Source organism: Myotis myotis, unplaced genomic scaffold (genome assembly GCF_014108235.1).
Source record: "Myotis myotis isolate mMyoMyo1 unplaced genomic scaffold, mMyoMyo1.p scaffold_m19_p_4, whole genome shotgun sequence".
Classification (NCBI taxonomy): Eukaryota; Metazoa; Chordata; class Mammalia; order Chiroptera; family Vespertilionidae; genus Myotis; species Myotis myotis.
In genome coordinates, this window is record NW_023416346.1 from 62,643,216 (window position 1) to 62,931,573 (window position 288,358).

The following is a 288,358-nucleotide window of genomic DNA, read 5'->3' on the forward strand; positions in this document are numbered from 1 at the left end:
TAGCACAGTTTTTTAGCTACTCATCTACTGATGGACAATTGGGCTGCTTCCAAATCTTGGCTATTGTAAATAACGCTGCAGTGAACATAGGGGTACATATAGTCTTTCTGATTGGTGTTCCGGGTTTCTTTGGATAAATTTCCAGAAGTTGAATTGCTGGGTCATAAGGCAGTTCTATTAAGCTAAGTGAAATAATCCAGCCAGAGAAAGACAAATACCATATGATTTCACTCATATGTAGAATCTAATGAACAAAATGAATTAACAAGCAAAATAGAGACAGACTCATGAAAGCAGGCTGACAGCTGTCTGGGATGGGAGCTTGGGTGGGAGGGGGTTGAAGGGATTGAGGGGGGAAAAAGACCAAAAAAAAACTCATGGACACAGACAACAGTGTGATGATTGCCAGGGGAGGAGAGGGAGAAGGTGGAGGAGGGTATGGGGGGATAAATGGTGATGGGCAGAGACTTGACTTGGCTTGGTGAACCCACAGTACAGTGTACAGGTGACATATTATAGAACTATAAACTTGAAACTTGTATGATTTTGTTAACCAGTGTCATCTCAATGAATTCAATAAAAAGAAAAAATGCATATATGAAAATATTTATTACACTTATTCTAACTCCAGTGATCCAGTCTAGAATTAATAAAACTGATGGTACAAAGATGGGATGACAATATGAAAGATGATTTGGACAGTTATAACTTTAGAAATTTGAAATGGATGCTTTGGAATTATCATTAAGATTGTTTATGCAGGTTTATCATTTACCACCTTAATGTTAAGATTTATGTCATTACGGTTATTATAAAGAAAATACAGTTTTAAAAAATTCCACTGAGGGCTGAGACTCTGAATTGTTTTCTTAGGTTTGACATTAATTTTTTTTTCTTTCCACCCATTCTGGCCCTATAAGTCTGTTTCTTTCCTGATTAGTTATTTTTAATGAAGAGCTATGAACTGCAAGTTGGTATTTATTTGGAGACTGGACTCCTTGAGTTTTCCGCCATCCATAATTACCAACTGAAATATTTGTTATCAAGCAAATGATACAATATGCTACCCCTATTACTGTCAAATTCTCACAGGCTTTATTATTTTGTCTTAATGCAAAATGCAACAGCACCAGTAAATTAAAACTGTGGTTAAAAAAAAGAGTGCATTGCCTGACGTGTCTCAGTGGTTGAGCATCGACCTATGAACCGGGAGGTCATGGTTTGATTCCATGTCAGGGCACATGCCCAAGCTGTGGGCTTGATTCCCAGTATGGGGCGTGCAGGAGGCAACTGATCAATGATTCTCTCTCATCATTGATGTTTCTATCTCTCTCTCCCTTTCCCTTCCTCTCTGAAATCAATAAAAACATATTTTTTAAAAGGGGGTGCATTGCAGGCACCTTAACCGGATAGCTGCCAATCCTGAGGCAGAATAACAATAAAAAACAGTCTGAAGCATAAAGTGTATGGTTTTGCTAACCATTTGTGCAAAAATCCCTACAACGTCTATGACATCTGAGAGTATCACTCTTTTTTAACACAAATGATCATTATTTTAATCATCAGGAGTTATTTAAAATGATAATTCTATTAATTATTTAATGAATATTCATTAGATATAATTTTTAAAAATTGTTTTTTAATGTTTAACTTTTAAAAATCAGGTCAATAGAGAGTCCCATCAGTTGTATGAAACATCACTTAAGTGAAGTGACCCTATGCCTAAAGATGTCAAATAAACTTGATTGTACTTGATCCTGGATTTCACTCATCAACATTGCTTAGTTTGGATTTATATAGTTTGCAATATTAGTTGAGTATTGGAAATCAACCTCATCCCACTTTCAATCCTAAATATTTATAGTCATTTCTAATTAATGTGATGGGGTGGGAGTTAGGAAGATAGGAATAACCTCATACTCCACTATTGGCATCAAAATATCCCTGGAAATAAAGACATGAGAACTACATACCAAACGAATAAAATGTTTATTCTCCAGCTGAACTGTTCAAGAGGTGTTTTTGTCTATCCTCCACCATTTTATTCAGTGCTCATAGTTTTTTTTTTCATTATTGTTGTCTTTCCAATATTTAACCACTTAATTAGCAGCAGATCTCACTATATTTGAGCATTACTTGATTTAGATAATAATTACCACCTAATAAAATTGCTCCTAAAGCAAATTTTTCTCAAAAAAATTATCTTTTTTCATCAACCTTTATCAGAATGTAAGTAATGTGTTCCGAATTTTTTTCTGTTCCTGCCTCTAGGTGATTATAACACAAGAGGGGTACAGTTACTCCACTAACTCAGAACATCTGCCACCTGCCTTAAGCCATGACTCAATTCAGGCATGGGATGCAGGAATCCCTGCTCTTTCCACCTTGCTTTAGTTTTAAATGCTTGCCTCATGCAGGCAACTTTTCATCCCCTACTGCCACAGCCTAGATTTGATGGCACATCCAAGACCAGGCTGCGGGAGATATGAGAAGCAGCTGGTCACATCCTGCTGCTTCTGTGGCAAGGTACAGACAACTGGAGTTCTCATTGTGTATATGTTCCTGGAAACTGTTTGTCTGCTTGCAAATTTCTGTTTATGTGAGGTTTCTGAAAGCATATATTAAATGTACGCTATACTTTTTGGTTATGGTGAATTTCTCATTGGTGATTCCTCACGTAATGGGGTACACCTGCACTGTTGAATCAAGAAGTAGGGAAGCTGCCTAGTGAAATTAACAGTTGGCATTTGGTGTTAAGACACATTGCTGCATTTGCAAACTCACTCAATAAATCCACAGACTTTTTATATGTGTGTGTGTGTGTGTGTGTGTGTGTGTGTGTGTGTGTGTGTGTGTGTGTATTATATTCCCAGCTAAGAAATCATCACCTCTCTTGATTGCTTCACACTCAGTGTTCAGGCAGCAGTGAATGAGCATTTGCAAAGACACTGTTATTGGAAGCCTCATCTTTTAGCTAAGACGTACAATTGAAGTCCTGATCTCTCTGCACTCACTAGTTGTCCAATGCCACTTTTTCAAGGATATGAACATTAATTAGCTCCAGTGTCCTAAACCAATTCCAAATTAGGTAATTACATTGTATATCCTGCAGTTTCTGCTGGGAAACATGTTCTTCATTTCCTGTCTTTAACTGATGGCCAGCTGTTAAATAGCTTCCAAGTTTTCCCCAGAGATGGTTACACATCAAAAATGATTCTTTTATTGGATGTTTTAAGAACATTGAAGATGAAAGGAGCTATGTAAATAGTATTATTGTTGCTTATTACTATTGTCAGTGACAACTCTCTGCACAGCATCATTGCATTAGCAATTTGGAGGCAAATGACAATATTGTAAGATACATCTGGGGAATTCTTGTTAGAAAATTTTGTCATGGACTGAATGTCTGTGTCCCCCCAAAATTAATTTGTTGAAATTCTAGCCCCCAATGTGGTAATATTAAAAGGTGTGGTTTTGGAAGATAATTAGGTCATAATGGTAGAGCCCTCATGAATGCGATTAGTATTTATCAAAAGGAACCCCAGGAGTTCTTGCCCCCTAGTTCTGCCATGTGAGTTGGCAGTCTGCAACCCAGAAGACAGCACTCACAAGAACCAGACCATGTTGGCACCCTGATCTTGAACTTCTAGCCTCCAGAACTGTGAGAAATAAATTTCTGTTATTTATAAGCCATCCAAGTTATGGCATTTTGATATAGTAGCCAAAACTAAGGTAATTTTTTTTGCCTAAAAACATTATATTCGTATAGTACTTTCAAGTGCTTAATAAATACATATATGTTAGCAGAAAAGAATTGTAAACCCACATTGATTTGAGATATGTGTGGAGGTGACTCTAATGGATAAAATATTCACTAGTGATGAAAGGAAAAGGAAATGTGGGACTCTGTCTTGTGAACTAACTGCACATGCACCTTCACTCATGAAAATAAACAGGTTTAGCACATGTCTCATATTAAATATTTGAGGAGCTCCCATCTCCCCAAAGTCCTAGTTCAGAAAGACACATTTAATTAGAGACCAAGTTTTGTAACTACATAACAAAACTTATCTATTACAACAGAAATTTAAAACCACATACACAGTCTAAAAATTAAGAAACTATGTATAGTGTGCATTTATATATAATCTGAGTCTGTAAATATGAAAAGTGTGATTTATTTTGAGTGTAGAAGTCGTGCTGGTCATGTCAGCTGCCTTGATAGTTGTTGAAGTTGAGACAAATCTTAGTAAGCAAGTTGCACATTAATGGAATCCATGTTAACTCTTTTTATGTTGCATTATCACAGTAAGCACATTAGATCCTCAGGGAGGGAGAGAAATTGAAAGGTGTTCAAGTCTAATCATCCATTCTCTGAATCTAGTAGTGAGACAGCACTGCAGGATGAGTTTGAGAGAACACAGTTTCCAGTTTCCCCCTGAAACAAATTCCTTTAAGATTAACACTATAATTACAAACATCATTGGATTTTTTTAATAGCCCTTTATAGATTTAAAAATCCAAAAAAAAGGTGTGTCTTCCATGAAATGAGCACATTCATGATCCTTTAGGAAAGGGGCAACATCTCATTCACCCTCATAGCCTTTGCTCATAGTACTAGCAAAGTTTTATATTTCAGCAGCTCAAATAAAAACTTGCTGAATATATCTACACTAATAAAAGAGAAACATGCAAATTGGTGTCACTCCGCTACCCTTCCCACTGGCTAATCAGGGCAATATGCAAATTAACTGCCAGCCAAGATGGCGGCCGGCAGCCAGGCAGCTTGAAGTGAACATGAGGCTTGCTTGCTTCAGTGACGGAGGAAGCCAAGGTTCCCCGCCTGCCACTGCCAGCCTCTGAGTTTGCAGTTTGAAACATTGTTACAAATATAGAAGCTAAACAAAACCCCAGAAACCTGCTTTCAGCCAGCCAGGATCTCAGAGCTGGAGTTGAAACAGTGTTTCGATTATAGAACCCAAACAAACCAGATACCTGCTTTCAGCAGCCGAGGCCTAAGAGCTGGATCCAAGCCTCAGAGCTAAAGCTGGCCAAGAATAAAAAAAAGAAAAAGAAAAAAAGGAGCGGTTGGGAGCTTCAGTCACCCGCCAGCCTGAAAACAGCCCTCAGCCCCTCACCCAGACTGGCCAGGCACCCCAGTGGGGACCCCCACCCTGAAGGGTGTGTGACCAGCTGCAAACAGCCATCATCCCCTCATCCAGGCTGGCCAGGCACCCCAGTGGGGACCACCACCCTGATCCAGGACACCCTTCAGGGCAAACCAGCCAGCCCCCACCCATGCAATAGGCCTCTATCCTATATAGTAAAAGGGTAATATGCCTCTCAGCACCGGGATCAGTGGAGCCGCAAGGCCTCCCGGCACTGGCACCAGGATCAGTGTGACAGGGGGCAGCGCCCAAACCCCCTGATCTGCCCTGCTCTGTGAGTGACAGGGGGCAGCGCCCCAACCCCCTCATTGGCCCTGCTCTGTGTGTGACAGGGGGTGGCGCCACAACCTCCCCATTGACCCTGCCTTCAGTGTGACGGGGGAGGGGGTGTCCCAACCCCCCAATCGGCCCAACCCTGAGCGTGACTGAGGGTGGCATCGCAACCTCCCGATACGCCCTGCTCTGTGCATGACAGGGGACGGCGCCCCAACTCCCCAATCGGCCCTACTCTAAGCCCAACCAGGGGCTGCACCTAGAGATTGGGCCTGCCCTCTGCCACCCGGGAGCAGGCCTAAGCCAGCAGGTCATTATCTCCTGAGGGATCCCAGACTGCGAGAGGGCACAGGCCGGGCTGAGGGACCCCCTCTTCCCACCGAGTGCACAAATTTTTGTGCACTGGGCCTCTAGTATATATATATATATATATATATATATATATATATATATATATATATATATATGTATATATTTCAGTTTTTACCATTTCCTGAAATATAATGATTTACATTATCAACTTTGTAATAGTTTTTTTTTTTTAATTCATCCACTCTTTATTGTTTCAGAGTCTACCTCCTATCATCTTGGATTTTGTGAATGAATCTGTGGTCATGCAAGGTATTTATTTGTTCAGCAACAACTTAGGCCTTCCTATATTTAAAGAACCATGGAGGATACAAGCATGAAAAAGTCAGATTTCTAAAAGAGCTCCCATTCTAGTGAAGAAAGATAATAAAAAAAGGAAGATAAGAAAGTAGAACGTGCCTAAATAGAGATACACAAAAGTGCTATGTGACTTCAAAGGAGAGTAAGATGATACCTCATGGAAGATGAATTAAGTAGGAAATAATCCAGCCTATAATTCCAAAGTAGAACCCTTTGTTTAGGAGGAGTCCCTTTAAATTCTTGTACAGATGGCATGCATTGGTTGATCATCTTTTAATTCCTTTGAAAAAATTATTTCTTGTTCATAAAATTGCTTATATTGTTATTACTGGGTAGCACTTGGACTGCTGAGAGAAATTGCTTAATTCATTGATTACTGTGTAGTATGATGCCAAGTCCTGATGTGTTAAGTGATCTTAGGTAAGACTTGCTTCTCTTAAGGTTTCTCATAGGACATTTTGCACCACTCACACTACTTATAAAATCATTTTGTAATTTAAAATTTCTCTAGAAAGCATCTTAGGTATCTACTGTGCACTGTTACTCGTCAAACCAGTATATTAATTCCTAATCAAACTTGATTCTTAAGAACAGCACTGTCTTTCATACCACCATTCATTTTGCTTTAAAATAAGTTGTGAAGGGACAGGTCAAGCATGTATGAGTCACTGGTTAACCTGTTATTTTTCAGCTAATGGGAAATGTCTTCTGTGTTTCTATGTATTTTAAATTATTATGATAAGTAAAAAGCAAGTACCAACAACCATTAGTCAATTTAATAACAGAAATCAAACCTCACTGACGAAACATCTTAGTCCATTTATTTCTTGAAATCCATTAACCTCTCTTTCATATGAAACCTCTCACGCAATTTATTTTTATCTGAATACACACTTATTTTATTATCAGATGCTGCACCACATACTGTATGAAGTGTACTCTGCACACATGAAGAAGGTAGATGGCTCCAAGATTAAGCAGATATTCTGTCTCATGAAAATATAAAATGTCTCTGGAAAAGAACAAGGTCATTGATGACAGTAATCTGAGATCCAAGAAGATAGATGTCTAAAATAATGGATAAAGACTTTGGGTCTCATTCATGAAAGAGAAAGTATTTCATTTCAATGATGATTGAAAGGAAATTACCAGGTCTCACACGATAAACATTGAATTCACTTTCCTTTCCCTCTGTCCTCACTTCATGCATATTAAATCAATTAGTCTTCTGCTACTGTAAGGAAAAAAATTCTTGTTGATTGATGAGAAAATATGTTCCCTACAGGTGTATATTAGCTTCTTTCCATAATAACATAAGGAAAAAGGTAGTTTTCACTTCAAATTTTAGGGTAGAGTTTTCAATACCCTGGTGTTAATGCCTGCAGCATAACTGTGCTGGAAAAATTCTTATGTTGTTCTATGCTATATTGAAAATCTCACAGGAAAACACATTTGTAGAATACCACAGCAGTCATTCAGTGTCTGCTAATAATCTATGCCAGCAGTCTGAGTGAACCACATTCAGAAGTAGTGTTATAGGAACCCCAAAGTGAACACTTATATCCAAAATATGAGGTAAAGTCAAGACAACAGCAAATGCAATAATAAAACACTCACATAAAAATATAATTTTCCATGAAGCTAAAATAATATGTTGAAAAATAAGAACTTTAGCCAATCAGTTGTTGGCTCATTTTCCATGATTACAAATAATCAAGTCAATAATTTCCCAATCATTTGTTTAATTTGCTTTCTTGATGAAGTGACAAGTGACTACATTGCATTGGCATGATTTTGAGAGTCTGAAACACAATATGAAAAATCATGGGGATGGATAGATTGCCTAAGAGTGAAGTGAAGATGTGTTTGATAATCAAGCATGGAACAAGACGTCTTTCAACAGCACATGACATTTATGAAACTGAATCATTTGTATCTGCAATTCTCATGGAGACAGTTGTGGAGTTTATCTCCTGTTGGAAATGTCAATTCTAATCTATGGAAAGTCATTTATGGTAAGTATGAGAGTGTATGCACCTCTCTGACATGAAGGACTGGGTTTACATTGAGAAAATAAAGAAACCTTCATTAGATTCCAGAAGAGATACATTTTATTCCAATGAGTATATGCAGAAAAAGTAAGAAATTATACTTTCAGATTATTTTGGAGTAAAGTTGAATCGATATTTTCTAACCATAAAAAATTTAATGATGATGCCCTTGCTGGTTTGGATCAGTGGATAGAGCATCAGCCTGCAGACTGAAGGATCCCGGGTTTGATGCTGGTCAAGGGCACATGCCCAGGTTGCAGGCTAGATCCCCAGTAGGGGGCATGCAGGAGGCAGCCTATCAATGATTTTCATCATTGATGTTTCTCTCCTCTCCTCTCCTCTCCTCTCCTCTCCTCTCCTCTCCTCTCCTCTCCTCTCCTCTCCTCTCCTCTCCTCTCCTCTCCTCTCCTCTCCTCTCCTTTCCTCTCTGAAATCAATAAAAATATATTCTAAAAAAGCAATAATGTATGCTTGGATAAATTTTTTAAATGCTTTGTGTATACTTACTCTGTAATTTAGTGCTTTTGTTACCCTTCTCACTTCCACTTACTCCAGATATATGATTCCCAAGGTAAATGATCAAACTTCCCTGAAAAGGATTAGTCAAAATAGTTTCTAAAATATGCTAGGAACAAATGTGTAAAAGAAAACAATGGCAATATTTTTACTGCTTTTGATAAGCACTGTTATTTCATTGGGTGGTCAACTAAAAATGTTGGCTTTTTTTAAAAAATAATATTTTATTGATTTCAGAGAGGAAGGAAGAGGGAGAGAGAGATAGAAACATCAATGATGAGAGAGAATCATTGATTGGCTGCCTCCTGCATGCCGCACACTGGGGAATGAGCCCACAGTCCAGGCATATGCCCCAACCAGGAATTGAACCATGACCTCCTGGTCCATAGGTTGATGCTCAACCACTGAACCATGCCGACTGGGCCAGCTTTATTTATCTGGACACTCTCTCCCCCATCCAAGTGCGTGCACACACACACACACACACACAAAACACACACATGCATGCACATACATATGTACACACAATCTTATGACCAAATGATTCTACTTCTGGGTATATATTCAAAGGAACCCAAAACACTAATTCAAAAGATATATATGCATCCCTATGTTCATTGAAGTGCTATTTACAATAGCCAAGCTATGGAAGCAACCCAAATGTCCACAAATAGACAAGTAGATAAAAAAAAAGCTGTGGTACATATATACAATGGAATATTTCTTGGCCATTAAAAAGAACAAAATCTTACCTTTTGCAACAGCCTGTTAGGACCTAAAAGTTATTATGCTAAGTAAAATAAGTCAGTAAGAGAAAGATAAATGCCACATGATTTCACTTATATGTGGAATCTAAAGAACAAACAAAACTGAAGCAGATCAATAGGTATAGAGAACAGACTGATGCTTGCCAGAGGGAAGATGGGTTTGGGAGACTTGGTGAATAAAGGTGAAGAAATTGAGAAATACAGATTGGAAATTAAAAATAGTCATGAGGATATAAAATACAGAATAAGAAATATTATAATAACTATGTATGGTGCCCATTGGGTACTGGAAATATCAGAGGGAACACTTTGCAAAGTATATGATTGGCTAACTACTATATTGTACAAGTGAAACTAATACAAAATAATATCAAATGTAAACTGTAAGTTAAAATTTTAATAAAATTTTTAAATTGAATTTTTATTGATTTCCGAAAGGAAGGGAGAAGGAGAAAGAGATAGAAACATCAATGATGAGAGACAATCATTGATAGGCTGCCTCCTGCATGCCCTACACTGGGAATCAAGCCTGCAACCAGGGCATGTGCCCTGACCAGGAATTAAACCATGACCTCCAAGATCATTGGTCGATGCTCAACCACTGAGCCATGCCAGCAGGGCAATAAAATTTTTTTTTAATTAAAAAGAGAGGAAATACTACAAAAAGTAAGGCTAGAAGATGGCTGGCTTTATTTGCATATGTTTACAGAAGTGACTCATCAGAACCCATTTAGTTACAAGTGACAAGAATCAACTCAAATTAGGTTAAATCAAAGCTGAGAATATAATTAGCTCATACATCTTAGAAGAATGCTGGATAAATGTTTTAAATGATGGAGAAATCACAGAAATGAGGACTCTAGGACCTAGGAACAGAGTCAAAGGAGATATCTATATATAGTTTTCTTCTATTAGCTGGGCAATTTCCATTTTGAAATATGTAACAGTGGTCAATACAAAAACACTGTGACACTGCCTTACAACTCCTTGGAATATTTAAAGTGCTGACTGGTGATTCTTGAAATATGTGTAGGCTAAATCTATAAGAGGAAGCAAAAAAAGAAAAACACTCTAAACAGAATAATAATTTCTCAGTGAGCCAGAAAAACAGTGATATGACCCAGAAAATACTGAGTTGATTAAAGAACTTAAAACAATATCTAGCACTTAGTGAATGTTCAAGAGTATTAGTTTATAAAATGTGAAATAAAATAGAATCACTTATTTTTAGGAGCTTTACAATGGAACTGGGAGGCCATTAAGGTAATGGGTCTTATGCATGTCCTCATCAAACAGAACTTGAACTTCTTAACTGGGCCACAGCATAAATATTCTGAGAATACAGCAAGAGCACGTGCAACTTGTTAAAGTGATGGACTTTTTCTTAGTGATACCTTAGCAATCAATTGTTTTTGGCCAAGGTTAACTTTCTGCCAATAACACCAATTAAAAATCTTTGTGACTGATTATGCAAACTTCTCCATTTTGTCTTTTAAAACCCCCTGACTTTTGTTCTCTAACAGGACACTATTTGAGTTGCTACTTGAATCTGTGTTACCCAAATTGAAATTCTTAGATCCCCAAATAAATGATTTTCTTTTTATTTGTTTGATTATTGCCTCCTGACAAAGTCAACATGACTTTGGGATCTGAGACAATCTCACTGTTGTAAGAGTGGCATCTCCTGGAATGGGATGTGATGCCCACACAAGTCTTCTTTTGCTCACTGCTTCCATGAGTCATTGTGCTCCTTAGCTATGAGTCTTCTCAGGCTCTAACCAGTGTCCCTTCAGTTATGGTCCTCGCCTGTCTTTGGGATCAGGTGAATGATTGCCCTGGGAGATCACTGTCTCAGTGAGCCAGTTTGCAGTTACACCATTGGGAGGGTTTCCCTGCTAATGAGTGTTCTGATTTCTTTGTGCACTCCATTAACTCTGGGATTATCTTTATCTAAGTCCCCATGAAAGGATTATCATCTACTGGGAACTCTAGATGGTTTTATATTTATAAACAATGGTCCTTCATCTTGAAAATCTCTATCTCAATGGACATATAACACCAAAGATGATTTCAGATTAGAGTGGCCCCTGGGAGACTCTTTTGAAGTCCCAAAACTTGTTTTCCTACATAATAAACTTGAAAGCCTTAGAATTAATGAATTGATTTTTAAAACAATGGAATTCATTCTTTAATTGATATGATGAAGCATCTAAAACACAAAATGACTTCAAAAATATTTCTATGTCTTTACATCATGCAAATAAATATCTTCAGTTAAAAAAAACTTTGGTTATTACTTTGTATTTTGTACCTGAGATAGGCTAAAATTTGTGACATAAAAGCTAGCTTAGTCCTGGACAAATGGCTCAGTTGTGTGTTGTTCCACACATCAAAAGGTTGAGGGTTCAATTCCTAGTCAGGGTACATGTTTCAGTTTCATCCTAGGGCCTGTACAGGAGGCAACAGATCAATGTTTCTCTCTCACATTGATATCTCTCTCTCTCTCTTTCTCTCTCCCTATCTCCCTCTCAAAGCAGTGAAACATATCATCAGGTGAGAATTTTTTTAAAAAGAAAAAAACTAATTTAAGTTTGTTGGTTTAATAAAGCAGGCATGTTTTCAAAATCTGTCAACAAGAAGAATAACTAAAGATGATAGCTAACTATTTAATGTCTAATCCAAGCATAATTGTCAAAAACAAGTAATTTTAAAAAATTTGGGTCCATTAATAAACATGTTTTATGCCATATTATAATATATAGTTTTATTATAAGGAAGAATATACTTCTAAAGTTTAAATGTATTTCTAAGTTTGCTAACTTACTGTAGAAAGCTATATAATAGATAGTTTACAATTGCTTGCTTTCTAATTTATACTGGAAAGTAAATATTTCAAATAGTGTGAAGGTTGAAAAAAGGAGCTGGAAATACAGAATGAACTAAAGAGAAACTTCCAAAACACTTATAATAATGAGAGTAAATTAACTCTGCACACATATACTATATACACTGATGTTGAGAAAATGCAAGCAAAACAGCAAGCACCCTTTAGAAGATGAAAAGCAATGAAACTCCCATGAGAACTTTCTCCTACTATAAAAGTGTTTGCTGTATCTTCTTATTCTTCAAACTATAGTCACAGACCATTGGTGAATTATGATTAACATTTATTTAAATAAAAATATACATGGTAGATTTAGATAAAGAATGGTTCTTGGGAAACTAAGATGGCGGCATAGATAAACACCGGGAAATTACTGCTTCCCACAACAATCGATAAATGCATCAAAAACACAAGGTGGACACCATCCAGAACTACAGGAGGGCTGGCTGAGTGTAAATTCTACAACTAGAAGGAAAGAAAAGCACACTGCGAGCGGGAGGAGCTGCGGAGGTGGAGTGCAGAGGTACGGGGGGCTCACGCGCGCGGAAAGGGTCTGGCACCTGAGGACGCGGCTGTCTTTTTGAATCCGGAGGGAGACACAAGCTCCCGACGGCTCTGAAATCCGGTTCCGGGAAGTCTCTGGGGACCCAGGACTCATACGGGGAGATACTGGACTGTCTGGCAGCGGGTGAGCTTGAGAGCGGCTTTCCCTCAGAGGTGCTTGCAACCATTGCCGGGACACTGGGACTCGCGACTCCTTAGGGCGGGGCTGAGGCTCCGCCATAGCTGCTTTCTCCGCCCTTTGATTTCTTGAGACCCCGCCCCACCCAGACTGCGGCAGAGGCTTTTGCATATGAATGCCCCGGCCATTTGCAACCTGTAATTACCTAACTGCAGCTGGGCCAGATAGACCTAGAGCTTCCAAGAGAAGGCCCAAGGCCCCACAGCAGCTTGCATTGCTACAAAGCTGAGCATCATCAGGGCACTTCCAAACTCCAAAAAAAAAAAAAAAAGGAAGGGGAATCTGCAGTTCTCTTCGTAGTTCCTGCTGTGTAACCTCAGGCAGAGGCTAAATTAGCACCTCCTTAGATCCAAGAGCCACTGTACCCAGTGGTCAGAGGGGGACCATCCAGATCACAACTCCTCAGATCCATAAGGGACACACTCAGGGTGCAGTCTCAGTGAGCACCAAAGCCCCACTGAAGCAAGTCTTGCCCCAGAAGGGTGTCTCCAGCACAGAAGTTCTCCCACTGCAGACACAGCTGATTCTCGCTGCCAATTGCCCTGGAGGTCAATTCCTCCCAGTGATCCTACAACAACCAAGGCATAGCTACAACAAGACTGTGCACAAAGCCCACGAGGGGGTGCACCAAGAGTGTCCACCTCAGGTAACTGGGGAGGCTGAGCCACTGGGCCCTACAGGACACCTAGCACACAAAGCCACTCTATCAACACAGGGAAGCAGCCAAAATGCGGAGACAAAGAAACAGGTCACAAATGGCAGAAATGGAGGAAAGCAAACGACTGGATATAGAGTTCAAGGCCACGTTTATAAGGTTTTTCAAGAATTTTATGGAAACCGCCGATAAATTTAATGAGTCCCTCAATAAGTATAGTGAGACCATGGAGGACATGAAAAAGGACCAACTAGAAATTAAGCATACACTGACTGAAATAAAGAATAATCTACGGAGATCCAACAGCAGACAAGAGGATCCCAAAAATCAAGTCAAAGATTTGAAATACAAAGAAACAAAAAATACCCAACTGAAAAAGAAAAAAGAAAAGAGATTCCAAAAATATGAAGATAGTGTAAGGAGCCTCTGGGACAACTTCAAGCGTACCAACATCAGAATTATAGGGGTACCGGAAGGAGAGAGAGGGCAAGATATTGAAAACCTATTTGAAGAAATAATGACAGAAAACTTCCCCCACCTGGTGAAAGAAATAGACTTCCAAGTCCAGGAAGCGCAGAGAACCCCAAACAAAAGGAATCCAAAGAGGACCACACAAAGACACATCATAATTAAAATGCCACGAGCAAAAGACAAAGAGAGAATCTTAAAAGCAGCAAGAGAAAGAAACTCAGTTACCTGCAAGGGAGTACCCATACGACTGTCAGCTGATTTCTCAACAGAAACCATGCAGGCCAGAAGGGAGTGGCAAGAAATATTCAAAGTGATGAATAGCATGAACCTGCAACCAAGGTTACTTTATCCAGCAAAGCTATCATTCAGAATAGAAGGTCAGAGAAAGAGCTTCACGGATAAGAAAAAGCTAAAGGAGTTCATCACCACCAAACCAGCGTTATATGAAATGCTGAAAGGTATTCTTTAAGAAGAGGAAGAAGAAAAAGGAACTCTTACCATTTGCCACAGCATGGATGGAACTGGAGAGTGGATAAATACCACATGATCTCACTCATTTGTGGAATATAATGAACAACATAAACTGATGAACAAGGACTGATCCAGAGACGGAGAGGCATTGATTGGACTGTCAGGCTTTGGAGGGAGGGTAGGGGTGGGTGGGGGTAAGGGGGAAAGATCAACCAAAGGACTTACATGCAGGCATATAGGCCTAACCAATGGACACGGACAACGGGGGGGGGGGGGTGAGGGCATGAGCGGGGGGGGGGGGGTAGAGGGTAACGTGGGGACAAGGACACATATGTAATATCTTAATCAATAAAAATATATTTAAAAATATATATATATACATGGTACCTACATTTACCAATACAAATATATAGATGATATATCTTTAATTTTATAATTCATAGATAAGTTTATTATATTTATTATATTTAAATAAAATAGAAATTTTATAAAATACAAATAGAATGTGTGCATAGCATATGCTAAAAATAAAAAACACAAGTCATTTTATTAAACTTTTTTTATTTCCTTATATGATTTAATATATGTAGGTATGTGCTAGGCCAGTGATGGCAAACCTTTTGAGCTCAGCGTGTCAGCATTTTGAAAAACCCTAACTTAACTCTGGTGTCTTGTCACATATAGAAATTTTTTGATATTTGCAACCATAGTAAAACAAAGACCTATATTTTTAATATTTATTTTATATATTTCAATGCCATTTAACAAAGAAAAATCAACCCAAAAAATGAGTTCACGTGTCACCTCTGACACGGGTGTCATAGGTTCACCATCACTGTGCTAGGCCATAACATACACTGTATTTCTTGCTGTGAAGTGATCCAACATGTTTGAAGGCCATTGCTCTTATACCACAGTGAGTTGATTGAACAAAGGTTCTATACAGCCAGCTGAAAAGACCAATACAAGAAAAATCACCCTACACACACATAATGTCCTACACACACATAATGATGACTCCTTAAGGCCAGACTGCATTGACTCTTTGATAGACGTGTACAGTACTTGTTTTCTTATCTTTTCAGATCCACAACCAGGAAGCAATCTTTAAAAAAAAAAATTCCAATTTCTGGTAAATATTTGCAAGACTGAGAATACTGGTGGTAACTTCCAAAATATTTACAGCCTTACCATCAGTTTAGAAGTTATTTTTAGATCTTTGTCCTGATTTTTTCATCTTTGGAGTAACCCTCTTTAACAATAATGTGGGGATTCCATTTCCCTTGCCATTTTTATCCTTCCCAATATGGCAGAACAATGTTAAGATGAAACTGTAAACATGAGTGAATCTCATACCATAATTTCTAAAAAATGTATATGGATTACTGTAACTATATTATAAAAATGGTTCATATCCATTTAATGTAATTCCCAGATAGTTATGCTATCCTCCTTAAGTAAATCTGTAATTATTCTGTAACAACTACCATGCATCATTTGTTACTATGTAAACTTTGTAGCTTTTGAAATTGAAAAAATAATTTAATCCTAATGTAAAATTATTGCCAGAATTAGAGGGAAATAAAAATAAGGTAAAACTGAAAACAATACTAAAATTGAATTTTAATGTATAGTCAAGCTGGACTAAATTGAAATGAATTTAATTAAATTTTAATATTAAAAGTACGCTGATGCAAAATTAGAATTCATATTTTGTCTTTGTTAAAAGGACACAGTTTCAGAGAGAAAAATGGCAGCCAAATAGGCAGCAGTGTTGTACCCCTCCTCCTACCACCAGGCCAAAAGAGGAACAGAATCAGAGAACATCCACCCTGAATTAACAAATTAGACACAGCTGAGGAGACAGTTTTCAATAAGGAAGGGCAGAGGATGCCTAGAGATCTATGTTTGCCAGCCATAACCCACATGGAACCACCACCTTGCCCCAGCAGTGAGTGGCACAGTACCTCCCAACAGGCTCCCAGATGTCTGCAGGGAACCTGTGCCCCCAGAGTAAGCTCCCTCACCAGGCCTCCTCACCAGCCCGCTGGGACCCAGAGTCCTAGGATCTGGCTCTAAAACACCATAGTGTGTGTAATCCAGGGGGAACCCTGTGCCCCACCCACACCCCGGACCCCAGAACCATGCTTCTAGCCTGACTGGAAGCCACCCAGCACTTACTCCATCCCCAGCCAGGACCTGCTGCCAGGGTGACCTGGAGCAACCCAGAGCAAACTACAGGGGAGCTCTGACTGTGTGACCCAGAGCAACCTGTGACGGCTCCACCCTGGGCCCCTAGGACAGTTCTGCTGGGGACATCTGGAGCAACCCAACGTGCACCAAAGTCCGGGTGACAGGGGAGCGTGGACTGAGCGACCCAGGGCAAACCACCCCTACTCCACACTTAAGAGGGGTGAACTGGAGCGAACCAGCGCACATCTCACTCTGGACTACAAGAAAGTGGGATTGTGTGATCCAGAGAAACCTGCGCTAACTCCACCCCAAGCCCAGGGTCCTGCTGCTGGGCAATCTTAAGTAACCCAGTGGGTGCCCCTGACACAGGCCACAGGGGAGCTCGAAACTGAGCCATCCAGGGCAACCCACCCCCATTCCACACTGAGGAGGGGTAAACTGGAGCAAACAAGCACATTTCTCACTCTGGGCTACAAGAAAGCAGGGATTGTGCAACCCAGAGCAACTTGCACCGGCTTCTTGCTGGCCCCTGGGAGAGTCCTGCAGGGGCTGCCCGGAGCAACCCAGCACATGCCTCACTCTAGGCCATAAGAAAGTGCTTCCAGGGCAACCAGAGCAAGCAGGTAAGCCCAGCCAGGGGCCACAGAACCACGCTGCAAGTGCGCTGCCAGAGGGACCTAGGGTTCCACCCTGCCACAAGTGCTGGGCTGCACAGCAAATTGCATGCCAGAATGCTCTGGGTCCTCAAAGGGAGTCACACATCAGAGGAACTATGCATGCGCTCCCACCACCCAGAGCATCTGAAGCAGACAACTGAGGGACCAGATCCATGGGAGAAGGGAATACAACTCAGAGCAGAGACAATAAAGGTGTGAGACTCAAGGTAGACCCAGCCTCTGGGCTAAGGATTTCTAGACCATTGCCCTGATAAGGTCTTCAACCTCTCAAACCCCAAACAGGGTGTCCAGGGCAAGAAAGAGGCAGCAAAAATGGTGAGACAAAGAAACAACCACCAAAGGAAAGAAAACAAGGAATAACCAGAAAAGGAACTAAATAAAATGGAGGAATGCAATGTCAGAAAAAGAATTCAGAATAAGGGTAATATAATTCATAAACAAGATGAATGAGAAAATCAACAACTTATGTAAGAATCAAGAGTAAATAAAAAATTATATATAGCTACAATAAAAAACACAATGGAAGGTTTCAATAGTAGACTATAAGAAGCAGAGGACTGAATTAGTGAGTTAGAAAATAGGGCAGTGAAACACACCAATCTGAACAACTATTAGAGAAAAAAATTAGTAAGCAAGAGAGCTGAAGGAATCTTTGGGACAACATGAAACAAACTAACATATGTATAATAGGAGTGCCAGAAGGACAAGAAGAGGAACAAGGATTAGAAAACTTATTTGATGAAATAATGACAGAAAACTTCCCTGAACTGGGGAAGAAAAAAGTCACACAAGCACAGAGTCCTAAACAAGATGAACCCAAAAAGACCCACACCAAAATATGTTGTAATTCCATTGGCAAATGTTAATGACAAAGAGAGAATCTTAAAGGCTGCAAGAGAGAGACAGAGAGTTACCTACAACGGATCTCCCATTAGATTATCAAATGATTTTGCAACGGAAAAACATCAGGCCAGAAAGGAATGGAATGAAGTATACAAAGTGATGCAAAGCAAGGGACTGAATCCAAGAATATTCTATCCAGCTAGGCTATCATTCAAAATTGAAGGGACAAACAGGAGCTTTGCAGACAAAAAAAAAAGAAAAAGGCTAAGGGAATTTATAACTACCAAGCCAGGAAAGAAAAAAATGCGAAAGGGACTATTGTACAAAGAAGAAATAGAAAGGAAAGAAGGAACACAGGCATAAAGAATAGAAATAGCTACAAACAAGTACCTCTCAATAATAACTTTAAACATAAATGGACTAAATGCACCAATCAAAAGACATTGAATGGCTGAATGGATAAAAAAACATGACCCATATATATATGCTGTCTACAAGGGACCCAACTCAGACAAGGGACTCACACAAACTGAAGGTGAAGGGATGAAAAAAATAACTTTCAGGCAAATGGAAAAGAAAAAATAGAGTAGCAATACTTATATCAGACAAAATAGACCTCAAAGTAAAGGCCATAACAAGAGAAAAAAAAGGCCACTTCATAATACTAAAGGGATCGATACAACAAGAGGATATAACTCTGGTAAACATATATGCACCCAATGCAGGAGCAGCAAATACTACATAAAAAAAAAAAAACTTCTGGAAGATATCAAGGGAGAGATGGACAGTAATAAGATCATAGTCAAGGACTTTAATACCCCACTGACATAACTGGACAAATCCTCTGGACAAAATTTAGCAAAGAACCAATCCTAAATTACTCACTAGATTAGTTGGACTTAATTGACATCTTCAGAACATTTCACCCCAAAGCCACAGAATATACATTCTTCTCAAGTGCACATGGGACATTTTCAAAGATAGACCACATATTGGGACTCAGGCAAAGTCTCTTCAAATTTAAGAAGATTAAAATAATATCAAGCATCTTCTCAGATCACAATAGCATAATACTAGAAATCAACTACAATAAAAACAATAAAATAACTCAAACACTTGGAGGCTAAATAACATGTTATTAAACTATGATTGGGTTACCAAAGAAATTAAAAGGAGAAATTAAAAAAAAAAAAAACCCACATCCTGGAACCAAATGACAATGAAAACACAACAATCCAAAATCTATGGGACACAGTGAAAGCAATTCTGAAAGGGAAGTTCATAGTATTACCAGCCTACCTCAAAAAAAAAAAAAAAGAAAAAGAAAGAAAGAAAGAAAGAAAGAAAGAAAGAAAGAAAGAAAGAAAGACTGGTAATAAATAATCTAACTCTACAACTTAAAGAATTAGAAAGAGAGCAACAAGAAAAGACCAGAGTGAGCAGAGGAAAGGGATAATAAAGATCAGAGCAGAAATTTTGACATAGAGACCAAAAACACAATACAAAAGATCAATGAAACCAAGAGCTGGTTCTTTGAAAGAATAAAAAAGATTGATGAACCTCTATCCAGACTCACCAAGATTCAAAAAGATAGGACACAAATAAACAAAATAAGATATGAAAGAGGCAAAATAACAACAGACCCCACAGAAATGCAAAAGATTGCAAAAATATACTATGAACAATTCTATTCCAACAAACTGGTCAACCTAGAAGAAATGGACATATTCCTAGAACATTACAACCTTTCAAAACTAAATCAGGAACATTAAAAATATCTGAATAGGTTGATAACTATGGAGTAAATTGAAGCAGTTATCAAAAACTTCCAACAAACAAAAACCCTGGGCCAGATGGCTTCACAGGGGACTTTTGCCAAACATTCAAAGAAGAACTAAAATCTATCCTCCACAGACTATTCCAAAAAAACTCAAGAGGAAGGCACACTTTCAAACTCTTTCTATGAAGCCAGCATTACCCTAACCCCCAAACCAGATAAAGACACTACAAAGAAAGAGAATCACAGGCCAATATCCCTCATGAACATAGATGCCAAAATCCTCAACAAAATTCTAACAAATCGGATCCAGCATTACATCAGAAAGATCATACACCATGATCAAGAGGGATTTATTCCATGGATGAAAGGATGGTACAATATCTACAAATCAATAAATTTGATACATCACATAAACAAATTGAGTGACAGAAATCACATAATCATATCAATTGGTGCAGAAAAGGCATTTAACAAAATCCAACACCCTTTCTTGATAAAAACTCTCAGCAAAATGGGAATAGAGGGATAATACCTCAACATAATAGAAGACTAATATGACAAACCTATAGCCAACATCATACTCAATGGGCAAAAATTAAAAACATTTCACTAAAGAACACAATCAAGACAGGGATGCCCACCCTCACCACTTATGTTCGACATAGTACTTGAAGTACTACCCATAGTGATTAGACAAGAAGAAGAAATAAAAGGAATCCAAATTGGAAAAGAAGTTCAACTGTTATTATTCACAGATGACATGATATTGTACATAGAAAACCCTACTGATTCCATCAGAAAACTACCAGATTTAATAAATGAATTTGGCAATATAGCAGTATACAAAATTAACACCCAGAAGTCTATGGCTTGTTTATACACCAATAAAGAACTCACAGAAAAATAAAAAACCAAACAAACAATCAAAATCCCATTCATCATTGCACCAAAAAAATTAAGATACCTACGAATAAACTTAACTAAGGAGTTAAAAGACCTGTACTTAGAAAACTACAGGACTTTGAAAAAAAGAGATAGAGATAGATATAAATAAATGGAAGAATATACCGTGTTCATGGATTGGTAGAATCAACATCATTAAAATGTCCATGCTACACAAAGCAATTTATAGATTCAATACAATTTCCATTTAAAAAACCAATGGCATATTTCACAGACCTAGAAAAAATGCTTCAAAAATTCATATGGAATAAAAAGGGCCCTGAAGAGCCACAGCAATCTTGAGAAAGAACAATAAAGTTGGAGGGATCACAATACCAGATATCAAGCTATATTACAAAGCCACTCTTCTCAAAGTGGCCTTGTGCTGGAACAAGAACACACATATATACTAATGAGACAGGACCGAGAACCCAGATATCAACCCATGCCGTTATGAAAAAATTGGATAGTGAAGAAAGATAAGAGAGAGGTGTATATGGATTTAGAGCAAGGGATTGGAAATTAGATATATAAGTAGGGTGAAATTTAGACAGTGGGTAAAAAGAAGGAATAGGGAAAATCTAAAGCAGGAATAGGGTAAGAGAAACAGGACAACAAAAGGGGAAAAGTGAGGAAGAGAGTTTTGGCTTAAGGGTAAAGGTGAGATAGAGAGATATAATGCTAAAGGAACGATGGAAATAGAGTGTAGAACACTAACCCCAAAATAAAATAAGGAAAAATAAGAAAGAAAAAAAATGACACTTGAAAAAATGGTAAAATGATAGCAATAATACTGGTTTAAAAAATGTAGTAATTAAAATGTAAAATCAGGTGATGAAAAAAAATTAAAAAATATTAAATAGGTTCTTAATGAAATGGTGAAAAATGAATTTAAAAAAAAAAAGATAAAAATGTGCAGTAGTGAGGGTGCTTCGGATCTTCTACTCTTCTTTTTGTCACGCCTTAGTCCTGCCAGGCATTCAGGAGAGTGTTGAATTTCCCTGCGATACACTGTCCCTCCGTGCTGTAAACCACAGTCCCGATTTTAAGGCAGGTTGTATTTGTTTACCAGACTGCCTTTATTTGTATTTACAGAAGAGACAGTTCGTGGCTCTGCCTCTGGGTGGCAGTGTGTCTGGATTGACCTCCGAGGCTATACGTCCTCTCTATCAGTAGGGGTTATTTTCTCTATGGTATTTGAACCTGGTTTGGGAAAGTCCACGGCCCAGAGCCTGTTCTTTAATAGTTACTCCCTGCTCTGTTTCCCAGGCTCCCCAAAAAGAACTTTCCCCTATAGGCTCTTCAAGTGACCCCAACTGGGGAATCCCATGCACTGGGTTTAATAGTCAAATGCACAGATCTAAGGGGAACTATAGCAAAAGCCTGATATGTTGTGCGAATTCGCAAGCCTCCACCTTCCAGGTCTGCGCACAGTCTCCGCATGCCCATTCGCCCCTGGCACCAAGCAGCCGGCACACTGGCAAAATCCAAGGCTGCTTTTTTCCATCCAGTCCAGCTATGGACTTATTTTTAGCGTTCCCTTCTGCCAGCAGCCCTGTGGGGCCCCTTCCCCACTCTCGGGTCACGCTGGTCCCAACAGCTGCAGACTCTGTGGGGCCCAGATTTCACCCCGAGCGCGCGCGAGGTCCTCTCTCCAACCTGAATTGCAAACCGCACCTTTAGGGGAAGTCTAACCTTTCTGTGAGAAGAAGCAGTGCTTGTCTGAGTTCACGCAGTCACGCTGCTTGAGATCCCTTGTTTCCAGGTTAGAAGCTAATCTCTGGACGCCAGTAACAGCCACTCAAAATGGCGCGGTCTCCGCTGCTAGGCTGGCGCACTGGGAGAGGTTTCAGCCACAGTCTCCAACCGTCCTTTTTTTTCTGGGAGTTCTCTGTCTTTCCTAGCTGCAGACTGTCTCACAGCTGAATATCCTCTGCCTATTCGGCTGTATGTCACCGGTTTCAGCTGCTCACCCTTATCTGCTCCAGGACAAGGCACAGGACACGTCCGTTTATACCTCCGCCATTTTCCCCAAATTTTATATTCTTAATGTCCATGAGATTTTTGGAAAATTATTATTGTTAATTGTCTTCTTATTCTCATCTTGCTAAAGAAGATCCACTTAATTAGCTGGTAGCTTTGGATTTTCCCTTAGTGACTTCCTTTATTATGTCTTAAATGGTGACTAGACAGTACTTTGTTAGAATCTGTTTAATCCTAGCTGGAGTCTTTACTTCCTTTGAGGGCACTTCTGTTGGCAAATGGAAAGATAATTTTCTAGTGAACTATTATTCCCTAACCATGGCTGCATTAGCAAACTCCACTGATTGAGCCTTGGCTTAACAACACTGATCCTTGGATTCCTTAGCAAGGGTTATATTGGATAATCAAATAGCATTCAATTATCTTCTTGCAGAACAGGGCCGCATCTGTACCACAGTCAACACCTCATGCTGTTCCTGGATCAATACTTCTAGTGAAGTTGAATAAGAACTTGAGAAAATTAGAAAAATAGCACAGGACCTCTCTGGTCCAATGTCTTTCAGTAACACCCTCTGGTTTCCTGCCAATGTTTTTAGCTGGCTTCCTTCAGGTATAAGCGCTTGGTTAAGATCAAGATTTTAAATATTATCAGTGATTGTTATTGAAATTTTGCTATGTGTGCTTGTATTTCAACTTTTCATGCTACTGCTAATGCAGATATGCTACAGAAAATCAAGCAGCAATATGGTCACTCAATAGATTGAAATGATAAAAAGAACCTATTCACCTGAAACTGTAGGTAACTTGATAAAATCCACAAACAAGGGAAATGTCTAGCAGTCATTTTCTACTTCCTTGTTACTCAAATGTGGCTTACTTAAGACATTGAGTTACATTTTATAACTTATATCATTTTTTCCTCAGAACATCCAAGTAAATAAGAAAGTCCCACTTTACAGCTGAGCAAATTAGAGTGCCAAACAACACTTACAAAGTCTCATAATTTATAAATAAACTAGAGGCCCAATGCATGGATTCATGTGCTGGTGGGGTCCCTTGGCCTGGCCTGCAGGGACTGGGCTGAAACCGGATCTCTGACATCCCCTGAGGGGTCCCAGATTGCGAGAGGCCACAGGCCAGGCCAAGGGACCCCACTGGTGCACAATCGGGGCCAGGGAGGGACCAAGGGAGGTTGGCTAACTGGGAAGGGACCAAGGAAGGGCTCCAGGGTGTGTCTGGCCTGTTTTGCCCAGTCCCAATCGGCTGAACCCCAGCAGCAAGCTAACCTAACAGTCAGAGCGCCTGCCTCCTGGTGGTCAGTATGCGTCATAGTGACTGGTCGAATGGTCAAACGAATGGTTGGACACTTAGCATATTAGGCTTTCATTGTATAGGACAGGGGTCCTCAAACTTTTTAAACAGGGGGCTTTTTCACTGTCCCTCAGACTGTTGTAGGGCCAGACTATAGTTTAAAAAAAAAAAACTATGAACAAATTCCTATGCACACAGCTGCGGCAAAAACACCCGGCAGGCCGGATAAATGTTTTCGGAGGGCTGCATGTGGCCTGTGGGCAGTAGTTTGAGGACTCCTGGTATAGGATGATTCATCTGGGATTGGAACCCTGGTAGGTTTTCTCTAAAATCTATTGTGTTATATTACTTGTCAAAACAATGCATTAAGGTAAAATTTTTAATTATATAAAATTTTAAGGTAAATGTATTCATATAAATAGGTTTAGAATAGAAACATGGATATTTTAACATGAGAAATATTTTCATCTTCAATATTGATGCTTATGTAAAGTTTAATGACATACAAATTTAAACCAAGAGTCAGTATATGTAACCCTATCAGCTGTTTAAGTGTGAGCCATACGAAGAAATGCATTTTGATGGATTTTGGTATCTTATATTCTATTAGCAATTTTTAAAAAATAATGATGGCCATGACCTATTTCTTAACCCACTAATGGGTTGTGATTCACAGTTTGAAAAACACTCATTTAGACAATAATGAAACAGCCATGCCTACTATTCTGAGCAACTCAACTATTTTGAGCAATCAAAAACCTGATAATGACTTTTTTTTAGCTCCTAAGTATAATTGGTTTTGCCAATTATTAAGTTCAACTGAAAGAAAAAGACAAAACAACCTAAAGCTCATACTCAAGAAGGTTGTAGTCAGGTTTCACTCTTCTTGTCTAGGAGGCAGGCAGTGGCATCCCCTCACAAGCGTTGCTCCCGCAAGCAATTTTTCTCCCCACTCAACCTTCTGTAGCCAGCTAGGATCCCAGATCTTTTTTCTACTTGCACCTCAACACCAGATCTTAACCAAGTTTCCAATTTCTATCCAGTGGAAATAAGAGTTACAAAATGGGGGAGGGAGGCAGTGCTAGAACATTTGATAAAAACCCACAGAAAAAAATGACAGTAAATACATTGGCTCCTAAACACAGTTTCAGGCCACTATGACAGCAATAGACGTCATGAATATTATATAATAGCTACTATACGGAATTATAGACATAAATATGAATCAATCTCATTAGCTTGTTTTGCTTAATATTTTGATAAACTTGCTATAAATATTCTTTAAACTTTTCATGAAGGCAAAACAAAAACTAGCTGTTATTAAAAAATTTTTTTATTAAAACTTCCAAATAATAGCCCTGCCCAGGTGGCTCAGTTACTTGGAGCAGCATGCTGTACACCAAAAATGTTACAGGTTTGATTCCCATTGAGGCACATACTTAGGTTGTGGATTTAGCTCCCGATCAGGGAGTGTAGAGGAGGCAACCAGGCAATCAATGGGTATGTCTCTCTCACATTGATATTTCTCTCTCCCTTCCTCTCTCTGTAAAGATCAGTGAAAAGATGTCCTCAGGTGAGGATTTAAAAAAAAATAACTTCCAAATAACAAAATAGCATATACTGAAAAATAAATGATGGCTGATTCAGTCTAACACATTTTTTAAAAAAATTATCTTTATTGTTGAAAGTATTACAGTTGTCCCCCCTTTTTGTCCCCTTTAACCCCCTTCACCCCACATCCCTGAGACCTTCAGCACACTATTGCCTGACTTTTTTTTCCCCACTATTTCAAGTCACTTTGTCATATTCTGGATTTCTTCTTTTTACTAAATGTAAACCGCAACCATTATCCTATATAATAAAAGGCTAATATGCAAATCGACCAAACGTAGAATGACTGGTCACTATGATGTGCACTGACCACCAGGGGCCAGGCGCCCAAAGCAGGAGCTGCCCCTGATGGTCAGTATGCTCCCACAATGGGAGCACCGCTCAGCCAGAAGCCCTGAGCCAGGCTCACGGCTGGTGAGCACAGTTGTGTTGGTGGGAGCCTCTCCTGCCTCCAAGGCAGCGCTAAGGATGCCCAACTGATGACTTAGGCCCAATCCCACAGGGACATCACCCAAGGGCTCCCAGACTGCAAGAGGGTGCAGGCCAGGCTGAGGGACCCCCACCCCTACGAGTGCAGGAATTTCATGCACCCGAACTCTAGTTGGGAGATAAATGGAGATACTGGAGATAGTTCTGGTTGGTTGTTTATCCAATAAAGACACTTTTATTGTTCTCCTTCACAACTATATCTTACCAAAATTGCTCTTTAGGGTATAAAATAAAGTATGACTAATGATAAATTATTAATACTTTATTACTCACTTTATCAATTTTACTGTTTTTTTAAATTATTATTTTATTCTATTTGTAAATTGTGGGTATTATGTTTAAAAATATATTTATATAAATACTAAACTATTTTAGAGAGAATGATTCTGACAACTGTGTCCTGAAAAATAGTACAGAGTAATAATGCTATATTTGCTTTCAACATATAACTGTACTTAATAAAGAGCTGGCATAGACCATGAGAATCATAGAAATAAGAGAACACTAAAGGCTTTCTGTAACTCCATGAATTTATTGCACTGAAAGCTACATACCTGTACACATGGCAAAGATTACTTTCTAGGATATGAAAAGGAAGTGAACCTCCATTTCACAAACAGTAAATTTTCCCAAGTGCAATACCAAAAAAAATATTATCAGTCTGTCCTTCCCTAAAATGATTTTTCAAAGAAGAAAAAATAGACAAATAGAGGCTTAACTATAAGAATTTCCTCAAATCTTTATTTGGCCTTGAATTTTTATCTCTCATAAACATCCTCTTCCTGTAGCAAAGTACACACACAAGAAAAAGAAGATTCATTAGCCTCTTAGCCACACAAACCTGACAAAAGTCCCCAAAGAATCCTACATAAAACAAGAGAATAGTTATATAAATCATGCATATAAATAAATGTCTACTCTCATTTCCTATTCCAGGAAGCCTTGTTGACTGAGGTTCCAGATGAAGAAAAGAGGCATAAAAATCCCTTTCCACATGGCAATATCTATTGCTATTAATAGAAAGAGAATTACCAACTCATTTAATGGAGATGATCTAGTTTTATTTGTTAGGGAATATATACTCATTATTTTTACTCAGGGGATATGACACCTTCTGGTGTTGGCAGCTGCCAGATTATGTTAGCACCTGCCTATAGTAGTTAGTGAATTGGAGAAATATTGAGGACTTTATGAACACCTGTGATTGTTATCACTGTCCTTAGACACGTACTCAAAACTTCCTCAAATCCATGGCAAACCAAAGTAAAATGTATGTAGTGACTTGATTGTTGTTATTTTTATTTTATAAATCTGATTGTTCCGTGTCCTGGCTGGTGTGCTCAGTGATTAGAGTGTTGGCCCACACACCAGAAGGGTCGCTGGTTCAATTCCCAGTCAAGGGAACTCAGGGAGCATGAGGGAGACAACCAGTCGATGTACCTCTCTCACTTTGATGTTTCTCTCTCCCCCTCCCCATCCCCTCCCCTCCCCCCTCCCCCTTCCCCTCCCCCTCCCCTTCCCCCTCTCCCTTTCCCTCTCCCTCTCCCTTTCCCTCTCCCCTGCCTTCCATTCTCACTGAAAAGCAATGGGAAAAAATATCCTCTGGTGAGGATTAACAAAAAAATAATAAAATAAAAATAAATCTGAATGCTTAGAGGTTCTTTTCTTAGCTCTTGGGGACGATTTTTAAAAAATAAACTTTAGGAGTGGGGGGAAACCCGTGGAGCTTCAGGAGCTTCGGCACGGGGAGGTGGTGGCCTGTGGAGTACCCCACCACCATCCAGGTCCTGAGACGCAGTGACCCCCGCCTGTCTGCCACCGTTCCCCAGAATGGACCGTGGCGGCCTCCTGCCCTTCCAGCTGTGGTGCCCTCGGCCCTTTTGCACCTACTCACAGAACCAGCCCCGCCCCCCTTCCATAGCCCCCAAGCCCGCAACCTGTTCTGAGTTGGGCAGCCGGGCTGAGCCAGACCATGGGCCTGCCCCCTCTGAGAACACACCTCCCGCCTGGGCCACAGACGCCCCTTCCTCCCAGCCCGCCCCTCTCCTCTCAGCAGCTGCTGTTGGTGCCGAGGGTCGAGTCCTGCTGGACACGTGGTATGTGATCAAGCCTGGGAATACAAAGGAGAAGGTGGCCTTCTTTGTGGCCCACCAGCGTGGTGGCGGCAGCCGGGCCAGCGCCATGAAGGTCAAGGGGCACTGGGGCAGTGACAGCTCCAAGGCCAAGCGGAGGAGGCGCTGTGTTGAGCCTAGAAAGCTCCGCTGGACCCTGGGGGCTGCGAGGGGCCCCCTGCTGCTCAGAGGACCCCAGCCGCGGCCAGTGAGGCCGTGGACCTGCTCTCTGTGGCTGAGATGGTGGCCCTGGTGGAAGCGCGGGCTGCCCTGGCCCTGCAGAACTAGCCACACCCGGCACCCCAGCGCCTGTGGTCTTTGTGTCAGCAGAGCAGGGTGGTTCTGCCAAGGGGCTGGGGTCTGAACAGTCTGGTGGCAGGACTGCAGCCGTGTGGCTGGGGCAGTGGCTCATTTCGCAGCCCAGCGGAACAACCCTCCAGCCAAGGCCTCGGCAAGGAGGAGAGGCCTGGGACAGGCCCCAGGGAGGGACGCATCGCCTTCCGTATCTCCCATGGCCCAGAGCCCCGTGCACCAGACGGCAGCCTGCCCAACTCGAGTGGGGCCCGCAGGCTGTGCCTTCCACGGGCAGCCCAGGACCCAGGGCCCAGCCAAGGCCACGACTACCTGTGACCTGTAGCAGCTCTTCAGCCTCTCTTCGGATGCCTTCCCTAGCAATGTGGAGTTCCTTCTGGCCGGGGCAGATGAAGCCAGCGAGGGGAGGCCCCAGCCCCTGCCGGCCCGAGGACACTCCCCAGGCACCGCCCCCCTCCCCCGCCACCCCCTGCCCGGGACTGTGGAGCATGGGCTTCGGCATGGATGTGGTGGTGACAGGCGTAGTGGACGAGTGCATCCTCTTTGGCAAGGATGGTACCAAGAATGGGAAGGAGGAGACAGTGTGCCTGACGGTCAGTCCTAAGGAGCCACCCCCACCTGCCATCTCTTCTTCCTCCCGGGCCTCCCTGAGCAGACTCGCCGGCCACTGCACCAGGCCCAGATGACAATGAGGGCACAGCAGACACCTCCGTGTGCCGCCTGTCCCGGCACGTGTCACAGGACTTTCTGGAAATCCTCTTCAAGATCCAGAGGCTGCTGGAGCCGCGGCAGGACATGCTTCTGCTTCCCAAGCACGTGCTGGTAAAAATCTTCAGCTCCTGCCCACCCGGGCCCTGGCCGCCCTCAAGATCACCTGCCACCACTTCAAGGGCCTCATCGAAGCGTTAGGTGTTTGGGCCACAGACTTGCGCTGGAGCCGAGACCCCCCTCTATCGCCGTGACCCTTGTAAGCAGTGCCGAAAGGGATACCAGAAGGGCGAGAAGGGCGATGTGTCACTCTGCCACTGGCGCCCTAAGCCCTACCACCATGACCTACCTTAGGGACGCTCCTACTGGATGTGCTGCCCTGAAATGGGCCTGGTGGGGGCGGGGGCCAGGCTGGCCAGGAGGAGAGGAGGTGAAGCCAGGGGAGGCGGGGAGCCCACCATGCCCGCCCCTCTCCGTGGGTGCTGAGTGCCAGGACTTGGTCACTAGCCCTACCCCAGTGTACATCCCCCTCCAGACTGAGCTGGGGTTCAGGGGGATGACCTGAGAAAGCACTCTGGTTGACTGACCCCTCTTGGTTTTCTATTCTTAAGACCCAGGGCCAGGGACCCTTGGGGAGGGTGGTTTTTACTAGCATCTCTAGTTTCTTCTCCATTCAGCCCTAGCACCCTTCTTGCCAATCTACACCCCAGGGACCCACCAGCAGGGAGCAGACGGCAGCTAATTTTGATACTACTTAAGGGTTCCCCCATCCTGGCCCCCTTCTGCTCCCTCCTAGCCACCCCCATTCTCTGTCTCTGGAGCTGTGTTCTCTCTCCCAAGAGGCTGCAGCACCCAAGGCTGCTACCTCTCCTAACCTGTGCCAGGGCTTACCTCCTCTTCAGGAATTCAGAGCCTTCGATCACAGATCAAATTGGGTACGTTTCATGGCAGCCTGCTATTTCTATAAGTTTTCCCCATTAAAACAATAAAAATCAGTTTTCTCCTTAACCTCAAGCTACTAGTCTCTCTGCTTCCACCAAAGGGGAAGAAAAAAGAAATTTGAATTATAAAAATTTCCCTCCTCCCATTATTTAAGCCAGTTACCATCACCACAGTTTTAAAAAAAAAATCTGTGAAGCCCTTTGCCTCGCTCTTGACAGCCTGGAGTGGGGGGGCCAGTCGGCAGGGACTGTGGGTCTGAATTTAGTTGTTTTTCTTCTGCTCTGGGTACTTGTTCAGGCTTTAGGGTCTCCACCCTAGCCACATATGTTTCTTTAGAAAAAGCCTTTGGTTAACTGAGACCTTGATTTGATTTTTCAGGCAATTGGGTCTGGGGTGTTTTTGTTTGTTGTGTTTGGGTTTTGTTTATTTGTTGTTGTTCTTGTTTTTTCATCCCTGTGGTTCTGGAAGCCTCTGGCGTGTGGCATCTGACCAATTTTGAATTGGTCCTTTCTATAAAGTCCATATTTATAAAAAAATAAATAAACTTTATTTTTAGAATCGTTGATTTACGAAATTATGAAAAAAAACAGAGTTCCTTTATACCCCACACACAGACTCCCCTATTACTAACATCTTACATTAGAATGGTACATTTGTTATAATTAATTAATCAATATGGAACAATTTTATCGATTTAATATCAAGCCTGTGGATGAAAGGGGCCACATGCTAACCTGACAAGTTCTGGGAAGCCCTGTATGTAACCACAAGGATGGTCTGAAATTAAAACTTTAACTAAAAGCAGTTATGGTGGGTAGTCACATCCTAGGCCAGTCTCTTCCCTAACAAGGTCAATCCTTAGCTTAACTGAGCCTATTGTCTTTTTGCAGGTAAGATAACATATCCTTGAAATGTCAGGGTAACTTGAAAGTCCCTTTTTTTTTTTTTTAACTTCTCAGGGCACAATCAAATGCCCTGGGCGCAGGGCAGATCCCAAATTCCTTCTTTGTTATTGTTATCAGGTTAATTGTTGACTGCTAACTATCCCTTACCCACCTAAGTAAAAGAAGTATGTGTCTATCATTTTACTTTTTATCCAATCCCAGAGATCCCCCTTCCTCCCCCCCCCCCTTTGCTTTCTCCTGCCTCCCTAATTTATCACCAATAGATTTAATGTAACCCATTTACATCTCCTCCTTTGATTGCAATGTATAAAAATAGGAGAAAAACCGCCATTCTTTGGAGCATTATCCCAGTCCATTGAGATTCTGCTTCCCGTCAATTGTGGACAGTTTGGCTCAAATAAACTCACGAAAATTCTTTACAGGTTTGAATGTTTTTACATTAACAAACCTGTATTTAGATTTTCTGTTTTCATCTACTGTCATTTTCTCTTCAAAGATCCCATCCAGGATACCACATTACAATTAGTTCTCTTGTCACCTTTGGCTATGACAATGCTTCAGCTCTCTCTCTCTCTCTCTCTCTCTCTCCCTCTCTCTCTCTCTCTCTTTCCTTCCTTCGTTTTTTCTTTCCTTCATTACTTTTTCTTTATTTTGCTGACCTTGACAGTTTTGAGAAATACTGGTCAGATATTTTATAGAATGTCCTCCAATTTGGATATTTTTATTACTGTTATTGGCCTGGGGTTAGGTGCTTTTGGTTGGAAGACCACAGAGGTAAAGTACCATGATCATCGCCTGGCTTAACTAGATTGTCTGGCTTAACATAGTGTTTCTCTGGTTTCTCCACTATAAAGTTAACTATGCTTCTCTCCCTTTCTATACTGTGTGTAACCTTTGTAAGAAAGTCGCTATTAACAGCCCAAATCTAAGGGTGGGGACTTATGCTATGAATCTTTAAAGGTGGAGTATCTACATAAATTATTTAGCATTATTTGGGTGGGAGATTTGTCTATTCTCCCCATTTATTTATTTATTCAATCGTTTATACCATATGAATTCTTGGAGCTTTATTTTAGACTTTGATATATTTTGTTCCTCAAAAAAATTTTGAAATTTCACCCATTGGGTGCCCTTTCCATTGGCTCTAGTGTAACTTTCAGTACTCCTCACACCCTTAATGTGGTTTTCTTTTGCTTTTATTCACTTTATGTTATGAGAACTTCCTTAGTTTTTTTATACAAAAAGATGTTCCACATCATCTATATATGTTCTGCCCCAGTCTTATAATCAACCATTTCGTCAAGACTTTTTGCTGTTATTGGGGAATGGTCTCAGAAATCAAAATTTGTGTGTGCTAATTGCTACTGGGTGCTATTGGCTATAGGCCAGAGAAAGGAAATATATGCATGTATTCTAATTATTTTATAGATTATTTTATAAATAATAAACTACTAATTATGTTATATATGTTAAACTACTGATGCCTCCATCATAATACTGATTCTAATCTACTAAAGTTTGGATCATTTTAGACTATTCTTTTGTTTACCTCTAAATTCCCACTCAAACAATGAGAAACCTGACTCCCACCATCTACCATCCATTTACTGACTTGTTAAATTCCAGAATACATGTATTGCAGTATTAGAATTGATAACTAGTGGGAAAACTCATCAAGTAAAATACAGTTTTATGTGCAGTTCCTTTTGCCTTTAGTCTTACAAACTCCACTCATTTCCAAAGTTACTTACAGGATAGGGCAAAAGTAGGTTTATAGTTGTTCATATGGAAAATAATGCAATAATTAATAAATAATAATCACAGAAAAAGTTCTGTGTTTTTCATACTCACAGTGGAAACCTACTTTTGCCCCACCCTTTAGGTCAGCAATACATTTATTTACCTTCTTCAGGGAGGTTTTAAAATACATTTATAATACATTTAGATTATTTTGCCACTTTTTGCATTCCATTCTGGAATCCATGCATTAAGGATTACACTTTGCACTATAACAATTGATTAGCTTTTGACAAATGCTTAATGTTTTATATACACCATTACAGTATCATGCAAAAGAGTTTCAGTGTCCTAAAAAACAAAAAAAGTTTCCTGTAATTCACCTTGTGGCAGGATAGTAAGAAGCTAGGAAAATTCCTGAGCAAGTGGAATGGGGAAACTGAAACAATAAAATTAAACAAGGCCAAACAGTTTGGGCAGCTTACAGCCAGCTTGTGAATCGCAAAACTTTATCTCCCCCAACCAAGGACACAGAGCAAATAGTTTATACCTCTTCTCTCTAACCACAGAATACATAGCTTAAATCACCCTGGCCTGGGAAAATAGGGAACAAAGACCCAATTAATGCCATTTGTGCCAACAAAACCTAAGGACAGATGAAGTTTGGGGGACAAATTACAAAAACCCCAAAAGCATTTGGATGGTATATAGATAATGACTAAGGCAGGAGGACGGGAAGGGGAGAAATAGGAAAAAAAAGAGGAAGCTTATCTCACCCATTAAACAAAGAAGTCAGCAGTCTTGGGACTTGTCAAGATAAATCACCAGATGTACTTATAAATTCTGGGAAAAGCCACACAGTGTGAAAGAGGGACTTTGAAATCTAGTCTATCCCTCAGAGAACCTTGGAAACCTATAAGGGGAATATGTATAAAATTCTTGAACCCCCACCAGGCAGTGCACTCAGCCGACCTGACTTGCCCACTTATGCTTTATGCCAAGTGTATTCTTAATAAATTTGCTTACTTTGCTTCAACACTGCCTTCTGTAACTCATGTGAATTCTTCCTAGCAAATTTGACAAGAACCAAGGAGGGAGAGCTGACCTCCCTCTGACTCAGGCAGCAATCCAGTAACAACCTAATCAACACCCCCATAACCCTAGTGCCCAAGGACTTGTTTACCATCTCTATAATTTTGCCTTTTTTAGTATGTCAAAAAATTAGAACCATATATATGTGTAGCTTTTACAGATGGTATATATATATATATATATATATATATATATATATATATATATGAGAAATTTGTGCACTCGGGGGGGGGGAGGGGGGCCCTAAGCCCTGCCTGTGCCCTCTCGCAGTCTGGGACCCCTCGGGAGATAACAACCTGCAGGCCCAATCCCTAGGTGCAGCCCCTGGTCAGGCTCAGAGCAGGGCCAATTGGGGAGTTGGGGCGCCGCCCCCTGTCACACACAGAGCAGGGTGGATCGGGAAGTTGCGATGCCACCCTCAGTCATGCTCAAGGTAGGGCCGATTGGAGGGTTGGGGCACCGCCCCCTGTCACACTCAAGGCAGGGTAGATGGGGAGGTTGCTGCGCCACCCCCTGTCACTCACAGAGCAGGGCCGATTGGGGGGTTGGGGAGCCGCCACTCTCACACTCAGGGCAGGGCCAATGGGGAGGTTATGGCTCTACCCTGTCACACACAGAGCAGGGCCGATCAGGGGGTTGGGGTGCTGCACCCTGTCACACACAGAGCCGCAGGGCGATCAGGGGCTTGGGGAGCTCCTCCCTATCAGGCACAGAGCAGGGCTGATCAGGGGGTTGGGGCGCCTTCCCCTGTCATGAACAGAGCAGGGCGGATAGGGAGGTTGTGGCCCCGCCCCCTGTCACACACAGAGCCACAGGGCCATCAGGGGGTTTGGGCGCTGCCCCCTGTCACACTGATTCCAGTGCCAGGAGGCCTCTCAGCTCCACTGATCCTGGGGCTGGGAGGCCTCGTGGCTCCGCTGATCCCGGTGCTGGGAGGCATATTACCCTTTTACTATATAGGATAGAGGCCTGGTGCATGGGTGGGGGCCGGCTGGTTTGCCCTGAAGGGTGTCCTGGATCAGGGTGGGGATCCCCACTGGGGTGCCTGGCCAGTCTGGGTGAGGGGCTGAGGGCTGTTTTCAGGCTGGCGGGTGACTGAAGCTCCCAACTGCTCCTTTTTTTCTTTTTTTTTTTTATTCTGGGCCAGCTTTAGCTCTGGCTCCAGCTCTGAGGCCTCTGCTGCTGAAAGCAGGTATCTGGTTTGCTTGGGTTCTATAATCGAAACACTGTATCAACTCCAGCTCTGAGATCCCGGCAGGCTGAAAGCAGGTTTCTGGGGTTTTGTTTAGCTTCTATATTTGTAACAATGTTTCAAACTGCAAGCTCAAAGGCCGGCAAGGCAGGTGGGGAACGTTGTTTTCCTCCGTCACGGAAGTAAGCAAGCCTCATGTTAGCTTCAAGCTGCCTAGCTGCCGGCCGTCATCTTGGCTGGCAGTTAATTTGCATATCGCCCTGATTAGCCAATGGGAAGGGTAGCGGATGTAGGGCTAATTACCATGTTTCTCTTTTATTAGATAGGATATACATATATGTTTTTATTGATTTCAGAGAGAGGAAGGGATAGGGAGAGAGAGATGGAAACATCAACAATCAAAGAGAATCATAGATTGGCTGCCTCCTGCATGCCCCCTACTGGGGATCCAGACCACAATCTAGGCAATTGCCCTAACCAGGAATGAACCATGAGCTCCTGGTTCATGGGTCGATGCCACAACCACTGAGTCACACTAGCAAGGCAGATTGGCTTCTTTCACTTAGAAAAATGCATTTAATAGTCATCCATGTCTTTTCATGGCCTGATAGCTCATTTCTTTTATCACTGTAAAATATTCCATGTATCACAGTTGGCAGTCCATTCATCTATTAAAGGACTTCTTTTTTTCTTCTAGTTTTTAGTGATTACGAATAAAGCTACTCTAAGCATGTGTCCAGTTTTATTCATGAACATAAGTTTTTGAATCAATTTGGTAAGTACCTAAGAGTGTAACTGCTGTTCATATGGTAAGATTATGTCTAGTTTTAAAAGAAACTGCCAAATTTTCTTCCCAATTGGCGGTTTCATTTTACATTCTGACCAGGAATGAATGGAAGTTCTTGCTCTACAACTTCTCCCATAGTTGTAAATGTCAGTTGTTGTTTTTTGTGTTATTTTATTTTATTTTATTTTAACCATTCTAATGGGCTTGAAATGATATCTCATTATTCTTAATTTTTAATTCCTTAACAACAAATAATGTGGAGTATCTTTTCATACACGTATTTTCCTTTGCCTATTTCCCTTTCTTGATATGTCTTTATCTGGCATTGGTGATGCCAGGGTCCAACCCCAGCAGGTCCAGGGGTTCCCAAAGGCGTAGACGGAGTCGGCGAAGAAGGAAGGATACGGAGACAGTGTTCAGTTGATCAGCAGCCTAGCCAGGATCTCCAGCCAGGATCTCCAGCCAAGTTCTGGTCTGGATCTCCAGAGAGGTTCTGCTGTTTATTGTCTTGTTACATCCGTATTTATCCCAGTTGATTTTAATCCTGTCAATTTCTATTACAAAGGTTAGGGCGTTTCTTATCTCCATTCCAGGGAGTAAAGATTATGTAGCTTAAGCATGATTGTTTGTAGTGATTAACTACCCGCCTGGCACTTAGTTAAGGAGTTTCATCCCTTCCCTGACTTCAGGGAAAAATTCCTACCTGGGGAAACAACCTTTCTCGGAGAGGTGACCTTGGTTAAAACACACAGCGCTAAGGGGAGCAAACATATTAAGAACAGTATGCTATATACGCCAGGTCCCTTGAAACATATGCTGTGCAGATGTTTCTATCCTGCAGCGACTGTGTCAAGCAACAAGGATGGACCGGCTTCCGGCAGGTATTAGAATAATGGTGATTTGATAGAATGAGTTAGGACATGTTTCCTCTGCTTCTATTTTCTGAAATATATTATGTAAAATTGGTATCATTTCTGTGTTTAATATTTGATAGAATTCACCAGTAAAATTATCTGACCCTGGTGATTATGTTTTTAGAAGGTTTTTAATTATTTGTTTACTTTCTTACTAGATATAGAGCTACTCAGTTGATCTTTCCTCCTTGTGAGTTATAGTTGTATATTTTGAGGAATTTCTTCTCTTCATCTAAATTATCAAATTTGTGGACATAAATCTAATTTATAGTATGCCTTTATTATCATTTTAATATCCATTTATGTCTTCTCTCTGTTTTCTTGGCTAGCCTAACTAGAGATTTACCGATTTATTAATATTTTCAAAGAACTAGTTTTTGTTTACTGGCTTTTTTCTACTATTTGCCTATTTTTAATTTTATTGACTTCTGCTCTGAACTTTATCTATTTTTCTTCTTGTTTTAAGCTTAAACTGCCCTTCTTTCTCTAGAGGTCCTAAAGTAAAAAATACATAATTAATTTTTGAATTGTATTATTTTCTAATACATCCATTTGATGCTATAAATTTCCCTCTCAAAATTGATTTTGCTGCATCTCTCAAATTGTGATGGGGTGTATTTTTGTATTTATTTAGTATATACTTAAATTTTTAGAGAGTTCTTTTTTCCTTCATATGCAAAATAGAAGTGCATTGTTTAACTTTCAAATATTTGGAGATTTACCAGCTATCTTTTGGTAATTGATTTCTGGTTTAATTTTATTGTGGTCTAAAAATACTTTAGAATGTTTCTATTGTTTTAAACATTGTTCAGGTGTGTTTTATGGCCCCAAATATGGTCTATCTTGTTGAATAGTCTATGTCAATTTGAGAAGAATATATATTCTGCTGTTGTTGAATGGAATATTTTATAAATGTGAGGTAAATCCAGCTTATTGATAGTTCTGTTCTTTACTATATCTTTACTATATAGTAAACTATATCTTTACTAATTTTCTGCCTCCTTGATCTATCAATTACTAAAAGAGGGATATAGAATAAAACTATAATAGTGAATTTCTCTCTTTCTCCTTGCAATTTTCTCAGTTTTTGCTTCTGGTATTCTTAGGCTTAAACACATCATTATTGCTGTAAATGCCCCTCTCTTTCCCTGCTAAATTTCTTTGATCTGAATTCTGTTTTGTCTGAAATTAATATAGCTACTCTAGTCTTCTTTTTAATTGTATTATCATGGCATATTTTCTTCATCCCTTTATTCTTAACCTATGGGAGTTTTTGTATATAAAATAGGTTTATTATACATACAATATAGATGATTTTGTTTGTTTTTTAGCCACTCTGATAATCTGTCTTTTCATTGATATATTTAGACCACTCATATTTAAAGTGAGGATTGATATAATAGGATTAATATTAACTATGGTTGTAACTATTGTCTATTTGTTGCCAGACTTTTTTCTCTGCCTTCTCTGGTTTTATATAATTCTATTTTCTCTCTTCTCATTATATATCAATCATGCTTCTTTTAAAAATAATTTTAGTGGTTTCCATAGTGTTACAATAACATTTTAAACAAATAAAAGTTCACCTTCAAATAACACTAGTCTTCTTCACAAGTAGAGAAAATGCCTTATAATAGAGTATTACCAATTCTCCTGTTTTTTATGCTATTTTCTATCATTCATTTCACTTATTTATATTCAGTAATTAACCAATATATTGTGACTATCATTAGTTTAAACATTTATCTTTTAGATCAATGAAATATTTTATATTGCTTTCAATTATTTCCCCAGTGTTCTTACTTTCTTTACGTACATGCAAGTATCCAAGTTAATGACCTATATCAGTTTTCTTATGCCTGAAGAAAAACTTTTACTATTTCTTGCAGAACAGAACTACTGGCAATGGATTCCCTTAGTTTTTGTTTGTTTGAGAAAGTATTTCTTCTTCAATTGTGAAGGAAAATTATGCTGGATATAGTAGATTTCTAGGTTGGTGGGTGTTTTTTCTTTCATTACTTTTAATATTTCACTGTATTCTCTTCTTTGCTGGCATGTTATCAGAAGAGCAAGCTGCTCTAATTCTTATCTTTATTTCTTTACTAGAGGCCTGGTGCACAAACTTCATGCATGAAGGGGGGTTCCCTCAGCCCAGCCTGTGCACACTCCAATCGCGGATCCCACAGGGGATGTCTGACAGCCGGTTTAGGACACCCCTCTCACAATCTGGGACCACTGGCTCCTAACCACTCACCTGCCTGCCTGCCTGATTGCCCCTAACCTCTAGGCCTGCCTGCCTGATCGCCCCTAACTGACCTCCCTTGCAGGCCTGATCTCACCCCCAACTGCCCTCCCCTGCCAGCCTGGTTGCTCCCAACTGCCCTCCCCTGCTGGCCTGATGGTCCCTAACTGCCCTCCCTGCTGGCCTGATCTCACTCCCAACTTTCCTCCCCTGCAGGCCTGATCTCCTCCCCAACTGCCCTCTTCTGTCAGCCAATTTGGTTCTGATTGGTCAGTTTCTATGCCAGTCAGCATCAAAAGCTCCACCTCCTAGGCAGCTATTGGCTCCTCACAGTTGACCCAGATTTGGTTCTGATTGGTCAGTTTCTATGCCAGTCAGTGTCAAAAGCTCCACCTCCTAGGCAGCCATTGGCTCCTTACATTCACCCAGATTTGTTTCTGATTGGTCAGTTTCTATGCTAGTCAGCATCTCTGAGCCTATCAACGGGGCCTGATCAAAAAGGCGGGGCTGGTCAGCAACCCCAGTGGAGGCCTGGAGAGAAATGGAGGCAGCTGCTGCCCAGGCTGGGAGAGAAAGAGAGGCAAGTTCTGATCAATGGCTGCCGCAGAGGCTAGAGATCAGACCCTGCCTCTCTCTCTGCAGGCCTCTCTCCAGGCCTGATCCACAGCCCCCTCCCTAGGCAGTCAGTGCTGGGTCAGGGTGCCCACAGTGGCAACCCAGCACTGACTTCCGGTCTGATTGAGCCTTTAGCCCTTACAACCCTGGATCTTTATTATATAGATAGGTAAGGTATTTTTTTAAATTTTCTTTAGTTCCTTTAGATTTTTTCTTTGATTTTGTTTTTTTGAAGTTTGAATATTTATATTCTTACATGCAGTAATTTTTTGATATTTCTCCTGCTTGGTGTTCTCTGAGTTTCCTGAATCTATTGCTTGGGGTTTGTTATTTATTTTGAAAAGATCTTGGCCATTATTACTTCAAATATTTGTTTTCTATTCCATTCTTTATTTCTTTTCCTTCTGGTATACTGATGACCTATATGTTAAACCTTTTGCAATTGTCCCACAATTCGTAAATATTCATGTTTTGTTTTTCAGTTTTAGAACTTTCTATGGATCCATGCTCATACTCACTGATTTTTTTCCTCAACTGCATTGGGTCGGCTTTTGAAGCAATCAAAGATATCTTTTATTACTAAGATGATTTGATTTCTATCATTTCTTTTTAATTTTTTGTTAGAATTTCTATTTCTGCTTACATTACCCTTTTTTTTCAAAATATATTTTAATTGATTTCAGAGAGGAAAGGAGAGAGAGATGGAAACATCAATGATGAGAGAGAATCCTTGATCAGCTGCCTCCTACACACCCCTTACTGGGGATCAAGCCCACAACTCAGGCATGTACCCTGTCAAGGAATTGAACCATGATGTCCTGGTTCATAAGTCAGTGCTCAACCACTGAACTACACTAGCCAGACCCCATTTCCTCTTGCATGTTGTCTACTTTTTTTTTTTTTACTAAAGTCCCATCTTGGTGTTATTTTAAAATTATATTTATTTTAAATTTTCTGTCTCACATTTGCAACATATTTGTCATATCCGTGTCTTGTTCTGATGTTTACTTTATCTTCTCAGGTTGTGTTTTGTTTTGTTTTTCCTGTATTTTTTGTAATTTTTTGTTGAAACCCAGATATGTTGTATTAGTAATAGGAAGTGAAGTAAATACGCATATAGTGTGAAGATGTATATTAATCTGGCTAGGAGTTGATCTTTCTTAAATGTTGGTTATAAGTTCTAGTGATATAAGTTACAGCAACTTTAAATCCTCAGTGTCCGTATTGTTTCTCTTCTCTTGACTTTGATTTTTTTTTTTTTTTTACAATCAAAAGTTTATTTAGAAAGTCACAGAGATAGAAGCAAGCCATAGAAGAAGTAAGCCAGCTGGGCTCTATGGACTCAGGAAACAAGTTACAGAGGCAAAAGAAGGGATTTTGGAGCTAGGAGAAAGAAAGCAAAGGTACAAACCTTGAAGGAAGAAAAGGGAAAGAGAGGTGTGGGTGTGCTCTAGAGAGAGTGCACCTGGAGAAAGAAAGGTGTTAGGAAAGGCATGGGCATGCTCTAGAAAGAGAGTGCACGAGTGTGCACTGCGTCCTTTGTCTTAAGGGGTTTAATCTGTTTCCAAAGGTGGGTGCCGAAAGATGGTCCATAATTTGCCGGAAGCCGGTCCATCCTTGCTGCTTGACATGGTTGCTGCAGGGAAGAAACATCTGCACAGCATATGTCTTGGGGGAACTGGCATATATGGCATACTGTTCTTGATGTGTTTGCTCCCCTTCTTAGTGCTGTGTGTTTTAACCAAGTTCACCTCTCCAAGAAAGGTTGTTTCCCCAGGTAGGGATTTTTCCCTGATGTTAGGGAGGGAATAAAATCCCTTAACTAAGTGCCAGGCTGGTAGTTAATCACTTTAACTACAAACAATCATGCTTAAGCTACATAATCTTTACTCCCTGGAATGGAGATAAGAAACGCCCTAACCTTTGCAATAGAAATTGACAGGATTAAAATCGACTGGTATAAATACAGATGTAACAAGACAATAAAAGACAGAACCTAGAGACAGGACCTAGACAGAACATGGCGGAAGAACCTGGCTAGAGAACCTGGAGAACCTGGCTGGAGAACCTAGCGAGAGAACATGGCAGGAGAACCTGGACAGAACCTGGCAACAGAACCTGGCTGGAAAACCTAGCGAGAGAACATGGCAACAGAACCTGGACAGAACCTGGCTGGAGATCCTGGATAGAATCAGGCGAGAGAACCCAACTATGCTGATGAACTGAACACTGCCTCTGTGCCATTCATTCCTTCTCCTCTGACTCCGTCCACACCTTTAGGGATCCCTGGAAATGCTGGGGCTGGACCCCAGCAGGTGGGGATATTAGAGATGGCCTGGAATGGGGGGTGGTATGGCTATCAATAGAATGTTCATATGCTTTTCCAGGTGTGCCCTTTCAGGGTTGTGCTTTCTAGGGTAGGTGGTCACTAGTCATTGCAGCTGGTCCTGATGTTGGCCATCACATTGTGTCATCTGGTTTTTCTACTTTTCTGGGCCTGAAGCTGAAACACAACGGAGGCCTAGCTATTATCTCTAGTTTGACCAAAATTCTGCCTCTGTGGTCAACAGACCCAAGGCTTTGTTCCTAATATTATTTGATGTGGGCCAAAAACTCATTGTCCTGAGGACTTAATTCTTAAGGGAGTGGTCATGCAACAGAGTCATATGAGGTTATTCTCTGCCCTCCTTGTTCCTCCTGGGTGGGGTCAACTGCATGACTATGGAAATACCAGGGTAGAAAATGTCAGGGGAGGGTCCAATTGGCATGACCATCAATGTGAAAGGTCAGGGTGTCTAAAACACATGACCAGTGATATGCTAGGGGAAGAAAGTTCATCGGGGCAAGGTCCTTCCTGACAATTGCCCATTGCTAGGTACCCAGAACTTTCCATCCTGCTGAACTTTCGTACCTGGTTTATTGTTCCTACTCTGCTCATGTTTGTCTAATTGCCTACTATATCTTTTCACCCTCTAAGATTCTTGGCTCTGAATATTTAAGGGACTAAGAAGTAGGGTCTCTTCTGTCATTGCTTCCTGCTGAACAGAGGTGGAGTTTTCCTTCAGAGCCAAGCAAAATTTGCTCTCTTGTCAGAGGGACTATGAGATCTGGGCACAGAAGGAGGTTGTGATGTAGAGTCCAATAATATTAAGCTTTGTAACACAATTTGTCTCCACCAGGTTACAAACCCTACTCATGCTCTGAAGATATCTCCCTTTACCGACTTTGGATTTTCTCAATTTACTTCTCCTTAGAGAGAGTCTCTGTCTTACAGATCTTTTATTTGTAATCCATTATTATGTTTGAGCTCTGTTGGTGATGTTATAAGATGAAGAGAGGAAAAACATTTTATATTATTCTTCCAATTAAATCACAGTATTGAAGTGGGTCAGTGTCTCTGGCTTTGACCTTCTCAAGTGTTTTTTCTTGTACAGCTTTATTATTCCTGCTGATTAAGTAAGGACGACTAGAGAGGATTGAAGTGAGAAGAATGTCCTTCTCCCTGTGGCTTTGAGATAACACCCTGGTAAAATCATTTCCCCTGAAGGGTGGCCTTTGTTTTAGAGAAAGCCTGGTGCATTTCACAAAAAGTACTTATCCCATCCCACTGCCACAGTCAAGAGGCAATCTTTCTCATTTCTTTACTGTGAGAATCTACTAAGATTCCTGAGTTATAACACTAAAATATGTAAGACTATCACACCAGAAGTTTCTCACCCTCATCGTAACCCATGCTCAGCTTCCAGAAATGTATAAAACATTACTATTTAAGTAATCCCACACATTTATAGCTCTAGTGGCTTCTGTTCCAGGTAAACAGATCTTGGCTCTGACTCTCTGAATTCACCTGTGTCTTCAGATTTGAGGCTGTGGTTTCCCTTGCTACCTCAGTTCTATGATATGTCAAGCAAAATTCTGGCTTATCTTATAAGGACAGGAGTGATGGTTTCTAAGCTTTTTACATGTCAGAGCTGAAACTGAAGTCCTTCTTGCAACCGATTTTACAAATTGTTTATGTTTTGCAAATCTAAATTACAAAACATGTTTACACACATCAAAAAGCATGTTCAAAACCAATAGAAATCCCTTCCTACTAGAAAAATTTTTCTTCCTATTTCAAAATGCCATATAAAATATAGAGTATTTTTACATCCATAGCTCTGGAAATCATAAGAATGAATTCTAGCATTTTAGCATTAGAGAACTTGTAAGAAAAATAATTTATTTTCTAGGTTTCTATGTAGTGAGACAAAATGTCAATTGTAGATAAGTATTGCCCTTACATTCTAAGCAGCATAATATTTAAGCTTTATATTTCTCTTTGAAATTCCATCCCCACATTAAATTTCATAGACTAAATTACTTTAGGGAGCAATGCTACCCAGTTTGAGGTATGTATTTTAATCATTAAGGTAAATTCTTTCCTCATTAACCTCCCTTGTTAAATAAGCTATAAAAGGTTTTGATAGCAACCACAAGAGGGTTTGTATTTTTTTTAACTCAGAAACTGTCATAGAGGATAAAATTAATTTAAATTTGGCTTAACAAGAACACTGTTGCCAATTGTTAAGACCTAGGAAAAGAGTCAATATATTTAGAAAGCCAAAATCAGTACTACTTTCTTAATAAAAAGTAAAATAAAATCACCAGGAAGTACCCTATGGAACATTTTTTTTTCAACAATTGATTAACCATGGCAATATATGTAACGGGATACCTCTCCCATGATAAAAGAGCTTGGTTGGAGAAATTAATAGGCAATTTTTCTGTATTCTGTTATTCAAAATCTGGATTACTTATGCATAACTAGTTATTTTATATTGTTTGACATACATCAAAAACTATTTTCACCATTTTTTTTCTTCATTGAGTTTGTAGCACAGGGTGTCATTTAATCTTATGTATTCTGTTACCTTCCGAAAATAGGGAAATATAAGAATTTGGAGTTACTAGCATTGCTTTACATAAAACTCCTTATTTTATAGTGGTAAAAACTAAGGTCCAGATATATTAAATACTTCTTTTATAAAGAGGAAGTATTACTCATATATCAATTTTAATCAATATCATATAGAAGAAATTGACTATAGTGAAACTGGTGAAACTATTTAAGAAAAAAATTAACTAATGCCTCTGGAAATGATCCTGAGGATAAATAGAAAATAAAGAAATATCTATTTAATCAAGATTACTACCTCCCTTTTCCACCTTCCAGCTCCAGGAAACAGAGACTCCACTCCAGAATGTTGCAACCAATAACATAGTGTTCTTTTTCCAACAGCACCCAGATAAAGGGTGTGGTTTCTTTTTTTGGTTTGGTTTTGTGTGTGTGTGTGTGTGTGTGTGTGTGTGTGTGTGTGTGTGTTTCCCTAGGAAGAGAAGAATGTCAGCATTTCTCATCTTATCCCCAGGTACCTGTTGCTGAGGCTAAGACATGAATGGGCAACTGCAATTGAGTGAGAGACTTCCTTTTTTTATACCCAGCCCTGACACATGAAACAGAGGTTCTAACATGGATACAGCACTTCTGAATATAGTGAATCCTGATCACTCTTTCTCCAGCTTGGGGGATGGTAGTTTCATGTCAGGAGAGACAAGCTGAGAATACTCAAGGCTTCTGCTCACCTCAGTGAGGGCTCATCCAATAAGTGTGATAAAAGGTGATTGAAAGAAGGTGTAAGATATAGGCTAAAGTGCAGGCCAGCTACTTTGAAGGTGAGAACCAGAAATAAGACAGCCAGGAGAAGCTTTGCTGGGGTCAGAACAAAAATCAAACACTGACATTAGAAACTATTTTTTTTCAAAGGAGTCAAAGTTTGATTGCATTCATTTGTAAAACAACTTATTCCCCATAGCACTGTTGAAAACAATAGATCAATCATCTGCAAATATTGGAATTTAGCAGGTGGGTATGGTAAAGGAAAGAAGAAAAGAGTCCTTCAAAAACTGTTATCTCAGCGTCACTGAAACTCTACTTAAAACTGCTTTTCTGAGCAACAATATCAGAGGCTGAACACTATGGGAGGGAGGAGTCTTGATTTTACTAAAATAAGACAGCCAATCACTAAACAAATAAACAAACACAGTAAGAAGCTCCTAGAGGGGAGTATTACCCAAAGTTGTTACAATATATTATCTAAAATGTCCAGTTTACAGTAACAAATTATGAAACATGCAAAAAAAGGGACAGTATATCCATCCACTGAAAGAAAAAACAGTTAAAAGAAAGTGCCTGTAACAGTGACAAGATGTCAGATTTATATGAAAAAGTCTGTAAAGTAGCCATTATAAACATACCACAGAACTAAGGGAACCCATGTTTAAAGAAAAAAAAAAGCATAGCAATAATGTTGCATCAAATAAAAAATAGCAAAGAGATAGAAATTTTAAAAAATAACCAAATAGAAATGATAGAGTTAAAAAGCATAATAACTAAAATAAAATGAAAAAAATCAGTAGAGAGTTTCAACACTAGACTTGAACTGGCAGAAGAAAGAGTAAGCAAGCTTCAAGATATATCTATTCAATAAAGACCATATGAACCAAAAAACAAATGGAAGAAAGTATTAAGAAAAATGAGAGAAATGTGTACATCATCAATTGAAAAATAATTGTTCATTATGAGAGATAAGCGAAAGATAAAAGCAGAAAAAAAATATTGGAAGAAACAATGGCTGAAAGCCTAGCAAATAATTTGTTGAAAAACATTAACTTACATGTCTAAAATAGTTCAAAAAATTCTAAGATAAATACAAAGACATCCACAAATAGATAAAAAATAAAAATGCTGAAAGTCAAAGACAAGGAAAAAAATCTTAAAAGGAGCAAAATAAAACTGACTCATTACTCACAAGGAAACCTCAATAAGTTTAATAGCTGACGTCTCAATAGAAACAATGAAGGCCAAAAGGCAAAGTTTTCAGAGGACAAAATTGTCAACCAAGAATTCTATATCTAGCAAAGCTATTTTTCAAAAATGAGTATTAAATAGACTTTCCCAGATACACAAAAACTGACAGAATGTGTTGCTGGCAGAACTGCCTTACAAAAAATAATAAAGGAAGGTCTTCAGGCTGAAAGCAAGTATTCAAACAGTATTTAAATCTATACATATAAAGAGGTAATATGCTAATTGCTGTTACCGTGTCCCAGCAACAACCAATTTGCATATTGAAAGACCAGCAGGAGGCTGCACCAGCAGGGGACTGGAGGCCGGAGCCAAGTTCCTGGGGGTCTGAGGACAGTGCTTGACAGGAGCCCGGACTGCAAAGAAGGAAGAGGAAGCGGCCACGGGGAGCTCTTCCAATCCCCCTGCACGGACACCCTACCCCAGCCCCCGCACCCCCTGGGGGACAGGGAGGCTGACCAGATGGGGAGAAGACCCAGCCTTGGGAGTAGCTGCAGCCTGCACCTCCGACTCCCGATCTCTTCCCCTGCCAACCCCTCCAGGGATGCCCACAATAGCATGCCAGGCCCCCTCCGCTGGGGTTGGGCACATCTTTCCTCCCTACAACTCCAGACCCGAGCAGAGGCAGGCCTGAGTGGCCCCCCGAGGTCAGAACCCCCCCTCCCCCCCACAGCAGCAGCACCATCTCCGCAGTAGAAGCACTGAACCTCCCTGGAGGCATGACTAAACCTGCCCTCCTAGCCAGCCTGGCTCTGCCCTGGCCCGGTCTGCACTCAGCTCCAAGAGATTGGAGCCCGGCCCTGAGCACATACAGCTGTGAAACAGCCAGGTACAATTTAAAGAATGGCACCAAGTGGGAAGGTTTGACAGTTACTCCCCCTTTGGCCTCGCCACCCTCCTAGTGCCCCCCTAACACCCTGACCCCCACCAGTGCCTCCAGGGATGACCACCGCTACAGGGCTGCTGGGAAGAACCCACCCCTCCGAGGCCTGCGGAACCTTCTGCAAAGCTTCCATAGCTACAGCCCCAGGAAACAATCATGCCCTCCTCCCCTAATCAGCACCTGCTACCTGCAAGGGTACCCGTGTAATACTTTAAGCAATAAAACAAAATTAAAAAAAAAATAATCTCTTCCCATTTAGACATCACTTACTTGATGAAACATTTCTAGGTTTATTAGTTCAGAACATCCTCATGACAGCCCAGTGAGGTAGGCGTCGAAGAGATTACAATTTCCATGGTATATGTGTATGTATTCAGAAATGAAACTCACAGAGGAAAAGTGTCAAGCCCAGTGGTTCCCAAGGTGTAGCACACGCCCCCCAGTTTGGAAATTTGATTTTAAGTGGGGGCAATTTGAAAATGAGTTAACAGTGAATTTTTGCATTCTTATGGTTCTAGGGGGCCTCATTTACAGTGTATCCTACATAATAAAAGGCTAATATGCAAATGACCAAATGGGGGAATGACCAGTCACTATGATGCATGCTGACCACCAGGGGGCAGACACCAACACAGGAGCTGCCTCCTGGTGGTCAGTGTGCTACCACAGTGGGAAGCGCCACTCAGACAGAAGCCAGGCTCACAGCGGCAGTGGTGGGAGCCGCTGCTGCCTCCGTGGCAATGCTAAGGATGTCAGATTGATGGCTTGGGCCCACTAAGCCATCAGTCAGACATTCCCCCAGTGCTCCCGGACTGTGAGAGGGCCCAGGACAGGCTGAGGGACCTCCCTTCCCAAGTGCACTGGGCCTCTAGTCTACATATAAAAAAGCAAAGAACAATAAAAGTAATTATGCATTTATAAGAGACAGTAGAAATGGAATTTTCTCTTCTATCTTCAGAGATTTAAAAGTCAATTGCATAGCCCTAACCGGTTTGGCTCAGTGGACACAGCATCGGCCTGAGGACTCAAGGGTCCCAGGTTCAATTCCGGTCAAGGGCATGTACCTTGGTTGCGGGCACATCCCCAGTAGAGAATGTGCAGGAGGCAGCTGATCGATGTTTCTCTCTCACCAATGTTTCTAACTCTCTATCCCTCCCCTTCCTCTCTGTAAAAAATCAATAAAAATATATTTAAAAAATCAATTGCATAAAATAGTTTGACCTATAATGTATGAAAATGTAATATATGTGTAATATATTTACCAACAACAGCAAAATGGAGGTAGGTGGGAGCTAAGTTAAATTAGGCTATGGAAATGACCATAAATATAATAATTAAAACAATGTATTGTTATGTTTCTAATATTAATAGATGTAATCCTATCTAATAATAGACAAACATGGTAATTGACCATACCTTCACTACACCTCCCATTGGCTAATCATTGAGATATGCACATTAACCACCAGCAAAGATGGCGGCTAATTTGCATAATGCAGGCAGGGCGGGACAGCCCCCCTCCAGGGTGGCAAGGCACGGGTGGCAAGGCAAGCCCACCCCAGAAAGCCCCAGCAGCCACCTGATATGGTAGTAACTCTATCAGTAAATACTCTTAAAGTCAGTGGCATAAATGCATTAATTAAAAGACAGACTATGAGGGTGAATCAAAAACAAAACCCACTTTAAATATAAAGACACATATAGATTAAAAGTAAATGAATTAAGCTGCAGCCTGTTTTGCTCAGTGGATAGAGCATTAGCCCATGGACTGAAGGGTCCCAGGTTCGATTCCAGTCAAGGGCATGTACCTCAGTTGCTGGCTTGATCCCCAGTCCTTATCAGTGCATGTGCAGGAGGCAACCAATCAATGTGTCTCTCCCTTTCTCTCCACTCTCTCTAAAATTCAATGGAAAAATATCCTTGGGTGAAGATTAACAAAAACAAAGTAAATGGATTAAGTAACATTAAAGAGATGATAAGAAAAATAAATTCCAAATTTTGTTAGTCGTATAATGGTTATGTATAAATTATTAACACCTAAGAAATTGGGTGAAGGGTACATATAATATGCTGTAGTATTTTATAGTTTTTTTGCATGTATGAGATTATTTCAAATTAAAATATTAAAAAATTAAAAATTAATAAAATATTAATTGAAATGTGTATGCATTACATGAAAAATCTCCTAATTGCTTCTAGCATAATTTATTAAATTGTGATAAAATTTACAAGGGTTCAATTAAAAAATATCTTAACTCTAAATGATATAATAGAAAATATATAATGGTGCAGTTATAACCACTTATCTGAAAATAAAAATTTAAAGAAGTGAATTTAAAGAAGGGATTATCCAAAGAAGATATATGCACAACCCATGGACACAGACAACAGTATGGTGATGGCCAGAGAGAAGTGGGGGGCAAGAGCTGGGTAGAGGGGGCAAAAGGCAGGAAATAGGGACATCTTATATAATAATAATAAAAAGCTAATATGCACATTGACTGAATGACAGAATGGCCAGTTGCTATGATGCGCACTGGCCACCAGGGGGCAGACGTTCAATACAGGAGTTGCCCCTTAGTGGTCAGTGCACTTCCATATGTGGAGTGCCACTCAGCCAGAAGCTGGATCATGGCTAGCCAGTGCAGAGGTGGTGGCAGGAGCCTCTCCCACCTCCGTGGCAGCACTAAGAATGTCCAACTAATGGTTTAGACCCTATCCCTTGGGGGCCTAAGCCTTTTGTCGGACATCCCCCAAGGGCTCCCTGGCTGCCAGAAGGATGCTTGACTGCAAGCTTAGGCCTGATGTCCCGGGGAGTGGACCTAAGTTGACAGGTGGACATCCCCCAAGGGGTCCTGAGCTGTGAATGGGCGCAGGCCGGGCAGAGGGGACCCCCCCCCCCAAGTGCACAAATTTCTGTGCACCGGGCCTCTAGTATATATAGTAATAATAATGCAGGGGAAAAGAAATAGAGCTATATGAATGTAACTTAGTATATATCACTAGAATTGAGGTAGTATAACTTGAAAGCTGAATCAAATAAGTTAAGATATATATATAAACTCTAGACCACCCACTAAAAAATACAATAAAAATTATTAAAGAAAATAAAATGATACATTAGAAAATATTCACTTAATATGAAATAAAGAAATAAAAGAGGAATAAAGGAATAAAATATATGATATATATAATAAAAAAGTAAAATAGTAAACATAAATTCAACTATATCAATAATAACAATAAATGTTAACAAATTAAAAGATCCAATAAAAAGGTAGAGATTGTTAGAATGGGCTAAGAAACATGATTGAACTATATCTCAGACTTTTGATTTAATGATGCAAACAGATTGAAGGTAAAAGTACATAAAAGATATATAATGCAAGTCAAACCATCAGGCAGATATAACAATTATAAAATATAAATGCATGTAATATCAGAGCACCATAATACAAGAAACAAAACCTGACAGAAATGAAGGGATAATCAATTCAAATATAATAGTTGTAAACTTTAATATTCTACTTTCAATAATGAATAGAACAAGAGACTTTAACAATACTATAAACCAACTAGACCTAACCAGACATGTACAAAATACTCTACCCAACCACAACAGAATATATATTCTTCTTAAGTTTACACAGAACATTCTCTAAGGTAAAGCATATGCTAAGCCATAATACAAAACTCAATGAAATTAAAAGATCATAAGTAAGACAAAGTATGTTCTCTGACCACATGGGATAGAAATAGAAATCTATAGCAGGGAAATGTTTCTGAAATTCACAAATATAGCAATTAATCAACACACTCATATATAAAAATGGATCAAAGAAGACATGAAAAGGAAAATCAGAACATACTTTGACATAAGTGACAATAAAGACACAATCTAAAAATATTATGGGATGCAGCTAACATAATACTTGGAGAGAAATTTATAGCTATAAATGTGAATATTAAGAAAGAAGAAAGATTCAAATTCAACAACCTAATATTTCACTTTAAAACACTGGAATAGGAGAAAGAAAATGGCGGATGTATAGATGGATGCATCCTGTGCCTTGTCCCGGAGCAGATAAGGGTGAGCAGCTGAAACAGGTAACATACAGCCTGAATAAGCAGAGGATATTCAGCTGAGAGACAGTTTGCAGCCTGGAAAGACAGAGAACTCCCGGAAAAAGGGGACTGTTGGAGACTGCGGATGAAATCTCTCCCAGAGCACAGGCTCAGCTGCGGAGACCATGCCATCTTGAGTGGCTGTTATCGGCATCCAGAGATTGGCTACTAACCCGGAAACAACAGATCACAAGCAGCGCTACTACTAGAACTCAGACGAGCACTGCTTCTTCTCACAGAAATGTTAGACTTCCCCTAAAGGTGCGGTTTGTAATTCAGGTTGGAGAGAGGAATGCATGTGTGGGGAAATCTGTGCCCCACAAAGTCTGCGGCTCTTGGGGCCAGAGTGATCTGCGAGTGTGGAAGGGCACCCGCAGGGCTGCTGGCAGAAGGGAACGCTAAAAATAAGCCCATAGCTGGACTGGATGCAAAAAAAGCAGCCTCGGATTTTGCCAGTCTGCCGGCTACTTGGTGCCAGGGGCAAGAGGGCCCGCGGAGACTGCGTGCAGACCTGGAAGCTGGAGGCTTGCGAATTCGCACAACTTCTCAGGCTCTTGTTTTTACACTTCCCCTTAAATCTGTGCGTTTGATTATTAAACCCAGTGCATGGGATTGGCCAATTGGGGTCACTCGCAGAGCCTGTAGGGGAAAGTTGTTTTTGGGGAACCTGGGAAACAGAGCGGGAAGTAACGATTAAAGAACCAGCTCTGGACAGTGGACTTTCCCAAACCAGTTTCAAGTACAATAGAGAAAAATAAGCCCTAACTACTGGATAGAGAGAGAGGACTTATAGCCTTGGAGGTCAATCCAGACACATTGCCACCCAGAGGCAGAGCCACGAACTGATTCTCCTGTGAACACAAATAAAGGCAGTCTGGGAAACAAATACAGCCTGCCTTAAAATCAGGACTGTGGTTTACAACACGGAGGGACAGTGTATCGCAGGGAAATTTCAAAACTCTCCTGAATACGTGGCAGGACTAAGGTGTGCCAAAAAGAAGAGTAGAAGATCTGAAGCACCTTCACTACTGCACATTTTTATTTTATTTTTTTATTCTTTTTTCACCTTTTAATTAAGAACCTATTTTATTATTTTTTTCATCACCTGATTTTACCTTTTTAATTACTACATTTTTATTTTTTAACCAGTATTATTACTATCATTTTACCATTTTTTAAAGTGTCATTTTATTTTTTCTTTATTTTATTTTTGGATTAGTGTTCTACACTCTATTTTCATCATCCCTTTAGCATCATTTTTCTTTATCTCAACTTTACCTTTAAGCCAAAACTCTCTTCCTCATATTTCCCCTTTTGTTTTCCTGTTTCTCTTACCCTATTCCTGCTTTAGATTTTCCCTATTCCTTCTTTTTACCCTCTGTCTAAATTTCACCTTACTTATATGTCTAATTTCCAATCCCTTGCTCTAAATCCATATACACCTATCTCTTATCTTTCTTCACTCTCCAAATTTTTTTCTCTTTTTCTAGCTGTCCTTTTGCTATTGTTTGCTTGATTTTGAGTATATTGGGTTTTTTTTTTATCCTTGTTTGTGGATTGTTTTGTTTTTTATTTTCATTTTTCTTTCTCTGGTTATTTTTGTGCTTCTGTTTTCCCTTGCTTTGCCTGCTATTAGTGGTTGTTTGTAGTTTGCTTTCATCTCCAGGGATCTGTTGCTGGAATTCATTGGGATCAGTAGCAGTTCTATTAGAGTTTTCTCCCCATATAAATAGTCTCTTCCCCACTTCTATTTCATTTTCTCACTTTTTTTCTCTCTCTCCATTTCCCCAATCTCATTTCTTCACTCCTTTTTTATTTCTTTTTCTCTTTTCTCTTTTCTCTTTTTCTATTTTTTCTTCTTTATCCCCTAATTCTCTTCACTATGGTGGTTACCTTTATTTGGGGTCATTAATATCGTGAATACATTTGTGTGCAATGCCTTGTATGTTGTGCCTTGTTGTGTTGTATTTGTGCCTTTAAATCAACGCAGCAGAGAGAGAACTACATAACCAAACACCTGGCAAAGAGAGATCAGGGTGAAACAAAGAACCAACCCACATATGAAAGAAAAACAGGCATGATCAGAAAAGGAAGCAAACAAAATGGAGACAATGGAGGCAAGCAACCTGTCAGAGAAAGAATTCAGAGAAATGGTCATAATGTGGATGAAAAGAATGAAAGACAAATTCAACAATATGTGTAAGAACCAAGAAAAAATGAAGAAAAACCAAGAAGAAATGAAAAATGACATTACTGTTATAAAGAACTCAATAGAAAGCATCAACAGTAGACTAGAAGAAGCAGAGGACTGCATCAGCGAGCTATAAGACAAGGTAGGAAAAAATACCCAAGCAGAACAGCTTCTAGAAAAAAAAATTAAAAAGCAGGAAGAGAGCCTAAGAGAACTCTGGGACAACACAACATCCAAATAATAGGGGTGCCAGAAGGAGAGGAAACTGAGCAAGGAATAAAAAAATCTGTTTGAAAAAATAAAAACAGAAAATTTCCCTGATATAGGGAAGAAAAAACTCACACAAATCCAAGAAGCTTACAGAGTCCCAAACAAAATGAACCCCAAAAGACTGATGCCAAGGCACATTATAATTTAATTGGCAAACACCAACAACAAAGCAAGAATCTTAAAAGCAGCCAGAGAGAGACAGAAAGTTACCTACAAAGGATCCCCCATCAGACTAGCTACTGATTTCTCAACAGAAACACATTAGGCAAGAAGGGAATGGAATGAAATATACAAAGTCATGCAAAGGAAGGGTCTGAATCCAAGAATACTGTTACCAGCAAGGCTATCAATCAAAATTGATGGTGAAATCAGGAGCTTCACAGACAAAAATGGTCTACGGGAGTTTATTACCACCAAACAACCAATGCAAGAAATGCTAAAGGGTCTGCTGTAAAAAGAAAAAATAGGAAACAAAGAATGAACACAGCGGTAAAGAACAAAAATGGTGACTAACAAGTTTCTATCAATAATAACTTTAAATGTAAATGGATCAAATGCCCAATCAAAAGACATAGGGTAACTGAGTGGATAAAAAAACATGACCCATATATCTGCTGTCTACAGGAAACCCACCTCAGAAAAAAAGATGCACACAGATTGATGGTGAAGGGATGGAAAAAGGTTTTTCAGGCGAATGGAAGTGAAAAAAAAGCTGGGGTAACAATACTTATGTCTGACAAATTAGATCTCAAAGTGAAGGACATAAAAAGAGATCAAGAAGGCGACTTCATAATACTAAAGGGAGCAATCCAACAAGGAGAAATAACTCTGGTAAATATATATGCACCCAATATAGGAGCACCCAAATACATAAGAAATCTTCTGGAGGAGATCAAGGGAGAGATTGACAGCAATACAATCATAGTAGGGGACCTTAACACCCCATTATCACCACTTGACAACTCCTCTAAACAAAAAATCAGCAAAGAAACATCAATCCTAAATGACTCACTAGATCAATGTAATTAATTGACATCTTCAGAACATTTCACATGAAAGCCAAAGAATATACATTCTTCTCAAGTGCACATGGGTCATCTTCAAAGATAGACCATATATTGGGTCACAGACAAAGTCTTTTGAAAATCAAGAAAATTGAACTCATTTCAAGCATCTTCTCAGATCACAAAGACATAAAACTGGAAATCAATTACAACAAAAACAATCCAAAAAAATCAAACACATGGAGACTAAATAGCATGCTACTAAACAATTACTGGGTTACCAGAGCGATCAAAGAAGAAATAAAAAACATCATGGCAACAAAGGGACAATGAAAACACAACAATACAAAACCTATGGGACACAGCGAAAGCAGTCTTGAGAGGGATGTTCATAGCTCTGAAAGCCTACTGCAAGAAACAAGAAACAATGAGAATAAATTATATAACTCTACAACTCAAAAGAGTTAGAAAGAGAGCAACAAGAAAAGCCCAGTGTAAGCAGAAGGAAGGAAAGAACAAAGATCAGAGCGGAGATAAACGACATAGAGACCAAAAAAACAATACAAAAGATCAACAAAACCAAGAGCTGGTTCTTTGAAAGGATGAACAAGGTTGATAAACCTCTAGCCAGGCTCACCAAGAAACAAAGAGAGAGGACCCAAATAAACAAAATCAGAAATGAAAGAGGAGAAATAACAACAGATCCCACAGAAATACAAAAGATTGTTAGAAAATACTATGAAGAACTCTACTCCAACACACTAAATAAAATGGAGGAAATGGACATATTCCTAGAAAAATACAACCCTCTAAAACTTAATCAGCAAGAATCTAAAAATCTAAATAGGCCAATAACTATGGAGGAAATCAAAGCAGTAATCAAAAAGCTTCCAGCAAACAAAAGCCCGGGACAGACGGCTTCACAGGGGAGTTTTATCAAACATTCAAGGAAGAACTAAAACCTATCTTCCTCAGACTATGTCAAAAGATTCAATAGGAAGGGACACTTCCCAGTTCATTCTATGAAGCCAGCATCACCCTAATACCAAAAACAGATAAAGACAACACAATGAAAGAGAATTACAGGCCAATATCCCTCACGAACATAGATGCCAAAATCCTCAACAAAATCCTAGCTAATCAGATCCAGCAGTACATCAAAAAGATCATACACCATGACCAAGTAGGATTTATCCCAGGGATACAATGATGGTACAATATCCACAAATCAATAAATGTGATACATCACATAAACAAATTGAGAGAAAAAAACACATAGTCATATCAATTGATTAAGAAAAAGCATTTGACAAAATCCAACACCCTTTCTTGATAAAAACTCTCAGCAAGATAGGAATTGAGGGATCATACCTCAACATAATAAAAGCCATGTATGACAAACCCACAGCCAACATCATAATCAATGGACAAAAACTAAAACCATTCCCCCTAAAAACAGGAACAAGACAGGGATGCCCCCTCTCACCACTCCTGTTCAACATAGTACTGGAAGTACTAGCCATTGCGTTCAGACAAGCAGAAGAAATAAAAGGCATCCAGATTGGAAAAGAAGAAGTAAAACTGTCCTTATTTGCAGATGACATGATACTGTACATAGAGAACCCTAAAGACTCCATGAAAAAATTATTAGACTTAATAAATGAATTGGGCAATGTAGCAGGATACAAAGTTAATGCCAAGAAATCCATGGCATTTCTTTACACCAATAGTGAACTTACAGAAAGTGAAACTAAAAGAGCAATCCCATATACCACCACACCAAAAAAATTAAGATACCAAAGAATAAACAACTAAGGAGGTAAAAGACTTATATGTGAAAAACTACAGGACACTGAAAAAAGAGATAGAGGAAGACATAAACAGATGGAAGAACATACTGCGTTCATGGATTGGTAGCATCAACATCATCCAAATGTCCATACTACCCAAAGAAATCTATAGATTCAATGCCATCCCCATTAAACTACCAATGGCATATTTCACAGATCTAGAACAAACGTTCCAAAAATTCATCTGGAATTAAAAAAGACCTCGAATAGCTGCAGCAATCCTGAGAAAGAAGAACAAAGTAGGTAGGATCTCAATACCAGATATCAAACTGTATTACAAAGCCACTGTTCTTAAAACAGCTTGGCACTGGCACAAGAACAGACATATAGATAGATCAATGGAATAAAATAGAGACCCCAGAAATCGACCCAAACCACTATGCCCAATTAATATTCTACAAAGGAGGGAAGAGCTTACAATGGAGTCAAGACAGTCTCTTCAATAAATGGTGTTGGGAAAATTGGACAGACACATGCAAAAAGATGAAACTAGACCACCAACTCACACCATACACAAAAATAAACTCAAAATGGATAAAAGACTTAAATGTAAAACGGGAAACCATAAAAATACTAGAGGAATCCACAGGCAGCGAAATCGCAAACAAATGCCGAAGGAATTTCTTCTGTGATAATGCTCCTGGGGCAATGGAAACTAAAGAGAAAATAAACAAATGGGACTACATCAAAATAAAAAGCTTTTGCACAGCAAAGGAAACCATCAACAAAACAACAAGAAGACCCACTACATGGGAGAATATATTTGCCAATGATATCACCGATAAGGGTTTAATCTCCAACATTTACAGGGATCTCATGAAACTTAACAAAAGGAAGATAAACAATCCAATAAAAAAATGGGCAATGGACCTAGATAGACACTTTTCAAAAGAGGACCGAAAGACATATGAAAACATGCTCAAAGTCACTAATTATACGAGAGATGCAAATCAAAACGACAATGCGTTATCATCTCACACCTGTCAGAATGGCTATCATCAACAAATCAACAAACAACAAGTGCCGGAGAGGATGTGGAGAAAAGGAACTCCTTCTGCACTGCTGGTGGGAATGCAGACTGGTGCAATCACTGTGGAGAACAGTATGAAGCTTCCTCAAAAAACTAAAAATGGAACTCCCATTTGACCCAGTGATCCCACTACTAGGAATATATCCCAAGAAATGAGAAATGCCAATCAGAAAGGATATATGCACCCCTATGTTCATAGCAGCACAATTCACCATAGCTAAGATTTGGAAACAGCCTAAGTGCCCATCAGCAGATGAGTGGATTAGAAAACTGTGGTACATCTACACAATGGAATACTATGCTGCGGTAAAAAAGAAGGACCTCTTGCCTTTTGCAACAGCATGGATAGAACTGGAGAGCATTATGCTAAGTGAAATAAGCCAGTCAGAGAAAGATAAATACCACATGATCTCACTCATTTGTGGATTATAGAGAACAACATAGACTGATGAAAAGGGACAGATCCAAAGATTGAGAAACAGTGATCAGGCTATCAATCCCCAGAAGGAAAGTAGGGGAGGGCGGGGGTAAGGGGAAGAGATCAACCGAAGGACTTGTATACACGCATATAAGCCAAACCAATGGACATGGACAGCAGGGGGATGGGAGCATGAGTGTGCGGGGAGGGTGGGGAGGTTGGGGGTTAATGGGGGGGATGAGGACACATTTGTAATACCTTAACTAATAAAAAAATAAAATCATAACACCCAAGGTGATGGTATAAAAAATAAATAAAAATAATAAAAATAAAGCACTGGAATAAGAGGTAAACTATTTGAAAAAGATGAGTAAAAGAGAAATACACAAATGAAAGAATGTTTGACATTTTGGTCTTCAGAAAATGCAAATCAAAACCACAATGATATATCATTTCACAGCTACTAGGATGGCTAGAATAAAAAAAAAAATAGAAAGAAACAAGTGTTGAAGAGGAGGCAGAAAAATCAGAACTTTTATACACTGCTGTGAAAAATGTAAAATAGGGCAGCTGCTTTAAAAAATAGTCTGTTATGTTGAATCTCAGAGGGAAGGTGGGGGTGGATGGGTGGGTGGGAAGGGATCAACCAAAGAACTGTTATGCATATATTCATAACCCATGGACACAGACGATAGGGTGGTGAAGGCCTGGGGCAGGGGGCAGAGGCAGGCTAAAAGGGTTCAATGTGGAGAAAGAGGGACATATGTAATACTTTCAACACTAAAGATAAAAATAAATAAAAATGTTTATGCTAAAACACACACACACACACACAAAAAAAAAATACAGTCTGGCAGATTCTCAAATAATTAATTATAGAGTGATCATATGACACAGCAATCCACTCTTAAGTATTTGCCCCAAAGAAGTAAAAACATATTTCCACACAAAACCTTGCACACCGATGTTCATAAAAGCATTATTCATAATACCTAAAAAGTGGAAATAATTCCAATATCCATCAACTCCTTAATAGATAAGCAAAATGTAGTACAGGTATACTTCGGAGATAATGTGGGTTCCATTCCAGACCACCGCAAATATCACAATGAAGGGAGTCACACAATTTTTTTTTTTTTTTTGGATTCGCAGTGCAGATAAAAGTTAAGTTTACACTGTACTGTAATCTATTGTGTGCAATAGCATTGTGTCCATAAAATTGTATATACCTTAATTTAAAAACTCTTTTTTTGCTAAAAATGCTAATCATTATCTGAAGCTTCAGCAAGTTGCACTGTTTTTGCTAGTGGTGGGTCTTGCCTTGATGTTGATGACTGATAAGGATGGTGGTTGCTGAAAATTGGGGTGGCTGTGGCAATTTTTTAAAATAAGAAAACAAATATATGGTGATGGAACATGATTTAACTTTGGGTGGTGGGAACACGATGCAATATACAGATCATGTATCTAGAAATGTATACTTGAAACGTATGTAATCCTATTAACCAATGTCACCCCAATAAATTTAATTAAAAACAAATAAAATAAAATTCATAGATGCAAAAATGTTTTCCACATTGTTTCTTCCTTTCCTACATCTTTTCTCTATAGCATGCAATGTTTTTGATAACATTTTGCCCAAAGTAGAACTTCTTTCAAAATTGGGGTCAAGCTTCTCACACCCCACCAATGCTTTATCAAATAAGTTTATGTACTATTTTAAATTCTTTATTGTCACTTCAAAAATCTTCTGAGCATCATCACAAGAAGTAGATTACATCTCAAGGAACCACTTTCTTTGCTCATCCATATGAAGCAATTACTGATCCATTAAATTTTATAATGAGATTGAAGCAGTTCAATCTGATGTTTAGGCTGCATTTCTAATTCTATTTCTGTTTCTCTTGCTATTTCCACTACATCCTCCACTGAAATCTTAAATACCTCAAAATCATCCTTAAAGGTTGGAATCAACTTCTCCCAAATTCATATTAATGTTGATATTTTTACCTCTTTCCATGAATCATGAATATTCTTAAAAACATAGAATGGTGAATCCTTTTCAGAAGGTGTTTGTTTGTTTGTTTGTGTTAATTTTTTTTTTTTTTTGGCCAGATCCATCAGAAGAATTGCTATCTATAGCATCTATAGTCTTAGGATATGTATTACTCAAAATTACTCTTTGAGCCATGAGCTGCAGAATGCATGTTGTGTTAGCAAGCATGAAAACATCATTCTTATTGTACATTCCCATCAGAGCTCTTGGGTGATCAGGGGCATTGTCAATGAGCAGTATGATTTGGAAATAATTTTTTTTTCCTGAGCAATAGTTTTCAACAGTGGGCTTAAACTATTCCATAAACCATGTTACAAACAGATGTGCTATCATACAGGCTTTGTTGTTTCGTTTATAGAGCACAGGAAGAGTAACTTTAGCATATTTTTAAGGACCTCAGGATGGTAAATGAGCATTGACCTCAACTTAAAGTCACCAGCTGCATTAGCTTCTAACAAGAGAGTCAGCCTGTTCTTTGAAACCAGGCATTGATTTCTCCTCTCTAGCAATGAAAGACAATTTCCAATATAAGACAATTTTGTCTGCGAAAACCTGTTTAGTGTAGCCACCTTTATTAATTATCTTGACTAGATCTTCTAGATAACTACTGCAGCTTCTACATTAGCACTTGCATCACCACCTTGCACTTTTATGTTATGGAAATAGCTTCTTTCCTTAAACCTCATAAACCAACCTCTGCTAACTTCAAACCTTTCTTCTTCACCTTCTTCAGTTTCTTCATCTCTCTCAGCCTTAATAGAATTGAAGAGAGTTAGGAACCTGCTCTGAATTAGGCTTTGGTTTAAGAGAATGTTGTGGCTGGGTTAATCTTCTATTCAGATCAGGGGTCCTCAAACTTTTTAAACAGGGGGCCAGTTCACTGTCCCTCAGACCGTTGGAGGGCCGGACTATAGTTTTTAAAAAAAACTATGAAAAAATTCCTATGCACACTGCACATATCTTACTTTGAAGTAAAAAAACAAATGTTTGAGAACCCCTGATCCAGATCATTAAAACTTTTTCCATATCAGTGATAAGGCTGCTTTGTGTTTTTTATTATTCATGTGTTCACTGAAGTAATACTTTTAATTTCTTTCAAGAACTTTTCTTTTGTGTTCAAAACTTGACATACCTTTTGGTGCAAGAGTCCTGGCTTTTGTCTAATCTTGAATTTTGACTTGCCTTCCTCACTAAGTTTTATTATTTCTAGCTTTTGATTTAAAGTGAGACATGTGACTCTTCTTCTTATTTGAACAATTAAAGGTCATTGCAGGGTTATTAATTGATCTAATTTCAATATTTTTGTGTTTCAGGAAATAGGGAGGTCCAAGGAGAGGGAAAGAACTGGGAGAACAGCTGGCCAGTAAAGCAGTCAGAGCATACACACCATTTACAAATTAAGTTCTGTCTTATATGGCTATGGTTTGTGGTGCCCCCAAACTATATATATATAATGCAAATTGTGCCAGGACACTGTAAGGGGTCAGGATCAGACAGGAGGAGGTTGCACATGTAGGTGAGGCCCGGAGTGCAGGAGGAAATAGAGATAGGGGGGCCAGCGAGCTGCTGTGCCCCAGCTCAGGCTGGCCCAGTGAAGCCAAAGCAGACACTGTCAGGGACAGGTGTCCAGCCCGCAGCCTCTGCGGCTGAGCACAGGCCCAGAGAGGAGACGGTGGACTGCCTCCTGCAGAAGCAGTGCGGCTCTCTCCCTCCTCCCGCAGAATCAGAATGGCTCCCTCCCAGCTCCGTGAGCACCGGCAGCTCACTTCCACCTCCTACAGAAGCCACAGGGCTTCCATGGAAGCAGCGCTGCTCCCGGCAGCATGCTGTGGTTCCTGCCAGCTCCCGCAGAAGCGGTGGGCGGCCTACTGCTCACGATATCGCTCGATGGGCTACTAGTTTTATTAATAATATCAAATATTACTGATCACAGATCACCATAAAAAACATAATAATCCTATATAATAAAAGCATAATATGCTAAGTGTCTGGTAGTCCAGTCAAGCATTCAACTAAACTGTAATATGCTAATGATATGCTAAGGCCACTCAACCCCTCTCTATGACATGCACTGACCACCAGGGGACAGATGCTCCGACCAGTAGGTTAGCTTGCTGCTGGGGTCTGGCCGATCAGGACTGAGCGAGAAGGGCCCGACATGCCCTGGAGCCCTCCCGTGGTCCCTCCCTGGCTAGCCAACCTTTCACATCTCTCCCTGGCCCCAGTCGTGCTCCAGTGGGGTCTCTCCGCCTGGCCTGCACCCTCTCACAATCCGGGCTGAGGGACTCTCCCCCTGAGTGCATGAATTTTGTGCACCAGGCCTCTACTACTAATAATAAATTGAAATATTGTGGGAATTACCAAAGTGTGACACAGGGACACAAAGTGAGAAAGTTTTCTTGAAAAAATCATGCTGTTAAACTTGTTCGACACAAGGTTGCCACAATCATCAAATTGTGAAAAAGTCAGTATCTGTACTAAAGAACAGTAAAGTTAAGCACAAGAAAATGAGGTGTGCCTGAATAAAATATTATTCAGCTACCAAAAGAATAAACTTATTGCTACATGCTATAATATGGATGAACCTTAAAAACATTATGATGAATGGAAGAAACTAGACACAAGAAAACCACATACTATATTATTTTAATCATATGAAATTTTCAGAACCTTTAAATCTCTAGAGATGGAAGGTATATTAGTGGTGGCTTAGGTCTGGAGGAGGTACAAAGGTTAGGGAGTGATCCTTAAAGTTAGGAGGTTTATTTTTGAAGTGATGAAGATATTCTAAACTTCATACCTGAATACACTAAAAAAATTGAACTTTATACTTTAAGTACATGAATGAATTATATCTCAATAAAGTTGCTAAAATGATCACATAGGAATTTTTAACTATTAAGGTAGGCAAGTGTTAATCCTGTCAGTTATTGTCAGAAAACCTCCGAGTTTTGGCCAAGTGCAAGGTACAAGGATGGTGGCAATCACAACTCTTCTTCTCAGGAAATTTTGCCCACTTCCTGTTATGTCTGTGACCCAGCAGAGGGAGAGTAGCCTTCCTACAGGACGTGAATATAAGTCTGATTCTTAGATTTTCATAGCATATGGATCCTGCTCAAATGCTCTTTAAAAATTCAAGAGTGAAACTACTGATTCCCAAGTTCTGTCAAAAGCCTACTGAAACCAGTTGATAATTAAGACTAACAGACTAAGGCAGAGTTGGCAAACTTTTTCTGTAAAGGCCACATTGTAAATGTTTTAGGCTCTGTGGGCTATACAGTCTCTGGACTCAGCTCTTCAATCATAGCATGAAAACAGGCCAATGAGTTGTATGTATATTTGTATAAGATGACCTACAAAATAGGAGAAAAAATGCAAACCATATATATGATAAGTAATATATAAGGAACTCAGTTTTATTTAAATATTTTTGGTTGTTATTTGTTTTGTTTTGTTTAATATATTTTTTATTGATTTCAGCAGAAGGGAGAAGGACAAATAGAGAGAGATAGAGATAGAAACATCACTGATGAGAGAGAATCATTGATGGGATGCCTCCTACATGTCCCCCACTAGGAATCGAGCCCACAACCTGGGTATGTACCCTCATTGGGAATCACACTGTGACCTAGTTCATAGGTCTATGCTCCACCACTGAGCCATGCTGGCTAGGCTAAATCTTAAAAGATAGGTTGACTTTCTACAGCCCTGGTCAATGTGGCTCAGTAGTTAGTGTGTTGGCTGGAAACACTGAAGGGTCACAGGTTGGATTACGGGTCAAGAGCACAGTACTTGGGTTACAGGTCCATCCCTGACCCAGTGGAGTGTGTTCAGGAAGAAACCAGTTGATGCATCTCTCTCACATCGATGTTTCTCTCTCTCCTCCTTCCCTTCCCCTCTTCCACTCTCTCTAAAAAATCAATAGAAAAAATATCCTTGGCAGAGGATTAACAAAAAGTAATAATGATGATAATTGTCTACATGGTGATACTTTGTGGTAAAGTGTTGATGGACTCCATGAATGACAGATCTCATTTAAAAATATGAAATATGCCCTGGCTGGTGTGGCTTAGTTGGTTGAAGCATCATCCAGTGCCCTGGAAGGTTGCTGGTTCCATTCCCAATTGGGAAAAATAACTGGATTTCGGTTAGATCCCTGATCAGGATGCATTTGAGAGGCAGATCAATGTATCTCTCTCACATCAGTGTTTTTTTCTCTCTCTCTCTGCCTTCCTCCTTCTCTGGAACCTTTTTAAAAGATAATGAAATATGTTAATATACAAGTAAACAAATGGAGAAGGTCTAAAACATTTACACAAAGGTGATATTATGTTTATCATTTGGTAAGTGGGGTGGTGTGTGTCTTTCTTTTAATCAATTACTATTATCCTATATTTATTTGGGTTAGCTTGGGTTTCTTTGGACATAATTTGAAATTTAAACCATGAGCATTAAAGTATGTTATTGTCAAGATAATTAGAAAAAGAGCTAACATTCAACAAATTGAATTATGATTGTGAATGTTGTTAACTCTGGTGGTAGGGATGTGAGATGGGGCTGACATGATTTCCTAAAAAAAAGATAGTTTGACTTTATTTCACCAAAAGATTTAGGCATAATCTAGGTGGCTATATTAATTTATTTGCCTAATAGCATATGTTTAGTATATTGAACCAAAATTAGAAACTTGGACTCAATTTGAAACTAGCATCCTACTATTTGTCATGTATTTTCAAGAAAAAAAAAATTCCATCAATTGTGTATTTTGAAATTCAAAAGTCAAACAAGTAGAAATGTATAAAAATTTGCATGCATAAGCTTCTGAATTTTAAAGCATTTCTCATAATTTTATATTGTGATAGAAAAAATTTCAGAAAAATCTAGTCACTGCCCCTATTTCTTTTTAGTCGTTTATGTGAAATGCAGTAATTGCTCTGTCAACTAGCAGCCAAAAAGGGAGCACTCTCCCCGCTTTGCTGCTATTCTCTACCTGGAAAGCACTGGTGAGGCTGCATGTTAATGATTTCAGGGAAAGGTTGTGTGGATTTGTTGACTTGACAAGCTTTACTAGTGCTGATGTTGTTAACCTCAAGGAGGCAATGGTTAAATGATCTGGCGATAGCTCACTGTCTGGAAAAGGAGTCAGACTAAGAAAAAGCAAAGTTAATAAACTTAACTGCTTCCTCTTCTAATCCCCCTTACAAATGAGTTTTGGAGAGGGCTTGCCATTCATCTCAATGCTACTGTTACTCTTATTACAAGACTTGCAAAAGTGATGCTCAGAGGAGCATAGTTAGTATGCCTTAATAAAAAGGGTTCATTTACAAATAAGTTTGGGAGATTCTGGCTTATTGTTTTATTTTCTTGTGTTTTGTTTTGTTTTATTCTCATCTCCAGTCCTTGAATAGCATATTATACATTGTCAATTTCCAATGTGAAAGACAGGATGCTGTATTTCCCATACTTTGTTAGGAAACTCTTAAGCAATGAGTCTACTTACCCAATGAGAGCATGTATCTTTCTGCATTATAATTGTTTGTCTCATCAATAAACAGTGAACGATTATTTCTTTAAAACCTAGCACAATACCTAGCACTAGTAGGCAATCAGTAAGAATTTGTTGAATTGTAACCATAGGCTATGTCATCCACGGAAGTTCTTCCTTAAACCACCAAGGTTTAATTTGGTATCTTTATTCTGGGTTCACATAAAACATAAAACATATAATAAAATATATCACAATATATCATTTAATATATTATTATTATTTTATAATAATAATCAGGATTTATTAGGCATTTACTGCATGCTAGACATTGTGCTAAATAATTTACCTGTAATATCTACTTTAATTTAGTCCTCACAATGACCCTGTGAGTTAGTACTATTATTATTACACTAGTGGCCCAGTGAAAGAAATTTGTGCATGGAGGGGGAGTTCCCTCAGCCCAGCCTGCACCCTTTCCAATCTGGGACCCCTCTGGGGATGTCCAACCACTGGTTTAGGACCGATTCCACCTCGGTTGAATACCCCTCTCACAATCTGGGACCGCTGGCTCCTAACCGCTCACCTGCCTGCCTGCCTGATCACCCCTAACTGCCTCTGCCTGCCTGCCTGATCACCCTTAATTGCCCTCCCCTGCAGGCCTGGTTGCCCCCAACCGCCCTCCTCTTGCCAGCCTGGTTGCCCCCAACTGCCCTCCCCTGCAGGCCTGATCTCGCCCCCAATTGCCCTTCTCTGCCAGCCAATTTGGTTTTGATTGGTCTGTTTCTATGCCAGTCAAAGCCAGAAACTTCGCCTCCTAGGCAGCCACTAGCTCATCACAATTGACACAGATTTGGTTCTGACTGGTCAGTTTCTATGCCAGTCAGTGTCAAAAGCTCCGCCTCCTAGGTAGCCATTGGCTCCTCACAGTTGACCCAGATTTTGTCCTGATTGGTTGGTTTCTATGCCAGTCAGCATCTCTGGGCCTATCAACGGGGCCTGATCAGAAAGGCCAGACTGATCAGCAGCCCCAGTAGAGGCCTGGAGAGAAATGGAGAGGAGGCTGCTGGCCAGACTGGGAGAAAAAGAGAGAGGCAAGTGCTGATCAAAAGCTGCCACAGAGGCGAGGGATTAGTCCCTGCTTCTCTCTTCAGAACTCTCTCTGTCCCTGATTCACAACCCCCTCAGCAGTCAGTGCTGGGGCACTGCACCTGCAGTGGCAGCAGGTTTGGCTGTGTGTCAGTGTTCTATGTCTCTGGATCTATTTTTGTTCAACCTGCAGGACTGACTTCCAGTTGGTCAGCCTCAGTAGTTACTGGTATTTACGACCCAGGATTTTTATATATTAGGATTTTAAGATGAAAAAATGGGCATAAAGAGGTTAAACATATTGTCCAGGGTCACACAGTTAGCAAATATTAAAGCTTGGTTTTTAACCCATGCAATTTGTCTTCAGATGTCATTCTATTAACCAATATACTGTATTTCTCCCATGTTTGCTTCTGTTTCTAACATCAAACTGTCAGAAAATTTTTAGGAGCAGATATTACATCTTCTTTCCATCACTTACTATGATATATAATAAATATTTGCTACTCAATAAATTTTCTGTATGAATGAGTGAATGACGTGAAGTGAAAGTCAGTTTACTGCTTCATGTGAGTTCAAATATTATTATTGTTTTTCCAGAAAATGAAAATATAGCCTATGAATTTACACTTGGCACTCATGGCATTTTTAAATACTAGTATATCTATGGATAAGCATCATTAAAAAATATAGCTAAGAGCCCAACTGGTATGGCTCAGTGGTTGAGCGTCGACTTATGAACCAGGAGGTCATGGTTCCATTCCTGGTGAGGTCACATGCCCATATTTCGGGCTCCATCCTCAGTGGGGGGCATGCAGGAGGCAGCCAACCAATGATTCTCTCTCATCATTGATGTTTCTATCTCTCTCCCCCCTCCCTTCCTTTCTGAAACCAATAAAAACATATTTTAAAAATATAGCTAAGATATGCAGCTTAGATCACTAAAGAAATATTTAACATGTTTACTTTCATCCAGCGTATGAAGAGTATTATTACTTCTAAATCTAACCTTTTTTCCTTTTTTTAATTTAAATTCTTTATTGTTGGAAGTATTACACATTTCCTTTTCCCCCATTGTCCTCTCCCTGGCCATCCCCAATCCCCAGCACATGCCCTCACCACCCTACTGTCTGTGTCCATTGGTTATGCTTATATGCATGCATACAAGTCCTTTGGTTGATCTCTTACCCCCCCATCCCCACCTTCCCTGGCCTTCCCTCTGAGGTTTGGCTGTGTGTCAATGTTTTATGTCTCTGGATCTATTTTTGTTCATAAGTTTATGTCGTTCATTATATTCCACAAATGAGTGAGATCATGTGATACTCATCTATTTCTGACTGGCTTATTTCACTTAGCGGAATGCTCTCCATGTCTGTCCATGCTGTTGCAAATGGTAGGAGTTCTTTCTTTTTTTACAACAGTGTAGTATTTCATTGTGTAGATTTATCATCGTTTTTTAATCCACTCATCTACTGATGGGAACTAAAGCTGTTTCCAAATCTTAGCTATTGTAAATTGTGCTGTTATGAACATAAGGGTGCACATATCCTTTCTGATTGGTGTTTCTGTTTTCTTGGGATATATTCCAAGAATTGGGATTACTGGGTCAAATGAGAGTTCAACTTTTAATTTTTTGAGGAAACTCCATACTGTCTTCCACAGTGGCTGCACCAGTCTGCATTCCCACCAACAGTACAGGAGGGTTCCTTTTTCTCCACATCCTCGCCAGCACTTGTCGTTTGTTGATTTGTTGATGATAGCCATTCTGACAGGTGTGCGATACTTCATTGTTGTTTTGATTTGCATCTCTCAGATGATTAGTGACTTTGAGCATGTTTTCATATGTCTCTTGGCTTTCTGTATGTTCTCTTTCAAAAGGTGTCTTTTTGAAAATGGTCCTTTGCCCATTTTTTTCATTGGATTGTTCATCTTCCTTTTATTAAGTTGTATGAGTTCCTTACACATTTTGGAGATTAAACCCTTATCAGATGTCACATTGGCAAATATGTCCTCCCATGCAGTGGGTTTTCTTGTTATTTTGTTGATGGTTTCTTTTGCTCTGCAGTAGCTTTTTATTTTGAAATAGTCCCATTTGTTTATTTTCTCCTTAGTTTCTATTGTCCTAAGAGATGTGTCCGTAAACATATTACTATGGGATATGTTGGATATTTTGCTGCCTATGGATTATTCTAAGATTTTTATGGTTTCCCATCTTACATTTAAGTCTTTCATCCATTTTCAGTTTATTTTTGTGTATGGTGTAAGTTGGTGGTCTAGTTTCATTTTTTTGCATGTATTTGTCCAATTTTTCCAACACCATTTATTGAAGAGCCTGTCTTGGCTCCATTGTGTACTGTTGCCTCCTTTGTCAAATATTAATTGAGCATAATGGCTTGGGTTGATTTCTGGGTTCTCTGTGCTGTTCCACTGGTCTATATGTGTGTTCTTGTGCCAGCACCAGGCCATTTTGAGAACAGTGGCTTTGCAATATAGCTTGATATATGGTATTGTAATCTCTCCAACTTTGTTCTTCTTTCTCAGGATTGCTGTGGCTATTCGTTTTTGGTTTTTTTTTTTATTATTTCATATAAATTTTTGGAGAGTTTGTTATAGGTCTGTAAAATATGCCCTTGGTATTTTAATGAGCATTGCATTGAATCTATAGATTGCTTTGGGTAGTATGGACATTTTAATGATGTTGATTCTACCAATCCATGAACACGGTATATTCTTCCATTTGTTGATATCTTCCTCTATCTCTTTTTTCAAAGTCCTATAGTTTTCTGAATACAGGTCTTTTACTTCCTTAGTTAAGTTTATTCCTAGGTATCTTAATTTTTTTGGTACAATGGTAAATGGAATTGTTCTGTTGTTGTTGTTGTTTCTCTTTCTGTAAGTTCATTATTGCTGTATAAAAATGCTGTAGATTTCTGAGTGTTATTTTTGTATCCTGCTACCTTGACAAGTTCATTTATTAAATCTAGTAGTTTTTCAGAGTCTTTAGAGATTTTTATTTACAATATTATTTCATCTATGAATAATGGCAGTTTTACTTCTTTTCCAATTTGAATACCTTTTATTTTTTTTCTTTTTGTCTGATCAAATGGCTAGCATTTCCAATACTATGTCATACAGGAGTGGTGAAAGTGGGCATTTCTGTATTGTTCCTGTTCAGGAGAAATAGTCTTAGTATTTGCTCATTGAATACGATGTTGACTGTAGGTTTGTCATATAAGGCTTTTATTATGTTGAGGAATGATCCCTTTATTCCTACTTTGCTGAGAGTTTTCATCAACAAAGGGTGTTGGATTTTGTTAAATTCTTTTTCTGCATCAATTTACATGATCATGTGGTTTTTGTCTTTCAATTTGTTGATGTGATGCATCACTTTTATTGATTTGTGGATATTGTACCAGCCTTACATCCCCAGAATAAATCCCACTTGGTCATGGTGTATGATCTTTTGGGTGTATTGCTGGATGCGATTTCCTAATATTTTGTTGAGTATTTTAGCATCAGTGATATTTGCCTGTAATTTTCTTTCTTTGTAGCGTCTTTATCTGATTTTGGGATTCAGGTAATGCTGGCTTCATAGAAAGAGCTTGAAAGTGTCCTTTCCTTTTAAATTTTTTGGAATAGTCTGAAGAGGGTAGGTTTTAGTTCTTCTTTGAATTTTTGGTAAAACTCCCCTGTGAAACTTCTACATATATCTTAATGGAATTTATTAACAATTGGCCAAAATTACCCACAATAATTTGAGGATTCACCTCAAAAATTGTGACCAAATATCTTTCAGAATTAGATATTTTTAGTCTTGGATATCATATCTTTTTATCCTTTTCATAAATTTTCAAACATACCAGCTCATTATATTAAGAAAATGGCACTCAGATGACCAATACCCTTGCCTTCAATGATTCTGTTGTAACATAGATGCTATTCAGTTCTTGCATAGAACATCACCAACACAACACTGCCCTTCTTTATGCTTCCAACATATTATTATCCTCCACAAAATGTAATCATTATCCAGATTTCAAATGCCATAAAGTAGATTTGTTAAGCTGTTATTTAAATTTATAAAAATGTCTCTTGCAGTAATTTTTCCTTATATCTAACACCTTTCCATTAATATTGCTTCTGAGATTCTCCTTAATATTACATGTAACTGTGATTTTTTTCATTGTTATTGCCATGTAGTAATACATTATATGAGTGCATTGTATATGCATTCTATTGTTAATACATATTTGGATTGTTTTCAATTTGGGGCTCTTCTGTGCAAAGCTGATAAGAGCAGTATTCTACATTATACTAGAGGCCCGGTGCACAAAATTCATGCACGGGGGCAAGGGTCCCCTCAGCCCAGCCTGCACCCTCTCTAACCCGGGACCCCTTGGGGGATGTCTGACTGCCGTTTTAGGCCCAATCCTGGGGACCTAAACCTGCAGTCGGACATCCCTCTCACAATCCAGGACTGCTGACTCCTAACTGCTCACCTGCCTGACTGCCTGATTGCCCCTAACTGACCCCTGTGCCAGTCTGATCACCCCTAACCACCTCTGCCTGCCAACCTGATTGCTCCTTACTGCACCCCCTGCCAACCTGGTTGCCTCAAACTGCCCCCTGCTGCCAACCTGGTCACCCTAAACTGCCTCACTCTGCTGGCCTGGTTGCCCCTAACTGTCAGCCTGGCCAGCATGGTTGCCCCTTACTGCCCCCTCTGCTGGCCTGGTCTCCCCTAACTGCCCCCTGCCAGCCTGGTTGCCTCCAAATGCCCCCCTGCCAACCTGATCACCTTGAAGTGCCCATCCCGCTGGCCTGGTCGGCCCCAAGTACCCCCCTCTGCCGGCCTGGTCGTCCTTAACTGTCTCCCCTGCTAGCCTGATAACCCCTAACTGCCTCTGCCTGCTGGCCTGATATCCCCTAACTGCCCTCCCCTCCGTCAACCTGGTTGCCCCCAATTACCCCACCATGCTGACCTGGTTGCCCCTTACTGCCCACCCTGCCGGCCTGTTCTCCCCATTCAGCCTGGCGTTCAGTCATTTGGTTATCCCTCACTAACTCCCCTGCCCACCTGGTCACCCCATACACCCTGGTGTTCAGTCGTTTGGTCATCCCTCACTAATTTCCCTGCCAACCTGGTCAAGCCAAGCAGCCTGCTGCTCAGTCATTTGGTTGTCCCTCACTAACCCCCCTGCCTGCCTTGTCACCCCACTCAGCCTGTTTGGTCATCCGTTTGGTTGTTTCAGATGTGATGGCACTCTCTCTCTCTCTCTCTCTCTCTCTCTCTCTATATATATATATATATATATATATATATATATAGAGAGAGAGAGAGAGAGAGAGAGAGAGAGAGAGATTGGTAGATATATGCACTCATTTTTTTTGTGCATGTACCTAGGAGTAGAAATTGTTGGGTTACATGGTTAATATATGCTCAGCCTTTAAAGGTATCACAAATTTTCCATAGTGTTTGTACTCATTTATATATCCATCAACAGTGCATGAAAGTTCAATTGCTCTGTATCCTTTCTGGCATGTAGTATTGTCAGTCTTTTAAAAGTGTTCATTCCAGTGAATAGTTAGCAATACTTAATTGTGGTTTTTAATTTTCATTCCTTTGATGATTTTTTATATGCATATTGTACATATGGATATCTTTTATTTTTTAAACACCTATTCAAGTCTTTTGCACATTTCTATGTCTCTTGGGTCATCTTCTACTTTGCTTATTTGTCTGGATGCATGTCCTATTTTTTGTTTTATATAAAAAAAATTGCAAATACGTTTTTTTACTCTATTGCTTTCCTTTTTACTCTTTTTATTATGTCTTCTGATGAAAATACATTTTTTTATAAATGGTGTTGGAAAAATTGGACAGATACATGCAAAAAAATGAAACTAGACCACCAACTTACACCATACACAAAAATAAACTCAACATAGATAAAGGACTTAAACATAAGATGGGAAATCATAAAAATATTAGAGGAATTCACAGGCAGCAAAATCTCAGACATATGCCAAAGCAATATCTTCACTGATACAGCTCCCAGGGCAATAGAAACTAAAGAGAAAATAAATAAATGAGACTACATCAAAATAAAAAAAAACTTCTGCATAGCAAAAGAACCATCAACAAAACAATGAGAAAGCCCATGCATTGGAGAACATATTTGCCAATGTTATCACCAATAAGGGTTTAATCTCCAACATTTATAGGGAACTCATACAACTGAACAAAAGGAAGATAAACAAACCAATCAAAAAATGGGCAATGGACCTAAATAGATACTTTTCAAAAGAAGACATACAGAAGGCCAAGAGACATATGAAAACACTAGGGGCTCAGTGCACGAATTCATGCACCTTAAAAGGAACTGTGGGCCACTAGGCTGTGGTGGGCACAGGGACAGGTCTCGACCCATCCTCTGCGCCCCCACTTAGTTCCTCCCACCACAACCCCTGGTCCCCTGTCTGCCGGAAGCCCTGCTCCTGATGCTGCCACTCCCATGCGCTGATGGTGCCGGCCCTGCTCACACCCATAGAGCAATAGGAGCCTGTACCAGCAGCGAGTGCGAGTGGCAGCATCTGCCCCTCAGGAGCAGGGGGAGGTGGAGAAGCCCTCAGGGGTGATCAGGGCTGGCAGCTGTCACTCACACCCGCTGATGGCGTCAAGTGACCGGGACCAGCACTGACAGCAGATGCAAGTGTCAACTCTAGCATTGGCTGTGGGTGTGAGCGGACCTGGTGCTGGCAGCAGGTTTAAGCACTGGGTGGGACTGCAGTGCATGGGGGCAAAGATTTTCAGTAACCACCAGACGCTTGCCCTGATGACTGCAACTGGTGCCCTGCCTTGGTTTGGTGTCCCTGCTCACCTGCTCCACCATCCCGCCATGTCCAATGCCTGCCATGTTCCACACATGCTCCCTGGTGGTCAGCGCATGTCATAGAAAACAGTTGTTTGGTTGTTTCAGTTGTTCCACCGTTCAGTCTATTTGCATATTAGCTTTTTATTATATAGGATGCCCAAAGCCACTAATCATCCAAGAGATGCAAATCAAAACAACAATGAGGTATCATCTCACACCTGTCAGAATGGCTATCATCAACAAATCAACAAACAAATGCTGGCAAGGATGCAGAGAAAAAGGACCCCTCCTGCACTGCTGGTGGGAATGTAGACTGGTGCAGCCACTGTGGAGAACAGTATGGAGTTTTCTCAAAAAACTAAAACTGGAACTCCCATTTGACCCAGTGATCACACTTGCAGAAATATATCCCAAGAATATAGAAACACCAATCAGAAAGGATATATACCTCCCTATGTTCATAACAGCACAATTTACAATAGCTAAGATTTGGAAACAGCCTAAGTGCCCATCATCAGATGAGTGGATTAAAAGACAGTGGTACATCTACACAATGGAATTCTATGCTGCTGTAAAAAGGAAGGAACTTCGACCATTTGCAATAGCATGGATGGACCTGGAGAGCATTCTGCTAAGCAAAATAAGCCAGTTAGAGAAAGATAAATATCACATGAATTCACTCATTTGTGGAATATAATGAATGACATAAACTGATGAACAAAAACAAATCCAGAGACAGAGAATCATTGATCAGACCCTCAAACCTCAGAAGAAAGACAGGGGAGGGCAGGGGTAAGGGGGAGAGATCAACCAAAGGACTTGTATGCATGCATATAGGCCTAACCAATGGAGACAGTCACTAGGGAGGTGAGGGCTCGAGCAGGGGGCTAGAGGGCAATGGGGCAATAAGGACACACGTGTGATACCTTAATCAATAAAGAATTAAAAAAAAGAAAAAAAATGCATTTTTAATTTTAATGCAGTTCAATTTATTGTTTGTTTACTTTATAAATGTTGCTTTTTGTGTCCTGCTTAGGGGATCTTTATGTATTCTAAGATTAAAAGTTTATTTTCCTTGAGGTTTATGTTTTACCTTTTATATTTAGGTCACAATTAACCTGGGATTGATTTTTTTATATGGTAGGAAGAAGAGATCATGGTTTAATTTAGATGTTCAATTAATCTAGCACTATTTATTGAAAAAGTACTATTCTTTCCCTCACCAAGTCTTAGTAGAGACTTGATCATGTAACTTTGTTTATATGAAACAATGAAGGATGTCTTAATTACTGTAAGTTTAAAATAAGTCTTGATATCTGGTAGTGTAACTCCTCCAGTTTTGTTGTTGTTCAATATTGTCTTGGTTATGCTGGGTCTTTATAGTTTCTTACACATTTTTAAATGAGCTTATCAAGTCACATACACACACACACACACAAAGTGGCTGATATTTTTATTGGGAATGCACTAAATCTACAGATAAATTTGAAGAGAACTGATGTAATTAGAATATAAAGACTTCCAATTCATTAGCTTGGTTTATCCCTTTAATTATTTAGCTTTTTTAAATTACAGCAGTGCTTTGCAGTCTTCTATTTAGCTGCTGCTGTTTTAAAGTTGGCGAGTCTTCTAAGTGTTTTTAAGATTTTCTCTTTGACATTAGTTTTGTACAGTTTCACTATGATGTGTCTAAGTGTGACTTTCTTTTTATATTATTGTGCTTTGAGTTCATCACAATTCTTGAATTGTGGTCTAATGCCTTTCATTCATTTAGAAAAATCAAAGTTACTCTCTTACTCTTTTAATACATGAAGGTATTGATCACAGTAATTTAAAGTCAAAGTCTAACAGTTGAATAGCTGGACTCCTAGCAAATCTTCTGTTGTCCATATTCTTCCCTAGAAGTTGGTTTTTGTTATGTTGTTTAATTTTTAACTGACCACCAGAACTTGCCTGTGAAAAATTATGAAAGCTCTACATAAGGTTATCTTCCTCCAGGGAAGATGTACTCTATCTCTTATCCAGAACACAAGGGTCAGACCACTTGAATCCAATCTTGGACTGAAGTGGCCCATGCTCACTTGCAGTCTCTATAAACTCCTCTTTATATTTTGCCTACATTTTCAGAGTTTAATTCCTCATTGGTTCTAACTGAAGGTTTGCAGTGTCATTTAGTGATGCTACATAATGAGGGATCCTCAATTCCAATTTTTTAGTTCCCAGTACAGAAAACTGGAAAACGCCACTTTCCATTATAGCTGTTTTCTGTGTGTGTGTGTGTGTGTGTGTGTGTGTGTGTGTGTGTGTGTATGTGTTGTTGTTGTTGTTGTAGTTGCTGCTGCTGTTGTTTTAACCATCTTGCCCTGTATAGTTTAGTGAGCAAAGGCCTTGAAGAGGAAATTGGTGCCAAGTGTGTAGTTCATGTATGTGTGCCTTATTTCTCTCTGGGATCTTAGCTTCTCATGTATAATGCCTTTGAAATACTAGGAATCCAATATCTGTCCCTCCATTCTATGTAATGGACCAAAGCTATTCTGGCTTCTCTTCCTCTTTCTTGGTATCAAGAATCAGTAAACAGACCAAGAAGAAAAGCAGCAGATAAAAGACTAGGCTTACCTCTATGGCCTTCCCTTTTCTCTAGGATCTGGTCCTTCAAATTTTAGTAGGCTTTGAAACTATCCTGAAAACTTCAAAATAAATTTTGAATTTTATCCAGGTTTTTCTGTTTGTTCTCAGCAGGAATATTGGCCTGCTGTAGGCTACTCAGTCAAACCTCATAACATATATTGCTTTTTAAATTAGTTCTACTATGGGAGTCTATCATAAGTTGAAAATTCTATAAAATTCTCAGAGAATACTTCCAATATTAATCTTTTACTATCACAAAAGAAAAACTCAATAGAATACCTAAGTAGGAGACATAGAGACTACTTCCCTCAACCTTAGTGTCACCAACTAGAAATAAATTGAAATATTAGGCAAAAACCACAATGATTTGAATTTTAAAAATCTATTTGAAATAATTTGCTTTAAGAAGAAATCAAAAGGAAAATTTAGAAAGAAGAAATGCTGAGATCTTGGCATCTCTGTCTTAGTCTACAAATGAAGTGGTTCTGAGTGGAATATGTATAGCCTTTAACTGCATTTATTGATAACAAGAAACACAAAAAAATATTAATTTTAAATTTGTTAAGAGATAAGAAAACAAAATAACCAAATAATGTATAAAAACAAAGTAATAAAAATGATAAAAATTATAATAGTTGATATATATATAAGCCAGTCTTTTAGAAATAATAATAACATTGACAGATATTTGGCAATTATAGCCAATAAGCACATTTTTAAAAATTGAGAATGATAAAAATGTCATAACTACAGATACAAAAGAGCTGTTTTCAAGATATACAATAAAGAGTTTTACCAATAAATTTGTAAATTTGTATTAAATAGACATTTTCTAGAAAATTATAAATGAACAGAATTGACTCAAATAGAAGAGAGAATATTAATAGCCCAATAAGTTTAGAAATAGAGGATATGCTTTCAACGTATTAGTTATGAAAATTAAAGGAAGAACATCGTCTTGATAGTGAAACACTGAAGACAAGCCAAGCAGAGAAAAATGTATAATTCTCTATTATTCACCATTGACCCAGAATGCCTAGGAAATGTAATTATGCAGCACAAATAAGTAAAAAAATCAATGAATATTGGGGGAAATGATTATACATTGTGGTTTATATTATTGTCTACCTGGAATACGTTATAGAAAAAATATAATTTTTATAACTAATTAGAGAGTTTATAAAAGACACCATAAACAACGTGGGAAGAAAACAGTTGTCTGAGAGATAGAATTTGCAACATTTATAGAAGTAAAGGTTTAGTATTCACTTTGAACTTCGTATTCACTGAGAACTTCACTTTGATGTTTAAAAATCAAAACCTCATTTAGAAAAGTGGGCAAAGTATATATACTGACAAATCACAGAAGAAATGAGACAAAAATCACTAAATCATTTTTGAAATGTATTCAGCTTCACCAATTGTCCAAATGAAAATTAAGCAAACAATAAAATACCATTTTCCCTTTAATAGTTTGATAAAAACAACAGAGATTTATAATATTTGATTAGTAAGGACTTTGGAGAATCAACATTATTATATATTATTAGTGATAGTGCAAAATAGTACTGTCCATCACTTACAGGGAAGTTGACAGTATTTATCAAAATTGTAAGTATGGGAACAATCACTCGGAGGAACAAAGATGGTGGCATAGGTAAACACCGGAGAATGCTGCCTCGTACAACCACTTCAAAAATACAACTAAAAGACGGAACGGACATCACCCAGAACCACAGGAAAGCTGGTTGAGGGGAAATCCTTCAACTAGAAGGAAAGAGAACAGCATACCGAGACTGAGAGGAAGTGCAGTGCGGAAAATACAAAGGTGCGGAGGTGGGCGGAGTGAGCTGGTGGCTGAGGGCGCGGTTGTCGTTTTCAATCGCGAGGGAGGCTCAGGCCCTGAGCTCCAGTTCTGGGTGAGTCTCTAGGGACCCAGACTCAAACGGGAGAAACGGGACTGTCTGGCATCGGTTAGAACTCGAGGGCAGCTTTCTCTCTGAGGTTTGCAGCGGTTGCTGGGACTCTGAGAGGCAGAGCCTCTGGGGACAGGACTGAGAGCAGCCATAACTGCTCCCTCTGCCTGCCCTGTTTGATCCTGTGTGACCCGCCCCGCCCAAGCCCTGCACAGAGCCATTTGCCGGATAGCCTCAGGCAAAGGCTAGATTAGCACCTCCCCAGAAGACAGAAGTTTTCCCACTGCAGACACAGCTGACTCTCACAGCCAGTTGGCCTGGAGGTCAAATACCCGAAGTATTAACTACAACAATCAAGGCTTAACTACAACAAGACTGTGCACAAAGACCACTAGAGGGTGCACCAAGAAAGCATAAAAAAAATGCGGAGACAAAGAAACAAGACAAAATTGTCAATGGAAGATATAGAGTTCAGAACCACACTTTCAAGTTCTCTTAAGAACTGTCTAGAAGCAGCCGATAAACTTAATAAGATCTACAAGAAATCTAATGAGACTCTCGATGTTATGATAAAGAACCAACTAGAAATTAAGCATACACCGACTGAAATAAAGAATACTATACAGACTCCCAACAGCAGACCAGAGGAGCGCAAGAATCAAGGCAAAGATTTGAAATGCGAAGAAGCAAAAAACACCCAACCGGAAAAGCAAAATGAAAAAAGAATCCAAAAATACGAAGATAGTGTAAGGAGCCTCTGGGATAACTTCAAGGTTACCAACATCAGAATTATAGGGGTGCCAGAAGATGAGAGAGAGCAAGATATTGAAAACCTATTTGAAGAAATAATGACAGAAAACTTCCTCTACCTGGTGAAGGAAATAGACTTACAAGTCCAGGAAGCACAGAGAACCCCAAACAAAAGGAATCCAAAGAGGACCACACCAAGACACACCATAATTAAAATGCCAAGAGCAAACGACAAAGAGAGGATCTTAAAAGCAGCAAGAGAAAGAAACTCAGTTACCTACAAGGGAATACCCATACGACTGTCAGCTGATTTCTCAACAGAAACCATGCAGGCCAGAAGGGAATGGCAAGAAATATTCAAAATGATGAATGCCAAGAACCTACAACCAAGATTACTTTATCCAGCAAAACTATCATTCAGAATTGAAGGTCAGATAAAGAGCTTCACAGACAAGGAAAAGCTAAAGGAGTTCATCACCACCAAACCAGTATTATATGAAATGCTGAAAGGTACCCTTTAAGAAGAGGAAGAGGAAGAAAAAGGTAAAGATACAAATTATGAACAACAAATATGCATCTATTGACAAGTGAAACTAAAAATCAAGTGAATAAATAATCTGATGAACAGAAAAAAAAATTGTAAGTATGTACACTTGGTACAATGAATCTACCCTATTTCCTCTCCCTAGAAAAAGATTGTGGAGAATGGCTACTGTCAATAAACTTAAATAGTCGGGACTTTAAAACTTAACTTTTAAAGTTATGGCCAAGATCTTTGAAATGTTAAAAACGAAAACAAAATAGTTTGGGAGTAAGACTGAAGCAATTAGGATATCGCTGCAGAAGAAAATAGGAAGAATTAAGTTTTGGAAGAGAAATATGGTTACAGGAAGGGATGGGGACAGGGAAGGAGGCACTAGTGTTATAGCACAGCGACCAAAGGACTTTTAAGAATGCCAATTATCATAGTAACTTTTGAGTGATTTGTGGTTTTGAAATACAACACTTGCTTCACCTCTCTAAATCTTAGTAAATTTAGCTCTCACGCTCCTCATTTCATGTCCCAGCAACATGAAATCAGATATAATTCCTCACACACACTAGGCTCATCCATGTTTCTATGAATTTGCATAAGCCCTTTCCTTGACATGGAGTGTTCTTTTTCTTTTTTTGCTATCTGGTTAAAACTAGTCACTCTCTAAACCCTGCTCCACTAAAGCTCGGCAGTTAGTAGTGTCTTAAAGCTTAGTTGTGATGTGAAATTTAAAACCATATCACTGAACTGTCTGTACTTTCTTACAGCAAAAGCTATTGCTCTATCTTGTACTTTCAATGAATCTTTTACCCATGCATGATATTATACCATCAGGTACTGGTCATTTGGAAAATATTTATTCACTAAGTCTTTTAGCTCTTCCAAACATTTCATTTCACATTATCACAAAGTCACCTTCCTTATTGTCACCATGAATCTTATCAGAAAAGTCTTCAAGCATTGGGCAGCTATCATCTCATGGTAGTAACAATTTTTCCAAAATTTTTATTTCCACTTGAAATATTAAATATTATTATTTGCAACAATATTGCCAGTGATTTTCTTTGAAGTAACAGACTCACTTGATTCATTCTCAAGCCTGAATGACAATAGTTCATCATTCATCCTCTCTAGTAAGATGATGTTCCATGAAAAAACAGCCATATCTTAATAATTGCACAAGTGTTTTTCCTTGAGGCAGCTCCCGTGCTGCACTATGCAGTACTTTATGTACACTCCCATTTCATCAGAGACTATTAAGTGTCAAGTTTCAATATAATTAATACATTTTGTTGCTTCTTTGAGGGCATTGTTAAGTGAAACTGGCTTTTTTAGTTGCAAGTGCATAGTGGTAAAAAATACAATGACTAATCTTACTTTTTGTTGCCTTGTCTCATACCAAAGCCCCTGCAGTTTTGCCCATCATTGTTTTTGTACCATCAATGTGAATGCCAACACAATTTAAAAAAGCCCTATATTTTGGAATTAGTATTAGGAAAATAGTGTTAATGTTGCAGAACTTCTGAAGGGATCTTACAAACCACACTTTGAGAATCTCCAAGATAGAAAACCAGGGCAGAGAAATATGGTGCTTGCCAGGGCTACAATAATTTGGATTTAGGGAAATTTCCAAAAATTATTTAGCTAAGATGTATTGATTGTTTAGTTACTATGCTAATCATTGAGGATACACTGGCCTGAAAGAAAGGTAATTTCCAAAAATTAGTTAGCTAACATTTATCCCTGTCCTGATGGAATTTACATACTAATGGAATAAGTCCATTGAAAAGTAAGAGGTGTGTATTAACTTGAGCTGTCCAGTAACTTTGGACAAATTGTTATAGAAGTTCTGCCTATGGTGACTCTTATTTGGGATCCAGTCAAAAAATATATTAGCTAAATATTTTAATTAATTGCAATTCAATGATGTTTGCTTTGTATAATAAGTCATATGTGAACAGCTGTGTATCTTATTGAACTGTTTTGTGTTTATGCCTATATTTGCTACAGCCTTCAGATCTAGGGTGCAGAATGCAATATTGCTTACATTTTCATGTCCTCCTTTAATTTTTATTTTTTCTTGAGACTGGGAGGATGACTTCTAATAGAAGATTAACTGGAGATGTAGGTATTTACAGAGACTCTCAAGCCATCAGCCTCACCAGGACCTAAAATGGTAAAGGTCCTACCATATATACAACTTACTGATTAGCCGCAGCCATCAATGTCTTCCATTGTCACATGGGGCTGTTTGTCAGTGTCACTCTCCTCTCTACAGCCAAAGTATTTCTCAGATTCAGTTGCAACCATGAGCTCTGCTCTACTAACTCTCTCTCCTCTGCCGTCAAAACCTGGGGAAATGATATCCACAAATGGAAACTCACATGTGATTTTAGCAGAGGGTCTGGGAGGACTCATTAGCAAGAAAAAGTTTCCAATAGAAAACAGTGCCACTGAGTTGAAACACATCCCCAAATCGATTCCATGTAAATTGATTTGCCCTGCCCAGATGGCATAAGTTGTTGAGACTATTTCCAAGAACAAGTTAATGATTTTAAAGGTGATTCAAAGGGGTGTGGTTGACAATGGCAAATGAGCTGAGCTTTGGTATTGAGGGATAAGAAGCTCTGTCCTGGATTACGTTAAACTCTACTGTTGGAGTAATTCAATTAAACTCAACGGGCCTCTGCTTTCTCATCTAATCAAAGGGGACTATAAACACTTCCAACTAATATCACAGAGTTTCAAAATGGAAGAATATATTGGAAAGCATGTTGTATGTATGAATATTTAAAGTGTTTTGAAATCATCATTGGAATAAAGAAGTACTGTAAAGTTGAGTAGTTCTAGAAACAGTCATCTTTAAATGTTGACTTTTAACTGCTACAAAGTTATCTTTCCATTTAAAGTCCTTTTGTACTGTTTACTCCTCAAATGAGAAATAATATATTTTACTAGTATAGGCAAAGAAAGCAGAAGTATTTTCAATCCTTTCCTAACTTAAAGAAGCATTTTTACTCTCACCTTCATTCATTCTTCCCTAACCACCCATTATCAGAAAGTAGTAAATACGCTAGCCATACAGAACTTTTTTTTTTTTCTGCTTAAAGTATTACAAAGAGTATTACATATGTCCCCTTGACAATCCCCTGGCCTCCCCTACCACCCAGTGTCTTATGTCCATTGGTTAGACTTATATGCATGCATACAAGTCCTTAGGTTGATCTCTTACCCACCCCCCTCCTGCCCTCCATGCTAATTGAAATAAGCCAGTTAATGAAGGAAAAATATCACATGATCTCACTCATTTCTGGATAATAAAGACCATACAGAACTTTCTTAAGGAGCACACACACAAAATGGTTTCTCTTTGGTGCTTCTATATTTTTGCATATGACTCTATTTTTCTGATTAATTTCTTTTCACCTACATGAACCCAGTTGAAAGGCAATCTTCTCTGTAAAGACATTCTTTTTTTTTTTTTTTTTTTTAGATTAAAATCTCGGGCTGGGTGTGGTGCCTGCCCTCTGGAGGGACAGGCACAGAGAGAGCCAGCTCCAAAAGCTGATTTATTTATTTATTTTTTAAATTAAATCTTTATTGTTCAGATTATTACATTTGTTCCTCTTTTTTCCACCCATAACTCCCCTCCTCCCAGTTCCCGCCCCACCCTCCGCCCTCACTCCCCACCCACTGTCCTCATCCATAGGTGCACGATTTTTGTCCAGTCTCTTCCCGCATCTCCCACACCCCTTTCCCCCCCAAGAATGGTCAGTCCATTCCCTTTCTATGTCCCTGATTCTATTATAATCACCAGTTCATTCTGTTCATCAGATTATTTATTCACTTGATTCTTAGATTCACTTGTTGATAGATGCATGTTTGTTGTTCATAATTTGTATCTTTACCTTTTTCTTCCTCTTCCTCTTCTTAAAGGATACCTTTCAGCATTTCATATAATCCTGGTTTGGTGGTGATGAACTCCTTTAGCTTTTCCTTATCTGTGAAGCTCTTTATCTGACCTTCAATTCTGAATGATAGCTTTGCTGGATAAAGTAATCTTGGTTGTAGGTTCTTGGCATTCATCACTTTGAATATTTCTTGCCACTCCCTTCTGGCCTGCAAAGTTTCTGTTGAGAAATCAGCTGACAGTCGTATGGGTATTCCCTTGTAGGTAACTGAGTTTCTTTCTCTTGCTGCTCTTAAGAGTCTCTCTTTGTCTTTTGTTCTTGGCATTTTAATTATGGTGTGTCTTGGTGTGGTCCTCTTTGGATTCCTTTTGTTTGGGGTTCTCCGCGCTTCTTGGACCTGTAAGTCCATTTCTTTCACCAGGTGGGGGAAGTTTTCTGTCATTATTTCTTCAAAAAGGTTTTCAATATCTTGCTCTCTCTCATCTTCTGGCACCCCTATCATTCTGATGTTGGTACGCTTGAAGCTGTCCCAGAGGCTCCTTACACTATCCTCGCATTTTTGGATTCTTTTTTCATTTTGCTTTTCCGGTTGGGTGTTTTTTGCTTCCTCGCATTTCAAATCATTGACTTGATTCTTGCGCTTCTCTGGTCTGCTGTTGGGAGTCTGTATAATATTCTTTATTTCAGTCCGTGTATGCTTAATTTCTAGTTGGTTCCCCAATATAAGATCGAGGGTCTCATTAGTTTTCTTGTAGATCTCATTAAGTTTATCGGCGGCTTCTAAACAGTTCTTGAGAGACCTTAAAAGTGTGGTTCTGAACTCTATATCTTCCATTGACAATTTTGTCCTGTTTCTTTGTCTCAGCATTTTGTTATGCTTCCTTGGTGCACCCCCTAGTGGTCTTTGTTCGCAGTCTTATAGTTAAATCTTGATTGTTGTAGCTAATACCAGGGAGGGTTTGACCTCCAGGCCAAGTGGCTATGAGAATCAGCTGTGTCAGCAGTGAGAGAACTTCTGTCCTCTAGGGAGGTGCTAATCTAGCCTTTGCCTGAAGCTATCCGGCAAATGCCTCTATGCAGGGCTTGGGCGGGGCGGATTGCACAGGATCAACAGGGTCGGCCGGAGAGAGCAGTTATGGCGGCTCTCAGTCCTGTCCCCAGGGGCTCTGCCTCTCTGAGTCCTAGCACCCGCTGCAAACCTCGGAGAGAAAGCTGCACTCGCTCTGACTGAAGCCGGACAGTCCCGCTTCTCCCGTTTGAGTCTGGGTCCCTAAAGACTCGCCTGTATCTGGAGCTCAGAGTCTGCGACTCCCTCCCGATTGAAAACGCCTACCGCGCCCTCCGCCGCCAGCCTGCTCCGCGCACTCCGCACCTCAGAATTTGACTTCAGCACTGTGCCTCCTCTGAGTGTCCGTATGCGTTTCTCTTTCCTCCTAGTTGTAGGACTTCCACTCAGCCAGCGTTCCTGTGGTTCTGGGTGATGTATGTTCCGTTTTTTAGTTTCACTTTTGAAGTAGTTGTTCAAGGCAGCAAACTCCAGCGTTAACCTATGCCGCCATCTTGGTTCTCCCAAAAGCTGATTTATTAAATGTAAAGACTTTCTTAACTCTTCAAGACAGAGCTAGTAGAACCTCCTCTCTCTTCTCATTACATTGTGCCCAAATTTTGTACAAGTAATTACAGAATGTGTATACTGCCACTTATTATGTTTTGTGGTAATTTTTTATCTTTCTTCCCACACTAGACTATGAAATCATTAAAGGCATTGGTGCCCTAACTGGTTTGGCTCAGTGGATAGAGCACCAGCCTGCGGACTCAAGGGTCCCAGGTTCGATTCTGATCAAGGGCATGTACCTTGGTTGTGGGTACATCCCCAGTAGGGGGTGTGCAAGAGGCAGCTGATTGATGTTTCTCTCTCATTGATGTTTCTCTCTTATCGATGTTTCTAACTCTCTATCCCTCTTCCTTCCTCTCTGTAAAAAATCAATAATATATATTTAAAAAAAAATAAAGGCATTGGTCATGTCTTCCTCCCACCCCCTTACCCAACACAGTTCTACCCACATAACTATTAAATAGAAATGAGTGGAACCATCAATACACCATTCCAGCTAAGTCTGCTTTAGTGTATAAGTATGTGACAGATGGGAACATGTGCTCTCTATGTGACTTTCATAAAGATGTGCTTCTTTCATTGCTACTTCACTGACATGACACTCAAGAGAATATCTTAAATGTGCCTCAGTTACTCTGATCCATAGGAATATTTAAATAATATCTAAGTTAAAATTTACAAATAGTAGCTGAAACCGGTTTGGCTCAGTGGATAGAGAGTCAGCCTGTGGACTGAAGGGTCCCAGGTTCGATTCCGGTCAAGGGTATGTACCTGGGTTGCGGTCACATCCCCAGTAGGAGATGTGCAGGAGGCAGCTGATCGATGTTTCTCTCTCATTGATGTTTCTAACTCTCTATCTCTCTCCCTTCCTCTCTGTAAAAAATCAATAAAATATATTAAATATATATAAAAAAATTTAAAAATAGTATACATGCAAACATGAAACCATTATGGAAAACAAAAGCTGATCTTCCTTGTACTGACAAAATCCACATCAAAACCTGTGAAAGGAAAAGGTTCTTTCTGTTTTATTTTTCTTTGAATAGTTGCAAACAAAGACTCAATTATGGGTATCAGCTCCAAACTTTTCATAAAATAGATATTTGAATCTCTCACACCTTTTTGCTATTTCTTGGCCACTTGAGTTAGTTAAAATCCAAAGCATGTAATTCCCAATCTTTTAGTGAAGGGAACAGGAAAAACACAAAACAAACAAATAAAAAATCTCTAGTTATGCATTGCAGATTGCAGGATTATTCTTTTTTTCCAGTAAGTTTTCCAACACTCTCTGGCAGAGATTGTTTTTCGGTAAAGGAGAAGTCAGTAAATATTTTAGGCTTTGTAGGCCAAGAGAAAAAATCAAGGATATTATAAAGGAATTTACATTTAAAAAAATACAACTTCCTTAGATTTTTATGGACAAAATTCAAAATATAATAATTGAGAAAAATTTTGCAATACAAGTCTACTATATGAAAAGAATGGAATTCTTTTTGGGGTAAGGAGAGGTAACGTTTCATTTAATTTGGGTTCAAAGTTAATATCAATTATTAAAATTGACTGCAAATTTTATTTTTTAATGATGATCTATAATGAAATTTTAAGTATTTCTTTTTTGAAAATATCTTTCACACAGATAGGTAATACATGTGGCATTTGAAATACTGACTGCATCATTGTGATTTATAATAGCAGTAAGAAGAGATAAGAGCTCCATATACAGTCTCTGCCAAAATGACTCAATTCTGTTGTTGTGCAAAATCATCCTTAGAAAATGGATGAACAAGTGTGACTATGTTTCAATAAAACTTTATTTATACAACTGAGATTTGAATTTCCTAGAATTTTCATATCCCCAAATAAGTTTCTTTTGATTTTTTCAACCATTTAAAAATGTAAAATATAATTCTCAGCTCATGGACTGAACAAAAGTAGGTGGATTAGGCCAATTGACTGTGCTTTGCTGACCCTGTTTCTACCACATGTCCTTATATAACAGCCAGGATTACAGTTGACTTTTGATGGGATCAACTGTAGAATGTCCAGGGGACAAAGGGAAAGAAGAGGAAAAAAAAGAAGACATAGGCTGTTCCTTTCTCCTAGGCCAGTGGTTCTCAACCTGCCTAGTGCTGCGGTCTTTTAATACAGTTCCTCATGCTGTGGTGACCCCCAACCATAAAATTATTTTCGTTGCTACTTCATAATTGTAATTTTGCTACTGTTATGAATCATAATGTAAATATCTGATATGCAGGATGTATTTTCATTGTTACAAATTGAACATAATTAAAGCATAGTGATTAATCACAAAAACAATATGTAATTATATATGTGTTTTCCGATGGTCTTAGGCGACCCCTGTGAAAGGGTCGTTCGACCTTCAAAGGGGTTGCGACCCACAGGTTGAGAACTGTTGTCCTAGGCCCTCTCAAACATTGATGCTAGAGAGACACATCAATTGATTGCCTCCTGCGTGCACCCTGACCAGAGTCAGGGATTGAGCCTTGAGCCTGTAACCGAAGTACATGCCCTTTACCAAAATTGAACCCAGAACCCTCAGTCCTGAGGCTGTTGCTCTATCCACTGAGTCAAGCCAGCTAGGGCTATTAGTCCCTCTCTCTCTCTCTCTCTCTCTCTCTCTCTCTCTCTCTCTCTCTCTCTCTCTCTCTCTCTCTCTCTCTCTCTCTCTTTCTCTCAAATATATTTTAATTGATTTCAGAGAGGGAGAAAGAAATAGAAACATCAATGATTAGAGAGAATTATTGATTGGCTGCCTCCTGCCTCCCGACACTAGGGATCGAGACTGCAACCTGGGCATGTGCCCTGACTGGGAATTAAACCATGACCTCCTGGTTCACAGGTCGATGCTCAACCACTGAGCAATGCCATCCAGGCTAGGCCCTCTCTTAACTGTCCCATTCCTTATGTCACTATCTCCAGACTGTGTATACTCATCACTGCAGTATAATTAATATACTATTATTATCTGCCAAGAAATTAACTCCATAATGCAATATTTCTATTGTTTCAAACTCTATTGACTCCACCCTCAGGTAAGCAAAGAGCCTTCAAAATGGCCCCTAGTCCTCTCATAAGGAGTGTGAGTGTGTGTGTGTGTGTGTGTGTGTGTGTGTGTGTGTGTGTGTGTGTTGGAAAGGGATGAGAATGTAAGCAAATGAGCACGAACATGGGACTAACAAGACCAATGGACATACATGAGAGGAAAGCTGACAACCATAATTTTGGAGCATGAAAGATGGAAACCATGGTCTTTCATTGTGAACAGATGAATATCGATGTGTCTCTGTACAATAATTAAGATGCAAGATGTTTAAAACTTCCCTGGTATCTGTGGAAAGTGTTAGCATTCATAGGTTTCTTGTTTGTTTGTTTGTTTTTGCTGCAAAAAGCTTTATTGTTTCATTTGGTCCAATGCATGGGAGAGGGCTCCAGGGTGTTTAAAGAATAGCTAGTAGTTTCGGGAAGAGGCTCAGGTAAAAGCCAGAGACACCAGGGGGATGCAGAGGGGCCTCTGAAAGACCTCTGGGCTCCAAAGGCTCCTAGTGGTGCCTGAGGGTGAGCCTTTCGAAAAGATACATCCCAGCCCAGCCCAGCCTGGCGGGCGGCAGCCTGCAGAGGTGAGTTAGGTGGTCGCCCATCTTCTTGGTCAGTTTCACCTCCTCATCCAGGAAGTGGTTCTCCAGGAAGTAGCAGAGATGAGGGTCTGCACGGGTAAAACCCAGGGCCTGCAGCTTCCAAAAGGCCTGGGTCAGGTTCCTCTGAAAGGCCAGTGCAGCTTCCATGGCGTCCTGAGTTTTGCCCACTCACCTTGGGAAGGGTTTTGCATGTCCTGGAAGAGAATGTGGCTGCCACGCTTGTTTTGCAACTTTAAGAGATGCTCGTGCCCTCGCACTTCTTCTCCTCCAACTCAATGGAAGAAGTGCCCCCCACCCTCGAGAGCCACATTGTCAGGGTCAAAATAATAGCCCAGAGAGAGGTAGGTGCAGGCGGCCAGCAGATGCAGTGGCCAGGCGGTTGACCACAGCCTCCACCTCAGTGGAATCATTCTGAGGAATTTGGGAGCTCATGGTTGTTCAGCAATAAGGAGTTAAGGTAGAAAAAAAAATGGTGTGTTGGCTGGTCCTGGAGGTGGTTCTGAAGGTGGGGACTGGATGAGAAGCAGGAGAGTGGTCGGAGGCTGGAAGAAGGGGCGTCCCTGGGTCTGTTCCGTCCAAACACTGTTGAAGCAGGAGACAGATCTGGGACCGCCGAGGGCACTGCATTTGTGGGGGCGGGGGGGTTCCTATTGGAAAACTAAGACTCATGTAATCCTCTTTTGGGGAAAAGGAGTAACGTTTCACTTAATTGGGGTTCCAGGTTAGTATTCCCTAGCAATTAAAACTGATTGAAAATGTTATTTGTTAATGCTGCTGTGTGATGAGATTTTATATATTTCCAAGTTACAAAAGAAGGACTAGACTTCCAGTCAAGCTGGCAGAGTAGATAAACGTTGTTCTTACCTCCTCCCATGACCTCATCAAAGTTACAGCTAAACTATAGAAAAATCACTCTGGTGAGCCACCTGAAGGCTAGCTGAACAGAATTCCTATAAGTAAGGATGTAAAGAAGAAGCCACATCAAGATTGAATATTATATGTCAACCATAATTGAAAAATACAAATTATTTAAAAAAATAAAACAGTTGTTTATATTTTTACTTCAATATCTAACAGTTAATAATGTTGATGTATCATGATAATATATGTCCCTCCTCATAAGTAAAAGTAGCCCCCAAAAGGCAACATGACTTCTGCTTTGATTGATTCAACAGGATTTCCCACAGCCGATGTAATTTTATTTTTCTGATGGCCTCTTAGAACATAATTGTACTAGGTAACTTCCAGCTCTGGCTTATTTCCAATTAGGAAATATTTTTTTCCAAGGTTTGTTTCCAAAATTATAGTCTTTTTTTTTTTTTTTTTTTTGAATTGTTAAATTATGTTTATTATTTATATGAAAAGCACAAATAATGAGAAAAATATTCAAGTCGGTTGGGGACATAAAACTTTAACCTTGCAATTATTTCAAGTGAAAGAAAAACATTATTTTATAATATTTTACAAGAAAAAGTATATTTTATATCCTCAGTTTTCAAAATGGAATTTTGTCAAAGAATTTTTCCTTTCCTTTATTTTTTGTGAAGAAAATGAGCCAAAACCATTTTTTGAGAAAGGTGGTTTTCAATAAAAACAGGAGCTAGGTTCACTATTCTGTGCAATGAGCAGTCTCACATAATATGGTGGGATTATTGTTTGCTTTCAGCAAATTAATTAAAAGCGCGAACAAGTAAAGCCCATAGGAGATTTCTTTTTTTTTTTTTTTTTTTTTACATCTGTATTTATTTATTTATTTATTTATTTATTTATTTTTTTTTATTGCTTAAAGTATTACAAAGGGTATTACATATGTGTCCATTTTATCCCCCCGCCCTAGACAATCCCCTAGCCTCCCCTATCCCCCAATGTCTTATGTCCACTGGTTATGCTTCTATGCATGCATACAAGTCCTTTAGTTGATCTCTTACCCCCCTACCTCCTGCCCCGCAACCCTCCCCGGCCTTCCTGCTGCAGTTTGACAATCTGTTTGAGGCAGCTCTGCCTCTGTATCTATTATTGTTCAAAAGTTTATAATGGTCTCTATTATCCATGAATGAGTGAGATCATGTGGTATTTTTCCTTCATTGACTGGCTTATTTCACTTAGCATAATGCTCTCCAGTTCCATCCATGACGTTGCAAATGGTAAGAGTTCCTTCCTTTTTAGAGCAGCATAGTATTCCATCGTGTAGATGTACCACAGTTTTCTAATCCATTCATCTACTGATGGGCACTTAGGCTGTTTCCAGATCTTAGCTATGGTGAATTGTGCTGCTATGAACATAGGGGTGCATATATCCTTTCTGATTGGTGTTTCTGGTTTCTTGGGATATATTCCTAGAAGTGGGATCACAGGGTCAAATGGGAGTTCCATTTTCAGTTTTTTAAGGAAACTCCATACTGTCTTCCATAGTGGCTGCACCAGTCTGCATTCCCACCAGCAGTGCACAAGTGTTCCTTTTTCTCCACATCCTCTCCAGCACTTGTCGTTTGCTGATTTGTTGATGATAGCCAGTCTGACAGGTGTGAGATGGTACCTCATTGTTGTTTTGATTTGCATCTCTCGGATGATTAGTGACTTTGAGCATGTTTTCATATGTCTCTTGGCTTTCTGAATGTCCTCTTTTGAAAGGTGTCTATTTAGGTCCTTTGCCCATTTTTTGATTGGATTGTTTATCTTCCTTTTGTTAAGTTGTATGAGTTCCCTATAAATTTTGGAGATTAGGCCCTTATCGGATATGACATTGGCAAATATGTTTTCCCACACAGTGGGTTTTCTCGTTGTTTTGTTGATGGTTTCTTTTGCTGTGCAGAAGCTTTTTATTTTGATGTAGTCCCATTTGTTCATTTTCTCTTTCGTTTCAAGTGCCCTAGGAGCTGTATCAGTGAAGAAATTGCTTCGGCATATGTCTGAGATTTTGTTGCCTTTGGATTCTTCTAGAATTTTTATAGTTTCCTGTCGTACATTTAAGTCCTTTATCCATTTTGAGTTTATTTTTGTGTATGGTGTAAGTTGGTGGTCTAGTTTCATTTTCTTGCATATATCTGTCCAATTTTCCCAGCACCATTTATTGAAGAGACTATCTTGGCTCCATTGTATGTTCTTGCCTCCTTTGTCAAATATTAATTGAGCATATTGGTTCGGGCCGATTTCTGGGCTCTCTATTCTATTCCATTGATCTATATGCCTATTCTTGTGCCAGTACCAGGCAGTTTTGAGAACAGTGGCTTTGTAATACATCTTGATATCTGGTATTGAGATCCCACCTACTTTGGTCTTTTTCAGGATTGCTGCAGCTATTCGAGGTCTTTTTTTATTCCAGATGAATTTTTGGAGAGTTCGTTCTAGATCTCTGAAGTATGCCGTTTGTATTTTAATGGGGAGTGCGTTGAATTTATAGATTGCTTTGGGTAGTATGGACATTTTAATGATGTTGATTCTACCAATCCATGAACACGGTATGTTCTTCCATCTGTTTATGTCTTCCTCTATATCTTTTTCAACGTCCTGTAGTTTTCTGAGTAGAGGTCTTTTACCTCTTTAGTTAAGTTTATTCCTAGGTAGCTTAATTTTTTTGGTGCGATGGTAAACGGGATTGTTTTTATAATCTCTCTTTCTGAAAGTTCACTATTGGTGTATAGAAATGCCTCGGATTTCTTGGGGTTAATTTTGTATCCTGCTACATTGCCAAATTCATGTATTAAGTCCAGTAGCTTTTTGATGGAGTCTCTAGGGTTTTGTATGTATAATATCATGTCGTCTGCAAATAAGGACAGTTTTACTTCCTCTTTTCCAATTTGGATGCCTTTTATTTCTTCTTCTTGCCGATTTGCAATGGCTAACACTTCCAGTACTATGTTGAACAGGAGTGGTGAGAGGGGGCATCCCTGTCTTGTTCCTGTTCTTAGGGGAAATGGTGTTAGTTTTTGTCCATTGAGTATGATGTTGGCTGTGGGCCTGTCATATATGGCTTTTATTATGTTGAGGTATGATCCTTCTACTCCCACCTTGCTGAGAGCTTTTATCAAAAATGGGTGTTGAATTTTGTCAAATGCTTTTTCTGCATCAATTGATATGACCATGTGGTTTTTTTCTTTCAATTTGTTTATGTGATGTATCACGTTTATTGATTTGCGGATATTGTACCATCCTTGCATCCCTGGGATAAATCCTACTTGGTCATGGTGTATGATCTTTCTGATGTACTGCTGGATCCGATTTGCTAAGATTTTGTTGAGGATTTTGGCATCTATGTTCATGAGGGATATTGGCCTGTAATTCTCTTTCATTGTGTTGTCTTTACCTGGTTTTGGTATTAGGGTGATGCTGGTTTCATAGAATGAGCTTGGAAGTGTTCCTTCCTCTTGAATTTTTTGTAGTAGTCTGAGGAGGATAGGTTTTAGTTCTTCCTTGAATGTTTGGTAAAACTCCCCTGTGAAGCCGTCTGGTCCTGGGCTTTTGTTTGCTGGAAGCTTTTTGATGACTGCTTCAATTTCTTCCATAGTTATTGGCCTGTTGAGATTTTTAGATTCTTCCTGATTGAGTTTTGGAATGTTGTATTTTTCTAGGAATTTGTCCATTTCCTCCAGGTTGTCTAGTTTGTTGGAGTAGAGCTGTCCATAGTATTTTTTAACAATCATTTGTATTTCTGTGGGGTCTGTTGTTATTTCGCCTCTATCGTTTCTGATTTTGTTTATTTGGGTCCTCTCTCTTTGCTTCTTGGTGAGTCTGGCTAGAGGTTTGTCAATCTTGTTTATCCTTTCAAAGAACCAGCTCTTGGTTTCATTGATTTTCTGTATTGTTTTTTTGGTCTCTATGTCATTTATTTCTGCTCTAATCTTTATTATCTCCTTCCTTCTGCTCACTCTGGGGTTTTCTTGTTGCTCTCTTTCTAATTCTTTGAGTTGTAGAATTAGATGATTTACTACCATTTTTTCTTGTTTGTTGAGATAGGCCTGTAGAGCTATAAACTTCCCTCTCAGGACTGCTTTCATTGTGTCCCATAGGTTTTGGATTGTTGTGTTTTCATTGTCATTAGTTTCCAGGATGTTTCGAATTTCTTCTTTGATTTCATTGGTAACCCAATCAATATTTAATAGCATGCTATTCAGCTTCCAGGTGTTTGAGTATTTTGGGTTGTTTTTATTGTAGTTTATTTCTAATATTATGCCATCGTGGTCTGCGAAGACGCTTTTTATGATTTCAATTTTCTTGAATTTGGGGATACTTTGCTTGTGACCCAATATATGGTCTATTTTTGAATATGTCCTATGAGCATTTGAGTAGAATGTATATTCCCTGGCTTTCGGGTGAAGTGTTCTGAAGATGTCTATTAAGTCCATCTGATCTAGTGAGTCATTTAGGATTGCTATATCTTTGCTGATTATTTGTCTAGAGGACTTATCCAGTGCTGTCAGTGGTGTATTAAAGTCCCCTACTATGATTGTATTGTTGTTGATGTCTCCTTTGATATCTTCCAGGAGTGTTTTTATGAATTTGGGTGCTCCTGCATTGGGTGCATATATGTTTACCAGGATTATATCTTCTTGTTGTATTGATCCCTTTAGTATTATGAAGTGGCCTTCCTTATCTCTTGTTATGGCCTTCACTTTGAGGTCTATTTTGTCCGATATAAGTATTGCTACCCCAGCTTTCTTTTCCTTTCCATTTGCCTGAAAGATATTTTTCCATCCTTTCACTTTCAGTCTGTGTGAGTCCCTTCTAATGAGGTGGGTTTCTTGTAGACAGCAGATGTATGGGTCATGTTTTTTTATCCATTCAGCCACTCGATGTCTTTTGTTTGGAGCATTTAGTCCGTTTACGTTTAAAGTTATTATTGAAAGGTACTTGTTTGTAGGCATTTCTGTTTTTGTGTGGCTGTTTTCTTTCTGAGCTTTTTATTTCTTATTTTTATACCAGTCCCTTTAGCATTCCTTGCATTGCTGGCTTGGTGGTGATAAACTCCCTTAGCCTTTTTTTGTCTGTGAAGCTTCTTATTTCCCCTTCAAGTTTGAATGATAGCCTTGCTGGATAGAGTATTCTTGGATTCAGTCCTTTGCTTTGCATCACTTTGTAAATTTCCGTCCATTCTTTTCTGGCCTGATGTGTTTCTGTTGAGAAATCATTTGACAATCTAATGGGAGATCCCTTGTATGTAACTTTCCGTCTCTCTCTTGCAGCCTGTAAGATTCTCTCTTTGTCCTGAACATTTGCCATGGTAATTATGATGTGTCTTGGTGTGGGTCTTTTTGGGTTCACCTTGTTTGGGACTCTCTGGGCTTGTGTGACTTTTTTCTTCCCCACCTCAGGGAAGTTTTCTGATATTATTTCTTCTAATAGGTTTTCTAATCCTTGTTCATCCTTCTGTTGTTCTGGTACCCCTATTATTCGTATGTTGTTTCGTTTCATGTTGTCCCAAAGCTCCCTTAGGCTCTCCTCCTGTCTTTTCATTTTTTTCTCCAATTGCAGTACATTTTGGGTGTGTTTTGCTTCCTTGTCTTCTAAATCACTAATTCGGTCCTCCGCTTCTCCTAGTCTACTGTTGATACTTTCAATGGAGTTTTTCATTGCAGCTATATCACTCTTCATATCTTCTTGGGTCTTACTTAAGTTGTTGATTTTTTCATCTGTTTCTTCTAGCTTCTTCCATATGTTATCGATTTTTTCATCTGTTTCTTCTAGCTTCTTCCATATGTTATCGATTTTTTCATCTGTTTCTTCTTGCTTCTTGCTGAGGTTGTCGATTTTTTCCTCCATCCGGTTTATGCACTCTAGGACCCTTATTCTGAATTCTTTTTCTGTCATGTTGCATGCCTCTGTATTACTTAGCTGCTTTTCTGGAGAGTCCTCCTTCTCTTTCCTTTGGGGGTTTCTTTGTCTACCCATGTTTGATCTCACTGACATATCTAGACGTTGAGTCGTTCAGTGGCTGCTCCCTTGGTGGCAGTGACTCCTTGGTCTGCGGTTCCTCTTCGGGCGGTTGCGGTAGCAGCTGCTCTTCAGTTGGCAGCAACTCCTCTGGTGGGTGCTGTTCACAGCTGTGGTGGCTCTTCTGGCTGGTGGGGCGAGGTTTCACGTACAGCTGCTGTTCCTCAGCAGAGGGTGTGGTGCTCAGGAGGTTGCTGTTGCTTGGATCTGCTGTGTTGATTTAAAGGCACAAGATACAACACAACAAGGCACCACGTACCAGGCACTATACACAAATATATTCACGATATTAATAACCCCAAATAAAGGTGAGCACCTGAATTAAGAGAATTAGGGGATAAGGAAAAGGAAGAGAAAAAGAGAAAAGAGAAAAAAGAAAAGAAAATTAGGGACCAAAAAAAGGAGTGCAAAAATGAAAGTGGGAAAAAGGAGGGGGGAAAGTAAAAGCGAGAAAAGAAAGGAGAAGAAAAAAAAAAGAGCGAAAAGAGAGAATGAAGTGGAAGAGGGGAAGAGACTTTTTATATGAGGAGAATACTCCTATAGAACAGCCATTAATCCCAACAAATTCCAGCAACAGCTCCCTGGAGATAAATGCACACTAGAAACAACTAATAATATAACGATGAAAATAGAATGGAGAACACTAATCCCAAAATAAAATAAAGAGAAAATAAAATGGCACTTTAAAAAAAATGGTAAAATGGTAGCAGTAATAATACTGGTTAAAAATAAGAAGGTAGTAATTAAAAGGGTAAAATCAGGTGATGGAAAAAAGAAGAAAAAAAAAAAAGAAGAAGAAGAGGAAAAGAAAAAAAAAGAAAAAAAAAGAAAAAAAATTGGTTTCTTAGTTAAAAGGTGAAAAAAAAAAATATTGCAGTAGTGAAGGTCCTTCGGTTCTTCTATTCTTCAGTGTGGCTCGCCTTAGACCTGCCAGGTATTCAGGAGAGTGTTGAGTTTCCCTGCGATACACTGTTCCTCTGTGTTGTAAACCACAGTCCTTATTTTAAAGCAAGCCGCATTTGTTTCCCAGATTGCCTTATTTTTTGTTTAGCAAAGAGTCAGTTTGTGGGTCAGCCTCTGGGTGGCAGTGTTCTGGGGTTGGCCTCTGAGGCTACAGGGCCTCTCTGTCCAGTGGAAGTTCACTGCCCAGAGCTGGCTGCGTAAGAGTTACCAGTGCTGTGTTGTTGCTGGGATTGAAAATCCCTCTATAGGCCAGACCCTGTTAACTCCCAGGGACTGATCAGGTTATTTTAATCCTTGATCTCCTACAGGGTGGAATCTGGGTGTGGCTGTGCTCCTTGCCTGGGGGCTGGGGGGAGGAGTCTCACTCTCCGGAGAGAATGGCTGCCTCAGACGTGGGCTCAGGGGTGTCTCAGCACTCAATTCGCTGCCACCTCTCCCGGCCCCCCTTCTCTCCTCAGTCTCTCCCCAGATTCCACTCCTCCGCACACTCTCCCTCTCTTCAGCACAGGTGAGTGTCTGTATCCGAAATGTCCCATGAAGAGGGTTCAGTGAAAACAAACAAACAAACGCCGGCCGCGGAAACGGGGAAGGCTTGGTTTCTGTAAGCTTCTTCTCTTACCGGGACTGCATGGTCTGGTCAGCTCTTCAGGCTGCCCCCTTTAGGCTCAGTCCTCTGTGATCACAGACCCAGCTCTCAATTCCCCCGGCAGCGCCAGGAATCCCGCGGTTCTCCTTTCCCCCGTCAGGGGCTGTGCCTGTCCCAAGGGACGCGGCTGTCTGCCACGCGGTCTCCCTCCGACTCTCTGGGCTCAGAGGTCTGGCAAACTTTCCTGCCCAAATCCCTGGTTTTTTTTACCTTTCCAGGGGAGTTCTGCTCTTCCCGGCTGTAAACCGTCTCGCCAGCTGAGGAATTTCGCCAATTCGGGGTGGATGTTACTAGTTTCAGCTGCTCACTCCATTTGCTCAGGGACACGACCTGGGACGCGTCTGCCTATACCGCTGCCATCTTCCTCAAGGACCCAAAATTATAGTCTTTAAGACCAAATAAAAAGTGTTTATTTCTGCAAGTTGTTGGCATCATTTAGCTCTTAATTTGGTTTTCACTTTGACTATAATATACTGTCAGCTTATAAACAAATGACAGGAACAATCAGCTTATGTGATATACAAAAAGGATGTTATAAAGTGAGTAATCATGGCCTAATTTACCTTTGGCAAGTGAATGAAGGTGTTCAACAATAATATCCAGCAAGATTTAAATAAATAACATTGGGTCTTAGAAGCTTGGTTAAATGGCCAAAAGTCTACACAGGTGCCTTTTGCTCTACATTGCAAATCACATTGCATAAGAAGTAAAATGAATTGATAAAATAAGATATGGTTTAATGTAACTTGAACTTGTGGGTTTTCCAAATGAAATACATAATGTAGATTTCAGACGCATAATATAGAATTAAATGTCACTAATATGAAAAATAAAAAGAACATTTGCTAAAAACTTAAATGATGTCTTATTTTCTGTTTTAGAAGTGATTTATATTGTATAACATGTGAGTGATAAATATTTTTAAACTGCACATTAAAATATGGACAGAAGTATCAGAGGAAAGCATTGCCAGGGAGTACACATTTTAATTCCATTCCCAGTGTGGACATGCTCTTTGACTTCAGAAAATGTCATTTTAAATCTGCACTTATGGGGCCTCCCCTGAACACAAAGCTTTGCTCATTTACATACAAGTAAACATCTGGGCCAGGGTGGACAGAGTGCCATCTCTCTCTCCCTGCCACTAGACTCAAGACTTATGTCCAGGTACAAAAGTCATCTGATAGTCCACGTACACCAAAGTATTCTAGGTAGTAACAACCCAGGCTGACCAACCGAAGTCAATCCTGCAGTCAGCGCTGGCATGGCAACCCAGCACTGACCGCTTCTGCTGCAGGCCTGGTGCCCCAGCACTGACTGTTGAGGGGGCTGGGAATCAGGGCCAGAGAGAGGCCTGAAGAGAGAAGCAGGGACTGATCCATAGTCTCTGTGGAAGCTTTTGATCAGAACTTGCCTCTCTTTCTCTCCCAGTCTGGCCAGCAGCTGCACCTCCATTTCTCTCCAGGCCTCCGCTGGGGCTGCTGATCAGTCCCTCCTTTCTGATCAGGCCCCATCGATAGGCCCAGAGATGCTGACTGGCATAGAAACTGACCAATCAGAAACAAATCTGGGTCAACTGTGAGGAGCCAATGGTTGCTTAGGGGGCGGAGCTTTAGACACTGACTGGCATAGAAACTGACCAATCAGAACCAAATCAGGGTCAACTGTGAAGAGCCAATGGCTGCCTAAGAGGCAGAGCTTTTGATGCTGACTGGCATAGAAACTGACCAATCAGAACCAAATCTGGGTCAACTGTGAAGAGCCAATGGCTGCCTAGGAGGTGGAGCTTTTGATGCTGATTGGCATAAAAACCGACCAATCAGAATCAAATTGGTGGGCAGAGGAGGGCAGTTGGGGGCAGATCAGGCCTGAAGGGAAGGACAGTTGGGGGCAAGATCAGGCCAACAGGGGAGGGCCGTTGGGGGTGAGATCAGGCTGGCAGGGGAGGGCCGTTGGGCATGAGCTAAAGCTGGCAGGGGAGGGCAGTTGGGGGCAACCAGGCTGGCAACAGGAGGGCAGTTAGGGGTGAGCTCAGGTCTGCAGGGGAGGGCCATTGGGGGTGAGATCAGGCTGGCAGGGTAGGGTAGTTGAGGGCAACCAGGCCTGCAGGGGAGGGCAGGTGGGGGTGAGATCAGGTAGTCCAACATCCCCCAAGGGGTCCCCAATTGGAGAGGGTGCAGGCTGGGCTGAGGGAAACCCCCCCCTCTGTGCACAAATTTCATGCACCAGGACACTAGTTCTCAATAAAGCATTTGGAAATACAAAAGAAAAAAAGTAAAAACTGAAATGATTTTCTGCATAGTATATTCTTAAGTAAAAAGTAAGAAAACTGTAATATAAAGTACCATTTTATTAAATGTCATTCAGCATTCACAATTTCATCATTCTGGTGGTATGCAGAGGGTACAAAGTAGCTGGTTGTCCACTTTGTACAGTATGCATACCTGGAAAAGTACAATGTGGAAACTATAAAAACCTTGAGGATGGAAGGTATAAATGCAGGTAAAAATAAATAAATTCACATGTAAAAAGTGGGCAACTCTACTGTGCTGATCACTCTATGTATTAATGAAATTCAAATAAATTACATTTTTCACAGGTAGCCTAAGATTATTTGATTCCTTTTCTGTTTAACTCTCTCTGTGTGTGTTTCCATTTGTGTGTGTGCCTGTGTGTGTGTGTGTGTGTGTGTGTGTGCAAAGAGAGAGGGGAAGAAATGGGGGAGAGAGACAGAGAGAGACATACAACTAAATCAAACAAAATTCAAATATATGTATTTGAATAAAACAAGTGCTTGATTTAAGTCTGTGATAATAGGTGGTGAAATGAGTCCAGAAAAAAAGAATTAATATAGCAGCATAGCAGCTACAATTTACTGTGGCACATTTACATAAAGTTGGATTTGGAAAAAAATTCTTGAGAACTAATTACATTGAACACTTGAGAAACAAACACAGACACACATTCCTAGCTCAATGTATAGATTAGAAAAACTAATTTAGCTTTAATATTCAGGAAACATAATTTTCTGTAAGATTTTGTTCTGTCCCCAACAGAAATACAAAGCAGTCTATAATTAGAAGTGGAAGGATCTGGATAATTTCTTTTTAACTCTTATATGTATGATTTTTAAAATGATAGTTCCTACTAAAATCTGAGAGTCAGCTTGCAGATTTTGTTTTCGTGTTTGTCTTGTCAAAAGATTCAACCAGATTAATAATGGAAGGACCAGATTTACCCTCTTGCCTTAACTATAAAATAAATAAATAAATAAATATAAATTAAAGAATGCTTTTCAGATGTTGAACAAGAGGCAGCGCAGAATAGTTATTTCTGAAAGAAAGGGAAACAATGAGGTAAGTCCTCTGATTGTCTTAGCTTGTGATATGGAGAGTTTTCAGGCTGTAGCACTGGGAGGGGGTACCCAGAGCGTGACAGTTTTCTAGAGTTGAGACAAAATCAGCATTCAAAGAAATCAAGGCAGATAGATTTTATAAGGCAGACTACCACAGAGGAAAGAGTTGCCCAGAAAAAGAAAGTCCTGAAGATCTACACATGGTTTTATTAGGGTTTTTGGCTATATACTGATCTGTATATGTATGTCCTGAACCTGGTAAGGTGGGGGGTAGGGGGGAGGGGCGGAGCACTCAAAGGAGCCAGCAGAAAAATTCCTATAGCTCGCATTAGGGCTGGTATAGTCATGTTCCATTAAGCCAGAGTGGCAAGACCTCCTAAAGTCTGTGGAATTAAATGGAGTCCTCAGAGGGATATTTGCATCAGTAGTGGGGCCATACTAGACCCAAGCTGAAGACTATGTGGAACTGTTTAACAAAATTTAAAAGCAAGGCACACACACACAACATTTTTTTCCAAGTAATTTACCTGCATCCCAGACAAATTTCTAAATGTATTTAAAGGTATACCAAAATGTCTAGCACTAATGTTATAAATTTCACAATAGCTAGTATCCAATAAAAAATTAGCAGGCATGTAAAAAAGCAGAAAAATATGACTCTTAATGATAAAACCAATCAATGAAAGGGAAGAAACCAACAAGTGAAGCAGATAATGTAATTAGTAGACAAGGAAATTAAAATAATTATTATAAATACAATACATATATTCAAGAAGGTAGAGAAAAGCATAGGCATTATAAAGACAGACACGGAAGACATAAAAATGACCTAAATTGAACTTCTAGAGATGAAAAATAGAAAATCAGAGTTGAAGAATTCACTTGATGTTATTAATATCAGATTAGACCGTGCAAAAGTATTATTAAATTGAAGGTATTAGCAGTAGAAATGATCAAAACTAAAAAAAACAAAGAGGTAAAATGCCTGAAATTTAATAAAGAAAGAAAAAGAAATAAAAGGCACCCAGATTGGAAAAGAAGCTTAACTGTCTTTATCTGCATATGCCATGATAACCTACATACAAAACCTGAAGGAATCTACCAAAATGGTTGGGATATGAATTAATCTTTTTGGGGGGACACTAATCAACCCATTATACATAATTTGGCGGCTTCTATTTGTTTAATTTATTGGGGTGACATTGGTTAATAAAATTATATAGTTCCCAGGGGGACATTTCTATAATACATTACCTATATATTGTATTGTGTGTTCACCACCCAAAGTCAAGTCTTCTATCACTATTTATACCCCCTTTCCCTGGTAATCAACATACTATTGTCTATGAGGGTTTTTTGTTTTGTTTTGTTTGTTTTTGCTTAATCCCTTTCCTTCCCTTTTTCACCTAGGCCCCCTCCCACCTCCCCTCTGACAGTTGTCAGTCTGTATCTATGAGTCAGTTTCTATTTTGTTTATTTTGTTCATTAGATTCCACATATAAGTGAAATCATATGTACTAGTCTTTCTATGACTAGCTTATTTCACTTAGCATGATACTCTCCAGGTCTATCCATGCTGTCACAAAAGGTAAGATTTCTTTATTTTTTATGGTTGAGTCGTATTCCATTATGTAAATGTACCACAGCTTTTTAAAAAATGTGAGCCATACCCGGGTATCTTCTAAGAGACAGCACATATTAACATAAAGTTCATATAAAGACCTGTATATGGATGGTCATTTGTCATAGAAAAAAAAAAAAAAGGAAACAACCCAAATTCCCATCAATATGTAAATGGATAAACCCTTATGGTATATCCATACAATGGAATACTACTCAGCAGCTAAAGCTACAGCATTAAGAAATCTTAAAATAATTATGCAGAAAACAGAAGTCAGCCCCAAAGAGTATATACTGTCTAAAGTTATTTGCTTGAAATTTCAGAAAATGTCATCTATAATGACAGAAAGCAGATCAGTAGTGACCTGTGGATGGCAGAGCAAAGAGAGAGAGGATTACAAAAAGACATGAGGAAACTTTTGGATGTGACATACTTGTACATCATCTTGATTGTAGTGATAATCTCATGGGTATATACACAAGTCCAAACTCATCAAACTGTATAATTTCAATATGTGTAGTTTATTTTACATACCTAAATAAAGTAAAAAAATTTTAAAAAGTTCCAAATATAATTCTTAACTTTTGCAATCAAGCTGCTCTCCCAAGCTATGACTGAAAGGGACGGTACATGTTGATTTGGTTTTGCCATAAGGAATACCTTCTTTCACTTTCCTCTTCTTTCACAGTCAGTCAGACATCTGTCCCTGTGATGAAACCATTGGCCTCACTCACTTCGCTGAAACCCTCATTCCTCTTCCTGTCCTGCTGGCTTTCCTTCCAACACTGAATACAGATACTGATTCATTTATATCTGCTCTCTTCAAGGCTAAGTGGGATGTGAAGCTACCAGGTTGGTGAGATTTGAGGGCAATGTCATTTTCTTCTTCCCACAAATATCTTCCCCTTTGACCTTCATCTTTCCCCTCTCCCCCAAATTGTCAGCATTTAAACACTTGCAGTTAGGCAACACAAGCTGGAGTATTTTCTTTGAAAGGACACTGTTAAAATATTCCTGATGTGCCTAATTCTCTCAAGTGAACACATTAACAAACATTAGTTAATTAGATTAGCTAACTGTTCTCTTGGAAAGCACAGAGACATTCCCTTTGACAGAATGAGGTATGCTATCCAGAAGCTTCAGCAAGGAAAAGCATAGAAATCCCAGTACGAGGTAGAAGCAGTGGTGGGTAGGGGAAGCAGCCTTGGGTATACTGATGGGTCACTGAGAGGGCTGGGCCTCAAGGTTGTTTGGAGAGAGGGAGACTTTTGCCAAATGAAAACTGTGCTCTATTCATTAATTTGCCTAGAGCAGGTCTTAACAAACTTTTTAGAGTGAGAAATTGAAACAATATATTTAGCAGAAAGTGGAACTATCTCAGAGTGCCAAGCAGCAATGAGAGTGTCCCAACATCATCTTCTGTTAATTATTTTTTGCTATATACTAGTACCTTGTATGTTGTTTTTACATAAATATTTGCCTCTGAATTTCTGGATTGAGAGGGAATTCAGAGGATGAATTAGATATGATAATTTTAGAGGAAAATACTATAATCCTCTAATTGTGTATATACTCTGTATATGCATATCCCTAAACACTGAAATTTAATAAATATTTACAGAATAGTTTTTATATACCTGTGAGCATGAATATTTTTGTATTTATATATCTGTAAGTATGAAGGTGCATGTAATTATTTTCTTACAGTTTTATTGAGATATAACTGACATAGAGCACTGTATAAGTTTAAGGAGTACAGCATAATAATGTGACTTTCAAATTTGCAAAATGATTATCCTATAAGTTAACATCCATCATCTCATATAGCTACAAAAAAGGAAAAACATTTTTTTTATTGTGATGAGTTATTGGGATCTATTCTCTTTAACAACACTAAAATATACCATACAGAAGCATTAACTATTAGAATTCATGTTGTACACTACACCCCCATACTTATTTCTCATAACTGGAAGTTTGTACTTTTGAACATCTTCGTTAATTCCCCCTCCCCACCTGATCTCTTTTTCTATGACTTTTTTTTCCTATTCTTTCTTTTTAGATCCCAAATATAAGTGATATCATACAATATTTGTCTTTGTCTGACTAATTACACTTAGCATAATGTACTCCAGGTCCATCCATGTTGTTGCAAATGGCACAATTTCTTCTTCTTCATGGCTGAATTTTATACACACACATATATACATACATAGATACATACACACATACATATATATATATATCTTACAACTTCCACTCATTCCTTGATGAGCACTTAGCACTTAGGTTGTTTTCATATTTAGCTATTATAAATAATGCTGCTATAAACATGGGACTGCAGATATATCTTTTATCTTCTCTCTCTCTGCCACATAGATTTATTGAATCCTTCAGATATATTCCCAGTAGTGACACTTCTGAATTATATGATATTTCGATTTTTAAATTTTGAATCACCTCCATACTGTTTTCATTGTGGCTGAGGTACATGTATTTGTAATGACATGTAGATAGATTGATCTTGGTTCTAAGTATCATATTGGTGGGATAAGAAAGAGAAGGCTCTTCAGCTTAATCTCCACCTGGGTAACCCAGAGTTTTGGATATTTGTCTCTTTTATTCTCCAAGTACATTCCTCATGGCTTCCCTCCTAATTCACTGGCACTATTTTTTAGATTCCTTTACAAATTCTTTCTTATCCCTTCAATGTCCAAATGTTGCAAAGACTTCAAGACTCAGTTCTCAATTGATTTTTATATTTATATCCTCAGTAATATAATCCTGTTTCATGGTTTTAATTTCAGTTATAAGCATACGACTAACAAATTTGTATCTCAAGCCATGACCTTTCTCGTGAACATCAGTCTCACACACTATCACCCATTCACATCTCCATATAGATGTTTAATAGATGGCTCAAAACAGAACTGCTGAATTCCTCCTCTAAATCTTCTCCTTCCCAAATCTTACCATTCTCCTAACGAGCTTCTCCTTTTTTTTTTTATCTACATCTAATACATCTGAAAATCTTATCTGCAAAGACAGATTTACCATAAAACCAATGAAGCTTAACTTTTATTTGGATAAGTCCTTTCTAAGCCCTAGGAGAGATTCTAACAATGGGAAAGTTCCAGAATCTAACCCCTATATATTTCCCCTTCTACCACACCCCCTTTTAAAGATACATCATATCTCCCTTGGATTATTACAATTGCTTCTTAACTGTTCTTACTGAACCCACCTTTGTCGAGACTATATTTATTTCTACCCATACATAAGAATAGTTTTTTTTTCTTGTTCGTTTTTAAGTAGGTCTGACCTGGCCAGTGTGGCTCAGGCATCATCCTATGCACCGAAAGGTTGCTGGTTTGATTTCTGGTCAGTGCACATGCCGGGGTTGCGGGCTCAATCCCTGGTAGGGGGCATGCGAGAGGCAGTGATCCATATTTCACTCTCACATTGATGTTTCTCTCTCCCTCTCCCTTCCTCTCTCTCTAAAAATCAATAACAAATCTTTAAATAAAATATAGGTCTAATCATGTAAGTTCTCTGCTCAATCCATCCAGGGACTTCTCATCTCAATCAAAATAAAAATTACAGTCATTACTATTATCTGTAATAGGGATGGTAAACTATGGCCTATAAGACTATTATGGCATATAGCTTGGTTTAGAATGTCCCATAAACTCAGAATGCTTAAATTCTTCTTTTAAAATTTTAAAGAATTAAAAATAAAAACAAAAGAATATTTTTATTCCTAGGTACCTTAATTTTTTTGTTGCAATGGTAAATGGGATTGATTTTTTAATTTCTCTTTCTGTGAGTTCATTATTGGTATATAGAAAGCCATAGACTTCTGGGTGTTAATTTTGTATCCTGCTACATTGCCAAAGTCATTTATTAAGTCTAGTAGTTTTTTGATGGAGTCTTTTGGGTTTTCTGTGTACAATATCATGTCATCTGTAAATAAGGACAGTTTTACTACTTCTTTTCCAATTTGAATGCCTTTTATTTCTTCTTCTTGTCTGATCACAATGGCTAGTACTTCCATTACTATGTCAAACAGGAGTGGTTAACCAAGGAGACAAAGGACCTGTACTCAGAAAATTTCAGGATGCTAAAAAAAGAGATAGAGGAAGACATGAACAAATGGAAGAATATACCATGTTCATGGACTAGTAGAATCAACATCATTAAAATGTCCATACTACCCAAAGCAATCTATAAATTCAATGCAATCCCCATTAAAATACCAACGGTATACTTCAAAGACCTAGAACAAATTTTCAAAAAAATTCATCTAGAATAAAAATAGACCCCGAATAGCTGCAGCAATCTTGAGAAAGAAGAACAGTGTTGGAGGGATCACAATACCAGATATCAAGCTATACTAAAAGCCACTGTTCTCAACACTGCCTAGTACTGGCACAAGAACAGACATATAGACCAGTGGAACAGAACAGAGAACCCAGAAATTGACACAAGCCAGTATGCTCAATTAATATTTGACAAAGGAAGCAAGAGCATACAATGGAGACAAGGCAGTCTCTTCAATAAATGGTGTTGGGGAAACTGGACAGATACATGCAAAAACATGAAACTAGACCACCAACTTACACCATACACAAAAATAAACTCAAAATGGATAAAGGACTTGAACATAGATGGGAAACCATAAAAAGATTAGATGAAGCCATAGGCAGCAAAATAGCAGACGTTTGTCCCAGCAATATCTTACCGAGACTGCTCCTAGGGTAATGGAAACTAAAGAGAAAATAAACAAATGGGACTACATCAAAATAAAAAGCTTCTGCACAACAAAGAAGGCATCAGCAAAACAACAAGAAAGCCCGCTGCATGGGAGAACATATTTGCCAATGTTATCACTGATAAGGGTTTCATCTCCAATATTTATAGGGGACTCATGCAACTTAAAAGGAAGATAAACAACCCCAGCAGGTCCAGGCGTTCCCATAGGTGTGGACGGAGTCGGCGATGAAGGAATGACACAGAGACTGCATTCAGGTGACCAGCATGGTTGGGTTCTCTCACCTGGTTCTATCCAGGATCTCCAGCCAAGTTCTGTCGCCAGGTTCTCTAGGTTCTCCAGCCAGATTCAGTGGCCAGATTCTGTAGCCAGGTTCTTCAGCCAGGTTCTGTCTAGGTTCTCCAATCAGGTTCTGTAGCCAGGTTCTCTTGCCATGTTCTCTTGCTAGGTTCTCCAGCCAGGTTCTGTAGCCAGGTTCTGTCCAGGATCTTTTGCCATGTTCTCTCGCTAAGTTCTGTCTCTAGGTTCTGTGTTCTGTTGTCTTGTTACATCTGTATTTATACCAGTTGATTTTAATCTTATCAATCTTTATTCCAAAGGTTAGGACGTTTCTTATCTCCATTCCAGGGAGTAAAGATTATGTAGCTTAAGCATGATTATTCATAGTTAAAGTGATTAACTACCTGCCTGGCACTTAGTTAAGGGGTTTTATACCTTCCCTAACTTCAGGGGAAAATCCCTACCTGGGGAAACAACCTTTCTCAGAGAGGTGACCTTGGTTAAAACACATAGTGCCAAGAAGGTGAGCAAACATATTAAGAACAGTATGCCATATACGCCAGGCCCCTTGAAACATAAGCTGTGCAGATGTTTCTTCCCTACAGCAAGTGTGTCAAGCAGCAAGGATGGACCGGCTTAGGGCAAACAATCCAATCAAAAAATGGGCAAAGGACCTAAATAGACACTTTTCAAAAGAGGACATACAGAAAACCAAGAGACATATGAAAACATGCTCAAAGTCACTAATCACTTGAGAGATGTAAATAAAAACAACAATGAGGTACCAGCTCACACCTGTCAGAATGGCTATCATCAACAAATCAACAAACAACAAGTGCTGGAGAGGATGCAGAGAAAAAGGAATCTTCATTCACTGCTGGTGGGAATGCAGACTGTTGCAGCCACTGTGGAGAACAGTATGGAGTTTCCTCAAAAAATTAAAAACGGAACTGCCATTTGACCCAGTAATCCCACTTCTAGGAATATATCTTAAGAAAAAAGAAACACCAGTGAGAAAGGATATATGCACCCCTATGTTCATAGCAGCACAATTTACAATAGCTAAGATTTGGAAACAGCCTAAATGCCCATCAGCAGATGAGTGGATTAGAAAACTGTGGTACATCTACACAATGGAATACTATGCTGCTGTAAAAAAAAGAAAGAATTCTTACCATTTGCAACAGCATGTATGGAACTGGAGAGCCTTATGCTAAGTGAAATAAGCCAGTCAGTGAAAGATAAATACCACATGACCTCAATCATTTGTAGAATATAAAGAACATTATAAACTGTTGAATTAAAATAGATAGAGGCAAAGAAGCATCGAACAGACTATCAAACTACAGTGGGAAGGCAGGGGAGGGTTGGGGGGGTAAGAGATCAACCAAAGGACTTGTATGCATGCATATAAGCACAACCAATAGACACAGGATATTGGTGGTGGGGGGGTGGTAAGGGCAAGTGCCAGGGATTGGGGAGGCTGGGGGAGGCCAATGGGGAAAAAAAGGAGACATATGTACTATTATTTATAATACCTTAAACAATAAAAAAAGAATATTTTTTAATATGTAAAAATTCAAATGAAATTCAAACTTCAATGTTCATAAATAAAGTTTTATTGGGGGACTGTCATTCATTTATGCATTATTTATGGCTGCTTTTGTACTACAATGGCAGTGTTCAGTAATTACAATAAAAATAACATGTAGTGCTCTCAATGCTTTCATGATCCTCCTCAGTGTACTACAAATCATAGTGATGCAGTTATAACTCCAGTGTATTCCATGTGCCACACATACAACCATAGATACATTTTACCTATTTTTTATTACCAGTAAATATCTGTAATGTCAAAACAAAACAAAAAAAAAAAAAAGAAAAGTTGACATGAATATTATATTATTCTTTAAGGCATTGTGTTTCTTTTGCAATGACAGTAAAACTGTCATTGTTAAAGGAATACAATATATATTGACATTAGCAGACACCATACTCATTTCAATATTTCCAACTCATAGCAAAAAAAATCAGAAAATTATCAAAATTTAAAATGGTATATTTCCTGACAGCAGAAATTCTTTGTAAAAATAAAAAAAAAAAAATGAAAATGAGGCTGCTACTAAATTAAGTTTCTGAGTGGCTTGTGTTAGCCAAGCAAGGTAAACCATTTACTGATGGTGAATAAAATATCATGCTTGATTATAGCCTTTATGTAAGAAGAGTTTGTAAGTTGTTTGAAGAGTTGAGGACATTGGTGGTCACACAGATAATAAATTTAAAAAAGCAAAACAATTTCAAGTGGTTTTCCTTGGCTTTTGGTACATTAACAGATGCTACCAACACTGCTCGGTTGTTTTTTATTTCAGGAGGCAATGCTGAATTTGAAGTCACTGAAGATTAACGTGTATGAATAATCTGCATGGAACAACTACAGGTGAGAACATGTTCAAAGAAGTTGAGAAAATACTAATTCAGTGCAACCTGAAGTGGAGTCTACTAAGATGTGTCAAATGATGGTAATAAAAATATGCCTAAAGAAGAAAAAGTAATAGTTGAACAAATTTTCAATGCTCATTAAAATGTGAGGTGTTTAAAGCCTATGATTATTCATTGTATTAGTCATTAGCAGGTACACTGTGGGAAACTTGAATCTGTCATGTGTTATTAAACCAGTAGAGTTAATGGTAAATTTCAATCACTCTTGTGTACTGAACTATTGTCAATATTAAAAGCTGAATATTCTGACTTGCCCTACCACAAAGTAAACAGTTCAATGACTTAGCAGTCATTCTTTTTTTACAATTTTTTGAGTTCAGGATTGAAATTTTTCTGAATGAGAAGAATTGTTTGTTGGGGCCCAGCCCCAGCAGGTCCAAGGGTTCCCAAAGGTGTGGACGGAGTCGGAGAAGAAGGAATTACACGGAGGCAGCTTTAGTTGATCAGCATAGCGAGGTTCTCTAGCCAGGTTCTCTAGCCAGGTTCTCCAGCCAGGTTCTGTCTTTATTGTCCTGTTACATCTGTATTTATACCAGTTGATTTTAATCCTATCCATTCTATTCCAAAGGTTAATCTAGTTCTGTTGAGTTTAATCCTGTCTAGGTTAATCTCTGTGTTCCATTATAAGGGCTATTCCAAGGTCACTGCTCTACTGATAAGCTACAGAGAAGTGACTGAAGGAGATTATCCTACCCAGTAAAGGTTATGTCCTCCCAGCCTCGCTGCTTGCCTTCCCTGGGGCTGCCCTGTGTTGGTGGGTCTCCAGGGTTATAGGCTTTGGTGCTTTCCCTGGTGGGCAGACCCCTGGAGATGTGGGCCCAACAAGTCCCAAATTTATTGCCAACAGTCTTAGTCCAAGTTCTTCATAAGTAGTACATGGTATTTCAGTAGGGGGTTTCACTGATTTATTCTCTTCCTTAGTCCTGTTAATCCCTAACTCCAGGGAAAAAATCCCCACCTGAGGAAACAATCTTTCTTGGAGAGGTGACTTAAAACACATAGCGCTAAGAAGGGGAGCAAACATATTAAGAACAGTATGCCATATACGCCAGGTCCCTTGAAACATATGCTGTGCAGATGTTTCTTCCCTGCAGCGACTGTGTCAAGCAGCAAGGATGGACCGACTTCTGGCAATTGTTTTCAACCATTATTTCTAAACACAAAGTTTTAGAAATTAACTTTGCTCCAGACTTAATGATGTTTCTTAATAAATTCAACCTATGTTTATAAGCCAAAACAGCATTTATATTTGAAATGTATACTGTCGTAATCATTTTGATGACAACATTTGAATTATAAGTGGTGTCAAGATGTTCTATACACTTCCCACCCTTAAAACATTAAATTAAAAAATAAACTTTATATTTCCCCACAAATGTACAATGGATATATTTACTGAGTTCAAAATACAGTTTTTATTTTTTCTGACACTGATCCCAGTGCAACAGAAAATTTCCACTTTTCAAAATCCAAACTGTGCACTGAAGAATTTCCACCTAACCTCTGATTGGAAGTGGTTAAGCTGCAATGTAATGGCATATTAAAAGGCAAATATCAAAATAAGAATGTAATATAATCATTATAAATGCCTTTCAAGCAATAAATGTGCTCATTTAAAACCATAGGCCCATGAATTTATATCAGTTTTCCAAAGTACCTGACTGTATGAAAAAATAAACCTTTCAATGATGAAATGCAAAAAAATCTCATTACAGATCAACATTAAGAGATGAACATTTGAAATTGATTTTGATGATGGGGAGTGATACCTTCAAACTCCAATTAAGCTAAATTGTAAACCTCCCCCCGCCCCCCGAAAAGCATGTCATTCTTCTTGTTAGTATACCTATATTGCAAACAATTGTACTCAATTATTATTATTATACTAGAGGCCCGGTGCACAAAATTCATGCACGGTGGTGGCAGGGGAGGGCGAGCGGGCAGGGAACACCTTATCCAGGCCTGTGCCCTCTCACAATCTGGGACCTCTTGGGTAGGGTCCCTAGGCCTTGCCGGATTCAGGGCCTATCGGGGCTTTCCTTCCCCTTGTTGCTGGCAGCTGGCCCAGCCCCCACTGCTGCCACTGCTTGCCATCTGTGTGGCACTGTCCCTCCCTCTGCCAGCAACATATGTGAGGTGTGATTGCTTGGCTGGCCTGGGCCTCCCTCTGTGGGGCGATCACTGGCCGGCCCCACACACCTGCCACAGCATTGCTGGCCGGTGGCCTGGGCCTGGGCCTCCCTCTATGGGGCAATCAATCATGGGGCCCTCAGACTGATCACCCCCACAGAGGGAGGCCCCGCCCACCTGCCACAACATTGCTGGCTGGGTAGCCTGGGCCTCCCTCTTTGAGGCAATTGATTGTGGGCTCGACAATGGATCATCACGCAGAGAAAGGCCACACCTACAGGAAGCCCCACCCACCCGTCCAGGGCTCTGTGATCGATCGCTGCACAGAGGGTGCCCTGGGACTCCCTCTTAGGACGATTGCAGAGTCACCCCCCTACCCCCGCATGGATCACCCCACCGGCCGGTGGCCTAAGTCTCCCTCTGTGGGATGATCCTGGGGAGGTGGTGGGGTCCCCCAACCAATACATCGCACCCACCTTGGCTGGCTTGGCGCCATTGCGTGTCATAGCATGGTCATCTGGAAGGTCATCTGGACTGTTGTTCTGCTGTTTAGTTATTCAGTTGATTTGCATATTATGCTTTTATTACTAAAGATTTTGAATTTTATTAATAAGAATAGTGGAAATGTGTTTTCTTTGTTGTTATGTAAGTGCCTATACGATATCTTCAATTTTGCCTTTTGGCCCACAAAGCTGAAAATATTTACTTTCTGGCTCTTTACAGAAAAAGTCTCCCAAGCTCTCTATCAGGTCCTATATGGTCTGATCTCTCTCACCACATGTCCTATTACTTTCCCCTTCGCTTACTTCACTCCAACCATCCTGATTTTCTTGCTATTCTTCAAATATTCTAGGCATGTTCCCACTTCAGAGTATTTGCCTTTGGTCTAGAATACTCATCGTCTCAATGTAAACATATGTACTCCCTTAACTTCATTCGGGTTTTGCTCAAATGTCACCTTAGTGAGGACTTACCAGGTCACCCCATGTAAAACTGCAAAATATCACCACCTGCTCTCCTACCTCCTATCTGGCACCTCCCTGCTTTCCTTTGTCTTCATAGCATTTATCACCATATGACATTCTATATTGTTTATTTTTTTGTTTGTCCATTGCCTGTCTCTATTCACTAGAAAATAAATTCCACAAAGATAAGATTTTTATCTTTCTCTTCAATTAACTAATGGACTCACAGCACATTGAACAATGTCTGGCACAGAGTAGAGCCTCAATACATATTTAGCATATTTTTTTCTAAATTAATTCTTAGAAGTTTTTAAAAAGTTTTTACATTTACTCACAAATATCTATGCCTTGCATTCATCATCTACTTTATTTTTAATCTCCCTTTGTTCAAAATCAGGTTTTTTTCTATTATAATAATAATGCCTAGAGTTACTGTTCACACATGAAAAGCAAGTGGTACACACTAACATTCCAGATGACCACCCTTTATGTTCCTATTTCATAATAAAACAGTAGTAATAACACCTAACATTTTAGGTGTTAGAATATGCCAAGCATTTTGCTATACACATGTAGCAAATGTTTGTCTTTTGTTGCTTTCCACCACCCTTTTCTCTTCTGGCCAAAACAACCCCCCCCCCCCCCGCCTTTTTTTTCACTTTTGAGAACTACGCCTCTCATATCATGCTATTTCAGTGGTTTTCAATTCTTGCTCCATATTCCCTTCACTTACTTTAATGGCTATGGCCCAGGAACCCTGCCGGGAGCCGGTCCATCCTTGCTGTTTCAAGGGACCTGGCATATATGGCATACTGTTCTTAATATGTTTGCTCACTTTCTTGGCACTATGTGTTTTAACCAAGGTCACCTCTCTGAGAAAGGTTGTTTCCCCAGGTAGGGATTTTCCCCTGAAGTTAGGGAGGGAATAAAACCCCTTAACTAAGTGCCAGGCGGGTAATTAATCACTTTAACTACAAACAATCATGCTTAAGCTACATAATCTTTACTCCCTGGAATGGAGATAAGAAACGCCCTAACCTTTGGAATAGAGATTGATAGGATTGGAATCAACTGGTATAAATACAGATGTAACAAGACAACAGCTCTACAGAACCTAGACAGAACCTAGACACAGAACCTAGACACAGAACCTAGACACAGAACCTACACAGAACCTAGAGACAGAAGAACTTTGCTGGAGAGAACATGGCAAAAGATCCTGGACAGAAACTGGCCACAGAATCTGGAGACAGAACCTAGTGAGAGAACCTGGCTGAAGAACCTAGAGACAGAACCTGGCTACAGAACCTGGATAGAACATGGCAAGAGAACCTGACTAGAACCTGGTGACTGAACCTGGCTGGAGAACCTGGACAGAACCTGGCTGGAGAACCTAGCGAGGGAACATGGCTACAGAACCTGGATGGAGAACCTAGTGAGAGAACCAAACCAGAACTTCGCTGGAGATCCTGAACAGAACTTGGCTGGAGATCCAGACCAGAACTTGGCTAGAGATCCTGGTAGAGATCCTGGCTAGGCTGCTGATCAACTGAATGCTGTCTCCGTGTCATTCCTTCTTCGCCGACTCCGTCCACAACTTTGGAGACCCCTGGACCTGCTGGGGTTGGACCCCAGCAGAACCCCTATTTTTTAAAAAAGTTTCCCAATATAGTCAATAATATTGTAATAATTATATGGTGCCAGGTGGGTACTGGAAATATTGGGGGAAGTACTCTTTGTAAAGTATATGATTATCTAACCACCATGCTGTACTACCTGAAACTAATACAAAATATTATTGAATGTAAACTGTAATTGAAATCATGAGTTTCCAGGTGTTTCTAAAGTTTACCCAGAGTTGAGAAGCATTGCAGCATGCTATTCTTATAGACCTGAACATGATGGAGATCTTTCTATTCTCCCCAAGTGGTGGGTACATGACCTAGCCTGACCAGAGTACTCAAAATGATTGGTTCACAGTCAGAACAATCAAAGTGTTTATGGGGATATGTATGGGCTCAGAGGAAGATAGGATCTTTTTTTTTTTTTTACTTCTGAAACCTGGGCATTGAAGACAATGTCATCCTGGAGTAACCAAGGGGCATATATTTCAAAATATGAAATGAATCTGCCCAATAATGATTTCAAGAACAAAGGAAGGCTAGGAGACCGAGTGAGAGATATCAAGAGAAAAACTAGGAAAGAGAGGGAGAGAAGAAAAAAGAGAGAGATGTGAAGCCCTGATAACATTATTTGAAATCTTGGATCCAGCTGATCCTATAGTAATTTAGCCCTGTTTTTCCCTTCTGAATCCATTAATTAGTATATTCCTTCCTTTGTTTTGGCTATTTTAAAGGTCTGATACTTGCAACCAAAAATTCTGAATAACACAGCATAACAACATATATGCATTAACTTATTTAACTTTCTTGCTTTATTGAGGTACGGTTGCCAAGTAAAATTATATATATTTTTAGGATACAGTATGATAATTTAATATATGTATATATTGTGAAATGTTTGCCAAAATCAAATTAATTAACACATCCAACACCTCACATAGTTATCATTTTGTGTCTGTGTATGGTAAGAATACTTAAATGCATACTCTGCTAGCAAATTTTAACTGTATAATACAGTCTTAATACCTACAGGCAGCAAGCTGTATGTTAGATCCTCAGAACATATTCATCTTATAAGTGAAAGTTTGTACTCTTTGACTGCAACCTGACTATTTCCCCCAAGCCCCCAGCAACCACCATTCTACTCTCTAGTTCTGTGAGCTTGACATTTTTTTTTTTTTTTTTAGGATTCCACATATGAATGAGATCATACAGTATTTGTCTTCCCCTATCTGGCTTATTTTACTTAGCATAATGTCCTCTATCATCATTTATGTTGTCATAAATGCAGGATCTCCTTTTTTATGGTTTACTAATATTATAGATAGATAATATTTTCTTTATTCATTCATTGATGGACATTAAGGTTGATTCCATATCTTGTCTATTGTAAATATGTATTAACTTATTTAAAATCCTACAATAATGCTGTGAAACATATAAAATCATTTTTTTTTTTTTTTACTTTTTAGATAAGGAAGCTAATAGAGTAATTAGGTAACATATACACGGTCATATTGTTGCAGATAAACTGCCAGGTGGTGCGGGAGAATTAATCAGCTGGGCATTCATTCAAAGGGTATTCAAAAAAGTAGCCTTTATTGCAGATTGCACTAGTGCCGTGACTCAGGGAAGTCGGTCTCCAAATCCTGAGTGATGAATATGAATGAAGTTTTCCCTTTATACCCTTTAGTTTCTTTGTCATCCAAATAAGGATCAGACTTCTGGACCTTTCATGGGCTTTGCAGCCCTCCATGAGTTGGGATGGAGGAAGTGAGACCACACCCAGAGGCCTGCCAGCACTGGCGCCAGTCCCTCCAGGGATTGTATATGGTTCATGGTTCATGGCCTCTGTAAAATGAGAGTATTCTGGGAAACAGGTTCTGCAAGGCAGGACAGGCCTCACAGATAATAGAGTTTGATACGAATGGAGTTTAACGGCAAGCAAGAGTGTGTGTCAGAAGGCAGAATGCAGGTTACTGGCACAGATTCAGATAGCTAGGCCTCCAAATGTCTTATTTTCCCCTTCATTATAGTTAGTACATGGGATAGGTACCATTCAAATTCAAGTTTCTTTACACTGTACTCAATACCCCTTGGCTATTTTATCACATCTATTGTTAGCTGACCCCAGGTCACTGTTATGCCCAGGTTTTTTACAGTAAATTTGGTGTTTGGTTTTTACACCCCCATATTTTTCTTTGGATTTGAAAAAAGTTCTGGGAGTTCAGTACTGCTCAGAGATGCCACATAGGGAAATTTCTGACCATAAAACAAGACTTTTTGCCTCAAACATGTCTTGTTGAAACAAACTGTATTCCATAGGAAAGAAATCCATTTTCCTGTGCATATGCCCACATAAAAATCTGCAGAATAGTGTGCCACCTTGGCAACACAATTGTATATAATTGTAAAGTGTAAAATTGTATACTTTACAGCCATAAGAAAGACTTACTTAGTAACCTGCTTATGGGGGTAATAATAGAGAACTTTCCTTAAAATTTTACTCAAATAAAAGTCCAAAATAAAAGGAAACATACTGTTTAGACACAAGCCATTTCCAACTGTTTAACAAATGTTACAGAGCAATGAGTCCTACATTAAATGTTGCTCCTTCAAATATTAAGTCTTATCATAATAACTAATCCTATGTCAACTGCTGTAGTCAGTTTACTTTTAAAGTGCACTAACCACTCAAAGTTTACATTTAGCATTCGATACTTAAAACTTTCTCCTCATAGTATTTTTCCCATATACAGTAGCATATCTTACAAGAGGAAGATAAATGTCAACTACTTGCGGGGAGAACAATGCCTGAGAGTGATGATGGTGGTGGCTGCAGGAAAACGAGTCCTAGGGTGTGTGGTATGCAGTTTGTTTGGGGAAAGCCAGCTCCAGTACCCCCCACATTCTTGCCCACACACCCTTTCCTAGTTTCTCAGTCATGTGCCACCTCTCTCACCTGCCCAAAGTTCAGTGCCCAGAGAAGAGAGAGTGGTTCAAGGAGAATTGGTCCCTGTCTCCTTCTGTTCCTAGTCAGACCAGGACAAAGTGAGGGAAGTGCTATAGGTACAAGGTCTGTGTGCCCAGTGTTTCCAAATAAAGTCCAAATATTCAAGGCATGAGTGTTTTAAGGAAAAGCTTGTTGATGAGAAGACCTAGTGTTGCAGAAGACCAGAGAAAAACCAAGCAATGCTTTAGAGAAAAGGAGTTGCACTGTTTATTACACGCACGGACTCAGTGGAATAACTTCCCAAAACTGAGTAAAGTAACATGCAGGGGGCTTCTCTTTTATATCTTTCTGGGGTCTTTGTCCCTCAAATATGGATTATGCTTCTGGTCTCTTCAAAAGGCCCCAGGTATTGGTGGTCTTGAGACCATATCTGATGGTCTGGCCTGGTGCCAGCACTAATAGCCCCTGCCCTCTGGGGCTGTGCATTGTTCAGAGTTTATGGCCTTTGTATTTAGGTAACAGGTTTTGCAAGGCCAGTTTCTGGGAAAGAGGCAGTGATTTATAGGTTATCAAGAATGTACACTGGGCTGGCTGGCACAGATTCAGATTGCTAGCCCCCAAATATCAGGGTTACATTGGAATTAGCCTTTTTAGCCTTCTCACTAGTTTGAAAAGATGGGAGAACTAATTCTCAAAACCATCTTAAGGGGATTTGGAATTCAGGCATCTTATATTGTCAAGGGAATGGAGGAAGGGGCAAGGCAAGGTGTGGGTATAGGCCATAGACAGGTATTCAAAGGAATCTAAGAAAGAGTTTACAATTTCTAAATCATTGTGTTCCTTCTCCACCCCAGCTGATCTGAGTAAGGTTCTGGAGTCATTACTTTGTGCTTATTTCTCCACCTCTTTGTTGGCAAAGGGGCTGCTCCAGCCTCAAGCAAAATTCTTCTGGTTAATTAGCATACCCATAGCAGGAGCTATTAGCCTAAAGGCCTTCAGAGAGAGCAAACAGTTCACTGTTACTAAAAGGGTCCTCCACAGGCCTCAACATTTCAGGTCAGGAAAATCACCTCTGGGCTGATGTCAGAACAGGTCTAAACTTCCTTTTTATTCCTCTACTCTGTTTTCATTCCTGCTCCATGAGGCAGCAATAATTAATGAGAATCAGAGGGGCAGGAAGGGAAAGGTAGAAAGAAGGAGCTGCTTGCCTGTCAACCCTGTGCCTCCACCTCCAAGCTGCAACCCTATTCCACTCCTGGACTTTAGCACCTGGTTTATGGGCCTGGGTTCCCTCTAATGTTTCCTAGCTCCTCTTAAAAAAAAGAAAAGTAAATCATTTTCATTGCAACTTTTTCTTAATGATAGACATATTATAGGTTCAAACTTACCTAAGTAACATTATGAAAAGACAGGTGCTGCTTTTCAAATGATTTCATCTGTATTAACAAATGGAATTTTTTTAAAAATAGAATTTAGTGCCACAAAAGTTTAAAACAAAACAAAACAAAATCTGGACAATCATATAGCAGTAATGGATCTTCCATGGAAACTAGTATTTTTTATTTAAACCCCTCATAATATTTATAGTATAAATGTAAGGGGCAGAAATAGAATATTTGGGACTAGCTACATTTAGAGAAATATTAATCATGCATTGTTAACCGTGATTGTTTTGTTCTGATTAAAGAAAGCACATTCTAACCTGGCTGGGAGTTGCACAAGGAACCTTGGAGCTCACCTGGAAATGGGGCCCATCATCCTCATCCCAGAGCTGCCTATTATCATGGAAAGATTAACAGCCTGTTGTGAAACCAGAGGTCCCAGTCCTTTGCAAACCCTCAGCCCTTTGCAAACCCCCAGCCTTTGCAAACCCCCCGCCTGCCTGTAATCTGTAACCATTATACCCATTTTTATTTCTTTTGCTTACTTTTCCATGCCTGCATATTTTGCATACTCATTCTTATTCCTTTTGCCTACTTCCCCATGTAATCTTTGTCCTTCTACCATATAAGCAGATAGCTTATGGGGGGGGGGGGTGCAGAGCAGATTTTCCTGGATGACCTGCTGTTCTCCCATACTGCTGGCATTATTGGAATAAATGCTCATATATGATTCAACCCTGTCTCTGCTTAATTGCCTCAAGTAGTGACCGGCAGCCCAGACCCATTGGTTCTCTAGTTTCATAATAAGTAAAGAAATGCAGTTGAAAATACTTATTATGAGTATTATGTAGCAGGAAAGCCCCTCTGCATTACCTTATTGTCACTTATTAAGAGCACTGAAAGGGGCTAATTGTTCTGTTTTTCTGCTTAACTCTTTTTCTGTAGCCTATATTGAGACACACCTTTGTTTGACAAACTACCAATAAAGGAAAGAGAAAGCATGCATTATTGATGAGCTTGTTTCTGAATTAAAAATCAGGTACATACATATGTGTATATAAATACCCTACCTTTACCTGTGGAGATGGCACTGTTTTAATGAAAAAAGAAAAACTACTGTGATTATTTGTAGAGTTATACTGCCCCAAATTTAATTGCAACATAAATTGAGAGAATGAATATAAACTTCAGGGTGCACAATGAAGGGGGGATCTTTTTTTATACCTTTGGCTTCTGTTTGGGTAGTAATTCTAGTGGGAAAGAGACAATGCAAAGTGAACAAAAGTTTGCACATAGTTCATTTACCTTTAGGTTTTATACACTATCATTAGCTTTTGAGTAATCAGCTTATGTGGTTTGCTGGAAGTCTTAAGAGGAATTTCTCTAGTGAGCAAAGTAACTACTACCCCTACTTTTTCCCTTTCAGGAAGGCTTCTCAGAATTTGTTAGTGAATAAAGCTACAAACTGAATATCAGATAACAATTCACTTTCTACATTGTTCACAAACCTAGGTTGAAACAAAGTTAGACATAATCAGAGGAAAAGACTTATTGTTGGAGGGAGGTAGGATATATGACTCTAAAATATTCCTTTTTGGCATGAGAATTATTTCAGGCTGATTATTTTAAAGAAACATCAGATTTAGGAAAAGTTCTGAAAACTGGGTAGAAGTTACTCTTTTGTAAGAGACATTTACATTTAAAAGGGAAAACATTTTGTCCTAGCCAGTTTGGCTCAGTGGATAGAGCGTCAGCCTTCGGACTGAAGGGTCCCAGGTTCGATTCCGGTCAAGGGCACATGCCTGGGTTGTGGACTCCATCCCCATTGTGGGGCTTGCAGGAGGCAGCTGATCAATGATTCTCTCTCATCATTGATGTTTCTGTCTCTCTCTCCCTCTCTCCCTTACTCTCTTAAATCAATAAAAAAGTATTTTTTAAAAATAGAAAATAAAAGGGAAAACCTTTGTAAAGGTGTCTTCCTTTGTGTACCATGAAGTAAAGGATGACTAAAATTCTAGACCTCCCATAACGCTCCTCCCAATTCCCCAACATCTTTTGTCTTTAACTGGAGATGCTATTGAAGGTGGTGGTTTGGCCTATTTAGCACAGTTACTCAGTTTTCCTGGGTCTGTCCCATTATACAGGAGGTATACATGTCATTAAACTTCTGTTTATTTTTCTCCTTTTAATCTGCCCTGTTGTTACAGGGATGTCTCACCCAAAACTTAGAAGGGTAGAGAGGAAATTGTTTTTCCTCCCTGACATTGCATTTATTCCTTTTTATAAAAGGGGGGGGGGGGGCTCTACATTTTTTTTTTCCTGCCCATGAATCACGTCAATACAGGAGAGAGAATTGTATTCAATATTTGAGTAGTTGAAAGAGTTGGAGTGATGTAGAGACATTTTCATAAGTATGTGGAAAATAGCATTGCAACTTTTATTTTATAAAATGCTTTGAGAACCTTACTAGTGTTAGGGACAAAAATAGAATACTGGGGACTAGCTATAGTTACCTATATATATAAAAGGCTGAGTGATGGACCATACATATGTCTGACTGTCCCACCATCCGACCGACCGGCTGGTACATATGACACACACTGGCAATTTAAAAATAAACATTGACTTGCACATGCATGATGCATATAAAGCTCTCCCTGGCACCAATCACAAGTGTGTTTTAACTTTATAATATTATATTATATATACTATTTTGACATATAATTCTTTGCAGTAACATAATTAGCACAAGAATCTTTCTTCTAATTAATTTCCTGTCAATGTGCATGAATCCATGCACCAGGCCACTAGTAAGATGTATTAATCATGCTCTGTTAACTGTGATTGTCTTGTTCTGATTAAAGAAAGGACATTCTAACCTGGCTGGGAGATATATGCTCCAGGATTTGGGAGTCAACCTTGGACTTGGGAGTTAACAGTGGAATGTGGTCCATTCTCATTCAAGAGCCATCTATTATCATGGAAAGATTTAATAACCTTGTAGCCCAAACAATGGAGTCCTGCCCAGCCCACATTGCCTATTTCCCCACGCCTGTAATTCTTACTTCCCCATGTAATCTTTGTCCTACCCAATATAAGAAGCTTGCTTATGGGGAGGTTGCAGAGAAGATTTTTGTGGATGACCTGCTGCTCTCCCATACTGCTGGCATTATCAACCTCTGCTTAATTGGCACAAGTAGTGACAGGCATCCCAGACCCATTGGTTGACCAGTTACACTAGAATAAGGCAATTATTTAGTCACAGGGGGTAAAACCTCTCAAAAAAATAGTTCAAGAGAAAAAAAAAATCAGAAAGAGAAAGAGAAATATTGCATGATCTCACTTACATGTGGAATCTAAAAATGCCAAACTCATAGAAACAGAGTAGAATGGTGGTTGCCAGAGGCTGGGGGAGGAAAAAAATGGAAATATTCTTGGTTAAAGGGTACAGATTCATAGTTATAATATGAATAAGTTCTGCAGATCTAATGTACAGCACGGTGACTATAGTTAAAAAAGCTATATTATGTACTTGAAAGTTGCTAAGACACTAGATCTTAAATGGCCTCGCCACACACACACACACACACACACACACACACACACACACAAAATGGTAATTATATAAGGTGATAGAGATGTCAACTAACCTTATTTGGTAAGCGTTTTGCAATATATATATATACACATATATACACATTAAGTCATCATGCTGTACACCTTGTAGGGAATCAAAATGTACCACCTCAAAATGTGTCTCTGGCAAGAGGATTATTTTATTATCCTATATAATAAAAGCCTAATATGTTAAGTGTCCATTCAACCAATCAAGATGTAATATGCTAATGATATTCTAAGGCACTCAACCACTTGCTATGACATGCACTGACCACCAGGGGACATATAGTTGACCTGTCGACTGGTCGCTATGATGTACACTGACCACCAGGTGGCAGACGTTCTGACTGGTAGGTTAGCTTGCTGCTGGGGGTTGGCTAATTGGGACTGAGTTAGATGGGCCAGACACACCCTGGAGCCCTCCCGCGGTCCCTCCCTGCTGGCCAACTTCCCATGTCACTCCCAAGCCCTGATTGTACACTGGTTGAGTCCCTCGGCCTGGCCTGCACCCTCTCACAATTCGGGACCCCTCAGGGGAGTTGGAGAGCAGGTTTTGGCCCAATCCCACAGGCCAGGCCAAGGGACCCCACTGTTGCACAAATTCGTGCACTGGACCTCTAGTAAAGAAATAAATGACTCAGAAAGAATCTTTGACTCTCCCCCAAACTGCCTAGAAGAATTTAAGATACAGAACCTGTTCTGGGAAGAATGATCACCATAGATAACTGTAGTTTAATTTGAACTAGGTGTGGCAGACAGGGAGCAACCTAGCAAGTTTCATTTCATCAAAGTCCTCTCTGTGACCCATCTTCTCTAGATGGCCAAGAAAATATTTGTTTACTCTTTTCATTTCCCTGAGAGCCTCTTTACTTCCCTTTGAAGTCCCAGACTTCTACCTTCCCTCTCCTTAGTGTAGAATGACATATATACCAGATTTTGCCTTAATATCTCTGAAATGATCATACTTATGTAAATTTCCCACACATACATATTAAAATTTGATTTTCCCTTATTAATCTGATTCATGTTAATTTAATTCTTAGACCAGCTAAAAGAACCTAGGAGGATCAAGGAAAATGTATTTCTTCTTAGCAAGCTTAAACTTACATAATGTTATATGTAAATTATATCTCCATATAGCAAGAAATAAAATGACAATAGAGGGGTTTGTCAATAATGATTTTTCTACCTTGTTGGAACTATCTAGAACAGTGGTTCTCAACCTTCCTAATGCTGCGACCCTTTAATACAGTTCTTCATGTTGTGGTGACCCCCAATTTCATTGTCACAAATTGAACATAATTAAAGCATAGTAATTAATCACAAAAACAATATGTAATTATATATGTGTTTTCCGATGGTCTTAGGCAACCCTGTGAAAGGGTCATTCGACCCCCAAAGAGGTCGCGACCCACAGGTTGAGAACCACTGATCTAGAACATGCTTTAGCATATGCAATGTCCAAACTTGTAAAAAAAATTTATGAGTTATTATAAGAGTTTATTTGAACCCAACTGATGACATCCCAAGAAACAAAATTTCAAATGCTCAGGAGAATGACAGTTTTGTAGTTTCTTTCACACATTTGGAATTAAGGAAGCTCTATAAGGAAAGTTACATGAAAGTGGGAGAAAGCAAGGCTGGGAGCTCTATAACTATCCTGTAACTCAATCAAGATTATGGGTTTCCTTGAGGATGAGTGAGCATCCTATGGGTCTGGAAAAAAAAGATTACTCTGGCATTTCAAAGGTGTGTTAACCTAGATGCACAAGAACAGTGAATAGAACTTGCTTGAGGCAAAGATAAACCTTTTACTAAAGAATTTAGATGCCTGGTGTATGACTACCCACCATAACCTACCCAGTTAGGAATTTATGATCAGATCATCCTGTGAGGTTAATTTTGGTCACTGGAATTGTCAGATTTATTATAGAGCTCCATCTTTTAATCCACAACTTAAAACATCTCAAAGGAAGATGCCAGGACCTTTGAGTATCGGCTTCTCTGCAGCTCTGGCTGACTTGTATGAATTCTTTAAGTCTTGAGCAATGACTATGACTATGACTATGACTATGACTATGACTATGAACAAAAATATCATGTTTACATGATATTTAGTAAAATGATTTTTAAAAAATTATTATCATTACTGTAGTCCAAAAATGCTTGATGTGAGAGCCTTGTAGGTGACAACCTAACAGTAAGATGCTTCTTGTCAAATTATTCCTGAGTGACATAAACAATTTACCACTGAGAAAACTTTGCTCATCATAGCAGTTTATTCTAATAGGCAACCTCTTCTTCCTTTCAGAATGTTTTAAAAGGCAAAAATCACTGCAGTTATACATTAAGGACTCTTTGGTCTCTTAGACGTGCTTGAATGCCAAATTATCCCTGGAGGACTGCAGCACGGGCATGATTTTAACCTGTGTCCCCATTACTTTACCAGTAAGTAGTCAATATGTCAATTTCCTCATGCTTGAGTCAAACAAATAGCTTAGAGAACAATTAGCATTTTTGAAGCATATTGAAACATTTTCAAGTTTTTCTCATATAGTTTGAAGGGACATATTTAGATTCTATAATGAGTCATAACGACTTTAATCATATATTCCTTCTGCCTTCCCTCTCCTTAGTCCAGAATGATATATATGCCTGATTTATTACATTACTAAATTACAATCTTTAATGCCATTACATTACAATACTAAATTACAATGTTTAATGCCACCAAAACTTACCACAATATTCAGCAGTGGTAATTAATAATTAATAATTTTTGGACTTTAAATATTTTTCTTCAAGAATCACAGAAACCTTCCTAGTAACTGATAATTAGGGAGAGTAATACACTTTGTGAATACTTTGCATGGAATCAGATAGAGCAACACAATTAAAATTGAATTTAACAAACTTTCTTAAATGATTACTTATAATTAAACATTTGACTAAGTGCTGTGGTAGGATTCCAAAATAAATAAAACATGTGTCTTGCCCTCAAAAACATACTGTGTAGATAGGAAAATAAGGCATACTCAAAAGTAACTTTACTATAATGCATTCTTTGTACAAACATATTCTCTAGCATCTGATTAACTTTTTCAAACACAAATCTTTCTTAATGCTCTTCAAATACTCCCATTTCACCTTTATGGCAAAAATCAATAATATTTTGCAAAACCCTTTAATCTGATTCTTGCCTCCCCCTTTGGCCTCATTGTTTCCTTAACTGTCTCAGTTATCTTTATAATCCGGTCATAGTAAGATAATTGGTCAACATTGTTGTTTTGTTGTGATTGTTACCTTTAGGCTAATTTAAATTAAACAAGTAATAAAAGAATATGTTCTCTTAGTAAAATAATTAAAATATAACAAGTAAGGCTAAATGCACTTTGAACAATATCCCAAATGCCCTGTCCTGTCTCCTAGTGGTAACCACTATTATCAGTTAGGTATGTGTCTTTCCAGACTTTTTGTTTTTAACACTTTTACATAAACAGTATTGTTTTGATTTGTGTTTTATTCTGAAGGGGATCATACATTGCATGGGTTTTGCAATTTACTTATTTTATTCAACAAATATCTTGGTGATTTACCATATCCATGTTGTATAACATTTCCATAGCATGAGTTAACAGGTTAATCTCCTCTTTATCTAAGTCCTTTAAGCTGTTCACTTGAATTTTTTCCTGTTTTTCTTAATTATATGCAACAACAGTTTGTCTATTTTCTTGGTCCCCTTGCAATTTGTTTGTTTTTAAATCAAATCTATATTTTTTTATTATTATTAATTTCTGCTCTTATCTTTATTAACTTCTTTCTTCGATTTAATGAAATTTACTTTGTGGTTCTTCTATCAGCTTTTTGAGTAACAAGATTGTTTCTTTTTTGGGTATTTATTGATTTCAGAGAGGAAGGGAGAGGGAGAGAGAGATAGAAACATCAATAAGGAGAATCACTGATCGGCTGCCTCCTACATGCTCCCTACTGGGTATCGAGTGTGCAACCCACACATGTGTTCTTGACCAGAATCGAACCTAAGACCCTTCAGTCCCCAGGCCGTCGCTCTATCCATTGAGCCAAAATGTTTCATTTATTTTGTACTCTTCATGTTTTCCATATATTCATTTTATTTGATCTGTAGATAGCCCCCTAAATCTCCCTATTTCACATTCTACCAGTTTGATACTGGTATCTGACATCATTCAGTTCTAAACTGCAATTTTATTTTAATTTTTTAAGCACAAGATATATTCCAAAGTGTACACTTAAATTTGAAAATATACAGTTATGAAACTAATAAAAACATTTTGGGTTTGGTCAATGACAATCCCATAAGATTTATGTTAATGCACTCTATGCTATTTGCACAACAAAATCACCTGATGATTTATTTCTTAGAATGTATCCCTGTCTTTTAGCAGCTCATGACTACATAAGGCATTTGCTTGTTTTCTTTTACTACATTTTGGTTATTGTTTTCTAACTCTATTGTGTGGTGGTCAGTAGTACAAAGTGGCCTGTAAGATTTTAATTACCAAATTTATTGAGATTATTTCTTGAGGCTTAGTATATGGTCAGTTTTTGAGACTATATCATATTTGTTTGAAAATAATATGTGTTCTTTTACAGTACAAATATGTGTATGTTTATAATAGTGTTATATTAAATTGAGTGCTTATTGTAAAATTCAAATTCTCTATATTCTACCTTACTTTTCTAATGTACTTGATCTAGAAATTTAGTGAAGTATGTTGAATTTTCACTATGATTGCAGATTTTTCCTTGAAACTATCAGTTTTTGTAGATAAATTTTGAAACTGCATAATAAAGTAATAAAGTTCATGACTGTTATATATTTTGATAGATTATTCTTTCAATATTAAATATATTCTCTGTGCCATTTTAATACTTTTTGCTTTGAATTCTGTTTCTCTCATATTAATAATGTCACACCTGGCTTTTTATTAGTATTTTCCTATAATATTTTTCATCTCTTATTCTCAAACTTCTTGCATCTCATGTAAATACCACTTAATTGGATTTTTAAGCCAATCTGTGAGAGTTTGAATATATGAATTTTAGTATTCATATATTTGGTTTTATTTCTAATTCATACTTTTTTATTTTCTATTATCCATCCATTTAGTTTCTTTTTAATTCATGTCTTTCCTTAAAGTTTTGAAATATGTGTGTGATTATGTGTTTGTATTATGTTTATGTGTCTCTCTTTGCATGTGTATTTTACTACTGGTTATCCTTCAATCTACACTAATAAAAAAGAAACATGCAAATTAACCATCACTCTGCTACACCCACCAGCCAATCAGGAGTGAGTATGCAAATTAACCCAACTAAGATGGCTGCGGCCACGGAGCTGGAGCGAACAGGAGGCTTGGGTTGCCCCTGGCGATGGAGGAAGCCAAGCTTCCCGCCTGCCCTGGCTGGCACTGGGCTCCACTCAAGGCTACAAAGTTTCAATTATAGAAGATAAATAAATCCCAGATACCTGCTTCCAGCCTGCCCTGGCCTCTGCTCAAGGAGGCTCTGAAAAAAGAAAAAAGAAAAAGAAAAAAGGGAGCTTGGGTTGCCGGGGGGCTTGGCCAGCCTGAAAACGGCCATCAGCCCCTCACCCAGGCTGGCCAGGCACCCCAGCGGGACCCCCACTCTTATCCAGGACACCCTTCAGGGCAAACCAGCCAGCCCCCACCCATGCACCAGGCCTCTATCTATACTAATAAAAGGGTAATATGCTAATTAGACTGGGAGACCTTCCAGGAGACCTTCCAGACATTCTTCTAGACAAAGCCATTGTGGCGGGGCCAAGGTAGAGGCGGTTAGAGGGCAAGAGGGGAGGGCAGCTGTGGATGATCAGACCAGGATGGGATGGCAGTTGTGGGTGATCAGGCTGATGGGGGGCGGAACTATTGGGGGTAAACAGACCAGCAGGGGGGCCAGTTGGGGGCCAGCGGGCCATTAGTGAAGGTCAGTTGGAGGTGATCAGGACAGTGGGGAGGGCAATTTGGAGTGAGCAGGCCAGCAGAGGGGCAGTAGGGGGCGAGCAGGCCAGTGGGGAGGGGAGATGGGGGCGAGCAGGCCAGCAGGGGGGGCAGTTAGGAGCAAGCAGGCCAGCAGGGGGGTAGTTGGGGGTGAGCACACTGGCACGGGGGGCAACTGGGAGCGATCAGGCTGGCAGGGGGGCATTTTGGGGTGAGCAGGCCAGCAGGCAGAGTGGTTAGGGGCAATCAGGCAGGTGAGTGGTTAGGAGCCAGCAGTCCCAGATTATGAGAGGGATGTCTGACTGCCGGTGTAGGCCCGATCCCTGTAAACTGGAAGTAGGACATCCTTTGAGGGGTCCAGATTGGAGAGGGTGCAGGCCGGGCTGAGGGACACCCCCCTCAAGCACGAATTTTATGCACCAGGCCACTAGTTTTAATATAAACTTTTAAACCTATATTTTTGAAAGTATTCAATAGTATTTATTTTCTGTCCCGCAACCCAAAAGAAATGTAGCACATATTTACATGTTTTTTAGATTCCTACCTACCATCTCTCTCTTCTCCGTTTAAAATGTGGAATTTCAGTTCCAGATTTGAATTTAACTTTTTCTTTTTTAACTATTTTTTAAAATATGTTTTTAAATTGATTGCAGAGAGGAAAGAAGAGGTAGAGAGAGATTTAGAAATAGCAATGATAAGCGAAAATTATTGATCAGTTGCCTCCTGCATGCCCCACACTGGGGATTGAGCACACAACCCGGGCATGTGTCCTGGCTGGGAATCAAACTGTGACCTTCTAGTTCATTGGTTGCCATTCAACTTTTGAGCCATGCTGAGTGGGTTATTTTTCCCCCCACTATTAATGGTACTCAGTTTTAAGAATTTTGATTAGTTTCTGTTGGGAGGAAGAATAATTTTCCCTCTACCTTTCTGTGTTCTTGGCTGAGACCTCTGTATGGAAAGACAGATTAACAAGACAAAACAAACAGGAGTTTATTAACACATGTACTTCATGCATACATGAAAGATAGCCAGGGAGTAACGAGTGACCAAAGTGGCTTAGAATCCCAGCATGTATAACATTTTCAACAAAGAAAAATGAATTTGTGGGGAAATGACAAGACAAAGAAAAGTAGTTTTAGACTTCCAAGGTCAGCAATAAAGGCTAGTTAGTTATTATCCAGGCTATTAAGGGTCTAAAGTTTTCTCTAGTGATTATTTTTTTGTCCTCTCTGATAGAGAGAGATGGAGGGATAGCTTGGTAAATTTATGCTCTGTTTTTAGGCAACTAGGGAGAGAGAGATTTCCTTTTATCTGGTCCTTCTCAATTGCTTTCAACTCAAAATAATCCTTGTGCCAAAGTGATATATTTTGGGATGGTATAATCTGCTACCCTTCAGTTCTTTATTCATTTCTTCTTTTTATTTGAATTTTTCATCTTGAATTAATTTTTCTTCCTGTGGTAATAGATATCCCAGTACAACATTTCCCAAATGTCAGCCGTTTTTATCACCTTTATAATTTCTGTATATGAATACCACTATAATTTTAATTAATAATTTATTTAAATTAATTTACTTTTAATTCAATCTATACTCACCCTAAGTAATTATATCTATGAAAGCATGGGTTAATATGCCAGTTGCATATAACTATTAATTTAAAAGATTATCAGTGTGTTACCAAAAAAATTACCTCATGTATCATGTGGCAAAATTACACATTTGGAAAACCCATCTCTAATAATTGTTTTAGAAAAGTTCTGTGATCAAGAAAATTTATGCTTCTTACGTATCCACAAGGACCAAGACATACTGCTTAATTTTAGGTTTCAACCTGTTTTGGGTGAAAGTTTGGAAGTCCCAAGGTCTGTGACAACATAGGTTACCTTAGCTTGTAGTCTCAACATTGATGCTTCTGATTTCTTCCAGGAAGTTACAGCCATGAGGAAAAACTGCCCACCTCTGAAACTCAACTTCTTGCCCCAAAGTAGATATTGATACAACTACTATCTGCTTCAAATGTCAGATGGGATGTAACTTGCAGTGATCAAACTGAGCAGTTTCCCATTTTATGGTTCTCCAATTATTTTTGCTGTCGGTTGCACTTGAATTTTCTCTTATTCCTGGTATTCCCTTTCTATAAGCATGGGCAATTATTGATGCTTTCTCCCATGTTTTATAGTAGAACTAGTGGCCCGGTGCATGAAATTTGTGCACATTAAAAGGGAATTAATTAGAGGAAATATTTTAATATTGTTATTTGCCCTTTCTTTATAATAGAAATGTCAGAGATGAAAGAAAATTAGCAAAAATGTATATGAAAATCTTCCTCCTGTTAGAGTCTGGGCACACCAAAGGACCCAGAGTTAAGTCTGCACCCACCCGTGCATGCCTCGAAATTGCACGAGACCCAGACCCAGCCGGCCCCACCTCATTGAGTGAGATCCAGACCTGGTGGGTCCCACTCCCGTCAAGCCCTGCCAGGTAAGGGGCACAGCCTCAGGTCCCCCAGCCCATTGCTGGGCTGGGGGCATAGCCTCAGGTCCCCTATCAAGCCCTGCCGGGCGGGAGGCACAGCCTCAGGTCCCCCACCCCAGCCCAGCACCATGCAGCCTCAGGTCCCTGCTGATTGCTCATCATGGCTCATTACAGGAGCCCCACCGCTGCTGTGGGCACAGCCATCTTGTGTTACGGGAACCCCATCTCTGCTATGGGTGCAGCCATCTTGTGATGGTGTGATGTCGTGAGGGTTTATTTGCATATTACCTCTTTATTATATAGGATAGTTCCTCTTTCATTGTTGGGCTATGTTTTTCTTTATTCAGGCTAAGGATCTATTGGCTTTCTCTTTCAAGGTTTTCTCACAGTCTGTAGTCTACCCTTATTATTGTGTTTGTTTGTTTTAATTTTATTTTATTGTTTAAAGTATTATAAATAGTAGTATATATGTCTCCCTTTTTCCCCATTGACCTCCTCCTGGCCTCTTCTATCCCCTGGCACATGCCCTCACCCCCCCCCCCAGTGTCTTGCATCCATTGGTTATGCTTATATGCATGTATACAAGTCCTTCGGTTTTATCTCTTACCCCCCCTCAAACCCTCCCCTGCCTTCCTGCTGTATTTTGACAACCTATTTGATGCTTCTTTGCCTCTGTACTTATTTTTGTTCATCAGTTGATAATGTTCTTATTGTTTTGTAAAGGATAACCATACCTTCACTCCTTGTTTATATCTATTATATATCACTCTTAAAATTTGGGGGTTGAAAAGGAAAACTATAAAATAATCTCAGGCTTTCATCATAAAATAAAACACACTGGTAGGATTTGTGCAGCTGGCAATGGAACAAAGAAGCTGGAAACAATAATACTATGTGATCTTTGGAGGTTAGTGAATAGCCCAGTCTGACCCTCAAGGGGTGGGGAGAAAAATATTAAGAAATTCTGCAGGAATATTCATCAAAAATCAGACAAACAATAAAACAAAAGCAGAATATTTGTGACAGGCATTTTTAAAACATCTGACCAAAGAAACTTAAAAGTTGTGTGGTGTCAGAGCTGCGAAATGGAATGGATACCAGGAATGCCATGCTCTCTGTCACTATAAAGAAAACGTCAAGCTTACTTGATCAGTTTTTTTTTTTAATTATTTAATAAAAGTGTTTTTTTTTCTTTAATTCTATTCACAATATCCAAGGAATTATTGTACTTTTACTCTCTCTAAGTTTTGAAAGGAGTTGTTTATTAGAATGCCACTTTGAGTAGTATATGAAGGGAAGTTTGAAAGTATATAAATTACAGAGTAGCTATGGTTGCTTTTACGGTAAATTCCTAAGTAAGTGTTGCGTCACTGATTTGGGGTGACATCTTTTCTGTCTAGAATACTTTTAAAAATGCAAACATAGAAATGGAAAACTGTCACTTCAAGGAGAAATAGTACTGTTTTGAAAGACAGCCTTTGAGTGCAATCTTATTCAAAATGAAGTCTATTTAGAGAAAATGGAATCCAAAAATGCCAACACTTGTATTCTGCCTGAGACTATGCCGTCTTTTTGACAACAGCACTGATAAGCTAAGAGTACTTTTAAAAATAAACACGCTTCACTTTATTTGGTTACAGGAACGATAGTGGAAACGTTATGGTGCCCTCACCCTTCTAATATGTTTTCATTAAAAAGCAGTACATTTCACAAATTTGATATGGGCAATTGACTAAACCCACATAGTATATATTGGAAGACTCAAACTCATTTTAAAAAACAAATGAGAAGCTGTGTGTGTGATGTGTGTGTATATATGTGTGTCTAAAATATCTACTCAAACCTGAAGAAATGATTTATTTGCTATAGTATAGATCGATTTTTAAAGTTGGAATATAACCCAAAAAAATTCACATTACAGAATTTATTTTTGTTTCTTTTTCTTGTAATAGATTATTATAAACACTCTTTAATCTAAAAGAAAAGTCTTCTTCATTAGCACAAAAGATATTGAATATAATAAATATAACTTTTTAAAATAACAGTTTTAAAAGAAACATGTGGCTAGCAATGTTTGCATTTCTACAGACTAGGAAAAGATAAGTGCCACTCTTACTGTTAGTTAAATAAGGGTGATGCAGGAATTGCAAGGAGGATCTTGGTCTGCCAGGGATTTCTGGTGGACATTTTTAATAATACATGCAGTTTTGCTTCAGGGGTTTGCACCAATAAGGCATAATGAGACAAAATGGTTGTGTAAACCCCTAAAGAAAAACAATGCATGTATTATTTAAAACATCCTGTGTTTTGTAATTTTGTCCACAATTGTCATAAGAAAGTTTTATTGTTTATTTTCCAGAAGACTCTAATTTCAAGTAAAGACAATGTTGTAAGGTGTATCCTAATGATGTTATTTTGATTAATGTATTTTTTGTCTATGTTATTCATTTTCTTCCAAAACATGTTTTATCATACCTCAATTGAAATTTACCCTCATTGAATAAACACTACAGATGATCATATAGACTAAATGGTTCCACATTGACTTATAATACAAGTGCCATATATGTCTCTAAGTTGTCTAACAAAGTTTTAATTTTACAATTTGTATATAGACTCTATGTTTTACATCTACCTTGTATGGTAAAATGATTTGTTAGAAATTCATTCATCCTTCTATGTTGTTTCACTTGTAACCTAATTAAAAAACCTAACCTAATGATAACTGTGCTTTTAGCTTTGAGAATGTCTTTAAAAATACTCAAAAATGGGGAAATACTTGGTTTTTTGTTTGTGGTTTTTAAAAAAAATAGAATGGTACATTTTCTTCTCTTTTTCCTTGCTTGTTCTTTTGTGTTGCTAATGCAAAGGTTTACCAAGCATTGCAGAAATGATACAAAGGTCTTCAAGGTTCCAGCAACTCAAACAGAATAATTGCTAAAGACCAGATCTTTTAGGATAATGTAATAAAGGGCAGACATTAAGAAAGGTGTTTTTTTTTCCTTTTAACAACATATTCATAGATGCACCAATCAATATTAAGATCAGAAAAAGGTGCACTTTGACCATTAACTTTGTCAAAGTTCGAAATCAGACTGTAGATTTAGAACTAGGAAGAGTTGAGGTAAAACTGAAAGATAAATGCGGAAACAATTCAGGCAACACAATAATTTTAGAGTTTAGTTATTTCAGTGGTGAGCACATTGGATCATAAATCTAAAGAAAGATATGAAATTTAGAAATCAGGCCAGTATGGAAAGCACAGGGCAAATAAGTAATGGCGATTTTGGCCCACAACGGCATTGAAAAAAATCTTGTTTAGGTGTTTTGGAAGCACTTACAAGGCAATAAGTTCATTGGTAGGAAAGAGATACTGGGGAACTCATATTACAGGCAGTAAAACCAGTGATAGGAATACATAGGTGCAAGGTACAAACTACAGTATCAAAGTTAGAAGAAGCAAAATCTGTGGTTCTCATACCCATTCCTTCCCAACCCAACTACCACCCCCCCACCCCCCCCCCCCAACACACACACACACACACACACACACACACACACACACACACACACACGGCAACTTCTGAAATGGTCTGGAGTCTGGAGTCTGAGGTATGGCAGATCCTGAAAGGGGTTGAAGTGGAAATAAGTAATGATTATAGACTGTCATAACTGTTAGGTGTATTAGAGGTATCTGACCTTTTTTTCCAGATGAAGAACATGAGGCTTAGAAAAGTTACTCAACTGCTCATCTTCTCTGATGCTATTTTCTCCCATAAAATGGAACTTATAGGAGGACTAAATAAGGGATAGCAGTGAAGACCCCTAACTATTTGTACTTGCTCCTTCCATCAAGCCATGCCTAATCTTCCCATCTAGAAGCATTGGAGCCTTTTAGTGTATGAGCATGAATCATGACAGCCATGTATGTTATCACTTTTAGCCCCATTTAATTATTCTTCAATTGCATCACAACTGGGGAGGAAGCATTTTCTCAGAGAAATAAGGTTTGTCTCACCTCTGAAGTAACACAGCAGACAGAAAAATGACTAAGGCTCCATGCTAAGTTAACTCCTCTTCTAAAGCAGAGTGATTAAAAGTGATTATAAAATATGAATCACCACATAACATGGGTTTTCAAGGTCATTTGTAATTAGTGGAATAGCAATTGTTAAATATGTGTACCATAGTACATTTTTTTCCCTGCAAGAAACAAAACTAATCTGCAGTATATATACTCTATGCCCAGAAGATCTCAAATTAATTGGAATTACAGGTATTGTCATATTTGAAGACAAGATTGTATTTCTCCATTCTCACTCTCACTACCTGATGCTGGAAATCACTGTAAGATCAAACTGTAATGTAACTGACACCGGGTTCTTCTCAAACAAAATGTAACCAATGATGATAAATTTATGTAGAGCCATTTTTCTCTAGAGAGCCAAGGAGCTTTTCAATGGGAAAAAAGGGGCTGGTGTTCATGACAATATGATAAGGTATGTTGGCATCCCTGGAGTATAACTTTGGCTGATATACAGGTGTCAGAACAACACATCTTTATGGTGTGAACTAATGGAAGGAACATGATGAATGCCCTTGAGCAGGGTGTAAGGAGGAGACAAGAAGCAGAGCCCAGGGACAGGTGGTGCTGATTTATTACTTTGAAATGTCAGAGGGTAAGTGTTTTCTGCATATTGAGTTAGATGTAATGCAGAGGTAATGTTTGAGATTATTGTGTTGGGCTTGTTATTTTGATACTAAATTTGAATCAAAATCATCTCATCTCTTAAACAGGCTTATTGACACAAGAGATGGCTGGATTTGTAAAGGCCTGACATCTTTTGGGATATGCTCAAGAAAACAATCCACTGGGTCTAACTAAGGCTTATGAATATATTTGAAATGAATACAGGCTTTTTTTCCCCATTATCTTCATTTTCTGTGACAGAGTGTGATTCAAGGTGACAGAACCAAAATTCAGTGTAACCAAAGCAGCTACTGTATTTCGGTTTGCCAATGAGATTAAATATAAAAGAGAACCTCATGGCTCGAATGTCCACAAAGCACAGGCATTCTCTTGGCTGTTGCTTTACTGATCCTCTGTGGTATGTGGATTTGGTCTCAAAGAAACAACTACGAAACATTTCTTTTTTTGACCTCTTCATTGCATTGATGTCATTTATGATAATAGAGGTTTCAAATTGATTAATAGGTTATTCAACTGTGTTAGGTTTTTGAGACTTCTAAAATAAAATAAGTTCATGTCAATTGTATTCTGATTGAATTTAAGATAGAAAAAACTTATTTTCATATAATCTCTACCCTCATATCTGAGAAGGCTGCAAAATCCTGTACTACACTATATATTTGATCACATTTAAAATTAAGTTTCCTCACTTCTGAATTCTGAACTGATATATACACTGTTAAAAGATCTGTTTGCCTATGAGTGAGGTTACTGTACACTTTTGCAAATTGTACTGATGACCATTCTAGAACTTGATTTTCATTTAATTTTTTATTAAGACAATTTCACTAATGTTTATAGTTTTCAAAAACAGGTGAAAAGAAAGACATTATCTATTTAATAAACATATCAGATTAAGAAGACTGAAATTTATTCTGTTTCCTATCTTACCATATTTCTCTCACTAAGGTTCCCCACCTATAAAAATGTAATCATTCACACTTATTGTACATAGAGTGTATATAAATATTGTGTGGACTGTTTGCAAAGAACTTTGATGTTAGCATAAAATAAAAATCTTCACAAATAAATGAGTAGTTAATATATTTAGATATATAATATTTGTATAGCACTTTAAAATCTTGACACATTTTAAGTGTTTTATAGATTGTTATTATAACAATCTTACAAATAGTAAATGCTATATTATTAACTGCATTTTTGTATGTGAGAAAACTGATATTCAAAGGAAATAAGTGATTGATTTATGTTCATTCAGCTAGAAAGTGTAGCAGGCTGGATAATAATATGAGGCTTCAAAGACAAATGTTCATTATCGCATACCACACTACTACATCTTAAACAAAATAAATGTGTGCTATCATCATATGTCTGCATTATTGGTAATGACACATGTCTAGTGTTCATAAAAATAGCAAAAATAATAATGAACAGAATGTAAACTATGCAGACAATAAAATATTTGTTGAATAAAAACATTTGTTGAATTAAAAAAAATAAATTAAGTAGCTTATAAGATATTTCTTCTCTCTAGAAATTTAATCAAAAGATGGGAATATTTGTTGAACATCTACTAAATTCTAGGCCCTGTAAAAAATTTTACATATATTCACAGACTATTTTGCTCTAGCTACTTTGACGCAATCTTAATTCATTTTAAAGGTTAAAGTTCTAAGTGATAGTATGAGAAAAACCAAAAACAAATGGAATGGTACCATCTGTTTTTTAACAGAGCCCCCAAAAACAACAACAAAAAACTAAATTAGAAATACTTAGGATTCATTATCATGCCATTGAAATATGTGAAAAAAGCAAGAGACCTGACCACTCAGCATGTCAGCCAAAGGGCTGACTGGGTGGGGGTGGGGTGTGTAGAAAATTGAAGATCAAAGAAGGTTCACATACTGTTGACTGGCCAACTAATGCAAGGGCTTTTGCGGATATTACTAACAGAATCCATATTTACCCCACAGACATTTGATAAAGACTAATTAGGGTGCTTGATTCTAAAAGATAATATTGAAAGAGACAGAAGAAGATCTTTCTTGGGGGTTTCTATAGGTATGGTACTTTTCCGCCTGGCTATATAATTCTATAGCAGTGTATCCAACATCTTCTACCTGTAACTACCATAAGGGTCCTTATTACCTTCCTATCAATACCCAGTGTCATTCCCCAAACCTGTCCAGCATTTCTGTTTATAGATCTCTTCACCATTTGACACATGACTAACAAATTCAGCCAGGCTCCATCTTCTGTTTTAAATACATTGTGAATTAAACACTTCCTTTGTTAACATTAGTTGTCCCAGTTTAACCACGATTATGGGAGAGAAAATATTTGCATGTTTGCTCATTATAGTCATTCTTACCAAGAAAAGCACAGGGTAATGCCCACAACAGCTTAAAAAATTAGCAAATTAATTAATTGTACTTTCATATACAGATTTACTTTCAAAATTAATGATTTGCTTAATTAAAAACATTTTCACTTAATTGAGTGGTTATCTGGCATATTCAACAGGCCTAGCTTATTGGCAAGAAATGTGAGCTACAAAAGAGAAAAGGTTTATGGTTTATATGAATCAAGTAGTCTGTATTTATTGTAGGAAATTTGAAAAATAATAAAAACACTAGTATAAAACTACGCATAATTTTACTACTCAGAAATGAGCATTGCTAACAGCTTTGTATAAATCAGACAAGTCCCTCTCTGAACACACTCACACAAAAGTGATGAATTGTGAGTGATAGCAATAACCAATGACAATTATTTCAGACCTTCAAAAAGTTTAGAAATTGTAATTATAAGAGATTATAAATAGGTTTCATATTTTTAAACCAATAAAATAAAGAACTGAAAGTAAAATGATCATAATTAAAGTGTCCTATGTCCTTGCAATGTTTGGGAGGAGAGTAAATATATTTACTAATTTTAGGTTTTGATAACATGAATAAAACATTTGAGAGCTAACACCCAGATGTCCTCCCTCTAACAACTAAAATTACTCTGGACATTGCACAACAAACAAGCATAGGAAACCTATGACAGATAAAAATAAGAAGACAGGCTGCCTAGGAACCTTAGACAATGAGGAAGGACATAGTGGTGAGTTCCCGGGGTGTTCTCATTATCACTCATATATCCCAGACAGAGTGCTACAGAAGCTCTGAACCCCAAAATACCAACAGGCACAGAAAAAGAAAAGCTTCAAGGAAAACTTACTCCCCCTAACCAAAGGACCAGGAAATGGTGGCCTAACAGCAGGAAAACGTTTTGGCTATACCTGCCTGTAAAAGTCTGCTTGGGTTGCATAACAAAATGCCAAAGACTTGGTGACCTAAACAACAAAAATGTATTTGCTCATCGTCTGGAGGTCAGAAGTCCAAGATCATGGGTCAGAATTGGTTTCTGGTGAGACCTCACTTCCTGACTTATAGACAGGTGCTTTCTGGCTATCTCCTCACATGGTCTTTCCTCTGTGCATACAGGAAAAGAGACTGATCTCTATTCTCTCTTCCTCTTCTTATAAGGACACCAGTCCTATCAGATTAAGGCCTTACCTTTATAAGCTCATTTAACCTTTATTATCTGCTTAAAAGCCCTATTTCCAAATACAATCACATTAGGTGTTAAAGCTTCAATATATGGATTTGAAGGGGGGTTGTGCCATTTATAAAACAACCGTATTCCAGTCAAACACCAATAGAAACCATTCCCCTATCCTCTATCCGTACTGTAGTTTTAGCAGGGCAAAGTGAGAAACTGATCTTCAGTCCATTCTCCAACCCTGTTCAAGTAGATAACATGCTCAGATTCCACCGCTGGGTAGTTTTGGTGGATCCAAGCAAAGAACTAATTTTCCCTACCTTGCTAATGGAAACCAGTGTTGCTCTACCTTCCTTAACAGGTGATAGTGGCAGGCCAAACAGGAAAAAAAGTCTTCTATACCTTCTCTGGGAGACTAGACAGTGGTATCAGTTTTTGTTTTATGTGTTTTGAGACTATCATTTGGTGCATACACATTTAGGATGTCATGTTTCCTGTTGAATGGATCCTTTTATTATTTGTCCTTCTTTTCTCATATATACTAGAGGCCCAGTGCACAAAATTCGTGCATGGGTGGGGAGGTCACTCAGCCAGGTCTGCACCCTCTCGCAATCTGGAACCCCTCAGAAGCTCTCTGACTGCTGGTTTAGGCCCAATTCCTATGGGATCGGGCCTAAAATGGCAGTCAGACATCCCTCTTGCAATCTGGGACCACTGTCTCCTAGCTGCTTGTCTGCCTACCTGCCTGATCACCCCTAACCACTCACCTGCCTGCCTGATCGCTCCTAATTGCTCACCTGCCTGATTACGAATAACCACCTCTGCCTGCCTGCCAGATCTCCCCTAACTGCTTGCCTGCCTGCCTGATTGCCCCTAACTGCTCGGCTGCATTCCTGGTTGCCCCTAACTGCCTTGACTCAGTCCCCGTCGCAGCAGCTTCATCTGGAAGGACATCTGGAATGATGTCAAGAAGGTTGTTCGACTGTCCAGTCTAATTAGCATATTATGCTTGTATTATACACTGAGTGGCCAGATTATTATGACCACCTGACATTTGTAGGCAAATTAGCTGTGCACTGCATTGTATGGGATATGGAAGCTGAAGGCCTGTTCGAACACCTTTGCTGTCTGCAGTTACCAAGATAAAACATCTCCAATTCGCACAGGAACACAAGGATTGGACAGTTGAGCATTGGAAAAAAGTCATGGGGTCCGATGAATCACGTTTCCAGTTGCATCATGCAGATGGCAGATTGAGAATTTGGCGGAAACAGCATGAAAGCATGCACCCCACATGCATGAGTACAGCCCTTCAAGCTGGTGGGGGCAGTGTTATCGTTTGGGGCATGTTTTCCTGGCATGATTTGGGCCTTTTAATTTGTGTGGAACAACGTCTAAATAGCACAACATACCTAAGTATCATTGCTGATCAGGTTCATCCTATCATGTTGATGGCATATCCCAATGGAGATGGCTTCTTCCAACAAGACAATGTGCCATGCCACTGTGCTCATATTGTGCAAGAGTGGTTTCAAGAACATGAGGGAGACTTTACCTTGCTTAGGTGGCCCCCATAATCACCAGATCTCAATCCAATTGAGCATTTGTGGGACGAAGTTAAAAGAGCCAACAGGCAGCTGGTTCCACAACCATCAAATCTCTCAGAACTGGACAGTGCTATTCATCAGGCATGGTGTCAGATTCCTCGCATCACCTTTCAACACCTCGTGAACTCAATGCCAAGAAGAATCACCACAGTATTGAAGGCAAAATGTGGCCCAACGAAGTACTGATAGGGTGGTCATAATAATCTGGCCACTCAGTGTGTGTGTGTGTGTGTGTGTGTGTGTGTGTGTGTGTGTGTATACTAGAGGCCCGGTGCACAAAAATTTGTGCACTCGGCGGGAGGGGGGGTCCCTCAGCTCAGCCTGTGCCCTCTCGCAGTCTGGGACCCCTTGGGAGATAACGACCTGCTGGCTTAGGCCTGCTCCCGGGTGGCAGAGGGCAGGCCCAATCCCTAGGTACAGCCCCTGGTCAGGCTCAGAGCAGGGCCAATTCGGGAGTTGGGGAGCTGCCCCCTGTCGTGCACAGAGCAGGGCGGATCGGGAGGATGCGATGCCACCCTCAGTCACGCTCAGGGTAGGGCCGATTGGGGGGTTGGGGCACCACCCCCTGTCACACTCAAGGCAGAGTCCATGGGGAGGTTGCGGCGCCACCCCCTGTCACGCACAGATCAGGGCCCATCAGGGGGGTTGGGGTGCCGCCACTGTCACACTCAAGGCAGGGCCGATGGGAGGTTATGGCTCTACCCCATCACACACAGAGCAGGGCCTGTGGAGGGGGGGCGGGGTTGGGGCGCTGCACCCTGTCACACACAGAGCTGCAGGGCGATCAGGGGGTTGGGGAGCTCCCCCCTATCAGGCACAGAGCAGGGCTGATCAGGGGGTTGGGGCGCCTTCCCCTGTCATGAACAGAGCAGGGCGGATAGGGAGGTTGTGGCCCCGCCTCCTGTCACACACAGAGCCACAGGGCGATCAGGGGGTTTGGGCCCTGCCCCCTGTCACGCTGATCCTGGTACTGGTGCCGGGAGGCCTCTCAGCTCTGCTGATCCCAGTGCTGGGAGGCATATTACCCTTTTACTATATAGGATAGAGGCCTGGTGCATGGGTGGGGGCTGGCTGGTTGCCCAGAAGGGTGTCCTGGATCAGGGTGGGGGTCCCCACTGGGGTGCCTGGCCAGCCTGGGTGAGGGGATGATGGCTGTTTGCAGCTGGTCACACACCCTTCAGGGTGGGGGTCCCCACTGGGGTGCCTGGCCACTCTGGGTAAGGGGCTGCTGGCTGTTTTCAGGCTGGCGGGTGACTGAAGCTCCCAACTGCTCCTTTTTTTCTTTTTCTTTATTTTATTCTGGGCCAGCTTTAGCTCTGGCTCCAGCTCTGAGGCCTCTGCTGCTGAAAGCAGGTATCTGGTTTGTTTGGTTTCTATAATCGAAACACTGTTTCAACTCCAGCTCTGAGATCCCGGCAGGTTGAAAGCAGGTTTCTGGGGTTTTGTTTAGCTTCTATATTTGTAACAATGTTTCAAACTGCAAGCTCAGAGGCCGGCAAGGCAGGCCGGGAACGTTGGTTTCCTCTGTCACTGAAGCAAGCAAGCCTCATGTTCACTTCAAGCTGCTTGGCTGCCGGCCGCCATCTTGGCTGGCAGTTAATTTGCATATCTCACTGATTAGCCAATGGGAAGGGTAGCGGATGTAAGCTAATTACCATGTTTCTCTTTTATTAGATAAGATATATATATATATATATATCCCATGTTCAAGGGCTGTTAAATCACATTGTTTACCCATATCTTCAGAAAAAAAAATCACTTCTACTGTCGTGGTAAACAACCTGCTTCCCTATATATTTTTTAATATATTTTTTATTGATTAAGATATTACATATGTGTACTTGTCCCCACGTTACCCTCTACCCCCCCACCCCTCCCACTCATGCCCTCACCCCCCCCCCCCCCCGTTGTCCATGTCCATTGATTAGGCCTATATGCTTGCATATAAGTCCTTTGGTTGATCTTTCCCCCTTACCCCCACCCTCCCCTACCTTCCCTCCAAGTCCCGACAGTCCAATCAATGCCTCTCCATCTCTGGATCAGTCCTTGTTCATCAGCTTATGTTGTTCATTATATTCCACAAATGAGTGAGATCATGTGGTATTTATCCGCTCTCCAGTTCCATCCATGCTGTGGCAAATGGTAAGAGTTCCTTTTTCTTCTTCCTCTTCTTAAAGAATACCTTTCAGCATGTCATATAATACTGGTTTGGTGGTGATGAACTCCTTTAGCTTTTTCTTATCCGTGAAGCTCTTTATCTGACCTTCTATTCTGAATGATAGCTTTGCTGGATAAAGTAATCTTGGGTGCAGGTTCTTGCTATTCATCACTTTGAATATTTCTTGCCACTCTCTTCTGGCCTGCATGGTTTCTGTTGAGAAATCAGCTGACAGTCATATGGGTACTCCCTTCTAGGTAACTGACTGTCTTTCTCTTGCTGCTTTTAAGCTTCTCTCTTTATCTTTTGCTCTTGGCATTTTAATTATGATGTGTCTTGGTGTGGTCCTCTTTGGATTCCTTTTGTTTGGGGTTCTCTGCGCTTCCTGGACTTGTAAGTCCATTTCTTTCACCAGGTAGGGGAAGTTTTCTGTCATTATTTCTTCAAAAAGGTTTTCAATATCTTGCCCTCTCTCTCCTTCTGGTACCCCTATAATTCTGATGTTGGTACGCTTGAAGTTGTCCCAGAGGTTCCTTACACTATCTTCATATTTTTGGAATCTCTTTTCTTTTTTCTTTTTTGGTTGGGTATTTTTTGTTTCTTTGTATTTCAAATCTTTGACTTGATTCTTGGGATCCTCTTGTCTGCTGCTGGATCTCTGTAAATTATTCTTTATTTCAGTCAGTGTATGCTTAATTTCTAGTTGGTCCTTTTTCATGTCCTCCATGGTCTCACTATACTTATTGAGGGATTCATTAAATTTATCGGCGGTTTCCATAAAATTCTTGAAAAACCTTATAAACGTGGCCTTGAACTCTATATCCAATCGTTTGCTTTCCTCCATTTCTGCCATTTGTGACCTGTTTCTTTGTCTCCGCATTTTGGCAGCTTCCCTGTGTTGATAGAGTGGCCCTGCGCGCCAGGTGTCCTGTAGGGCCCAGTAGCTCAGCCTCCCCAGTTACCTGCGGTGGACACTCTTGGTGCACTCTTGGTGCCTTGGTTGTTGTAGGATCACTGGGAGGAATTGACCTCCAGGCCAATTGGCTGTGAGAATCAGCTGTGTCTAAAGTGGGTAGCGGATGTACGCTAATTACCATGTTTCTCTTTTATTAGATAGGATATATATATATATATATATCCCATGTTCAAGGGCTGTTAAATCACATTGTTTACCCATATCTTCAGAAAAAAAAATCACTTCTACTGTCGTGGTAAACAACCTGCTTCCCTATTTTTAATGGCCTGGCCCTCTAGCAACTTCAGGGGGAAATTATAGCTAATTTTCCTACAAATGTCAGGTGGTCATAATAATCTGGCCACTCAGTATATATATCCAATATAACCCATGAACAGGATTTAATTGAAATATATAGAACACTGCACCCAGCCACAGCACAACAGACTTTTTTTTTTAAAGCAGCCACATAACATTCCTGAAGATAAACAATATCTTAGGTCATAAGACAAATCTTAAAATATATAAAAGACCTGAAATCATACACACTATGTTTTCTGAACATAATCAAACCAAAGTAGAAACCAATAATAGAATGACAACAGGAAAATCTCCGAAGATTTGGAAATTAAATGACACATTTATAAATAATCCATAGATTAAGAACAAAATTTCAAAGAAACTTGAAAAACCATAGAGCAGAAGGGAAATGAAAACAAAATATATCAAAACATGTGAAATAGCAGGATCTAAAGTCATTTTAAAATATCTTCTGATGATAAAGAGATAATTAGATGAGTATTTCTTCAATGTAGGTAAGGAATCATGGTAGCTAGGACTGTGGGTGTAGCAGACATATTTGAAAGATTTAAGAGATATTGTCAAAGTAAAACTGACAGGGCTTTTATGATTAATTAGCTGTGTGATGTGAGAGCAAAGAGAGGAGCCAAGGATGACTCCCAGGTTTTTGGCTAGCATAAATGCATATAGAAACCACTGAAAGAAAGCAGTTTAAGGAAGGTGATGACTTGTTCAATCTTTTCTGTACTGAATTTGAGTAATTTATAAAATAGTGAAAATGCTGAGTAGAGTTGCACATATGAGTCTGAGGTTTACTAGGACTTTTCATAGCAGCCTATATTTAAACAAATTTAATTTCCAATTAAATAGTGCAAGAAGGTTGTTTTGCTTCCATTTTACAAGTATTATGTCCCTATGTATACAGTCAATTGTTTGTAATCTCTTTTACTAGTAACTTCTCATACAAATATGTACATGCCTAGTGATCAAAAATTTTGAAATTAATATCATACATAGAAAACAATCACCTAGAAATTATCAGGCCAAAAATTAAAAAGCAAAGACTTCCAGTCAAGATGGTGGCAAAGGTAAATATAGTACTAGCATTCTCCCACAACCATATTAAAATGACAACTAAAACACAGAACAACCATCATTCAAAACTGCCTGAATTCCAGATGAATAGAAGTACTACAACTAGTGATATAAAGGAGAAGCCACTTTGAGACTAGTAAGAGGGGCAGGGATACTGAACAGGCCGGTCCCACACCTATGTGTGGTGGATAAAAATTGAGTGGGATATCTTGGCTGTGGAGGTCCCCCCAGGGAAGCCAGGGATCCCAGCCTTATACCAGGCCCTCAAGCCCAGGATTCCAGTGTTGGGAAAAGAAGTCCCCATAACTTCTGGCTGTAAAAACCAGCAGGGATTGTGGCTGAGTGAGACAGAGGGCTGCTGGAGTCCCAAGCAGTTCCTCTTAAAGGGCTCAGGCATGCACTTACACTGACACACTCCCTCTGAGCTCCAGCCCTGGGATAGCAGCTTGAAAGACACCAAGGATATACAGGAAGGGACTTTAGTGTCTGGCATAGGGTGAGAACTGGGAAGGCAGCTTTCTCCCAGACAAAAGGGCTTGCAGAGACCATTGTTCCTTTAATGAGTCCCTCCCCCTACCCAGAGCTGGCAGGTGGGTGCCATATCTGAGTCTCCATCAACCTGGCTATTACTGTTTACCTAACCCTGGTGATTCCATGACCTCACCCTACCAAACTTATGGGCTCACTCAAGCTGTTTTCAGAGTCTTTTCCATACAAATAGCTTGTCTTGGCTCATACTTCACTTTCCTAAAATTTTTCAAACAAGCAGCATCTGTACTCACCATACCTGCTACCTCTCACTAAGTGGCCCCAGGCCTGGCACTAGCAGCAGTTGGGTGTAGTTTGTACCTTGGCCTCTCCTGGGCACCTCCAAGTCCAGCACAAGTGGCAACAAGCTGCAGATCACTTTGTAGCTCAAGTAGGGTGGCCCTGGGCAAAATGTAGGCAGTGACTAACTTTGGCCTATACCTCCCGGGAGACCCCAGAGCCAGTGCACCTGGTGGACAGCTTCATACCACCCAAGCATCTCTACAGTGACACACTCAATGGATGAACTCAGCAGGCACCAGAGCCCCAATGAAGTAAGTTCTGCTCTATGAGTCAGGCCCCTGCACAGCTGATCTTCCTCAGAGGTCAGTGGCCACACCCAGTCCTTGCAGACAATTAGCCTTGGAGTAAATCCCTCCCACTGACCTGCCAATTGCAATAAAGGTTCAACTATAACAAGAGGATATACACAGCCCCAAAGGGGTGGAAGGGACTCCACTGGCATGCTCAGCTTGAGTGATAAGAGTGGCTGTACCACTGGACCCTACGGGACACCTACTACATTAGGCCATCCTACCAAATCCAGGAGACATAGCATCTCCACCTAATACATGGAAACAAACATAGGGAGGCTGCCAAAATGAGGAGACAAAGAAACACATGCCAAATGAAAGAACAGAACAAAACTCCAGAAAAAGAATTAAACAAACAAAGACAAGTAATTCACTAGATGCAGAATTCAAAACACTCCTTATAAGGATGCTCAATAAACTTAGGAAAAGAGTAGTTGAACTTAGAGAGAACTTCAACAGCATATAAAAGGACATAAAAAAAACATGCAAAATGGCATAGAAACCATAAAAAAGAACAGGTCAGAAATGAAGAATATACTAACTGAAAGGAAGAATAATTTACAGAGAATCAACAGTAGAGTATATGAATATGATAAGCAAAACAGCAATTTGGAACATAAGGAAGTAAAAAACACCCAATTGGAACAGGAAAAAAATATCCAAAATAATGAAGATAATGTAGGGAGCCTCTGGGACAACTTCAAGTCTACCAACATTTACATCATGGGGGTACCAGAAGGAGAAGAGAGATAGCAAGAAATTGAAAACCTATTTGAAAAACTAATGACAGGAAATAAATATACAAGTCCAGGAAACACAAGGAGTTCCAAACAAGATGAACCCAAAGAGGCCCACACCAAGAAACATCATAATTAAAATGCCAAAGATTAAAGACAAAGAGAGAATCTTAAAAGCAGCAAGAGAAAAGCAGTTAGTTACCGGCAAGGGAGCTCCCATAAGACTGTCAGCTGATTTCTCAACAGAAATATTTCAGGCCAAAAGGGATGGGTAAGAAATAAAGTGATGAAAAGCAAGGACCTACAAACAAGATTACTCTACCCAGAAAAGCTATCATTTAGAATCCAAAGGCATATATGGAGCTTCCAAGACAAGCAAAATCTAAAGGAGTTCATCACCACTAAACCAGTATTACATGAAATGTTAAAGGGCCTTCTTTACGAAGAATAAAAAAAAAAGATAAAAATATAAATAATAAAATGGCAATAAATACATACCTATCAACAATTGAATCTAATAAAATTAAATGATTAAGTAGAACAGAAACAGGCTCATAGATACAGGGAACATTTTGATGGTTGCCAGATGAGAGGGTGGTTAGAGGGATGAGTGAAAAAGTGGAGGAATTAAGAAGTACAAATTGGTAGTTACAGAATAGTCAAGGGGATGTAAAGTACAGCATAGGCAATATAATCAGTAATCTATAATAATCAAAGTGTAATATGCTAATTAGACCAGACATCCTTCCAGACAACCTTTTGGACAAAGCCAGGGCTGCGAGGGAAGCCCGGGTCCCGGGTGCCAGAGGGAAGCCTGTGATGGCAGCTAGGGGAAGGAAGGCCTACTCGTGCACAAATTTCATGCATCAGACCTCTAGTATGGTAATAATTATATATGGTGTCAGATGGGTACTAGATTTATAGGGATGATCACTTAGTAAGTTATATAATGTCTAATCATTAGGGTGTACACCTGAAACTAATATACTATTGTAAGTCAATGTATTTGAAGAATAAAACGTGATTTAAGTTAAAAAATAAAAGAAGAAATAAATAATTAAAGAGCTGGGGATTAAATGTTTCCATATCTCCATACCTACTACTGGTTTGCCTATAATTTTCCATTTCTGATTTGTCCCTTTAACAGCTGTTTGAATATGACCACGAATTCTAAAATACCTTTGCCCATGGTGAAATCACTTTAGCATTCATATCCTATGAAGAAAATAAATTAAGAGGAAATAGAAATATCTCATGCAGGGATGCACATTTTTTAAAAAAAATGTTTTCATTGATTTTGTTTTTAGAGAGAGAGGAAGGGTGAGGGACAGAGATTGAAACACTGATGAGAGAGAAACATCATTAATCAGCTGCATCCTACACGCCCCCTACTGGAGCTCAAGCCCACAACCCGGGCATGTGCCCTGACCAGGAATTAAACCCATGACCTCCTTGTACCTGAGTTGACATTCAACTGTTGAGCAACACCAGTTGGGCAGAAATGCATGTTTCTTAAATTAATGAAGACTTAGTCTTATTATCATCAAGTTGAAATAAAAGCCACTGTTGAACAAAGACAGATTTGCAGATGTTGACTAGAATATACAGCTTCTCCGTGTATTTTCAAAAGTAAATGTGTTAGTTCTTTCCTATGCCTAAAATATGTAGCAGAACCTATCTTAGAATGCCAGTGGTACTGCTGCAAACACACTGACATTGTGAGAGTCACATGAATCACATTTGTACATAACAAGCTGGCAAACTGTGACACACAAAGGCAGGAATGTGCTTGCTGAGTGTTCACTTTACTTGGTACTGTACTTCACAAAATGTTTTTCTAACACTCTTGATTCTTTGATTGCTGATGCAGCATCCTCCAGGCCTTCAAAAAATGATTTGCAGTTAAAATGAGGAAGATATATTTTCAGAAAAATGAAACTTGGTGTTATGCTTTTCCATTTCCAAGAAGTAGCATTAAGAGAGGCTACAGAGGGTGGGGCAGAGGGATGCAGATATTCTGGAGGGCTGGGAACATCATTTAGTATAAGGTAGAATCAAGTTTAGTTTCCCAAATGGTTCCTATTTCTAAAAACATTTTTCATAATGAAAAGTGAACAATGAATAGAAAAATCTTAAGCTTAAAATGCCTGAGTTGTGTATAAATTTTGTCCATATAACTAAGTGGCTGACATTGTTAATTGTTATTGTTCTTCCTCATGGTCATTCTTTTATATACTCTGTTAGAAAGTTCATTTGGCATACATTTTGCTAGATAAAAGATAGGTAATTATTACTATGAAGATTACCATTATTTTTATCTGTATATCAAAATCAAAAGAAACAAAGAAGAACCAAATGAACACAGAACCTAACTTTTGGGTACTCACAATCATAAATAAATTTCAGAAGGGGAAGGTATGAATGCTTACAATCTTTGGATCACCATAAGCATATCATCCCCTTTCCATATTGCCCTCTCCTTTCTACTGTTAACGTGTTTCACCACACCATCCCTTTACCTCTTTCATCTCCCACTCCTCCATTCCCTTTATGCAGGCTTTGCTCAGAGGTCCCTTGACTCTAGGAAAGCAAAACACAGCTCCTCTTCTCACAAAAAGGTGTCATCCCAAAGGATTCTTCTTATAATAGGCTTACTGCATCAGCCTACTGTTTACATCAATTCCCCAAGTTCTCAGATTAATTCTTTCAAATCTCTTCATCAAAAGCAGAGAGAAAGAGACAGGAGAGAAACTGGAACAACTCTACGGTTGCTAATATAATATCTCCAAATGTAAGAAATTTGCCCCCACATAGTTTCTCTAATGGTGAGCTTAATTTAACTCGCATCTGCGTACAGTACTCTCCTCTTCAGTAGAGTTCATTCCTAACAGCATCCTGAGACCCATTTGCCTTGCCAAGTATCAGAAAGAGAGAATGTTATCTTGGGGACCTTTTACACACTAGGAAGTGTTCAGAGTAGACAAGAACAGTAGTTTCATGACAGTTGGGATGGAATCCTGTTTCAATTTTCTTCTCTCACTCTGACTCAGTCATACTAGCTTCCCTGGGAAGACACACTCCTGCCTTAGGGACTTTGCATGACTGTTCCTCCTGCCTCTGAAGTTCTTCTCCCACAGGCTTGTCTTCTTATCTCACCTCTTCTCTAGTCAAGTGTCAACTTATTACAGAAGCCTTATCTGCCTTCCTATTTAAAACCACAGACCCCTCTCCCCAGTCCCAACTCCCAGTACCTGCTTTACCTTTCTTCTTCACACTTACCATTATCTATATTTATTTTTATTTTTCTTGTATCACTAGAATCCAAGCCCCATGAAGGCATGGATTTTTTTATCTGTTTTATTCATTGGTGTATCCTTAGCAACCCAAAGAGTAGGAACTAAAATATTTGTTGAAAAATGAAACATTAAATGAGTGAATCAGTAAATGGATATCGGGCTGCAGAGCTTTATGTATAAACCTCTAAGTATTCTGTACAAACAAAAATAGTCAAATTGTACCACAAATGACTCACCATTATCTTCAACTTAAGCCTACTTTGATTTATAGGCAACATCATATATTTTGTGTAACGCAATAATTTAAGTCATTCATTAACTTTTTATTTGTCAGTAACATCACAAACACTGAAGAAGCTTTCCCACTGTGTGCTAGTAAGTAAACTAGGCACTGAAATGCTGAAGGATTTGGTGGGCCCTGATCATGATTATTGTGTTGCTTCTTACCATTGCTACACATTAATAGGTCTCCTGTCACTCCTTTTTGGTGCCATTAAATTTGCTGTCTTCCATGGCAGTAATGGACAGCTCTAGAGCAGATGTTTCTGAAGTATCATTGATAACAGTGTCACAAAGATTGTGTGGAGTCAAAGGCCAACAAGCTTGACTGATGAGGAGGAGGTTTAGGCAGCTGATATATTGCCTCGGAGAAGGAAGTTTTCTATTTCCTATGCTTCAACTGCTTCTGGAAGCAGCCAGCCATTTTTAAAGAGAAGCCACAGCTGTGTAGCAATACCTGGTTCTCTTGATTTTTGCCACTTTAACAACATTCATCATTCTCCAATTTAGCTATCTTTGCATTATTTAGTTCCACGGCTGCTAAATTTGTGTCTTCCTACATTCTCTTCATTAAATTTGCTTCTCAGCACCTGTGGCTTACGATGCAGAAAATCTGACTTACAGTCACCTGACTAGGCTTCTTTTGCCATTCTGTATGCTGTCAAGTTAGACTACTAGGAGAATTTTTAAATAGAGCATTCCCAGCTCATCAGAATAATCAAACCCCTGCTACTTCCCACCAAAAAACTCTATCACACTATTATTAACTACTCAGTGTTGAGATTTCTGTAGTTATAACAGTTTTTGAGGAGTATCAACATACTTGTGATTTCATATAATCGCATATATCGTGTGGAGCATAAAAGATCATTCATTCCAATGACCTCATTTTTTCAGATGAGGAAATTAATGTCCCAAAAAGATAACTTTCTTGTACAAGATCATGAAGTATTTAACTACTTACACTAATAAAGCTCTATAATAGACACTGTGCAAACCTAGTCCCTCATCCTTGTTATCTAAAAAGTAGATGTGTTGAAACCAAAAGATAAGGATGCATATAAAATGTGTCCCTGTAATGTCAATTTTTTTTACTGTTCTAAAACATAGTCATAAAATATTACATTGGAAAAGTTTAATTCAGTCAGTCAATATATATTTTGTATCTATCTTGTGCTTGGGTACTGAGGATATAAGAGTTATCAAAAGAATCATAATTCCTCTCATCACAGAGCTTACAATATAGCAGAAAAGACAGATGAGTAAACAGATATAATTACAGTAAATTATAATAATAGGTAATACAAAAAAAATACATCAAGCTATGGGAGCATAGAAGAGCAGTACATAACCTATACTGTGATGGCAATGGGAATTGGGAAAAGCTCTGTAAAAATGATTTGAAATTGAGATTAAAACAATGAGTAGGAATTAGCTTGGTGAAGAATGGGTAGAAGGTACTGCAGCCAGAGGAAGAGATTATGAGAGTTTCAAGGTGAGAGAATGCATGCCATGTTAGCAGATGGAACGGAAGCTTGGCATAACTGGAAAATAGAATGGCAGTAGATTAAAGTGAAAGAGGCAGCTCAAGAAATAGGAAAGGTTTTATTAATTTTAGAAAGGTGCTATGGCTTTATCTTAAGGCCAATGAAGAAATCTTTCAAACAAGGGAATAGCATAATAAATGCAGAGTTAAATATGATGACTCTAGCCACAAAAATAAGAAAAGAGAGAGAGAGAGAGAGAGAGAATGAATTAAAGAGGGTGAAACTACAGTGAAGGACACCAGTTAGGATGCTTGTTCTGTAATCTGGACAAGAATGTTGGTGGCCTAAAATGGGACAGTGATAGTAAAGATGGAGATAATGGATGAGGTCAACATGGAATTCAACAGATAGATCCAGGAGGGCTTGGGTACTGACTTGATGTGTTGGCAGACAAAATGGAGAAATTATATAATACTACTAGGTTTCTTTTCTCTTTAAATATTTTTATTGATTTCAGAGAGAAAGGGAGAAGGAGAGAGAGGGAGATAGAAACATCAATGATGAGAGAGAATCACTGATCAGCTGCCTCCTGCACGCCCCACACTGGGGCTTGAGCCCACAACCTGAGCATGTGCCCCTGACCGGGAATCGAACTATGAACTCCTGGTTCATAGGTGGACGCTCAATCACTGAGCCACGCCCGGGTGGCCCAGGTTTCGAATTTAATAAACTGAGTGCATGACAGGACAGTATCATTCTTTGAGATGGGGAACACCAAAGAAAATTTGAATGTGGAAGGCAAAAAGATCAATTTTAGACATGTTATTTTTATGGTGCTTATAAGACATCCATTTAAATTTGTATAGTAGACCATTGAATACACAGGTCCAAAGGTCAGGGAAGAGATCTGGGTTGAAGATGTAGATTAGGGAGTCATCAGAACATACATGTTCATCGTAGCAGTGAGAGCCGATGATATCAACCAATGAGAGAATATAAATTAGTAGTAAAAAGGACAAAGAAAATAATCCTGTTGACCATGAGTGTTTACATAATTAACAGAAGAAGAGGAACTAGGTAAAGGTCTTGCAAGTGAATAAACATAGAAATCCAAGACATTTCATGTATTGGAAAACAAGAGGAGAAAATTTTTCAGGAAACATGGGTTTTTAAAAAATCTCATGTGCTGCTGAGCAACCAAGTTAAATAAATGTAAAATATCTATCAGATTTAGCACCAAGGTCATTAACATCTTTCAGAAAAGCAGTTTCAGTGATGTAATGGGGTATAATTCTGATTGGCATCCATTCATCCTTTTAGTCAACAGACGTACTTATTGAGTGCCTACTTTTAGCCTGTCACTGTGTTTGATGTTGCACATGCAATGGTAAATGTGAACATAATCCTCATGCAATCTAGTGAGGGAGACAGATATTAATGGGACAGTCATGTAAATAAATATTAGGTTGCTGCTCTGACAAGGGAAAGTGTTATATATATGAAATAGAGGGGCTGTGACCTGAAAGTTTTCTCTTATGGGAATGACATATGAACTAAAATGTAATGGGTATGTATAAATCAGCCAAGCACAGGAGAGTGAGGATACTGTGATGAACTGGGTTTGCGGTGGATGAGAGAACATTTGCAAAGACCAGGGACAGAAGGAAACATGGCATATCCATGAAATTAAAAGAGGGTAAGTGTGTCTGCGGCACAGAGCATGGGAAGAAGTGAGGCAAAGAGAAGTAAGACAGGCTCCGATCAGGAAGATAAGGACTTGATTTTTATCTGAAAAGCAGTGGGAAGCCATTGAAGGACTTTAATTGTAGGCATCTATCTTGGGGGAGGAGTGGAGTTGATATGTTCAGATTTGCAATTAAAAAAATTTGTTCTGGCTTCTGTTAGTAGAAAAGATTTGAAAGAGAGGTAAATCCCTACCCGGTTTGGCTCAGTGGATAGAGCATAAGCCTGGGGACTGAAGGACCCTAGGTTCTATTCCAGTCAAGGGCACATACATAGGTTGCAGGCTCCATCCCTGCCCCAGGAGGCAACCAATCAATCTGTTTCTCCCACAATCTTGTTTCTCTCTCTGTCTCTCCCCCACCCTTTCACTCTCAATATCCTCCAGTGCGGATTAACAAAGAAAGAAAAGAAAAAAAAAAAGAAAAGAGAAGTAGAGTAGATGCAGAAAGAACCCTTAGGATCCAAGTCTACAGTGGCCCAGGCAAGATATGGTAATGGTATAAACTAATAGTAGAAATGTGGAAAGATGTAAATAGATTAAAGATGGTAAAATTGCTAATACTTTCTAATTTACTATATACAAACTTATGGAACAGGGTGGTGTCAAAAACAAAAATACAAAAACCTACCCAAGACTCTGATTGGATGGAGAAGAAGGAGTACCTGGGTATAGATGTAAGGTAAATGAAGACATGAAGTTAATGAAAGAGGTTTTACATTTTTTTGAAGATTATGAAATGTTGATGGGAAGGACCAAGAGAGAGGGGGAAAAAAATCATATACAAAAGAGAGAGAAAAATAATAAAGAACGTGTTCTCTGAAAATGTAGAAGGAAGTAGACTCTAGAATACTAGGGAAGGAATGAAATAATGAATGGGGACGCAGGTCAGTCATAGAGCTGGGGATGGGATGAGGAGGCCATCCTCTCCTGATGGCTGCTATTTCATCTATGAACTTATTTGCTAAAAGTGAAACAGGATGTGATGATGTCAAAGTTTGTTGCCACATTATTTATGTTAATGAAATTTTGAAATCAATAAAAATACCATAGGGAATTGGTAAAATAAATTATGATATGTGTTTATACTGTTCTATTATGTACTATTTAAAAATCATGTTATAGAAGAATATTTTCAATCAAAGAAAACTATTTACTATATGGTTCACATGAAAATAGGAGTTTACAAAAGAGTATGCATGATATAGTCCCAATTGACAAAAATACATACTAAATATATTAAAAAATAGAAAAATATACACAAAAATATTAATTATATATACAGATATAGAGATATATACACACATATTGTCTGCATGTATGTATATATGTATATATGAATATATACTAGTATGTGTGTGCATATATATATATACATACATACATACATGCTGGGACAAAAGTAGGTTTACAATTGTGATTATATAAAACACAGAGTTTATTCTTGTATTATTATTGATTAATTATTTTATTATTTTCCATAGGAACAACTGTAAACCTACTTTTGCCCCACCTTGTATATATATGTAGATAGACTAGAGGTGATTTCCATTTTCATCTTCATCCTTTCACTTTTTTCTGTTTTTTTTCTCTTTATTTTCATGTTTCTTTTTCTATTAAAATTTTTTAATGTGGACATTATTTCAGGAGTCCCCCTTTTTTTTCCCCTTAGCCCCCTCCACCTATCCCCACCTTCCTCTCCCTTGGCCTCACCACACAATTGTCTGTGTCCATGGGATATGCGTCTAGGTTATTTAGCTGATTCCTTCATCTTTATCCAGTCACCTCCACCCTCATCTCCTCAAGAACCAGCCAGTCTGTTCCATGTATCCACACTTCCAGTTCCGTTTTGTTCATCAGAAGTAAATTTGAATGTACATCTACATACAGTAATTTGAAACAAATATATTTTATAAATAAAAATAAGCTATTTCATTCAGTAATAATTCATTACCTTACCATAAAGTTGTGTATAATTTTTGTAGTTCATTTGCAATTTCCTTGCTGCAGCCCAGTGCCTGGCTCAATGTAAATATTCCACAATTGTTGTTAAAGAGATACAAATTAATGCTTTAACTGTATTTCTAAACAACTGCATATTGTATGATATATATGAAAGTTGTTAAGACAGTAAATTCTAAGGGTTTTCATCACAAGGAAAAAATACTATTTTTTTTTATTTTTCTCCTTTTTAAATATAAGATAATAAATATAAGATGATGGATGCTAATTAAACTTGTGGTAATTATTTTATAATATATGTAAGTCAAATAATTGTGCTGTACACACAGTGTTACATGCCAATTATCTATAACTAGAGGCCTGGTGCACATAATTCTTGCACTCAGGGTGGGGGTCCCTCAGCCGGGATTGCGAAAGGGCACAGGCCAGGCCGAGGGACCCCACCGGTGCACGATTGGGGCCAGGGAGGGATGCGAGAGGTTGGCCAGCTGGGGGAGGACTGCAGGAGGTCTCCATGGCATGACCAGCCCATCTCGCTCAGTCCCAATCAGCCATAACCCAGTAGCAAGCTCACCTACCTGTCGGAGCATCTGCCCCATGGTGATCAGTGCACATCATAGTGAACAGTGAGTGGCCTTAGCATATCATTAGCATATTCAATGTTGATTGGTTGAATGGCCAACTGGACGACTAGACACTTAGCATATTAGGCTTTTATTATAACTATACTAATAAAAGAGTAATATCTAATTAGGCCAGGAGACCTTCCAGAGACCTTCTGGACATCCTTCCAGACAAAGCTGGGATCTTGGCCGACCTGCAAACCACCCCCAAATGGCCCTCAGCCCCTTGCCCAGGCCCACCCTGCCCCCAGCAGGGACCTCACCCTGATGGGGCGTGACCAGCCTGAAAATGGCCATCAGCCCCTCACCCAGGCTGGCCATGCCCCCACCAGCGGAGACCCCCACTCCGATGTGGGTGTAGCCAGCTTGCAAACGACCCTCAGCCCCTTGCCCAGGCCCACCCCACCCCCGAGGGCACCCTCACTCTGATGGAGGCATGACCAGCCTGCAAACTGCCATCAGCCCCACTCCCAGGTTAGTCATGCACCCCCATCGGGGACCCCCACCCCCAAGGTGTGTAGCCAGCCGGAAAATGGCCCTCAGCACCTCACCCAGGTTGGCCACGCTTCCCAGCGGGGACCTCCACCCTGATGGGGGCATGGCTGGTCTGCAAACAGGCCCCTAGCCCAGGCTGTCCCCACCCCCCAAGAAGACCCCCACCCTGATCCAGGACCCCCTTCAGGGAAGACCAGCTGGCCTCCACCCATGCACCAGGATTCTATCTATACTAATAAAAGGGTAATATGCTAGTTAGACTGGTAGACCTTCCTGGAGACCTTCCGGACATCCTTCCAAACAAAGCCATGGTGGCAGGGATGAGGCAGAGGTGGTTATGGGAGATCAGTCCAGGAGGGTGGGAAGCTGGGGTAATCAGGCTGGCAGGGGGACAGTTGGGGGTGATCAGGCTGCCAAGGGGGACAGTTGGGGGCAAGCAGGCCAGCAGGCAGTGTGGTTAGGGGTGATCAGTCAGGCAGGCAGGTGAGCGGTTAGAAGCCAGCAGTCCCAAATTGCGAGAGGGATGTCTGACTGCCGGTTTAGGCCCGATCCCTGTGGGGTCCCAGATTGGAGAGGGTGCAGGCTGGGCTGAGGGACACCTCCTCCTGTGCACAAATTTCATGCACCAGGCCACTAGTAAGATAATAAAAGCCGAATATGCTAATTAGACCAGACAGCCAAATGACCTGTAAGACAAAGCCAGGGCTGTGAGGGCTGAGCCCTTTGTCAGAATTTCGTGCATCAGGCCTCTAGTATCTCAATAAAACTAGAAAAACTTGCTACTGAGATAAAATAATGTAACAATTTTTTTCTTCCTTTTAATTGCCAGTTCCTTGGGTAATATGGACTGTTTTAATAAAGAAAAAAATGTAACTAAAAAATAAATTATTTTATGGCAAAAAATCAAACAAACACAAAAGACAGTGTAACTTATCCTACTGTTTTGGTATAGAAAATGTTAAGAAATGGTCATAGAATTATATTTCCATTAAAAAAGCATAAATACATATCTATCAACAAGTGAATCTAAAAATCAAATGAGTAAAAAATCTGATGAATAGAATAAACTGGTGAATGTAATAGAATCAGGGGCATGGAAATGGAGCAGATTGACAATTCTCGGGGGAAAAGGGGTGTGGGAGGGTGCAGGAAGAGATTGGACAAAGATCTTATATGCATGTATGCAGTATCTATGGACAGGGACAGTGGGGTGGCGAGGGCCAGGGGTGGGGTAGGAACTGGGTGGAGGGGAGCTACGAGGGGAAAAGAGAGGAACACCTGTAATAATCTGAACAATAAAGATTTTTTTTAAAAAGCATGAGGCTGTATCATGCGTTAATCAAAATAACTAGTATGCATTTAACCTCTTAGTACATGCCAGATGCTGTGATTAGTGTTTAACCCTTAGAGCAGTTCAGTTAGGAGAGTGTCAAAATGATTGCCACTTTATGGATGAGAAAACAGGCCTTGAAAGATCATTTGGTCAAAATCATTCACATGGAAGTGTCGAGTCAGGCTTGGAGTCCAGGTCTGTCTAACCCCGGAGGCTATGAGCTGCACTGCAGAGTGACGGGAAGAAAAAACCCAGCTCCTATGGACCTGACTCAGAAACTCACCCCTCTGCTGACAAATATCACCCTTTTAATTAAAACAAAGCATCAAATGAACCAACAAAAGAAGAAAATTCCACTTAGATTAATAAGTTAGCATCATTAATTACACAAAATATATTTGGACAGTTTTTTGGCAGGAAAATTAATATTGCCAACTGTACAGAAACAATCACAAGCCCTATCTCATTCCTTAAATAATTAGCAAAGTTAAAAAGGCTTTAAATGGCAAAAATAAAAATCCAGGGAAAATTGAAAATGACACAAATGGCCCCTTTTCATTGGCAACGCTTTCAACAACTGTATATCTAGTCTAAGGATATTTGCTAATTGTGCTGCTGTTTCCACCATTACCGTCACCAGCTTTTATTCATATTTAGGATCTGGAACAGTTAACAAGCTGGAAACCATATATTTTTCTACATTTAAGAAAGCCCTAAACCCTAATCCATCTCCTCTTCATACTTCCAACAGGTATTTATTGAGTACTTGACCTGTGCTTTTTTTCAGGACTGCCAAGTCAGATATTATTTTAACACAATTTGATTGAAATGATAACAGCTCCCATTGATAAAGTGAAAAAGTAAATTAATCTTCATTATCAAGATATTTTTAAAAGAACATTATTTTAATTAATGCTGTAGAATTTCTTTAAATTTCTTCTACATCTGGTCTCCCACATCAATCTACCAAGCAAATAAGGAATTACAAAGAAAAAGTGAAATATATGTTTCAGCTACAAGAGGCAACACATATCTTCTCGCTGTTGGATATTCTTAGCTGGTGGTATTTGAGAGGGTTTGTTTTAATTTGTTTAGTTTTTTTGCTTGAGCCCATTAAGATAGTAATAAAAATATTTTACATCTTGCTCTTTTTTAGCTGAGAAGCTCAAAGAATTTACAAAGTTAAATTTATCCACACAGCCTTTATAGAAGCAGGAAAAATGAAAGAAACAGATCTATCATATTAAAACAGATTTCATGTTATAGAGAAGTAGTTTTCTGAATGATAGTTTCCACGTTAAAGCAGTACATCAAATTATGCTGTATTTTAACCTTGATGGCAAATAAATTAATTAGAGTTGTTTATTCAATAAATAGAGTCAAAATGTAATTACCTTGGCTGCCCGTGTGGGATGTCTGATGTATCTGGGCCCTTTAAATGTATAGGAAGAATGGATTGCTATTATCCCTTGCCTTGCATGGGTTTTTCCTAAAGGCAGAGTCTGAGACAGTGACAAAGGCTGGCAGTAGTTGAATCTTCGAGGACAAGAGTGAGGAACAGAGAGAGGGAAACAGGAAGAAGGGCGAGCCCACATAAGGGGATGTGGAGAGCTCTAAAATTCTCTGCTCTAACATTCATGGACTCTTATTCTCACTCCATCTAAATCCCTTTCTTTTAGTCAACAATTCTGAGACTAGGACCCAATGGCTTGAAATGGGTCCTATCACAAAGAAAAAGAACTTCTTCCGGCAAGATGGTAATATCTGCCTGACCAAATCAGGCCACCGATTGTCCTGCTGCCTGTCTCTCTTTGTGGCAAAACCCTTATCATCCCCCACATTTATGGAAACATTTCCTCTGTTTTCTCATCCCAACTGCCTTGCAGTTTGCATAGTGGATTTTTTTCTCCCATTACAGAATGAGTGCTTGATCTTGAAGAGATTTCTGAGGAGCCTTCTAAAGTGCATCTCAGAATCATCTACCTGGAGAAAGAAAGAATATTTATCCCTCAGAGTCAACAGTTGTCTTTAAGACTTTAATTCACCCACACAACTGGGTGGTCCCAGAGAAAGCATGAAAAGTTTTCAATTGTTTCTAGGTCTTCACCCTCAGAGAAGCTCTGGAGTATGAAGACCAAGACTCAAGATGCTGGTCTAGGCAAGGTGCTGTCAGGCTACACTGTGATGAGCTGAAACACCTGTCCCTGTGTGAACTGGTAGCTCTGGTGGGTGCTGCAATGAAAGGTGAGGCTGAGAGGATTTGAAGTGATGCCATAGAGGTGCCTGCCTGTGTACGACTTGTTGGGTGGTGTCCTCACTTCCTGTCTTCTGAGGAAGAGACATTAGACCTTCAGAAAATTTCTCCCACCACTGTGTGAATCAGTTTTTCTGTCTCCATTTGAAGGACTTTTGTGTGCTCAGTCAGCCTCGCTCTCCCCGAAAATGGAGGATGGTGGTAGTAGATGGTGGTAATGGCTCACCACAATCGCCTTTGCCATCTCCAGTTGCTGTGATCACTGACTGCTAAATGCTTACAGTAGCACCCTTCTCTGAAAAATTTTCCAAGGACAGGAATCTTCTCACCCAAGAGGTTATGTCCCGCCAACCCAGGCAATGACTGACTGACTGACTAATTTGGGGGTCTTCTAAAGGCGAGACTTATTCTATGGTGAGATTCATGCAGTGGTATTCTGATATACTGGCTTAGAAGAAATGAGGGCCCTGACTCGCCCTGGTTGGGTGGTTCAATTAGTTGGAGCATCATCCCATACACAAAAAGGTGGTGGGTTCAATTTATGGTCAAGGCACATACCTAGGTTGTGAATTCCATCCCCAGGCAGGGTGCATACAGGAAGAAACCGATTGATGTTTCTCTCAGGCATGAATGTTTGCCTCTCTCCCTCCCTCCCTGTCTCTCTAAAAAAAGGGAGGGGTCCTGATTTGTACTCTTTGCTGATTTCTGTGCTGCATTCTCCTACTACGGTTGTTGTAAATCAGTGGTCGGCAAACTGTGGTTCGTGAGCCACATGCGGCTCTTTGGCCCCTTGAGTGTGGCTCTTCCTAAGCCTTAGGAGTACCCTAATTAAGCTAATAACAATGCACCTACCTATATAGTTTAAGTTTAAAAATTTTGGCTCTCAAAACAAATTTCAATCGTTGTACTGTTGATATTTGGCTCTGTTGACTAATGAGTTTGCCGACCACTGGTGTAAATGATACCCGGATCTGACATCACTGAAAAATGCAGCATTGGGATAAGATGCACACAATCTGGTCTTGAAAGCACACTGCCCAGGTCATGCTCCAGAGCTGCCTGTGTGAAGCATAGGGTAAGGGCTCAATAAATATCTGTTGGAAGCTACATTTATTTTTTCTCAGCAACTTTCCTTGTTCTGGCCTGATTCCTTCACTTCCCTCCAGAACCCTCCAGAGAGCCTTCCTTTGATGATGCATTTGGACAAGAATTCTGGCCTCAGGCTCCGTTTCTAGGGAACCTAACCTAAAATATTATGAGGAGAATCAACCTCCATGGGAGCATTGTGCTCCATTAACCATCTCCTGAGGGCTCTACCGGGTCAGGCCTGCTGGCTACCACTACAGCCCTGACTCTTATCATAATAATTGTGCCCTGCCATTTCTCGTGGTTAAGCACAACTTAATTATTTTAGGATCACCTAATTCACCAATATTTTCATGTGATTTAGTTCTATATCAGTACCTCTTGCCACCAGCCCTTGCTTACAGAGGTTGGATACCACTGCACTTCTCAGTGACGATAGTGCCTAACTCACCAACACATTCCTTATCACATTTCTAAATAAGACATCCTCCAGGCTTACTGGAAGAACATAGAAAACCTGTGCATTTTGTGCTCATACAGAATATGTCCTCTCTAGCATGCCCACTTCACTAAGCATTTTGATCCTGTCCTCCATCATCTTCCATGGCAGCCCTAAAATTTTTACTTCACTTTCTTTGGGCCATCACATTATCCAAACTTCCAAGTGCCATCCTAGCAGCATATTAGCACCATCATCTAGGGTCCTGGCCAAGGTGTTTACATTGTATTATAAGAGAGTGCATTGATATTGATAGATATTCACTTATCTGAGAATTAATGTTTCCCCACATCCTCCCTTGATCCAGCACCATTAGGATTCAGTCCCATATATATTGTATCAGATTCTGGTCCATGCTGGTTAGGTTCTTCAGATCTTTGCTTTAGTCCTTTTCCTCTTTTACTACACTCAAAACTTCCACATCCAGGTTATGTGTGACATGACTCTAAGTATTGGTTTGGTGGCCAGAAGGGGAGCTAAGGATAAAGCATGAGAGGCCACGGGATTTTTTGCAAGATAGGCCTCTGCAGCATTATCAAGCAATGTTGGATTTGGGGGAAAGAGAGAATTCAAGATTTTTTAAAACAGCTCTATTGAGATGTGATTCACACACCATACAATTTACCCATTTAAAGTGTACAATTCAGTGGGTTGTTTTTGTTGTTGTATTTATTTATTTATTTATTTATTTATTTATTTATATATTTGATTTCAGAGAGGGAGGGAGAGGGAGAGATAGAACATCAATGATGAAAAAAATCATTGATTGGCTGCTTCATGCATGCCCCACACTGGATATTGAGCCCACAACCTGGGCATGTGCCCTTATCGGGAATCAAACCATGACTTTCTGGTTCATAGGTCGACACTCAACCACTGAGCTACACCAGCAGGGCCAATTCAGTGGTTTTTACAAGTATATGTATGCCAACATCATAAGAGTAGATTGTAGAATATCTTCATTAATCAAAAAGATACCCTGCACCATTTAGCTAAACCCCATTCATGTGAATAGGGACTATATAATATGTGATCTTTTGTGACTGACTTCTTTCACTTAGCACAATGCTTTCAGGGTTCATCCATGTTACAAATGTCAAGGGTATCTACCAGATGCCCTCATCCCACATCTTAGGCTTCCTCTTCCTCTCAACAGGAGGCGCTACCCTGGTATAAAAAATGTGCCACGGGTGGGAACATAAACCTTCCCTGGACCTACACTGTTATTATAATTAAGTATTGGGCCTGATCGTCTGGTTGCAGAAAGTGATAGTATGTAAATGCTGCCAAGGCCCTCTGACTTTCACACTTCCCCTTAAATTAGTGATTAGTCATACTCACACTTCCATTGTTTCTCCCAATCATCTGTCACACTTAGCAACAGCCATCCATTGTCCATTGTTCTTATTACTAATTGTCCTGAACTTCTCAAACTCCTGAGATATTGCTACTGTCAGTGCATTTCCCTCCACTCTGAGAATTTTAACAATTGCATTGCTATAACATGCCAAAGGCTATCCATACACCAGCTACCACCAGTAACAGCATTCTTATTTCCAGCCAGCTGATGAGTGATCCAACTCCAATATTCCATTTTAAAGTCTGCTTCCTCAGAGCATGCCTAGTACCAACTATCCCATGTTGGGTTCTTCATGAAACAGACTGTGAGATGGATGTTTGCATGAAGTTTATTGAAGAGTGCTTTCAGACACAACACCCGTGAGGCAATGAAAGAAGCAGGATTGGGCAGAGAAAAAAAGTCAACTGCAGACCAAATAGCAACAAAGGTCTCATCTGATCCTGCAAGGAGTTCTGGAAGTAAGATGGCCCCACAGAGTTTTTAATTAACCAGTCATTGAATATGGGCTGCCTCCAGGTAGGGGTATAACCTTGGCCAAAGCAATTGTCTTCATTGGAGGGAAATGCACAGGAAGCAACTAAACTGTTTGAGCTCTCAGCAGAAAATACTCCCAGAAGCTCAAAAATGATTGTCCTTGTTCTGAAAGAAGGTTTGATGCAATGCATTCACCCACTGAATAATCATAATCCGCTGAAATATCGTAATTCAGAACTTGGCATTGCCAATAATTTTCATACCTCCAAAATATCAGTTTCAACTTCTGATTCTCCAACCACCACCTCCTATTTTTTTTTTAAATTTTATACCCTAAAATAACTTAACTGTAACAATCTTTAAACTGAGACTTCCAGTCCCTTGCTACTACTATATATTTTTTGGTGTCTCACTTTCTTGAATTCCTCTCTTCACCTACTCCTCTTAAATCCATGATCAATTAATATAATTGACCTGCATATATTATAGGGTAATACTCCCTGCTCCCTCTCACAACCTCTTTTTCTTTGGCAAAAGTATAACTAATTCTAAACCTAGCTGATATGAACTGAATTGTGTCCCCCTCAAATTCATACACTGAAGTCCTAACCCTCAATGTGACTATATTTGGAGATAGGACAGTTAGGAGGTAATTAAGGTTAAATGAGGTCATAAGAATGAAGCCATAATCCAATAGTACTGGTGGCCTTATAAGAAGAGAAAGAAAGAGCTCTCTCTCCTTCTACCTGTCCATGTAAACTCAGGGGAAAGGCCATGTGAGGACATAGAAGATAGCTATAATCAGTAAGAGACTCCTTACCAGAAACTGAACCCTGGTGGACCTTTATCTGGTACTTATAGCCTCTAGAACTGTGAGAAAAGAATCTCTGTTGTTTAAGCCACCCGACCAGTGGTGTTTGTTAGAGTAACCTGAGTGGACTAACACACCAACTCTCTGATTACTTTGCACCGGCAAGCTCCCTTTAAATTCATGGCCATGAATCTCAAGTACACATTATTTAGTGGTGCCGGTCAATCATAATAAACTACCGTTATTTAATTGTTCTACTCTCTTAGATGAATATTTCATACTTTTACTATTAAAACTCCCAGCTGATGAGAGCCCCCCATTCTTATGAGAGCTTATGACTTTGCTTCTGCATCACTGAGAAAATTGAAGCAATTAGAAAAGAATCTCCACAGATCCCACCAAAAGTAAATCTACCCTCCCACCAGTATCTGCAACCATTTTCCTTGCCTTTCCTCTTGCTTCCACAGATAAAATCTGACCACTTCTTACTATCTTTACTTTTGCTTTCTTTGTCCAAGCCATCATCACCTTTCACCTAAATAATTGAAATATTGCCATAAGTGGTCTCTAGTTTCTACTATTTTTTTCTGTCAATAGCCTAGTATTATATAAAAGCTAAAGTGATCTTTTCAAAAGGCATATCATGTTACTCCTCTGTTCATAGCCTTCTAATGGCTCTTCATTTTGTCTAGTATAAAAATCAAAGTTTTGAGGGGAAACTAAGATGGCGGCATAGGTAAACACCGGGAAATTGTCGCCTCCCACAACAATTGAAAATTACCGCAAAGGACTGAGCAAACATCATCCAGATCAACAGAAAGGCTGGCTGAGTGTAAATTCTACAACTAGAAGGAAAGAAAAGCACGCTGAGAGCCAGAGGCGCTGCGGAGGTGAAGTGCAGAGGTACGGCGGCTCGCGCTCGCGAGGAAAGGGGGTGGCACCTGAGGACGCGGCTGTCTTTTTGAATTACAAACTCCCGACTGCTCTGAACTCCGGTTCCGGGAAGTCTCTGGGGACCCAGGTCTCATACGGGGAGAAGCTGGTCTGTCCGGCAGCAGGCGAACTTGAAGGCGGCTTTCCCTCAGAGGTGCTTGCAGCAATTAGCGGGTCACTGAGACCCGCGACTCCCGGCGGAGAATCAGCCATAGCTCCCTGATCCGCCCTTTGATTCCCTGAGACCCCGCCCCACCCAGGCTGCGGCAGAGGCTTTTGCATGTGAATGTACCTAACTGCAGCCCAGCCAGGAAGACCCAGAACTTCCAAGAGAAGGCCCAAGGCCCCGCAGCGGCTTGCATTGCTTCACAGCTGAGCCTCTTCGTGGCTCCTGCTGTGTGGCCTCAGGCAGAGGCTGAATTAGCACCTCCTTAGATCCAGGAGCCACTGTACCCAGTGGTCAGAGGGTACCAGACTGCAACTCCTCAGATCCATAAGGGACACACTCAGGGAGCAGACTCAGTGAGCACCAAAGCCCCACTGAAGCAAGTCTTGCCCCAGAAGGGTGTCTTCAGCACAGAAGTTCTCCCACTTTAGACACAGCTGATTCTCACAGCCAATTGGCCTGGAGGTCAATTCCTCCCAGTGATTCTACAACAACCAAGGCACCAAGAGTGCACCAAGAGTGTCCACCCCAGGTAACTGGGGAGGCTGAGCTACTGGGCCCTTCAGGACACCTGGCGCGCAGGGCCACTCTATCAACACAGGGAAGCTGCCAAAATGCGGAGACAAAGAAACAGGTCACAAATGGCAGAAATGGAGGAAAGCAAACGATTGGATATAGAGTTCAAGGCCACGTTTATAAGGTTTTTCAAGAATTTTATGGAAACCGCCGATAAATTTAATGAATCCCTCAATAAGTATAGGGAGACCATGGAGGACATGAAAAAGGACCAACTAGAAATTAAGCATACACTGACTGAAATAAAGAATAATTTACAGAGATCCAGCAGCAGACAAGAGGATCCCAAGAATCAAGTCAAAGATTTGAAATACAAAGAAACAAAAAATACCCAACCAAAAAAGAAAAAAGAAAAGAGATTCCAAAAATATGAAGATAGTGTAAGGAACCTCTGGGACAACTTCAAGCGTACCAACATCAGAATTATAGGGGTACCAGAAGGAGAGAGAGGGCAAGATATTGAAAACCTTTTTGAAGAAATAATGACAGAAAACTTCCCCTACCTGATGAAAGAAATGGACTTACAAGTCCAGGAAGCGCAGAGAACCCCAAACAAAAGGAATCCAAAGAGGACCACACCAAGACACATCATAATTAAAATGCCAAGAGCAAAAGACAAAGAGAGAATCTTAAAAGCAGCAAGAGAAAGACAGTCAGTTACCTACAAGGGAGTACCCATACAACTGTCAGCTGATTTCTCAACAGAAACCATGCAGGCCAGAAGAGAGTGGCAAGAAATATTCAAAGTGATGAATAGCAAGAACCTGCACCCAAGATTACTTTATCCAGCAAAGCTATCATTCAGAATAGAAGGTCAGATAAAGAGCTTCACGGATAAGAAAAAGCTAAAGGAGTTCATCACCACCAAACCAGCATTATATGAAATGCTGAAAGGTATTCTTTAAGAAGAGGAAGAAGAAAAAGGAACTCTTACCATTTGCCACAGCATGGATGGAACTGGAGAGCGGATAAATACCACATGATCTCACTCATTTGTGGAATATAATGAACAACATAAGCTGATGAACAAGGACTGATCCAGAGACGGAGAGGCATTGATTGGACTGTCGGGACTTGGAGGGAAGGTAGGGGAGGGTGGGGGTAAGGGGGAAAGATCAACCAAAGGACTTATATGCAAGCATATAGGCCTAATCAATGGACATGGACAACGGGGGGGAGAAGGCATGAGCGGGGGGGGGGGGGGTAGAGGGTAACGTGGGGACAAGGACACATATGTAATATCTTAATCAATAAAAAATATATTTAAAAAAAATCAAAGTTTTTATGACGGCCTACAATGTCCTAGATGAACTCTTTCTTCTTTACCTCTCTGAACTCATCTCCTCCCACTCTCCTCTTCACTCACTCTGCTCTAGTTGCACTGATCTGCTGGTCATCAAACCCACCAAGTATATTTCTTTAGGGCCTTGGTATTGTAATGCTGTTCCTTAGATATCCACATACTTGCTACCTCATTTCCTTTAATTTTTAATCAAATATCACGTTTTCAATAAAGCCTACCAAAATCACCTTATTTATAATGCCAGCCAATGTCCACTCTTGCTGTAGCTCTTACTGCACTTTATTTTTGTTTCCCCAGTACAATTATCACCTTCTAGCATAAGTAATTTTCATATTACTTATTATCTATTGTCTTCTCCCCCAAAAGCAAGGATAATTTTCTGTTTTGTTCACTGCCATATCTCAAGTGCCTAGAAGAATGTCTGGCAAATAATATGTACCTCCAAAACATTTGTTGAATGAATGAATGAATTTTGATTAGAAGAATATTTGAAGATTTGATGCCAGTTTCTGCCATTAGCTCTACAATGTTAATTTTTAATAGCAGTGGAAAATTCTCCAACCACCACTTCCTATTTTTTATAGCAGTGGAAATTTCTTTCTGAGCTTTGTTATCTATGTCTTTTATGGAACTATGATTAGAAGTTCAAAAAGTCTGTATTTTAAACCATAATTAAACTTTCTCCTATATATGATGATTGCAGCATCAACATTATCTCTTTTAGGTTTGAGTGCATTTTCATTCTTCTTTGCCCAATCCCAGCTGCTTTAAAGTTTAGGAAGCATCAAACTTTAACAATTATTTTGCACAGTTTGTCATACAGAATACACTAATTGAGTTCATTTGCACACCTAGGTCTAGTCCTACTGGAGTTCTCTCACCCTCATCCCTCACCTCACTTTTCTTAGAGAGAAGAATCTGGTTTTTTATAGCAAAGGTTTCTTTGCAAACTGTTCTTTCTTTTCCATTTATTAATCAGAATATAGAAAAACCTTTGCTTGCTCTCTAACATTAAGAACAAAAGAAAGTCTTGGAAAGTACATTCCATGACTCTAGGAACTGAGCAACTTCCATGGACAGTTTCATTTGAATCTTGGAAGAGGGCAACTGAATCCATTCAATTCTCTGAATCCCACTTTCCTTTTATTTTTTAATAAATGCTTTATTTTGCATCAAATACTAAAGGTAATTTATTTAGTTACATAGCATACTTTTACTATTTTATTTTCAACCTGACTCATTTTTTAAAAATTATTTTTATTGATTTTTAGAAAGAGAGAAAGGGAAAGGGAGAGAAACATATATCAGTGTGAGGGCACAACATTGATCGTATGCCTCCTGCATGCCCCCTACCAGGGAACTAGCCCACAACTCAGGCATGTGCCCTGACTGGGAATCAAACTGGCAACCTTCTGGCACATGGGATGATGCCCAGCCAACTGAGCCACACCAGCGAGGGCACAACCTGATTCATTTTCAGATACTCTTTATAGGTGCCAACTCCCTTGCCTACTTTTTTTCTTCTAAAGATTTAAATTAAAACCCAGTGGCATATAGTAAATTTTAAACAAAGATACATGGTCATTTGCTCACAATGTGTAAGACAACTAGGTCTGTAAACCTAAGAATTGAAAAGCTGAATGATTTATTGAGCTCTTACATGGAGGCTATGATAGAGCCAAGCATGGAGCTGGTGGCACCCCAGAACTCTTAGACTCATATGCAAATAACACTTGCACGTTCTGCTTCCGTGTATTTTGAAGCTGTAAGTCTCTTTCCTAACTGTTTGCTTATTTTCATATTTACACTTGCTTTTCTTTGTGTAAGAAATTTGTCAAAATCAAATGCATTCTGGTGATATAGGTTTTATATTATGTTAAACTGAATATTTGTGATTTATGATGTAAGTTCTCTGTGTGTACTAGCAGAAAGCAATGTAAAGTTAACGTTCTAAATTTGTTAATGGGTGTGATATGAATGGAACCCATGTGAAAACATTATGTATTGGCAATGTTTTGTCTAAGATCTACAACTGACCAAATCTGGGCCAGTGTCATTTTATTGTAGCCACCACTCCTATCTAGTATGTTATACAGCACTGAGTGATTCTGTTGGCCAGCTGATATTCCCTCTGTTCTCCAACGTGTATCGTCATTACTGGGGTATAGAATTGGCAATTGAAATTAAGCTAATTCATATACATGTGTATTTTGCTGATAGTAATTAACAGTTTAGCTCATCTTTCAGTATATGAGTTATGTGGGTGGGAAAGGCAACAGCAAAATAGTCAAGGGAATTGGAGGATCACTGAGACTTGGTGACACATTGGATGTGGGTGGTAGTTGCTTGTAGAAAGCTAGACAGGAAGTGCCTCCTGAGTCATTGGGCTAACTATCACAGTCTACCGTGTTTGAAAACAAATAGTAGGTTAATGGTAAACTGGTAATTCATTTCCTCACTGCAATATAAACAGGATAGAACTGATTTTAATGGTTTCATTCTGGTCTCTCTCTGGATATTTGCTGGTCATTTTTAGGAATTTTGTTCACATCCCAGTTGCAGTTTTATGAGAAGCAGCTTTGACTAAAAGAATTTCTGAATACTTAGAACTAAAATGGAATTCAGAAATTATTTTGCCCTCCCTCTCATTTCCACAGATAGAAAACTGAGGCAAAGAGACTTGTCCAATTTATACATCAAATTGGAGACAGAATAGAATTTAGGGGTCCTGACCCACATCTATTGTGTTTTCCTCTATGCCACATGGCTTGACTTAGGAATCCTGTATAATAAAAAGCTAATATGCAAATCAACTGAACAATAGAACAACTGGTTGCTATGATGCGCACTGACCATCAGGGGGCAGATGCTCAATGCAGGAGCTGCCTCCTGGGGGTCAGTGTGGTCCCACAGGAGGAGCATTGCTCATCCAGAAACTCTGAGCCAGGCTCATGGCTAGCTGGAGAGTGCAGCAACAATGGCAGGAGCATCTCCCTCCTCCACAGCAGCACTAACCCGTCAGTCAGACATTTCCCGAGGGCTCCTGGACTGCAAGAGGGCACAGGCCAGGCTGAGAGACCCCCTCCCAAAGTGCAAGAATTTCATGCACCAGGCCTCTAGTTATTAATAATTTCAAAGTCCTCTTTCAGAAACTGAAAATGGATTATCAGGTAGCCTTGCAAGTATATTTGAGTTGTTACATTCAGTCACTTACAAAATCATTTTTAGATATCATCATGATGTTATAGGATTGGTTAAATCATGAGAAATATGTTAACATTTTCTAAACAGGAGGCAACTTCTATTTGTACTGGTAACCATAGAGAATATTCTCCACTGCTAAGATTTATCACATATTAACTCAGGAGCTAAAAATGCTGTTAAAATAATGGCACTTGATTGTAAAGCATTTGCATATGTTTTTCTTGAGCATTCTACATATATATATATATATCTGCTAGATATTGCTAAAGGAATATTTGCAAGACTTCTCATGGGTGAAATCAACTGACCTCAACAGCTTGAAGGCTCCATCAGGGGGTCACACCAAAGTGCAAAGGAGTCCATGCTGTTGTACTACATTACCCAGATAGCTGATTTGCTTGTCACCAATTAGAGCAATAGCCCTGACTTTCTGTAATGCACTCTGTATATTCTTGTTCTACATTGCAATTAATATTTGCAGGAATCTGAGTTGAAGATGAGAAAATAAACCCCAGTAAATCACATTTAATCAGCTTCCAATTTTTGGTTGCCACTGACTGCTTTGTCCCTCCCATTCCTCATAGTTTCCAAGGGCTGCATTTGAAATAATGCTTGTAGTTGCTTCTTTCTCTGGCTTCTTGATTGATTGGCAAGCTGTATAACAGCACATTGTTCTGCTCTACCATTTTCCCAGTGGGCGGTACTGCGCAATAGTGATGGGGAAGTGTAATGACACAGCATCAAATGACACAAACTTCTCCATTGCATGAAGCTGGATCCTTATATCCATTTATTTTTATCACTTTTGTATGTCGAAGTGATGGAAAATGTTAACCCTTGGCTTCTCAAGCCTACTCAAATAGAATTTAAATCTACCTGATCTTGGGAGAGACACACTTTGACATAGGTGTATTCTAGTCTTAAAGTATGGTCACTCTTTATATTTATGAAATCTTCTTTCTAAGCACTTCCTATCAGAGAATATTTAAAACTGATGGAAATTATTCGATGCAGTTATGAATTGAAAGCTCATAAGCTAGCTGCTCTTCAAACTTCTCAGAACACCTAGGCCTCCAGAACTGCTGAAGTAGACAGTGGCATTTATACTGAGATTATGGCATCATCTTATTCTAAATGATATTTTTGTCTTTAGAGTGCATGAGGGATGCCTGTGCTTCTCAGTGCTTAATTGGTTTTCTCCCCTGAGTTTAATTAAACTCACCCTAAGCTTGCAAAACCCCAAGGCTGCTGCTTAAGGGTGAGAAGCTTCAGTGTTTCTAGGCTTGAATACAGTATGATAAAGAATCAATTATACTGTTTGATTAACTGAATATGCAACTATTTTACATTCTTAGACAGCGATATTGTTATTTAATCCAAGGCATTCTAAAAATTGCTCTATTATGGATAAAAAGACATCATTTTTATAAATTTCCAACAGGATTTTAGAAAATATTTAACTTTCCAAGCTGTAATGCATATATTCACTGACCGGCAATTGGGTATTATTTATATTATACCCAATTACAAAGGCTCATTACTTACTATTATGGTGTTACCTAGGTATCATCACATCATTTAAAAAGAATCTTGACTTTGGTATTTGTTTCATTTAGTGGTATGGCAAAGATCAAGGTCTTAAGCATTCTGGCATAACCCAATTCCTGCTTACTTACTCAACCCTTTATTGGAAGGTCATGGAATTGGCTGAGTCATTTGTACTTGAACCAGGAAAGAGTCATCTTTCTCTTCTGGAATGAGTCAGCACTCTGCTTTAATATTGTACCTGTACCTAAGGATTGGAAAATAGAAACAAACATCCTTACTGCACATACCAGAATTATGTAGTGCTGGAAGCCATTCCTACCAGCAAACGTAAGTTAAATACTGAGTCACAAAAAGATGACAGAATAAGAACATACTAAAGTTTTCCCACACTACCTACATATAAATAATTGAAACTCTAGAATAGCATTTCAGAAAGACAGATTTTCTAGCTATATGTTTTAATAACTGTAGCTACTATTCTTTGAGCCTTAATATGCACTTGGCTCTCAGGTGGACACTTTGCATGTATTAGCTAATTTAATCTTTATATCAACTCTATGAAGTAAAGACTATTATTATTCCCACCATTCAGACACAGAAACTGAGGCACAAAAGTGTGTAAAATAATACACTTAAGGTCACATAGGTAGGAAGTGGTGGGCCCAGAAGGAAAACACTTGCCAATGTCCATTCTTTTTTAAAAAATATATTTTTTTTATTGATTTCAGAGAGGAAGGGAGAGGGGGAGAGAGATAAAAACATCAATGATGAGAATCATTGATTGGCTGCCTCCTGCAAGCGTCCTACTAGGGATTGAGCCTGCAACCCCAGCATGTACCCTTGAATGGAATCGAACCTGGGACCCTTTAATTGGCAGGTTGGCACTCTATTCACTGAGCCAAACCAGCTAAGGCCCAAAGTCTATTCTTAATGACTATGTTATAGTGAGACACAGAGCTAGCAACTGAATCTCAGTATACTGACTTGCAGAGAAGGGTGAAGGATTGCTGTTAGGTTCAATGACCCTGGAGATTAAAAAGCTATTCTAGAAACATGATTATTAATGTTTTAATAGTCCAATTAGAATTCAAGTAAATGTGCCCAGAAGCCTTGCAGTGGTTCTCAACCTTCTGGCCCTTTAAATAAAGTTCCTCATGTTGTGACCCAACCATAAAATTATTTTCGTTGCTACTTCATAACTGTAATGTTGCTACTGTTATGAATCGTAATGTAAATATCTGATATGCAGGATGGTCTTAGGCGACCCTGTGAAAGGGTCATTCGAGCGCCAAAGGGGTCGTGACCCACAGGTTGAGAAACGCTGCCTTAGAGGCTGAAGACTATGTTAATATTCTCATTATGCATTGTTCTCCCAATAACATAACTTGGATGAGGTACCACTGATGCAAAATTGAAAACCAGATTTTTCTTGTCAAAAATTGATTTTAGTAATTTATACATTCAGAAAATATTTATTTGGCTACTCACTGTGTGCTAGGTACTGAGCTAAGCAATAGAAGTTGCATTTCTATCATCTGAAGGGAAAACAACATCATACACTAGAAATTCATACAAGTTGAAACTTGGAATCAAAACACAGCATGGGAAATAAAATATTTGGTTCCATCAGGGTTATTGAAGGAGATAAGACCTCGTGGCTGCCTTTAAAAAGCTTTAATACTAAGTGAGGAGATAAGACATGCCCATGAAAACCTAACTAGTTTAGTTTGGTGAAAATATCAAGTACCTATATAGGCAATGACTACTGTGAATATCTAAAATACATGAGACATCACTAGGGCTGAAGAAGAGGTATTAAATGTTAATTTACATGCAAAACCTGTGAACCTTGTAAAAATGTAGATTCTGATTCAGTAGGTCTGGGTGTGGGCCCAGAATCAAGCATTTCTACTAAGTTCCCCAGTGATGTTGGTTTGTTAATTCACAGACCACTTCTGGAATAAGGAAGAGCAGAGAAGATTAGGAAAATAGTTATAGAGAAGGGAGGTTTGAGCTGGACCTTGAAGGGTGGGTACAGTGAGAATAGAGAGAGAACAGTGGCAGTGACACAGGGGATAGGATCAGACTACATCAGGGAAAAAGTATTAAACTGGATCAGGCCATTTATACAATACTAAGTGACAGTAGTTGGAAAATAAGTTAGGACTTGAACTTGGGGAAGGGAAAGGAAGGGAGAATGCATTCTTGGCCCCAAAATTTGAGCCTAGAGAAATGATAAATGATATTGTTTTAGGTTTTAAAAAAATCTATAATATTAACTGCAAAAGTTTCTACTGAGTTTGATTATCTGGCTCTCAACGTATTTCTTTGGGAGATGGTTTGCATTTATTTGCCACCCGAAAGCATTGAGCTCTTACTTTATGGAAATGGACATACCATAAGACATCCAGATACTAATTTTTCAAATATTAGCAAAATTGACCCATCATTATATTGTTTAAACACCCATGTTAATTGTCAATATAGAGAAAGTGGCCTATTGAAGATTATATGAGGAATCAACCTATTTAAAACATTTCATTGATTCATTTCTTGAAATTCCTGCAAGCAATATTTTGTTTGCTTTTACTTGTAGCCTTCTGCTTCAAATGAGAACTTACCTCCTATGGTTGAAATAATTTATTGAACAGGAATTACACAAAGAAAGCTTAGAAATGAGGAAGATTGACACAAAGATAATGTGAATGATTGACTGTCACCATACCTGAGAGATTGACTTGCATCTTGTTCAGAATGATAGTGGTGATTAGAATTCAAGAACAGTCATTGAACATTTTGGTTTCATTTCTCCTGAAAACAAAATGGATGAGCTAGTACCTATATGATGACAAAATGTGTCATGAATTCATTGAAAATGAGTCAATTTGGTATTTTAAAAAGAAATTTACTTTCTCTTTTCAACCATAGTTTCAGCCTTGAAGACATAGCTTTATAGTATTTTTGAAACGCAGAATATTGTGCTGGTCATCCATCATTAAAATGGTAAAATTCTACAGATGGTAGTTATTACTTGACTCTGCGATCTAGAGATAAGTAGCACTGTAGAGTATTGGATTTTTTTGTATACAATGAATAAATAACTATTCCTCTCATACAGAGAAGCTTGAGGTTCTCAACACATTCTCTTCATCAGTAAAATGCAGATTTTGTGAAAAGTCAATATAAAACACAAACTCCTGTGATTGTCCTTGGATTCAGATGTCAGATCACATCAGCTCTTAAATAAACAAGGACTATCCACTTCAGACACTGGAAACATTGGGCAAAAATAAAACTTCTTAACATTGCAAATATGGGCAAATCTTAGCTTTAGAACAACTACAGCAACCTTAGCAGAGAACTGTTCATTTTGTAATTGTGTTTATATAAACACATTTCTCAGAAAATTACTCCAAATGATCATACTTCTAGTACTAAGCAACCACCAATCAAAGCAGTAAACCTGCATGAGGTCAAACTTCATTAAAGATGCAAATTACAATTTAAACTTCAAAACAGTAGAATTCTTGCGGTCCATTTACAACATTGCAAATTGTTATTCATCCTTAAATATCAGCCTTGGCTGTTTTGTTTACAAGTTTCAAATAGAAAAGGCACACTGGCAAACATCAAGGCAGTTGCTACTATAATTTAAAATGAGATTATTCTTGTATGCATCTTAATAGAGCTAGTAGGTCTGTCTTGAATTTTGTGGTCCTTGTTAGAATTTTCTTTGCATTTAAAAATATTAGGACTGCCCTGGCCTGTGTGGCTCAGTTGGTTGAGTGTATCCCTGTGCACCAAGAGGTTGCTGGTTTGATTCCTGGTCAGGGAACAGGCCTGGGCTGTGGGCTCAATTCACTCTCACATCAATGTTTCTCTGTCTCTCCCTCTCCTGTCCTCTCTCTCTAAATAGCAATAAAAAATCGTAAAAAATATTAGGACCTTTAAAAAATGTTAACTTGAATTTACTTTCTGCATATAGCCAACTACTGAATTGCCATAAAAATTATGTTTCCCATTACATCTGGATAAAAAAATTAAAATTTTGTAACTTCATGTCATTAACCATAGCTTTCCTTTCCACAAAAAGCATTTTAATCTGTCCTAGTAGAATAGCGTGTGTAGCACAGGGTGAAAAGTATAATATTCAAGGTTTAGAGATTTTTTAAAATATCGGCTGTCTTTCTGACAAGCTAAATCAGGAATATAAATTCTGTACCATGTTCAAAGTGTAAAGCAGAATTTTAACCTCTGGCCAAGATGGAGTAACAAAGACCAGATTTACCTTCCTGCCAGAAACAACAGAAAATCAGACAAAAATATATGTGTAACAACAGTTTTTAAGACAATTGATATCGAACAAGGAAGGAGAGTGATCCATGATCGATGGGAAAAATGCAAATGGAGCCCCTGGGTTTCCCCAGATTGCTGGCTTCAAAGGGTTTCTAAGCCATGGTATAGGAGGGGACAACAAGACAGAAAACCTAACTTCAAAAGAAAAGTACTAGGAAGACCATGGAAGCTTGAGTGTGTAAGACACAGTGCTAGAGAGGAGAGAACTGTGCAGAAAGAGAACCCCAGAGATCTACAAACGATCCCTCCTGAGGGGTTTACCAGAGTGCTGATGAGGGCGGGCTGCCCCAAAACATGCCACTTTGACATTTTAATTATTTTGAACTAAAGTTACTTAAGAAACAGCTGGTGCGAGAAGGACACTCTGACCCTCCTGTCTGTCCTCCTGGAAGCAGGAAATAAATCTCCCATGTGAAAGGTACCTTCACTGCACTGGGAGGTAAAGAGGCATTCTTATCACCAGAGATGAAGAATGATTCAGGGCCAAGAAAGTTGTATAAACAAACTCTGCTTAGTTTCTTCATTAATCAGTACCCAAGCCTAAGTTTATTTGGCTAAAAGGTATATGAACAGGGTGCTTTGGTCACTTCTTAGCTCCCATATGTATGGGACCTCCGTTGATATGAAATTAAATTTGATTTTCTCCTATTAATCTGTCCCCTGTCAATTTAATTCTTGGACCAGCCAGAAGAACCTAGAGAGTGGAGGAAAATTCCTTCCCAACACATGTGTGGAGACTCTGGAAAAGAACTAGATAAAAAGGTAAGAAAAAACAGGATCCAACACTCTCTCAGGGCTAGGAGTAGTGCCTGCTCCTACCAGCCAGGCTGGCAAACCTTCCAGTTCATGGGGAAAATACTCAGAAGGATATCACCTTAGTGGTGGAGAATAATTAGCCTTAGACTAAACGTGGCTCTAGTCCTTCCTAACATATCTTAAAAACCAGACCAGAAATGATCAAATAATTCCCAATTAGCTGCATTCCAGAATATAGCTCAAAAATTTTATAAGAATATCAAGAGTCCTGACTGGTTTGGCTCAGTGGGTAGAGCATCGGCCTGCGGACTGAAGGGTCTCAGGTTCGATTCCAGTCAAGGGCATGTACCTTGGTTGCAGGCATATCCCCAATAAGGGGTGTGCAGGAGGCAGCTGATTGATGTTTCTCTCTCATCGATGTTTCTAACTCTTTATCCCTCTCCCTTCCTCTCTGTAAAAAATCAATAAAATATATTTTAAAAAAAGAATATCAAGATATCTAGCGCCCAGCATTGAGATACACTACTTGGTCCTTGCAGGGAAACTGCCATGATATGCCTCGTTAGCTGACAGCCTCCAGATGTGTTTCCTTGTGAAGGATAAGGTAACACATAGTTCCTGGTTCTCCCAGCCAATGGTGGAGCATGACAGGAGTACTACTAGTACAGACTCATTCCTGCCCAACAGGGGATTCTTCTAGCAGGTAACCATGGTTCAGGGACTCCCAGTTTGCCTTGCCAAAAGTTTCTCAAAATAGTGCAGTATCTTGCTGCTCGGTTCTCTTTATTCCTTCTCTTCTTTCACAGTGGTCAGACCTGCACTGCATTCTGAGCTCCCCTGGACTACTCCCGCTGCCTCTACCTTTATCCTTCATCAGTTTTCGGTTTGTTTTTTTCCCCTGAAATTAATTTCTTGCTTTTCTAATTCTATCTTGTCCTTAGATTTTTGTGGGACCCAAACTGATACAATCTGGAAATTCCTTAAAAGGAAATATATTTTAACTAAGGAAACACAATATGTTATACCATGCAAAATCAAAGTGAGTGACACCAATGTTTATTATAAAGATATTTTACAAAGTTATACATTTGTGCTTAGCATTACTGTTACCGTTAAATGATGTTGATGATGATAACAATAGTAATGAAAGCTAATATTCATTATGCACTCACTAGGTTCCATGTACCATTCTTGGTGCTTTTTATACATGACTAATGGCCTGGTGCATGAAATTCATGCACATTAAAAGGGAATTAGCTGAAACCGGTTTGGCTCGGTGGATAGAGTGTCGGCTTGTGGACTGAAAGGTCCCAGGTTCGATTCCGGTCAAGGGCATGTACCTGGGTTGCGGGCACATCCCCAGTAGGAGATGTGCAGGAGGCAGCTGATCGATGTTCCTCTCTCATCGATGTTTCTAACTCTCTATCTCTCTCCCTTCCTCTCTGTAAAAAATCAATAAAATATATTTAAAAAAAGGGAATTAATTAAAGAAAATATGTTAATATTGCTACTTGCCCTTTCTCTATAATAGAGGTGTCAGAGATGAAAGAAAATTAGTAAAATGTATATGAAAATCTCCCTCCTGTCAGAGTCTGGGGCATGCTGTGGGACCCAGAATCAAGTGCCTGCCCACCAGCGCATGCCTTGAAATTACGTGAGACCCAGATCCGGCTGGCCCCACCCCCGTCAAGACCCCTGGCCTTGGTGCGAGGGTGCAAAGGTGTGAGGGCATGATGACAATTTTGCATATTAGCTCTTTATTACATAGGATCTCTTTTAATTCTCCACAGTTATCTTAAGAGGCACACACTATTAAATCCCCCCTTTTATAGGTTCTGAAATAGGCTTAGAGAAGTTAAAGAACTTGTCCATGTCCATATAAGTAGTAAATAGTTAACTAGGGTACAAACCCAGGCAGTTGCTACTAGAGACCACCCTTTTTATTATTGCACTAGAGGCCCAGTGCATGAATGCATGCATGGGTGGGGTCCAGCTAGCCCAGCCCCAATTGAGGCAGATCAGGGCTGGGCCTGTCAGGAGGAGGAGATAACAGGAGGTTGGCCAGCTGGCCAGCCCCGATTGGGGCCCAATCAGGGCAAGGCTGGCTGGGGAGAGGGACCACAGGTGATTGGCCAGAGGTCCCCACCCCCGATTGGGGTTGGGGGGCCAATTCTGGGTGGGGCCAGCCATGGGGAGGGGCTGTGGGTGGTGGGCCAGCTGGCCCTGGCCCTGATAGGGGTGGGGGGGCAATATGGGATGGCAGGGGCCCATAAAGTCGGGATGGTTGAGGGGAGGGGATCCAGGAGGTTCGCCAGCCAGCCCCACCCCCTATTGGGGTGGGGAGTGCTATCAGGGATGCGGCTGGCCTGGGGAAGGGGCTCCAGGCCTATCGTGGTGGAGCAGGCCTATTAGGGGCGGGCTGGCTGGGGTGAGGGGCTGCAGGAGGTTGGCCGGCTGGCCCCAACCCTTGATCAGGCCAGTTTTCTGGCCACAGTAGGCATCATAGCGACTGGTCATTGGTCATTCCAGATTCTGGCTTTTTATATATATACTAGAGGCCCGGTGAACAAAAATTTGTGCACTCGAGGGAGAGGGGGCATCCCTCAGCCCAGCCTGGGCCCTCTCGCAGTCTGGGACCCCTCGGGAGATAATGACTTGCTGGCTTAGGCCTGATCCAGGGTGGCAGAGGGCAGGCCCAATCCCTAGGTATAGCCCCTGGTCAGGCTCAGAGCAGGGCTGATTGGGGAGTTGGGGTGCCGCCCCCCTCATGCACAGAGCAGGGAGGATAGGGAGGTTGCGATGCCACCCTCAGTTACGCTCAGGGTAAGCCCCATTGGGGGGTTGGGGCACCGCCCCCTGTCACACTCAAGGCAGGGTCGATGGGGAGGTTGCGACGCCACTCCCTGTCATGCACACAGCAGGGGCAATCAGGGGGTTGGTGCGCTGCTCCCTGTCACTCACAGAACAGGGCCCATCAGGGGGTTGGGGAACTCCCCCCTGTCATGCACAGAGCAGGGCCGATCAGGGGGTTGAGGAGCTCCGCCCTGTCACACACAGAGCAGGGCAGATCAGGGGGTTGGGGCGCCACCACTTTCACATTCAGCGCAGGGCCGATGGGGAGGTTATGGCTCTACCCTGTCACACACAGAGCAGGGCCCGTGGGGGGAGGTGTTGGGGCGCTGCACCTTGTCACACACAGAGCAGGGCTGATCAGGGGGTTGGGGCATCGCACCCTGTCACACACAGGGAGCAGGATGATCAGAAGGTTGAGGAGCTCCCCCTATTAGGCACAGAGCAGGGCTGATCAGGGGTTGGGGCGCCTTCCCCTGTCACGAACAGAGCAGGGCGGACAGGGAGGTTATGGCCCCGCCCCCTGTCACACACAGAGCCGCAGGGCGATCAGGGGGTTTGGGTGCTGCCCCCTGTCATGCTGATCCTGGTGCCGGGAGGCCTCGCGGTTCCGCTGATCCCGGTGCTGGGAGGCATATTACCTTTTTACTATATAGGATAGAGGCCGGGTGTATGGGTGGGGGCCAGCTGGTTTGCCCTGAAGGGTTTTCTGGAGCAGGGTGGGGGTCCCGCTTGGGTACCTGGCCAGCCTGGGTGAGGGGATGATGGCTGTGTGCAGCTGGTCACACCCCCTTCAGGGTGGGGGTCCCCACTGGCGTGCCTGGCCAGTCTGGGTGAGAGGCTGAGGGCTGTTTTCAGGCTGGCGGGTGACTGAAACTCCCAACAGCTCCTTTTTTTCTTTTTCTTTTTTATTCTGGGCCAGGTTTAGCTCTGAGGATTGGCTCCAGGGCTGCTGAAAGCAGGTATCCGGTTTGTTTGGGTTCTATAATCGAAACACTGTTTCAACTCCAGCTCCGAGATCCCAGCTGGCTAAAAGCAGGTTTCTGGGGTTTTGTTTAGGTTCTATATTTGTAACAATGTTTCAAACTGCAAGCTCAGAGGCAGGCAGAGCAGGCGGGGAATGTTGGAGTCCTCCGTCACTGAAGCAAGCAAGCCTCATGTTCGCTTCAAGCTGCCTGGCTGCTGGCCGCCATCTTGGCTGGCAGTTAATTTGCATATCACCCTGATTAGCCAATGGGAAGGGTAGCGGATATACAGCTAATTACCATGTTTCTCTTTTATCAGAGGCCCGGTACACAAAAATTTGTGCACTCAGGGGGGAGGGGGGTTCCCTCAGACCAGTCTGTGCCCTCTCGCAGTCTGGGACCCCTCGGGAGATAACGACCTGCTGGCTTAGGCCTGCTCAGGGTGGCAGAGGGCAGGCCCAATCCCTAGGTGCAGCCCTTGGTCTGTCTCAGAGCAGGGCTGATTGGGGAGTTGGGGCACTGCCCCCTGTCATGAACAGAGCAGGGTGGATCTGGAGTTTGCGATGCCACCCCTAGTGATGTTCAGGATAGGGCTGATTGGGGGGTTGGGACACCACCCCCGTCACATTGAAGGCAGGGTCGATGCGGAGGTTGCGGAGCCACCCCCTGTCATGCACAGAGCAGGGCCAATCAGGGGGTTGGGGTGCTGCCCCCTGTCACTCACAGAGCAGGGCCCATCAGGGGGGTTGGGGCTCCATACCCTGTGACTCACAGAGCAGGGTCGATCAGGGGGTTGGGGAGCTCCCTCCTGTCACGCACAGAGCAGGGGCCATCAGGAGGTTGGGGAGCTCCCCCCTGTCACACACAGAGCAGGGCCGATCAGGGGGTTGAGGAGCTCCCCCCTGTCACTCACAGAGTAGGGCCTATAGGGGAGTTGGGGCTCCATACCCTGTGACGCACAGAGCATGGTCGATCAGCGGGTTGGGGAGCTCCCTCCTGTCACGCACAGAGCAGGAGCCATCAGGAGGTTGGGGAGCTCCCCCCTGTCACACACAGAGCAGGGCCGATCAGGGGGTTGAGGAGCTCCCCTCTGTCACTCACATAGTAGGGCTTACAGGGGAGTTGGGGCATCGCCCCCTGTCACACACAGAGCAGGGCAGATCAGGGGGTTGGGGCGCCGCACCCTGTCACACTCAGGGCAGGGCCGATGGGGAGGTTATGGCTCTATCCCGTCACACACAGAGCAGGGCCCGTGGGGGGTGGGGTTCAGGGTGCTGCACCCCGTTACACACAGAGCAGGGCCGATCAGGTTGTTGGGGAGCTCCCCCCTATCACCCACAAGGCAGGGCCAATCAGGGGGTTGGGGCACCACCACTGTCACACTCAGGGCAGGGCTTATGGGGAGGTTATGGCTCTACCCCATCACACACGAGCAGGGCCCGTGGGGGCGAAGGGGTGTGGGGCCCCGCACCCCGTCACACACAGAGCAGGGTGGATAGGGAGGTTGTGACCCAGCCCTCCGTCACACACAGAGCCACAGGGCGGTCAGGGGGTTTGGCCGCTGCCCCCTGTCACACTGATCCCAGTGCCAGGAGGCCTCAAAGCTCCGCTGATCCCGGTGCTGGGAGGCATATTACCCTTTTACTATATAGGATAGAGGCCTGGTGCACGGGTGGGGGCCGGCTGGTTTGCCCTGAAGGGTGTCCTGGATCAGGGTGGGGGTTTCGCTTGGGTACCTGGCCAACCTGTGTAAGGGGCTGATGGCTGTGTGCAGCTGCTCTCACCCCCTTCAGGCTGGAGGTTCCCACTGGGGTGCCTGGCCAGTCTGGGTGAGAGGCTGAGGGCTGTTTTCAGGCCTCGGGTGACTGAAGCTCCCAACCGCTCCTTTTTTCTTTTTTTTTTTTTTTATTCTGGGCCAGCTTTAGCTCTGAGGCTTGGCTCCAGCTCTTAGGCCTCTGCTGCTGAAAGCAGGTATCTGGTTTGTTTGTGTCCTATAATCGAAACACTGTTTCAACTCCAGCTCTGAGATCCAGGCTGGCTGAAAACACGTTCCTGGGGTTTTGTTTAGCTTCTATATTTGTAATAATGTATCAAACTGCAAGCTCAGAGGCTTGTAGAGGCAGGCGGGGAACGTTGCAGTCCTCCGTCACTGAAGCAAGCAAGCCTCATGTTCGCTTCAAGCTGCCTGGCTGCCGGCCGCCATCTTGGCTGGCAGTTAATTTGCATATTGTCCTGATTAGCCAATGGTAAGGGTAGTGGATGTATGGCTAATTACCATGTTTTTTTTTATTAGATAGGATTAGAGACCTGTTGCACGGATTTGTGCACATTGAAAGGAAATTAATTAGAAGAAACATTTTAATATCACTATTCGCCCTTTCTCTATAAGAGAAGTGTCAACCAAAGTCATGATCAACAATGACAGATCAAAACACACACGTGTGATTGGCGCTAGGGAGAGCTTTATATATATATAGATAAACTTGCTTAATTAGACCTGCTTTCTGATTTAGCTAAACTTTTTCCAGCCCAGCGAAGCACCCCAACTTCTCTTTCAGGTAATTGTCAACAACACAGTGGTAAATATCAACACAAAGCAGATTATTATTTCAGATCACACAGGAAGAACAAAAGGTAAAATATTAACCTGCAGCATTGTTTGACTATATTCTGCACAGTGAGAAAACCTGAAGTCATTTTCAAGGTCCACCATTTCTTACTTCTTTTCAGTCGGGTCAAGTTCCTAAGCTTTCTAAATCTCCATTTTCCAGCTAATGAAAAGAAAATAGGATTCCTCTGAGTCTCCTATCTACTTATTACAGGACTTCTGTGAGGATCAAATGAGATGAGGCATGGGAAAACACTTCACAGACATTTAGTTAAAGTGTAAAATGTTTCCACCTGGCTATAAAGCAAGTCATGTTCCTGGGCTGAAGAAACTGCAAGGAGGCTAGTTGCTAGGGAGAGGAAGCCGGGCGTTGCTATGTGATGTCATTACCCAGCACCCCCAGCGACCATTTCTGGGCTGGGCTGTGGGCTGCATTTTATGCCATGGGGTCTAGGCAGCATCGGCTGTGATTTGGTGGGGTGTTGTTCTGGGGTGGTGGCAGGGCCTAAGTCCCAGTGGGGGGAAGCCAAGTGTTGTTTTGTGGACACCAGGTCCGCGGTGCCATTTCTCTGTAAATGGCCAGTGCGAGTCATGGCAGCTCCTGCATTGAGCGTCTGCCCCCTGGTGGTCAGCACACATCATAGTGACCACATGGACAGTCAGACACTTAGCATATCCTTTTATATAGAGAGACTAGTGGCCCAGTGCACGAAGTTCGTGCAAGAGGCGGGGGTTGTCCCTCAGCCTGGCCTGCACCCTCTCCAATCTGGGACCCCTATGGGATTGGGCCTAAACCAGCAGTCAGATATCCCTCTCACAATCTGGGACTGCTGGCTCCTAACAGCTCACCTGCCTGCCTGACTGCCACCCCAACCACTCTGCCTGAAGGCTTGATGGCCCCACAACTGCCACCTCTTCTGGCCTGATCACCCCTAACTGCCCCCCCAACCTGCTCACACTCAACTGCTCCCCCCGCTGGCCTGCCCCCTGCCAGCCTGCTTGCCCCCAACTGCCACCCCTGCTGGCCTGCTCACCTCCAACTGCCCCCTGCCAGCCTTCTCACCCCCAACTGCCCCCCTTGCCAACCTTATTGCCCCCAACTTCCCTCCTGCTGGCCTGCTCACCCCCAACTGCCCAACCCTGCTAACCTGATCACCCCCAACTGCCTCTCCTGCTGGCCTAATTCCCCCAACTGCCCCCCCCCCCCCGCTGGCCTGATCAACCCCAACTGCCCCCTGCCACCTGCTTGCCCCAAACTTCCCCACTGCCCACCACCAACTGACCCCCTGCCTGCCTGTTTGCCCCCAACTGCCCCCCCCCCCGTTGGCCTGATCGCCCCTAACCACCTCTAGCTCGGCCCTGCCACCATGGCTTTGTCCAAAAGGACAACAGGAAGGTCTCCTGGTCTAATTAGCATATTACCCTTTTACTAGTATAGATAGATCATTCTGTCTATTAGCTTCAATTGGCTTCTCCAATTTCATGATCCCCATCAGCTTTAGACATCTCAGCCTGGCTTTATATGTTATTATTTCTCAGGCATACTCTTGATTCCGGGTATGCTCTGGCCCAGACCTAGGGGGTTGTACATTAAAATGTGTCTCTGTACTAGTTTTGACCTTAAAGCTGAGAGAACTTCAGGAATTAAGGACATTACCTTCTGGCTATCAAGGGACATGAGCAGCACATTGGAAAACATGGCTCCCAGAATAGATGATCACGCCCTTCAGAGTATTATCTAAATAAGAAAAGAGTAAGAATTTAGAATACTTTTGTGCACAAAAAGAAAGATGACTAGAATAACATTTGATTTATTACTCAAATTACAAATGTTTATAAATGTTAATTACTTTTACAAATATCAGTAGGCCCCTCTTATGTGATGTGGCTTAACAGAGCACCCACTGATGAACATCCACCTAGGAGGTCATGGTTGGATTCCAGGTCAGGGCACTTTCTTGGGTTTCAGGCTTAATCCCTAGTATGGGGCATGCAGGAGGCAGGCAATAATGATTATCATCATCAATGTTTCTATCTCTTTCTCTCTCTCCTTTCTTCTCTGAAATCAATAAAAATATATCTAAAAATAATAATAATAAATAAAACCATGCTAGAAGGATGGATGAGAAAATGGCTGGATCAATTTTCCATTAATGATTTATTAAATACATGTACTTATATGTTTATTTGACAAAGAATTAGGGTATGTTTACTATGATTTCTGGCCTAAAAATGCATATAGGCTAGATAGAGGATTTGTCTGCCAAGTGGAATGCAGAACACATTGGAGGAACAGTGCTAACAATAAAGGCGGAGTTGTTGGGGCAGCAAAGGCTTTTGGATTTTGTTGACAGTATTGCAAAAGTTCCCCCACTTTCTCTGTTTGTTTTATATGTACATAAAGTATTGGCACTGCCTCCTCTCCTCTCTGCTCCGCCATTGGCAAGTAGTACTTTGTGGACCCTGAGGGCTAAAAAGAGCTCCTGCTGGCTAATAGGACTCAAAAAGGTAAAGAAAAAGCCTCTCAGCCTTTTCTGCACAGGGTCCTCTCTTAATGGAGAAGCCTCTGCTAAACTGCCTGCCTGCACTGTGTTTCTGCTCTCTGTGCCAAACCTTATAAAGGAGTTCCAATAGGACTGAAGCTTTCCCATCCAATCACAACTGCACAGCTCTGACCAATAAGAGTGTTCCTTTTCTGACCAATCAGGGGCCAGCGGCAGGGACTTTGGACTATATAAGCCAGTTCCAATCCAGCTTACAGGCTGCGGTTTCCCTGGAGACCAAGTTTCGGCAGCTGAAGCTGAAGCACTGAAGACGTTGTTCCAGAGCAGGTTGTGGGCCAGCTGGGCTCTGACTAGACTTGAGCCGAGCTGCCTAGCTGAGCAGGCAGCAGAGAGGCAGCGCAGCAGCAACCTTTACTGCCAAGGTGTTCTCAGCCAGGTCATGCTGTTTTCAGAGCAACTGTGCTCAAGCACTAAGGCGCTGTAATGCGGCCATTTTTTTTCTCTTACTGAGCCAGCCATGTTGTTTTCATGGCAGCTGTGCCCAAAGCACTAAGGGGCTGTACGCTGGCCATGCTGTGCTCAAGCACTATGATGCTCTAATGCAGCTGTTTTGGGGGGTATTGTGTGTGTGTGTGTGTGTGTGTGTGTGTGTGTGTGTGTGTGTGTTTGTTTTGTTTTGGTCATGGTGTTTTCATAGCAGCCCTGCTCAAGCATTAGGGTGGCCATGCAGGCCTTTTTTTTTTTTTTTTTTTTTTTTTTTCAGGCCAGCCATGCTGGTTTTTGTTCACAGTATTGCAAAAGTTCCCCCATTTTCTCTGTGTGTTTTATATGTGCATAAAGTATTGGCACAGTAGTACTTTGTGGACCCTGAGGGGAAGAAGAGCTCCTGCTGTCTAATAGGGCTCAAAAAGATTAAAAAAACAAAAGCCTCTCAGCCTTTTCTGCACAGGGTCCTCTCTTAACTTAAGGGAGAAACCTCTGTGCTAAACTGCCTGCCTACACTGTGTTTTTGCTCTCTGTGCCAAACCTTATAAAGGAGTTCCATGAATTCTGTTGCAACCAATACGACTGAAGCTTTCCCCATCCAATCACAACAGCACAGCTCTGACCAATCACAGTGACTCTTTGCCTACACTGTGTTTTTGCTCTCTGTGCCAAACCTTATAAAGGAGTTCCATGAATTCTGTTGCAACCAATAGGACTGAAGCTTTCCCCATCCAATCACAACAGCACAGCTCTGACCAATCACAGTGACTCTTTTCTGACCAATCAGTTTCCATCTGGCTCTGCAACTACGGTTCCCTTGAAGACTGAATTTTTCCAGCTGAAGCACTGAAGATTTTGTTCATTAGCAGAGCAGCACAGAGGACCACGGAGCTGGGGAACAGCACAGTGGGGAGCAGGAAGCAACACGGCAGAGCAGCGTGGAGCAGCTCGGCAGAGCTGCAGAGCAGAGCAGAACAGTGGAGTGGGGAGTAGTGGCATGGAGCAGCAGAGTGCAGCAGCGGAGTGGGGAGCAGTAGAGCAGAGCAGCATGGAGGAGCACGGTGGAGCCATGCAGCTGAGCACAGCAGCAGGGCGGGGAGCAATAGAGTGGAGTGGTGTAGAGCAGCAGAGCAGCGTGATGCAGAGCAGCACAGCGGGAAGCAGAAGAGCAGAACGGTGTGGAGCAGCACAGCGGGGAGCAGCACAATGATGCAGTGGAGTGGAGCGGAGCTGAGCAGCACAGAGCAGCAGAGTGGGGAGCAGTGGAGCAGAGCAGTGGGGAGGAGCGTGGTGGAGCAACGCAGCTGAGCAGAGCAGCAGAGCAGAGCGGCGCAGAGCAGCAGTGCAGTGGGGAGCATTGCAACGGAGCAGGGGAGTGGAGCGGAGCCAAGAAGCAGAGCAGAGCAGCAGAGTGGGGAACAGTGAAGCAGAGCGGTATGGAGGAGCACGGTGCAGCCATGCAGCTGAGCATAGCAGAGGAGCAGAGCAGCGTGGAGGAGTGTGGTGGAGCCACACAGCTGAGCAGAGCCGTGGAGCAAAGCAGCAGAGCAGGGAGCAGCAGAGAGGCATGGTGCGAAGCAGCACAGCAGAGAGCAGCACAATGATGCAGTGGAGAGGAGCAGAGCCGAGCAGCAGCACAGAGCAGCGGAGTGGGGAGCAGTACAGCAGAGTGGCATGGAGGAGCACAGTGGAGCCACGCAGTTGAGCATAGCAGTGGCGCAGAGCAGTCCAGAGCAGCACAGCCGGGAGAATAGCAGAGCGGCGCAGAGCAGCCCATCAGGGAGCAGAAGAGCAGCACAGTGGGGAGCAGCATAATGGAGCAGTGGAGTGGAGCGGAGCCGAGCAGCAGAGCAGAGCAGCGGAGTGGAGCAGCACAGAGCAGCGGAGTGGGGAACAGTGCAGCAAGGGGCAGCACAGCAGAGCAGCATGGAGGAACTTGGCGGAGCAGCAGTGCAGAGCAGAGCCGTGGAGTGTGGAGTAGAGGCATGGAGCGGGGAGCAGCAGAGTGGAGTGGATCAGCAGAGTGGGGAGCAGAGCCTCGTGGAGGAGAAGCAGAGCAGAGCAACAGAGCGGGAAGCAGCAGAGCGGAGCAGTGGGAAGCAGCGGAGCTGCACAGCAGGGAGCAGCACAATGGAGCAGTGGAGTGGAGCAGAGCCGAGCAGCAGAGCAGAGCAGCGGAGTGGGCAGCAGTACGGCAACGCAGCATGGAGGAGTGCGGTGGAGCCACGCAGCTGAGCATAACAGCGGAGCAGAGTAGAGCAGCAAGCAGAGTGGAGTGGTGTGGAGCGGCATGGTGCAGAGCAGCACATTGGGGAGCAGAAGAGCGGAGTGGCGGGGAGCAGAGCAGTAGAGTGTGGAGCAGTGCAGCAGAGCATCAGGGAGCAGTGGAGCAGAGCAGCGGGGAGGAGCGCAGTGGAGCTACGCAGCTGAGTAGTGCAGCAGAGCAGGGAGCAGCAGAGTGGAGTGGCGCAGAGCACCACAGCAGGGATCAGTGGAGTGGAGCCAAGCAGCAGAGCAGAGCAGCAGATTGGAGCAGCTCAGAGCAGCGGAGTGGGGAGCAGAGCAGTGGAGAGTAGTGGAGCAGAGCAGCATGGAGGTGCACAGTGGAGCCACCCAGCTGAACAGAACAACGGAGCAGGGAGCAGCAGAGTGGATGGGAGTGGGGAGCAGAAGAGCCCAGGGACTGAGGCTGCATGGCACCAGGCCAGGGAGGGGGACCTGAGGCTTCGCCCCCCACCTGGTGAGGCTTGACAGGGGACCTAAGGCCATGCCCCCCACCCCAGCACCAGACCGGGGGACCTGAGGCTGTGCCTCCTGCCCAGTACCTGGCTGGGGGACCTGAGGCTGTGCCCCTTGCCCAACGGGACTTGATGGGGTGGAGCCTGCTAGGTCTGGATCTTGCCCAATGGTGTGGGGCCGGCTGGGTCTGGGTCTTGCACAATTTCGAGGTGCACACGGGTGGGTGGGGACTTGACTCTGGGTCCCGCAGTGTGCCCCAGACTCTGACAGGAAGGAGATTTTCATATACATTTTACTAATTTTTCATCTCTGACACTTCTATTATAAAGGGCAAATAGCAATATTAAAACATTTCCTCTAATTAATTCCCTTTTTAATGTGCACGAATTTTGTGCACCAGGCCACTAGTGTTAACTTAAAATTTTGGTTACTAGAAGCTATACATTTATCATCATTAGTCTAGGAGGGTAATTATATTGAGATGTTAGGTAAGATGTAGCCATATATTTGCTTTATATACACAAATGGAGTGTTTAGTAGAGGCTGAATGGAAAGTATCATAACAAAATTATTCTGGTGTTGGTGTATTTAAATAGTACATAGGGCTCCCTTCAGAATTATGTGAAGTTTAAAGCAATCTTGCTCTTAAGAGATAACTGGAAATAAACCCTTTAAAAATTACACAGAATTGATGTGTGAGTTCTCTGCAAATTCATATAGAATCACAAATGGGTTATGAATGTTAGGAAGCTATAAGACATCAGTGTAAATCCATAACAAGGATGGGCAAACCTGTTCAGATAAAATTAGAATGAGCAGTCTGAAACGTACAAATCTTTAACCAAATCAGAACCTCATTAAATTTGGAAAAAATTCATTGAATATTACAGAAATATGCCATCACATTTTCAAGTCTATTTAAAAGCAGGAATAAGAAATAAATAAGCTCATTGTGAATGGACTAGGTCTACTTTTACTTTGGCCAATGCTTGACACGCTCAATAAATATTAAATAATAACAGTAATAGTCTAGGGAATCAGATTTTAAAGCTTTTTTTTTTTTTAATTCTCACCTAAGGAGTGGGGATGTGGATATTTTTTCCACTGCTTTTTAGAGAGAGTAGAAGAGAGGGGGGATGGGAAGAGAGAAAGCAAAAGAGAAGAGAAATATCTATGTGAAATAGACACATCCATTGATTGCTCTTGCAAACACCCCAACTTGGGGCAGGAATCAAACCTGCAACCCAGGCATGTGGCTTTGACCAGGAATGGAACCCACAACCCTCCCAGTGCACAGGCTGACCCTCCCAACCACTGAGACACCCTGGCCAGGGCTCAAAGTATTCTTGGTGAGCATAAATCAGGAAAGATTAACCAATCGAGACAAAATCAAAAAGCTTATGAGCTTTTGTTCACTTACATATAAATGGATATTGTGAATATTATTCACTGTTACCATGGCTTAGAATAAACTATGCAATTGGGGCACTAATAAACAGGTCATTTTCAGTTTGATTTTTGATTGTTCTGTTCCTACACTGAAAATAATTTCAGGATTGTTAACTTGGAAGAACTGAATACAGAAATGGAAGGGTATATTAGTGTTACCCTATTATTTGGATTTGCTTAACCTAAGCTCAGCTATATTAACGAGCATGGATTAAAATTCAGTTACTACACCACTTTAAATGGTGTCAAAACATGAAACAAAACTGTATGGGTAGAATATCCTCATATCTGAAAGTAATTTCTGTGTCATTCATGGGTTAATCTTTAAACATATGTGAATTTCTTTGGGCAGCTAAACTGGTTTATTTTCTCTTACTGCTGAGATCCACTACTGTGTTAAATTGCAGCAGAGAAATTTTACATAGCAGATTTTTATGTATATGCCAAAATTTTCTTTGGAAATACCAAATTAACTATTAAGTTCTTTGATACTCAAATGTTGAAGATCCATTCATTTGCAAGAGGATTCACAAAGCCATTTAATCACACTAAATTGATTTTCTCATCAATGAGTGGACAGAATAGGTACCCTGTTTTGCTGATGAAGAAACTGAGACTTTGAATTGACTACCTGACATAATGTTCTCAATGTAGATGTCCCAACAAATGTCCTAAAGAGCTCAGACTCAGCAAATATCTATCTATATATAAAAGCCTAAGCTGCCATTATAACCAAATGACTGGAATGACCGGAATGACCGGTCAACTAGTCACTATGACCACTAGAAGCTGCCCCCTGGTGGTCAGTGCGCTCCCACAGCCAACTTCCCAAGGCCAGCCAACCTCCCCCAATCCCTCCCGCTAGCTGGCAAACCTCCTGCCATCTCTCCCCCCAATCCGGCAGGTGCCTTCTGGCAGGCCCCATCCTGCAGGCCCTGTCTGGCAGCTGGCAGGCCCCAATTGGGACTGGGCAAGATGGCCCAATGGGCCCTGATCGCTGGCCAGGTCTAGGGACCCTACCTGTGCACAAATTTCATGCACCCGGCCTCTAATAAGGTAAATAAGAGTGCATGAAAGCACAACTTTAGATATGATGGCAAATCTGAGAAAACAAACAAAAGTAAGATACAAACAAAGAATGAACCCTCTCTTTATAAGCAAAGGTATTATGTGGCTTGGAAAACACCTGAATACCTACTATAACACCATGGATATAGTAAGTGCTCAGTAGACAGGGAGATGAAGGATATGTTATAAAATAAATAGACCATAGGCCTTATAGACAATCATCCCTGAATTCAAAACCAGCCCGTGTCATTTACTAGTTATTTAATATCACCTGGCCTGGTCACCTCTCTAATCCTGATTTTTCATTAGCAAAATGGGGAGGATGATAATAATGCATATAATTTAAAGGGTAGTTTAAAATGAAATAAAATTAAATAGATTAAGTGGCTGTCATTTAATAAGTGATAAAAAGTGTTAGCTCTACTTTCCACTTAGGAAAGCTAAAGTAAGTAAGATGGACAAAAAGCAGAATCTGTAGACAGTGGACAATTGTAAACAGCAGCAAATGTGACTTTCATGTATCCAGAATAGATGAATAAGTTTTCCAAGCACCCTCTAGAATTTTCAGCCAAACATGCAAGCATCATAATATTGTAAGAAGCATTTTCTTTCATTCTGAGAAAAGGAATACTAATATTTCAAGAAAAATACTTCAGTTAACAAATCTTCACATCTTTTTATTAAGCTATTCAGTTGCCTTTGTTTCAAATTGTCTCTAAGTAATTTTGGGTCCCTTTTTTTTTTAACCATTCATATTCTGCCTTAAAGTAACGTCATTCAAATTTATTCTTAATATGCAAACATAGTTAATTTTCCCTTTTGACCCATTACGATCTATTATCAAAAATTATTAGAGCTTGCTTAATTTTTAAAAGTAATATGCTCCTCCATCAGTGACATTATATGCCACTTATTTATAAAATGTATAATATAGTTCATATGTTACACTTTCTGTAGGGCTTTCCCAGTCATAAAGCAAGCACATGTATATGCAATGAATGGTAAACTGAGGTCAAGATAAGTACCAGAGACTGTAACAGAAAGATCTTCTCACTAGCCCATCAACTTTTTGTTTTGTTTTGAGGTAATCAATGACCCAATTCCATTACATTTGTTTACTTTAAATTGCAGAGTCATTTGGTTAACCTTAAAAAATCAAAACTGAAATATTGACAATAGTCAATAAATATTGAAACTGTGATAGTTTCAACTCTCTAAAACTGGTGCTTTTGTAAAAAACTATATAGACTGTAGATATATCTTATGAAATACCAATATGTCTGAAATATAATTTACTCTTTATATAACAGGGTACATTTTTGAAAAATGATCAGTCTGGCAAACAGCTTTCTTTTATGAACAGCCTAAAGTTGATTTAGGTAAACTGATGTGATATACCACTTTTGTTCATTATTTGGTTTTTAAAGCAACACATAATATGACTAAAATATCAATATTCACATTCAAATAAATTTTGACATTTAATGTATAATCTTTGAGTACTTTTAAGGCATTATCTATGTTTTTTAAAAAGAGTTTAAAAAAGGATAGCTTCATTAATTCAAGACATTTTGGTGCCTGGATCTAAATTTTGAATGAACAACTTCATTTTTGCCTTTGCCACACTTTGAGATTAACATAGTTGTCAGGATGGACAAAGAAGATCCCTCCTGAACACTTGCTCCTGCTCTTTCTAGCCAAGAAGAGGGTCCTCAGCTTAATTTACTTTGTTTTCCACAAGTGACAATCTAGACCTGCTAGAACTTGTGGGGGAGGAAGGAACCCTCCTCTACCTCAAGGTTCTTCTGGCTGCTCCAATAATCACATAGACATGAAATAGGTTAGCAAGAGCAAATGACCACATTTTAATTAAGCAATGAGATATGGAAACCCCAAATACACGAAAGAGTCAGAGACCCCACATACATGACAGATTCAAAGCTAGAAAGGGAAATGAGCTTTATATGACATTCTGAGCTAAGGAAAACCTTGGGGCTTCAGGGGAGAGGACAGTCAATGCAGGACAGAGAAGAGATGTTTAGTAATTAAGGTTTGTCTTGCCCAATAGATAAGTCAAAAGGGTTATCTCCCTTCATCTATCTCTAAAAATCAATAAAAACATTTTAAAATAATGAAGTGTACTTTTTTATATGGAAAATTATAACAAATTCAAATTTCAGAGTCCATAAAGTCTACAGAACACAGGAATGCCCATTTGTTTCAATGTTGTCTATGGCTGATTTCACTTTATAATAGAGTTGAGTAGTTTCATCAGAGACCATGTAGTTAAAAGCCTAAAGTATTTACTATCTGGAACTTTACAGAAGAAAAAAAAAATACCCCAAGCCTTGAGCTAGGGTAAGGAGGCTGAGGAGCCAAAAAGGAATTGGAGGTAATAGTGTGGTTAAAAAGACAGAGTGTGGAGTCAAATTGCCCTGCTTCAGCTGTTTTTTCTTCTAGAGCGAGTTTCTTCATGCAGCTTAGATTCAGTTTCCTCAGCTGTAAAATGGGGTTGATAATATTACATGCTTAGCAGGGATTTTATGAGGATCAAGTAGGATAATTTTAACAAAGCATTTATCAGAAGTGCTAAAATAGATTGACTAATAGATAGATAGTGCATTGCACATCTGGTAGGAAGAACTTGGGTCTCTTCTTAACACCTTATTGAATTATGAATTATGTTGTTTCAAACATATATTTCATGGCCATGCTTTTATGAGCTATAATTAAGTTACATAAAATAAGACTGCCTGGTGAGCAACAAAGAATAACCTCTACTTTTTGCTTTTTTGCTTTTCTTTATTGATTAAGGTATTACATATGTATCCTTTGCCCCCCTTTGCCCCCCCCACTCCCACCCCCTGCTCATGCCTTCACCCCCCTGGTGTCTGGGTCCATTGGTTAGGCTTATATGCATGCATGCATGTCCTTTGGTTGATCTCTCCCCCTTACCCGCACCCTTCCCTATCTTCCCTCTGAGGTTTCACGGTCTGATCACTGCTTCTCTGTTTCTGGATCTATTTTGGTTCATCAGTTTATGTTGTTCATTATATTCCACAAATGAGTGAGATCATGTGATATTTATCTTTCTCTGACTGACCCATTTCGCATAGCATAATGCTCTCCAGATCCATCCATGCTGTTGCAAATGGTAGGAGTTCCTTCCTTTTTACAGCAGCATAGTATTCCATTGTGTTGATGTACCACAGTTCTATAATCCACTCATCTGCTGATGGGCACTTAGGCGGTTTCCAAATCTTAGCTATTTTAAATTGTGCTGCTAGGAACATAGGGGTGCATATAAACTTTCTGATTGGTGTTTCTAGTTTCTTAGGATATAGTCCTAGAAGTGGGGTCACTGGGTCAAATGGGAGTTCCATTTTTAGTTTTTTAAGGAAACTCCATACTGTCTTCCACAGTGGCTGCACCAGTCTGCATTCCCACCAGCAGTGCACGAGGGTACCTTTTTCTCCACATCCTCGCCAGCACTTGTCATTTGTTGATGTGTTGATGATAGCCATTCTGACAGGTGTGAGATGGTACCTCATTGTTGTTTTGATTTGTATCTCTCAGATGACTAGTGACTTTGAGCATGTTTTCCTATGTCTGTTGACCTTCTGTATGTCCTCTTTCAAAAAGTGTCCATTTAGGTTCTTTTCTCATTTTTTGATTGAGTTGTTCATCTTCCTTTTAAGTTGTATGAGTTCCCTGTAAATGTTGGAGATTGAACCCTTATCAGAGACAACATTTTTCCTGTTGCCTTCAGTGTATCTATCTGGCTGGCTGACCAGTTATCAATATACTACAAAAATAAGATGTGTGTACACTCTGTCAATGAGTGAATTTGAAATCCACTCAAATAAATACACTATAGATGGAAAGATTATAGTTTACTTTTTCTATATGTGAGTCAGTCTATTGATGGTTTTAGGAAAGAGTATATTTATTGTTAATTGTCGTTACATTGTTCTTGGTCTCCACTATAAACTCAAGGAGTGAAGAACCAATTTGGAGTTTGAGAGTTTGAGAGAGTTTCAGCATCCTATAGACTGGGTAAGGTGTTCTGTAGGGACCCAAAGATCTGGTTTAGTCTTTGCATCTAGATGCTTGTATGTGTCTCTGGTGACATAATTCATTTCCAATTTTTAGCTTCTTTAGTTGGAAATCTCTCACTGCCTATACTTTGGAGACAGAGACTGCAGTGCGTGAGCGCATTGTGAATGAGACTATAAAAGAATGTAAATGAGCTGTCTTAAGTGTCACAACCAGGAATGAAACTGGAAATACATCTCAGGGGTTCCTATTCCCAGATATGATTCTCTTTCAGATTTCAGACCCAATGAAAATTTAATAGTTAAGAAAACATAATTTTATCCTTTCATTATATAGAGGATGCCTCGAAAGACAGAGGCAGTCAGAAATGTTAAAAAGAAATAGAATAAAAGCATTTACTCTTCAAAGCTAACAGTTGTCAAGGAAATAAGGGGAAAAGGTGATATCCTAAAGATAAATCATAACTCATTACTGAGTGGTTATTACTATCAGCTCAAAGTTCATTTTAATTCCCCTTACTTTACCTCGTTTCTGATTGTTATATATCTCAAGTTAGAAGTGAAGAGCAAGATATTTGTATTTTAATCACTGTAAAGTACTGCCACTCAACCACTGAGCCACACTGGCTGGGCTACTTCTTTTTTCCAACTGCTTAATAGTGTGAAAAACATATCTCACTATAAAAATAGGCAGGTGGTCAATGTGACCCAAAGACTGCAGTTTGTAGACCCCTTATTTAGCGAATGTAAGTGGGCTCCATAATGTACACTTACTAGTATAACTCTGTGTATGCCCCTCCAGCCTTGAGACCACTTTTCTTACCCCTATGCCAACGATGCCAACTAGGTTGGCTTCCGAAGACATTTATTTCCCAAAGCTCCTTCTCTGACCAATCTTACCTCTTTCATCCACAATCCTTCAGTTTCTTATATTAATGCCTTCCCCCTCATCAATAACAACAGGAAATAGCTAAAATTTATGATAATGAACTTTTTAAACAACTTTGCATGGTTTTCTGTGGCAGAGTGGGTTGTAGCTCTATTAAGGCTGATCAAAAAGGGAAAATGGACCCCTTGTTCCAATACGTGCTTTAATGTCTGGCATCACCATAGTCAAGCTGCCATCACTCTGTCATCAGTGCTCTTTGAGGCTCTTCAATGTCATTAGAATCACAATATATTGAGCATAGGACACTTTACATTCTGTTTCAAGAATGCCACTTACATACCCTATGAATCATAACTTTGTTTTTATAAATAATGATTTAAGCCTAGACCATTTCCATGGTAAAGGTTATGAATAAGGGGCATGAATGCAACTTGGGAAGAATTGGTTGGTACCACTGTCTCCACTCACTTTCATGAAGATCTACGTATTTTAGCCTTGTATACTTTATTCTTTTAAACTGCTTTCTGTTGTTCCCTTCATTTTCTCCTCTTTTACATCTGCATTTTGAAAATGTGTCTATTATTACCTGCTAGACTCAGCATGGGATATTGGGAGAAGTCTTAAACTTGTATTGAAAGAACACTCTGACACAGAAAACAAACTAAAACTAGCTGAATAAAGGGAGTGTTGGAGGTAGACGGGGGTGGGGGGAGATAGAGAGAGAGAGAAAGAGGGAGAGAGAGAGAGATAAGAATTAATTGATTTATATTTGATTTATATAACTAAGAAATCCAGGGGGTTAGAAATGTCTTTATGCTCCCCCCCCCCCTTTTGGCTACATCTTTGCTTATTTCTACGTCTTTTCCTTCCCAAGAGGTTTTCTCTATGTGGCAACAAAATGGTTGCCAGAAATCCCAATCCAATGTCATTCTTACAGCTCCCAATGTCAGACAAAATGATAGTGTATTTCATAAAAGCTCTTGAAAAGTTCTAGTGTCGGTTTTTATTGGGCTGTGTGGGGTCACATGGCTATCACTGAGCTAATCACTCTGGTCAGAGTCATGAAATACACTTTTTTTGCTAGATCTGGCAATGTTCCTAATCCAAAGCCATTTGGGGAACCACTGTGAATGAAGCCACATAAACATAGAAGTATTACAATGCAATGGGGAGTAGTAGTTCTCCAAAGGAAGGTATGTTGAGAAAACTATACATGTCCATGAACTAGGGTTTGTGAATGACTTCCACTAAAGCAACTGTATGATACTAATCATTCAGGTCCATTATAAAATAGGGAAAACTCTGTATATGCAGTGGCTCTGAAATATTTATATTTATGAAATCTACAATGGCTTACAGTGAATTCGGTTTGTCAGTGAACACTAGGGTTACTCTAAGCATTTTTTTTTGACTCTAGTGAATATGAGTATCTAACCTTTATTGATTGCTTTCTTAGGTTATCTAAGAAGTACACTACCACCATCCACAAAATTATATCAATTTATTAAGTCTCTCTTATGTTGTCCTCTGAAAGTGTTATTATATTGGAATTTAAATTTATAGATAAAAAATAAAACTCAGATAACTGAGCAGGTAGTAAGCCAGATTCTAATGCATTTTTGTTGTTGTTTTCCCTGTGTCTGTTTTATTCAAAATTCTATACTCTTCTATCATGTTGAGCTAAAGGTTGGATTGGCTCTTATGAATGCATTATTATAGTATTTATAGACAGATAATGTATTTCTATAGAGCAACTCCCACAAGTATGTTCTTGTAGTTTATTTGGACAGTAATGTAGACATTTCATCTGGAGATTGATTTATGTTTTAAAAGTTAGAGAAGTTTCAGGGTGTGCATTCCTATAATCTACCAATAGTTTCCCTTTCTCCTATATAGGGAACATTTTCTGAGAAAGTATAAATAATCAAAAAACTCATGCAGCAACATTATCCTGCCAAATGCTTATTCTAATTAGAGGAGGTGAGTGGTAATATGTTATTTATACTATATAACAATTCTATCTTGATTTCTAGGTAACTTCTACTAGAATTTCCTCTGATGGATCTCCAAAGAAAATATTCCACATAAAAAAGATAGTTGAGAAAGTGGAATATTCTGCAAAGATTTTTCTTAGCCTTTGAAACTAGCAGGATTTTTAAAGGGTGTTCCTTTTGTTTAGATTTCTACAATTGGTATTCTTAAATTAGCATGAAGTTCTCCATAAGGTCTCTTTTTGAAGCCTGTTAAGAATACAATCATACTCTATTTACAGTTTTTTCTATATGGAAAATTTTAAGGAATCTATTTAAAAACTATTAGAAGTAACACATTAGTTCTGCAAGGTTGCAGGATACAAGATTAATATACAAAAATGCATTTCTGTACTAGCAATAAATAATCTCAAAAGGAAATTGAGAGAGCAATTCTAACTGTAATAGCATAAAAAATAAACAATACTTAGGAGTAAATTGCACAAAAAGGTACAAGATTTTTGCACAGAAAACATAACATTATTGAAAGAAATAAGACTAAAATAAATGGAAAGACATCCCATGCTCCTGTATTGAAAGACTTAAATATTTTGATATATCAGTACTCCCACAAATTGATCTACACATTCAATATAATCTCTTAAAATCCTAACCACCTTTTTTGGTATAAATTAATAAGGTTATGTTAACATTTACATGGAAATAAAAAGGACACAGAACCCCAGGCAGTGTTGCTCAGTGGTTGAACATCAACCTATGAACCAGGAGGTCATGGTTCAATTCCTGTTCAGGGCACATGCCTGGGTTGCAGGCTTGATCCCCAGTAGGAAGTGTGCAGGAGGCAGCCAATCAATGACTCTCATTCATCATTGATATTTCTATCTCTCCTTCCCTTTCTGAAATCAATAAAAAATATTTTAAAGAAAGGACACAGAAGAGTCCAAACAAACTGGATAAAATAACAACAACAAAGTAGGAGAACTCATATACCCCTGTTTCAAAATTTGCCACAAGATTACAGTAATGAAGCATATGTGTTATGGGCATAAAGATAGACATATAAATCAATAGGAGAGAATTAACCATTTGGACAGTAATGTAGACATTTATGATTATATTCCAGATATAAATGCTCTTACTTAGAATTGATTTTTTACAAAAGTATCATGACAATTCATTTGTAAAAGAATAGCCTTTTTGGAGAACCAACATGGAAGCATAGGTAAATGCTGGTACTTGCTACCTCCCACAACCACATCAAAATTACAACTAAAATACAGAACAACCATCATTCAGAACTGCCTGAAATCTGGCTGAATGGGAGCTCTACAACTAGAGAATTAAAGAAGAAACTTCATTGAGACTGGTAGTAAGGGCGGAAGCGAGGGTGTCTGACACACACATGTGACAATTTTTTTAATCTGGAGGGTGGATATCTAAGCTGTGGAGACATCCAGTGAGGAGCAAGGGGTCCCAGCCCCACACCAGACCCCTCAGCACAGGGTTCCAGTACTGGAAAGAGAAGTCCCATAACTTCAGGCTATAAAAACCAGCAGGGATTGTGGCTGAGTAACACTGAGGCTGCTGGAGACACAGGCAGTTTTTCTTAAAGGGCCAGCACATGGATTTACTTGGACTTGCTCCCTCTGAGCTCCAGTGCTGGGGCAGTGGCTTGGTGGATCAATGGACATACTGGGAGGAACTAGATTATCTGATATCAGGGCAAGACTGGGGAGGGGGGATCTTTCTCCCAGACAAAAGTGCTGGCAGAGGTCGTTGTTCCTATGCTGAGACCTCCCCCATTGCAGAGCTCACTGTCAGGTGCCATATCTCAGGCTCCATCAACCTGGTTCACACTGTTCACTCCATCTTGGTGATTCTTGGAGAACCCACACCACCTAGTGTGTAGCCCCACCCAAACTGTTTCCAGCAGCTTTTCCATATGAATGGTTTATCCTGACTCAAGCTTCAGACTTTACTAAAATCTCTCAAACAAGCAGCAGCTGGTATAAGCAGCCCCAGGGCTGGCACTAGCAGCAGCCTGCCTTGCTTCACAGCTTGGCCTCTCCTAGGCACTTCTAAGCTCAATACAAATAACAGCCATCTGCAGATTGCTCTGTAGCTCCTGATGGGTGAGTCCAGGCAAGGCACAGGCAGTGACTGACTTTGCACCTCCCAGGGTGGGGGGAAAGCAAGTGCACCCTGTGGACAGCTTCAGACCATGCCAGATTACAACTCTACACATCCACATGCAAGACACCCAAGGGCAGACTCATTAAGCACCAACGTCCCACTGAAGCAAGACCTGCTCCATAGGAAGGTCTCCTGCACAGCAACGCTTCCACTATAGTCCCAGCTGGTCTCACAGCCACACACATAGAGTGCTATGCTCACGTGACTGGGGAGGCTGAGCCACTGGGCCCTACAGGGCACCTACTACACAAGGCCACTCTATCAATTCCAGGAGACATAGCAGCTTTATCTAATACATAAAAACAACCACAAAGAAGCAGCATAAGTGTAGAGACAGAGAAATCCTATAAATTAAAAGCTCAGTGACCATAACAGCAGAATGACCAGAACAACCACTCGACTAGTCACTATGAGGTGCACTAACCACCTCTTGGGCCCTTTCCCTGGCTGGCAGGCTCCCATCGCCCGATGGTGAATGGGGACCTGGGGGTGGGTGGTGGGGGATGCAGGTAGTGCCAGGCCAAAGCCCACAGAGGATGATCCACTGTGGGGGTGGGGCTGGCGCTGGCAAGTGGGCAGGAATGGCCAACCTCTTAGTCCCTCCCCTGGCCATCAGACTCTGATCGCCCAATAGTGAACTGGGGACTGGGGTGGGTGGCGGCGGGCAGCAGGGCCAGCAAGCTGTTAGGAATGGCTGGCCTCTTGGTCCCTCCCTCCAGCCCACAGGCTCCCATCGCCCAATGGCAAACGGGAAACCAGAGTGGATAGTGGCAGGCAGTGGGGCCAGTGAGCAGGTGGAACGGCTGACCTCTTTGTCCCTTTCCCCAGCTGGCAGGCTCTGATCGCCTGATGGTGAACGGGGACCCAGGGGTGGGTGGCGGGAGATGCGGGTGGCACCAGGCCAAGGCCCCCACACCACTGGTCACATACAGAAGGCGACCTGCAGCAGGGGTGGGACCATGAGCAGGGGAGACCGGCCGAATTCCCAGTTCCTCCCCACAGCCGTCAGGCTCCAATCGCCCAATGGCAAACTGGGAACCTGGGCAGGTGGTAGCGGGGGGTGGGGCTGGCTACCGGCAGCCGGGGAATATGGCCCTGATGGCAGGTTAGGCATAGGGACCATACTCATGCACTAATTTTGTGCACTGGGCCTCTAGTATGTCATAAATGAAAGAACAGAAGAAATCTCCAGAAAAAAGAACTAAATGAAATGGGAGCAAGAAAACTACTAGATAGAGATCAAAACAATGGTTGTAAGGATGCTCAAGGATCTTAATGAGAGATTCAAGGTACATAGTGATAATTTCAAGGATCTTAGTGAGAATTTCAGGGAAATTAGTGAGAACATCAAAAACATGAAAAAGGGCAAGTCAGAAATGAAGGATACAATTACTGAAATGAATGATAATTTACAGGAAAACAATAGCAGAGCAGAGGACACCAAAAGTCAAATCAGTTATTTGGAATATGAGAAAGCAAAAAGCACAGAATCAGAACATCAAAAAGAAAAAATAATCCAAAAACATGAAAATAGTGTAAGGAGCCCCCGGGACAACTTCAAGCATATCAACATTTGCATCATAGGGGTGCTGGAAGGAGAAGAGAGAGAGCAAGAAATTGAAAACCTATTTGAAAAAATAATGACAGAAAAGTTCTGCTACCTGGTGAAATAAATAGACTTATAAATCCAGGAAAGGCAGAAAGTCCCAAACAAGAGGAACTCAAAGAGGCCCACACCAAGACACATCATAATTAAAATGCAAAAGGTTAAAGACAAAGAAAGAATCTTAAAAGCAGCAAGAAAGAAGCGGATAGTTACCTACAAAAGAGCGTTTATACAAACTGGTCATCTGATTTCAAAACAGGAACTTTGTAGACCAGTAGGGAGTGGCAAGAAATTTCAAAATGATGAATAGTAAGGACCTAGAACCAAGATTATTCTAGCCAGCAAAGCCATCATTTAGAATTGAAGGTCAGATAAAGAGCTTCACAAGAAAAAGCTAAAGGAATTCCAGTATTACATGATTACCAAACCAGTATTACATGAAATGTTAAAGGGTCTTTTTGAAGAAGGAGAAGAAGAAGAAGAAGAAAAATATGAACAATAAAATGACAATGAATACATATTTATCAACAATTGAATCTAATTATAACAATAAATAAACAAAGAATTTATTAAACAGAATAAACTGATGAATAAAATAGAACCAGAAGCTTGTAAACATGGAACAGACTGAACAATCTAAGAGGGAAGTGGGAGGAGGGTTAGAAGAGACTTACCAAAGAATTTATATGCATATTGGCATTACACAGAAAATAGGGGGTGAAGGCCTGGGGTCAGCTGGGATTTAGGTGGAGGGAGAAGTGGGGGAGAAAGAAGGGGCATCATTAATACTCTCAATAATATTTTTTAAATTAAAAAAAAAAATATTCCAGCCTAATTTCAAGGGGCATCAGCATGATTTATTGCCAATGTTTTGGAGGATTAAAAGGAAAATGGATGGATTAGTTTTCCATTAAAGAGTGATTAAATACATGTACTTATATGTCTATTTGACAAAACTTTAGATATTTAAAAAAAAAAAAACTTTAGGGAATGTTTACTATGATTTCTGACCTAGAGATGCATATAGGCTAAATCGATGATTTTTCTCCCAAGTAGAATGCACAACGCAATGGAGTGACAGTGTTAGCAATAAAGGTGGAGTTGTTGGGGCAGCAAAAATATGACCAATTAGGCCTTTATGTCAGAAACTTTGACCATTGTATATTTTTCATTATTAAAGGATGCTATTGAGATGGGACTTATCGTTATTTTATTTATTTTTTTCTTGTCCTCATTTCATAGGAAATAAGTTTAGAGTTAAATTATTTGCCTCAGGTCACTGAATTTGTAAATATTCAATTAGGATTTAATCTATGTATGCCTAATTCTAAAACCTAGCTATTTCTCACTGTACTATGTATTATCCCTTCAAGCTGTTTATAATCAAGTTATGCTATTATCCAGTTTCTTATTTTCCCCCACCATCACATGTAAGTTCAAGAATAGGAATGTCTTACTCATTCCTGTACCTCAAGTGTCTAGATAAGTATATAATATATAGTTGGAATTTTTAACATTTGTTGAATTAATGTTATTTATACATTTAAACTTATTGAGTTATTGTTATTATTATAAGCTAATTCAAAGAGGTGTACACACACTTCAGCAAGGGCTATGGAAAATAAACCATTAGGTAGCAAGAAAAAAAGACTTAAAACTTCCATTTATATTTAATTCATCTTTTTGTATTTCTACTAGAGGCCCGGTGCACAAAAATTTGTGCACTTGGGGGGGGAGGGGGGTCCCTCAGCTCGGCCTGTGCCCTCTCGCAGTCTGGGACCCCTTGGGAGATAATGACCTGCTGGCTTAGGCCTGCTCCTGGGTGGCAGAGGGCAGGCCCAATCCCTAGGTGCAGCCCCTGTTTGGGCTCAGAGCAGGGCCGATTGGGGAGTTGGGGCGCCGCCCCGTCATGAACAGAGCAGAGCAGATTGGGAGGTTGTGATGCCACCCTCAGTCACGCTCAGGGTAGGGCCAATTGGGGGGTTGGGACATCGTCCCCTGTCACACTCAAGGCAGGATCGATGGGGAGGTTGCGGCGCCACCCCCTGTCACGCACAGAGCAGGGACAATCAGGGGGTTGGGGCGCTGCCCCCATCACACACAGAGCAGGGCCCATCAGGGGGTTGGGGCGCCACCACTCTCACACTCAGGGCAGGGCCAATGGGGAGGTTATGGCTCTACCCCATCACACACAGAGCAGGGCCCATGGGGGGGGTTGGGGAGCTCCCCCTTATCAGGCACAGAGCAGGGCTGCTCAGGGGGTTGGGGCCCCGCCCCCTGTCACACACAGAGCCACAGGGCGATCAGGGGGTTTGGGCTCTGCCCCCTGTCACGTTGATCCCGGTGCCGGGAGGCATATTACCCTTTTACTATATAGGGTAGAGGCCTGGTGCATGGGTGGGGCCGGCTGGTTTGCCCTGAAGGGTGTCCTGGATCAGGGTGGGGGTCCCCACTGGGGTGCCTGGCCAGTCTGGGTGAGGGGCTGAGGGCTGTTTTCAGGCTGGGAGTAACTGAAGTTCCCAACCGCTCCTTTCTTTCTTTTTTTTTTTTTTTTTTTATTCTGGGCCAGCTTTACCTTGAGGCTTGGCTCCAGCTCTTAGGCCTCCACAGCTGAAAGTAGGTTTCTGGCCTTTGCTTATAATGTTGCAAATCTGCTGGCTGAAGTCCGGCGGTATTTGTTACAATGTTTCTTAAACTGCCTGCTCAGAGGCCTGCAGCCGCAGGCGGGGAACGTTGGTTTCCTCCAACGATCCTCCCTCACTGAGGCAAGCAAGCTTCATGTTAGTTTCAAGCTGCCTGGCTACCGCCGCCATCTTGGCTGACAGTTAATTTGCATATCTCACTGATTAGCCAATGAAAAGGGTAGCGGTCATACGCCAATTACCATGTTTCTCTTTTATTAGTGTAGATTTTTGTATTTTATATGTACATAAAGTAGTACGTTGTAAACCCTGAGGGCTAAGAAGGGTTCCTGGGGCTATCTGGGCTCAAAAAGAAAAAAGAAAAAGCAGAGCCTAGCAGCCATTTTTGCACGGGGGCCTCTCATAAAAATTTAACTTAATGGAGAAGCCTCTGTGTTACAACGCCTGCCTGTGGACTGCTTAATTGACTGCCTGCACTGTGTTTATTACATCTCTGCCAAACCTTATAAAGGAGTTCCTAGAATTCTATTGCAACCAATAGAACTGAAGCTTTCCCATCCAATCACAACTGCACAACTCTGACCAATCAGAGTGGTCCTTTTCTGACCAATCAGGGACCAGGGACGGGGACTTTGGTCTATATAAGCCAACTCCCTTCTAGCCCAGGAGCTGCGGTTTCCCTGAAGACTGAGTTTCTGCAGCTGAAGCTGAAGCACTGAAGACGTTGTTCCAGAGCGATTGTGGACCAGCAGGGACCAGAATGGACTTGAGCAGAGCTACCTAGCTGAGGAGGCAGAGGAAGAGGAGGCATCAGAGAGGAGGGGAGGCAGCACAGCACAGAGGAGAGGAGAGGAGACAGAGGCGAGTCTACCGCCAAGGTGTCCTCAGCCAGTCATGTTGTTTTCACAGCATCTGTGCTCAAGCACTAAGGAGCTGTAATGCATCCATCTTTTTTCTCTTACTGAGCCAGCCATGTTTTCATGGCCACCGTGATCAAGCACTATGGGGTTGTATGCCTGCCATGCTGTGCTCAACCACTACCATGCTCTAAGGCAGCCGTGTTTGTTTTTATTTTTGTTTTTTCTTGGTCATGGAGTTTTCATAGCAGCCTTGCCCAAGCATTAGGGTGGCCATGCAGGCTTTTTTTTTTCCCCTTCAGGCCAGCCATGCTGGCTTTTGTTGATAGCATTGCAAAAGTTCCCCCACTTTCTGTGTTTTTTATATGTACATAAAGTATTGGCACTACCTCCTCTCCTCTCTGCTCCGCCATTGGCGAGTAGTACTTTGTGGACCCTGAGGGCTAAAAAGAGCTCCTGTTGGCTAATAGGGCTCAAAAAGGTAAGGAAACCCAAAAACCTCTCAAGCCTTTTCTGCACAGGGTTCTCTCAACTTAAGGGAGAAACCTCTGCTAAACTGCCTGCCTGCACTGTGTTTCTGCTCTCTGTGCCAAACCTTATAAGGGAGTCCCAAGAATGCTATTGCAACCAATAGGACTAAAGCTTTCCCATCCAATCACAACTGCACAGCTCTGACCAATCAGAGTGGTCCTTTTCTGACCAATCAGGGGCCAGGGGCGGGAACCTTGGTCTTTATAAGCCAGCTCTGAGCTGCAGATCCCTAGAAGACTGAGTTTCCCCAGTTGAAGCTGATGCCCCGAAAACTTTGTTCCCCAGGTGAGCATAAAGAAGCAGCACCGACTGGAGCTGCCTAGCTGAGTAGGCACACTTGCCCCCGGGCATCCTCAGGCCAGTCGTGCTGCTTTCACAGCAGCAGTGCTCAAGCACTGTGGTGCTGTTAGGTGGCCACACTCTATTTCTTTTTTCCTTTTGTATGCCAGCCATGATGTTTGTTGTTGATAGTATTACAAATGTCTCCCATTTTCTCTCTTGCCCCCCTTCATTCCACCCCTGCCCCACCCCACCCGAAGTCTTTATTCTATTGTCTGTGTCCAGGGGTTATGGGTATATGCATATATGTTTTTTGGTTAATCTCTTCCTGTCCCCTCCCCCACCAAACCTCCATCCCACCCCGCTGAGGTCTGCTATTTTGTTTCGTGCATCCGTGCTGTTTTCACAGCAGCGAGCTCTAGCCCCGTGGAGCTGTTCCACAGCATTGCTATTTTCACGGCTGTGTTATCATGGAGCTATTTGCACTAAAGTTTCCTTCACTGCACCTCAAACTGGGGATTCCTTTTTGAGTTGGCACCAGTGACCATTAGTTGACAACCTCTACCTAATTTATATCAATAAATATACATATATTTGGGGCACATGATTAAACTTATTACTAATAGGTGTGTGTTATCAAAATGTTTGGAGAACACATTCAAAGGGAAAAGTAGCCCTGGCCAGATACTCACTTGGTTGGAGAATCCTCCTGATACACCAAGGTTGTGGTTGGCCAGGATACAGATAAGAAGCAACCCATGAATTCATAGATAAAAAATAAGTGGAACAAGTCAATATTTCTCTCTCTCTCTAAAAATCAATAAAAACATTTTTAAAAAGGGAAAAGTAGACATGTAAGTAAATACCACTTAATAGTCTATGCATTGTGATATATGTGTCAATACAAATTACTTTAGGTTTAATAGGAATGGTATAGGAAGTCATCTATTTTGGTTTTGTGGTGGTAATAAGTAGCTAGAAAAAATTTCACAGAGAAAGTGATGTTTTAAAATACAATCCTATCGGATGGACTAGTTGCAGTGATGGCGAACCTTTTGAGCTCGGCGTGTCAACAATTTGAAAAACCCTAACTTAACTCTGGTGCCGTGTCACATATAGAAATTTTGTGATATTTGCAACCATAGTAAAACAAAGATTTATATTTTTGATATTTATTTTATATATTTAAATGCCACTTAACAAAGAAAAATCAACCAAAAAATGAGTTCGCATATCACCTCTGACACGTGTGTCATAGGTTTGCCATCACAGGACTAGTGTGACGGGGATTTTTCAAAACAACACAAGGGAGAAACCAAGATGGTGGCATAGGTTAACGCTGGAGTTTGCTGCCTCGAACAACTGCTTCAAAAATACAACTAAAAGAAGGAATGGACATCATCCAGAACCACAGGAAGGCTGGCTGAGTGGAAGTTCTACAACTAGGAGGAAAAGAAAAACATACCGAGACTCAGAGGAGGCGCAGTGCTGAAGTAAAATACTAAGGTGCGGAGTGCGTGTGGAGCGGGCTGGCGGCTGAGGGCCCGTTTGTCGTTTTCAATCGGGAGGGAGTCTCAGGCTCTGAGCTCCAGATCCGGGCGAGTCTCTAGGGACCCAGACTCAAACGGGACTGTCTGGCTTCGGTTGGAACTCGAAGGCAGCTTTCTCTCTGAGGTTTTCAGTGGTTGCTGGGACTCTGAGAGGCAGAGCCCCTGGGGATGGGACTGAGAGCAGCCATAATTGCTCGCTCCGCACGCCCTTTTGATCCCCTGGGACCTGCCCCGCCCAAGCCCTGCACAGAGGCATTTGCCGGACAGCCTCAGGCAAAGGCTAGATTAGCACTGCCCTAGAGATCCAGCACAGAAGTTCTCCTACTGCAGACACAGCTGATTCTCACAGCCAGTTGGACTGGAGGTCAACAATCAAGGCTTAACTACAACAAGACTGCGCACAAAGACCACTAGAGGGTGCACCAAGAAAGCATAAAAAATGTGGAGACAAAGAAACGTGACAGAAATGGAGGATATAGAGCTCAAAACTGCACTTTTAAGGTCTTTCAATAATTTTCTAGAAACTGCCGATAAACTTAATGAGATCTACAAGAAATCTAATGAGACCCTAGATGTTGTGATAAAGAACCAACTAGAAATTAAGCATACACTGACTGAAATAAAGAATATTATACAGACACCCAACAGCAGACCAGAGGAGCACAAGAATCAAGTCAAAGATTTGAAATGGGAAGAAGCAAAAAACACCCAACCAGAAAAGCAAAATGAAAAAAGAATTCGAAAATACGAAGATAGTGTAAGGAGCCTCTGGGACAGCTTCCAGCGTACCAACATCAGAATTATAGGGGTGCCAGAAGATGAGAGAGAGCAAGATATTGAAAACCTATTTGAAGAAATAATGACAGAAAACTTCCCCTACCTGGTGAAAGAAATAGACTTACAAGTCCAGGAAGCGCAGAGAACCCCAAACAAAAGGAATCCAAAGAGGACCACACCAAGACACATCATAATTAAAATGCCAAGAGCAAAAGACAAAGAGAGAATCTTAAAAGCAGCAAGAGAAAGATAGTCAGTTACCTATAAGGGAGTACCCATACAACTGTCAGCTGATTTCTCAACAGAAACTTTGCAGGCCAGAAGGGAGTGGTAAGAAATATACAAAGTAATGAATGTCAAGAACCTACAACCAAGATTACTTTATCCAGCAAAGCTATCATTCAGAATTGAAGGTCAGATAAAGAGCTTCACAGATAAGGAAAAGCTAACGGAGTTCATCACCACCAAACCAGTATTATATGAAATGCTGAAAGGTATCCTTTAAGAAGAGGAAGAAGAAGAAAAAGGTAAAGATACAAATTATGAACAACAAATATGCTTCTATCAACAAGTGAATCTAAGAATCAAGTGAATAAATAATCTGATGAACAGAATGAACTGGTGATTATAATAGAATCAGGGACATAGAAAGGGAATGGACTGACTATTCTTGGGGGGAAAGGGGTGTGGGAGATGCGGGAAGAGACTGGACAAAACTTGTGCACCTACGGATGAGGACAGTGGGTGGGGAGTGAGGGCTGAGGGTGGGGCGGGAACTGAGAGGAGGGGAGTTATGGGGGGGAAAAGAGGAACAAATGTAATAATCTGAACAATAAATATTTAATTAAAAAAAAACACAAGGCTTAGAGATGAAAATCTTTGAAAATCCTGCTGCAGCAGGATGAAGAACAGTGGTTTAGGAGGCTGAAAGGTAGGTATAGATGTCATGTTGAGAAGTTTTGGACTTTATCTTGAAGGCCATGGAAATGAAGTAGAGTTCAAAGCAGCAAATGTTGAGAGATGAAGCAGAGACCCAGTCTTGAGTCCCTGGAATCATAGTTAAAAGGAGTTTACATGTATGCTTTAGGAAAAGAGGAGCCATTGAAGGATTTTAAGCTGGGGAACATGATAAATTTGCATTTTAGGTAAAAGGTCATTCTGGCAACCCAGTGAAAGATGAAAAGCTGGAGGCAAAAACCAATCTCATGTGATTTCAACTACTGATTAAAAAATAAAAGAGCCTCCAATTAGACAATTATTAAAGATAATTTCAAAATGGCCTCTTGAAACAAATGAATCAAACGTCTTCTCTCTGCATTTTTACCTATGTGTATATCCAACAAATATTTTCTTATAATTGCCCGCATGCTTCTTTAATACAGTCCTGCCTCAAATCTTTCTTCTTTGTTCCCCAATAATTTGGGGAAAATGCTTGGGTTACTGTTTTCTAAATCACCTCATGCATCCAAAATGGTCTGACAGCTTTCCTCTCTCCTCTGAAACTGATGCCCCCTTAAGTTCTCTACTGTTCCATGAGAAGCCTGCTTGGTAACCTTGCCAGAAAACAATATTCTCTCAAACCTAATGTCTAAAAATCCCTATGTACATCTACCACACAACACAATAATGCTGATGATATAAATATTTATTTGGCTGAATCAGGGAATGTGAGGCAGAACCCATGAAATTCTCAAGAGCTAGTTTGATATACTGCCTCTGTCTATTTTGGGTCACTGTCATGCAGAAAGGGCTGAATGTATAATTAAATGATTGCCATAATAATTCTAATTAGCAAGAAGTTCTGCAAGTAGGAATTAATTTTTTTTAATTGTGATAACTTCTTTGGCCCCGTATGTGAATTAGATTTTGTGGGATGCTGATAGAGCCAGTGTCGATGTGACTAACTAACTGTGGGACTGACACATTTGGCTGAACAGACTCTGTGGGTTGTATTGGTAGTTTGTGAATCCTGGATATGGACATACAGGTCTTTGGTATCAAGGTGCTGCAGTGAGTTACACTGTTTCCTTAGAGTCTAGATGTGTCAAATAACTTAGATTTTCTTTAAAAATCTTTCATTCTGCTAGCCCCATCATCACTGCTTTGCAAATCCTATGTTTTGCAAATCCTGTGTTCAGCCAACTGCTATTAGGGAACCAACTAAACGGAGAGGACTCATTTAACTGACACAAAAGAGCTCTGAGAGTCTCCTTTCCCCAAACTCATTCTGCCTAAATTACCATATGATGAACATGCATTTATTTTTGTAATAATAATTAGCATTATTGCAGCTCATATTTTCCAAGAGCAGTAATATTTCATCTTTAAATCTCTAAGGCTCGGCAAGGTAGGTCAGTATTTTTTCCTTATAACAAATTTGGAAACTGAGGCAACATGGGGTTAAAATGGATATGACTTATTTTGACTCACAGTACTGGGATTAAAGCCCAGGAGAAGAGACCCAATTATGGGTTCAGACCAATGAGTAGTATTCCCTCTTCACATGAGTTTTGAGGTTTGTATTAATTTTAGCTTATAATAGTGTGACTGCTACCTAAGAGAAATTTTCTATAGATCTGAGAAAGTTTTAAATCCATCATGTTAAGCAACATTCTAAAATTATTTATACCTTTTTAGCTTTGTAATTTATCTTTAAATGCCCATAGACACCCAACACACATAAATTTAGTAACTGCTAACATTCATACCAATGTTTTTATTGCACATTTTTGGAAAAAATGGTTTTTAAAAAATAGAGAAAATGTAGTCAATTTGGAAAGAGCAAAAAATTACAACAAAAATATTTCCTTAAAACTTGGTCAAAATAAAGATGATATAAACACCAAAATGCTATGTATTTATAATTCTTAAATACTTTGGTAAATACCTCTGTTATTCTCTAGTTTATTCAGAATGGCCCATACCAAACCATCAATGTTCATACCTTTATCAACATAGTAGAATTTTATCATTTTAATCAGTAGTGTGTTTTATTTCTATTTAACCTTTTTCTGATTACTGCTTTTAGCACCAAATGGTCCTGATGTTCCTGGAAATACTGTTCAAAGAAAACAGGTTCTCCCTATAGTCATCTCTTCCGCTTTCCCAGTCAGGCAAGCCCTCATTTTTTTTCAGGATAACCAGGGCCACAGACACATTGGTTAGGACCATACTCATTGGTTAGCTTGGGCTTTATGTGTAGATGTCAGATTGTTTTTAATATATAGTGAAGTATGAGGTTTCATGTTGCTATTGATTTCTTATCATTCCTTGTTTATTCATGGGCCAGAAGTACATTGTATTATATTTTTATTAATGTTGGGAAGTGGTGCTAGTATAAATATGTTTTGTTATAGATTTTGTTATGTTGATAAAAGTATGAACATTGATGGTTTGGTATGGGCCATTCTGAATAAACTAGAGAATAACAGAGGTATTTACCAAAGTATTTAAGGATTATAAACAAGTAGCAGAGATAGATGCTGTGCACTTTGAAATTTTTTTCTATTACCAATTCTTCATTATAAAATTATTTGAGGTCTAAATTAGTGTTCACAGTCTTCACTCAGGTTACATGAACCACCATATTTTAGGTTATGTTTGTTCCCCAGTTCGCAATGTCAGGGCAATTGAAAGAATCCAAAGCCTTGGCTTGGTAAAGATGTTCACCTTAATTCAATTCCATACACATTTAGTGACTAATATCTAAAGCAGTGAGGAAGAGACAGTTAGAAATAGGATATAACCTCTGAGCTCAATAATTTTACTGTTGGTTCAATATTCATTCAGTAAATATGTATTAAGCACCTACTATGAGACAGGCACGATTCCAGACATTGAGGATAAAAGTAATACTAGTAAATGAAACACTGAAAAATACCTGTTCTCATGATGCTTGAAGTTTAGCAGAGAGAGACAAACAATAAAGAAATAATAAAAATAGGTGTTTATAGTGCTATATGGAAAAATGAATAAAAGTAAAAAATAAGGAGGGATATGGATGAATAGTGAAAAATGTTTCTAGGGATGAGATTTAATCACTGACTATAGTGTCTTAAGAGATTAGAGTTGGGAGTTAAAGGATAACCTAGGAGTTCTGGGATTTTTGTGGCATAAACAGAGATGAAGGCATAATGAGATTAATCTGGATAATCTCAAAGAATTCAGAGTGGTAAAACTGTGAGCATTGTCTGGAAGGGAAAGATACCAATCTGTCTTTCCAGAAACAAGGAGAGGCCTTTCCCCCTCACTCCCTTCAGAGTGACAAAGATGATGTGGAGGCCAGAGAAGAGGGTCATACGTGAAGTATCCACAGTTCCCGAACACTCTCTTCCTCCTGTGGATGGAAGTTTGGGAAATGGAAGTGACCTATTTTAGTCCTGTGAATAAAAACGTCATGTTTATAACTAAGTACGACACCCAACAGAATTGTGCGAGTTCTGTGATTGAAATGCAAGGACAGCACATAGGAATAGAAACAAAACAAAGATTCATCTTTACTGGAAGTCTTCATGGAAGAGTTGGCATCCTTATGAATGAGTGGTTGCAACCACCATCTTTATTTTGAAGGTGATAACTTTCTCCTTCAATCTGCCAGACACGCTTGCCCAGCCATACGGCAAACAAGTGACTCTGTAACAGTTTCCTAGATCGTATGTGTTGAAAACAGTTCCAAAAATCTACTTTGGAGAACATACACCTTCTGTGATCTGAATCCTGCTGCAGATGAATATACAGAAATGAGGTCTAATGTTGCATATCTGATGAGCTTGATACGTGGTCAAAAAGCTATGAATATTTTTATTGGTAATATCCTTAATCATTGTTAGTCTAGATTTTTGTTTCAATTTTTGCAATAAGATCAAGGTTAGCTTATATGTCCAGAATAAATTTAAGATCAAATTTATGTTCACTAAAAATAGAAGCTGTGTCAATAGAAACTAGAACAAGATTAGTCATAATAAGTACCATTTATTGCATGCCAGTTGCTTTGCATACTTTATTGTTAAGCCTCATAGAGCTCTGCAAATGTAATGTTCTCATTTCCATTTTAGAGATGAACTTTTCTGACAAAGATGTGAAATGACTCACCCAATACCATACAGTTATTATGTGATAGGACTTGGATTTGACCCTCAAATATCGTCCTTTTCTTTTACAAGCACAAGTTTATTTAGAAAGTCACGGTGGCCTCAACTCTACACAGATAAGTAGGGCGCATTTCCTCAAGGAAGGTGCCCCTGCTTGATGGACTTTAGCCTGCTTTACCAGAGCACCCCCCCACCCATTGTGTCTGTCCTTACAAGGGGTGCCCAGAACCTCTGCCACCTTGGGTGGAAAACTCATCTGACAACTCTGGTCTTCAGTAGTCGGACTAATGACCTGTTGCCCTGCCTTTCATTTTTTTTACAAAATATGTTTTTATTGATTTCATAGAGAGGAAGAGAAAGGGGGAAAGAGAGAAACATCAATGATGATAGATAATCATTAATCGGCAGTCTCCTGCATACCTCCCTCCCCCACCACCCCACACATACACTGAGGATCGAGCCCACAACCCAGGCATATGCCCTGACCAGGAATGAAACCATGACCTCCTGGTTCATGGGTCAATGCTTAACCACTGAGCCACACTAGCCGGGCTGTCCTGCTTTTTCAATACTGTACTTTTTCAACTACCTCATGCTGCCAAGAAGAAAGCCCCAAATGTTAACACTGCATCAGTTAATTTTAACAATCATGCTTCTTATACCTGAGCAATAGAAACAAGGTTGACACTTCAAGTCCCTTCCCAGATGAGGTGGCCTATTTGCTTACATAGTCTAGCTATCTCTACCACCACAACCACAGGAAGGTAAAGGGCCTCAAAAATTATTTGCTGTAACCAATAATTGTAAAAATGTTATGTTTCACCCTAACCGGTTTGGTTCAGTGGATAGAGCGTCAGCCTGTGGACTGAAGGGTCCCGGGTTCGATTCCGGTTGAAGGCATGTACCTGGTTGCGGGCACATCCCCAGTGGGGGGTGAGCAGGAGGCAGCTGATCAATGTTTCTCTCTCATCGATGTTTCTAACTCTCTATCCCTTTCCCTTCCTCTCTTTGAAAAATCAATAAAATATATTTTTTTAAAAAATGTTATGTTTCACTGAAAAGCCCAGAAGTATCCCCAGACAGTAAATGGTGAAGCCAGAACTGAAATGGAAGTTTCCATAAAACAAAGTTAACGCTACAAGAATTGTTAGTCACTTCAGAATACTGTTAAAGAGTGATAATCATGTGATAATGTAACAATTTTGAAAACTCAGGCCTATTTTTGTCTCATTTTATAAACAAACACTCTTAAAATGAAGCACAATAATGCAAGTAAATTTATTTCAGAATGCACATGTTTTCCCAACCATACAACAAGCTGTTTGCAGACTGTTTATTTGCTTTTCATAGTGACACTAGGTGTGTAGCAGATATTATTATTTCAGGATTTCAAACATGGGAACTAAAATCAGTTTAAAAAATCTGCTAGGTTGCACAGCTAGTGAACCACAGAGCCAGTCATTGAACCCAGGTTTTCTCACATGTAGCTCAGCAGTTTTTCCTTACAATATGTTTTCCCACAAGACTGTATCATCTTGATTCATCATTTGTTTCAATAGAACATCATCAACTGTCCTATTCATCATAGTACAATAATCATGATTCAAGCTATCTACTACTACAGTGGTCTTTCCAAGCTTATTTTTTTATTGTCTCATATCTCAGTCTGAGTTGGTTACTATGGAAACAGGCACCATAGAAATGCTCAAGATAAATAATGGATTATGACTCTTCACAGGTGTCCAGCTAGGATACCTTTAATGAAAAGCCACTCCAAAATTTAAAGAGTAATTCTCATATATATGTTATGACCCACATGTTGAAATCGCTCATTTATAAATAGGTATGCCTATCATCAAAAGGCCAGGCGAGTTCTGCTCAAGTTAGGAAAAACACTTCAGAGAAGTTACTTTAGCTTTGCACTTAGCAGAATAATTAAGCTAGTTTTCCTTTGTTCATTTTACAATTGTCAGGCCTAAGAGCCTCGCAAACACCTAATGGCCTCATTGTTTTGCCTTTTCCCTGTCAGGTCCCATCAGATGTGGGTTAACATTTGCACTGTAACAAGCTCTTGAGTGCCTTGATGTACATATTTTTAAAGGACACATTTTAAAAGGAACCTTGGCAAATGACAATATCTATAGTTGAGAAAGTCCAGGAGTGTGAGAAGTCTGGAATTCATTTTTGTCCACAGAACAGTTGAAGGAGCAGGGTGTGCTTTGGCCAATGAAGAAAAGGTGAAAGAACACAAGGATGGTGCTTCAAGGGTTTGAAGACTCATTAGATAGAAGAAGAGGTTTATCCTGCAGCTCTCCAGAGTGCAACCAGTGAAAAAGTGACTGTGACACAGAGCTTAGCAACATAAAAATGGCTGCCTTGTGAAGCTGCAAGTTCTTAGAGAGGATTCCTGAAGGGTGAGATGCTTAAAAAGAAAACTGCATAATATCTGTGAACATTTATTGAGCTCCCATATGTTTTACATATTTTAGCTCATTTAATTCTTATGAAAACTTGGGAAGTAGATACTATCTATATATATAAAGAGCCAGGGTCCATAATGTCCACAACACCAAGGCTCAACCAAACACTGGAAGTCAGTGCTGGGTTGCTGTGGGGAACCAGCATTGATTGCAGCGGGTGCCAGCACACTGACTGCTGCGGGGGCTTCAGATCAGGCTCAGAGAGAGGCCTGCAGAGAGAGAGGCAGGGTCTGATCCCCAGCTTCTGTGGCAGCTGTTGATCAGCCATTGCCTCTCTCTTTCTCTCCTGGCTTCACCAGCAGCTTCACCTCTGTTTCTCTCAGGGCCTCCTCTGGGGCTGCTGATCAGCCCCACCTCTTTGATCAGGCCCAGAGATAGGCCTGGAGACACTGACTGGCATAGAAACCGACCAATCAGAACCAAATCTGGGTGAAGTGACTGGAGTCAATGCCTACCTAGGAGGCGGAGCTTTTGACCCTGACTGGCATAGAAACTTACCAATCAGAACCAAATCTGGGTGAAGTGCCTGGAGTCAATGGCTGCCTAGGAGGTGGAGCTTTTGACACTGACTGGCATAGAAACCAACCAATCAGAACCAAATTTGGGTGAAGTGCCAGGAGCCAATGGCTTCCTAGGAGGCAGAGCTTTTGACCCTGACTGGCATAGAAACCAGCCAATTAGAACCAAATCTGGGTGAAGTGCGAGTTGCCAATGGCTACCTAGGAGGTGGAGCTTTTGACTCTGACTGGCATAGAAATCGAACAACCAGAACCTAATCTGGGTGAACTGTAAAGGCAGAATCTAAGGTGGGGGCTGAAGAGAAGTTTTAAGGGCAACAGCTGTTTGGTGTAAGGTGTAAGAAGGCAGTTCAATCTTTTCATTACCAGTTTGGTAGTATAGTGCATATGGCTGGCTATCAGTCCAGATATAGGGATAATGTATTTTTGTCTGCCAAGAGCATCTCCTCCTGCTGAAAAAGGGTTCCCAACCCCCCCCCCCCATTTAAGCAATCCTATCCTATGTAATCTGTCAATACTACTAAAAGGGTAATATGCTAATTAGACCGGGTTGACTGGCCATCTTCTGGACATCTGACTTCCTTCTGGACAAAGCCATGATGGTGGGGGCTGAGGCCGAGGCAGTTAGGGGCGATCAGGCCAGCAGGGGAGGGCAGTTAGTCTGTGATCAGAACACCAGGGGAAGGCTGTTGGGGGCAAGAACAGGCCAGCAGGGGAGGGCAGTTGGGGGCGAGATCAGGCCAGCAGGGTGTTAGGGGCAATCAGTCCGGCAGGGGAGGGCAGTTACGGGCGATCAGGATGGCAGGGGAGGGCCGTTGGGGGCAAGATCAGGACAGCAGGGAGGGCAGTTAGGGGCAATCAGTCAGGCAAGCAGAGGCAGTTAGGGGTGATCAGGCAGACAGGCAGGTGAGTGGTTAGAAGCCAGCAGTCCCAGATTGAGAGAGGGATTTCCAACAGCCTGTGGGATTGGGCCTAAACCAGCAGTCAGACATTCCACAAGGGGTCCCCGATTGGAGAGGATGCAGGCTGGGCTGAGGGAACCCCCCTACCCCGTTCATGAATTTTGTGCACTGAGCCAATAGTTATTATATAAACAAGGAAACCAGGGGATAACAAAATTAATTTGTCCAAGGACACTTGTTAGATATAGTGGATTTAGGATTCAAACCCAAGTAACTTGGTGCCTTAGCCAAAGCTGTTCACTGCAATGTCTCAGTTTTGTGTGCACTGAGTAGTGTATTGTTTCTGTGTGACACTAAATGCTTCCTAAGACCACATGCCTATTAGTAGCCTCACATTTGCCAGTGATGTTACCTAAGCATGTTCAATGTCTAACATTCAACTAGATATTAAAAGTACAGCTACTACCATTTGTGTGTGTGTATGTGTGTTGGGAAAAGTTTGAGAAATGTGAGGCATTAAAAATGAATTATTGTGAGTTTGTGCTTCAGGCCTCTGTCTTCTGTCTACTTCTGCTATCAACACTTTCTGCTGAGGTGATTCATCCTGTTACACGGCATTAAATATGACCTGCATGTTGTTGACTCCTCAAATTTGAATCTCCAGCCCTGACAGCTGGAGAAGCTCTGACATCCAGACACATCTACACATCTGCCTGTTTATCATGGATGCCCAACTGAGATGTCTAAAACACACTCCTTCCAAAAGCTTATCTGTACTCTATGTATATAGGCTTTTACCAGAAATTGTTTTGCTATTCTTTTGAAAATGAGTTTTGCCTTTCCACATTGTATTGCTACATAATGAACATGATTTTACATGTTAGTTTCTCATTTCCCAACACACAGTAACTCAAACCATATTATCTGAAAGTTGTGTTAAGTGCCATTCATTTCAAACACTCTTTTCAGCTTTGAAACTGAACACATACCTATACAAGGTATGCCTATGTTTGAGAGTTAGATTGAAAAATAGGAAGACATGGGAGACTATCATTCTAGAGCCTCTTTGTTAATAATTGTCATTTAGGGGAAAATAGTTATCATACCTAAAAAGCTTGGGAACATATTAATCTCACTGGAAAGCATAAACTTTGGAATCAGACATATCTGGGTTTAATCTGTCATTTACTAGCTGTGTAACTCTAAACAAGTCGCTTAATATCTGAGACTCATTTCCTGTTTTGTAAATTGCACATAATCTTATAAGGTTTTATTGGAATGAAACAAAATATTCTGAGCATAGCACCTGTCAAACAGTAAGCTTGAAATAATTATCTGCCTGCCCTCTCAGCTCCCACGAATGCTTGATCACCCCAAATAATGTTCTTCTTTTACAGATTATGAGTGAGGGAGTTGAATATGAGAATGGAGGGTTGGATATAAACTCTTGAAATTCTGGTTCAGTGAGCTCTACACCCTTAAACCGTTGGGGATTTTTCCCCCTGAGAGCTTTAAGGTTTTTTGTGTTTTTTTTTTTGTATAAAATAAACAAATAATTTGGCTGCTTCACATTCATATCTTGTGACTTATTCTGATGGCTATTGACCTATTAAATATTTGTTCTCTAAATGTGATTTTAAAGGTTTTGTTGTTTTCTTTCTCACAATTTTATCAGGGCTGGGAAACAAAAACTTATTTTGCAGAAGATGTTGTCAATTTAATATAGAAGCCAATAAGAAAATAGGATGTGCAGGACAAAAACTACTTCACAGGTAAAGTTTGATATCTAAAACATTACATTTTCTGCCTCTATGTGCAATTTTTATCTCAGAATATTCAGAATATGACAAGTAGCTGAAAATGAACTATTGTCTCCTAATCCTGGGAAGTCCTAAACTGATAACTTTAGAAATGTAATGAGAAACCCAAACTCAGAAAGAAACATAAAGATCTCGAACATCATTTGTGCATGGATTTTCAGAAAGAGGGAAAAAGGACTTGCAGATTTGGCTTTTTCTCAAGTTACATTTAACATGCTGGTATGAGAACAAATGTGACAATTAAAAACAACCAAATGGTTACCTACTTTAGAGAGCAGGAAGGGAAAAAAATAGAAAGTAACACCTCCTGTGGAAGAAAAGGAACAAATGGCAATGCTAGCTATGGGACTGCATCAATATAGTTCTTTTTCCAATAAAAAAAATGCCTTGGAAACTTGCAGCAAATATTATAAACTCAGCAGAATATGTTCTCTGTTTTTCTTTCTATATCTCATAAAAAAGACTAAAGGCAATTCAGGCATCATGCACACATTGGCTTTTCCTTCTCTGTCCCTCAGCCAGTTGGCTTTTCCTTTGTAACCATCCCTCCCACCACCCCCTCCCTTTCTCTTCCTCTTAAAATATATAGATACTACTCATGAGACCACATTTTGCTATGAACATACTGTAAAACAACAGATTTCACCCAGCCTTTATACAGTGTTTCACAAATTCTGTCCTATAGAATATCTGCAGCAGAATCACTTGAGGTATTTGTCCATTCTGAGGCTCCACCCTAGACTTTCTAAATCAGAATCATTGAGAATGGAGCCTGACCATCTAAAGCAGTGGTTCTCAACCTTCTGGTCCTTTAAATACAGTTCCTCATGTTGTGACCCAACCATAAAATTATTTTCATTGCTACTTCATAACTGTAATGTTGCTACTGTTATGAATCATAATGTAAATATCTGATATGCAGGATGGTCTTGGGCGACCCCTGTGAAAGGGTCGTTCGACCACCAAGGGGGTCGCGACCCACAGGTTGAGAACTGCTGAAAAGTTTAAACAGGCTTTCCTAATGATTACACGCATGTTGAAATCACATCATCCAATGATCATTAATGTAAACTTAACATGATTTCCCTCTTCCAATGATAGTTTCAACCATAAGAACAGAGCAGAAAGCTCTGGGCTAGATGCTAGAAGACAGGACACCACCGCCTGGCTGTAACACTTCCTGAGCACACAATCTGGCTCTCAGTTTCCTCATCATTAAGACAAGACTAAAAACCACCTGCCCAGGCTGACTCAGAGGGCTGGTGAGAAGGCAAAAACTAATGGAAAGTGCTTTGGAAACTGTAAACATCTACACGTTTAAAGTATTGTAAGATTATTTTCATTTTACCTAAGATCATTTTCTGAAGACCATTTTAAAGAAAGTTTCATTTAAAACAGAAAGAACTTGCCCTGGCCATGTGACTCAGTTGGTTGGAGTGTCATCCCATACATAAAAAAGGTTGTAGGTTTGATTCCCATTCAGGGCACATACCTAGGTTATGGGTTCAATCCTCAGGGCACATAAAGGAGGCAACTGATCAATGTTTCTCTCTATTGCTCTCTCTTCTTCTCTACACATATCCTTGGGTGAGTACTAAAACACACACACACACACACACACACACACACGAAAAAAACCCACAAAAGGAAATAACTTATTTGTTAGATGAGGGGTTGAAACTATGTAAGAGTTGTTAGCATGAAGTGTTTTTGGATGAGTTCTAACTAGTTCAACTAAATCTAGTCACTGATTCATTCACACTATATGTGCCAGGTGCCATGCTACCTGCTAGAGATACATTGAGGAAAATATTAATCTCTCCTCAGATTACATGAAACATGGGGAGACAGACACATGAGTCTTTAAAGAGCAGTGAGACTTACAATACACACAGCTAAATCTTGGTGTGTTTAGGCCTGATAAACTCTGCTGGCCTCAAACTAATGACTCCCTGAGACCCCACCCCAACACAAAGGTGGGCAAGCACTCAGCAGGTGGCAGCTAGACTCGGTAAACCCGGGGATATTTGCTGAGTGGCCTCAGAAACAGCACTAGCACTGACCTTGAACCTGTATAGATCTGGTGAACACCACTCATGCCTACCTGGTGACTCACTGAGAATCTACCTCATGAACTAGAATACTGCCAGAGGCTCTTTCAATGACTGAGCCTAAGGGCAGCCCAGCTGGCAGGCAGAGGCAGGCAGAGGCGGACGTTAGGGTGCCTTGAGACTTTTGTTGACCTGCCTCCAAGCTCAGTGCTGGCAAAAGCTGGGCTTGGTGCACAGCTTGATCCTTCCTGAACACACCCAGGCCCAACAAATCAGTCACAGACTGTGTATTGCTTTGTAGCTCCAAACACGTTGCCCAAGGGCGGTCACAGACAGTGCCTGACATTGGCCTGCACCAGAGTCTCTTTTAAGAGGTCCCAGAACCAATACAGCCAGTGGCCAGCTTCAGAAAACATCACAGCAGGATCCTATGAGCTTCATAAGCCACATATCCAAAGGGAGTTTCCAGCAGGCACCAGACCCTGCGGAGGCGAATTCTGCTTCGTGTGGTCAGCACCTGCAAAGCAGCGCATGCACTGTATTCAGTAACATTTTAGCTTGGGGAGTGGATGGCAGTGTTTAGGAGCACACATTTGGCAAAGATGAACTTTAATTTCATCTCCATCAATTTCTAGCTCTGTGAAGTTGGCCAGGTATATTGTTTGTTCTAAGACTAAATTTCTGCATTTGACAACTGCATTTGATACTTACCTTATGTAGTTTTGTGAAGATTAAATGAGGTGATTCATGTGAATCACTTAGTATAATATTAGCATGCATTTAGTAAGCATTCAATAAACGCTAGTCATTGATTTTTGGATGCAGCTCTTTCTATAAAAATCCCTCTTAGATATTTCTTTTGGGTGGTAAAGCAGGCTAGATAACACAAATAATTATTTTGGGCAAAACAACTGAACTTTTTGCATAAAATACATTTAATAAATTATTTGTGTTTGCATACTTTTGTTGGCAAAAAAGGGAGAAAGAAGGGAAAACCCTTAAATACCAAAAATGAAGGTAAAGTAAAAATCTAGGTACAAAGCTAACTTTCACCATGGACACATTCGTAAATTCTGGTGACCTTGAGCATCAATTGGACACAAAGTCTAATACCCATGAAGGGAGGGGCAATTTTTAGGAAATCCTGGCCAAAAGCTTAGACATCATTGGGAGGGTTTAAGACCCTTATTTATTGTAAGGGTGAGCTGAAGAAAAAACCCCGCCCTGCAGAAAAGGGCAGAAAGGAAACTTGCCTTAGTTCATCTCAGCACAGGGTTGAATCGAGAAACAAAAAGTCTTTCTTTAGAATTTTTAAACAAAAGGTGGACCTTGAGCAAGTTTGGAGTCTGAATTCACACTGCCTCACAGTCTGGAAAACCTCCCTATGAGAATTGATTTCATAATAGTCGCAAGTTGGATGTACTCCAGGCACTTGGCAAAATCAAGCTCAAACCCTCTCTGGAGAAACACATCATCAACCCAGGCGACAAGAGCTTCAAGGAATATGTACTTATAGTCAAAAGCCACAAAGTATGTCAGAACATTGTTGAGGTTAAAATGTGTCCCTCCAAAATTCATTTGTTGAAGTCCCAACTCCCAATTCCTCAGAATGTGACCTTATTTGGAAACAGCATCCTTGCAGATGTAATTAGCAAACATGAGGTCATACTGGAATAGAATGGGCCCCTAATCCAATATGACTGGGGTCCTTATAAATAAAAAGACTTCATGTGAAGAAAGACAGGAAATGTTAAGACATGGGGACAATGCCATCTATAAGGAATGCCAAGCATTGCCAGCAAACCACCAGAATCTAGGAGACAGGCAGGGGATAGATTTTCTCTTGTGTCTTTAAAAAAAATATGCAGACACCTTGGTTTCAAACTTCTACCCTCCAGAACTGTAGGATAATAGATTACTGTTGTTTAAGCCACTAACTTTGTGGCTCTTCAGCAGCCCTAGCAAACTAGTACAGGCACAAAACACTTCTAGAGTCAACATGTCTCCCCATTGCCAATGCTTGGTTAAGAGATCTTCATTGGTGTGACCCTCCTGATATCTTTCTGCCTCTGTACTTATACTCAACTGGAGAGTAGGGTTAATGGAGCAGCTTCTCTGATTGGACTATTTGGGGACAATATCAAGGTGTGCTTAGCTCAGCTACCCTCTCTAGTGGGAGTGACTTGCTTTCAGAAAGCAGGTGTTTCTGTCTGCTCATCAAAGGGTCCATCCTCTTGGCAAGTGAGTTCTCTTTCAGTTCAGCATGTCCTGATACTGGCTGGGTGATTGTGCCTAATTATGAAAGTCAAGATTAACAAGGTTTACAGACATAAATTCATGCCTATCAGCAATAAAGATAATGTGTGACCTCCTTTGGCCACTCATTTATTTTATTTATCAACCTGTTTAGCAAAAACTGCAAGTAGCAGAATGCAAACTAATGCAGACTCTAATTATTAGAATTCTCAAATGTAAGCTATAAAATGCTTAAAATTATTGTTTGGGAAAGGGATATGAAACTGAGCATGACAAAGGAATGAGACCATGAAAATGGATGTTGTTGTTTTTTTTTGTTTTGTTTTGTTTTGTTTTGTTTTGTTTTTTCAGAAAAACAACAACTGAGAAATTTTCCAGCAACAGAACTCCACCAGAGGAAATTCAGAAGGTTACATTTCAGGCCAAAGGAAATATTTCCAGAAAGAGGTGCTGAGATGCTGGTAGGAATGGTGGGTGGGTCAAGAAATCAGTAAATTTTTTTGTATATCAAAACAGACATTGACTGTGCAAACATTAATAAAAATGCTTAAGTGATGTGGTTAGCAAAATCAAAGTATATCTAAAATCTGTAACTATAGGATCATTTGCAGGGAATGATATGAGTTAAGTGTTCTAAAGTCCTTGCATTGTGTGAAGAATGAAGAAGTTGATTGATATTAGATTTTGTTAAGATGAATTTTAACGTTTTGGAGAAATATGAAATGGGACCCAAAAGGTCACAGTCAATCCAAAACAAGACAATAAAGAAGAAAAACACCAATTGAAGAAGCAGGATAAATAGAATCCTGTAACTAAGGTGGTAGAAATAAATCCTAATTATACCTGTGATCACTGTAAATTTGAGTGTATGAAAAGGTCTAGTTAAAAGACAAAGATTGTCAGATTGGATAAAAAAATAAAATGCAGCTATATGCTACTTAGAAAGACATATGAGAAACATAATGACACAGGAAGGCTAAAAATTAACAAATTAGAAAAGATGTATTAAGAAAATACTAACCAAATGAAAGCCAGTATATCTAAGCTGACAAAAAAGAAAATCAATGTGTGTAAGTATTTGAACAGCATAATTAACTATTTTGACCTAATGTGCCCAGCAATTGCACAATACACATTATTTTCAACCACACGTGGAATGTTACAAAAATTGACCATATACTAGGACTCAGTGGTCTGCAAACTCATTAGTCAACAGAGCCAAATATCAACAGTACGATTGAAATTTCTTTTGAGAGCCAAATTTTTTAAACTATATAGGTAGGTACATTGTTATTAACTTAATTAGGGTACTCCTAAGGCTTAGGAAGAGCCACACTCAAGGGGCCAAAGATCCGCATGTGGCTCACGAGCCGCAGTTTGCCGACCACGGTACTAGGTCATAAAGCAAGTCCTAAATTTCACAGAACAGGTATCATGAAGTATTATTGTATCATAATTCAATTAAATTATAGATTAGAAGGCATTAAAAGTCTCAATAAATGGATATGGGTAGAAAGGTTTGATATCACATATAGGATGGGAAGAGTAGGTATATAATTGCTTGTATGGAAAATAATACAATCTGTATATATAAAAGGCTAAGTGACTGGCCAACTGGCCAACCAGCTGGTAGCTATGATGCACACTGACCACCAAGGGGCAGACGCTCAATGCAGGAGCTGCCGAGCGACAGCAACTTTGCAGAGTGGCCTCTCGCACTCTGGGACCCCTTGGTGGATGTTGGACTGCTGGTTTCAGCCTGATCCCCGCAGGCCAGGCCGAGGGATCCCACCTGCCAGAGGGACCCCACTCACTCTGCAGATGCCCTTCGAGCCCCACGCTGCTCCAGGTGCGGCCAGATGGGGAGGGACTGCCGGAGGTTGGCTTCAGGGTGTGTCTGGCCTGTCTTGCCCAGTCCTGCACCACTGGCCACCTTCTAATTAATTTACTTTCAATGTGCATGAATCTGTGCACTGGGCCTCTAGTAATTAATAAATGACAATACAAGAATAAACTCTGTTACACATACTTACAACTATAAACTGGCTTTTGCCCTATCTGTATATGCCATTCTTTCTAACTCTACCTTTATATTTGATGCAATTCCAATCAAAATTCAAAAGGAGTGAGTGTGTGTGTGTGTGTGTGTGTGTGTGTGTGAGTGTGTGCTGATTCTAAGATTCCATAATGCTTACTTTTTTAAAAATATATTTTTAATTGATTTCAGAGAGGAAGGGAGAGGGAGAGAGAGATAGAAACATCAATGATGAGAGAGAATCATTGATTGGCTGCTTTCTGGATGCCCCCTACTGGGGGATCGATCCTGCAACCTGGGCATGTGCCCCTGACTGGAATTGAACCTGGGACCTTTCAATCCACAGGCCGATGCTCTATCCACTGAGCAAAACCAGCTAGGGCCATAATGGTTAATTTTATATGTCAACCTGACAGGGTCACAGGGTGCCAAGATATTTGGTTAAACATTATTTCTGGATGTTTGTGAGAGTGTTGCTGGAAAAGATTAGCATCTGAGTCAGTAGACTGAGTAAAGCAGTTTACTCTCCCAAATGCAGGTGGGCCTCATCCAATCCCTTGAGGGTCTGTCTAGAACAAAAAGGTAGAGGACAGAATTCTAGATCCTCTGCATGACTGCTTAAGCTTACACATATTAGTCTTCTCCTGCCCTCAGACTGGGATTAATGCCTTTGGTTTTCCTGGTTCTCAGGCCTTCAGACCCGAACTGGAAGGAATACACTGGCTTTCCTGGGTTTTCAGCTTGCAGATGGAAGACTTTGGGATTTCTCAGCATCCATAATCATGTGGACCAATTCTTAATTACAAATTTCTTTAGGTATATATTTGTATATGTGTATATCTTTCTACTTATCTATGTATCTATCATCTATCTCTCTATATACTATGGGTTCTGTGTCTGCATCTCTGGGGAACCTTGACTAATACAGATTTATATGGAAGAAAAAAAGTGCAGCCATAGCCAAAAACTCTTGGTAAAGAACAAGGGGTTGTGGAGATCTTGTACTAACACAGTGATTCTCAACCTTGACTGCACATTAGAATCACCTGGGAATATTTTTTAAAATCCTGATTTCTGGGCCTCATCCTCCAGAAATTCTGTTTCTTTCTTATGGGGTGAGGCCACAACATTAGTAACAAAGAAACAGAATTCTAATGTGCAGCCAAGGTTGAGAACCACTGTACTAACAGATAAAGATTATAGTAAAGCAATTGTCAATAAGATAGTGCAGCATTTGTTTAGGGATCGACAAATAGTCCTATGAAATAGTAAAAATTTTTCAGGAACAGATAATCATATATATGGAAATGATTGATGATAGGGCTGGTATTATAGATCAATGGGTAAAGTATGGAATATCCAACAAATTATGCAGTAAAACATAAAGTATATATAAAAATTAGTTTTAGATTGATTAAAAACAAATATAAAAAGCAAAATTTGACGACTTTGTTAAGAGCATAGAAGAATATCTTTATAACCTTGTTATACAGAAATATTTCTTAAATAAAATACCAATAATGAAAATGAAAAGAAAAAAATGATATTTTTTTAATATGGTGGTTAGATACATTTCACCATATAATTGTCACCAAATTTGACTATATAAAAATTAGCAATAAGTATAATAAGGTTAAATGAGAAGTAACAAATTGGGAGAAGATACAACTATAAGAAAATGATAAATAATTTAATAAAAAATAAGGAAACAAATTAAACAAGCATTTCATAGAAAAGGACCACAAAAGATCAACAAATGGATGAAAAATGCAAGAGTAATTTCATTAGTAATCATGGCAATGCACATTAAATGGGATAACATCTTAAACCCATTAAATTGGCAATACAAAGAAAAAAATTGATATTATAAAAGATATAAAGCAACCAGAGATTTTATACACTGCTGATAGAAGTATAAAGTGGTACAAAAATTTTGAAAAACAATTTGGCACTGTTTTGCAAAGACAAAGATATATACACCACAGGACTCAGTAATTCTACCTCAAAGAATTCTCTGATACCTGTTTACAAGAAGACATGTAAAGAAAGTTTGTAATAACAAAATAAGAAGAAAGAAAAGGAGAAACAGGTAACAAAACAAATGTCCAAATACAGGAGGAGAAGAGAAGGAGCATATGATATTGCAGAATGGAAGAGTATACAGATATAAAAAGAATGAGCCACTGCTATAGGCATCAACATGGAATAATCATATTACTATAAGGTCAAGCAAAAATAAAAAACAAAATGGAAAACAAAGTAAAACACATGTCATAGGATTACTCCCAGCATGATTCCATTGATATAAAATTCAAGAGTATACACAATTAAACAAGATGTTAAGAGGGATGAAAACAAATGGGTAAAGGAAGGCACTGATATTAAAACAAAAATCATTGTAATATTTACCTCAGGCAGAAGGATGGGGATTGGGAGCATGGGACTGAGAAGGGGATAACAAAAAGCTTTCAGTATTCATATTAATTTTTTTTTATTTTGTAACCTAGGAAGTGAGTAAATGGCTGGATTAATTGTTATATGTGTGTATGTGCCAATACATGTGTGCATATGCATATTTTTCATTAATACACTTAATTTTTTTAGAGCAGTTTTAGGTTCACAAAAAACTGAGTGGAAAGGTTGGAGGGTTTCCAAATACCCCTGCCCCCATACATGCACAACCGCCCCCACAACAACATGCTGAACCATAGTGGTACATTTGTTACAATCAATGAACCCACACTGACACATCACTATCACCTAGAGTCCATAGTTTACATGAGAGTTCATTCATGATGTTGTACAGTCTGTGGGTTTTGACAATTATATAGTGATTATAGGCCCAGTGCACAAAAATTTGTGCACTTGGGGGGGAAGGGGGTCCCTCAGCCTGGCCTGCGCCCTCTCACAATGTGGGACCCCTCGGGAGATAACGACCTGCTGGCTTAGGCCTGCTCCCGGGTGGCAGAGGGCAGGCCCAATCCCTAGGTGCAGCCCCTGGTCGGGCTCAGAGCAGGGCTGATTGGGGAGTTGGGGAGCCTTCCCCTGTCATGCACAGAGCAGGGCAGATTGGGAGGTTGCGATGCCACCCTCAGTCACGCTCAGGGTAGGGCCGATTGGGGGGTTGGGGCACTGCCCCATCACACTCAAGGCAGGGTCGATGGGGAGGTTGCGGCACCACCCCCTGTCATGCACAGAGCAGGGCCAATCAGGGGGTTGGGGCGCTGCCCCCTGTCATGCACAGAGCAGGGTCCATCAGGGGGGTTGGGGCTCCATACCCTGTCACTCACAGAGCCGGGTCAATCAAGGGGTTGGGGAGCTCCCCCCTGTCATGCACAGAGTAGGGCCGATAGGGGAGTTGGGGCACCGCCCCCTGTCACACTCAGGGCAGGGCGGATCAGGGGGTTGGGGTGCCGCCCTCTATCACCCACAGAGCAGGGCCGATCAGGTGATTGGGGTGCTGCCACTCTCACACTCAGGGCAGGGCCGATGGAGAGGTTATGGTTCTACCCCATCACACACAGAGCAGGGCCCGTGGGGCAGGGGGGAGTTGGGGCGCCGCACCCTGTCACACACAGAGCCACAGGGCGATCAGGGGGTTGGGGAGCTCCCCCCTATCAGGCACAGAGCAGGGCTGATCAGGGGGTTGGGGCGCCTTCCCCTGTCATGAACAGAGCAGGGCGGATAAGGAGGTTGTGGCCCCACCCACTGTCACACACAGAGCCACAGGGCGATCAGGGGGTTTGGGCTCTGCCCCCTGTCACGCTGATTCTGGTGCCAGGAGGCCTCGCGGCTCCACTGATCCCAGTGCTGGGAGGCATATTACCCTTTTACTATATAAGATAAAGGCCTGGTGCATGGGTGGGGCTGGCTGGTTTGCCCTGAAGGGTGTCCTGTATCAGGGTGGGGGTCCCCACTGGGGTGCCTGGCCAGCCTGGATGAGGGGATGATGGCTGTTTGCAGCTGGTCACACACCCTTCAGGGTGGGGGTCCCCACTGGGGTCCCTGGCCAGTCTGGGTGAGGGGCTGAGGGCTGAAGCTCCCAACTTCTCCTTTTTTTCTTTTCTTTTTATTCTGGGCCAGCTTTAGCTCTGGCTCCAGCTCTGAGGCCTTTGCTGCTGAAAGAAGGTATCTGGTTTGTTTCGGTTCTATAATCGAAACACTGTATAACTCCAGTTCTGAGATCCCAGGCTCGCTGAAAGCAGGTTTCCGGGGTTTTGTTTAGGTTCTATATTTGTTACAATGTTTCTTAAACTGCAGGCTCAGAGGCTGGCAAAGCAGGCGGGGAACGTTGGAGTCCTCCGTCACTGAAGCAAGCAAGCCTCATGTTCGCTTCAAGCTGCCTGGCTGCCGGTCGCCATCTTGGCTGGCAGTTAATTTGCTTATCTCACTGATTAGCCAATGGGAAGGGTAGCGGTAGTAGGCCAATTACCGTGTTTCTCTTTTATTAGATAGGATATGTATCCTCCACCATACTATCATGCAAAATAGTTTCACTGCCTAAAAATAATTTGTGCTCTAACTTTTTATCCCTCTCTCTCCTTTAACCCTAGGAAACCACTGATCTTATTGTCTCCAGAGTTTTGCCTTTTCCAGAATGTCATATAGTTGGAATCATACAGTATGTGTAGCCTTTGCAGATTTTTTTTTTTTAAACTTAGTAATGTGCATTTAAGTTTTCTCCATGTTTTTTCATGGCTTGGAAGGTCATTTATTTTAACTCTGAATAATATTCCATTGTCTATCAGGGATGGGGAACCTTTTTTCTGCCAAGATCATTTGGATATTTATCACACCATTTGCAGGCCATGCAAAATTATTAACTTTAAAATTAGCCTGCAATATTTACTCAATCATTTAATTAACTGACCCCTAATAACACCAAATGGTTTCATGGACCTAATATGGCCCATGGGCTGGACATTCCCACCCCTGATAGATGTGACATAGTTTATCTGTTCACTTACTGAGAAACATATTTGTTGTTTCCAAGTTTTGGCAATTATGAATAAATCTGCCATAAACATTTATGTGCAGGTTTTATATGGAGATACTAGTAAGTTTTGAACTCCTTTGGATAAATACCAATGAGTGTGATTTCTGGATCGTATGGTAAAACTATATTTAATTTTGCAGTAGACTGGAAAACTGTCTCCCAAAGTGACTGTACCATTTTGCATTCCCACCAGCAATTAATGAGAATTTCTGTTACTCCACACCCTTGCCAGCATTTGATGTCATCAGTGCTTTGGGTTTCAGCCATTCTAATAGGTGTGTAGTGGTATTTCATTGTTGTTTTAATTTTCAGTTCCCTAATGACATATGATGTTGAACATCTTTTTATATGCTTATTTGCCACGGGTATATTTTCTTTGATGATATGTCTGTTCATGTTTTCCCTCATTGTGTTCTTTTGAGTTTTAAGAACTCTGTATATTTTGGATAACAATCCTTTACCAGAGGTGTCTATTGTAAATAGTTTCCCCAATCTGTGGTCTGTCGTCTCATTCACTTGACATTTTCTTTCACAGAGCAGAAGTTTTTGTGTGTTCTTTTTCATGTTTCTAATTTTTGGTTTAAAAAAATGAAACAAAACTCGCCTCCATCTTAGGTCTACATTATAGAATTTTTAAAATTTGTTTATTTTTTGTTAATCCTCACGTAAGGATATTTTCCCATTGATTTTTAGAGAGAGTGGAAGGGAGGGGGAGAGACATAGAGAAAGAAACATCGATGTGAGAGAGACATATCAATTGATTGCCTCCTGCATGCTCCCCTACCAGGGCTGGGGATCAAGCCTGCAATGGAGGTACGTGCCCTTGACCAGAATTAAACCCGGGACCCTTCAGTCCTCAGGCTGACACTCTGTCCACTCAGCCAAACTGGCTAGGACACATGTAGAATTTTAATTTACCTTCATGAACATCATTTTTCAACTTCTTGTGGGGGGTATATAGAGGTGATAACTTGAACCTATGAATTTTTCTGTAGTTACATGCTCAACCTTTATCACAGTGTACAGATTGTACTCCCTTTCAATTTTATGAAAAACTTCACGGTTTCTTGTTATGTTATCTTGGTGCCTTGGCATATAATAATGTTTCTTACAAAGGTAAGGGGTGCCACAGAAGGTACCTTTATGGCTGAACATAACCTGCCACTACAATATATTAGCAGGCTAAATTGCTTAGGTCTACAGTGAATTGTATAAACATTCAACCTAGTAAAGTAATGCTACTTTCTAAGAGCTCAAGTATCTTACTGTCTGATTTTATTAGCACTCACAATCTTTTCCTTGGTGTATCCCTGTAAAGACCAGAATAGAATTTCTGAACGGCTTACATTGAATATTAAAGGAAAGGAAAGTTGCTGGCAAAGTCAAGGAATGTTTTTTGTTGTGTTTCTTCACTTTATGTGGAAGAAGCTGTTCAGGTAGGTTCTCTGCATTCCAGACATGCAGGCTTCCGTGGATGAAGCCCTCCTCCACATGCCGACCGCTTTGCTGTCAGTGTCCACATCCATCCTTTCAAACTCCCCGTTTCCATAATAACCCCTGACTTAGCATGACCACCTCCTTCATGGTTCAGGAGTCACTAGAGAGTCAGCAAAGATCAGAGCTGGGTCTCTCCTGAATGAAGCCGCTGACTGTGCCCAATTGTATATAATTATATGTAGACGACCGTCCTCTAGGGACGCAGCAGAGGCAAAGAGAGATGGATTTCCACCACCGTGTTAAAGCAGAAAGGACTCTTCCTTATTTTGTAAGTCGCCCAGCTGTAGGATTGGAAAACACATCACCACTTAGCATTTGGACAGCAAACTGTTCAAAAATCTATATCCTGTTCAGTGAGACATAGCTGAAGAGAGGGCTTTTATACAGCTTCCCGACCCGCCAGCTTTAAGGCCATCTGTGGAAAGTCTGTGCTGCTGAAAGCAGGAAACTTTGCCCTGACGTAGCGATGTCATTAGCTGGATCGGCTCCTCTTCAGGGAGGTTTGGGAGTCAGCAGTTGCAGCTTCCTCACTATCACGTTAATGGCTATGTCACATTCAAACTAATCTGGAAAATGTAAACCTCTGAGATTTTGAGCACCGGATCGTTTCTGGCATATACTTAGGCATGTTTGTAAGGGAAATATGGTGGTCTCCTAGTTAATTACAAATATTAATTCTAAAGTGGAGAAAAGCTTTGGATTGAATTGCCCATTTCGTTTGAGAAGAGAAAGATTGGCTAGAAGCTCTGGCTTCTTCTGACCTCACCGAATGACTTTGAAATCAGTGTGGTGCTGCGCTGCTAGTTTTGTAGATCAGAATAATATCCTGTTGGCTCCTGGCTGGACCAGCCCCCGCACACCACCTGCCCCTCTGCTAGGCCTTAGGGCCCCACCACTGCGGAGAACTGTGAAAAGCTCCAACTCCAAGCACCACCTGCAACACTTTAAGGCGTGTTGGCTCTATTTTGCTGTTCAGTTGATGCTGATCCATAGTCCAACTGCACAATATTGCAATGATGGGAGAACATTTTCTAGACAGGTTTTTGGCACTGTGGCATCTTTACTGATAAAGCAAAGGAAAGTTACATCGCTGTCCTTTTTATTGTTTTTAATGAAGTTTCCTTTCTTTATTGTTTTATTCTTTTAGGCAGTCAGACTGGCAGTCGTTATATGCATATATATATATATATATATATATATATTAGTTATATGCATATATAATATATATATATTAGTTATTTATATTATCCTGTAATACAAATATTATATCTATGTCAGTGACTACATAGAGTTTTTAAAAATATATATTCACAGATATATAAGCTTTATTTGAGTGCCTGCATAAATAAGAGTTGAGGTCAAACAAGAAGGTTTTCCAAGGGGAAACCTTGGAAAATGATAGAACTTGGTCCTTCCCTTTAGTTTGTCTCTGATCAGTTGACTAGTCTGCCCTCTCTAACCATTTTTACCAGACACAAAAATCTAAAACTCTCTGGGTGGCATTTCCCTTTTGTCTGGAAATCTCTTAAAGTGCTTTCAGTTACAAGAGAAGGGCAAGGTTTTTATCTGCTCCCTACTCTACTGGAAGCGAAAACACATCCCTGGGTTCTCTTGTTTAAATTTCAGCGGTTTGCGGTGTACAAACGAAAAACGTAATGTTAACACACAAAATATGCAGTATGCTGTTAACCTTGACTTTGCTTTAAACTTTTTTTATTAAGTAGTTATTTTTATTTTTATAATCTCTCCACAAAGAAGTTATGAAAATACCTATGAATACATTGAAAAGGCCCTTTAAAATCCTGGGATGAAAAATTCTAAATATGTTACATCTTCTGTGATTTACAAAGAATAACGTTCTATAAGATAGAATTCCTGAATGATTTTGACAGAAATTTACTAAGAAGAACCAGAACATTAAACTTCAAAAGACATTCAATTTCCACCCCAACTGAGTTTTTGAGAAGCTACATCTGTTGACAGTCACTACACACTGGTACCAATGTCAGGCCATTGGGCTATGGCAGTGATGGCGAACCTATGACACGCAAGTCAGAGGTGACACACGAACTCATTTTTTTGGTTAATTTTTCTTTGTTAAATGGCATTTAAATATATAAAATAAATATCAAAAATACAAATCTTTGTTTTACTATGGTTGAAAATATCACAAAATTTCTATATGTGACACGGCACCAGAGTTAAGTTAGGGTTTTTCAAAATGCTGACAGGCCGAGCTCAAAAGGTTCGCCATCACTGGGCTATGGAGTCAAAGTGTGTGGCTCTGCAGCGGCGCTTGCTGCCGCCACCTATGAAGTTAATCTGAAGGACAGAGATTTGTCGGATCTCCCATGCAACTGACTGAAGCATTCTCTTATTTTTTCTCTTATGTGTTAAATAGAAGTAAATATACATGTGGTAAAAAACTTAAATGGAGGGAGGATGGAAATGTAAATGGTTTAGTAAGGTCCACAATAATAAGCAAATATCCACAAACCTGATGTCTTCAAAATCACTAGGCAGTCATACGAGTAATTTACAAACTGAAGTCAACCTTAGAGTCTCTTTATCTGAAGATAGTTCTCAGGTCTCTGGAACCATGTTGATTTTCTTATATATGACCTTGTTGCAGAGAAGAGCCATGAAGTTCTTTTTAAAAAAAGCCAACAACAACAACAAAAAAAAAAACAGTTACAAAACCAACGTGCACACTCTGCTGAGACAGCAAGTCCAGGCAGCATCCCGGACTCCATGGATCTAGTCCCGGCTCCAGACAGAATCCCAGGTCTCATCCAGGGGTGGCGGCAGCTCAGCCTGGCCCTTCCTGGATTTCTGGATCCTCCTGGCCAGCTGCACATCCTTGGGGAAGAGAGCAACATGCCTGCACCAGCGCGGAGGGAGGGGAGATAGGCGTCCTCAAAGCCATGTATAAGAAATGCGAAATAAGCCAGTCAGAGAAAGATAAATATCACATGATCTCACTCATTTGTGGAATATAATGAACAACATAAACTGATGAACAAGAACAGATCCAGAGACAGAGAAGCAGCGATCAGACCATCAAACCTCAGAGGGAAGGTAGGGGAGGGTGGGGGTGAGGGGGAGAGATCAACCAAAGGACTTGTATGCATGCATATAGGCCTAACCAATGGACACAGACACCAGGGGGGTGAAGGCATGAACTGGAGTGGGGGGGAGGGGCGGGGGCAACGAGGAGATAAGGACACATATGTAATACCTTAATCAATAAAGAAAAAAAGAAAAAAATAAATGCTTCTGCCGCCTCTTGTAGGGCCAACAGGGCGTGGGCTTGCCAATTGAAGTCCACACCACGAGTGAATATAACACATATTTCTCTTACCAGGCGGCAGAAGGACATCCTCCTTAATAACAGGTGTGTGCTCTTCTGAAGATTTCGGATCTCCTCCACAATCAGATGTCTCTGGGACCAGATGGATGGGAGGGAGTGCCTGAGGGGGCGCCCCGCGAGGGGTGGCGGCCGAGGCGGGGCCAGGCTCCCTGTGCGCCTCCTTGGGGTTGTGGCTTTGCGGTTCCATCGGGGGCCAGGAGGGTCTCAGTCCAACGCTCCGTCCCTACCTTCTGGATTCAGGGATGGAGGCTGACGACTGGGAGGTTTGGGAGCACCTGGGTTGTGTGTGCCCGCGGGGTAGGACCCAAATGGCTGTCTGGGGTTCAACTGGCTGGCACAGACAAGCACCAACTACATAGTTTTATTGCAAAGATATTGTTGAGTGATTTGGTAGATTCAATTAATTTTAAGCAAATATTCATTCCCTTTTCTCTACCTTTCCGAGAGAAGAATATTTCCTCACCTCCATTAATGCCAGCCTTGGCCAGTAACTTTGTGTGGCTAATGGCATCTGACTGGAAGGGACCGTCTGCTGGTTCTGGGTTTAGCCTTAAGAAGCATCCTGTGTTTCTATTTGGCCTTGTGAAAGCTTCTAACTTGTAAAGGGAGAAAAACACATCCCTAATAGCTACTGACCATCCAGCCTGGACCTCAAAATAATGAATGTGGCACAAATCTAAATTTAACCTAAAGCCTAAATAGAACCACTTGAGACAAACTGGCCTCCCAGTAGCAAGATTACCTCTGTAATCTGGGGGGGGGGGGGGGTTTGTTATACAGCATTATATGGCAGTAGCTGATGAATACAAATGTTACCTGTAATCTGAATTTTTTTTATTAAGATGTAATTCACATACCATATAATTCATGCCTTTAAAGCAGGGGTGGGGAACCTTTTTCCTGCCAAGGGCCGTTTGGATATTTATAACATCATTTGCAGGCCATACAAAATTATCAACTTAAAAATTAGCCTGCTATATTTGGTCAAACATTTAATTAACTCACGCCTAATGCCTTGGCAGGGCCAGACCAAATGATTTCACTGGTCTTATATGGCCTGCAGGCCCAATGTTCCCCACCCTGCTTTAAAGTGTACAATCCAGTGGTTTTTAGAGTCTTCTGGTCATCATCCCAATTTAAGTTGAAAACATTTTCGTCACCCTAAAAAAAATCCTTATACGCATTAGTAATCACTCTTTACCCTCCACTCCAGCTCTAAGCAACCACTAATTTCTATCCCTATAAACTGCCCTATTTTGGACTTTTTATATAAATGAACTAATATGTGGTTTTTTATGACTGGCTTATTTTCCTTAGCACAATGCCCCCAAGTTTCATCCATGTTGTAGCATGAATCAGTACTTCATTCCTTTTATATGGACAAATAATATCCCATTGTATGGATATGTACGATTTTATTTATTCGTGTCTTAATTTTAACTGAGTCTATTGAGTACTATTTGTGCAAAAACGTAACATTACTAATAAAAAATTGTAACATACACCATGCTAATAAACGTGTTTTAGAAATGTCAGCCTGAGATACTTCCAGGTTCCATGCAACACACTTTTATTATTTTAAAAATATTTTTATTGAATTTTTTTAGAGACAGAGGAAGGGAGAAAGAGAGAAACATTGATTGGCTGCCTCATGCATGCCCCTAACCTGGGGGATTGAGCCTGCAACCCAGACATGTGCCCTAATCAGAAATCTAACCAGCAACCTTTCTGTGCACTGCACGATGCCCAACCAACTGAGCCACACCAGCCAGGGCTAACCCAATATTATTTTTATGATGATATTAAGGAAAAGAGAGGGAAAGAGAAGTTGAAAGCTATTAACTTATTCTCTAAGACATTATGCTCAGAAGTTAGCTATGTATATTGAACACCCCAACTTTTCTTAAATAACTTAATATTCTTTCAACCATTGATTTATTTAATCCTTCTGTAATGTAGTTATATTGTTATTCTATAGCTTGTTTCAGATTTCTTTTATTGCTGTAGAGGTTTAGATAGTTGAATTATTTTTTATTTTAATATTATCAAAAATACTGTGAGTGCTTTTTAGTAACCTCATAACAAAGGTTTACCATAATATTAACACTATGATAACTTGGATAAAGTTGTTGTACTAAAAAGAAATAATAGGACTAATTCTGGTTCCATCTCTTATTAGCTGTTTGAGAATGGATAATTCATGTACCTATAACTTCCAAAATAATAGTGGGCATTTATTAAGCACCTGGGCATCAATAAACAATATTCCCGGCACTTGACATGTATTTTCCCATGTGTTCCTCACAATAATCCTATGGCCAAAGTACCATTAATATTCCCATTTCAAAGATAAAGAAATTGAGACTTAGAGATCAAGTGTCCTGTACAAAATTAAGAACTTTAACCTGTATTTAGAAACCTCTGATTCCCAACTCAACTCTAGTTGCAACTGACCACAAATGTCTCTCAGCCACTATTCACCAATCTGTGGAAATAAAATAATACCTATGTGATCTTCACATCAGGGTGATAGAGTATAGCAAGTATATAGAAAGAGATAGTGACTCATGTGGCTCAGTTTGGTTGGAGCGTTGTCCAGTACACTGAAGGGTAGTGTATTGGTCAGGACATGTATGGGAGGCAACTGATTGAGGACTGAAAAAAAAAAAGAGAAAAGATAGCAAGGAATAGACAAGCACAGATTACCTTTGACTAATTTCAATGATGGGCTTCTTCTGGCAGTACACAGGGAAATGAGATAGAAAAAATAACCAACTCTCCATTCATTTGGGTCTCAGCAACTTTCTAGCCTGTGATGTACAATAAACCGTACAGAAAATTGGCAAAATCATTTATCATCATTAGGATATATTCTGAGCACTAGTCTTTCCTGTTTTTCCTCCAATTTAGTCTGTAGTTATCCAACATGGAGCAGTCCTCTTGGGCAGTTTCATGTAAAGCCAGCTCAGAAGAAAATGGCTTCTCCTATCAACTTAGTGCATGGGTGGGACCCCTGGGCATGGGTTTAGACATTTTAATGCAGAAAGAGCAGTTTGGAGCCACTTTTCTCAAAAGGGAGCTGTAGATCTTGTACTTAAGACTTCATGGGCTCCCCTCTGAGGCAAAGTGCTTCTGGGTAAAACACAAAGCACTAAATTAAATAGAAGATTATAGCATTTTTCTCTTATCCTTTTCCATTAAATTATAACCCCAAGGAAAGTCAAACGTGTAGGACTGATATATTCCAGAAAAATAATAAAAAACGTGTAATTTTTGAAGTGTATGACACAATGTGAATGTTTCCTAGACCTCAGATTTCGAAAAATATCATTAACCGATTCTCTGCCTGCTTAGAGAGGCAATATGGCATAGCAATAGAGTGTGGGCAGACCTAGGTTTGAATCCTTCTTTTATTTCCTCTACATATGCATATTCTGCTTGTTTCAACTTTGGGCACCAAACTGGGAATTTTGGAAAAAGATATGAAAAAAACAGTAGCTAGCTAAAGAACGAAAGCCATAAATTAATAATATCAGGTAAGGTTGAGTGTAAATGACAGAATGGAAAGAGGACTAAAGGGGGAGAAGAGAAACAAACTTTGTGACACAAGAAAAACAAGATGGTTGGGGATTGAAGGTGAGCAATGACAGGTTTAAGAAATAATTGTGAGGGTTTGAATAATTATTGACACAGCTTCCTAACGTGGTCTATCTGACTTCATTTGACTTTCAGTCCAATGTATCTTCCCACTCCCATCAAATGATCCTTCTAAAAAAAATCTTGCTATGCTATTCCCATTGCTTGAAACTTGATAGTGGCTCCCCTTTGAGTTTAGGATAAAATACAAACTCTATGCCTGCCTTCTGTCCAACTGTTGAGCCTTATCACTAACTATTCCCTCTGCATATCAGGTTCTCTAGATCTACAGAACTTCCACCCTACCCCTAAATACACCTTGCTTTTCCACACTTGCAAAGCTTTACAGACGATCTCCAATGCTTACAATACCTCTTTGCCCCTGAAAGGAGTTTAGAGACAGAAAAGGCAGTATCGGGAAAAGGGGTCCATAAGGGAGGAAGACATACATTCACAGATGATAAAGGAATGCTACAAGTTAAGGAGAAGAGGAAGAGGGGGGTACTGGATGAGCTTTGAAAAAACTGATACTATACACAAGGGTGGCCAATTAGGAGAGCACGGAGGACATAAATTAAAGAAGGGTCCAATTAGAAAGGGTCATGAAGAGACAAAGAGCTGCCAGCCTTCATAAATGCATAGACAAAGAAACTCAGGGAACTAAATTTGATTTTTCCCATTAGAGAGAGAGAGAGTAGGTTTTTTCCCTTTGGGGACCCCTCCCCAGGGGAAGTCTGTATACACTTGAAATAAACTTCTACATGGTTACTTAAAAAATCTTTTAGTCCACAAATTTTATTCTTCAAACTTCGTAGGACAAGAACCCACAGGGAGAGTCTGCATGCCCCAATTCCACATATCACCCCTTTCACTTGGGGATTACCACAACATCCTCAGACTGCCTGCTAGTTTCTGATCTTCAGAAATCTCCCTTTCCTTCTTTCCCAAACATTTAGTGAGTACTTACTGGTCCAGGCTCTATGCAAGAATCTAGGGAGTAGAAGATGAGTAAGACATATTCTCTGTTCTTAGCTAACTCACAAGCAAAAGCCTTAGTTTTTCATCATGTGATTCATGTCTCCTCTTCTTTGAAGACTTATTCTGAGTGTAGAACAGCTTATTTAGAGCTTTGGCTCTTAAAAATATGAACATTAAATTTGAAATCCAAATAGATGCATGATTGTATTCATATATTAACCTTACAAGAGTTATTAGTATTTTACTGAATATATAATGGACAAAAATTAAAGAAAGCAGGTCTACTTGAAGAAATGATGCTAAACGTTAGTAGCTAAACGTTTCACAAGTATATATAAAGAACATATGCATTAAAACAGACACAATTGCCTTGTGGCAATTAGTGCTTATATACATAAAAACAATACATAATATGGGCATAGGTGCTATATTTCTAGGTGATGTTGGACAACTCAAATGAAGGCAAAAGCACCTCCTGGTATGTAAAGTTTACAATACGATTACATTTATCAGGTAGGAACACTCAATATTCACATTTGATAAGGCACTGATAAAAGCTCTTTGATAAAAGCTCTTCTGCTATCAACTCCTTTCCTATGGCATTTCCTTTCCATGTGGTTAGATGAGATCTGTGGCCCACAAGATCATCTTTTTCTTTTTTTAAGTGTATTGATTACTTCTTTAGTATACATGTGTGTCTTTATTTCTCTCTACTTTTGCCTAACAGAATATTTAGCAAATAATAAGCACTTAATTTGCTGAATGAATGAATGAGTGAATGAATAGAGGAAGAAAATGTTCCTTTCCTTTGGCATGGATATTTCTTTTCTGAGAAGCATCTTTCTCAAGAAAGAATTCAAAAGCATTTATAAGCATTTCTACTCATATACACACACATGAGAAGCTAGTGCACGGAATTCATGCACTGGCAGGGTCCCTAGTGGCTGCCAGCTGCTGGCCTGGTATTCCCTCTCCTCCCCCAGCCAGCCCCACCCGCTGGATAAACTTTTGGACAACTCCCGGTCCAGTTGACAATTTGCATACTATGCTTTTATTATATAGGATATACACTGAGTGGCCAGATTATTATGGCCACCCCATCAGTACTTTGTTGGGCCACCTTTTGCAGTCAATACTGTGGTGATTCTTCTTGGCATTGATTCCACGAGATGTTGAAGGTGATGCGAGGAATCTGACACCATGCCTGATAAATAGCACTGTCCAGCTCTGTGAGATTTGATGGTTGTGGAACCAGCTGCCTGATGGCTCTTTTAACTTCGTCTCACAAATGCTCAATTGGATTGAGATCTGGTCATTGTGGGGGCCACCTAAGCAGGGTAAAGTCTCCCTCATGTTCTTAAAACCACTCCTGCACAATACGAGCACCATGGCATGGTACATTGTCTTATTGGAAGAAGCCATCTCCATTGGGATACACCATCAACATGACAGGAAGAACTTGATCAGCAATGATACTTAGGTATGTTGTGCTATTCAGACATTGTTCCACACAAATTAAAGGGCCCAAATCATGCCAGGAAACCATGCTCCAAATCATAACACTGCTCCCACCAGCTTGAAGGGTTGTACTCATGCATGTGGGGTGCATGCTTTCATGCTGTTTCTGCCAAATTCTCACTCTGCCATCTGCATGATGCAACTGAAAACATGATTCATCGGACCACGTGACTTTTTTCCAGTGCTCGACTGTCCAATCCTTGCGTTCCTGTGCGAATTGGAGACGTTTTATTTTGGTAACTGCAGACAGCAAAGGTGCTCAAACAGGCCTTCGACTGTTTTGCCGATACTCGCTCCATGGCTCCAAGCGCCAACAATCATCCCACGTTCAAAGGCTGTTAAATCATGTTTACCCATATCTTCAGAAAAAAATCACTCTACTGTTGTGGTAAACAACCTGCTTTCCTATTTATAATGGTCTGGCTCTCTAGCAACTTCAGTGTGAAAGTATAGCTAATTTGCCTACAAATGTCAGGTGGTCATAATAATCTGGCCACTCAGTGTGTGTGTGTGTGTGTGTGTGTGTGTGTGTGTGTGTATATATATATATATATATATATTTTAGAGGCCCAGTGCATGAAATTTGTGCATGGGAGGGGGGACCATCCCTCAGCCCAGCCTGCATCCTCTCCCAATCCAAGACCCCTCAGGGGATGTTGGGCTTAAACTAGCAGTCAGTCATCCCTCTCACAGTCTGGGATGCTGCATGCACCAGTAACCATACTTTTCATACAGGTGAAAGGCATCTTGCTGTTGTATGGGCAGCTACATTTTTTTTTTGTCCTGATTATAAAAAAGTAGTATATAATATGATCCTTCTGAGGCAGTAGTACCATTTTCCCCATCTTATGGGTGGAAAACTGAAGCAGAGAGAAGTTAAGTAATTGGCTTTGTCACACAGTTATAAGTGTGAGAATCAGGGCTGACCACAAAATGTGCAAGCCAGAGTTCATGCATGTCATTGCTGCATCATCCTGTTTTTTTCAGTGTTAGAGTAGCCTTGCCAGGTTTTAGTTTTTAAAATCTAAGAGACTATATATGCACCCCTATGTTCATAGCAGCACAATTCACCATAACTAAGATTTGGAAACAGCCTAAGTGCCCATCAGCAGATGAATGGATTAAAAAACTGTGGTACATCTACACAATGGCATACTATGCTGCGGTAAAAAAGAAGGAATTCTTGCCTTTTGCAACAACATGGATGGAACTGGAGAGCATTATGCTAAGTGAAATAAGCTAGTCAGAGAAAGATAAATACCACATGATATCACTCATTTGTGGAATATAGAGAACAACATAGACTGATGAACAAGGACAGACCCAAAGACAGAGAAACAGCGATCAGACTATCAGTCCTCAGAGGGAAACTAGGGGAGGGTGGGGGTAAGGGGAAGAGATCAACCAAAGGACTTGTATGCATGCATATAAGCCAAACCAATGGACACGGACAACAGGTGGATGAGAGTATGAGTGTGGTGAGGTGGCGGGGAGGGAAGGTTGGGGGTTAATGGGGGGATGAGGACTCATTTGTAATACCTTAACCAATAAAGAAATTTAAAAAAAAATAAAAATAAATAAAAAATAAAATAAAATATAAGAGACTGTTCCCAATATATAGGGTAGGGTCCCTAGGCCTGGCTGGAGATCAGGGCCACCTGTGGGGTGACCGGCAGGCAGGGTGATCAGGAAGCCCCTTGCTGGCACCTGCCATCAGACACTTCCCTCTTGGGGGCAGCTCCTGCATTGAGTGTCTGCCCCCTGGTGGTCAGTGTGCATAATAGTGACCGGTTGTTCTGCCAGTCATCCTGCCATTCGGTCGATTTGCATATTAGGGTTTTATTATATAGGATATATATACATATATATATATATATATATATATATATATATATATATATATTTGATTTCAGAGAGGAAGGGAGAGGAAGAGAGAGATAGAAACACCAATGATGAGAGAGGAATCATTGATTGGCTGCCTCCTGCATGCCCCACACTGGGAATCAAGCCCACAACTTGGACATGTGCCCTTGACCAGAATCAAACCTGGGACTCTTCAGCCCACAGGTGGATGGTCTATCCACTGAGCCAGAACAACTAGGGCTCTACTCTGAGCGTTTTGTTGCCAGATTGTCAAGTTTGGAATCAACATAACAGCCACGTTGGTCAAGTTGGAGAGTTTAAAGACTCTCTAAGGCTGCGGTTCTCAACCTGTGGGTCGCGACCCCTTTGGTGGTTGAACGACGCTTTCACGGGGGTCGCCTAAGACCATACTGCATATCAGATATTTACATTACGATTCATAATAGTAGCAACATTACAGTTATGAAATAGCAACGAAAATAATTTTATGGTTGGGCCACAACATGAGGAACTGTATTTAAAGGGCCAGAAGGTTGAGAACCACTGCTTTAAGGTATGATTCCAATAGACTCATTGCTGAAGCAGGGAGAATAAATAAAACAAACAAACAAAATGAATAAAACCATAGTCAGTACGAAAGCGTGCAGTATTGGTTTAACCAGTAGGTAGGTTAAATGCATGCCTAAGGCACCAGCACCTCAAGGGCAACAGAGGGAAATGTACAGCTGTAAAAAGTTTAGCTGATGTTCTGTAATCAGAAATTATATGGAGAAGTTATTTTAATTTCAATACACATATATGTATTATTTCAAAATCAAAGCTGTGTTTTGAATTAGGAAATATATAATTTCATTTTAAAGGTCCTAAGCCAGGGGTGGGCAAACTTTTTGACTCGAGGGCCACAATGGGTTCTTAAACTGGACCAGAGGGCCGGAACAAAAGCATGGATGGAGTGTTTGTGTGAACTAATATAAATTCAAAGTAAACATCATTACATAAAAGGGTACGGTCTTTTTTTTTTTTTTTTAGTTTTATTTATTTCAAACGGGCCAGATCTGGCCCGTGGGCCGTAGTTTGCCCACAGCTGTCCTAAGCTGACCCTGCTGACATTGCAGGGTTCTGCAATGGAACAAGCAGATTTCACTCCTAGCAAAAATTCCAATTAGCCAGACACCTCAGAAAATGACCCACTTAGTCATTGTGTTTGATAGTGAAATAGATAGTCTTGCAGTAGGAAAAGGGCTCTCATAGGCATAATCCTTCCTCCTGCTTTTTAAGTATTGGGGGGGGGGGGAATAGGAGGTGGTGGCAATAGCCATGAAGTGGGTTGGAATCCACATTCTCTTATGTGTATTTACAGCAGAAAATGATGTCTATATTTCTGTGGTTGTATATCTATCTATCTAGGAGTTTTTAAATTGCCAATTATGTTGGACAATTGCAACAAAAGACAGGAAAAAATCCTGCACATGTTGATTTTTCAAAGTTCCTTTGCATCTTTCAATATGCAACACTAACTCAAATTTTAATAGTCAGGATTGTTATAGTCTTTCCTTTTTCTCCTTCTCCTTCTCCTTCTCCTTCTCCTTCTCCTTCTCCTTCTCCTTCTCCTTCTCCTTCTCCTTCTCCTTCTCCTTCTCCTTCTTCTTCCTCTTGCCATTTTATAGTTTTCTTACATTCCCCAAAGATTTACCTCTTGCAAACAAAAGAGCTTTATGATTTATATAATGGAAGGATTAGGGTTCCCACAAGCAGTTTCTTTCTGTTTAAAAATCATTGTAGGTACAATAAAATGCAAGTAGTTCATGACTAATGCAGCTGTTCATTGAAGTATCAGAATGAAAACTGAAAAGAAAAGAAATACCTAAAAGGGAGAAGATATATTTTCTTTTTCTTCTTCTTTTTTTTTCTTGTGCACTATTATTGGCTACTAACATCCAGGTCAGGGCCAGGGAGAATAAATTAGTGGGGTAAAGCCATAACACAATAGCTGATGCTCATGCAACCTCTTTTGTTTATGCAATTTCCACTGCACCAGTACAAGACATGTCTAGGTAAGTTATGTAACGGCTGCCCAGAGAATTTCATTTTGTTGTAGTTACAGCACTTTAGAGATGCTTTGCATGCATGCCATTTTTACTTGCTATTTGATAAGAGCTAAGCTAATCTTTCTAGGTTTTTTTATATTGCTAAGTTATATACTATCCCTTGCTTTTTTTTAAGGTTCAGAAGTTATTATTTTCCTGGAATGGTTCACCTCTCACTCCTGCACTTGTATGAAGGTCTAATCCTCTAGAACAGGCTCACTTTCTTTAGCAAAAATAGAACACAGGCTTCCAAGGGCGCACTTTAGAGACTAGTCTCCTGTGAGGCCGAGATGTGACATGATCAACATTGTGTGTCTTCACAAACTGCCCATCATTGTTCAGGCATGTTTTGGGCTGCTGTCCTCTAGAATAATAGCTTCCATACTGAGAAGTTGGTCTGCAGTGATTTGAATTTATTCATTGGGGGTTTTTGACATTCAACATTTCCAGAATTCCTGCCCTTGCAGAGATTTAACAAAAATATTCTCTCTTAGCACATTATTCCCTTTCTCATCTCTTCAAAGGCTGACTGTTGGGACAGTGGAAGCTTTAACTTCTTGTAGAAGGGAAACCTAATCATAACATTTGAAGAAGTTGGCTCATCCTGTTTCTTTGGGGGTTGAGAAAGAGGAACCATAGTTTATATTTTCTTCTGCAAGTTTCTGTCTTCCTTCATGAATCTGTAAGATCAGGTAAATTCTGACTGTGGCCAAAAGGCAAACCTGAATATTCTGAGTTTTCATTTTCCTCCGCTTTGGATCTGACCTTGCTTCTCCTGTGCTGATGGCACTGTTCTCTGGGGGGTAATATCATGTGATATTGAGGAATTTAAGTCTTACTTGGTCATTTACATATGTAACCAATCTTAATATGGTGTTACATCCAAATAATAACTCAGACTCAAAGACCATTTAAGCATATGTGGACTTTTTTTTTTTTTTAATTGGGCCATACAACACATAGCAAAACATCCTAAATAATTGTTTCTGTCTCTCTCCATTCCAGTTACTCAAACAGCTCTCCTCAGTTTCTGGCCCCATTCTCTAACCCCAAACTTTCCATGCTCGCTTATTCTTCTGTTTTCTTCACCTTTTCCCACTCTTGTTCTTGCTTCCTCCTCTGGGCATGAATAGCTTTTCTCTTTCCTGAGAGCTCCTTGCTATTTCTTTTTTTTATAAACTTTTAAAAACTTTCATTAGGAAATAGTTCAAATGGGCAGAAAAATGAGAGAATAATTTAGCAAATAGTCATATACACACAATGGAGATTAAATCTACTTAATCCTCTGGAGTATTGTGTATAAAGTAGAGAGCAAATGTTCCAAGAAAAAAAGCTTGTATAACATTCTAAGTCTGGGGTTTGTGTGTGTGTACAGATTTTAAAACTCTGATTCAATTTGTTTTTAGCACTTATATGTCCATTTATGTTTCCTATTGCTGAGTCAGTTTAGGAAGTTATTTTATGGGTAGGTTATATTATTTTTATTAGGAAAAGGTTCATTTAAGTTTCCAAATTTACTGCAATGCATTTTTCAAGTTTTTGCCTATGATTTTTTTCCTTGCCCCAGATGGTTACTGCTTCAGTCTTCCCCGTAGAGTATAGAAAGTAGAACAGAGAGTTTGGGGGCTCTTTCTGTGCTGAGGGACCCAAAGAGAAGATGTCCTGTGTTATGTGTTGTCACTTGGGTATTTTTTTAAATAAAACTCCTAAAGGAGCAGAAACATTAAATTTGCAGTAATCACATATGAATTTGGCTCACTGGGGTTTTTCAATAGTGGATTTTTAAGCTTTAATTATTTAAAGTAGAAAGACCCTGCATTTAGGTTTTACTTCTTATAATGAAATAATTACACCAAAATATCCAAGTGGCTGATTTCTGCCCAGCATGCATGCACTAGGTAGAAAATACAATAATTTTTCTCCCAATGATAACAGAAAGAAAGGTCACAGCTTCTAAAAAGTCTTATTTCAGAAAGATTTATGCTGGGAATATTGCATTCTCTATTTTAATGAGAATAAAATATGTGGGTGGTTGAACAAGTATATCATTTTGGATTTGATTTCCCAATGGAAAAATATCAGGTAATATAATAATTTGAAATGTGCTAAAAATCTTTTATTAAATCTTATGAAGTACACTACAATCTTACTTTACTTTCTTGTGTATGTGAAGGAACATTTATTGTTAAAAATTACTTTGGGTTTCTATTTCAATAACCAATAGCCTTGGGCCTTTCCAAGTTGAGCTCTCCTGGGATCCAAGGAAACCCAGTTTGAGCCCTTGGATACTTAGTGAGTAATATGTGCAATGTTGTAAGGTGTCACAGCTAGTGCCCAGGTGCTATAAGGAGACTTTAAAGACTCACCAGGAACATTTGGACATAGAGTGGAAGAATAATTTCGACTATATTAGTATATATTTTTAGCACTTGGTGCTGGACACTATGCCAGGTAATTTATTGATAATATTTTATCTAATCTTACAACAACCCTTTAAAGTTAAAATTCTTATTATCTTTGTTTTATCACCAAAGAAGTTAAGGCTCAGAGAAGTGAAATAATATCCCCAAAGGTGCGAGTCTTCCTCTAACTCTAAAATCTATTTATAAAACAATAAAAACTAAAATATAAATAAATAAAATCCATTTATATGATGCATTTGCCCTCACAACCAGGGATGAATTAGAAGTATGGGACCTAAAGTAGATGTTGATTAAACTGAAGGTGAATTTTGTAACCCCAGAATATTTGTTGCCTAAATACTTTTCTAATAGACTTAAATCTTAGAGTAACACATCTAAACTGCAATATGTAATTGATGCCAATGTTTACTGTGGCTCCCAATGTTGCTAAAATGTTTAATTGGCAGATGGATTGTTCTTTGAAACAAATGTTATCTGTTTAATAATGTGCAGATACCTTACCTAGGCCCCTGATGTATGTTTTTTCTCAGTTACAGCTTCTTGCCTACATCCACACTTGACAATCATCTTCAATGATGTGCACACTGAATCCCAAAGTGACCTGGGAGTTGTGAAGGCAGAGGGACAGGAGCGGATAAAGAAAGACTGAAAAGGGGAGAGGGTAGTGTGAGTCACTGAAGATGTTGAATATACTCTTATGCAATATTTATTCTCTTCTCTCCAGAGGGCAATTTTGTGTTCTGCAGAACAAATTAAAATCACAACTATAAGGAGATAACATCATGCAAAAAACACAAGGTCTTTGGAGTCAGATAATGATGATTATGATGAAGAGGAGGAAAGTATACTACTACTACTAACAATAACAGCCACAGCTATAATTTACTGAGTGCCTGCTATGTGTCAGCTGCTCTTCTAGCACTTTAGATCTATTCTTTCAATTAATCTTTCACCAGCCCTGTGAAGTATGTATTAGTACTATCTCCACTTTATAACTGTGGAAACTGAGGCATAGAGTGGTTAAGCAATTTCCCAAGGTCACACAGTAAGTAGCTGAAATAAGGTTTCTAACCCAGGCAGTCTGACTCCAAAAGGTGTGATCTTAACTAAATCTGGCTTCCTTTCTGATCTCTGTCATGTAAAAGCGGTGTGACTTTGAGCACGTTATTTACTTTTCTGAGCTGCATTCTCACATATGAAAACAGAGGGGATGATACGAGGCAATAGGCAGAAAGACAGCTAGCAGCACGGTGCCTGGTCCATAGTGAAAGTTTAGTAAATATTTGCTTGTCCTCCTTCTTCCTGGTTGCTGCTCTGGACCAGGTTTTCTCAAATTGTGATCAAGAGAACACCTTTATCAGAATGACCGGAGGAGCTTATTAAAAATGCAATGACAGCATTTCTTATGCTCAAGGATATTCGCTTCATAGTTGGAAGGCTTGGTATATTTAAATAAGCAAAGTAAAATTTTAATGCCATTTTCTTGTGATAGCAACAGGAAGAAATTACTAAGTATTCTTTGATTTGGAACAGATGTAGCTCTCTGACCATTTGAAACAACAGCATCACAAACAAACATGTCAACCAAAAATATAAGTCTGACTGTGTCTTCATCATCACTCAATCACATTACAGATATGATAATGAGATTAGCAAGAATATTAATAATATAGGAACCAACTCTCTTCATTGTATCCCCAGTGCAGCACCACACATGCTAGTGAACATCTGCACATCAGCACATGCCTGAGAGTAGAACTGCACATGCACACACGTGTACATGCAGGCACATATATGCCTACAGACAAACAGAGAAAAGATGCAAAGTGCAAACATGGCCTCAGGGAACACATAGACCCCTCTGAAATAAAGGAGAGCTCATAGGAGAATTACCTTGTATAGAGCTAATGAACTTTATGTGGGAGAGGATGTGTGGCCGGAAATAAGAGACAAATTATTCTCATAATACAGTCTAGCCTTTGAAATCCACCTCCTTCTGCAGTTTATAAAGGCTCCATGTCCAAAATTTAAAGGTGGGCAAAAGAATCATTTGTGACATGTTCTGTCCCAAATTGAAAGTTCGACAATGCATTCATTCAATCATTTATTCAAATATTTGATTGTGTACCAGGTGTTATACTAGATGCTGGATGTATAGTGATGAACAAAATAGATTTGTATAATTCATTATCTAGCAGAAAACTCAGGCAATAAGAAAACAAACAAAAAAGCTTATCAGCAATAATCATATTATGCAGCTCCCAATCTGTGTTGAGTGTCAGAATCACGTGAGATTTTCGTACAAATACAACAGCAAGGGCCCTGTCTTACTTCAAGAAGCCCGTGACTTTGTGTTCTTTATTAATTTTCAAGTCATTCGGAAACATACCAGATTGAGAGCCACTCACCTAGTAGATTGAACAAGTATTTAGGGAATAGTCAAGTTGTAAGGGAGGTTCAAATGTCCTCTAGTCCCGCGCTTCTCACACTTTCATGTGCATTCGAATCACTTGGGATCTTGTTAAACGACAGATTCTGATTCACGCAGTAAGTTCAAGATAGGTGCCCAGATTCTGCATTTCCAGTAAGCTTCTAGGTGATGCCCATGCTCTGATGCTAAAGTCTCAGAACCTCGCCTTAGGTAGCAAAGCTGTAGTTCATAGTGTGCATTCCCAAACTTGTCTAACATTTATATCTCAGACTTTGATCATCCTCATTCATCTCAGGCTCTTTTCATCAAAGTGTGAGAATGGGAATCAGAATTCTCTGAAGGTGCTAATTAAATATGCAAATACCCCCAAGTGATTCGATGCACACGAAAGTTTGAAAAACATTGCCTTCAGAAAAACAGTGACTAGATATCATTCGCATGTGTGAAGAAGCTTGAATTCCTCAATTTACTATAGATCAGTGGTTCACCAACCCGGCAACACACTAGAATCACCTGGGAGATGTCAGAACAACCAATGTTCTGGTCCTGTCCCACACCAACTACATCTGCATCTCTGGGGGTGGGACCCAGGCATCTGTATTTTTCAAAAGCTTCCAGGTGATGCTAATGTACAGACAGGGTTGAGAACCACTGCTATAAGCACCAGTTGCCTTTTTATTTAAATTTAGGACTAAAATTGATCTAAAGAGAAACTGTGGAGTTTAATAGAGTTTGTCCCTGTCATCTTGCTTTTCTGGGCCCCTGTCATAAGCGATCTTCCTGCCCACGGCATGAAGTGCCCTGGCGTTCCTTTCAGGGTGACGCACGGACCTCACGTGTCCCATTTCCTGGCTTTCTCCTTTCATCAGAAGCAAGCTTGTGCCCCATCCCCTCTGAGCCCATTTTCTCCTTTCCTGCTAGTGAGTAGAAACAGGTTAATAAGAAAAAGTCATCCCAGGTCATGCGGAAATTAATGTGCTTTCCCACTTCGGTCCCAAACTCCTTTAACCCAGTTTAAATAGACTTTAAGGTTCTTCTGAAATTGGGAATTTCAAGCATAACTGTTTGGAATAATGTATTTGATTTTCAAATAAGCAGCTACCTACCTACTCCAATAATCTTTACCCCTGGCCTTGCTTAAGAAAGGGCTCCCATTTTGTCATTGATTTCATTATAAAAGGCATCTTTTTCCATCATAAATACCGTCCAAGATATATGATGTTCTGTGGGTTTTCTTTATAAACAGGAAAAAGCTAAATGTGGCGAGGAAGTCATTTTGACAGCAGTTTCTTTTGTTATGAAAAGGAATTGAGTAATTTTTTTAAGTATATGCTTTTCTAAGCATGAGGTGGTAGGAAAGTCTTTGATCAGGGCCCTTGTACTCAAGGAAATAGAGAGGAAAACAAAGGATGCACAAATATGAGAAACTGACTACTTTAAAAGGGAACTGTTACATCAACATCAATTAATATTTATTGGGCACCTACTGGTACATAACAGTTTGCTAGCAACTTGAAAAATGACATGGAATGCATACCTATAAAATATAATTACCAGGGACTATTTTTGACTATTTGTTTAAATTCATTACAGCAAGGACAAGCAACCAGGGCTGCTTGTAATTTGCTCTCATTAATAAAACGGATTCCTAGGGAGACTCGCTCAGAAGGAGATAAAATAAACCGTATTGAAATATCATTTTCGATTATGCTGATAATGACAACACATACACACAGGTGGGACTGACTGCTGCAATTCTAAGTATGTGATTCTCAAATTTCAGGCATCAACCCATTCCCAGAAGAAGTATGGGATCCAGCAAACTGCTTGCGATTCTTTCACTTATCGTTTGTGGGAATATATATATATATATATATATATATATATATATATATATATATATATATAATTGATTTTTTACAGAGAGGAAGGGAGGGGGATAGAGAGTAAGAAATATCAATCAGCTGCCTCCTGCACACTCCTACTGGGGATGTGCCCGCAACCAAGGTACATGCCCTTGACCGGAATTGAACCTGGACCTTTCAGTCCACAGGCCAACGCTCTATCCACTGAGCCAAACCAGTTAGGGCTCATTTGTGGGATTCTTGAATGCTATTCATTTTGTCCTCTGGGCTGAGGTTAATAATGCAGCCATGTGTGCATATCACTGAGATGTAAAAAAGAAATGAGACACATTCCACTACTCACACACAGAAAGCATGCTCACCTCCTTATCCTGGTGGAAGACAAATGATACATTTATACCTCTTTTGCTTTGAAAGTAAAGAGACAGGCTTTGAACTGCTACACAATCACCTGAAAATATTAGCTAGCACCTGTGTGTTTGGGCTGAAAGATGTGTGCCATACTCAGGTGAAGAGGGCCAGGACACCTCTACTGGAAGATTCCGGCCTGGGAAATACTAAGGCAATCGGAAAGTTTCGTTAACATGGACTTCTCCTAGAATATAAAATTGGCCATCTTACTTCAATTCAGAGCAGCGGTTCTCAACCTGTGGGTCGCGACCCCTTTGGAGGTCGAATGACCCTTTCACAGGGGTCGCCTAAGACCATTGGAAAACACATATATAATTACATATTGTTTTTGTGATTAATCACTATGCTTTAATTATGTTCAATTTGTAACAATGAAAATACATCCTGCATATCAGATATTTACATTATGATTCATAACAGTAGCAAAATTAGTTCTGAAGTAGCAACGAAAATAATTTTATGGTTGGGGGTCACCACAACATGAGGAACTGTATTAAAGGGTCACGGCATTAGGAAGGTTGAGAACCACTGATTCAGAGGAAATTGACATTTGATATAGATTCTTACGCTAATCAATTCAGCAGACCATTTTGAGTATTTTGGTTGAACATGGTTCTATTATTTGGTGCAGAAATCAATTTTGCAAATATTTTATTTCATGTATTTATAACGTGTACATTTTCTACTTCCAGAAAATAACCAACACACTTGCCCTGTCAGGTAGGAAAAATAGATTGAGGAAAACTTAATGCCTGCTCCTAGCACTCTAGAATGTCTGAGGCCTGCTCCATACCATGCCTTGAAAATGATGCATTTGAACACTCTAGAGAGGCACAGTCCCTATATTATGGGTCATATTTCCAATTTTTATTAAAATTATGATTTGCCCTGGGCCTGTGGGGGTACACTTATCTGCCTGGCTTGATTATATTCTCTCTGAAGGTGGTTCAAGGTGAGAAACTTTCCATAGACGAGGAAATAACTTGGATGGATTTGCTAGGAAGTCAGTGAATAATATCTACTGTTCATTTTCAAATTTTACTCTACTTCTTAAAGCAAACAGCATGGCTACAGCACAGCTTGGAAACAGTGTGCCTAATCCCAGTTACTACTATGCAGCTAGTATTGTCAACAAGGGAAGTTAATTAAACGGGGAAAGGGAGAAGGGAGGAAGGAAAGCAAGAAGAAAAGAGGACACACACATGCGTATTATGGGCTATACATCCTGAGCATGAGAACCTGCCTCCCAACTTCACCAGCTCCCACGGTTTTCAAGGAGATGATCTAATCAGAAAGGATTATATGTATTCAAGTTTGGAGGAAATATTTACCCATTTCTCATTTACATGACTTACCTGTCATCTTAAAAGAAACAGTTGGTGAAATAGAGTCTAGAATAATGCAAGGACTCAGTTCTCCACAGGTATTAGGCACTTGTACAAAGTGAGTCAGTGGAGACACTGTCTTTGTCCTGCACTATCTCTTTAAGGATATGTATATGACTAGGTAGAGTTAGTGTCTCCTGCTGGAATAGAGGGCAGATTTGTTTCTATAAATACACTAAAAATAATGTCTCCCTCCAGGAAAAAGATCATGCATGTTCACTGCCTATTATTAACTGTAGGTTAAGCTCCAAGTGCCTCTCCTATAATGCAACCCACTGCCAATGCAGATGTTTCCTGGCCCTCTTCATATCACCCTTGGAAATTGGGGCTCAGGGAACTGAAACAATTGCTGCTACTCTGGGTACTGCTATCACAATGAACAATAATCTCTTTTGCTTCTGACCAGGAGTCTCATATCTTAGGCTAATTTTTAGGTTGCAAGTAGGATTAAATCTCAGATCCTACACATTTCTAGACAAACAATAAAATCTCAGATCTAAAAGGGACATTGCAGATATTAAGTCCAACCCTTTCTTTTTATAATGAGGAAACATAGACCCTGAATCTAATGTACCTGCCTAAGATTAAAGAGTGATTGTCAAACTACAGCGGGAAGGCCGGGGAGGGTTGGGGGGGAGGGAAGGGTAAGAGATCAACAGAAGGACTTGTATGCATGCATATAAGCATAACCAATGGACACAAGACACTGTGGGGTAGGGGAGGCCGGGGAAGGTCAAGGGGAGGAAAAAAAAAAAGAGACATATGTAATACTCTTTGTAATACTTTAAGCAATAAAACAAAAATTTTTTAAAAAGTGATTATCAATAGAATCAATATTAAAGTAGGCAAACAACTTTTAACTCAAATGTGTTGATAATTTCATTTTAGACTTAACAGTGCTCCTTTCAAATTTCCTCAGATTTCTTCTATATCTGTGTGCCCCTTCCCTTGCAAACTTCGTTTCCATATACCATGGTCTTCAGGCCGAAGGGGAGGAAAGCCCAGTTGTCATGATTCTGACATGTAACAACCTAGCATTCCTCTGCAGAACCCAGGTGAGCCTATGCTCTCCAGGCTTTTACCAAGACTATACCTGTGTTGACTTCCTGTGTCTGCTTCCCTCACTCTCTTAACCAATGTCTCCTTGGAGCATTTCCTTAATAAATCACTTAATAAATACACAAAACCTCATTTCCAGGTCGGCTTCTGGGGAATCTGCCCCAAGATGGTAATCTAATTATTCAAGCAAATTAGGCAAGACTCTAAGCTTTGAGAAAACAATATTTGTGTATAGTTCTTCTCCTTTTCACCTGGAAAATCTGATGAGTAGGATTGGGCCTTCAGTTATAACAACCAATTTCTATGTCTGCACTATAATGACTCTACACTCAGTACATTTTAGGAAAAGCACTGGGCTCAATAACTGCTACTCCACCTGAGTAAGAGTTAAAGAAGTATGATTGACTGACTAAAGGTGGCGAGACAGCACAAGCTCAATTCATAGATATAGTTGTCATTTAAAAATTATGATGTGCCTACTTTCTGTAAGGCATTGTAAGGATATGTAGAAATAAATGACACAGTCCCTTCCTTCAGGCAAAATAGGTTTTCAAAAAATAAGACAGGACTTTTTGTAGTATGAAGAGGGGTGTTCCCACAGCCTAAGAAGTAGAAAAATTGAGACTACAGAACATGTTTAAAAAATAGAATTATTTTATTCATTCATTCATTCATTCATTCAAAAAATATGATGAATTAAACGCCCATTGTGTACCAGGGAGCAGGTGCAATGCTAGGGACTGACTGAGTCAGTGGTATGTTGGTGACTAACAACCAGCTAGAAACAGGCAGCTTTGTTGTGTTTGCCAGTTTCCGTGGTGGAAATATTCCCACAATGGCTGATTTCAAGCTACCAAAGGGACATCAATGGGCTCACAAAATTCCTGAAAATGTAAGTGGCAGCACAAGCTTCCTTCAGCATAAACTGGCTCCAGCAGACCACTGCCTGAGGATCTGTCAGGGAACACACAGAAACAGTGTCTGTCTTGCCAAGGCTTACCGATGAATACGTACAGATGCTCCTCCACTCACAGTGAGGCTATGTCCTGATAAACTCATCTTAAGTTGAAAATACCGTAAGTTGAAAATGCATTTAATTCAACACTTTGGCGTGTGGGTTGTTTACCCTTGTGATTGTATGGCTGACTAGGACCTAGGCCAGTGATGGAGAACCTTTTGAGCTCAGCGTGTCAGCATTTTGAAAAACCCTAACTTAACTCTGGTGCCGTGTCACATATAGAAATTTTTGATATTTGCAACCATAGCAAAACAAAGACTTATACTTTTAATATTTATTTTATATATTTAAATGCCATTTAACAAAGAAAAATCAACCAAAAAAATGAGTTTGCGTGTCACCTCTGACACGCGTGTCATAGGTTCGCCATCACTGACCTAGGCTCACTGCTGCTGCCCAGCATCATGAGAGATTATCTCACTGTATGTCACTAGCCTGGGAAAAGATCAACATTTGAAGTATGCTTTCTACTAAATGTATATCAGTTTTGTACCATCATAAAGTTGAATGTCGGGGACCATGTACACAAACAAACAGAGCGCCTGGGAAAGTAGCTAGAAAGAGAATGGTGCCCCTAAAAGAACCCCCTAACCCAGCCTTAAAGCTGAGGAGGCAGGAAAGGCTTCCCCAAAATGACATTTACTCAGAGACAAGGAGCAGGAGAAGTTCATTAAGTGAAGGAGGGCCAGGTGACAGGATGGCTTCCTTTAGAGAACTGACAAGAGTTCCCTCTTCAGGAAGAAGAGCAGCAAGATGTGACCAGCCTTCTAGGCTGGGTTAAGCAGTTTGGACTATAGCCTAAGGCATAATTTCCTCCCGTAAATCTTCAAAATGCCAATAGGTGTATGGAAAAAGACAAGAAAAAGAAAATGAAAAATTCGTTTGCTCAAAATGTTTTGGAAATACTGGTTAATCAATGTTAAATAGTTGTCCTCACTTTAGGATTTCTCAAAGCCTTTAATATATTGATACCCAATGTGGCTCTCCCAGAGTGAGGAACAGTACATGCCGTTCCTAAAATTATTTGATCCTTGAACACCACCCATTTATTTTTAGGATTAAATATTAGGTGTAAAGCGCTAGGGAATTTGTGTCTCCAAAATACATTCTGTAAAATACTCTTCTAAGAACAATGGTAAGGTAATGTGAGTTATAAGCAACACTGACAAGATTGGATGATGCCATGGCTATATATGTTTTTACTAATCAGTGATTTGTTTTTAATAATGTTTTTCTATCCCCTTCTTACGCTTCCCCAATTGGCTTCTACCCCGAAATCATAAAAAGCCCTTGGAAAACCTCTAAATATATCTTAAGGGTAAAAATTAAAACAGTTTTGCAGAGGTAGTACACTAGTACTAAATGTGGTAGATTTCATTGTTTTGGTTTCTGACTTTAATGTCTCTTTTTGAAATTTCCATTATTTCTGAAAAGCAGATATGATAAGACCTTGGCATCTCTCAACTTTTAGACCACTTTTTTTTCAAAAGAAAATAATGACAAACTAATCTATTCATCTCTAGAAGATTATAGTTTCCCAAATCAGAAGTGGAAATTGTAGCTTACATGATCACGTGTTGTATATCTACTTTATGGCAACTTTATTCTACATAGAGAATGAAGGAAACGGGGGTTGAGGTAGAGGAGAAAAAGAAAAAAGGAGGTGGAGAGAAAAAAGACCATTTAGCAACCTATCAGAGCTTGATGAAGCCTGATATAATTAACAAACTTGTGATATCTCTAGCAATTGTAATTCCAATTATTTGCTAGCTAAAGGCAAGTTTCACTGCTCTAAGTTAGGAAATCATGTAAATAGCCTAATTAATATAATTTGCCGTATGCTCTACTAAGAAAACAAAAACAAATATGTCATTTTTTAAAATAAATAGCATGGTATAGACTAAATATTATAAATATTCAGTCAGTTTGCAGAACAAATATTGCATATTAGGGATCCTTTTCAGCAATTCTATGAAGTTCAGCATGATTTAATGAAATTATGATGGCTGTTTGAGTTTTACAACTACATTACAATAAAAAGAAAGTACTTCCTTTGTGGGGATACGAGGAAGATCCTTGACGAAATAGCATTGTAGAGTTTTTAATGCTGTGGGCCTGAGGAGACAAAGAAGATTTCATTCTTTTTCTTGCCAGTTCTCTAATCTCAAGAGAACCCCGAAGTTAAAATAAATCTTTAAAAAATTCCATATGCCAGTGGTGAAGAGACATAATAAATAATTCTTTGCCATTTCATCATGTAGAATTGAGAGATAAAGCTGTTTGTAAAACCCTAAAAGACTTACAAATCATTTCAACAGGTTGTCATATGTTAATGTCAGCACACTTTAATCACCACATGTGAAGATGCATAATGCCGTTGTTGGCCCGCATTGCTCTTTGTCTGGGGGCGCCACCTCACTGACTTATAGTCAATCATTTGCCTTCTGTCCTGCTGTCAGGCATTTATCTCTCAAACAACTTAAGACTGCCATGATTTAAAAAAAAAAAAAGAAAAGAAAAAAGGAGAGAGAAGTAGAGATAATGATCGAGTTAATAAACAAGTATTTATTGAGATTCTATATTTCCAGCACTACACTACGCACTGCAAAGTAAGCAAAGACAATGTTTTAATGCCAGACAGGATCCCTGACTTAAAGAATTTTACTATGTATTTGAAACATGTAAAAATACATTTCAGATTTAAAAATGCTATATGTACAGTGCTAACCTGAAAAGCAATAGTCAAGAAATGAGACAGTGACTAAGCTGAAGTGGTAGCTAATGACTTCATAGACACGCTAGAGGCAAAATATTGAGGGATGTTAAAGATGTGAAGTGATAGAAAAGGGAGGGTATCCCAATGGGGGGGGGGGGAGATTTAGCATAAGGAAAGGCACAGAGACGCACCTGTTCTGGGGAAAGAATGGATAAAACTAATAATAGAAATTAGCATGTGGACAAGAGAAGAATTGAGTAAGGTCATGCCATTTTAGTAAGCCCATAGAAGGTGCTGGAATATAATGAGGTAGAAAATAAGGAGGTTATTTGACCAAAAGCTGACACTTAAAAAACCAATTTTAAAAAACAAAGGAAAACAATAGATGCAACAGTTTCAAAATTGGGACAAATTTTAGAACAGGAGAAAACCAAGTTAAAGTGAAGATGGGTATTTTGGTAAGTAAAAAGTGAAGAGATGAGCAACCGAACAAAGGAAATAGAACTACAAATGAACAAGGAGGGGTAGATCAAAAAGACATACCAAATACAAAAACATCAAACTGACTCCTATGTCTTTCATGACAGTTTGGATACAGGAAACAAAGGAAAAGGTAGAGTTAAGGAAGTCCTCAAGGTTTGAGCTATGACAAGGAGTGACAGTAGCACTGGGGTAAGTTTATGTGATTAGTTCTGATTTGTACATGAGACAGAACTTCAGGAGGGGCAATATTTGACAGGGACTTTGGAGAGTCATCAGCACAGAATTAATTGAAGCAGGACACTTCAACCACCACCATTTTGATTCTTCAAATTTTGATCCAGATATTAAAATAGTTTTTACCTAAATAAAGCCATAAAAGTTCATATGGTAAAGACCGTAGACTCCATTTACATTTCCTTCCATAGAAATTGAAATGTACACATGCTTGTTTGGTAAGTCAAACAATGTCCCTCAATGGTGTGCACACCCCAATCTTCAGAACATGTGGATATATTAGCTTACATGGCAAGGGGGTGATTAAGCTTGCAGGTGAAATTAAGGTGGCGAAATTAGCTGACCTGGCTGGTTTGGCTCAATGGATTGAGCGTTGGCCTGCAGACTGAAGGGTCTGGGTTTTGATTCCAGTCAAGGGCACATGACTGGGTTGCAGGCTTGATCCACGGTGTGGGTCATGCAGGAGGCAGCTGATCCATGATTCTCTCTCACCATTGATGTTTCTATCTCTCTCTCCTTTTCCCTTTCTCTCTGAAACAAAAAAACATATATATTAAAAAAAAGATGATTCTAGATTATCTGGGTGAGCCTAACTAGTAACAGAGATTTTTCCTTTAAAATGGAAGAGGGAGTCAGAAGAGGAGGTCAGTCAGAAAGATTTAAAAATAATATGCTGCTGGCTTTCAATGTGGAGGAAGGGGCCACAAGTCAAGGAATGCAGGAATACTCTAGAACAGTGGTTCTCAACCTTGGCTGCACATTAGAATCACCTGGGAATCTTTTTAAAATCCTGATTTCCGGGCCTCATCTTCCGGAAATTCTGTTTCTTTGTTATGGGGCCACAACATTAGTAACAAAGAAATAGAATTTCCAGAGGATGAGGCCCAGAAATCAGGATTTTAAAAAGATTCCCAGGTGCTTCTAATGTGCAGCCAAGGTTGAGAACCACTGAATTAGATTCTCCTTTAATGCCTCTCGAAGAAATGTAGCCCTACCTTGATTTTAGCCCAGTGAGACTCATTTCAGACTTCTGACCTCCAGAACTGTAAGAACTGTAAATTTGTGTTGTTGCAAGTCAAAGTCAGTGGTAATTTGTTATAGCAGCAGTAGAAAACGAATACAGCTGGCTAGCTAAACTGTATTTTCTACCTGCTCTTATAGTTTGGTGTGACCATGTGACTGAACTTTCACCAATGAAATTATGGACACAGTGATGTGTTCTTTTGAGGAAGCACCCATTGTACAACCTGCCACCTCTCCCCAGGATTGCCAAACCAGTGCCCTGGGCCTGGAACATTCCCTTTATGGAGGCTGCGAGCCAAGCTGCTGCTTGGCCACAAAATCTTCCTTATTAAAAGAAACCTTTTCCTGTGTGGGGTACACAGTAAACTTCCTTGTACTACTTAAGTATGTACACCAAATAGTACCGGGCCGGCCCCAACAGCATGTATCTGTCCCCACATGAAGAGAACGGGGTCTTTGACTGCAGCACAAGATGAATGCGTGCAGCCCATAGCCCTGCCTTAGCTATGAGTAGGGGCCCACTGGACATGGGAGGCCAGTATCCACAACAGACGCTGTTCTGGCTGCATCTCTTCTCTCTGAGGAGAGCACAATCCAACCAGCACCTGGTGTGCTGTGTATTTCTTGGCAACTCCAAAACCATAAAAGCTGCAATGGGTTGAGGTCTGTGGGCTCCTAATTTGGGTGGTCAACATTGCTATGATTTTTGCCATCTTCCATGCAAGGTGGGAATTCTCACCTGGGTTTGGTAGCCGGATCTTCCAGCTCAACATGCATGTTATGCAGGCTGGAGACTTTAAGATAATGGACTGCTTTCCTCACATTCTCTTTCACTAGCCAGTGAGAAAGAACGCCCGAAGTGGCTACAACCACACTTTGACATGCATGTGAAGACAACTCGCTAGGAAATGGCAGAGAAACAAAATGAAAGGAAATTGGACTTCTACGTCATGCTGTGCAGGAAAGCCTCTCACTGATCTGGAATTAGACTATAACATTAGAAAATTAAGCGTGCATCTTGTCTGAGCCATTGCCTTCTGAAATCTTAATGTTACAGTAGCTAGTATGGTCCTGTATTATTCAGGGTTCTCCAGAGAAACAGAAGCAACAGAAGATAGGAAAGTTTTCATGGACTTTTGTCACAAAAGAGAATTTTATCTTGCACACCCAGTTTCTCCAGCCTACCACTATTCCATGACCTGTCTGGGCAAAGCATGTCTCTCCCAGGCCAATTCTTAGTTTTCCATGCTGTGGAATCAAAGAATAGGCAGAGAAGGACAGGGTGGCAGGATGAAAGAGGATTTAAAACATGGAAAGGAGCCCTAACCGGTTTAGCTCAGTGGATAGAGTGTCAGCCTGTGGACTGAAGGGTCCCAGGTTCGATTCCAGTCAAAGGCATGTACCTTGGTTGCCGGCACATCCCCAGTAGGGGGTGTGCAAGAGGCAGCTGATCGATGTTTCTAACTCTATCCCTCTCCCTTCCTCTCTGTAAAAAATCAATAAAGTATATATTTTTTAAAAAAACATGCTTATTTAAAAAAAATGGAAAGGACTGAGAGAAATGGGCTGAATCTGAAAAATAATGAGATAGAGAGTATTTGGAGTAGAGGCTTTGCAAGCTGGAGAGGGAAATTGGGGTGGGAGGAATAGTGTGTGGGGTATGAAAAATTAGGAAGGAAATGAAAAGGGGCATGAGAAGCATTGTTTGAGATTATGAACTAATTAATTTTTGGTTTTTTAAGTGTGTCTCTTGGATGTGACACCACTCAAGGCTAAAACCATTTGAGCCACATCTTTATTAGCATTATATAAGAAGAGCTTATCATCTGAGTGGTCATGTTACAGGAATGAGAACTAGGACACATCATTGTTTCTTTCCTGAAAGCACTGGCCAAAAGTGCTGCTGCAGTTAAATGAAAATAATGACTTGACCATACCTCAATCATTGTATGTAGTTATGATCATCTCAAATGAAGAAAGATAGAAAACTTGAAAATGACCATTAGGATTCAAGTATTGGGTGACTGGTTGGGAATAGTTGACTTTTACGTTTTCTCCCAAACTCTAATAGTCTACGAGTTAGTCACACACACAAAAAATACATTTATGCATACATACACATATGTACACATACACATACATTATGTATTTTTCAATTTGGAATGATAAAGCCTGAATAATGGAGAATACACTACATGTCTATCACATATTTGTATATATTAAGGGTTAAGCATAGACTTGATGAAACTGTATAAAATGTGAGAACTATGATCTGTGGTTTCATGTTTTATTTCTGTAGTTTCAAGGTAAATCATGACTATGGAAAAGCACAGGTGGAGTCAGTGTAGGAGTCTCTTAAGGGAATGGGGACAATGGGTGTCTGGAAAAAAATGGAAAGAGGGTTTAGTCTTCAAAAGGCTGAACAGTTTGGGGATTTAGACTGAGGATAACTTCGGGTATATAAACATTCCAGGCCTTTAAAAAGCAAAAAGGGTGACCATTAGTCCTCTTCTTCCAACTCCTTTTTTTGTCTATTAATTGCATATAAATAGTGAAAGAATCCTGAGTCAGAAATTGGAGGAACCTAAAACATGGATATGGTTCAAATGGGCTTAATCAATCATTTAATAAACATTTATCAAGTGTTTCTTGAGGCATAGCCATGATTCAAGGTATTCTGTGGTTTAAATTTAAGAGAAAAAAAGACAATTATTTTCTTAAGAAATCCCCAGGCGAGGTAAATATATAAAATTTTTTCTAACAAAAGATAATCTCCTGTGTAGGAGAGCAAGTGTATAAATTCTCTTGGGAGAATCAATGTAGTGTAAGGCAAATAGCAGTCATTTGCATTCCATGGACAATATGGAGCCACTAAAGTTTCTTGAGCATTGGAGAAAGGGCTCAAAGTGGTATTTCAGGAATGTAGAGTGATTAAGAAGTCAGAAAAACAAGAAGCAAGAAACTATTGTAGCCCTGGCCGGTTTGGCTCAGTGGATAGAGCGTCAGCCTACCGACTGAAGGGTCCCAGGTTTAATTCCAGTCAAGAGCAGGTACCTCGGTTGTGGGCACATCCCCAGTAGGGGTGTTCAGGAGGCAACTGATCAATGTTTCTCTCTCATCGATGTTTCTAACTCTCTATCCCTCTCCCTTCCTCTCTGTAAAAAATCACTAAAATATATTTTTTTTTAAAAAAGAAACTATTGTAGTGGGTTAAAATTCAATGATTTTACAAAATAGAGTATAATACTAGCTAGTAAATGCATAAAAAATCTCTTAGTGGCATAGATTAAAAACATTGTTTATAAAGATTCAAAATGGTTTAGATAAACTTTAAGTTGAAATTACTATAACCACCTATTAAGTAAACCAATATTTATCTCTAATACATGTAGGTTGACAATCTATATTGTCATTTGCAATCCATATGTGTATGCAGAGGACAATTTGAAGAATATGGCTTTGTTCATATTTTATTAAAATTTCATATTTTTAAAACTATATTTAACATTTATATTTTTATATCCAAGAGATAAGGATGAAAAAATTTAAAAAGTATTATTGATATCATATATTAAGAGATGCAGACATCCATAGAATTATTCCTATGAGGATTTCAATATAATATTTACCCTTTTGACCCACATATTAGGTGGTCAATATACATTTGTTGATTGAGTTAGATTATTAAAAAATAATGCATATGTTATTGCCATTACAGTTTCTGGCAGATGAGAAAGAAGGGAGGGGTAGTGTGGAGGGTGTGGTAGAGAGGAATGCAGGGCATGCTGAATATTGAAAAGAATTATCTGACTAAGTTATAATATATCTTGCATACATTATTCAAAGAAAATAATTTCTTTTCTAATAAAATATCAAAGTGAAGTGGCAAAAAAATGAAGATTAGAAAAACTTTAAAGAGAATATCTTTCTCACAACTATTGTTACATGTTTTAAGTGTAAATAATATTAACATAGCAATTAAAATAAGTGTAATGAGTTTGAACAAAAACTTTATAGAAAACTATGGATTTGTTTTTCAAGAGCAAATTTTACTTGAGATTATTTGCCAAAAGTAAACTATTGCAGGTAGTTTAAATGATAACAAATATTATACCCATTTTGAAGATAAAGTAAATTAAATCAATAATATTACTCAAGAGTGATATATTAAAGTAATGATAAGAATTATAAACAAAGACAGATTTTCAATATGATGTAGCAACCAGCAGCAGTCTCATCAATATCTTCAATACAGATTAATTTTTTTATTATATCTTTTTTTAAAGTGTTTTAACCAAGAATTATCACTCATGCAGCTATATTAAGCACAATTTCCAATGAAACTAAGGAATTTCTTTCCCTAGGGCTTAAGAATTATTAAAATAATCACCTGTGTGTATAAAATTTGAAGTTTTTATTTGTTTGTTTGTTTTTGTTAATCCTCACCTGAGAACATTGTTCCATTGGTTTTTACTTTTTTAGAGAGAGTGGAAGGGAAGGAGAGAGGGAGAGAAAGGGAGGAAGGGAGAGAGGGAGAGAGATAAACCTAATTATGAGAAAGACACATTGATTGGTTACCTCCTGAACACACCCAGACCATTGCCTGGGATCAAACCCATGACAATTTGGTCTGAGGGCAGACGCTCTAACCACTGAACTACCAGTCAGGGCATGGTATAGAAGTTTTATAACCTACATACATGCTATGAGTTTCTTTTGTATATGTTAAAGTTACATTATAAAATGAAACAAAAATAAGTGAACTAAAGGGTCAACTCAAGGGGTATGGAAGAGAACAAAGGAAAACTAAATAAAAGAAGGAAGATTATAATGATGATGATGATAAAAATATATGAAACAGGCACAACACCATAAACAATGAACAATAAAGAAATTAACAAAACTAAAAGCTAATTATTTGAAAAGGTGAATTATATAGATAGCTTTGGCGAGATGATCAAGAAAAATGTGAATAAACAAAGTACTTTCAAAAATTTATTGACTATACATAAAATTAAATTATTATGAACATATGTGCTAAAATGTGAAACTAGATAAACTTGATATATTTTTCTAAAGACATAAAATGCCGAAATTACAAGAAGATCCCTTTTATAGACACTAAAAGCATGATCCATAAAAATATATCAATACATTGCATTTCATCAAAATTTTAAAATGTTTCACTGAAAAACCCCATTAACAGGATGAAAAAACAGTTACAGACTGAGGGGAAATATTTGTAAACCATTAATCTGACAAAGGAATATTATAATATATAAGGAACACTTGAGACTCAAAAGAAAAAGAAAAGAAATCAAACTAGAAAATGGAGAAAAATGAACAAAATATACGCACTGTCTGTATGCACTACATGCACTGAATGAACACATGCACTATACGCACTGAAATACAGTCACCGAAGAGAATATATTGATGGAAAATAAGCACATGAAGTTCAATATCACTATCCATCATGGAAATCAAATGCAAACCATAATGAGGTATTACTGGACACCTATCAGAACAGATAAAAATATCTATATTGATAACTAAATAGATAGATATAGATGAAGATGTAGAGATAGAGATAGTTCATTTAAAATAAAAACAACAACATATTTTTAAAAGCCAGTTTGGAATTTTTTTATTTCAACCTGCAGGACTCCCTTGAACTCCTTGAGCTTCTATTTATCTGGTAATATCTTAATTTATACCTCAGATTTGAAGGACAGTTTTATTGGACATAAGATTCTTGATTGGCTTTTTTTTTTTTTTTTTACTTTTAGCATTTTGAATATATTATTCCTGCTGCCTTCTGGATTCCAAAGTTTCTGATGAGAAATCTGCTGATAATGAATATCTCTTGTACATGATGAGTTGCTGCACTCTTGCTGCTTTAAAGATTCTCTCTTTGTCTGGCTTTCAACAGTTTGATTATAATGTGTCATGTAGTTCATCCTATTTGAAGTTTGTTAAAACTTCTTGAATGTTTACATTCATGTTTTTATCAAATTTGGGAAGTTTTTGGTCACTATTTCTTCAAATATTCTTTTTGCCTCTTTCTCTTTTCCCCTTCTGGGACTGCCAAAATCATATGTTGGTCCACTTGGTGGTGTCTCACATTTCTCTTAGGTTCTCTTCACTTTTCTCCAATCTTTTATCTTTCTTTTCCTCAGACTCCATAATTTCAGTTTCCTTATCTTCCTGTTTGTTGACTTTTTTCTGGTTGGTAAAATCTGCCTTTGAATTTCCCTAATGGATTTATAATTTAGTTATTATTATACTTTTCAGTTCTAGAATTTCTTCTTGGTTTATTTTTGGGGTTTCCATCTTTTTATTGATATTTCTAATTTATTCATACATGATTTTATTGACTTTTTACTATGTCTTCCTTTAGTTATTTGAGTATGTTTTGAAGACCGTGTCTAGTAATTCCACCATCTGGTCTTTCTCCAAATGGTTTCTGGGTTTTGGTTTTTTGTTTTTTCCCTTTGAATAGGCCACACTTTCTTGTTTCTTTGTATACTTTGTGATTTGTTGTTGTTGTTGAAAGCTACATTTGAATGTAATAATGTGGTAACTCTAGAAATAAGATTATCTTTCTACTAAGGTTTTCTTTTTATTGCTATAAGCTGTCTTTGTACTAAGGATCAGCCTGAGGAGAAAACTTAAGGTTTTCTCAGGTATTTTCTGATTCTGCACCTTTCTCTGGTCATTTGCAGTGACCTTGCAGTTTCCTCTGTTTGTGAATTTGCCTTTGAATGCCATATTCTTAAATGTGTGGCTCCAAAAGGGGAGAAAGAGAACAATTAAGGGGGGGGAGGAGTGCTATTTCTTTAAATTTTCTGGAAGTCACTTCATTTGGAGGGGGAGGAGCTTGAAACAATAGGGGTGTAACAATGGCTGCCCAACTCTGTGTCTGCATCTCCATTATCTGAGTCAGGCATCAGTGATCAGAACGCAGATCCCAAATATTATTGCTCATCCTGGTTCCCACCTGATGTATGCAAGCTGCTCCAGGACCACATGCAAAGCTGCCTTCCACAGGGGTTGAATTGGGGAGTGGGGAGTGGCTGCTGAGCTAAGAACTGAAATTAACCACAATTTACCATCCAAGCCTTCCACTGGTAGTTGCAACCCTTCAATTGACTCCATAGTTCAAACATAGTTACATTAGAAATATTCTGCCAGTGCACTTGTTGTCTAGGTAGGGAGACAAATTCCTGGTGCTTCCCATTCTGCCCTCTTCTGAGAATCCCTCCAATCCTTTATTTTGATCTCTTACTAGTTTCTGTAAATTTTTCTTTGACTTATCTATATATGCCTCCCTAGTCATTGGCTTTTTCTGCATCATTTCACTTATAGACTTTAAGATAGCTAGGAAAGTATCAAAAATATAATTTGTACCATCTCTTCTGAGTTGCTGGTGTTCAATAAAAATAATTACAATAGATAACCATCCCAAGAGAAAAAAATTATAACCATGTATATTTTGCTTCACATACCTACAGCTTCTCAGGTGAATCCTGACCACAAAAATTTTTATCACAAAGGACAATGCCACAAAGAAAGAAATAGGTTGGCTCTCATATCACAGGTGGAATGTCTGGCACTCACAGTGAGAAAAACAAATAGAATGAGTTATAATCTGAGGTATAGGTAGCAGGCTTTGTTCTTTACTGCCTGTCTCTGTCATGTATTCACAGACAATAAAACCTCATTAACCTGAACTCTGTTGGTTTGGAATCTGCAATAATCTCTACCTGCCCTACCTGAATGTATGTTGCTACTTTGGATACACACACATACACAGTCTGCCCAGCAAATATATAAAAAAGAATAAGTGAAAAGATTAAAAGTATCCTTGCTTTTGCTGACGCTTTTGTATGTAATAAATGTCCTAATCACAAATGATTATCTATTCATTAAAGCCATTATGGAATTCTGTTAATACTTGAGGCCAAGTTCTCTCTACTTCTCCCCTGAGGTAATTAAACTGCTTTTGTTTTAGCATTTTATTTAACTCAGCTTGAGCTTTCCCTCCAAAGAACTGATGAATTAGTCTGTCCTGACCAATTTGAATGAATTTGACTATCTGGACATGTATGCATACACTATCCCATATGGGCAAATGATAATCTCATTTGACAGGGCTCAGCCAGAAAATAATTTTTTCCCATTTCCAATAGTGTTTCAAAGGATTAAAATATTTTTATGGCATTGCTTCCACAGTGGAGGACTGATTCCATACATGAGGTTTTAAATGTACTTTATTTATTACAGGCTATGAATGTACTCTGTACCACAGGACTCCCTAATGAGAAGTTGGCTACCCCACAGTCTGGGTCTGGCGGGCCAGGGCAGTGTAGTCTGCTGGTCTGTAATAGAAAATCAAACAGGTCATTTCACAGCCATCAAACACATGCAGAGCTGCCTTACTGGTTTATACTCCTCTGTCTTTTAGGATATAAAATCATTCCATACTTTATGAAAACAGTGCTCTCTCTAATATAATAATTCAATTTACATATAGAGGTTACAGTTAGTAAAAATATATGAACCAAAATTGCAACAAAATTCTAAAACCATAAACTACCTTTTCAGAATGCACTTTCTTTCTCCCTCTCTCTGGAAAAGCTTCATTGCTTTTAGGACAGGAGATACTACTTCAGAAGTCAAGATTTAAAGCATTTCTTTGTCCCATAATAAGAGCAATAAAGCTTTTTATTGTGAAAAAAAGACTGCAAATACATTTAGCAATAATTTCAACAACTCAGAAGTGGTTCAATTTCTACAGTGGAAAATATGAGTCTCATGACATTTAGGTGTTATCAAGAATTTCTACTACTCTTTTCCCTGATTCCTATACCTGTGGAGATGTTAAGCTGCAATTATTCTAGATAAAGGTTCACTACAGAGAATTATGTAACAAATTCTCTCTTAAGTCAAGTGTATAAACACAAAAGTGAGAGGGAGCGATTAGAAAATAATTCCTTTTTCTGAAGTTTTGTCAAAATGTCTATTTGTGTAGAAAGGGAAGAGGATAGAGTTTTGATCTAATAACTGGATTGCAGTTGAAACTAGGGTTCTGGATGAGAAATTGGGTAGAAAATAAGAGGGACCATACCCCTCTAGACGAGGCAATGACCACCTGGGTAAGCAGTAGCCAAATGTTGTAAGGCCTGAAGAGTTGAATATGAGGTGAGAGGGGGGTTTCAGAGTTGGAGGAAAAAGACAATAAAGTTACCTGGTGGGACTGAGGTTTCTCCTGGTCAAACACTTTGTTCAATACTTTTCTTTCTGAAAGTCAAATGTCACCAGGAGGAACTCAAAATTCTTCCAAATCTAACCATTCTTATGGTATCCAGCAGAAATGCTTTGTAATGTAGGAAAGACACAAGATGCAGTTGGCAGGAATATCTCTTGAAAACAAGCTCTCGGCATAAATTGAGTCATCTTACTCTTTATTCATGAAGGAGTGCTTTAATCCCTGGAATTAATAGTTAGCTCTTTTGTTTTGTTTTGTTTTAAGGTACTTTCAAGAAGTCTGAAAACATTTTACTTACAGGCCTTTCCTAGCTAGGAATAGTGAAAAAAAAGACTGCTTCTAAGGAATCAAATTTGAATTTCCAATATGAAAATATGAGGAGGCTTATTTGGATGACTTACCTTTAGTTACATTAGGTAACTGAGGGTCATAAAGGTTAAGTAAGTGTTCCAACGTTATAGAGCTAGAAGGTGTGGAGGCAGCTACAGTTCAGTGCAGAATTTATCAGAGCTTGTATTTTATATTTTTTGAAATAACACTGCAGGCAGTATTCTGACTGAACATTTATATTCCTTGGTTAATCAATTCTGCTTGATTCTTCACAACTCCTTCAGATCTATCCCTTCCTCTCTGCTCTCAAAGCTATCATCCCTAGATCACTACTATTACAATTCTAGCAGGTCTTTTGTCTTCTAGTGTCTCTCTCTCTCTCTCTCTCTCTCTCTCTCTCTCTCTCTCTCTCTCTTTCACTCTCTCTCACTTTCTTTCAGAATTAAAGTTTATAGCTGTAGTGGAAACTAAAATAATCTTTCTCAAACGTTTTTCACCAGTCCAACCCCTTACTCAGTTTACTTAGTGTCATATAAAGAGGATACCAATGTATCCCAGTTTGTCCAGTACAGCCCTAGTTTATATATGTCATCCCTGAATAATTATCTGTTTAAAATATGCTTTCATTGATTTTAGAGAGAGAGGAAGGGAGAGGGACAAAGAGATAGAAACACCCATGAGAGAGAAACTTTGATCCTCTGCTTCTTTCAGACTCACTACTGGGGATCCAGCCTGACACCTAGGCATGTGCCCTGACTGGAATTGAATTGGTGACGTCTTGGTTCATGGGTCGACCCTGAACCACTGAGCCACAACAGGCCAGACTCCAGAATAATTATGAAGTGGCCTTTTTCATTCTTCAAAATGCCCAGCTTGGGATAATAACTTATATGGTTTCCCTACATATATCTCATTACTTCCAGATACCTCATCTCATATATCTCTCAGCCACAATTTCTCTGTCTCCTACAAACTAATCCACTCTTTGTCCTCCGATACAAAAACTGATATCATGTAACTCCACATTGCCTTTGTATACTAACGGCCTCGATTCTAATCACTCCTTTACCTAAAATTCATTCATTGAACAAATATTTAGTAAGTACCTGCTCTGTTTACAGCATCGTTGTAAGTGCTGGAGTTAACAGGTCGGACACGTTTTGTGCTCTCATGGAGCTTCTATACGAAGAATGTCTTTAACACTTAGGTATGTAGTGAGGACTTGCACTTGCTCACATGCTTACTCCCTTTGCCCACTGTCTTCTCTCTGGTAACCTAGAATGTTGAAAAATAAATGAGGAAAAGTGGAAATATGTTCCTTCCCATCTCCAAGTTCCTCTTGCCAGTACACAGACAGTAGCTGGCAACAGTAATGATTTGAGACTGTGCCAATGGGAGGGTCTCAATGGGGAGCTCCAGGCTGCCAGCAGCCGTCACCGTGGGGAGCCTGTATCCTGAGGAGGACATGACAAAAGTCTGATCCTCTTTCTGGAATCCAAAGACAGCAACATGTATACACGGCTGTCATAAACATTATGCTTTGGAACATTATGAATCTAATTAAGCATCATGTGTGACTCTGCCCACCCACACACACACCTCTCATGCTTTACCAATAAATATCTAGATAAAAGTATTTGAATAAGGAGAAAATAAGGAAGACATATTAGGAAATCTAGATTTGTTAAAAACAAAACAAAAAATAAAACAACCTTGGGTCAGCATGACCTTAGCAGATGGGTATGAGTTGAAATGAGAAGTGCCATAAGCATCAATAAAAATTTCACATTTCTTACTGTTTGCTTAATTCCACTTTTATACATGCATTTTAGTGGGAAAGTATTAGGGGGTAGCAAGAGAAACTAGGAAGGTAAAAGCGATATGATCGTTCATACGCAGGCAATCCTGTAAGTTAGTCGTTTCTTATATTATTCTTCGTCATTTCATTGTTTAAACTTCAAACTCCTCAAGGGCAAGGACTATGCTTTCTAGGGCGTTACGGCATTCAAATGTTCTAATGAGAGTCTACTGCCTGACAGACATTTGCTAGGTTGTTGGTCACAGCAGTGAACAAAAAAGTGAAAAATTCCTGCCCTCGTTATTGGCCACAGCGTCTCCCACAATGTGCTTGCCACAGTGAACAAAGGTCTTGACCCCCAAGACTGCACACAAGGAGTAAGATGCTTGCATGAGAAGGAAAGGGACTTTTTTGTTGTTAATTTTCTATATTTTTTTCTGAGATTAAACTGATGCTTAATTTGAAAGACTAGTTGCTCTCCTATTTGACCATCTGTCTAATATTCTTAACTTCTCAGGGAAGTTTTATATGAGCTGGTAAGGAGCTCTATCTATAAAGTGTGGCTAGGTTCATTCTAATTCAATTTTCCTATCCCAAAATAATAGTAAATAAAATATTCCCCCAAATAATAACAAGAAAGCTGTAAGAAGGAGGGGGTGGATCTGAGAAGAAAAGTAACATTTATTGAGGGTTAATTTTGTCCAGACTATATGCTAAGTGCTTTATGTATGTCAGGTAATAATAAAACTGTTTATTCATCACAAGTAGATTCTCAAGCTTGATGAAATGACAATCACTTCTTTCAGGTTTTTTAGGCAACAAAATTAAGATACCCCTGCTGGCCGGCATGGCTCAGTGGTTGAACCTTGGTCTATGAACCAGAAGGTTACGGTTCAATTACGGATCAGGGCACATGCCCAGGTTGTGGGCTCAATCCCTGGTGTGGTGTGAGGCATGCAGGAGGCAGCCAATCAATGATTCTCATCATTGATGTTTCCATCTCTCTTTCCCTCTCCCCTCCTCTCTGAAATCAATAAAAAAAAAAATAAGACTTTGGCTCAGTGGATAGAGCATTGGTCTGAGGATTGAAGGGCCTGGTTTGATTCCAGTCAAGGGCATGCACCTCAGTTGCAGGCTCAATGCCTGGCCCCAGTCAGGGTGCATGAGGGAGACAACCAATCGATGTGTCTCTTTCACATCGATATTTCTCTCTCTCTTTCTCTCCTCCCTTCCACTCTCTATGAAATCAATAAAAAAATATCCTTGGGTGAGGATTAACAAAAAAATAATAATAACAACAAAGACACCACTTAAAACAAATTTGGGTGTATGTGTCATCACATTTGATAGTATTAATGTGTTTTTGTTACCTCACTTACATTGCTTTGTATTTCTCGGGTTAATATAATTTGAAAGTATGAAATCCACTTGATAGTGGGGACTTCTAAGAAAATGGATTATTTACAAGGATACTACAAATGTGAGAAATTAACAACAAAATTTTGAGTAACCTTCATCATCCTTCACAATAAAAATATTCAGAATGGTAACTACAGATTATTTTTGTATTGTTAGAGTAAATTGGAAATGCAATGCTCAATTGGAAGTGGCTTATAGCAATAATTGCATGATATGGTGAGCTAATTAATTTTTAGAGGTTTATGGAAAGCAAGTAGGAGGCATTCCAGGAAAATGAAGGCTTAGATAGTAAAGTTCTGTGCATCTCATTTGCATTTACTTTACATAGACAAGACATGTCACTTTCCCAAGCATTCTCACTCCTATCACCACTTCATTCTGTATTCAACAATTCTCTAACTCTTAATTGCCCACAGTTCCCCTCAAACCTCCATTGTTGTCATATTTAGCTCTACCTTCTTAGGCCTTAGTCCAGGGGTGGCAAACTGTAAAACCTACAAGAAATGGGCAAATTTCATAATGAAGTTACACCTGGTGTAAGAGACATGGAGATGGTGGGACCATGGCAAAAGACAGAGAAAATGGCCTTTTTAAAGAGGCAGCTACCATGTTGTTCCAGGTGGTTATTGCTATGCAAGAATGCTAGCCTAGTGCTTCTAGATCTTATTTTTCAAGAGAAACTGGAAATCCAGATTTTCATGTCAATTTTCCCAATGTTTAAATGTTGGCCATTTTCCCACCACTACTCCAGATAACTCTTCCCATCCACTTTACTCCCCATATCCCACCCAAACAAATACAAATCAACCTATTTTGTGTTTTCCTTCTTCAGATCCTGCTTGGCAATCCCATTCACTCATTTTTGTTACAGCGTTTACTACTGACAATGTTTTGATGTTCCTCTAAAACTGCTTATATTTAAAGTGGGGCTAATACTTTACTTATGAAGGAATTGCTACCTAATGCTAAGTGGCTATTAGAATGGATATCTGCTTTAGTTCGGCCGGTGTGACTCAGGGGTTGAGCATCGACCTATGAACCAGAAGGCCATGGTTCAATTTCCAGTCAGGGCACATGCCCGGGTTGTGGGCTTGATCCCCTGTGGGAGACATGCAGGAGGCAGCCAATCAATGATGCTCTCTCATCATTGATGTTTCTATATCTCTCTCCCTCTCCCTTCCTATCTGAAATCAATAAAAATATTTTTTAAAAAGACTGGGTAGCTGCTTTGAAGAAGTGAGGACTATACTATAGGTCTTCTCAAATTAGCTATACTAATAAAAGGGTAATATGCTAATTAGACCAGACAGCCTTCTGGAAGTCCTTCCAGACAAAGCCACGGTGGTGGGGGCCAAGGCAGAGGCAGTTAGGGGCGATCAGGCCAGCAGGGGAGGGCAGTTAGGGGCAAACAGGCAGTCAGGCAGAGTGGTTAGGGGTGATCAGGCAGGCAGACAGGTCAGTGATTAGGAATCAGCAGTCCCGGATTGCAAGAGGGATGTCCAACTGCCAGTTTAGGCCCAATCCCAGTTGGACATCCCCTGAGGGGTCCATGATTGGAGAGGGAGGGTGCAGGCTGGGTTGAAGGACCCCCTCCCCTCCATGCACGGATGTTGTGCACCGGGCTTCTAGTAATATATATATATATATATATATATATATATATATATATATATATATATGCTTATTGCCTCTGCCAAGTTGTTAATAAATCTGCTTCAGGTTAATATTATAGAGGGTGCAAACTGAGCTCAATTCAGTTCAACACACATTTCCTTAAAGTGTACTATGTGCCAATTAGAATTTTTAAAATTGAAAACCTTTAACTTAAGTGTTGTTTTCTGAGAAAAATGACTTTTTATGGAGAGTGGAACTTTAGTAAAATGAATGGTAAGTGTGTCTCAGTCAGCCAGTAGACTTGGTGGCTTAAACAAGAGAATTTTATTTCCTCACAGTTCTGGAGGCTAGAAGTCCAAGAGCAAGGTGCCAGCATGGTCGGTTTCTGGTAAGAGTTCTCTTCCTGGCTTGTCGATGGCCACCTTCCCTGTGTCTTACATGGTGGTGGCGGGGAGGAGGAGAACAAGCTCTCTGGCATCTCTTCTTTGAAGGACACTAATCCCATCATGAGGCTCCCACCCTCTTGATCTAATAAAATCCATCAAATCAGGGGTTAGGGTTTCGACATAGGATTTTGAGGAAACAATTCAGTGCATAGCTGTAGCTTATACATGGTATTAAAGATGGGTTATTTGTTTAAACACTCAATTTACCAATATACAATAAGCTATTCATAAACAGAAAAAAATCATATGTGTTAATGAGCTATACTTTAGCTTGTGATAATTTTATCATGTAAAATTTAAAAGACCAATTTGCCCTTTAAAATTGAGTTTTTCCCTATAAATAAATAGTAAATATGTTGGTTTTCCTGTTTTTATTTTCTTTTTTTTCCATCTCTCTCTCTCTGTGTCTGTACCTCTCTCTCTCTCTCTCACCATTTCAGGTTTGTGTGTACAAATAGCACAGAAGGATAGCAGACTAGGGTTCACATCAGTCCTTCCTTCCTTACATCAGCAGACAGAGGCTTCTACTCTGGAGTTTTTGTGTGGCCTGACACCTTTGGGAACTTGAGCCAGTGCCTACTGGTGCTTTGCCAAGAAGCACAACAAGAAGGACCAGAAGACAATGCAGGCCAACAATGCCAAGGCCATGAGTGCATGTGCTGAAGCGATTAAGGTCCTCATTAGGACCAAAGAGGTCAAGCCCAATATCCCAAAAGGCAATAGACAAGCTCAATCAACTTGCCCACATCACCCACCCCAAGCTCAGGGCACATGCTCATGCCCTTATCACCAAAGGTCTCAGGCTCTGCCGGCCAAAGTCCAAGGCCAAGGCTCAAACCAAGGCCCGGGTTAAGGCTGCACTTCTGGCTCCATCTCAGGCTCAGGCTCTGTCTGTCTCTCTCTCTTTTTATTCGTTACTCTTTCTTTATATTCATGGAGGAATTTAAGCAGTACACAAAATGAAGTCTATGGTTGAATTAACATTCCCTTAGCAACTATATATGCTTCTCAGCTTACAATTTTAGGTATTATTGACATTTTATTTCCTAATATGTTTTTGAGTCTATCATTAGAGAAAGGTCAAGAATGAAATAAAAACAACTTGAAATTTTGACACCTCGACCTGCAATAAGAAAATTTGCCAGCAGAACAGTAACTAGCATTTAGGCTAAATTCCCTTCTGTCTCAGTTTGGATTCAGTGTGTTTTCAAATGGCCAATTAAAAAACATTAGGCAATTACTATGGGCATAATCCAATGCTAGGTACCACAAAGTAAATAAAGCAGTATAAGGCATAGCCCTTGCTTTGAAGGAGTTTAAAGTCCATCTGGGGAGAGGAATTATATGCACAGAATGCTTAGAGAACCATTAGATTCTAAATTGTGTGGTACAGACTCTCAAAGCAAGAGGAGTTCTAAACAGCATATCATCAAACTGAGCTTAAGTAGCCAGGATTGTCAAAAATCAAGATGACTGACAACACTAAATGTTGACAAGTATGTGAAGCAACCAGAACTCTCATTCATTGCTGGTGGGACTATGGTTACACAGGTATATGCATTTATCAAGGCTCATCAAATGATATAATTACCATTTTTGTATTACACTGTATGTAAATTTTACCTGACAAAAAAAACACAACTAAAAATAAATATTGAACTCTAATTAATGATATATATTACTGATGTTTTTAGGGTGAAATGAACTGATATCTGAAACTTACTTTGAAATGCATCAAAAAATTAGATGGATTAATGGATGGATAAAAGGATGGGCAGATGAATAGACATGTGATAAGACAAATAGAGCAACTCATTAATTGGTTGTAAAACCCAGGTGGCAATCTCTGATGATTTACCTTTAACCTTCTTTCATGTTGGAAAATAGTGTTCATGGCGGTAGTGGGAACTGAAATGGGCTTTGCAGTGTGGGAAATACTTTGTAGGTCTAACAGAAGAGAGACATCATTGTCTCCAAAGGGGAGTTAGGGGAGCAAAGGCTCATTTAATAGAACAGAAAGAAATGGAATGGTCATAGAGTGTGAAATCTGGTATGACCAAAACAGGCTATATATTAGTGAGAAATAAGTTTGGATACATAGCATGAGCCAGATCATGGCAAACTTTAAAAAGCAAGGTAAGGGAATATAATGTTACTGAGGGCATTCAGAAAGATATTCACAGGGCAACAACTTGGTATAAATGGTGTCTTAGGAAGATTGTCCAGCCAGTAGTTTTCCAGACAGATTGCACCAGAGAGAGCCTGTAGTTAGGCAGCTTGACTACATAACCAATGATATAATACAGACATGAAATAGCAAAGGATGGGTAGGGTGGAGTCAATGAGAATGCTGTTCATTTTTAAGCTATGAATTCAAGGTTACTGATAGCCATTGTTGTGTATCTTAAATTTGTGTCAACAATTTTAGGGAGGGATACAACATTTTTCTTAAAGAATGGATTTACATGTGCATGAATCATCTATAATAATAAAAGCATAATATGCTAATTAGACCAGATGTCCTTCCAGACCACCTTCCGGATGAAGCTGGGGCTGCAAGGAAAGCCTGGGTCCCGGGTGCCAGAGGGAAGCCGGTGCCAGCAGCCAGGGGAAGGAAGGCCTACTCTTGCACGAATTTCTTGCATCGGGCCTCTAGTTTACTATAAACCTCTTAAGGTTGATACCAAGTGAGGTACTTGGTTAATATGTTCTTGACTAAAATGGATAGGAAACAGGGTTTGGAAGGTCGTTGCTCTAATCATACTTACTAGAGTCCTGTTTTGAAGAAGTATGTAGAAATGCAGAGTAGGAACTATATACCTGAAAGACTTATTATTAGAGTAATAGTGAATAGACAAGAACCTAGTAATAGTGCAGGGCTGTTGGAACTTGAAGTTAAATGTGTTGGGATGGATTTTAGTAAGCTAGCTATTAGAATACCATATGTTGTAGACCACCAGACAAGAAGGAACAAGTGGACTGTGAAATGACTTAAGCACATAAAAAAGGCTTGTAAAAAGGCCAGAGTGGAAGTAGTAATAAGAGATTTTAACTATCCAGGTATAGACTGGCAGCATTAAGTAGAAGAGACAGGACTGGAAGATTTTTATGGCTTTGGAACATGATTGCTTTTTGACACAATATGTATGTCACCAAGATGAGCATGGTGTTAAGTAACATATGACTGAACACCTACGAGTATATTGAAGGATGTTGTGTTTTAATGGCAATCTTCCTAGTGGTGGATAGAAAAGGACTCTAGCACCAATTTTATGTTTTTTTAAAAAGATACTGAGGAGAAGAGTTTAGAAAGTGGTGATTAGAATAGTCAGATATAGGACAAATTGCCAGCTTTTGATATATTTAGACTCAAGAAAAATAAAGATAACAGTCTTCATAGATAGAAAAGGAGTTAGAGAAAGGAACATATAGAAGCATACAAGATTAATGAGAACGGGTATTGTAGTAACTGTGACTAAATGGGAAACTGGGATTTAAATAAATATGCAATATTTTAAACACAGAAAAATCAGGACAGGCAAATGATTATTACAGATTGCTGAATTGCCTTGTAGATTCTTTGATTTCTTATATTTCTTGAAAAAAATTTTTGTGTATATGTGTGTGGGCAGGGGAGTCACTGCTTTTAATGAGAAGAAAAAGAAGGATTATCACATCTGGAGTGAATGGAGAGAGAAAGGTCACAGCTCTTCTGGGGCTGGCTGGCTGAGAGCTAGGATACAGTCACGGGCTGCGGGAACCACGTTCCTCAGCCTCCAGGTGGCTCTGCCTAATGAAGAGATCAATCCATTGAGCAGCTACAAACAAAACAAACAGAAACCACGAACCCTGAGCATGGCCAAGGCTAAGAAGACAGGGATTGTCCAACTATGCCTTAGAGATTCATACTTCCTAGATAACAGGAAATATCTTGGCACCTCACAAATTCCACATGCATGTTGGGAAGACTTTTTTTCTTTTCAATATATTTTTATTGATTTCAGAGAGGAAGGGAGAGGAAGAGGGAGAGGGAGAGAGAGATTGAAACATCCATGAGGAGAGTCACTGATCGGCTGCCTCCCGCACACCCCCAACTGGGAATCGAGCCCACAACCTGGACATGTGCCCTGACCAGGAATCAAACCTGGGACCCTTCAGTCCACAGTCTGACGCCAAAACCGGCCAGGATGAGAAGGCTTTAAATGTATTCGATTTGCTCAGAAACACGTGTAATCCATCTAAAACAACTAGGCCATCTATTGTAAGCTGAGAAAAAAAGAAGTGGAAGAAAAATCCGCAAAGCAAGTGAATGCCAGTGTTGGCAAGAAAATATCCCTGGTCTCATGTGTAGTTACAGCTGAGTAACTACTAGCAATTTCTGGTTACATGTGATTTCACCTGTCAAAGAAACTAAATTAAAAATCTCAGTGCCCAACTTTGCCTCACTGGTAGGTAGCATGTTTGTTTCAGGCTCTTTTTGGAAGACACTGAATTCAGAAACTGATGGATGAATTACAGGGATAAAAATAAACATGTTCAAAGGTTTTATATGTATTCAAGTTATATCAATTTGCCTCTGATCAATCTAAAGTGCTGGGTGAAATAACTCAGACAGAGAAAGAAAAAAGCCATATGATTTCACTTATTTGTGGAATCTAAAAATCAAAATACACAAAAAAGCAGAACAGAAACACACTCACAAATACAGAGACTATTTTGATGGTTGCCAGGTGGGAAGGGATTGGTGGAATGGCTGAAAAAGGTGAAGAGATGAAGAAGTACAAACTGGTAGTTACAGAATTGTAATGGGGATGTAAATTACAGCATAGGGATATAGTCGATAATATTGTAGTAACTATATACAGTGTCAGATAGGTATGAGATTTATTAGGATGATCACTTCATAAGTTATATAAATGTCTAATCACTAGGTTGTATACCTGAAACTAATATAATATTGTGCATTAACTATAATTGCAAATTTAAAAATTATAAAAAATACTAGGGGCCCAGTGCATGAATTTGTGCACCTTGAAAGGAACTGTAGGCCACCAGGCTTCGATGGGCACAGGAGCAGGTCTTGGCTCATCTTCCTTGCCTCCTGGTCCCCTCTCTGCTGGCAGCCCTGCTCCCGCCACCACAGCTCCCACACACTGATGGTGACAGCCCTGCTCGCACCCTCTGACAGCTTGGAGCGATTGGGGCAGGCACCATCAGTGGGTGTAAGCGGCGGCTGCTGCCCTGATCACCTCTCAGGAACAGGGGGAGGTGGAGAAGCCCTCAGGGGCGATTTGGGCCAGCAGCCACTGCTCGCACCCACTGATGGTGCTGAGCGATCGGTGCCAGTGCCAGGTACCAGTAGTGTGTGCGAGCAGCAGCTCTGGCACCAGCAGCGGGTGGAAGCACCGGGGCAGGACTGTGGCATGCAGGAGCAAAGAATTTTCGGTAACCACCAAGGCTCGCCCCGATAACAGTGACCGGTGCCCCAACTTGGTCTGGTGCCCCTGTTCACCTGCTCCACCATCCTGCCAAGGCCAACACCCACCAGGTTCCACACTATGCTGCCTGCTGCCAATGCCCACCATGTTCCGCACGCTCCCCCTGGTGGTCAGCGCACATCATAGCGACTAGTTGTTCGGTTGTTCCACTATTTGGCCTATTTGCATATTAGGGTTTTATATATATACTAGAGGCCTGATGCACGAAAAATTCATGCAAGAGTAGGCCTTCCTTCCCTGAGCTGCCTCATTGGCTTCCCTACGGCACCCGGGACTTGGGACCCAGGCTGGCTTCCCCTGGGCTGCCTGCAGGTGCCCGGGACCTGGGCTTCGTCAGGAAGGACATTATAATGTCTGGAATGTCATTAGTATATTACCCTTTCATTATTATAGATAGATTCAATTTTTTTCTCTCTTTAAAAATAATATGTAAAGAGAAGGCAAGAGAACACACAAAATATTCACAGATTCAAGGTTATGTGAAGTACTGAAAGAAGACACAAATCAAATCAGTCCATTCAGAAACAGCACAATAAAATATCAATATAATGTACTCATTTTGTTAATCATAGAAGGATTAAGTTAAAAGAAAATTAAATATGACCAATGCATTACTATGGAAGCTTGCTAAGTAATAAAACTTTTCATTCTTTTCCATCATCTGTGTAATATATTTGGTAAACATAACACCTAACGATTTGTGCAGAAGGATTGTTCAGGTGATTTGGTAATGAAAAGTTACTCTACATTCATAAATGCTTCGTACTTACACACGGCATTGCTTTTCAATGCAGGAAATTCAACCCATCTAGACTACATTCCTTGGAAGATTGTTTCTCTCTATATTACAGGTAAGATCAGTCTTGACCTTACTCATAACAGGAACAAGAATCCTTTTTCTTCACTTCCAGTTCAGCGTTCTGTTCAATAATATCCTAAGGTTTTATTTAGAGTGACAATAGGGAGCTTGTATGATCCCTGTGATCACAAAGAAGCTCATTTAATCAAGAAAAAAAATTGCTTAACAATAAGCCTTAACTACAAGGTTAACCTGGAACTGAAAATAGAATAGGGTTGCATTGAGAGCTAAAACACATAACTAAGAAAGTTAAATCTCTTTTCACACACAGACCGACCTTTAATAAAGAAATTTTTAAACACCTACCAACTTTGAAATCACTACAGGTAAAGAATTGGAAAGAAATGCATAAAGGGCTGGTAATAAACAGCAGCAGGTTTTCTGAGATGTAAGAAAAATTATGATTCAAATGTGGGGTCCAGCCTCAGAGAATGTCTAGGACCTGTTGCGTCATTTAAAGTAAATAACCAGTTAGTGCCTTGGACTGATGGCTTTCAATATCTTGAAAAATAGTCTGCAGAATACAGAAGCAGAGAATGGGCTTGGCCAGCCTAATGTCTAGGGATGTGTGTTTTTGAACAATTCCACATTTTTTCCTACAGGTGTATTTGTTCACAATAACACCATGAATAGTGGCTCTCTTTCTAACTTCCTCAATTCTATTCAAGCCCAAACTGAAGCAAATTATAGCCTTAATTATAGGCATTCTGAACATGAGGCATTAAAACAAATTTCTGACTCTTGTGCCAATCTGTTTATGACTTGAGTCACGAGTTTGATTATCCTTATCTTAATATACAAAATAGCAAGTGTTACTATTGGCCACAAAATCATAGCAGTTGATGGAAACTGCTTCATGTTGAAAAGCATTATTTGCTTCAGTGTTCAGGAAAGAAGAAAACTTCTCAAATGCATTTACCTATATTTCCTAAGGAAAGAGGAGAGACAAGAAGCGTAATGTTATATTGATAAATAAGTAAAATTTATACCTCTGAACAGATAATTCAAATATCTCTAAAACAAATTTTAGCTCAAAAAATGATCAAGCTCAGAAAAATCCAAATTTTGAAGTAGAAGAGAGGATTGGGAAAATTATAACACTTTGCTAGAACAAGTTGGGTGGATACCAGAAATATACTTATCTAATAGGAATTATTGCCTCTTCTCGTGGAGGAGGTATCCTTAGTCTGATTGGTGAAATTTGAGGAAATGTTGGGCTTCTTGGTTCTGCTGTTTGGTGAAACAGTCAGTTAAATTCTGGGGGCTGGAGTTAAAAAGCCCAATTGTGACTGTAAGTTGAAGCCAGTCAGATTTACAAGCACTTTGGGTGTTATTTTGATTTCAATCTGACTCCTTTGCACACTTCACAATTGGCTCAAAATCTGTAAGAAAATGGGTAGGATTGTGACTTTGGGGACCATAAGAAAATCTCCTAAGTGTATGCCAGGGCCCCCCCAATAAATCTTCTAGGCCTTTTCCTTATTAAAATCTTCCTTGTCACCCTAGCCTGGTGGCTCAGTTGGTTGTATACCAAAAGGTTGCAGATTCGATTCCTGATAATGGCATATACCTAGGTTACAGTGCAATCCCCCGTCGGGGCACATATGGAGGAAGCCAATCAACATTTCTCTATCATCAGTGTTTCTCTCTGTCTTTCCCTCTCTCTCTCCCTCACTTCCTCTCTTTCTAAAATAAAATAAAATCAATAAAAACATATCCTCGGGTGAGGATTAAAAAAAATAAAACTTCCCTGTCAACACACACTTACACTAGTCAAGGAGGCATACAGTGAGGTGAGTATAGTGAGCGTGGGTTTTAAAGTTATATTGCTTAGATTTGAATCCTGCCTTCACCTTTGTAATCTTGGGCAAGTCAGTGAGCTATCCTAGGCCTCAATGCCCTTATCTGCAAACTAGGGAGTTAAATGACCTGACCAAGTAATCATCCCTTAAATATAAGCATTTTTATAGCCTTTGCATTATTTTCCTTTAGTACACTTGGATAGTAAATACTATTTCATATGTTTGGGGAATAACAATATTTCTAATAATGACTGCCCCATTCTTACAGATATCTAAATACTACTGAAGAAGATGTGAAATTATTTTTCATGTCTGACAGGCCTGCCATAGTTGTATCATTCATCCTATCTCCTTACAGGTGTATTCATTTTCTATTGCTGCTGCAATAAATTACTAGAAATTTAGTGGCTTAACCCAACATAAATTTATTGTCTTATAGTTCTGTATATCAAAAGTCTGAAATGGGTAGCACTAGGCTAAAAACAAGGAGTTGGTAGGGCTGTGTTTCTTTCTGGAGGATCTAGGGGAGAATTCACTTCCTTGTCTTTTCCAGCTTCTGGACACTGCCTGCATTTTTTGGCTCAGGACCCCGTCTTTCATCTTCCAAGTCCAACTCCCTCTGACTCTTCTCTTTTGCCTTATTCCCCTTTCATGGACCTTTGTCATTATATTAGACACACTTGGTTAATCCAGGTTACTCTTCCCACCTCTAGATCCTTAACTTAATTACATCTGCAAAATCCCCTTTACCATGTAACATATTCACAGACTACGAAAATTGGGATGTACATATCTTTGGGGGTCATTATTCTGCCTATCACAACAAGTAAAGAAACTGAGGCCAAAGGATGCTAAGTTATATTTTAATATTCACAAACTCAGTTCACAGTTGAGACCAAAATCCATGTTTCCTCAATTCTAGGTCTCTGCTCTTTCTATTATGCTTGACTGAAAAAATAATCTCATGTTTCACTATTTAGTAAATCAAGGACTACAGTCAATACGAGGCTTATTCTATCTATTGTCTACTCTTTTGACCCTTTCATCGGGTTAATAGAAAGGGCTCAGAATATTAGGAACGGTGTATGTTTTAGCTGCAGGAAGGATTAGCTAGATCTATTCTACTAATTCTAGTACAAAAGGTCATAGGCTAGAGGAAAAGTGCTTATAACAAAATCTGAGCTTTTCTACAATTATTAGAATATGCAAATCTAGTAATTGAAGAAAACAGGGCTATCAAACTTAGAAGGTTAAGGGAGTTATAATGTCAACACATTCATAATTCCTATGTTTAGAAAAGTGCTACTTGTCCTTTGAAATGCTTGCTTTTCAGAGAAATTGAGACCACTATGTCTGTTTTTCATGCAAGTAAAAGAAAACTTGGCAAAGAATTCAAATAAAATAAAGGGCATGGTTTTCATTCCTGTAAAATTTGCAATTTAACCATTAATGGGAAAAACGAAAGAAAAGAAATGATTAGAAAAAAACTAAATGAAATCTCTGTGTGGAAACAGTGCAAGTACAATTGGTTCAGAGAAAGAAACTCACTGGGCTACAGTGGTTAGAGAAGGCTTGATGATATATGTAGAGTTAAATCTGGCCTTTGAATCAGTAATATAATCTTTCAAAATATTCACATCCTTTGACCTAGCAAATGCACTAATAAAAATCTAGCCAAAGGCATTTAAAATGTAGCAAAATATGTCTCAGTACACCTTATAACAGTGAAAAATTCTGAGTCCTTCCCAAATAGAAGAATTGTTAAATAAATTATGGTATAATGATACATTGGAATGGTATACGGCTATTAAAATTATGTTTTTGAAGAATTACTCATGATTGGAAAATGCTTATGTTATATCGTTAAACCAATAAAAAGGATAATACAAAACTATTTATATGATATTCATAAAGATTTATTATTTCAACAGTGAATCTTCTTTAAAAGTCAATAACATTCATTATTCTTCAAGTGGAAAAAGAATAAGACAGACAGTTGCCTCAGAGGCAAGAAAGGCCAGGGCAAGGATTGCCTTCCTGCTCTGAGGAAGTACATTCAGTAGCTTCTGGCTATCCGAGCTCCTCCAACTTTTCTCTAAGATTCCTTAAATCTAAGAGACCCTGTAGGAAGGTAACTCAAGGTAGAGTCTTGTCACCACCCACTCCATGGACTATGGCAGTGTCAGGGCCCAGGCAAGCTGCCCCAGAATATCCCACCATGGCATATGATACCTTGAATTGAAGTAACTTGAAAAACAGTTAGTATCAGAAGGGAACGTAGACCCTCCCTTGCCTCCTTGAATGCAGAAAATAAATCTCCCTTGAGAAAGGGCCCTCCTTGCTCCAGGAGGGTTGAGAGAGGCCCTTTTATCACTACAGTGAAGGAATCCAGGGCCAAAAAGCTTACATGAACAAACTCTGTTACTCCTTTACTAATCTACTACCCAAGCCCAAACTTTGTTTAGATTCCTCACTGATGAGCTCCCAAACCTAACTGTCTTTGTCCTGTAATTTCTTCGCAACTGTATTGTCCAAAAAGTATAAAAAGCTGGCTGGTTCATTATTTCTGAGAGCACCGTGCATGATCTCCCATGTGCACATATTGAATTGGACTTTCTCCTGCTCATGTCATCTTCTTCTGTCAATTTTCTCATTAGTCCAGCTGTGAGAACTCAACAAAGGTAGAGGGGGATTTTCTTCTTCCCAACAGGTGGTTCAGTTTATCTACAATAACGTGAGTTGGGGCAGGGAAAATATAGAACAGGTGAAAATACATCAGACTTTCCCAAGGAATACACTATTCTTTAAAACAAGTGCTCAGTGTGAGATTCTGGAGATGCAACAACTCTTGCATGGGTGGGCAGAAGAAACACAGTGAGAGAGGAGCGGGCAGTAGATGGATATA

At 40.0% G+C, this 288,358-nt stretch overlaps 1 pseudogene; it reads left to right on the forward strand.

Moving 5' to 3' along the window:
• The first annotated feature begins 28,326 nt into the window (after positions 1-28,326).
• On the forward strand, positions 28,327-188,855 carry LOC118653430 (annotated as a pseudogene).
• The last annotated feature ends 99,503 nt before the right edge of the window (positions 188,856-288,358 follow it).